The 288,358-nt window shown below is 44.5% G+C and overlaps 1 protein-coding gene across 1 annotated transcript; it reads right to left on the bottom strand.

Moving 5' to 3' along the window:
• Positions 1 to 50,678: 50,678 nt before the first annotated feature.
• LOC142452954 (kinesin-like protein KIF6) lies at positions 50,679 to 283,869 on the bottom strand. The gene is made up of 12 exons (XM_075554110.1): positions 283,736 to 283,869; positions 279,607 to 279,716; positions 273,554 to 273,628; positions 181,167 to 181,314; positions 176,021 to 176,130; positions 142,106 to 142,235; positions 114,787 to 114,993; positions 109,613 to 109,756; positions 107,747 to 107,833; positions 99,114 to 99,217; positions 51,723 to 51,828; positions 50,679 to 50,875 (listed from the first exon to the last, which is right to left on the bottom strand). The coding sequence occupies exons 1-12, from the start codon at positions 283,799 to 283,801 to the stop codon at positions 50,687 to 50,689; spliced, it is 1,476 nt and encodes a 491-aa protein (XP_075410225.1). The 5' UTR covers positions 283,802 to 283,869; the 3' UTR covers positions 50,679 to 50,686.
• Positions 283,870 to 288,358: the final 4,489 nt, after the last annotated feature.

The following is a 288,358-nucleotide window of genomic DNA, read 5'->3' as shown; positions in this document are numbered from 1 at the left end:
GGCCAGGAGGTCCCCTGCTCCTTAAGTCAGCCTCCTGCCCAAAGGCATTCATCTTTACTCATTCCACGGGCCAGGAAGCCTACTGCTCTGTCTTGTGACTTGTGGTTCTGCGCCGACCACGCTTCTGCTGTCAGCTTTCCTCTGCCACTCCTCAAGCGCCCCAGTTCTGTCACCTGGATCAAGGAAGTTCCGTGCACAGGGATCTTGGGTCCGAAGGGCACACGCCATTCCTGGCTTTTCGTTCATGGTGGTAGTGAGACACCCTCATTCCTGTTCTTATAATGACGCATTTTAAGCCCAGTGCGATGGCAAGACTGACCAATCCTCATGTTACGAGGATTGTACACACGGAAGAAGCACACCAGCCTGTGTTATAATGAGGTGTCAATGGAATCAGTTATCAGGTATTAAAGGATCCAAAACAAACAATTATATTGATGTGAATGAGGGGGTTTGGAGTGGAAACCCAAAGCCCATCTGTAGACAATTGGCTATCCCCCCACAGAAAGGTTATAAGAAAGGGATGATTCAGCCAGGGTGCAGTAGAGCACTGATGAAACACACATCATTCCTCTAGTTCCTGAAGGCTTCATCCCTGCTACTACCATGATTTAGTTCTACCTTACAAATCTGGCTAGACCAGAAAACACACATTGGTACAGATAAGGGATCTTATCACATGGAATTCAGGAAGTATAAACCCTTCAGAAACAGTGGTGGGAGTCAAAATATCATGAGGGTAAGGAGGGGGAAGGGTAAGAAAGGGGGAACCCATCACAAGATTGGATATATATAGTCCCCCCGAGGGGAAAGAATAACAGAAATGTGGGTGAAGGGAGACCATGGACAGTGTAAGATATGAAATAATAATAACAATATACAATTGTTCAAGGATTCACGAGGGTGTGAGGGTAGGAGAGGGAGGGGGGCAAAAAGAGGAGCTGATACCAAGGGCTCAAGTAGAAAATGTTTTGGAAATGATGGCAGCATATGTACAAATGTGTTTGATACAATGGATGTATGGAATGTTGTAAGAGCCCCCAATAAAATGATATTTTTAAAGCTTTATACATTCTATTTAAAAAAATAATTTTATTGGGGGCTCATACAACTCTTATCACAATCCATATATACATCAATTGTGTAAAGCACATTTGCACATTCATTGCCCTCATCGTTCTCAAAACATTTGCTCTCCACTTCAGCCCCTGGCATCAGCTCCTTATTCTCGCCCCCTCACCCCCATGGTCTACCTAATCACTTACTTGGTGAGCACCACAGAGGCAATGGTTAGAAATACCACAGCGTAGGGCTCATTTTTTAATAATAAAGCTCTAGAATTCATTTTTCATAAAAGTTCATGCCTTGAAGTATTTAGTAATGTAAGCAGTTAGTTCCATAAAGATATATTATGAGCCTATATTTAGCTTAACACTAGGCCATTACAGCCAAGAAAACCCTATGGAGAAGTTCTACAGTGTAACTCATGGCGTGCCTTGAGTTGGAGGCTGACTCCCAAGCAGCTCGCAACAACAACAACAACAACATTCACCCTTCAGGCCTCAGCCAAGGCTGGATCAGGTTTCCTTTTCTGTGTGTTCAAAGCTACATGTATTATGTGGGCCTATTTAACAGACTCTGGACTCTGATGGCTTAGGAGCTGTTACCGTCTTTTCTTTGACTCCCTAGAACTTGTGATGGGTTGGCACTGAATAGGTACTTGATGAATATCTGCTGGGTAGTAAATGATGGTCCAATCACATGCATACTCCTGCTGGGGAAACACTGTCCTGGCCAGACCTTGCCTAACCAAGGATTAGCTTTCTGGTGTGCTTGGTGATCATAAACAATATTGCAAAATCCTGTTAATTGACATTTTGTGATTTACAGCTGTCTCTTATGAGCTTGGTTTGCACGAACCAGTCTCCATTAATTTCATTAACTCTGCATGGAACTAACTACAAAATTAAGGTCCGAGAATGGCAGGGCTGAACGTCAGCTCTTGGTGACATCCCTGAATGATATCGCCTCCTACACTCCTGACGGTGACCACCAGCTTCCAGCTAATCTCTCATCCTTGCCTCCAAAATCACACTTAAACATAGGTCCAAGTGGGAAAGCTACGGCTCTTTTGAATAGAACCACTCTAAATCTTCATTTGAATCAAAATAATAGCTTAAGAAGTAAGTTAAAGAGATTTTTCACTTTTTCTTGATTTGGTATAAAGTTTTGGTTTTCTAAAGTGCCTTCGGTTATCTGCATTTATTTTGTGGGGTTTTCTTCCCTCTCTTTTGAGCCTCTGGATCTTTTGAGGAAAGCCCCCCCCTTTTTTTTTTTCAGAATTGCTTTGTCTCGAATCACATAAATTGGTACTTAACTGATACACCTGTTAGCCTAACAATCGGGGATCACAATGGCAGTGGTCTTAAGAGCGGTTTAATCAGTGTTATCATTGAAAATAACCTTGTCTTATTTATTTCCTGCCTGCTGTTAGGGAAGGGGTGGTGTTGGGATTTACTTGACCAGACTCTTCTCCCCAGCTTCTTTGTAACTCCCACCAAAGTGGGAGTCCCGTGGGTGGGGCCATGCAGATTGGAAGCATTTCCTCATTTCCTGATGAATCTAGTTAAGATAAGGTGGAGAGGTCACTATGCATCAGCATCGACTTGATGGCAGTGAGTTCTTTTTCAAACGTTTGTAATAAATGCCATCCTGGTGAGGGTGGCCTGCGGGTTCTGTGTGCCATTGCCCAACTCAGCAGAGAAGTAGAGGGTGCTGTGGGAGGGTCAGTTGGCGTCAGAATTGGTCAAGTAGGTTTGGGAGTGGAGGTGAGTGTGACCTTTGCCTCGTAGGCCTCAGCCTGGGGCTGAGTTCCATTCTTCTTCACTCTGGTGAACTCACAAATCAGACAGAAGCCCAGCCACCCCCTACACTCCTCCCCCACCCCTCACCCCCTGCACCATTGTTACAGAAGGTCAAGAGCCAAAGGGTCAACCAGGATAGAACCCCACCCAATGAGATCTCAAGTAGAAGGGCAGGAACTTGAAGGAAGACTAGGCAATAAGACCTTGGACAGGAGCAGTGATACTTCAGGGCCTCCAGGTGGCAACCGTCTGGAGGCTGGAGTGTTTTCTCTGCTGGTGCGGGTAACAGAACCAAGGAGATGGCTGCTCGGGGAAGCGCGTGACCAGGGGATGAGCCGTCTTACAAATGAGCAAAGCCAACCCCACAAAACGACACGGAATACAAGCCTAGAGGAGCGATGGCTTGGTATAGTTATCACCCATTTCAGAAAGAAAAATTAAGGTCTTAAAGAGCAGGGGCCAGACGAGGGAGAGACGAAAAAGCAGACGGTGATGAGGGTGGGGGAATGCATTCAGACGTGAACTACTGGTTGTGTGTCTGACACATGACATTTTTGTTCTGCTTAGCCTCCGGCCAAATTTCACTCTTGGATATATGTAAAAGTTCTTACTAAATTAAATAGAAGTTAAATGTGCATGCTTAAAGGGCAGATTTGGCCTGCAGTATCTAACCAAGGATATTAATAGAGCCAAAGCGGTGAAAGTGATGGCATGATGGCGGCCCGCAGAGTTCTGGTTTCAGATGAGAAATACTGGGACAGAGAGGACGCATCCCATCACTTTCTCATTTGGAGAGGCTCCGTCTTTGTGCCCCCTCACGTCAGCATATCCTCAGGGATGCTTCCACGTGGACACGGAAGCATGCTGCATTCCAAGTAAACCTTTGGATCCATTTTAGCCAGAAGCTTCTACGTCAGTGGTTCTCAACCTTCCTCATGCTGCGACCCTTTCACACAGTTCCTCATGTGGTGGTGACCCCCCCAACCACAAAATTATTGTCGTTGCTACTTCATCACTGTCATTTTGCTACTGTTACGAATTGGACGACCCCATGACAGGTTCATTCGACTCGCAAAGGGGTCCCGACCCACTGGTTGAGAACCGCTGTCCTACATAATCCAGACGCAAAATCGATAGTGAAGATAATCAAATAAAGAGATGCACATGCGTGTATTCCAAAGGGGGAGGAGGTGAGTGATCACTCTTTATTGATGACGGAAGTGGCGATGCAACAGGGAGACAAGGTCTGGGTTAGAGTCCTAGCAACTGGTTTGGGAGTGTTAGGTTTCTCACCAGCACGTAGGATGATTCTGTACATGTAATTAGTGATTTTCTCTGTGCTAAGCCACAGGCGTCATGGTGACGAGTTGGGCAGCCATCTGCAGGGTCAACAGTTCAAAACCAGCAGCTGCTCCGCAGAAGGATGGGGCTTTCTACGCCTGTGAAAAGTTAGTCTCCAAAATTCACAGGGGAGTTCTACCTGTCCTGTAGGGTTGCCATCAGTCAGCATCCACTTGATGGCAATGAACTGAGTCTGTGCTAAGCCATATGTGAAATGAAATGGCTGGCTGGCAACGTCTCTAAGGTGTCTTCTAGATTGAGTATCCCTTGATTTTATGAGATATAAAATATCTATGAATGTGCTCTACCAGCAATGAAAGACAACGACAAACAACAATGAGAGGAAGAAAGAAGGATCCTGGCAGATCTCAGAGAAAAACACCCAGGCATGTCTCCCCCAACCCACTCCACTGAATAGAAGTAATAATAAGGACCTTAATACTAATCACAATGTATTTAGCAGTCACTATGGCAATGTCTGGGAGCCCAGGTGGCGCAGTGGTTACGAGGTGGCCTGCTAATGGCCAGGTCAGCAGTTCTAGTCCCAGAGACTCAGACGGCTAGTTCTAGCCGGTTTTATGGAGTCACTAGGAGTCAGCACAGGGACTTTGGACAGGGACTTTGGTTTGGCTTGTACACATGTCTGGCTGCATGGTAGGCCCTTGGCATTTATCACCCCTGACCCTCATCCCAATCTGTGCATTCAGTGAGGGAGACAGCATTTTCCAAAGACAGGTTCAACAATAGCTGTCATTCATATGCTTTTCTGGAACTTTCTGCTTTCACCCTCCACAAAACCCATACACCAAATTCATCACCTCGGAGTCTATTTTAAGCTAGGTTGATCCTGTAGGATGAAGTAGAATGGCCCTGTAGGCATTCCAAGATTGGTAACCTTGATAGAAGCTGGCTGCTATGTTTTTCTCCCACAGAGCCAGCCCTGTGGGTTCAACCCCCCGACCTTTGGGTTTGCAGCTGAGTGCTCTTAACCACTGAGCTACGAGGGCTTCTTTCATCATCAACAGGTGGAGTCTAATTCCCTTCTTCACTCTGGGTGCAAAGAGAATATGGCAGAAGTAATTCTGCCTGGCTTCTCAGGCTAGGCTGCAACAGCCAATGCATCTTCTGCCTTTTGAGCTGTGGGATTCTCTTTTGTAGGCTTGTGCTGCTAATGAAGCCATCCGGATGCTTATATGCTAGGGACCGATGGCCGTGTTATGAGGAAGCCCACGCAGAGAGCCCAGGGAGAGGTCCCGAGATGGTCTTAAAGAGATGCCCAGCACCTCCTCTCTCTACTGGTCCAGCTCCAGCCACCTTCTGACCGTAACCATATCAGCGACCCTAAGTCAGAGCGACCTGCCGAAGCCTCCGCAAACTCCCGATCCAGGGAAACTGCGAAAGATAATGAAACGGTTGTTGGTGTTTTAGCCAGTAAGTTTGGAGTGATTTGTCACTTAGAGACAGCCAGCCAGTGCAGATCTGGGTACCTGGAGTAAAGACCTGTAACACGTGGCACTGTCTCTGGGACTGGGCAGCGAGAGGGAGCTGGGTCTTAAGAAGACTGTTCGTGAGCACTGGCAGGGCCATGAGGATGCTTTCAGTGGCGGTTTCAAGGAAGCAGAGGTCAATGTGATTGCGCTGGAGGGAAGGGGACCCTTGTCATGTAGTATAAAGTTAACTGTCACCAGGTCTAATGCGGGACACATGCTGTGGGGCTCACCGACATAGCTCAAGAGTTCCAGAAAGAACATTGAGGGGGCTTGCTGACTTTTAGCTGCTGATATTAAAATGAAAGAACTGCCAAGTTGTTGCTTGTTTGTTTGTTTGTTTCTTTCAGTAGCATCAGGAAGAACTTTAAAGGGCCTAGAGTACAGATCTCAGGTGCTACACCTCCTAGTTCTTCTCAGACTGACAAACATTCTACTAAAGGGTTTGAAGGCACACCACAGAGACTGCCCTAGCTGAACAATAGGACTTCTAAGGATCTTCTGGACCTTGGCTCTCAGCGGACTTACAAGAAGACCAAGGCAGAGAAGGGCTGACCTTGAAGAGATTCATAGATGTGTCTTTCATCTAATGGAGTATGTAACACCACCCCCACCCCCTCCAAAATACCAGTGTTTCCCAAAGTGGGCCATACTGCCCCTGGGGGTTTCTGGAGAGATGGAAGTGGGGCTGCAAGAGCAGATACCTACACTTTATCCTAGATTATGGGATATAGTACACAAGCTTTTAATTGCCAGTGGGTTACTGAGTACTTTACTTTTCCCTAAGAAGGGGTGGTTGTCCAGGTAAGTTTGGGAATCGATGTTATGAACTGATAAACAGGCATCTCCTGAACCATTCATTCAAGGAAGTGATATAACCTTGGCCAGGTGGGATGGGGGTGGGGACAGAGAAAGAGTAAAATGTGAAGAAGTCCTTTTACAGATAGGGAGCAGGCTGAGAAGGTTGCTCCATTGCAAACAGTGGACAGAACGCCTCAGAGCCGGGGCCAAGGGCCCCGAAGGCAGATGCAAGAGACAAGGAGAACAACTCCCAGGAAGTGGGACTGCGAGCTAATCACGAACCTGCAACCACGGCCTAAGCAGATTTTATTTAAAAAAAATTACTTTTAAAATTTCAAGACCCTTTTCCTAGGTTGGTTTCTTTTTCTTTTAAAAAAATCATTTTCTTGGGGGCTCGTACAACTCTTATCATAACCCATCCATAATGGATCCACTGTGTCAAGCACATTTGTACACTCGTTGCCATCATCACTCTCAAAACATAAGGAGGACCTATGGTAAATAGATTTTATAAGCAGTTGTGGACCCGTGCCTGGTGTGGGCCTTCTGCTGGCTCATTCCGAATGGGAGTGCTTATTACCATACTGCTATGCCACTGAGCCTGGAGCATCACCGTAAGAAAGCAGCTCCAGGAGATGCCCACTCACAGTGACCCCGTAGGACAGGGTAGAACAGCCTCTGTCTGTGGGCGTCCACGACTTTAACTCTATGCGAGTAGGAAGACCTGTCTTTCTCTGACTAAGTGGCTAGTGTTTCAATCTGCTGACCTGTGGATCGAAGCCCAGCGCCTACCTACTACGCCCCCAGGGCCTCCTACCCAAGGAGAAGACTAAAAGAAACCACACTTGGACCTGCTGCAAGCATAAAAGCTCTGGACTTGTTCTTTTTCATTGTTTAACCAAGCATCGACCATTCCCACATGCTTCACATGAATAGTTCCGTGCCCAGAACTTAAGCCCCTCGTGTTGTTCAACCATCACCCTTCTCGACACTCCAAAATTGCCATCAAAACTCTTTATTTTTGTAGGCAAAATTATAACCTGAAGCTCAGAGCCTGTTACAGTTATGTCTTGGTTTCTTTTTGTCCCTGACACCGCAGCCATTTCCGAACGTCCAGATTCATGCTTCCTGCATGAGGCTGGTCGCTTCACGGCTGAACACTAGCTCCTCGGGGGAGGGATGAAGCTTGTGTTGGCCCAGCACCTCGCTCAAGGTCTCGCACATGTGAAGCACACGGTGGCTGTCTGATGATGGAAACAGGGAGGAGCGTCTTGTGCTCATCCTTCTCCTTAAACCAAACGCAGGGAACCTGTTCCTCTTGGCCACGCAAGTCTTAATGACAACAGTGTTGATTCCGATTGACTCAAAAACAACTCGTCTTTATGCTGGGCAAATCATGTAACTGCTACGATTTAACTGAGCGGTCCAGTAGTTCAACCCCTTCATTTCACTGATGATGACATTGAGGTTTTACTGGCCAGCGGCATGATTTACCACCAAGTGGTTAAGTGACCTGCCCAAGGTCATGAAATTCATGACAGAGCCAAGACTAGAAATTCCTCCTGTCCTTCCAGCCCATCATTTCAAACCCTTTCCTGGAGAGCCGACTACTTGTAAGGCATGTGTCAGATTATTTCCTTGGGATCCTCACTAACTGGCTATTCGGAGCCCTGGGGGCACAGTGGTTGTGTATTTGGCTGCTAACCCCAAGGTCAGCAGTTCAAAACCACCAGCTGCTCCTTGGGAGACAGATGAGGCTTCCTACTCCTATAAACAGTTACCCACAGGGACAGTCCTATAAGGCCACTATGAATTGAAATTGACTCGATGGCAGTGAGAACAGACTGCTCACTAGGATCAGGAAGTTGAAGGGCATTTGGAATCAGGAAAAGAAAAATTTGGTTAGGCTGGATTGTTGAAACTATTGCTGTTTAGTTTGCCTGGTAGTTTGGGTTATTTATGCTAGCCTGGTAGTGTAATGGGTTACACTCTGAGCTACTCATCACCAGGTTAGTGGTTCAAAAGCACCAGCTGCTCCATGGAAGAAAGATACGACTCTGTACTCCAGTACAGACTTACAGTCTCAGAAACCCACAGGGACAGTTCTACTCTGTCCCATAGGGTTGCTATACGTCAGAATTGACTCTGTGGAAGTAAGTTTGGTTTGGTTTTGAGCAGAGTGCTACAACCACAGGTTCAAAAATTGGCTGAGTTGGCTATTTTCCAAGTAGAATATCTTTCTTGTTCACAGGGCTACCTCCCAATTGTTCAAACTTCATTTAATTAAAACAGCCCGCCCCCCCCCCACTCAACTATAGCAATTCTTACTAACTTCGTTGGCCTGTTTCCTGCCCTTTGCCCACACGTCCATCAGTCTCAGCAAGATGGAACTCAATTTGTAGCTCCTCCTGGTCTGCAGAGCCTTCTCCTGGTCTCCCTCTCCACACAGCTTGGTGAGGCCTTGGAATCCTTCATCCAAACTTCCCCACGCCTGGCACTGGGCCTGCTGTTGTGAAATTCCCTACGTGAGGAGTCGTCTCCATTTCCAAGAACATTAAGAACTTTCTGGATAGTCTTGGACAGTTTTCACAAAGGAACCCACTTCCTCTTTAATCCCCCAGGGACTCCAAGATGTGGAAATACGGATTCTCCCATCTTTAGCACTTTCTTTCCTGTCCAGATGGTGAATCATGGCCGGACCTACAGCTCAGCAGGCAAGTGTTTACTGGGCATGTGGCTCCAGTGGTGGGCTACCATGCACTCAAGGTCATGTGCTAACTTTTGAGTATATGCCGCTGAGCAGTACTCTGGGAATCGTGTTCAATTTTAATTACTTGAGTGTTTATACTTCCTTAAGAAGTATCTAAACTGGGAAAAGAAAGGCGTTTGAATCACAGGAGCGACAAAGTAACATGCATTCAGACTCAATCATAAATAGGTGAATAGTTACAGGTGTTTTTGGAGTGCTGGAGAGAGAAGCCGTGTCTTGTCTGCTAGCTACAAGCTCAGCGGTTGGATCCATGGGAGAGCAGCCTGGAGATCAGCTCTGTAAAGACTGCATCTCAGAAAACCCTATGAGGCTTGGGCTCAACGCTGCCATGGAGGGCCATGTGGGTCGCAGTGGACTTGACGGCACCCCACAGCCACAGAGAAGGGACAGGCATGTGTAGAACGATACCAATGGAACCAGAGCTCACGCTACCATGCTGCACTTGATAGCACGCAAATAAATGCCTCTAGAATGCAGAATTTTCCAAAGAAAAAATGGTGCTGTTGTCAAGTGCTGACGAGTCCTGAGTCCTTTCTGCCCTACCAGTGACTTAGGGTCCCCAAAAGGGGACCCTGCGTGGTCCTGCCCCATCTTCACAACCGCAGTAGACACATTTTAAAGAATGTGGTATTTTATTCTTGGAGGTGAAACACAGGTGGATACGTTCTCATTTTCTATCTTTGCTCCTGATCTTGTAGGGGGAAAAAAATCTAGGAGAATGAGTGGTGAGATAAACACAACAGCAAATTGTTAGACATCCATAAGGCATACCTGTCGGGACACCACAGACACAATCGCACGCATTCATTGAGTATGAGACCACGTCGAGGCCACGGGAAGGCACAGAAATCCTCTAAGGGGGCGGGTATTCTCAGGACTGTATTGTCTTGGACCACTTTCCAAACACACACTTTTCTTCAGGGGATGTTCTGGGGGATAGGAGAGGTAGGGACATCAAAGACCTTCAGAGCTGCCAAATTTATTTGAAGGAAGGAAATAAAGGTGGAAAAAAATCTGCACCCGCAGTCCCCCACACCCCATGTTGGTGGACACCCCAGAACAAACCAGTCACCAGTAGCATTCTCGGCAGATGAGATAACGGCATTCCCAAACAACCGCAAAACAGACAAATGACTGCAATTAGAATGCTGTTTCCACAGAGTCCCGGTTCTTTCAAAGCTCCTATTCATCGTTATAAGTGGAGGGCAGCTGCCCTGGCTCGGGCTGGGCTTCTGCTCTTAGGGCTGGATTCAGACCATTAACAGTCCTCGAGAATGGGGCGCCCAGAATCCGCCAGAGATGTAGCAACCGGAGCCGCCAGAGAGCAGCAGCCTGAGTGCCGAGCAGAGGAGGGAGCCTCTGGGACAAGCAGGGGGGGCAGAGTGGACTCTCTGGGCACCAAGCACTTGTTCAGCAGAACTCTCCCAGCCCTAGCCCCACCCTAGTACGAAGCTGCCTGCAGGCAAAGCGACCTGCATCTTTACACTTGGCCGTCCATCCTTCAGTGGCTGCCAAATGTCTTATCCCAACATTCCTTGTATGTTCCACACCAGGGGTCGCAAACTGCGGCTCTCAGCCATATGCGGCTCTTTCTGTACATACATGTAGCTCTGAAATACACTGGACAAAAATGTCTGAAGGCTATTATTCCGAGTGTGGTGGTTTCACTTGTCTGCAAACATATATTTATGGCTCTTGGGTAATTTTTAAATGATTGTGAGGGGCAGGATGGGCCCTTCCACCTCCAGTGTTGGCCGAGCCCTGCTCCATACTAAAGCTTTTTCTGGAATATGTTCAAGGTGCTGTGCAAACTAGCAGATGGTAGGGCGCTGAGATCAAACAGGCCAGCAGATGATGGGCGACACAGAACAAATCATTCGTGTTGGGGGTACTCCTCTATCGTTAGGAGCTAAATGCCCAGGCTGAGTCTCTGGAGTCCTGGCTGGTTCCGAGCTCAGTTGCTAACAGTAAGGTTGAGAGTCGAGTCCTCCCAGAGGCTTCTTGAAAGAAAGGGCTAGCGGTCTCCTTGGAAAACAGCAGCCATTGAAAGCCCGAGGGGCACGGGTCCACGGCGACGCATACTGGGAGACACTGAGTCAGAAAGGGCCCGAAGGCAGCTGGCCGATCTGAATCTTCAAGGAAGGGCGCACACTCTATTGTGTCTAATCAGGTAGCCTCTCCGTCATTGAGCTTCTTCGGGACGAGTGTCCCAGGGAACGGACTTCTGGAAATTCTTGCTATCACAGGCGGTAGATGCTCTACACCTTTGAAGCGGCACTGCTAGGGAAAAAAGAAGAAAGTCTTACCTGCTTCCACTTGTTAGCCTTTGCGTAGCTTACCTCCAAGTCCTTGAAGAGCTTGTGCGTTGGGGCTGCTGACCTGTCCGCTAGCGGGCCGACTCTCCCCTGCAGCTCCACCAGGGTCCTCGTGCAGAGGGAGCACCTTACTCCTTGGATTTTATTTTCCTTGCTACATGGGCTTCCTCTGTGGACTTTCTTCCCCTGTAACTGTTACTGAACTTGATCGCATTTGCTTTTGAAGCCTGCCTGTCGTCCACACTCTCTGAGCTGGGAAGGCAAGCCCATTCCCTAGTTATCCCCGGAGGCTGGAAGGGTCTCATTGGGAGTGGACCGTGGTGACTGTGTGGTACAGAACAACGGTCTTCCACAGGATGAGCTTTGGAGTCCCTTTAACCGCCGCGCACTGCTCCCTCTGCCGGGCTTGGCTCGGTTCACCGACTGCCCCCTCCAGATTGGGGTGCCTAGGATAAAGCTGTCATCTCAGAGGAGGTCCACCTGAGGAAGAATGGAGGGCACCCCTCTTTCCATCGGCCAGGATCACGTCGGCTTTTAGTGGCTGCCATCATCTGACCCTGCTGCTGGCAGGCCGAGTGAGGTCTTTGGACTCAGGGCATGGTTCCTCCTGGTTGTCATTGTTTCTTTAAAAAACGTAACAGCTTCACCGAGATGCAATTGACAGAGCACACAATGCATCCATCGAAAGTGTGCAACGCAGTGGCTGTTGGCACACTCACACAGTTGGTTTGTCATAGCACGATCCAAACCCACACCCCCTAGCTACTGTCTGACGATCACACTGTTTCCATAGATGACCACGAATCTGTCTCTGTAGATGCTCTTATTCTGGACGAAAGTCCTCAGCGGTCTTTTCCTTCGTGTGATGTTTTCAAGGGTCACGCGTGCGGTAGCATGTATCAGCACTTCCTTTCTTCTTATGGCTGAATAATAGTTCGCTGTCCGGCGGGATCACATGTTGTTCCCTTGTGCGCCGGTTGATGGGTGTTTGGGCTATTTCCACCTTCTGGTTCTTCTGAGTCATGCTGCGATGAACATCCATGTGCATGTCTTTGGTTATATACTTAGGAGTGAGTCACATGGAAATGTAATGTTTAGCTTTTTGAGAAACGGCCAGACTGCTTTCCAAACTGTCTGTGCCAGTTAGAGTTCCACCGACAGAGAACGAGGTTCTGGCTTCTCCGCATCCTCTGCACTACCTGCCTTTTCGGTGATCACCATGCGAGTGGGTTTGAAGCGGTCTCTCCTTTGCTTCTCATTTTTCTGATGACTAAGGATGGCGAGTGTGTGCTTTTTTTCCCCTTTACCATTTCCATATCTTCTTGGGCGAAATGTCTGTGCAAATCCTATTTTCAAACATCGAATTACTTGTGTTTTCATTACGGGGGTAGGAGAGTTCTTCCTATGCCATAGATGCTGTAGTCAAGTGCTGTCGAGTGAGGTCCGACGCCGGGAGACCCTCTGTACAGCAGAATGAAACACCGCTTGGGAGTCTGCCATCCCACAATGTCCTTACGTCTGAGCCCATCAGAGCAGCCCCTTTGTCAATCCATCTTGTTGCAGGTCTTCCTCTCGTTCACTGCCCCTTCTACCTTACCCAACATGATGCGAATCCCTGAAGAGACGGCTTCCAAATATTTTCTTCCATTCTTCAGGTTGTCATTTTACTCACCCGAGCATCTTTGGAAGCACAGAGAGTTTTCATTTTAAAGAAGTCTGATCTATCTAGTGTTCCTTTCGTTGCTGTGTATTTGGAGTCCCAGCTTGAAACTGCCATCAAACGCCAGATCAGAGATAATATTCCCATTTTCTTTTTAGAGCTGTATGATCAGCTCTTAGGTAGTTTTTCGGTCTTGGATCCGCATGGAGTTAATTCTCACAGGTGATGTGAGGTAGACGCTCAGCTTCATTCTTTCGCATGCGGATGTCTGGTTGTCCTGGCACCACTTCTTGGAATACTCTTTCCACCTTGACTTGTCAGAGGATCCTTGTGGAAAATCAATTCACTGTAGACGGGAGCTTATTTCTAGACTCTTCAGTCTAGTTCATTGATCTACGTGTCTATCACTACGCCAGTGTCACTGTCTTGGTCACTTTCAAATGCACTGTAGTGCGTTTTCAAATTGCTGTTATTTTCCATGATTTTTGGCTACCTGTGCCCCTCGCATTTCCATGTGAATTTTAGGACCAGCTTGTCAATTCATCCAAAGAAGCCAGCTGACGTGGTGATAGACATAGCACTGAATCTGTAGACCAATTAGGGAAACGTTTCTATCTTAGTCAGACTTAATAATATTCAGCCTTCAGATCCCTGAGCAAAGGAAGTACTTCCATTAATATAAATCTGCTTGAATATTTGCCCCCTTCGAGGTTCCAGGGGGGTGCAAACTCAGCTACTAAAAAAACAAAAAAAAAAACAACCCAAAAACAAACCTTGGTGGCTTGAACCCACGCAGTGGTGCTGTGGAAGCAAGGTCTGGGGATCTACTTCCACATGGATCGTAGCCATGGCAACAACCCTGGAAACCTCTGTGCTCTCTGCAGCACACGGGGTTACCAACAGTCAAAATGGACTCCTTGACAGTAGGTTTGTTTGATCTTTTCCAACAATGTTTTGTAGTTTTCAGGACACAAGTCTTAACTTTTTTTGGTTAATTTATTCCTAAGTATTTTATTCTTTCTGATGCTCTGTAAATAGGGTTGCTTTATTGTTTTCTTTCTTTTTAGTTTCTTTTGGTTATTCGTTGCAAGCACATAGGAATACAATTGATTTTTGTGTGTGCATGGATCCTGTACCCTGCGGCCTTGTTGAACTTATTTATTAGTTTTAACAGCTGATGGAGTGGATTCCTTAAATTTTTCTATCGATCAGCTCCATCACATTATCTGGGGATAGACATGGTTTCACTTCTTCTTTTCCAACCCGGATGCTTTTTGTGCTACCTGCATTTTAACACGAAGAGCCAAACGTTACCTTTCTGCCTCCCCCATTTAGTTTTGCTACTTTTATCTCCTAGTGCCGCTTCTCTTGGTTTGGACAGGGCCTCCCGATTTACTTTGCTTGGCGTGCATCTGTGTATCCCAGCAGTTAGTGCAGGAGCCGGTGCTATGCAGTCAGTACATGTTTGCAAGATGGAAATTTGGGACTGAGTTTGCAATTTTGGTAAGAAAATGGTCTTCTTTTGTGCCTTTCATTAATTTAAATATTAAGCACTATGGGTCCAAGCGATAGTTCTATGGCCCTAAGATATCAACAGTGGAGAACGTGGCCCCCAGACCCATCCTTACACAGCACCAAGATAACACACTGCACAGCAGAGGGAAGCTTACACAGAGCTCCTGGGAGGCTCTCTAACTGCGAGTGAGGCCCGCGACAGAGGCCGAGCGGAGGGAAGGAGAATACAGGAAGAGGTGCTCTGTGATTGTCCACAAGCAAACCCCGAAGCTTTCTTGGCAATTTATATTCCCTACTTATCACTAGGTTTTAAGGAAGGAAAGAAAAAGCCAACTCAGTGACTCAAAGAATTCAGTTCCACTTAAGAAGATCTTTGAAATAATCATTCAGTCTGTTGGCAGCAGGCAAGAAGGTGTGAGTAATTTGTGTGTATGTGATTCAGAAAATTTCATCAAACGGATTGATTCTGTATGCAAAATTAGGGAGATATGCCCAGCGACCCAGAGCATTGGGCAGATCAAAGTCAAAAGCAGTGATGGCTTCGTGGGAGAATCCTCACCTTCTACCCAGAGACTTAGGGCTTCTTCCTGGCCAATCCACCACATATACAATCACCGCTCAGTGGAGGTTTGCATGTTGCTATGACGCTTAACAAGTTTCAGGGGGAACTTCCATACTTAGATGAACTAGGAATAAAAACAGCTTGGTGATCTACTTATGAAATCAGCCAACAAAAACGCTCTGGCTCCCCATGGTCTGCTCTGTGGCTCGTCATGGGCACGGCCAATCCCTGGTAGCTCACTGCAATAGCAGAGACACACAAGACAGGTCTTGGTCTGCACATTTCCCTTTTTCTAATTTGAATGCATTAACAACCAACTGCCAAAGTGCCTAGGACCTACTACCATGCCAGATATTTGTTGAGGGTAGAAATCAGCTGCAAGCAAGCCCCTCTTAGAATGCAAACTCAATAATGATGGGTTTATAGAAATTTCACTCTGGAAATTAAGAGAAAAAGCAAAAAAAACAAAAAACAGACAGAGATATGATTGAAAATGTAACCATGTCAGCACACACTCAAGCTAATAGCAGCAAAAGCAAGTGTATATTTTCCCTTTTGGGGGGGTGGGGGTGGTGAAGTGCCACCCTGGAGGCAGGAGATGGCACAGACTGGTGGGCACTAGCACTCGCTCTAGGGGGCACCACGCCAGAGGAACAAGGTGAGCGAGGCATCTCCAACAGGTTTGGGCAACAGAACGCACAGAAGCAGCCCAGAGGAGGAGAGGCGGCAGGCAGCTGTTATGACAAGAAGCAATGTGAGATACATGGTCAAGTGCAAACACGGAATGCTGTCTGTGGAGAGTGAGGAGAAACTTTTAGGGGGCTGGGTGACCCCAGGAGGAGAGCTGAGAGCCAAATATAATAGTCACTTCACCCCAGGCTGCTGGGCAAACATGAGCTAGGCTGGTACGAGTTGCCCCCCACCCCGCCCCCAAACCAGTGTCCTTCGATTAAACCTTCCCCTCAAGACGCCACCTTGTTTTCCATTTCTCCACTCTGGCTAAGTCCCCAACCTGCCTGCGCTACTTCTTCAAAGCCCACACAATCCCCAGTGCATTACAGTTTGGCTTTAGTCTCCACCGTCGGCTGAAGGGGCTCGACCTGGGGCCCCTCAGATTCCACTACCGTATCACACTTCATTTGTCCGACGACCGCAGGACGGGGCAGGTCGATGTGGGAGGCAGAGCCTTCCATGGCTTAAGACCACATGTTTCAAACAGCTTCATTGGCTCCCGGAACCTTCGCGGTCGCATTGCTAACACTTGGGCAGCGCGAACTCTGCTTAGGCGCTGTTGGAAACTTGATAGGGACACTGTGGGATCGTCGGTGACTCCCGTCTCCTTGTGAGTGACACCGTCCAGGCACACAGCTAGCCCCGGTGCTGTTCTTCTCCCGGGTCCCCCTCACTCAACATACAAAGTTAGATAAAGGGGAGCCCCTTTTGCCAGCGGGTGGCCCTGTTTTTGCTGTCTGTTGTCAAGTCGATGCTGACTCAGTGATGTTCTGCGGCTCAGTGCGACTGCCTGGTAGGGTTCCGAAAGCTGGAGTCTTGCCAGGTCGTTTCTCCCGGGGGGCTTCTGGTAGGCTCCAACCTACCTTGTGGTGAGCAGCCGAGTGCTTAAGTACTGAGCTAACATGACTCCTGGAGGTGGGGGTCAGAGGGTAAGTCGATCTATTTTTATGAGGAAACCTGGCTTACAGGACTTGGCCCGTTATGCTCCATGTCCAAGGCCCACTCATGCCACTTCGCCATGGTGACGGACCCACGGTATCACACGGAACCCCGAAATGGTGAGGATCCATTTAGTTAATTTATTTTGTGCCTGAAATGAGCACAAGCCTGGGTCAATACAGGTTTTCTGAGCCCTTCAGAAGAGGCACACCCTGAGGGCTTCGAGCCCCACTCTCCCTCCACCTCTCCTTTAATTATATTCCTTAAGAAGCCCAACATACATACATATACACATATACACATACATACATATATACATATATATACATATATATACATATACATACATATATGTATGTATGTGTATATATATATATAAATATATATATATATATATATATATATATATATATATATATATATATATATATATATTCCAAAACCACCACCATGCTAAAATTACATCCAGAGTCACAAAAGAAAGCTCCAGACCAGGGTTTGCAGCTCCGTCTTGAAGTGTCTGGCCTGCAGGAAGGCAGGCCCGGGCAAGGAAGGAGGCCGGGCAGCCAAGTCCCACTCCTCCGCGGGGCAGTAGCTGGGTTACACGAAGCATGTAACGCCGCTCCTTCGACACCAGCCCCTTTCTGCAAGGTCGGGGAGCTCCTCAGTGACAGGAGCCAGGCTGCCAAGATGACAGGAGCAGGCCGCGGTCCAACATCAACCCCCTGCGCTGTGTGGCTGGCGCGCCGAATTAGTGTCAGCCCGCTCCCCGCCAGTCCTGCGCTATTGCGACGCTGCAGCTCCAAGATAAACAGATCTGTCAGCATGAAAATTGGTGTATTTGTCAAAGGGAGAAGTCGATGCTGTGTAAGTCCGCTGTCACGAGCCACGACGGAGGAACACCTTGAAGGATTGCAGGCTTCTGGCAGAGCCCTTGCCTGGATCTGAGGTTTGATCTCCTGTGGGCCAGACAGATGGTCTGGGTGCCGGGGAAGGGATTATCAGCTGCGTTTCCCAATCAATCAGTCATAGCAGTGGTTCGGGGCTCCTGACTGCTAGTCTCACTCGGGCTCAGAACCCCAACGTGTCCCACCAAGTGAGACGTTTCATCCATAGCCACAGCTTCCCTGTGGCCCCACGAGGCAGGGGACGCACTTTTGACAATCCCATCTCTTCCCTGCCGCCTCCCTCGGCCTGGCCCCCAAGAACACATGCTTTTTAATTTCTTACAGCTTTGCCCTCCCTGAGCTTCTGACTGGGAGCCTTGGTTGCACAGTGGATTAAGCAATCGGATGCTAACAGAGGGGCCAATGGTTTGCACTGAGCAGTCACTCTGAGGGGAAAGACAAGGCAAGCTGCTTCTACAAAGACTTACAGACTCGGAAACTCTATGGAGCAGGTGTATTGCTTCCTGCGGGGCCACTGTGAGCTGAAATTGGCTCAAGGGCAGTGGGTTTGGTCTAGCTTGGTAACATATCCCTTTACCATGTACTCGATCCCCTCATTCCATGGCTCTTCACACAACTCTATGAGGGATGGCTAAGAAAGGTATAGGCGTTTCCTACAGGGCACCTGGAATGAGCTCAAACCAGAACACCACACGCACTGCTGTCGAGCGGATGCTGGCTCACAGTGACCCTATAGGACATGGGAGAGCTGCCCATGTGTCTCTGAGACTGTAAGGCTTTATGGGAGTAGAAAGCCCCTTCTTTCTCCCACAGAGCTGGCTGGTGACTTCAAACTGCTGATCTTGAGCAGTGTAGTGGGGTAACCACTATGCCACCAGATGGGCTTCAAAAGCAGGTCCCTACCCTTTATCCTGGATTATGAGCTACAGTACAAATGTTTTTAATTTCCAGGGAGCTACTGAGTAACTTTTTGGGGTTTTTTTTCCCCAAAAGAGGGTGGTAGGCCAAAAAGTTTGGGAATCTATGAAATAGATTAGAAACTATTGGGGACTAGAGAGTCAACTTAGTGATGAAATTTTCAACATTTGAGTTTTAATTTTATTGTGGTAGAATACAATTAAAGTAGTTTATGATTTAATCTAACAACTAGATATGTAACTGTTCAGTAGAGGAACAAGCCATGCAGTGTGGGTCCATGGGCAGGGTGATGTGGTGTGTGTGTTTGGCATACCGTGTGGTGTTGGGACAGGGGGTAGGCTGCACTGTAGGAATGGCAGAGGGGCTGTGCACGGAAGACAAGCCTGGAGAAGGAGCTAGGGGTGGTGCTGGGCCCAGGCAGTGAACTTGACAATGGAGAGAATGGGAAGACATTGGAGGTAGCTGAATGAGCAATGACAATCCAGGCACTCCTTTGGAATAACCTGGTGGAATCAAGAGAAATGATGGAAGTGTTTCTAGATGGAGATGAAGATGTTGGTTGCAATGATACAGGGAGAGGGGATTCGATGAAGAAGAATAGGAATTGTCTTATGCTGTGAGGTAAGTTACTTACCTGTTCCCCTTGTGAATTTGCTCATCTCTAAAATGGACCTGATAACGCTCCTGGCCCCATAAGTTTCTATGCGGATGAAATATGTCCAGTAGGGTTAGCACAGAGCCGGCACACACAAATGCTCTAGAAGCACTGTCTTGCTGATGTCTGACGTTTGAGAGGGAGAGGCAGGGATGGAGAATGGGAAGTTCTTCCTGTAGCGCAGCAAGCTGAGCTCTGAGGAGGAGGAAGTCTTATCAGAAGAGGGCATCGAAGGAGATGACAAAAGGGCAGACTCAAGGGTTGGTTGTAGGCAGATCCAGAGGGTCTGGACCACCTCAGTAGGCCCCAGGAGGGCTTCCCTCTCAACTGTCCGTGCACGAGCAACCAGGGAGCTGTCGACTTTTGCCACAAGGCCGCATTCCACTCCCGATTCTTTCATTCATTCAGAAAACTCTTGCTTTCTCTTTGGCAGGCAGGGCTCCAGCTCAGGCAGGGCTGGAGAAAGGGCTTTTGTTGTGGTACAATGAGGCACTAGGAAAAATCCTTAATTTTTTTGGCAAAATCATTTCAGTCACTTTCTACAGCCATGATACCTCTTTTGTTTAATTACTTAGTCCCTAAGACCCTGGTTTTCTACTCCCATAAAGGGTCTCAGAAATCCCACAGGGACAGTTCTACGCTGAGTTGAGATCGCTTCAATGTCAGTGATGTTTTGTTTTTTTTTGCTTTTGTGTTTTGAGTAGCCTGGACTTGGACATGATCGGAAGGGAAAGCCTGGAGCAGGGGAGCAGATTGAGGTGAGAACCGAGACTCTCAAAATGTGGGCTACCTGCTACCAGCACACGTTCTCAGACCCTGCCTGTCCAGATTTCTGGGTCAGCATTTTTAACAAGCGCTTCCTGTGAGTCTCAAAAGTTTGATCACCAATGGATTGGACCGCTTGGTTCTGAGGGTCCCTATTACGAACAAACAATCAGCAATGAAGAAAAGAAAATTTAGTCCCTGGGGAGACTAAAGGGAGGTGGGGGTTAGAAATGATGTTAGATTTTCTAACTACACATGTTGCTTTGTCCTGGGACTATTTCCCTTGTTGTGCGTATGCTTTTAATACCACCTTTGTACATCAGCCTGCAATGCTGGTGATCTTTGTAGAAGGGAGGAGCTCCCAGCAGTTCTGGAAGTCATCGGTTCTTCTCTTGTGTAGCCCTGTCAGATTTGGGGTCCCCCCCTGCAGCCTACACCTGTCTTGATCAGCACCTGTCTTGGCTGCTGAGGGCTAGGGAAGCCTGCCCCTCGCGAGCCAGTGTTCGAACGTTCTTGGTGGTGAGCCTAGATGCCCGCAAGTCTAGCTCTCTGCCTGTCTCTTCCTGCCTCTGTGCCCACAGAGGTTTTGGGTAATGGTGTTGGCCCTGGCATCTCTGCCTACCACTATTTTTGGCTACTTCTTTGGTAGGTTCCTCCCCTGAAATGCCGGCCCACTTTGAACTTTAGCCACCTTGACTGGGGCCTGCTATCCATCCCAGTCTGGCAGATCCTTTTTAGCAATTTACCATGAGGCTCTGCCTTGTACCCCCAACCACAGGCTCGGGTCCTGTCACCAATGGGCTGGTTACGAAGGTCCATAGGCGTGTTGTGTTCCTGACTTTAGGCCCTGCCTGTCTCTCAGAAGTCCACTAAAATTCGGTACTATGAACCAGGCACATCTACATGGCTTTATTTTTAAGTTAACCCTGAACAGCTGAGTAACGTAGGTGTCATCCTCAGTTTTAAGGATGAGAAATTGGGGGTTGGCAAGGTATGTGAGTCTGGGTAGACTAGAGATACAAGTTCATAGGCACTCATGTGTGTGTACACAAGAGCAATTGAATATTGAGAAAACATCCCAGCCCAGTCCAGATCAAGTCCATAGGTCCGATATTAGCCCACATGTCTGATACCAATCCATAAATTCCTCTTCAGACTCATGCAACACATGCAATGGCGCTGAATGCAGGAGGATCACAGGCCAGTGGGTGGGAAGTCTTGTGGATCCAGTGGCATTGTAAGCATCTCAGCACTGGCGTGGGTCTCCACGTGGCTCCTCCAGCTCTGGACACTAGCGCAGCTCCGGGTGTCTTGTCAGCTGGAATGTCTCGCAGAGAGTTGGCATGTATCCCACCTCCAATAAGCTATTCATCTCCTTACGCCTCCAAATGAGGCCATCAAGCTGCGACCTGATTGACAAGCTAAATGCTACCCCATCATTCTCAAGTCTCAAACTGGCAATGGATTATGTGTGTACCATGCAAGGTCAAGTCGTTTGCCTGAAGGAGCACAGCTATGGAAGAATAGAGGTGGGAAGCCAAATCCAGATCTTCATGCCTCCCAAACTCAAGGTTCTTTCCATTGCTCTACAGCGGCTGGCTTCTTGTTGGTGTCCTCATCTGCGTTTATGTTGACATTCTACAGCAAGCGGTCCAGCTGCCTCTCCCGGACCAGACTGCAGCTAGATATGTTTCCCCGAGAGCCTGTGGCAGCTGCATCAGGCTTCCTCCTCCTTATAAGACCTCAGTGTGCCTGAGCCCGCCCAAGTCATGTTCCAGTAGCAGGTGCTGGCAGGTGGATGGCTTCTATGGCGTCAGTCCCCACTCTTCAGCAGCTACGTATGACGAAGCAATGTTACCGTACAGCTGAGGGGTCACCACAAGGGTCAGAGGCCTTCCGTGGCATGGGCCTCCCAGGAGGGGCTTAGTAAGAAGGACACGGGGGTCACGAAATATCGTAAAATTTGCAAACATCTGATATTTCAGGGACAATCAATCAAGATGCCTGGATCTTCCCGCTCAAGTCCCCTCCCACCCCCAACACGTCCCCAAGTCAGGCGGTACTGCAGTGACCAGGGGCATTTTTAGGCTCTGACTAAGGGGAGTGTGTAGTCTGGGTTTAGAAGCTATATTTATGTGGTTCTTAGTTGTTTCTGTTTCTGTTTAAGTTATTGCTGGTGACCCTGGTGTAGGAATTGTCCCCAGCAGTACACTTCCTGCTCATTGTGTCACCTCACCTGGCTTTGCGACCTAACTGTGTCATCAGCAGGTCCCGTGGCACACAGCACTGGGGGATTTTAGGATTGGGCAGAAGCATGGTTTGCCTATATGGACACAGACGTGGGTCTGTGGAGATTGAAAATCCCCCAAATCTTAAAGCTCATGTACAAAAGAAACATGGTGGCGCCCCCCCATGTTTGACAATAACCCCAATAATCCACCTAGCATTGGCAATGACACTTACAAAGCCTAGCGGACCTTTCCACAACGATCAATAATGAGGACACAAGTCAGCCACTGATGCCGGGGGAAGATGGAACCATCTTTGTAGTCTCTCTCTGGGAAAGAATAAGAGGCTTATAATATAAAGTAGCGATTAAAGATGATGCAACCAACCAAACACGGAGGGCAGGGTATTATAGGGTTGTCAAATTTCAAACGTTAGTTGGTTTTTCTGGATATTGTCGTTGGTGTCTTTAAGAATTTGTAATGGATTGAGATTGACTTATTTTCTCATTATTTACATACATATTCGATTTCACATTTACTTTGGGTCTCCTATACGTGTATACTTTTTCTTCAAGCCAACCAAACCAAACCAAACCAGACCAGACCAGACCAGACCAGACCAGACCAGACCAGACCAGACCAAACCAAACCAAGCCAGACCAGACCAGACCAGACCAGACCAGACCAAACCAAACCAAACCAAACCAAACCAAGCCAGACCAGACCAGACCAGACCAGACCAGACCAAACCAAGCCAGACCAGACCAGACCAGACCAAACCAAACCAAACCAAGCCAGACCAGACCAGACCAGACCAGACCAAACCAAACCAAACCAAACCAAACCAAACTCACTGCCATCAAGTAGATCCTGGCTCACCGTGACCCTACAGGGCGGAGTAGACCGCCCTGTGTGTTTCCGAGGGTGGAACTCTACGAGGGTAGAAAGTCTGGCTGGTGGCTGTGAACTACTAACCTTGCGTAAGCAGCCTCGTGCATAACTCTATGCCGCTGGAAGCTCCAGATCACATAAAATGAGGACTCTCCTCACAAGTCACACCTCTACTATCTAGATCTGTGGAAACATGACACTTATTTTTTTCCCTTTTCTATTAAAGTTATAGCTTGTTTCCTTTGGGAAGTTAAGTGGCTCAAACGAAAAGTAAACCCCTGTCCTTTGCCTCCCTGGCTCCAACTGCAAACCAGGATCCCCACCTCGGTGTCCATTAGGGTGTAAGCAGAACAGGTAACCTGAGGGATTGAGAGAGACTGTCAGGAAGCCTTTCTCTTGTAGGTCCCCTGACTGGAACAGAATGCAGATATTGTCTCTACATGTCTGCCAATCATACCATAAAATGCGTAGGATTGAACTTTTTTCACTCCTTAGAATAGCCTTGGAATAAAAAAAAAATTAATAACTCCACCAATATTTTCCTTGCTGAAAACACACCCCAAAAACAATGTATGTAATATGTACACCAGGAAGAAACCGAGCTTCAAGGAAACACATTTGATTACTTTACTTAAGATGCTATTGGGATGAAGTTTCCAAAAAAGAGTCATCCAAACTCAAGGCTTGTTTCTGGAGCTGATTTCCCTTCCTATGTAGTTTAATCATTTTCAGCTTAAATGAACGAATGGAGGGAGAGGCGGAAAATAGCATAGTATTAATTTGAGCATCAAAATCTGATTAATGGTGGAAGAAGCGGCATTGTTTTAGCTGATGATTAAAGTGAGCAAGCCCAGGGAGAGTTAAAAGAATGTTTTTTACATTACATTGTGATGAAGCCGGCCTACAATAAAACAAATACTCAGAAACCTCAAATGGAAAGAGAAAACTACGAAACCCACCAATTTAAAAACTATATGAAACGCGTTTACATACAATGCACATCCAGGCGGACTGGGATGAGGTAAGGAAAGTATGTGAATTATGAGGACCGGATTTCATTCTAGACCCAGGCGTTTCTCATAAGTCTCGTTTTGTTTGTTCAGACAGAGGGCTTTAACACGTCTTTATCAAGCCCGGATGTCTAGAAACAGGAATGCAGGCGTTTACAGCTGAGGAGGGTGCAAAAAGAGAACTAGGTAATGTCGTGCATAGGAGCAATGTGGAAAGCTGAAAAGAACAGCAGACATCAAACTAGTGCTTTCCTCCCTGGTGTTTGTTCTGGCTCTAGATCCAGCCGGGTCTCTCCTCTCCTCTCCTCTCCTCTCCTCTCCTCTCCTCTCCTCTCCTCTCCTCTCCTCTCCTCTCCTCTCCTCTCCTCTCCCCTCCCCTCCCCTCCTCTCCCCTCCCCTCCCCTCCCCTCCGCTCATAATCACATGCAACATGGTCCAGGCAGATTCCTTCCAGCGCTCTCCGACTTGCCATCCCATAAGTTGCTTGCTCACAACTTCCTTTCATTTCTATTCGCCTATGGCCACCATGATTTCGATCCTTATCATTAAACCGTTGGCACATCATCCTATATACTCGGGCGGCATAGTGGTTATGCATTGGGGTGCCAACTGCAAGGTTAGTAGGGCAAAACCATCAGCCACTGAGAAGGAGAAAGACAAGACTTTCTACAGCCGGTCGGAGTTACTGTCTCAGAAACCCGTACAGGCAGCTCTACCTTGTCTTTTAGGATGCTTGAGAAGGAAGCGACTCAATGGCAGTGAGTTTGGTTGGAACCAACCTTCTAGAGTCATCTTACATTCTGGTCTGACAGCCTACACTGCAATGGGCAAAACTGCTGCTTTGGGATGTTGGAGATTCAGTTACCTCATCTTTCTCACCACCGACAGGGGGCTTCTCTATTGCTAGTCAACAGTAACGCAGTAGCCCGCAGACCGGATTGTGAGTGCTGAAATTAAAGCTTGATGACAACGCCGTCAACATGAGACTGTCTAAGTCAATGGCAAGCAAACGCTACGTGTGCATCATTTAAAACGACTGAGTTGAATTTGTACACTTGAACATGGATATCCCTACAAGATACATAATTGGGTGGAAAAAGAACCATCCATGAAGTCAAAAATATTTGCTTTATTTGGGGTACAACTGAATAGCCAAATAACAGCTGAATAAATAAAAGGACCAAGCTGAGAAGATACGGAGACAACTGGTAATGAGGTGGATGTAAAAGGAGATTTATTTAATGTTCTTTGTAAGGTTTCTAATGTTTTTAAACAGGCAACTGTGTCCAAGTATTCCATGGGAAATTACAAATGAAAGGTTTTGTGGCATTCTTTTCTTTACAAAGTGATAGGGATAGATGGTCACATGCAACTTAAAATATAGCTTCCAAAAGCTTTCTACTGGCGGCACGCATCAGATCTTGGGTCTGTCTGCAATATAGTTCCCAGATTTCTAAGTCAACTAGCCGGAAGTCAATGGGCTGTGGTTGGTTCTCCAGTCCCTTTCCTGCTCCTCCGGGATCTCCATCACCCCAGGAATGAGTTCTCACCGAGAGGACCGCTGTCCCTGACTTGCACTGACCCAGGGAGGAGAGGGCAGGGAGAACAGCAGCCTTTCAAAGAAGCCCCATGCATTCTCTGCCCTCTTGCCCTTTGCCAGTGGCCTCCCATTGGTTGAGGCTCCCCTTCCAAGGCTTCCTGCTGAACCCCACCCAAGTGCATCCTTTCTTCGACTTGATCTCTATTTAAAGAAGAGTTGCTCCATATGCAATAAGAGAGAAGGATGGATGTTTCTAGTGTAAACCTTTTTAGGTTGCGATCCACATTTATCCACATGACACTGTCCCGGAAGCCACTCCAAGTGTTGGGCAGTGGGAGGCTATTTTGGGCAGAGCATCCTCAGAATAGAGTGTTCCTGTTAGGGACTAGGAGCAGATGGCAAGGAAGGAGGGTTATATTGAGAAACCCAGGGCAGGATGCAGCAGGGCTCAGAGGACTCTCTTGCATTTTAACCCTCAGGGACTTTGGTATGTGACACCCAATAACATGGCTTAAGGAGCTTCCTCTCCTTGGGCTTGTTGGACGCTCTTGATGGCACAGCGAGCTGCTGGTACCAGAGGAGAAGTGGGGCTTAAAGTCTTCCAGTCAGACTTCTGTAAAGCAAAGCCAGTTAATTGAACACCACGGCAATGTGTCTGGGTGAATGAGCTCGCGTGGGTTCAAAGTGCTAATGGCAAGAATGGATTATTTCATAGTGCCTGCGTTATTGAAATGGAGAGCGGTAATGGGTGATGAAGTTAGGCAATGGGCACGATAATCAATGAGATTGTTCTGTCTGTTTTTTAAAAGAGAAAAAAAGTAACTTGGCTGCTGTATACCCAAGTGGACGCCATCAGTTTAACAAACCTTGATGACTTCAGAGGGAGCAATAAGCTCCACATGCCTGCCCATCTCCATGTGGGACATGATCCAATACTCTCTTGGGCCTTGGAGAGAACAGTCACAGAAACCACATTAGGCAGAGTGTCCTTTTCCATGATCTCATGCATACCAAGGGCTGTTCTGGTCTTGCTTATGTTTACAGAATAAAGTGGGTCAAAGGAATTCATTGAGATCATGAAGGGCAAGGGAAAGGCTTGAGCAGTGCAGTCCAGTAGCTCTTACACTTAATGGAATGGAAAAAAGAAAGAAAAGGGGAAATTTAACCTCTGAGTCAGTAAATCAACCTTTTAGATGGTTCGGGACATAAGCTTTGCAGGATATTAATTTAATTTAGTACAAGCTAGTAAGACTAGAAAGGGACAGGATGCCCTAGAAAAGCACAAGAAGGCCCCAAAGGTGGTGCACACATTTGTGTGCTGTGTGTGCGTGTTGTACTACCGTGTGTGCTCAGAAACATAACTGAATATCTGTGATCAACTGAAATGGGTTAGTGTCCTTCCTGAGTTAAGTGATGAGCATCGTGGGCTAACAGTTGGAAAGGCCCACGTCACTCTTCATCATGCCGTATCTGTAAACTGTGAAAATACTGACGTGACCTATTTCACCAGGCCTTTGAGTGCCATATGGGATGACATGTTCAGAACACAGGACTTTGGCATATGAACTCTTGTGTGAAGTATTATAATGCGAACTAGATAGAAATGGCTTTATGTGTCCTACACATGAACTAATGTGCTAAAACACATTCATCTTTAGTACCTTGGACATGTTCTCAGGAAGGACCAGTTCCCGAAGAAGAACATCCTGCTTGGAAACATCAAAGGTCACCAAAAAGTAGAAGAGGCTCCATGGGATGGACTGACACCATGGCTGCAACCATGGACTCAACTATAGCAGCCATTGAGAAGATGGTGAAAGACTGGGCAGTACTTGGCTCTGCTGTGCACAGCATCACTATGAGTCAGAACTGATTCGATGGTACCTAACAACAACAACAACATACTATCATCTTGTAAATAGAATAGTCTAAGCATCAGCTCCGGATCAGTCACATCAATATCTTCAGAAAAGAAAAGATACCGTGGATACCTGCAGCCAGTATTTGCCCATCAACTACATCCCTGATTGATAATGAGATCAGAAAGGCAAGCCCATTGCTACATGGCCATTCTTGGACTGATCACGGTCACTTATTAAGTGCTTGAGGTCCTCAATATGCTGTGAAATGTCACTCAAATGGTCCAGATGCAATTTTTTGAGTTTCTACAGAAGGACCACTCCAAGAAGAGCCATGTAAATGTATCTCAGCAGCACCCCAGGAAAAGGAAACCCCGTCACTTGAAACCACAGGGGAGTCTTTGGTGGAGTCCCCGCCCTGGTAAGTATTGATGCCTCTTGGCTATATTTGTTAACTTCCCAAAGGCACTTGGTGTCATGCACAGAAGCTCTGGAAGGTACTAAGTCTGCTGCCTTAAGTAATCCGTGAATACCCCTAGGCTATTTTGATGGCATGGTTGTTAAAATTACAGTGGAGGATAAAATAATATCTATCTGAATTCAACTGTCTATCTGTCTAGCATGTGACTACTTTGGTTGTTTGTTAGCTTGGGGAAGCCAGCTGTCTGGAAAGCTTCTTATAGGACAGGCCACACGATCAGCGGACGCCTTGGTTCTAAAACTTCGTCCCCAAAGTAACCACATGCAAATGCCTGAGTTCTGAGAGGACGCTCACGATAAAGCACTGGTTTTCCATGGTGGCGCTTTGAACTAGCACGAGACATTGACAAGAAGTCCGAAAAACATACAACTAAATCCCATAGTACCAGGGGAACTCCACACGCAGGACAAAATGTTCACGGGTAATCCTGCATGCAGGTTTCCCCAATGTCTCCAGAACACAAGTAGCCTGGGAGCTAACAAGTATCCTGGGGCAAGAAGAATTCCAGGCTCAGCAGTCTGAGAGATACATCCCCCTTTCCTCCGAGGTTCAGACCTCTGGGATGATCAGCCTATGAAGTAGTTATGGGCCCAAATGTAAAGTGCTGGTATCACATGAACTCCTAATCCCCTTACTGGAACTCTCTCTTAAATGCTACCCACAAATCTCTACAGTGAAGCAGCAGCACCCACACAGAAAAAGACATGGGGCATGATTGTCAGATAAACTACAGGATTCCAAGTTCAATTTAATTGGGGTTTCAGACAACCCCTCCATATTTGGGAGGTGGGACCAAACATGTCTCACATATTACATGGAACCCTTTTACACTAAAAGAACTTATTTAAAATTCAAGTTTAATTGTCATCTATTTTCATTTGCTAAATCTGACCTGCCTGGTCAGAGGACCCATCTTGCCTGTCAATTTCAGAACACAGCACAATTCCACGAGGCTCCAGACATTTGGAAAACGGATGGCCCCAGATCTCTGTCAGAATAAGTGATAATAGTCAACGGCAAGGGGCTTTACAGATTCAATGAAGTACAAGTTCAATCAATGTCACGTAACCAGAAATGGAAGTACAGAGGCCGAAGATGCAATTTCAGCCTGAAAGACAACTATGTGGTGGGCATGGGGGTGGGTATGAAGCATTCTGAGAACATAAGATGCAGCCAAGCAGGTGATGCTGGGCATTTCCAGCTGAGGTTCTAAGCAGAGGACATCCAGTGTACAGTGCACAGTGGAGGAAAGGCTGGTTATTTCCTAGATGGCCTTAACAGTGACACCCCTCCTCCCTACGTATATTCTGATTGTTATAAATAGGAATAGCATACTAGTAAACAGGATAACGAATGACACCTACTTGCAATAGAAGCAGAATGCTTTTTTTTTTGGTCAGAGCAGTTGATAGATGTTTTATAAAGATCATGGTTTGGGCTATAAATAAATCAGGGTTTATCTGTTAGGTTTCCCTAACACAGTCCCTACTGAATACACTGACAGAATCCACTTTGATCGTTGTTGGTATGAATTTCAGAAAATCATATTTGAAAAGGGAAGTGCTGATGGAATTCCTGGACTCCAGGGTGCAGGCAGTTGCTGTAGCGCCGTGTAATTATTGTCTCTTATCACAGGATGAACTCTGGTTTCATTATGGTTACAGGGAAGTAGCAGGGTAAGCATCGTCAGCCAGGAGGCTGACGGATTTTCAGCTCTATGCTCCACTCACATCTAACAGACCCTGAGGGGGGAGGGTGGGGTAGGAGTCTCTGTGATTCAAAGCTACTGCTCTTGCTTCAATGTCTACACACGTACATGTAGACCAGGCTCTGAGGAGGCCCTGGAGGAGCGAAGAGAGATTTTTAGGAGCTTACAATTTAGGGGATAGATAACATCCGATTTGTAGATGTATCACTTAAGAATGACCCGCATCTATGACAGCCCACTGTTACACGCCCGGAAGCAAGAACGGCTCCACCAGTGAGTTCCTCAACACTAGGGGGAGCTGCTGCTTCTGCTCCATCAAGAGGGAGCCTGGGAGGCCACCCCAACTCCACCAAAGAGAGCATTCCCAACACCTTCCCCAGTCTTTCTGTGGGATACCATCATCCTAAGCTGCACACAGTCCTGTGATTCCACTCAGGGTGGGGCACTCCAGAAGCCAGTTCATCTTCTTCCCAGCTCTCATTCCACCACATCATCTAGAGAGAGTTCACTTCAAAGGAAATTCCCAGAAGCTTATCATTTAAAAACCACCAAGAGACTGCATCTCCACTTACTAGGCCTGTAGTCTCAAGGACAATCAATCTGACCATGACTTTCATCCCTGTCATCTTCGGCCACCCACAAAATGCAAACCATTCCAGACGCCCTTCCTCCCACTTACTAGTCTCCACTTCCTTGACCTACCTCTAGCTCAGCCCACCCATTCCTCCTCCCATGACTGACCTCCCTGAAAACCGGTTTCACTGCTCTAGCGACCCCTCATTCCATGGAAACTAGCCTCTCACACATGTCCAGCATCTTCCTGGAACACTCCCTGCAGATCATTCCCTTCATGGAAAGTTGACGTTCCCTTAGAGAATACTGCCTTATTGGGAGCCCTCTCCAAGGGAGGATGTTAATTTCCCTATAATGCAAATCCCAGAGAGGCTGGAGACAGCATTCTTCTCGATGCCCAATGTCATCTCAAAATCTTTGTGTCTTACACCAATGCAAGAATTCTTCTCCCCTAAGATCCCTGCCACTTGGTCCTACCCTGCTCTCTCAGTTGCTCAGGTTACAGTGTAATCTACGGTGACTCAGAAATAGTGGTCAAATGAATGGAAACAAACAAACAAACCTACCTTCCCTTAATAAATGTGGGCACCTAGCTCACAGTGTTCCTTTCTACCCTGCTCTCTGCCCATATCCTGGATGACTTCCAAGACCATGAAGAAAATCCTTCTACCAACCTTCGCGTCAAAATTCCTGAACCTCCAATGATCTACGTGGCCATTTCTGTTTCTGCATTCTTGCCTCCCACGCTTCAATCTGATCTGGTGCAATGAGCTTTTTGCCCCCGAATTCCTTGAAACTGTTTTGGCAAAGATGGCCGGTGACTTCCCATCCAAATTCAATAAAGTATTTTTAGCTCTCATCTTACAAATCACTCTTCAACACGGTGGGCCATATCCATCTCCTCGAAACGACTAGCCTGTTTTCAGGGACCTCTGCTTCCTGCTCCTCACTTGTCCTGCAGGCTTCTCCTCTGTTGTTTCACTAGATCAGCCTCCTCCACGAAGATCGAGCCTCCCGCATGCGCTGCGTCCGGTCAGCTCTTCTCTTGTGGTCCGCTTCTCTCCTGATGACTGTAGTCAGTGATGCTCATCCGTCTCTCTCATTAACCCCTGGCTTTCAGTTCTAAAATGACGCAGTCATCTGTTTAGACATTACCATTTTTTACTAATATTCAACACATCCTTAATTGAATTCATCATCTCTCTCCATATCCTTCACCAGCACCCTAATCCAAATGCATCCGTCCCGCTTCTTCAGTCTCCCTTATTCAGTGTCCAACCTTCACATGCATGTGAGGCGACTGAAGACACCATGTCTTGCTTGGGTAGGACGCACCTTAGTCCTCCAAGGGACGTCTTGGCTCTCCCACTACAGTGGGCTCAGAGACAGCCCCAGCTGTGAGGACGGTGCAGAGCTGGGCAGTGTCGCGGTCTGTTGTACAAAGGGTCCCTAAGCGCTTGAATAGTAACATTGCCTCGATAGCTGAGAGTAACCTATGGTTTTTTTTTTTGTTTTGTTTTTTGCTTTTCAGACCCTCTGTACTAAAGACCTTCTATTTTTTGAGTCCTTTAGAGTTAGCACAGTACTTCACATGTTCCGTAGAATGAAAGAGCAATCTTTTCATTTCCAAAGTCCGCGCAAGACTCTGTGTGTGTGTGTGTGTGTGTGTGTGTGTGTGAGAGAGAGAGAGAGAGAGAGAGAGAGAGAGAGAGAGAGCAAAAGAGAGAGAATGCACATGTGCATGCATGTATTTTGGGACCCCAAGTAAGAATGCAGAATGTATTTTTATTATGGAAGCAATGTTGAAAATGGTGATTACATTCCATGAATCCTATATCAGTTGATGGGTAATATTACTGTAGAATTACATTGTGGGCCATAAAGTTATACGATTCAGCGAAATTAAGGACTGTGTTGGTATTTTAAAAATCCTGGAAAACATACTCCTGGAGGTGGATTCTGCAATGTGCCACCTCGATAGCCTGTCAAGAATGAAAGACGAATTCCCCCAGCTGCTGGGAGCATGCCGGCAGAAAATCCTCAGCTGTCATCCCTATTTGGGGACTTTCTCAGTCGAAGAAAACCCTCTTTACTTGAAGCCGTGCTTCATCTCGTGGGCAGGTCCTATCCCTTTGTCTAAAATTGGGACAACTACAAAGACCTTCTCAGAAATAGAATCTCTTGTGGGGTCAGCTTAGGTCGTTATTAGAACCAGTCACAATTCTGCTTCACCCTCTGCCCAATCCCACTTCCTTTCTTCCACCTCCACAGGTGTTGCTGGCACTCCCAAGATCACTCCCTATTAAATCTCCACCCCTGAATTGGTCCCCGGGAACCTATGGTGCCTTTAAATGGGATCGTGCAACTTGAACTTAAAACAATTAGCTGAAAAGTTAATTTGTAAATGCAATGTTGGACCACATGAAGATGCCCTGCGTTTTGACCGTCATCATCAATCTTAGGACACTTCACTCTAGAGCCCAAAGGCAGAGAGTTCCCATGCCCAGCCCCCAGCCTGGCCTTCCTATTGTACACACCTTTTAGGTAATTGGTCTTCCACGGTTGGTTTGGGTCCTCTACCCACTCTACCCAACATACACTCTCAGTTAGCCATTTTTGAAAGGCAATTTCAGGAGAGCCCTTCTATTTGAAAATAAAATTAATTTGTTTATCAGGAAATGAACAACCACCCCAAACTTTAGATCAAAGTCAGGAAAAATGGTTTGGCCCCAGGATCGGATTTCTCCCTTATTTTAGACCAATGTTCGTTCATGTTGGTGCAATAAACAAGCAAGCAGACAACTCGACCAGGAAAGCTTGTTTTCTGTAAGGTTCATTCCGTCTGGTTATCCTCTCCTTCTCATTACCATCAGCAGGCCTCCCCTCTTGACATTGACCCACAGTCACGGATCACCTGGGTGCCATTGCTGATGATCTCCCTCTGCATGCTGGACCCAGCCATCACCTTGGACAATTTTCATGTCCACAGACAACAGTTATCCATTTTGACCATCCACCCCCTTTGGCTCTTTGATTCCTCTCATCTTTTGAATGTTCTACATGTTTGCAATCTGAGTTCTCCTTTCTGACCACACTCTCATCCCCAAAGAGCCTGGAATCAGTGACCGTGGAGCATCGTCAGCTGGTGCTTTGCAGAACCCCTCAACTACTTACATCTGATTCCTTGCTCATTTACTCCACTGAAACAGCCCTCTATTTACCTGGGAATCTCCCTTGTGGTTGGTAGGGGCCACCAAGTCAGCTCCAACCCACAGCGACCCCTCTGCAAAACAGAGAGCAACACTGCATAGCCCTGCACCATCCTCACAATTGTTCCTATGCCAGAGTCCATTGAGGCAACCACCATGTCAATCCATCTCTTATTTGCCACCCTCCACGGAACCAAACATGGTGTCCTTCTTCTAGGGACTGGTCTCTCCTGATAACACGTCCAAAGTATGTGAGACGAAGGCCTGCCTTCTTCCAATACAGATCTATTTTGGGATTTTTTTTTTTTTAGGAGTTTGTGGTACTTTGAATATTCTTCTCCAGCACCACAATTCAAATGCATCTATTTTTCTTTGGTCTTCCTTATTCGACATCCAGCTTTCCCGTGCACATGATGCAAAGCAGAATACCATGGCTTGGGTCAGGCACACCCGAGTCCTCAGAGAGACATCCTTGCTCTTCAATACTCTAAAGAAGTCTCTTGGGCAGCAGATTTATCTAATGCAACACGTCTTTTGATCTCTTGACGGTTGCTTCCATGAGCATTGGTTGTGGATTTCAGCAGTACAAAATCCTGGACAACTTCCAATTTATCTCCATTTCTCATGATGCTGCTTATTGTGAGGATTTTGATCTTCCTCACATTGAGTTATAATCTGTCCTGAAGGCTCTAACCCGTGATCTTCATCAGCAAGTGCTTCAATTCCTCCTCACTTTCAGTCAGCGAGGTTGTGCCATCTGCATATTGTTATAAGCCGTCCTCCAATCCTGATGTCACCCTCTTCTTCGTATAATCCAGCGCGTCTGATGATATGCTCAGGATACAGACTGAACAAGTCTGGTGAGAGGATACCACCCTGGCGCACAGCTCTTCTAATGTGAAACCACGCAGTATTCCTTGGTTCTGTTTGCACAACTGCCTCTTGATACTTGCCCAGTTAGTGAAGGAGCACACGAAGTGCTCTTGGACTCCCGTGCTTCTCAAGGTGTGGATTATGGGCCACACAATCGAATGCCGTTGCACAGTCATTGAAACACAAGTAAACATCTGATAGCAGCAGTGGTAACCCTTGTTCCACCTCCTCTTCTGAATCCAGCCTGCACCCCTGGCAGCTCCCTGTCAAAGTACTGCTGCAACTGTTGTTGGATGATCTTCAGCAAAATTTTATTTGAGTGTAATAGCAATGATATCGTGGATCACTTCCAGTCAGTTGACCAAATAGCTAACTTCCAAATTTCTTGGAATAGACAAGTGAGTGCTTCCAGTGCGTCTTCAGCTTTCTGAAACATTTCGATGGCTAGTCCATCAATCCCTGAAGCGTTATTTTTTTGCTAATGCACTCGGTGTAGCTTGAACTTCTTCATTCAGCACCATGGGTTTTTCTCATGCCACCTCCTGAAATGATGGACTCTTGATTAGTTCCTTCTGGTACAGTGGCTCTGTGTATTTTTTCCATCTTCTCTGGATGCTTCCTGCATCATTCAATATTTTCCCTATGGAATCTTTCAAGATTGCAATTTGAGGACTGAACTTTTTCTTGAGTTGTTTTTTTCCAGCTTCAGATGTGCTGAGCGTGTTCTTCCCTTTTGGTGTTCTAATTCTAGGTCCTTGCACATTTAATTCAAATACTTGACTTTGGTTTCTCGAGCTGCTTTTGGAAATTTCCTATATTCAGCCCCTTGACATCTTCCTTTCTTCCATTTGCTTGAGCGACTCTATGATTAATAGAATGTTTCAGAGTCTCTTCTGACATCCACTTTGATCTTTTCTTTCTTTCCGGTCTTTTAAATGACCCTTTGCTTTTTCCATGAATGATGGTCTTGCTGTCCTCCCACAGCTCATCAGGTCTCCTGTCCTTAGTGTTCAATGCACCAAATCTCGAGATGTTCTCAAAAACCAGGTGGGGTAGATCCATGTTGTATTTTGGCTGCTGTGGGTTTGTTTTGATTTTCCCTAGCTTTGTCCTGAACTTACAGGTGAGCAACTGATGGTCTGTTCCACAGTCGATCCTTGGTCTGGTTTTAATCTTTCACCAGATTAAAAATGTTCAAGGTACTAATAGATTGATATGGCCTAAATAATTAAATAAGCAACAGATAAGCAGGTAGATAGATGAATAGAAAAAAGGTAGATAAATAAAGCACACGTTTCCTCCTAAGTATCAGATAAACCCAGTCTCAGGTCAGAGGTTGAGTTCCATTTATGGTTGAATTGCTTTCCTTTAGAAACATATTAACTAACGTACCCCCATGGCTGAACTTTCAGCCAAACAACAGATGGGTCTATAAGATGAACAACAAGATCAAGGAGGTATGCACTCCTTAGAATAATCAACCCAAAGAGATATTTTAAAAAGGTAGCATTTGCAAATGGATATGAGACAAAATGTGTATGAATTATTGAAGGTAAACCAATTTGTTCAGTAAACTTTCACCCAAATCGCAATAAAGTTAAAAATTCAAAAAGAAACCACACTGACTTGTATTGGTTCACTTTTACTGGACTCGCTCTGACTACTAAATAAAATAAAGACATACCAGTGTTGGTATACCAATAGACATACAGACCAATGGAATAGAATTGAGAAATCAGAAGGAAAGCCACATATGTATGGTCAACTGAGGAGGCTCATCAGTAAAACTAGGTACTTAACCCATTTTGACTTGTGTACATGTATGTGCATGGTGTCTGGTATGGACCCTATTTCATTTTTATGCGGTGAATTTCCAGAAAAGTGAAACAGAACATATACATCATACCACACACATACACAAATCAAAATGGATCAAACTAAAACCATAAAATTCTTAGGGGAAAACATTTTTTTAAAGGCAGGGCAATGCTGTCAGGTCTAGTTTTTAACAATGGATTATCAAATGTAATAACAAAAGCACAATTAGCAAAAAACAAAATAAATATATGAGACCCATTAAATGATTTTTTAAAAGCTTGTTCTCTAAAAGATACATTTTTATTAAAAAAAGTGAAAAAGATAAGGTACCAACAGAGAGAATATCTTACAAAACCATGTATCTAGTAAGACTCCAATAACATATATATGTATATATTTATAACATTAGCAATGTAACAACAAAAAGACTACTAGCCTAATTTTAAAATGGGCAAAGACTTGGATAGATATTTCACCAAAGAGGACATTCAGGTGGCCACCAAACACATGCAAAGATGCTCAATGTCATTAGCCATCAGAGAGATGCAAATCTAAACCACAATGGGATACCAGTTCACTCCCACTGGCAAGGTTTAGATGGAAAACAAAAGTGAACCAGAAAATAACCAATGTTGGCAAAGATGTGGGGAAATAGGAACCCTTCCTCATCAACGGCTGGAAATGCAAAATTGGACAGCCATCTCCTGCAGAAATTTCTGTCAGAGTCTCTGAATTCAAGTCTTTGGGCTATATACCTAGGAATGGAATTGCTGAGCTAGAAGGTAGTCCTAGTGGCGCTGTGGGTTAAGCAATAACCCGCTAACAGCAAAGTCAGTGGTTCCAATTCACTAGCCATTCTTCAGGAGAAAGACGAGGCTCTCTGCTCTCATCAACATGTCTAGACTCAGAAGTCTGTATCAGGGCACTATGAGGCTGAATCAATGCCATGACAGTGAACTTAGTTTGGGTTTTGTGTGGCAGTTCTATTTTTGTTTCTTTGAGAAACTACACAACTGTTTTCCACACTAGCTGTACCATAGTCCACCTGGGCCTCTCTTTTTTCATGGACTCCAGACTTGTTGTAGCCATGGAGTTTAGAGAAATCCCTGGGACTGCTGTCCTGAGACAATCTTTCCACCTTAAACCAAAAATATCCCCTGAATCTTCTTAAAATCGAGTCATTGTTTAGCTAACCAACATGTGTCCTTGACCATTATGCTCTTTTTAAGATCTATACGGGAACAAATTGGTAACAGCAACCCAAGAGAGAAGAATCTTGGAAGGCAGTGAATTTATGTTAATGAGGTAGGAATAACTTAGAAATCGGGAGTAAGAATGGTTATACATCCTAAGTAATGTAACCAATGTCTTCAAATGTCGAAATTGTTGGTTCAAACCCATGCACCTCTTCACAGGAGAAGGATGAGATTTTCTATGTAGGCCTCTAAAGATTTGCAGACTTGGACTTCCACGGGGGGAGTTCTACTCTGTCGTTTAGTTTTTATTTTTGGACTGTCAACAACAAAATAAAGCTATATTTGTTAAAAAATCAAAAAGAAATCTATTGGATCTGTTCTCTCTTCTGCTGTCATTTATTAATTTCATAGGAGAGATTCATAGAAGCATTCCTCAGAGGTGGCTTGGAGTAAACCCCAACTGGCCGTCAGCTCAGTGCTGTTCTCTGCAGAAGTCCCATGGCCACAGAGCTATAGAAACAGCAAAGGGCCCTTGGCTGGCCTGCTCTTCTGGAGACCTACAAAGACAAATGTGGGCCAGTTCCAAAGTGGAGGGTGAGAGATGGACAATCCTTGAGGTGGGCATTAGGACTTCATGGGCATCGTTTGGTTTCTGGGGTGCTTTTGCACCCTTCCTGCTCTCAGCACTGAGAGAATTCACGGGGCAGAAGCACTTTTGCAAATCCAAGTAACTTTTAAGAGGGTAAGGGAAGTTTCGGGTATGACAGTCTCAAAAGGTACACGCTATCTCTGGAACATGTGCAAGGCCGTGTGGCGGGGGCTGTGGAAACGTTGGCAACTGAAAATGGCCACTCCAGTCACCTTAGGGGAATGCAGAAGAACACGTGGAAGGAGGTCCGGAACTGGGATGCGAATCCAGAGTGCTGAGCCAAGGAGAGAGGGGGTGGCCTGAGAGCATGGCGAGGGTGGCCCCGAGAGGGTGCAGGTGTGTGCGTGCCCCGCCCTCCTTTCTGCAAGAGAGCACCCAAAACAAGAGACAGTGGCTTGCCCTCAGTCTGGCCTTTATCCCCTCCTATCGCCACTGGCTGGGGAGGCGTGGTTGAGGGTATTGGCCAGTCATATTGGCTGAGTAAATATAGCACACCTGTGTGATGTAACATCACTGGTGCTTGTGGTGGGTGTGACCAGGTTGGCTTCCACCTGAGCCTAGGTGGTCTGGGTTTGCGCATGCTCAGTTTTGGATTTTCCATAGGTGTCTAATCAGTGTGCCTGATTTCTTTCCAACCCCTTTATTGTGGCAGTGCCAGCTGATTTTCGTTTATGGTAGGCATTTGTCCGTAATCTCCTGAGCTGTCAGAATCGATATCTATGTCACGTGGTTATTTTATGGGTGAGTTGTGCCTCCACCGATTTTTCCTTGTGCTTTTCTTTTCACCTTAGTGGAGAGGTACGGAGGTTAAACCTCTAAACACCGTAACTTTTGGTCTATTGTTCAGCGTTGGAGGCAGAGTAAATGCAAAGAACAAACCCTACGTTTGGAGTCACAGCCCACGGATAAACCATCTCCCCTGTTCCGGTGCCCGTTCCCGTCGCTGCAGCCTAATTGCCAGGACGCCGAACAAGGCTGGACGAGGGAGAAGAAATCGCGCTGTCCTTTGTGCCATGAAAGCCTGCGGGATTTCGGCACCATAATGTCTCTGCTACTCCGTTTCCATGACTGCTAACCCTGGTCTCATCCGGTATTTCCTAAGCCACTGACTAGGTTTCCAGGCCCGCCTCTCCCATATCCCCTAGAGTTCTTCTGGGAACAATCCACTCAGAGAACGGCTGTCGCCATGCCCCCTCTCCCTGGGCCATTCCTTGTTACAGCCAAAGGAAGACTATTTCTTGCCTTGGCATTCACGGGTTTCCATAAGGCAGCCCCGCCCACTTGATACAGAAATAAAAGAAATTAGGAGAATACAAAAGCATAAAGTGAAGAGGGGGAGCTGTCGTTTAGTGCTCGACTCGCCCTCCCTCACTAGTCTAACAATTTCCCACTCGATTTTTCTAGCCATTGAACTCCCCTGTGGTGAATGGGTTCCGGTGGCATCTCAGGCCATGGAAGGGATGAGTCATCAGCGCCCTTTGGATTCCTGACTGGTTCCAGGTGAAAATTTGGGACAGGCAGTCAGAGAATTAACACAGAAAACAACAATAGCAGCAGTAGCAGCAAAAAACAAACAAACCAACCCAAACAACACACTCCAAAACTTGAAGACTATTGGCATTTTAAAGAGAACAACAGGGATCTTTTCAGACGGCAGAACTGAGTCATCTCTCTTGCTATTTCAACGAACCCCCAAACCGGACATTTAACCTTCAAAACCACAACGCCAGAAAGCCCCCAAGGCTTCTCCAGCGTGGCAGCCCGCCTTTGCAACCATGGCACACGGCTCTCTGGTGACCCATGAATTCGGTTTCATGTTCTCTGAACGCCGGAAACTTGGAAGGCTTCGTGTCAGCACCCCGTGCGGAGGTGTGGTTGAAGGGGGAGAGCCCCTAGGGGGAGAGTTTTGCAACCGGCTCAGAGCTGAAGACGCTCAAATTCGTTTGCTTTTCACATTAACGAGTCCCTGGGATGCTTAATAGAAACGGCCTAAACCCACATCGGGCAGGAGTACCAGCAAATCAGCATGCTCATTAATGTTTTTGCATTTGGTTTGGTTCATCACACAAGCTTCTGATATGGAAAGTGTCATAAATATAAAAGCCCTATTGTCTTTGAGAATCTTAAAATATTGTAATGAACACCCCATGGCAACCTCCATGTATCCACAACGGTAGTCACAGTATTTGTAGTTTTGCCTCGACCCCCACCTCTCTACAAAGAATCAATCTGTTACAGTCCTTCCCCCAAATGGCCCAATCATGATCAGTCTCCATTTATGAATTTACCCTTATTTAAATTTATTACCAGGACAATAGTCAATGACAGTTCAAACAATTCAAACTCCCTCTTTAAATACTCTGCCCCCAAACTCATCTACCCCTTTTGTACTTGGACTTTACAGTTTCCATGGTTTTATTCCTGATTTTCTGTCTAAGTACACTTCATTCATTCTCCAAACAAAACGTGACTATGTCTTGCTAGGATTACCAAGGGCAGGAAAACGTGATGGAAACAGTTGACTGTCATGATGAGGTAAGAGAGAGACTATGAGCCTGCGGGGAAGAAGAATTCTGAGCCAGATGATGGTGTGGATAAGAAGAAACAGCCTAAGAACGGTAGTCAGGTCCCCCGCCCTTTCTACTAAGGAACCAAGAGGTTCTGACAGGGGTACTGACTGTAACCTTATATTTCAGCAGCGATGCTCATGCCCTACTCTCTGTGTTAGGTGGGGTTCTCTAAAGAAACAAAATGCTTATGATTATATGAGAGGATATGTTTATACAGTGAGAAGGAATATAGCCACTAATTAGTCCACACAGCAGCACCTAGAGCTCAGTTCAACTCACTTTTGTGGGACAGTTAATGTTCTGAAGTCCTTCGACTCAAGTGGACTGCCAGGTCCAAGGAAGCAGGCATAGGAGTCTTCAGGCAAGGCGGGGTCTGCCCGCAGACAGCAGGGTGGGTCAGCCACAGTCAGGAGCTCGGGAGTTTATTGTGGCAGGCCCTGATTGGATCTAGAGCTCAAGCACGCAGACAGGATCCACCAGCCTCAAGCTCAAGCGATGTACTTATGCACCAGCAGCGCAGTGAAGCAGGTCTCGAAGGAGCCGCAAGATCTAGGAACACGATCCATGTGTTGGCTTGGCCCACAGGTGGAGTAGCACACAGGTTGAGGCAGAGAACTAGCTAAAGCGGCAGCATGCTGGTCTGATGACCAGGGAGCAAGAGAGACAGCTGAGGGCCTTGCAGAACCATTTATCTCGCTGCCCTTCAAGTATGCTTCAACCTGATTAAACTCTGCCCACATGTTCCTGTTGGCTTGGTTGGCATGATAAACCTAATTACCACAGTCTCCATCACCAACAGTGAGTGCCAACTGTTGTAGGTTGGCAGGCACTGTTCCTTATTTCTGTGAAAACTCTGACGCAGCCAGAGGCCTGGGACCCAATCCTTATCCTTATCCCAATATCCACGTAATCATCTCCTCTCCCTGTACCTCCTAAATGTTTCTAATTCTATCTACTTCAAGCTCCTTGACCCCATCCTTTGGGATGGGCCACTGGCCTGCTTACTGCTCATGCAGTCTGAGTTTGTCAGTCTGTTTCGTTCACGTCAGCCAGTCTCTTTCCCCAGGGCCCCATCAGTCCCTAGAGCCCCACCATACTTAGCTTGTTGATTACCTGGAATGCTCTTTTTGACCCCATGGCCTTGAGAGCTAGGCCTGTTATTCCCTCTGCTTGCAACATTCCTTCCAGCTCCCCTTTCTGTTCCTAATTTGGGGTAGGGTACACAGATGTGGACTCCCACAGCAATAAGCAGGTGTATTTTTGTACTATTTGTCAGTCGGGTAATGCTCTGGGATCAGAGATGGTGTTTGTCCATGTACAAAGGGACTTCAAAACACTTGTGTAAAAATAGAATTAAATGATAATGGGATTTCCCATGAACTTTTAGAAGTTCCATCATTTAATGTCTGTACTCTTGCCCTGGACCTAACTATCATCTGTAATGCAGGGATAAAACAAGAGCCTATCTCATGGATGGCAATAATCAGTCCAGGTAGTGCACTTACAACAGTGCCTGGAATATATAAGGTCTATATAAGCTTTGGCAATAATAATCATAATAGTAACAATAATAAGCAACACAGTGTCTAGAAAAGAATGTGCTCACAAATATACATCAAATGAGTTAAGGAGTGAATAAATGAATGGATGAACTAATGAATTCATCAGTCTAGAGGGCCTATATTTTCTCAGTCAGTTGTTATCCTTAATAGAGTATAATAGTCACTCCTTCTTTCACTCACTCACTCACTCCCTCATTCACTCACTCACTCATTCACTCACTCCCTCATTCACTCACTCCATCATTCACTCACTCCCTCACTCACTCACTCACTCTCTCATTCACTCACTCACTCACTCTCATTCACTCACTTACTCCCTCACTCACTCACTCACTCCCTCATTCACTCACTCACTCCCTCATTCACTCACTCACTCCCTCATTCACTCACTCCCTCCCTCCCTCACTCACTCACTCACTCACTCACTCACACTCACTCTCTCACTACTCACTCACTCACTCACTCACTCATTCACTCACTCCCTCCCTCCCTCACTCACTCACACTCACTCTCTCACTACTCACTCACTCACTCACTCCCTCACTCACTCACTCATTCACTCACTCATTGCTATGGAATTGATTCTGACTCACTGTGACCCTCTAGGACAGGGTGGAACTGTTCTCCAGGGTTTCTCAGATGTGAAATCTTTAAGATTAGACAGCCTCCTCTTTCTCACACAGAGTAGCTGGTGAGTCAGACCTGCTGACTCAGGGCACAGCCCACGACACTGTGCAGAGCGCAATAGAGCTGTACGGTTATACAGAGGAATGACTATAAAGAGGAATTGCTTTTCATTGTCTACTGTCACCAGGATGAAAGATAAAACAACATTATTCATTTACTGCTATGCTGACTTCTTTCTACTGTGTTGCTGAAGAAATATTCAAACAACGGGATTAAGAGATAAAGGAATATCATAAAACATATTTCCATCCTTCCCAATCTTGTCTATGTTAAGTTTCTTTAAAAGCCTTTCTTAATGAACACCACATTCCGTAATTATTCCCAAACAAAATCCTTTAAGCACCCAGCATGTCAGCAGTCTCAATAAACACGTAAAAGGGGGAATTTCAACATATATTACCATAAAAGGGAAGTTCTTCACCCCTTTGCTTTAGTACCTTCTGTCCTTCAGATCTGCAAGAGCCTTCAAGAGGAAGGAATCTGCTGCCTGGCTATACTCGGATCTACGCGGGTCTAGCAGAAAGAAATACACACACACGTACCTGGGCTTCTGGTGACTTCGGCACTTATCTAACACTGGAAAAGGGTAAGGTGCTTTCGCATCAGTTCAACCCAGTCCCATTCTACTACTTGACAACATTTTGCTAATTTATTGTCCTGCAGGATAGACTATGAAAATAATTTTTCATGGCTTCGCTGCAGATAGCTCCTTTGGATTTATAAATAATCATTGTATCATCACACCAAAAAGCCCACAGCTGTGCTTCTTCTTTCCCTTCCCTAGCAGTGGTTTCTCTAGATTGAATTTTGTACTCATGCCCTGAACCTACCCATCTCGGCCTCGGAGCGTTGTAAACATTCATAAAGGTTGTCAGCTTCGTAGATGGACCTTCCGTCAATTTGGGGGAGACTGGTGCTTAATGTAATGCGGCCTGTGAGGCACTGGTTAAGTGTCTGGCTGTATAAACAAAAGATTGATGATTCGAATCCACCAGCCATTCCACGGATGAAAGATGTGGCAGTCTGCTTCCATTAGGATTGCAACCTTAGACACACCATAGGCTACTTTTAGTCTCTCCTTGAAGTCTCTGAGTTTGAATTCATTCCATGACAAAGCTTTTTTCTTTGTTTTCACTTGTTTATTTGTTTCTCAGGCACTTAGTTTAAAATATGTGATCTCATTCACTCATTGCCATCAAGTCGATTCCAACACAAGTAAAACTTGTTATTTAGCAGTGGTAAACACTAATCAGGGGGAGACTTCTGCTTCCTGATGCCATATATATATAATGGTGGACAATTTAGGAGACTACTGGCCTTGTCATGAAAATTATGCCAGGCTAGAACAGCCCCTGCGGGTTCCCCAGACGGTAACTCAGGGGTGCTCAGTACACTAATCGTAATCTATTAGTCGATCGCAAATACAGTGTAGGTAGATCGCATGGCATAAAAAAAATAGACGTAAGCCTATCATCAATCCGCCTATCATCAATCCCATCACTTAACTGATATACAGCACAGCCAATCAGATGCAATCTTAGGTGTCAAACGCATGCGCAAACAACTGTGCTAAGTGCAGCAAAACTGACAAGCTATCGCCAATTTTTAGACCTTAGTGTTTTTCCCCTTAAATGTAAGAAAGGGCATTAAAAATGAGTGGGGGAGCTGGACCAAGTAAGAAGACAAAAACGTATCACTTTCATACGGAATGGGAGATCTTGACACTAAAAGCCGACATTCAGCTGAAGTCCAGAGCATGTCTCATGAGCAGTTCTGGAACTTACTCGCAGAGGGAAAGCACCCAAACATGAGAACATGTGCTACCTTCTTGACTGCATGATTCGGCTCTACTTATTTATGTGAGTCAGCCTTTCCCCACATAAAGATCATTAAGTCCAAGTACCGCTCCACCGGGACTGATGATCATTTGGAAGTGTGCTTGAGGCTGGCTGTCACCAGCTGCTGTCTGGACTAGCATCCCTGGCTCATTCCATTCAGTGGAAGTCATCAGAGTCAACTCAGGTCATGACAAAAAATGTACATCATTCATCGTGTTGTGTTGTGCAATATGGACTCTTGCGGTTATGCAAGGTACATAAACCTACATTGTACATAGAAAGAATTCTCAATGCATTTATGAATAAATGCAATAAATATATGTTTGCATTGTTGTAGTGGGTAGATCATTTTGACTTGATCATTTTACAAGTCGCTCGCATGCTGGAAAAGTGTGAGCACCCTGCTGTAACTGTTCACGAGACTTGATGGCCCAGTCTTTCTCCCGCAGAGGGGCTGGTGGTGTCGAACTGCTGATCTGTAGGTTCAGCCAGCCCAATGTGCAACCACTATGCCACTAGGGCTCCTGAAAGAGGTGATAGTTGGGAAAAAGAGTTCCAACAATTACTGTGCTCGAGCTTAGAACTCAAAGATGCCAAGTGGAGTCCATTGCTGACAAAGGGGAATATGGAAATTTAGCCAACTGACCTGCTTTTTTGTGGAGCAGACTGGATCTGTGCTGCCAGGTGCCGATGTCTTGGGCCTGTCTGGGCGCTGAGGGTAGCAATGTCCTTGGACTGCCTTCAGGGTTCCCGGGCGGGAGGGGAGAGCCCTGTGAGGGTCTCAGCTCACTTCTATCTGTGCTAGACAAGTGAAGAGCATCTTGCGATTTCTTCTTTTCCTTTTTTAGCATATTGACCAAAATATCTGAAGCTGGAATTAAGGATTTAAGCACTCCCATCAAATGACAAAGATCAAAACACTGCAGATCCCAGGGAGATTAATATTCTGCGGTAGTTATATAATCTGGTGTCAACTTGAGACTACTAAGAGTGAAGGGGTGGAGTCTAGCTTGTCAATCAGGTTGAAGCTTGATGACCTCATTTGGAGGCTCGGCAGAGATAAATAGCTCACTGGAGGCCAGACACACATTCTCTCTGTGAGACATTCCTGTTGACAAGCCACATGGAGCTACACCAATGGCGCCAGAGCCCTGGAGCTGGAGGAGCCACGTGGAGACCCTGCCAGCACTGAGATGCTCCCACCACCACTGCATCCACAAGACTTTCCACCCACTGGTCTGTGATATTCCTGCATTCGGCATCATTGCATGTGTTGTGTGAGTCTGAAGAGGGATTTATAAATTGATATCGGACATATGGGCTAATATCGGACTTGTGGACTTGATCTGGACTGGGGCTGGGATGTTTTCTCAATATACAATTGCTCTTTTATATAATACTCTTTCTTATATGAGTGCCTGTGAATTTGTTTCTCTAGTCAACCCAAACTAACACATATTCTAAGTAGGAGCTGTTAATTTGTATGTTGTCGACTGATTAGAACAAACTTTTCACAGGGGTCGCCCAATTCACAACAGTAGCAAAATGACAGTGATGAAGTAGCAACAAAAATAATTTTATGGTTGTGGGGTCACCACAACACGAGGAACTGTATGAAAGGGTCGTGGCATTAGGAAGCTTGAGAACCACTGGATGAGAGGAAGACTTCTACTTCCTGATGCCATATATAGAGTTACATGGAGTTGCGGACAACGTAGGAGGCTGCTAGGCTTATGTAATGTAGCGCCTTTATACGACACATTAGCTGACCTTTGAATGGTGCTGAGCTTAAGCCAGTTAGTTAGGTCCTAAGAATTGTGTGAGACGTTGATTGAAAAGAAAAAGGGACCACTGAGCAGTTCATACAGGGCGTACACACGAGGCATCTACCTGCGGGGAAGGAGTCTTGCCATGTGGGAGATCATGCCCTTGGCGAGTATGTCATTGTTGAGGAGGCGGTAGAGGGCTGGAGAAGGAGCAAAATGCACCCAGCCGGCAGATCAGCCTTCTCATCCCGGGTGGTGGCAGATGTACACACAGCCCCGCCCGCCCCCATGCCTCACACCACTGCTTACGGAGGGTGTGCTCGAACATGGCTTGAGGGGCTTTTCCTCTGTCTCTCTCTTGCTTCAAAATGGAACTGAAAAGAACGTGTGTGTACATGTGTATACACACATGTATATACATAGATATGAATATAACCCAAAAACCAAGCTCACTGCCATCAGGTCAAAGGTGGAACTGCTTCTATGAGTTTCGGACTATGACTTTTTATGCGAGTAGAAAACCCCATCTTGTTCCCCTATATGCATATATGCACACACCTCAAGGGGCCTTCACAAAAGTCCATAGGGAAATCCCATCATCTTTTAGTGCATTTTCCACCTGGGAAGAAAGGCCTGGAAATATGCTCCTGAAGGTCACGGCCTCGAGAGCCCCGTGGAGCACCTCCGCCTTGCACAGGCAGGGTCCTGGTGAGCGGGTTTAGACTTGGCAGCAACTCAGAGCGACACTTTTCTAGGCACAGGGACTGGAGCAGAGAAAAGGCAGGTGACTAGTTTCCTCAAGAATTTGAAGTCCCATCAGGGGAAAGGCAGGACACACACACACACACACACACACACACACACACACACACGTTAGGAACCCGTCAGAGGCTGAGCCTCAGAGACGAGGACATGGTTAATGTCAACGTTTGGAGGAGAAACGCGTCAGGGAAGATCTGGCGAACGTCTGGTGCGGTTCTCGCCAGTGCAGGGAGCTTGTGCTCCTGCAATCTGGTGGGTGCAGGCCGGGGTCCCTGTTAAACAGCCCAGCCCGCACAGCGCAGCCCCTCGCACCAAAGACCCCCGAATCGACTTTGGTGAAATGGAAGGCAACCAAAGAGAATGTTCCAACCTGCCATGTGATCAGTGCTGAAGAAATCATGCGCCATGAAGGTGCAGTTCCCTGTGACTGGAGCTTCTCCCACCAGAGGAAAAGCAGAAGCCAGTCAGTCAGAGAGGAATGCTGAAGAAAGCCCATGCAGGGCCTGGTGAGCCAGAGCAGGAACTTCGGATCCGCACCCCCAGGTACGAATCAGAGAAACAACGTGACCTGATCATCAGTTCATGACCACCACAAGACAGACACGTCTTCCGGCCTGCTTTCATCCTTCCAGCCTCTCCTCTGACTTCCCCCTTCCCTGTTGGGTGGAAACAGTATCCTGCTGCATCTGGGCCATGGGGGTGCCTCCACTTCATTCCAGGAGACCTGGTTGCACAGCGGGTTCAGCGTCCGGCTGCTACCTGGAAGGCTGGTGCGTCAAACCCTCCAACCTTTCTCCAGGAGAAAATTGAAGTTGTCTGCTCCCGTGAAGATTTCTAGCCTTGGGAACCCCTCGGAACCATTCTACTCCACCCTCCAGGGTCACGATGCATTGGAATGAACTCAATGGAAGAAGGGGAGGGGGGCAGGTGAAGCTTAATTGGAACTCATGATGGCAGTGACAGAATTTTCCTTCCCTTTCCAAGAAGAGCCTTTCCTGCCATTCACTGTCATTGGGGTGCACCTGTCTTGTGCTGAGCTGCTTCCTAGGAGCTGTATCTTCCCATCCCTCCCGCCACATTCTGAGCTCTGCACAGGATGGCATGGAAATACCCCCCCGTCAGGGCTCCCTGTGAGGGACAATGGCAGGTCAGGAGTGTGTCTTTTTCAGGAGCTCTGAGAAAGTGCTAAGCTTGGGGAAAAGCTAAATCTTAGCCACCACTGTTCCTTCACTCTGTTTGCCCAAGGCCTCTGGGCCCCGGTCTTCCATAGCAGAGCATCCTGCAGTGTGCAAACACTCCAATAGATTGTCTCCTTGCCACTGCTCAGCACCGTGAGGCTGCCAGGGCAAGCACCGTGCTCCTGAAGAGAAGGAAGCAGTTACACTGAGGGTACCAGGATATCACACCAGCTAACAATCAGTTCCGTCCTCTTTTCCACCGTGCCTCCCTGTGTTCCATCATTGGGATTTGAATCAGAGTGTCAGATGGGGGCAGGAACGATGTTCCAATCATTTAAGCCAGCAAGGAGTGCACAGTGGAACTGACTGGCCTTAGTCAAGAAAGGAAGACAATGTATGCCTCTCTCTCCTTTAAAACTAAACCTGTATGGACATGAGGGGACTTCCCCCCTTTGTTAGATATCACGGCTCAGTCATAAGCCCAGAAGAGGGTTAAGAGCTGGTAGGAGTAATTTAGGGGCAGAGATCCCAGACTAGGGTCAAGGCCAGGAAAAGAAGCAGAGAGCTCAGATTGGGCTGGGGCCAGGCCTGAGGTCCAGGCTGGGTCCATCCCTGGAGATGGATCGGGTAAGAGAGAAGAAGGGAATTCCTGGGTGACACTGCTTGTCGGCGGCACTCGTGGACAAGGGCTGTGCAGGAGTGTCACTCGGGAGCTGAACCCACTATTCCTGGCCATGGACAATGAAACGACTGCAGCTCACTGACGCAGACATGCGGGGTCTGCGGAAGCTCAACCACCGTTGGAGACTGAGGTTCATCAGGCAGCCTGCCCATCTTGCCGTTGCTTTGCTTTATCTCCTTATTATTCTCATTACTGGACTCCCGTCACGTGGTTTATTTCGTGCGTTTTCTAGAATAGCTAAAGCTAAAATGTCTTTTAGTCGTCTTAAATGAGCAAAAGAAAAAAAAAGAAATGACCGAAATAATTTCGTGTTAAGAATCTTCAAGATGTAACAATAACAAATGTCAACTCTTTGGCAAGAAGCGGAAAAGATAAAGTGAGACACAGTATTGAAGTGTTATCAGGGAGTCCTAGGTCTAACTCACCCACGGGGTCCTTCTGAAAGGAACCCCCTCCTCTCACACAGCCGGAAGGACTTGTCATTCCAACTTCCGGCCTTGAAATATACTGTCTCCTTGAGTGAGAGGAAGGAGCCCTGTACCATAGTGCTTACACATTGGGCTGTTATTCAAATGCTTGGCAGTTCAAAACCACCAGCAGCTCCTTGGGAGAAAGACTGGGTTTTCTACTCCTGTAAACAGTACCGTCTCAGAAACCCACAGGGGGGCTAGGAGTCAGCCTTGAGTCGATGCCCTTGAGTTTGCTTTTGGTTAGAGCAAAAGGAGTCTATCTTGAGGATTCACATCCACTCATTTTCAAATTTGGAAGTATTTGTTAGTGGACACCAGAGGCATAGGTCTGGCGTTTAAATAAGCAATAGTAAAAATAGAAAGAATCGCATTTAAACAAATCCCTGCTCTTCATAAGCTAAATTCCATTTGTCATTTTTCAGCCACCATTTGAGCTTCACCCACACATCAGCCACAAACTCTGGGCCATGGTGAGGCTGTGGTCAGCCCAGTGTCCGGTCAGCCAGCTAAAGATAACCACCTTTCATCACGGTAGAGTGCTAACTTACCTCCCAAAGGCTAAAGCAAAACCACACCATGCAAGACCCCCCCACCCCGCTAACCACCCTCCCCAGTACGGTTAAGATCCAATCCTATGTTAAGAGATAGTGCAAAAACTCCATATGTTCAACACACTGAAGTAGTTCCTGGGAATACTCAATTGTGTCTGGCTAAAAACAAAGGAAGGCTCTTCTTGTTTTTGTTCTTTTAAAGTCACCGATTTTCACTGGCGACTACGTGTTTGTTTGCTGGTGGGATAATCAACTCCTCGCTTAGTGGGAAGAAGCCATGGGACTCGGAGCAGGGGGGTTGCTGGGTGATGTTGCTGGACGAAGACCTCTAAGCCCACCCACTGGACTCCAAATCAGGCCGAGCCAGGAGGGTTTCCGTGCATTTCAGAAAGGATACTGATTTCATTGTCTCTCTGCTTTAGAATATCTTGTAGCTTTTTATACTCTTCCCCTTTCAACGGGTCTTGGGTGACTTGGTTTTGGTCTGTGACTTCAGCCGACACGGGACTCTGTTTCCCCAGGTTCTTATCATTCCACAGCTTCTATAAGGGGAAAGAGACCTTAGCTCAGTGTCCATCACTCTCTACCAGCCGCCCTGCTCTCCAGACTCCTTTATCCTTTTACCAGCTTGCCCACCCTTTCCTGCTCCTGGCCTTTGCAATGCAGATGTTTTTGCCTGATGCATTACCCCACCCCCACCCCCACCCCTACCCCCTTCTGTGTGCCCTTTTAGGCTTTACCCTCTTCACTGTCTCATTTTCTCAACCCTCAGTGGGAAATGCCTGCTCAAATACTAACTTCTTCGCCATTTCCCTCACTCTTGTCTCTATCTTGTCTCTACCACTTAATCCCCATTGTCACTGCAGTGTGCACCACGCACGGCCATGACCTTTTATAGCACTGCCTTCCTCCCGACTTACTCATGCAACTGCTCCTTCTTGATGCCTGGGCCGGAGTATAGTCAGAACAAATGTGTACTCGACACAACCCAGTGTGGTAGAAATCAAGCTTCATTGCAGGGTGGATGCCTCCTCACAGGAGTTAAAGCCGAAGGCAGAAAGAACATTCAGTGAGTTTATGTGTCATCCACCGTGTCAGGAAAATGTGTGATGCAGGGTATTTGTGATGTACGATGTAGGTTGAAAACAAATGGTTTTGAACTTGAAACCTTCCTGCATAGCCAGCAGAGATCCCTAGGGAAAAAACGAGACGTCTACGGTCTCGGCTTATTTATCAGCAAATAAGAAAGTACGATGTCTGAGGAAGCTGAGACCCTGCTCCGGCATGGTGTGATTTCAAAGAAAGTTTTAATTGCCAACCCCCTCCCCTCCCCCTGCCCAAATCAGTGTTTTGAACGTAGCTTCCACGGAAGGAAACATCCCAATTTACCTTTAAATGATGAAAACAGTGATGAACTTTACGCATATCAGCGCCGACCTCTAGTCTGCTCTCGGGGTCTTGGTCTTCCAAAAAGGATGTTACTAGTTTTTCTAGCCTGAAAATACATAATGTATGAGAAGCAACTGTGAGCTGGGAAGCTGGGAATTTCTCATGGCATTACTTAATTTGTTAACATTTAAAGTGTAGCATACCTCCCTCCCCTTCTAAATGAAAATTGACTGTAAAGCTTCAGAAGAAACCGGTGCACATGGGAAATCTAAGGAGAATGACACCATTTGACTGACTCATTTCACATGGATTCACATGCATTTTTCTATATAAGAATGAGTTGATGGCCACAATTCACGCATCCTGGCCACACTGGATTTTTACGCTTCTCTGCCTGGCTGCCACAGTGCTGGGGAGAAGAATGGAAATCTCGTTTCTTAGTTCCATGACAAACTCCCGCTCCTCAGCCTCAGCTGGCACCTCAATGAAGTGCCATGGCACTTTCTGATCACGTTTGCTTTCACTCGTTTCTCTACGGGGACAATTCCAGCTCTTTCCGCAAACTCCAAGTCTACCACTGACCAACCCAGTCGCTCTCTCTAGAGAACCTCAATACTCCTTCTTCTCCCCAGCGTCTTTCAGCTTCGCCACTCAGGCCTCCTTCTCAAGGCCAGCCTCGCCTCCTGCACCTTTCTTGCTTCTTCCAGGGGGGTTTTCCCTGATTAATGATCCCTTTCTCTTTCTTCTGCACACCCCTCTTCCCTCTCTGCACAGAGTGATTCTCTACTTCTTCTATTCTGAAGCACAATGAAATCGAGAACAACAAAGACAAAACTCAATAAACCACAACATCCCCTTGGAGGAATTAGCCAGCCGCTCTCCTCCGAAGCCATAGTGTGGTTGGAAGCTCCACTCATGCTTACTATAGGTTATGCTGCAGTCTAGAACTTAGGTGTCAACTTTAAGGCCCTCCCCCCCATTCATTCACAAGGATCATGAGACTAAGCTTTGCTATAATTCATTATGTTTTTTCAGTTTCTCCACTCATACCTAGGGCGATGGTCATATTTCGTTTTCGATAGGAAGACGATCATACATTGGTTGATTCATTTTCATGAAAATTGAAGTGGAAAAATAAAATAGGCGTAAGAATGGCCATCAGCATCAGATGTTAGGTAATGTAATATAGCAGCAGCGTGTGTTTTTAGCATGATAACGGGACTATCTCCATATTTCCAGTTTCTTTTAATACTTTTGGAACACAGTTTTCCTTCTGTTGTTATCAGCCTATTCAAACAAGAAATAGTGATTTTCATGATGTATCAGCCTTGTCTTTTCTTTTTATCTCCTCTTACGTGCTTTGATGCATGACAGCTAATGTTTACAAGTTAAGGCAACTTATAATTTTTAGACAGTTTGTTTAGGCGGAAGGACATCTGTCATGTGCACCACTAGAATAGAGCTTCACATCATGAAATACACAGAAAGATGAATTTCAGAGGCAAACATCTTAAATATGTCTTTTGCATATAATATAAAAATATATGCTTCTTTAAACAAAACAACACAGATGTCAACAGATTAAACAAGACAAAACAAAACAAAAAAAACCCCACCTCCCCAACTTCCCGTACAAATACTCTGCTTTTCTCAATTTCCTCTTGACCTCTCAGGCAATCTAATGTTTACATCTAAAATGTATTCTTCTACCTCTTAACCAAGCAGATACCTGTATGCATACATTTGCATACTGATGGCTGCTTTTATAAAAGTTGTATACATATATTTATATATTATATTATATATAAATTTTGTATATATATATATATTAGAGCTAGTTAAGCTATTTGGTAGCTCAGTGGGGAAGCATTGGGTTGCTGGCTGTTCAAGTTCATTCAGGGGTCTGCTGCTGTAGATACTGCAGCCTTGGGAGCTCAGTTGGGAGCTCAATTGTCTTATGAGGCCGCTATAAGTCGAGGGCCCCTAACAACACTAACAACATTATGTCTCATCTTTTAATGGTGATATCGTATTTGATACCATGGCTGTATCATTCCTCTGATGATGGACATTAAGATGGCATTCTTAACTGTTGACTTTCCTCTATAGCCAATGAGGAGGCTTGGATCTACCATCTCCATTTAATAATGGTTTCTTGTTGTTTGTGTGGTAGCTACATAATTTCATGTCACCTTGATACATAGGTGATAGGGGTGGAGTTTAGCCTGTCAACCAGGTTACAGCCTGATTGATGCCTCCTGGTGGGTGTGGCCTTCTCATGAGGATTCTGGGAGTTTTCCTCTCTCCTCCCTGGAGGTGGGACACACTCTCAGTTTCACTTCCCTGTTGAAGAGCCACATGGAGCCATGCTGATGACAGCAGAGCCCTGGAGATGTGTCCACTGCCATTGGATTTACAGGACCCTTCACCCACTGGCCTGTGATCTTCCTGCATTCGGCATCATTGCATGTGCTGCGTGAGTCTGCATTGGAATTCATGGGCTAATATTGAACTTACGGACTTGATCTGGACTCGGCAGGATGTTTTATTGATACATAATTACTTCTTGATATAAAGCTCTCTCTTACACATATATATGAGTGTCTCTGGATTTGTTTCTCTAGGCAACCTGGATTAACACAGTTTGTTTGTTTTTTAAATAGTAATATTTCTTTATATTTATTTTCCCTGAATAATTATTTGAAATTCTGTACAATTGAAAAACATCGAGTTCTAAAATATGCCAATTTTCTGGAGAACAAGTACTATTTCTTCCTTCTCTAGAAAATAATTTCTGCTGTACTGGTTGCTAGATAGAGAGAAAGCCTCATGTGGATTCTGACTTATGATCATAGTACCTGAAGCAGAACAAATGCTGCCCAGTGCTGCATCATTGCGACCATTTCTGGCAGGTTCAAGTTCATTGTTGAATGAGCTAATTGTGCCAGTCCATCTCACCAGGGATCTCCCTTGCCCTTGCTGTCCCTTTATTTCACCAGACAGAATGTCCTCCTCTCTGGATAGATTCTTCTTGACGAGTCCAAAGAAGAATTGTGTTTGACCTTGTGTTTGACCTTGACTGATAAAGCGTTCTGGGGCTAACTTTTAGAAGTAGATTACCCGGGCTTGCTTCCTGTTTTTAGAGGAGAAACTTTACTGATATCTTTCCAGGACGTGCGAGCCTGCTGGTATTGGAAATACAAGTGTAATAGCTCTTAGCATCAAAGCCACATGGAGCAAGGCACTGCTGCGGAGCAGATGGACGTCCCGCTGGTGGTTCCATAGAGCTGCATCAGAATGTGCGTGTTCCAGATAATATTCCTGAAGTGGAGTCCTCGTGCTGGAGAGCGACTTGGGTTATGACCATGGCAGCAAGATGTCTGCCGTGAACAATAGCAAAGGGCTCTTTTACTAGCTGAAGCAGAACGTGGTAGCAGGCTTGGAGGGAGACTACTTGGCAACCTGGGGAAAGCACCGGACACAGATCTCGCTTGCTGAACGTAAAGAAAGAGTTGCAGCAGCCCTTGCTGTTGAAGATCAAACACCACGACGTTTGGTGTGGTGTACGCATCAAGATAACGCAAACAAAAACTCCTCATAACTGGACCGACATACAACAACCGTCATTTCAGCACCACCTCTCGTACACTGTCTGGATCCTGCTCTCCAGAAAAGGCTAGAAAAGGGGCCAGGAGTATGCTCTGAAAAACGGTTAAAAACATCTGCCCAAGCGAAGTATAGGACGGTTTTACTCTTCGTGGGACTGGATTATTCTAGTACATGATAAAGAATAAGAGGCGTGGCCTTTGGACATAAAATTCTGTTTTCACCTCTGGCGTCCATGGAACCTCTTAGACAACAACAAAAATGTCTGTTCTTTCCTTCATACATTTAATTTGTTACTGGATTTATTTTTCTTTCCAAGCAAAGGAATTAAAATACATAAAATGCCTAATTCAGATGTTTCCATGTACTCCTCTAGGAGTTGAGAATGGATCATTGACCCGAAATTCCCTGCATATTCCTGTCTCCCCAAATAGTCCTCAAGTTCATACCTAGTCACTGCTCCCACTGAGGGGCATTCTCGCTGCCAGAACCCTGCTGGACAGTGAAGAACTGTTTACTGGAAAAGGCTCTCTAAGAGGTCAAACGAAACCCCCTCCCCTAAAAAAAAAAAAAAAAGTCTGTTCTTTAGGAAAAGCTCAAGTACACAGGGAAATTTCCCCTTTCCTTTCCTTTCCCTGGAGAAAGGAAGGAGGAAATGAATCCTCAGAGGGGGAGAGATAAGTGTATACTATTTAGTTCCAGCACATCCGGACAGAAAACATCATAGCCAATCCAAGTGCATCTAAAAACGTTAACGAGCTGATGGTAGGTGACCGTTAAGATACATGGTGGCTGTAACTATCTCCACCAGATGGGCTGCTAAGCGGTTATCTCTCCCAGCCTGTTGCCTAGCTCCACAAGTCTATCATCTTATGAATGGTGACAGTTTTAGCTGGCCATGTAATAGAATCAACCCTATTTCTGAATACGTGCTTTACTGCATTGAGGATGTTATACCCCCCTCCCTCTCTTTCTGCTCCCTATATTACTTGCCAAAAAAATGAAGTTATGTCTGCAGCCATATTTTCATGTAAATTTTTCTGAATAAAAAGATAAAACAGGTTTTTGATCTATCATTAGCAGTAGCTAATGTTAATTGAGCATGCACTAGATGCTACGCCTGTATGCTCTTTGTACATTGTTGCAGTGGTTAAAACACCCATAAGAGGTACTATTAATACCCCTAAAAGGAGAAACTGAATATAGACAAGATAAATATTTATCTAAGGAAACCCAGCCAGCAAACTACAGAGCTGGGATTCAAACTCAGGTAGGCTGATCAAAATCCAAGCTTCTAAGCACTATATTTAATATACAATAGTGAATTCCCACCACTTGCCTGTCAGTTTGTTGTACTGTGATGGTCTGTGTGTTTTCAGCAGAGCTTCTGGACTAAGACAGATCAAGAAGGAGGGAGGGCTTATCCATTTATGAAAAAAAAATGGCCACTGAAAATCTTATGATTACCATGGGAACATTGTCTGATGTAGTGAGTAAAATAAGCCCTCATGTTGGAAAGCACTTGTGGTAGTTACATCATCTGGTGTCACCTTAAGGGTATTAAGAGTGAAGGGACGGAGTCTAGCCTGTCAAGCAGGTCACAGCCTGATGATGCCTCCCTGAGGGCCTGGCTTTCTCCTGAGGATTCTGGGAATTTCCTCTCTCCCTGCCATCATCTTCTTGTTGACAATCCACTCAGAGACTCTCTGAGACCTGTGAAGATCCCCTTTCTCTCCTTCACCTTCCTGTTGAAAAGGCACATTCAGAGAGCTGGAGGAGCCACATGGAGACCCGTGTCAGCACTGAGATAATTCCACCACTACTGGATCCACAAGACTTTGCACTCACCAGCCTGTGATTTTCCTGCATTTTGCATCATTGCATGTGACTGCGTGAGTCTGAAAAAGGATTTATGCACTTGTGTTGGACATATGGGCTAATATCAGACTTAGGGACTTGATCTGGACGAGACTGGGACATTTTCTCAATATACAATTGCTCTGTGATATAAAGCTCTCTCTTACACCCATATGAGTGTCTCTGGATTTGTTTCTCTAGCCAACCCAGTCTAACACAGCACTCAAATTATGTCTGGGAAGATCTACATTCTCAAAGCAGAGTCAACCTTAATGACAGGGATGAGAACTGGCTGATGAGGCATGGCTCAAATGGAGACGAAACTGTAGCAAATAGCCATTAATAATTGGAATGTACAAAGTGTGAATCTAGGAAAATTGGAAGTTGTGAAAAATGAAATGTAACACACGAAGCCCAATATTCTAGGCGCCGGTGAGCTGACATGGACTGGGATTGGCCATTTTGAATTACATGTTCAAAGCCGAACATGCAGAAATGGAAGGTTTCTACCAAATTCTGCATTCTAAAATCAACCAATCATGCAATCAACATGCACTGTTAATTACTGGTTATTGGAATGCAAAAGCTGAAAACACAGAAGGATCAGCAAATGGAAATATGGGAATTCCAAACCACTTAAATGTGCTTATGTTGTTGTTTTTGTTGTTGTTAGTTGCTGTAAAGTCGGCTCTGACGGAGAGCGACCAAATGCACAACAGAATGAAACACTTCACGGTCCTGTGCCTTCTTCACAATCATTCCTGCACCTGAGCCCATTGATGCTTCCACTGTGTGCACCCATCTCACGGAGGGCCTTCTCTGTCACTGCCCCTCCGCTTTCCCAAACACGATGTCCTTCTCCAGGAACTGGTCTCTCCTCAACATATGTCTGAAGTATGCAAGATGAAGTCTTGCCATCCTTGCCTCTAAGGAGCACTTGGCCTTCTTCCAACAGATAAATCTGTCCTTTCAGAAGTCCATGGCACTCATGCAGAACATATGAGGGAGACCAGTTCGCTTCTAAAAAATAAGAAAATGAGGGAGAAATGACGACAGGGAGGCCCAAACACCTTAGATTAATCAACCATTTGAGACCTAAGGGAAGCATTGACCCAAGGGCACAGTTCAGAAGCGCTGGGAAAGAACTAGGAATGGAAATGGCCAACAAGGAGGAAGTGGGAGAGATGGCATTACATTGTGAGGATTTCAATCAATCACAAGAAACAAAATATGTACGCATTGTTGAATGTAATACTGATCTGCTCCAAATTCAGAATAAAAAAAAATTAAAAACAAAACAATGACCAGAACAACACAAACGGCTTAATGCAGGCAAATTACAAGGGGAGTTTTCCAAAACAAGGAAATTAAACACTAGTTAGTCTCGAAAAAAACAAAACACAACTCACTGCCATTGAGCCCCTTCTGATCCATACCTACCCTGTAGGGCAGAGAGGACTGCTCCATGTGGATTTCAGCAGGTGCAGATCTTGCAAAGAAACAAACCTCATCTTTCTCATAAGCAGTTGCTGGGATTGAACCGCTGAACTTCTGGTTAGCAGCCCTTGCCATCAGGGTTCAAGCGCCACAGTCCAGGGTTGTGAACAGCTTTGCTATCATACAGAGAACATTGTCGAGTCGATGATGGCAGATGTGGTTCAAAGGTTAACTTGTTAGTTCTCCATCATTTGATCTCCCTTTGACCCATTTTAAAGTTGTTTCAGTTTTTAATAGTTTCTGCTTTTCTTTGATTAGGGCTTTTCTATGTTATGTCTAGTTGTTGTTGTTGAGTTCTTGTTTGCTTGCTTTCTCTGATTTTGTATGGTTGTGTTTGATTTGTATGCTTTTCTGTCTATGAAATCCAGCACTGGACAGGGGCATGGCATGGGGTGGACGGGGACATGGAGAGCTAATGACAAGGACTATGAGAAGAAAATGTTCTGAAATGGATGGTGGGGATGACCGAACAGATCTTACTATTGTGAGCAATGAGGGTGTGTGATATGTGAAGTATATCCCAATACAACTATTTCTTTAAAAAATCAGCCTTGCTTTTTGCTGTCAGGCTACTAGACGGATTCTAGGCACGCGGACCCCGCTCACCTGAAATTGCCTGAAGTCAAACTGTTTGCACGAGATAAACTTCCAAGGACGTCATGGTGACGGCAGTGGTTCTGTCCCTGAGGAAGTTTGCAACGTTATGATCACCTGCCTGGACACCATTTCTTTTTATTTGTCCTAGTTCACAGTTGTCAATGTCCTCAGACACTTAGAAGGATCTGTCGGTTTGGGCATCAGTTTCTCTTTTAGCAAATGTTGGAGCAAAGACAGAAGGGAGGTGAAAATGAGATGGTAAGGAAGAGAGGAAGAGGCGGGGGGGGGGGGGGCGGGGAGGGCATGTTGGGAGGAATCAACAGTTCTTGCTAGAGAAACCTATGGGGAAAACTCTTACTGGAAATTTGAAGGAATATGGTGGGGCCACTTGAAAATGGGCTGTATCTTTCCACACTAATGAATGTCTCCTAGCTAGAGTCCTATCTGACGGTTCACTAGTTGGAGGGCCGGCGGGGTGGGTGAGGGCAGGGGAGAGTGAAAGGTCTACCCCTGCTCCAACTCTGAACTCTCTTTCCTCTTCCTTGCAGTTAAACCTTGTAGGAAATTTGTGTGACAAGATTTCCGATCACACACTTCTCAGCTTGTTCCCTTGGCAATCATTCTAAAAATAGCCTCGGTGAAAGAGAAACACACAGAACATACATATGATGGGTCTTTGATAAATTCACGGGAAAATAGAATGAAAAGGTCATGAAAATTTTCCATGAAATTTCTGAAATAGACATAAATAGACATATATACGCATATATATATAATTACAAAACTTGTAAAAGTTTCTAAAGAGACCTTGTGGTGTGGTGGTTATGCGTTGGGCTGCAATTCTTATGGCTGGCAGTTCAAAACCAGCAACAGCTCTGTGGGAGACAGACTGGACTTTCTACTCCCATAAACAGTTAGTCTCTGAAACCCAGAGAAGGCTGCTGTGAGTCAGCACTGGTTTTGTTTTGTTTTGTTAAATAAAAAGGTAAGTAAATCCTTGTGGGTATTTTCTGTTTACCAACAAATTAATTTTATTCTGTCACACAGAAAACAGTCAGTAGGCAATTAGAGCTATTGGGAAATGTGTTCATGTTATATTGGCTTTAAATTTATGAAAACTGAACCATACATGACAATTGCTACCTATAGTGAATTGAAAGTAGGTTTATAAGATGAAGATGGAGATATTAAGGTACAATAAAACCATAATGAAGAATACTGAAACCTTAATAAAATAAATGTTTAAAAGACAATGACCATTATATCGTTAAAATAACAACACCGGATTTATATGAAGAAAAGTACATATTTACAGAGTTGAATAAAGAGACAAAAGAACACTTGGAGTCTTATCATAATCAGGAATGGGAAGACTACTATAATCCTTGTCTAATTTATCAATAAAATATAAAGAAAATCTAATAAAAATCCCAATGCAACTATTTTTACAGAGAAAATACACACACAGAATCCATAAAATGTTGTATATAATCTTTGGAGGAAGGAGCCCTTAAATTCTTCAAAGCTTAACATGGACCTAATAGAATCCCTGGGGGAAGAAGTTGTTTTTCCTTCTGTTCCATGGCGTGCCTACCTCCACAGTATTATTGTTTCTCGATAGGCCTTTCTATTGTTTGGCTGAAAACTGAGCCATGGGGGTGAGTTCAATTCCAGACCAAGTGACTAAGACTCGTCTCAACAGTTCTACCAGTCTCGAAGCCAAGCCTTCTAATGCGATCGCTTTAGAACCATTGGCAGTGGCAGCCAGGCCCCATTCTGGCCTTCTGGCCTTAGGGTTACGGAGACTGCTGCTCATGTGGTCCCCTGGACTGATTGTTTCTATGTCTCTTAGAATGTCTTCATCTGTCTGCACAGGGGTTAGGTAACCTAATCAATCTGAACAGGGAAAGACCAGTGGTTACACCTTGGCGGGTGGCTCATGAGATTTCAAGGTTCCAGTTGCTGATCATCAGAGTTGGATGGTAGAACATTGTCTTTGGGGACTGTGCTATGCCAAGCGATCTTGGTGTCCCTCAAGACCATGGCTCTGGGTCTGCAGGCCCCATGACTCATTCTCTCAAGGTATTTGTATGTATGAGAGGTTTGCATGACTCTGCCCCCTCTATGCGCCACTCACTCATGGACATATTTGCACCAAAGGTAAATCCACATGTATACATATCCTCTCTCAAATCTCTACATATTCATTGGTATTCTCCTTCCCACACCTGTTCAGACTGTGTGTGCCTCTGGTACCTTGAAGTCTTGCACTCCTTCTAGCAAAGTACATATGGATTTTTCTATAGAGAAGTCAAAATTAAATGAGAAAAGCAGGCTGAAAAAAAACCCCAGTAAATATCATGAGCTCATTTTACTAGAGTATGTATTTAAATACATTGAAAAGTTAGACGGAGGACAACCAAGTATGAGTTGTTCTCTTTGAGAGGTGACCTCCGAAGTGACTTCTATCTTTTCTTCTTTATCGATCAGCTACTAGTTGCCTACAACAAACATGATCTTATAATGCCCACCCCCCCAAAAAAACCCAGATAAAACTCTAAATCTTAATCTATAATAAAATAATTTATATATAAAACAATACTTGCAATATCTTATACATATTACATATGTATTATGAAAAACACAATGTCTAGCGATTCAAGTGTCTTTGAAGATAGGGCTATGGTAACAACACATACTTTGCTTGCTGTTAGGCCCTTCAGATGAAGCCCACAGTTAAAAATCCCGCCCCCCCCCTCAGGGAGGTGTTTCCAATCAACACATGATGGGGAGAATTGCTGCCTAGTCGTTCGTGTCCTGGCTTTGCCTTTCTGAAACGGTCCTTCCTGAAAGTTCAAATACATTCACGTTTTATTAAAACCATGAAGCTTTAAGTCTGAACTTTTGGTCAGCTTGGTGTTTTGGTCATCAGCCTGCCAGCTGCTGGGAGCTGTCCACTGGCCTCCAGCGAGCCGGCCCTTCGGTGTTTGAACTCTCTTACCCACGGGCTGGCTGCTTTCTCTTCTCTCATGCCCATGCGCGCACCCCTACCCCTTAATGAGTCAGAAACCTTGACTAGAATTCGTGCTTTCCGGGAGTACATGAAAACAGATAAGTGGCACTTCAGTGGGGCATCTTGGTTTTTGTTCTTGTTTAAGACATTTCCTTCTGTCCACTGATAATCCCACGCAAACATTTTGATTTATAACGTGGCATAGACCAGTGTGCGCGTGTGCGTGTTTTGATTTTGTTTTGTATTCTGTGTGTCTCTTTCTCTTGAGCTTCCCTCGAGGGGATAAATGATGGCGAGAACTATTCACCAGGGTCTTGGTTTCTCTCATGGCCTGCCTGCCTCCATGTGCTCGGGTGCACCTCACTCAGTACGCATCAGCTTGCTAGGTGGTGTCTGTCCTTCTGGTGTCTGCAGTGAGGTGACACCTTAGCCTCTTGTTTGCAAGCTCTGCCCCCATCTACCTAGGCAGGCGCCCTCTGGCCGTGAGTAGGCGTTTGCTTCTTAGCTGCAGCAGTGAACATGAGTCATTTACCTGATGGACAGCAAGGCTCTACCACGTGCAGAACTTTCAGCTGGCACAGGCTGTCTGCTAACTAGGAATGGGGCTTTTTAGAGAAAGATACCCAAGGTTGAAAGTTGGTGTTTTTGTTTTGTTTTTAACCCTTTGCCACAGAGAATGAGAAGGTAGGGCTTATCCCCTTGTCTACTCGTTCCAAATAGTTGTGTCCAAAAGAGCGGCACTTTCCCATTCCACTGCTCTGTCCTCCTGTTATAGCGGAAACCAGGATGGATTGATGTCCAGCTCCGGAACACATGTAAAATTTGTACAAAAGATCTTCTATGAAAAGGATTTGTAATCTGTAGCCTTAATACCTGGGGGATAATCTTGAGATGTAAAATCACCTTCCTTTGGGTGGTGGGGTTTTTGTTTTCTCCGAATAAATCTGATCTTGAAAGTAGAAAAAAAAAAATCCCAAGCTGTTCCCCCTGTTGTGACCAGACGGGTTTGATTTTTTTATATGCTCTAATTACCCCATGTCACGGTCCCTACTGCAGTGTTTGGTGGTTATTCCTGCATTTGTTTATTCATCCTTGTGTGGGCTATCAGGAACCAGGTGTGAGGCTTTGCTGTAATTGATTATTTCCACAAGTGCACAGTTTCACACCGCGGGTTTTCTTTAAGTAGCATAAGCCATATAAAACTGCAATTAGGACAAACATTTGTTTCAGGAAGTCTTAAAAAAAAGATCTAGCTCCATGTAGATGCAAACTTTTCCTGTGAAAAGTTTATAGGGGGAAAGTAAGAGAGAAACACAAATACTCCTGGTTGTCATGTTGAGTCTCATTGCTGCTTTGACCGAGTTCCTGGGGGATCTCCCAGAACTCAATGAGCAGAGAACACTAGCATCGAGTGGACGTTAACTAGCTGGGTGCCCGTGGCTCCACACCCCAGGCTTTCTTGTTTAGAACCAGCTCTCTGGACTGCCAGGGAAAGAGTTGACTGGACCCAGAGAGGCCAATGTGCCAACACTGCTCCAAGAAACAGAATTACCTTTCACTCTTCATCCTTAAAAAAAATTTTTTTTTTTACTATCTGCTTGTAATATTCATTCATCTGTCCTATTAGAACCCCCAAACACTTTAACTCTGGGAGAATAAAATAATCATTAAAATGGAGAAACGACTGTGAAATGGAGACAGGCCTTTTAAATCGTATTAGATAACGATGTCGTAAGAACTCAAATGCTTCCATAAACTACCCAAGGATCAGTGACACAAGCTGGAGACCACGCTTTCAGTCTTTGGGCTTAATATCTTCAAACTGTAGCGACAGGACCCAAACCACTTTGTGCCGAAGTGGATGGACCTCATCTGGAGTGAGTTATATCTCATGAATGATTTCAGAGATCTAATTTCTTATTAAGTGAGAGAGAGGCACATTAGCCACTAATGCCCTCTGCGTGACTTTGGGTTATTGCTTTACAGTCAGCTGCTATAAGAGGCTGGAAGCAGCATGCCTCGGACTCGAGAGCTGTAAACTCAGACGATGTGAGCAGATAATTGGCCCTAAATGGTTGCTTCTTATAGAATAAATAGCTGAGTCTCGCCGATGTAGGGGATGTGGGAAACTGTGGTAAATGCTGACGATGGTGCGAGACGAAGCGTTGTGTCTGAACACGAGAATATTTTAGAAAAGAACTAAACCCACCAATCAATTACAGGAGATTCTGCGACGACAAGGAAGTAAAAATCAAGAATATGCTCTCTCATTCATTAATTCTTCCACTTATTTAGAGAATATTGACCAAGTGCCTACTCTGAACCAAGTACTAGAGATACCAAGGGGCTTCAAAAAGTTCGTGAGAAAAATTCTATTTTTTTCCCCCACAAACTTTTTGGGCCTCCCTCCCCCTTCTCACACACACACACACACACACACACACACACACACACACACAGATAGCTAAGTCACAGCCAAGTCTCACCTCCATAATTTCCCTTGGATTTGGGGCTTCCAAGACCTTTTAGACAGCATTCAATGGTACTTTTGAAAAAACCTATTACCATAAACACCATTAAATTGTTTTTTAGAGCAAAACTATTCCTAGAAGTTATAAAAATAACAACTCAGCTTCTATAAGATGAGGCTGAAATACATTTGCCAAATATTAGCCTGGAACACAATTACAGTAAAAAATAATTAGTTGCTTGTCTAAAATTCAAGTAACTGGGTAGATTTGTATTTTTATTTTCTGAATCTGGGTACCCTGATTAGAAAGGCCCCACAACCTGCAGGCGGCCCAGCCTGGAGCTGCCCTGGGGGTGCACACTGTTGGGTGCATGGACCTAGGCACACAAGAGAGCTCAGCTGCTGTTGGTTAGGAACTCACTCACTAGTATGAAAGTTAGGGCCAAGGCCACTGTCTTTTTCTGAGAAAATAAAAATTACTGCTAGTTTTGCCCCAGCATTAAAAAGTTTCCCTGTTAATAATAATAACAATAAACCACATTCTCTAATTGATGTTAAAGTCAATAATTAAGATGGCTATATAACTGTTGAGAGCCATTAGGAAGTCAACATTTGTGAAGTCTGATTTTCTCAGGTGTAGCAGAAGCCTAGCTTTGTAAGGCACATCACTGTTTATGTGTCTGTAAAACTAAGAAGCCAGACTTATGCCTGTGTCCATTGGACCCCTTCATCACACGGTTCAGCCTGAACTATTTTGCTTCTCTAAGTCTTCTTGTGGCTCATGGGTTTGCTAGAAGTCATCCCTGGTATTCACAATCTAAAGATATTTCTATCCCTACCAATTACTCAGTACTATTCTTGGGACCAGTATGACCTTTTACCTTCTCTTCTAGGTATGCAGCAGCTGTCCTGATCCATTCACCCACTGCCCACTGCCCTGGAGACGAGTCTGACCCATAACAACCTCAGAGGGAGAAGAGCACTTCAGGTTTCCCTCCTGGAGAAGAAAGCCTCATATTTCTCTCTTGGAGCAGATGGTGTATTTGAACCATGAACTTTATGGTTAGCAGCCTGATGCTTAACTCACAGTGCAACCAGGGCCATCCTGTCCAAGACGTAAGTTCTCTCTGATGGATTGCATTGTGTCTTTCCAAAACACGTGTTTTAATCCCTAAGTCCTGGTGGTATAAAGAGTTAAGCATTGGACTACTACCCATAAGGCCAGGCTGTAAACTACCAGATGTTCTTAAAGATTTAGTGTCTCAGAAAAGCTATGGAACAGTTGCACACTGTCCCATAGGGTTGCTTTGAGTCGGAATAAATCAATGGTAGCGGGTATGGTTTTAGATCTGTGGTTATAGCCCCGTTTGGGAATAGGTTTTCTTGGTAAGGCAGTATTAAGATACAGTGTGCATAGTCTGTGATATAAAAGCACAGATTAAGCAAGCAAGTTAGCAAGCACAGATGGAGAGGAAAGACACAGACCACAAGGCAATCAAGGAATCTAAGAAATGAAGCTGAAGAGACAAGTACCATCTTCCAGAGCAGACAGAGAGAGAGCCCTTCCCTAGCGCTTGGACCCTGATTTTACACTTCTCCTAATCTGTGAGAAAATCATTTCTGCTACTTAAAGCCTCCCACTGGGGTATTTCTGTTAGAGAAAACTAAGATACTCTCTGAAGCCAGAACCTGTCACTAATTCATCTTTGTCCCCTCTACCCTGACATCACTTTGTCCCCTCTACCCTGACATCTTAGCATCAAGTGCCTCCTTTTGAAGACCATCCTGTGGGCGAAGGAAGCAGCTTCTGTAGGTATTTCTAAGAAAGCAGTCTGTTAGGGGCATTCTGCAGATCTCATTAGCTGAGTATTTTCTGATTCAAGTCAGGTCCTCTACAATCCCTTGCCTTGCACACAGCTGAGCAGTAGCAGAGAGAAACAGAAATACCAAAAGCAAAAACCAGTAAACAAACATTTGGCTTGTGTGATGGAGGTGGAAACGCTCGCTCTGCATGTTAAAAGGCTGGTTGAGGGAGCGTTTGGGCTGAGAAGACAAGGTGCTTCTACAATAAACAGGGTCAGCATTCAAAACAGAAAGCAGCGGGGTGCACAGGGGACGCTCACTCTGAGCAGTAAGGTGTGTGTCAACTTGGCTGGGCATGATTCTCAACGTTCTCTTAGTGATGACGCAGTCATCCCTTAGGATGAGATTTGATATAATGTAATTAAAGGGGCTCCTTGGAGTGTGGCCTGCATCTGGCTCAACATCTGATCGACAGGTCTTTGGATTTGAGCCAGCAGCCTGTCATGTTGTCTGCTGATCCCGGAAATCCTTAACCTCTGCATACTGAATCAGCAACCTGTGATCTTCCCTACCTATCTTGGGTCAGCCCTGCAGCTATGTGAATCAGGAAGAGCATCCAACCTGACATCTGACCCATAGACTTGGAACTTGTCAGCCTCCCCAACTGTATGAGTCATTTCCTTGAAATGAATCTCTTTATATATACACATATATAAGCTTCACCGGTTTTGCTTCTCTTGTTGTTGTTGTAAGTTGTTCAGCCTGTTCTGATGCAGTGTGATCTTATGTACAACAGTCTGAAACACTAGCTTATTCTACAAACTTCTCACAATTATTGATATGTTTGAGTCTATTGTTGCAGCTACTGTGTTAAACCATCTCATCAAGGGTCTTCTCTCTCTCTCCTACCCCCCCTTTTTTTTGCTGCTCCTCTGCTTTACCAAGCCTAATGTCCTGATGTCATGTTCCTCCTCACATACCCAGGTTGTTTTGTCTTAGATTATTTGTTCAGCATCCAGATTGAAGAAGTATATTAAGAGCATACAGCCCAGATGGATACCTTGTACATAAAATGTTCTGGAACGCTCATTCTTCTCAACAAGATCCATCGTTTGTCAAGATCCACACAGTTGAATGCCTTTGCATGGTCAATAAAACACAGGCACACACCTTTCTGGCATTCTCTGCTAGCCACCAAGAGCCATCGAATGCCAGGAATGTTGTCCTTGGATCTGTGTCCTCCTTGGAATCAGGCTTGAACCCCTGGCAGCTCCCTGCCAAGGTACTGCTGGAACAAGTGCTACATGATCCTCAGCAACATTTTATTGGCACGTGATAGTCATGATATTGTTTGATAATTTCCACATTCTTTTTGGTCACTTTTCTTTGGAATGGGCACAAGATGTGGATGTCTTGAAGTCAGTTGGTCTTCCACACTTTTTTGTACAGGTCAGTGGGTGCTGTGAGTGGTCTATCAGCTTGTGGAAATATTTCAATCAGTAGTCTATCAGTTCCTGGAGGTTCCCCCACCCAGTGCCTTCAGTACGGCTTGGGCTTTTCCCTCAGTTCTTGACCATATGCTACCTCTGGAAATGGCTGGATGTGACTAGCCTTTGGGGTACAGTAACTCTGTGTACTCTTTCTATCTTATTTTGATGCTCTCTGCAGAGTTGCATACTTTGCCCACGACATCATTCAATATTACAACTTCAGGCTTGAATCCTCCCCCCCACCCCCACCCCCAGTTCTTTCACCTTCTCTAGAGAACTCAAATTAGTCACCCAAGGCAGGAGACAAGGCACAATCTGAAACACAAAAGAAACAGTAACAGAACCAGACTCAGATGTTTTGGGGGTGATGCAATCGGTTGATAGCCTCAGCTGGAAACGGAAATGTTGGAGGTTCAAGTCCACCCAGAAATTACCGTGGAAGCCAGGAAAATCAGCCTGAAAGGGGCAACATGCAACAGAGTCGATGTTACGGCAACTGGTACTGATATTAAAAAAAACCAATAGCAAAAACTAAAACGACACACAAGACGATGACCAGCCCGTGCTTTACTTACAGGGACTATTCAAAAGTAGGCTTGAGTCATACTATGTTTTCCAAGAAGATTTTACTGAAAACACTAAAATATGAACATCAAAACTAAAATCTCTTAGAAACGAATTTTGTGCAACCTCTGCTTTCCCAATTCCATGTGGAAGCATGGTGCTTCAGAAATTCTAAGCCCAGCTCAGCAAACAAGTTCTTCCTGTTTGGCATCTGGAAGTCATAGGCAAGTCAAGGTCATTTAGGGAGACCCTAAATGAAGTAAGGCATGGGGCAATGCCCAGGTTCCTCACCAACCACTTGAGCTTCCAACTGTGCAACGATCTGGACAGGTTGCTACAGAAAGCCTACTTAAACCCCAAGCATTTCCCACAATCCTCTTTGGACCATGTGAGCATTAGTCTCCACAACCCTGAGACCAGAAGAATCAGATGGCACCAGCCCAGCTCTCCCAACTTGTCTGAGAGGGATCACGTGGAAGAACTTAGATAGAGGGGGAGAGAAAGGTGGAACAGAACTCAAATTCATAGAGGAGGCCAGGCTTCCTGAGCAGACAGAGACTGATGGGACTCCCAAGACGGTGCCCCCTTTACATCATCGTGTTAGAATCATCAACCATTTGAGATCCAAAGGGCAGCAGAGGGTTAGGAAGGAATGGAAATAGGAGACACCGAGATAGAGTGGAATAAGCAATCATACACTGAAGAAATTGCAGTGGATGACTTGAGTCAGCATGTGCATGAATTGTTGAATGTACAACAAGCCTTCACCTAATTCACCATAAAAGGGATGATATAAAATACCTGAGACACTAAATGAAGGACATTTGGGTAAGTCAGTCATTTGACCCAAGGATTGGCTCATTCGTGTACTTGGGATGTGCTCTCTATCCCGCGGTAACTCCTCCTCAGTTAGTAGGCCCCGGATGACTTGGGCCCTAAGGAATTTCAGTACTAGCTCACATGCTTGAGTTTTATCAGCTGTGGTTACTTCTGCAGAAACCGTCAGACATGAAAGCAAGTGCTGGTAAGTACTTCTAACACATCAAAAATGAGCAGAGGCAGCGGGTAGATATTGTCTGTATGGCCCTGGTGTCTGTCTGAGTTCAGGCGCTAATTCCTTAGAATGAAAAGGAGGATCCATGCGCCTACCAAATCCTTTCCCTGTGGCCTATCAGACATCCCTGATACAGCCAGTTTGCACGTCCTTCACGTCGCTGGCCCCTTCTAGCTGACACAGTTAGAAGGAGTGACCACCACTCTGGAAGAAAATCCTGAATCTAGAGACGTCTTAGTTCCTGATAACATACACAAAACAAGCAAGCAGAAAATATCCGCCCCATTTCGACATTACTATTTGTATTTTGCCATGGAAACTCCTTAAAGGCAGGTTTAAGTCATCACTGTGTACCTCACATCTGTGCCTTGAAGACAAAATGGGATTCAAAATCTGCCTCTGTCTCAGGAAACGATTGTAAAAGTCTGACTGGATGCTAGATATGAGGTGTCTAACGTAATGCTTGTTGGTAGTTGCTGTTGAGTCAGAGCTGAACTTATGAGAAACAGAATGAAACATCGCCAGGTCCTGTGCTACCTTCTCCATCTTCAAACTACGTAGGAGAGGACCGTGGCAGCTATTGTGTCAATCCATCTCACTGGGGGCCCCACTCCCCGTTTTGCTGGGTCCTTTACCTTGTAGGAAGGCCTTTACTGTAGCTGCCCTTTCCTAGTGAAGTGCCGGTGATAGTTACATAATCCATTGTCAATTTGAGAGGGTTAAGAGTGAAGGGGTGGAGTGGAGCCTTTCAGTCAGGTGGCAGCTTGATGACCTCATTTGGAGGGGCTAAGCCAATAAATAGCCCGCTTGAGGTGGGACACACGCTCACTCCCTGGGAGACATTGCAGCTGACAAGACACATGGAACTACACTAGTGCTCTGAGCTGGAGAAGCCACGTGGAGAGCCCTGCCGGGACTGAGATGCGTCCACTGCCACTGGACCCACAAGACTTCCCACCCACTGGGCTGTGATCTTCTTGCATGTGCTGCATGAATCTGAAGCGAACTTTATAGATTTGTAGCTGACATATGGGATAATATTGGACTTATGGACTTGATCTGGACTGGGCTGGGATGTTTTCTTAATGTACAATCACTCTTTATATAAAGTTCTTTCTTATACACATATGGGCGTCATGAATTTGTTTCTCTAGTCAACACAGAGTAACACATGCCAAAAGTAAATGAATTGAGGTCTTGCCATCCTTGTTCTAAGGAATATTTCCTTTCAGACGGTTTTGACCACTTTTCAGACTGATTTGGCCCCAAACCCCAAATCACTGCCATCCAGTTGATTCTAACTCAAAGCAAATCTACAGGACAGGCCGGAACTGCTCCTGTGGGTTTCCGAGACTGTACGTTTTCTGTTCATAACCATTTTATTGGGAGTTCATACAGATATCATATAATTCCATAGTTCAATCACATCCAGTAGTATTGCCCAATTGCTACCACCATCACTTTCAAAATATTATTTTCCTTCTTGAACTCTGTGATATTAGTTCCCTTTACCATGCCCCCCCACCCACTGTACCCCCTAGAAATTTTTATTCTACTTGCTGTCCATATAGGTTCATTAATACTGGGTTTCGCATACTGACGAACAGAAAAACATGTAATGAAAATTCAAGAGGGTGGCCCCCAATGACATAACACACCTGAGATAAACAAACCCCAATATGAACAAACAAACAATTATAGAGAATGTTGAAGACCAGATCAGGCCTAACTTGCAGCAGAGTGGGGTGTGGGGATCAACTGATAGTTTTACCACTCAAGTCAGGTTTATCAATTCAATGTTCTATAGCCATCTCTTCAAGGCACTGTGGCAACCAGTGTCTTCCCATCCCTCTGTGATGGAGAGATGGGAATCACCAGAGGCTTATTTCCCATGTAGATCCCGCAAGTGTATCTTGGACTGTCACTGTCATCCACACCCTTTTGCAAACCAGATTCTCAGAGTTTAGTTTGGAAACAAGCCTTCAAGACAAACCCCCCCCCCACGGCCGCTATTTTATCTGGTAGCCGGGCACCATCTAATTTCTTCACCCCACTTTGCTACAGCACCCATGTCTTCTGTGTTCCTTTCCTGAGGGCAAGTATTGAGCAGGGCCCTGTTGTAAGAACTAGTTGTTCTTAAATTGGAGCTAGGATTTAGTGCAAGCCCCAAACCCTTTCCTGGATCAATGCTTTTTAGAAAATTAATTTATTTATTTTCACCAGATAGGTTACTGGAGGAAGAATTTCATTATGTCCACACGTGGCTCAGTGGATTGCTATCCAGTGACTGAGCTTATTTTAAAAAAATTTGATCTGCCTTTGGGTCTCTTTCAAAACCTCCTTGTTAATTTATGGTAGCGAGTCTTATCAATCTTTCCCCTGGGGCATAAGGATCTTCTGTTAATATTGTCGTTGATTAGCCCCTGGTACTAATTTTTTAAAGCACTGTTGAGAGAGGGCTATTCGGCCAACGTAGACTAACTCCATACCATAGTCCTTGAAGCATTCACTTGAACGGAATCAATCCTTTCGTGGCTGGATGCTATTTACACCAACAATGGGAGCTGATTTTCAGGGAAGATTTACAGCATTCACTGAGAATGTCAGTCACAGGTTTGCCTGATCCATATGTATCTTAATACAGCATATATGGCATTGATATATCAAGTCCATGTCTGTTCTCCTAGTAACAGTTCCACAGTCTTGGTGCAGCTGCCTCTGCTTCCTCAGACACCATGAAGCTTCCGTCTTAAGTGCTCAGGTGAACACAAGTGTGTCTGAGGTAGAGCCCAGTTCACCCAATGGATTTTCTGCATTGGATCTCACTGATGCAGGGTCAGGAGCATGCCATGTGCCCTGAAGATCCAAGATTCGATGCCCCAAGAATTCCACAGCTCCTGGCCTGGGTCCCCAGGATGTGCCCAGAAGCCTGGGTCTGAGACTTTAATTACCCTGGTAATTCTTTACCGGGGTAGAAAGTCTCGTCTTTCTCTCTGGCAGAGAATCTGGTAGTTTTGAACTGCTGACCTTGCAGTTAGCAACCCTATGGGTAACCAGTATGCCACCAGGGCTCCTTGTCTTCTTTGGGCAGCCCACGGTATACTAAATATGTTCACTACCATGGACAGTTCAATACATTAATCTTTCTGGCTTCCTTCTTCATTATCTAACTTAGGCATGCACTGGAAGCAATTGAAAACACAGTGGCTTATGACAGGCACACTTGTGTCATCAAGTTTTTATAGAAGATCTGCCCAATGTGGTGCATCTTTTGACTTCTCACCTGCCACGCTCATGAACATTGTGAATCCAGCGCTTTACATCTCACTTTGGTGAGAAGCGGCTGGGATTGTAAAAGCCTGTGAGTGGCCACCACAGATACAACTGCTGGTCTCTCTCCATCCAGAGCGAAGAAAATTAAAGCCACACGGAAATATTTAGTGAATGGGCGAATGGACCAGACAAACCTCAGCTTCCACGGCAGAGAGCACAAGAGCTAGATGGTGCTCGGCTACCAGTACCAGCTGCTCTGAAAGGGATCACATTTCAAAGGGTCCTGGGTAGAATAGGAGAAAACAGTGCAACCAAACTTAAAATCATAAAATAAAAAACCCAACATGCTTACTGGATGGATAGATTGGTGAAATGTATGAGACCATGGTCATTGGTCATCTTTCTGGTCTAGAACTGAATTTATCCCAAAGGCTCAATTTTAAGCCAAACAATATACAAATTGGCCAAACAGTAACACTGAGGCACACTCTCTATAGAGTTATCAACGTTTTGAAATTGAAAGGGCAGCATGGGTCCAATGAGAAGCTCGGAAGGAGAAAGTGGGATAAATGATGTTCCACTGGGGGGCTTGCGATCAATGATCAATGACACGAAACAGAATGTGGGTAGACTGTGGCATGAGAAACTCATCTGCACCCGGTTCACAATAAAAAGTTTCAAAAGCATGCTGTAGGTGTCAGGGAAAACATGAGATGCAGAAAGAAGAGGGGATGTGTGGCTGTGAATTTCAATTTGGGATTTCAGATTTAAGAGCATAGCAAGTCAACAGTCCTTTACTCTGCGCAGCATACACTCCTAACTGATCTCTGATGCTGATTCATCCGAGGAAAGCAGATGAAAGCACTCTCTAGTACGTAGGTGGGTTCATGAATCAGAAGGGGAAATCTGATTTCTCCGGCAAATTGTGGAAAGGAGACAGCAGGCAGGAGTGATCTCGACATTCATGAAGACAAATGTTTGAGGCTGTGTGAACTGAAAGTGCTCAGCTAATGAGCGGGGCACAAGGAACCGTTAGGGAAATCAGCCTGGGAGGATGGAATGAGGACAAGGACTAACGTGAAGTGTCGATTAGAAGAATATGCAGTTTCAAGTCATTGCGAGGCCCCCCTACGTACTGGAACGAAGACGGATTTTGCTCGCGGGCCAATCAGGGCGGAATGACAGCCTGTGGCTGTGTTGTCTTTTGGGACTTTTGTCTTTTGCTGAGAAGGATGCGAGGCAAGTATAAAAGAGGGCTTCTGCGGACAGCCTGTGAACCCTGGATGGGAAAGGCTGTGGAGGCGCTGATCAGGGCCAGCTGGAAAATGAATCAGGAGATACGTTCATGAGGCAGCTTACATCTTATTTTAGTCTGCCTTTCTTGGAGGCTGAATGTCCACCGCGAACTCGCATTTGCACGATACTTGGAGATAATGCTGACTGCGCCTAATTAGAAAGTGCTGTCATTTTTCACATGCTGTAACACTCAAATGAAGCGGAACTTAGCCCAATGATTAGCTGAGTGCAGAGACAATGACATTCCAGTGTACGACACAAATCCGTCACGTTCCGGTTTTGTGCGTTTGTAACTCGGTCAACATGAGGATGTTCTGCATCTGGAATTTTTAAATTAAAAATAAATAATAAAACGTTTGGATGTTTTCTTGCAAGTCAGAGGGTGGCATATAAATTGTACAGAGAAGTCACCCGATCGAATGAAGGCCGGGTGCCTAATTCAATAGCGTGTGCGACTTGGTAGCGGTTCTGGGAGTCCGTGGGTTTGTTCTGAGACTGGGGATGACCAGTTCTTGAGGCCGGTCACTTATTTCTACATCAAAGCTCTATCTAAATATGTAGTGATCTGAGTAATTAATCGTCGTTTCCCTTTACATTCTCCATCTTTATTACCCATTTTAGTATCTTATTGTTTACTGCCTTCATCTTCCCCCCACCCCCCTAAATGTAGATGTTCTCACGTGACTCTTTCTGGAAAGGCACCAAGCTTTTGAGCGCCTCCGAGTCTCCGACAGCTCCTAGCACGGCACTAGAAGGTGCTCCACACAACTCAGGGGCGGGGAAGGAAGACCATGGGATATATCTGAATCTGGTTTTGAACAACACTGAATCCAAGGAATGAAGCAGAAGGCACAGCCCAGTATCCATTCTTCCAAACTTCAGAGGATGAAGCTAAGACACACTGTTCTCTCTGAACTCTCTTTAGCCCACAGATTTGTAAGCAAATGAGATAATTTAGTGTGTTCAAAGTCTCGGCTCCTGATGCCATACCAAAAGGTTAGCAACATGTCCCTACCCCCACACCCCGCACATGAAGCACACAAACAAAAAATTCCTCAGCTGCAACAACAAAAACAAACTCAATTTCTCTTGCCCATTTATAAAACGCAGGGTTGGGCACTCACCATTTTATAACCTGTTTGAGTATTTTTAGCGTAGCTATGATACAGATGTTAGAATGTTAAATTCAGAAAATGGAAAACAGAAGGTTTTGTTGACAAGTCCAGCACTTGAAAGAAAGAACAGAGCGTTCAAAGTAGAAACCGGGATGGAGCTGAAAGCAGCGCTAGGTATTAAAATAAATTATTCACCTCCGACTTCCACGGAGAGATGGCGAGAATTCCAATTGGCAGGAATTCCGAAGAACAGGGTGGGATGGGGAACAGAGGGCTTGGATTCAACATCTTGACGCTGGATATAATATCTAGTCCCTTGCAAAGTCATTTGCGGGAAACGTCTTCACCAGCCTCACTCAGGCCAGAAGCGCTCCCCTTTCACTTCCAGCGGGGTGGGGGTGGGGACGTGCTGCTAATGTTTTCTTTTGGTAAGCCCATGGACACTTGAGCAGATTGTCTCTTTTCTATGCCACTCCCCCCCTCCCCCGCCCCCTCTCTCTCTCTCTTTAGCTCTGACTTTTTGCTTTTATTTTTAACAATTTCAACACCAGATTCATGGTCTATACCCACCATCTAAACACACGCTCACAGTTAGAGAGATTTGGCTTAAACTTATCATTTTGTTTTAAGTGAAGCTGTAAAGCGTGTGCATTCTAAGCTGTTACTTAATCTCAGAGTTGTAAAGCCTTCCAGGTTCCTTGCAGCAGGGTTTTCTTCCTTAGGGAGCATGTGGAACTCTGTGGCCATCCGGGAAGTGGACTGACCGTGAGACACAAAACAAACAGCTACCATTTGGAAGCATTTCGTGAACATTCCACTCCGGCAATTTACAGTTTTTTCCCCCCCTGTTCTGTTTAACTAATTAGGTGCAAAGTCCTATCTCAATGATGTAAGCAAGGTACCACTCTGAAATGACCGCATAATAATATTCAATATTACAGTTCCAATCTACAAAAAGAATATCAATTCATGCTGAAAATAACTTCAAGTTAAGATTCCGGAAGCAGATGTGATGCAGATCTCGGACCAAGGACGTGTGCTGGGCCATCATTTGCTCTATGCCAAGAGCGGGCAGTTCTATGCAGTTCAGCTGTGAAGCTCAGTGTAAAACAGCCTCCCCGAGAAAAGGTTTTTTCCTTTCTGCTGTTGATTAATTGAGTGAATCAGTTCTATTTGGCCACTTGGAAGTGTAAAGGCAACATGTGATAATAATCTTTTTCAAATATAACCGTTGGTTTCCTGTAGAATTTTTAGGAAATACATTCAGGTATAAAGAGGCTTAAAAATCACTCGATTTCCATATTTTTGTGCTTTCACCTTTTTCCCCCCGATATGAATATATATCCTCAAAAGAAACATTATGGAAACAAAGTTTACTTCTTTGACTCTGGTTGAGAAACCTGACACAACATTTGTGTGAAGTTAATTAGCAAGCATCAAAATTATAGTAAGTAGTCATCATCATAATAAAAGTTAAGCTTCTGAAGAGCCCGTGGTTAGGCAGAAGGCGTTCTGGGGTGCAGTAGGAGCTGAATGCTCCACAGCTCCCCAAAGGCTGGTAGTTTGAATCTACTGGCTGCTTCATGGGAGAAACACATGGTATTCTACTTCTATAAAGATTAAAGCTTTAGAAACACTATGGGACGCTTCCACTCTGTCGTACAGGGCCCCTGTGAAGAAGAACAGGTTGGAGGAAGGCTCTTTAATGACTTGCACTATGTACATGTCACAATCATGCTTGTTGAAAGTGAAAAAGACCTGAAGCACTTATGGATGAAGATCAAAGACTACAGCCTTCGGTCTGGATTGTAGCTCAACACAAAGAAAGCAAAAATCCTCATCGCTGGACCAATAAGGAACATCCCAATAAATGTGGACAGAGATTGAAGTTAGCACGGATTTCATTGTATCTGGATACACAATTGATTCTTATGAAAGCAGAAGTCAAGAAATAAAACCTTGCAATATATAATTCTTTCAAGGGTTAAAGAGCACACGTGTCCCTTTGATATGTTCAACCACCTCACAGATGCATGTGAAAGCAAGACAATGCAGAAGGAAGACCAGGGAAGAACTGATACTTTGCGTTGTGTTGTTGCCGAATACTATTGAATATACCATCGCCTGCTAGAAGAACCAACAGATTTGTCTTGGAAGATGTACGGGCAGAATGCTCCTTAGAAGCAAGGTGTGAGATGCTGCCTCACGTATATGAGACTTGAGTCAAGAGGGATTTGGAGATGGACATCATGCTTGGTAAAACTGAGGGTCAGCGAAATGAGCAAGACCTTTAACAAGATGGCTCGACATCATGTCTACAACAATGAACCCAAACATAAGAACTGTGAGGCCGATGCAGGAATCAGCACTATTTTGGTCTGCTGTGCATAGGGTTGCTATGAGTTAGTCTGCAGCTAACAGCCGCTTTATGGCTGTGAAATATGAACCGACAAGAAACCCTCCCTAAAATAGAGGAAAGGAGGCATTTACAGAAGTCTAGATAAGGGCATGTACATATGCAAATATATCTATATATGAGGATGGGGAAATAGATCTATATGCCTATATTTATAGGTTTAGTATTAAGGTAGCAGAAGGAGATTGGGCCTCCACTCAAGTACTCCCTCAATGAAAGAATACTTTCTTCTATTAAATGGGCATTCTATGAGGCTCACCTTCCTAACACAACCGCTGAAGACAAAGCGGGTGAATAAGCAAATGTGGTGAAGAAAGCAGATGGTGCCTGGCTATCAAAAGATATAGCGTCTGGGGTCTTAAAAGCTTGAGGGTAAACAAGCGGCCATCTAGCTCAGAAGCAACAAAGCCCACATGGAAGAACACACCAGCCTGTGTGATCACGAGGAGCAGAAGGGATCAGTTATCAGGCATCAAAGAACAAAAAATCATACCATTGGGCACACACCTCCATGATACGATCACTGAGGACAAATGGGTCCATAAGCAAATGTGGCAAAGAAAGCTGATGGTGCCCGGTTATCAAAAGGTATAGCATCTGGGGTCTTACAGGCTTGAAGGTAAACAAGTGGCCATCTAGCTCAGAAGCAACAAAGCCCACATGGGAGAAGCCCATCAGCCTGTGTGATCATGAGGTGTCGAAGGGATCAGGTATAAGGCATCATCAGAACAAAAAAAAAAAGCTTACCATAGTGAATGAGGGGGGGAGTGTAGAGTGGAGACCCAAAGCTCATTTGTCGGCCACTGGAGATCCCCTTGCAGAGGGGTCTAGGGGAGGAGATGAGCCAGTCAGGGTGTGATGTAGCACCAATGGAAGATACAACTTTCCTCTAGTTCCTAAATGCTTCCCCCGCCACCCACTATCATGATCCCAATTCTACCTTGCAAGTCTGGCCAGACCAGAGGATGCACGTTGGTACAGATAGGAACTGGAAACACAGGGAATCCAGGGCAGATGATACCTTCAGGATCAGTGGTGTGAGTGGCGATACTGGGAGGGTAGAGGGAGTGTGAGTTGGAAAGAGGGAACCGATTACAAGGATCTACATGTGACCTTCTCCCTGGGGGACAGACAACAGAAAAGAGGGTGAAGGGAGACGTCAAACAGGGCAAGATATGACAAAATAATAATGTATAAATTCTCAAGGGCTTCATGAGGGAGGAAGGAGCGGGAGGGAGGGCTAAAATGAGGAGCTGATGCTAAGTGCTTAAGTGGAGAGCAAATGTTTTGAGAATGATGAGGGCAATGAAGGTACAGATGTGCTTTACACAATTGATGTATGTATGGGTTGTGATAAGAGTTGTATGAGCCCCTAATAAAATGATTAAAAGGAAACTCTCCCTAAAGGCTGGCTTGGTATGTGATTCTCAGTAGGACTCTTCTGTGATGACCCATTTCAGATTACACAGCCCAACAAAAACATTTTTCTTCCAGTGTCTTGGTTTTTAGGCCTGTTGCTGGGGTTATTTGCTGTGCTGATTTGGAAAAATTGCACTGACTAGACCACATCTTCTCTAGTTCCTTAGATACAGTAGTCTGCTATATTTTCAGCTATTAAGTTATATTACATAATTTATCATCCTACTTTTAAGTCTGCGAAGAATTCAGATCCACAAATTACGGGATAAGGCAAAAAAGGTAAAAAAAAAAAACATTTGGGGATAAAATTAAGTCTTCAGGGACTTCCAAGGGAAGCTGTGTATGGATCCATGGTGGCTAGTTGGTTATAGAGTGAGGGGCCAATTGAAGGCACGTGCTTGAATCCACCAATCTCTCTGCAGCTTGTAAAAGCTTTAAATGTTTGAAAATCCAAAGGGGCAGTTCTTCTCTGCCCTCTATTGATTCGATGGCAGCAGGGTCTTCTTTCTGGAACGGGAGGCTGTGCAATAGATGCAGAGACTACAAGTTGAATACTGCGAAGCCAGAACACAGCTTGAGAAGAGTGAGGAATACAATAAAATAAATCTGAAATGGCACATTTATGGAAGGTGTGAGGGCATCTTAGGGTATGAAAAAGGTAAGACTTCACAGCAATTTTCATAAATATTTTGAAGATCTAAATTTTTCTTCTCCAAACAATGGAGTGAACATTTCGACACACATTTTAATCTATTGAAGCCAACAGATAATTCATTGTTAAATGTTTCAGAGGTGAGGTGAACTCCAAGCTTCTTTATCAAACAAATTTTTGCTTTTCTTTTGAGTTTCTGTGCATAGGTGGTGATGTTGGGCCATCTTATAACACGACTGGGACATTTCAATTTTCGTAAAGGAGTTTGAACTCTAAAAGGCCCATTCTGGGCTTGAGAACACTTGAATCACTATTTATTGTACCACACTCACTACCAGTCAGTTGAAAAAGACTCATAGTGACCCTACAGGATGGAATGGAATTTCTCCTGTGGGTTTCTGAGGCTGTGAATCTTTATAGGAGTGGAAAGCCTCAGCATTCTTGTGTAGAGCAGCTGGTGGGCTGGAAGAGCTGACCTTGTGGTTAGCAGTCAAACACATAACCCACTACACCATCAGGTCTCCTTATTTCTCGTACACTAACTCTTGTTTCCGGCCCTCTTTCAAGATAACACATTGGAACTGCCTGCTATTCAGTTCCTAATAAAGGTGAAGTGATACTTGTGGGGGAATTCCAAGTTCACGTAAGTTGTATTGTTCTAATATATCTTTTGGACACCATAACTCACCTAAATATCTAGTACAACACAATTACTTTAAATACAACCAGCGTGCACTTCCTCTATCTCACGACATGGAAGATGCTGATATTTTATGGTGAGCAGAGTGAACAGTGGTATAAGACATATGTCTCGTATTTCAAATACAAGAGCTGACAGGGGGAAAATGGTGCCATTTTTGGAATCTGTCGATAACTTTTGGAAGACATGATCAAATTTCAGGTTCAAGAAAGCCATGGCACCGTAATTGAAATTTGTTTTATTCCAGGTATTCTAATCCAGTTTCAACATGTTGAGAAGCTCAGTCCAATGACTTTTTTTTTAATTAGACTAGTCTAAAAAAAGGCAAGAAAAATTGTAATGGTAAGTTCAATATGGAGGAAATGACTTCTCCTAAAGTCACCTTTAAATGCTCACTTTAAAAGAATGAAAGCATGATATTTTATGTATGTCACTTGCTCTATAAAGTCTTTCCACCCTGGTCTCCTGTCCTTTGAAAGACACTCCGCCTACCCCATACTGGACTGGAGTCTCTCTCACAGCATCTCGGGACCACAGTTAATGCACTTGTGTCTGGTCATCTGCCCCCTCCCCACTCAGCCTCCTGAGGGATCTTCTGATTGTCTCTGAGCATCCACTTTCCTAACCCAGCGGGTACTCGCTTGGTGTTTACTCACTGGGATGAAAGGGTTAAGGTCATCTAGTTGTCCTTCCCATTGTGACTTTTTTGATGGGAAATTGAGGATTTGCAACTCATCCTTGGGGTGTCTTCTCTTGCATGGAATAAGCAAAGGTATTAGTGAAGCTTTTGTTAGAACAAATCTCCCTTTTAGAAACAAATTCTGCCCTTGTGGGTTTGAAAGGATTTCGCTTAGTTTTAGAACATATTTAGCCTTAGATTATTTAATTTTATAAGGGAAAGCTTTAAAAAAATACCATCAGATATCAACTTTTAAATATATCCAGACAGGTGTAAAGCTTTAAGGATGGAGAGTGGAACCCCATCACTCCCCCTCACCCCCCACTGAATTTGGTAAACGGGCTAACGGGTCCACTCCAACCAGACCCAGCTTGACTCTGCTTCTTTAACAGATGCAGTGAGAATAGCAAGAGAGCCTGGGAATTCCAAAGAGCAGAAATGGAGGCTGCCCCTGGCCAGTGTCCCCGCCGCTGCAGGAACCAGTTTCCATTTGGAATAAGTTGGGCAGGGACGCTAGTACTAGCTGAAAGTTGGGTGGTTTGAACCCATCCAGAGATACCTCAGAAGACAGGCCTGGCAATCGATTCCTGGAAGGTCACAGCCTTGGAGACCCCAGGGAATTGATTTACTCAGTGCCTATGGAGTCTTCCTGGGTCCGAAGCTAACAGTAACAACAACATGGACAATAACCGAGGGTCTCGGTTCGGAACACTCAACCGCATCTTCAACTCTGCTCTGCATCCTACCCTCTGTAATCAGGTACCCAAGAGCAAATCAACTACCCCACCCCCGAGTTTCTTCCACTGGTACATGCGCTTTGCTGTATCGATATCCACTGACTCCTTTGAATGTGTGCCCTGAATGACACGTGTGAAGATGCTGCAAATACTCATCGAAAATAGACCCAGGCCCTTTTCTTCAAAGGCCTTTCAGTACGGTGGAGGAGGCAGATAATAACCAAGAAATCGCACAGGTCCGTGATTATAGGCAGAAACATGTTTACAGAAAGCATAGTGTAATCACAAACCAGTAGAAGCTGCACGCCAGAGGAGGCTTCTTGAGGAAAAAGGAGTTGACTGACTAAGACTTGAAGGAAGAGTGGAACAAACACGGCAGTGTGTGTGTGTGTGTGTGCATGTGTGTGTGCGTGCGTGCGTGTGTGTGCATGTGTGTGTGCGTGCGTGCATGGGTGCGCGCGTGTGTGTGCATGTGTGTGCGTGTGTGTGCACGTGTGTGCGTGCGTGCATGTGTGTGTGCGCGTGTGTGCATGTGTGTGTGCGTGTGTGTGTGCGTGCGTGTGTGTGCATGTGTGTGCATGTGTGTGTGTGCGCGCGTGTGTGTGCGTGTGTGTGCATGTGTGTGTGTCTGTGTATGTAAGCCTAATATCCCCCCTTATGTGTCATCCTACAGAAGGCCCAGAATCAAAAAGAACAAGGAACAGTTATGAACGACACGCCAGTGTTGTTGAACTAAAGGGGCAGAGGAGAGAGGGGTGTAAAAAGTGCCTGGAAAGATCATGAAGGGTCCGATCAGGGTGAGGCCCACAGACCTTCGAAGGCGTCTGATCTGCCCAAAGTAACAGGAAAATAAAATCAGAAGTCACCGAAGACTTTTAAGAACAAGAATGAAATAATGAGACATGTATTTGAAAACAACACAAAGTTTTCTGGCTTCTCAGAAACTTACTTAGAGGGGAGCACGCCTGGGTTCTGGGAAATCCATCTGAAGCCATCTGATGAGTGGGAAAGAGATGATGGAGGCTTGGCGCCGGACAACAAGTCGAGGCTGGTGCAAAGTGATCTGATTCAGGACATCTATTTTAAGAGTGAGCCAACCCAAAGCAAAGCTGGCACCATTCAGTGCATCCCCTCTCAGGGCAACGCAATCAGGGAGGGTATACCAGACCTGCAGAGTCTCTAAGGCGGAAATCTCTGTAACAGCAGATGGCAATAGTGCTCTCCCATGGAGCAACTGGTGAAATGGAGCAAATGGCTCTTCTCTTAGCCGTTGGGTTGCTCATCACTGAGCCACCAGGGCTTCTGGGTAGAGTCAACAAGACTTCCCAGTGGATTGTATTTGGGGAGTGATTAAAAAAAAAAAGTAGACTGACAGGTGACTACTAATTGCAGGCATAGGCAACCTAAGGCTGACAGAGGCATTGACCAGTGAGAAGTGCAGTATCCAGGACCAGATCTGGAAGAATATGAAGAATTCCATTTGGGGCATGTGGAATTCAGGGTCAGGTGCCAGGTAGCCAATTGGATCAATGAGTGCAGACGTCACGGAAGCACTGGGCGAATGAAATAAAAGTCAAAGCCATCGCCCATCGCCATTTGGGTGGCGGCCACTGAAATGTGAGTGAGTGCAGATGAGATCATTAAGGGAAACATGGTATAATGTGCAAAGAGCAGAACTCCTGAGACCCTGCCGTCAGAGATGTCAACATGAAAGCGGGCTATCTGACCCCGGAGTGGCCTGGGGAGGGGAAGGAAACCGGAGAAGAAACACTGCAGTGGGAAGGTGGGGAATGATTTTGAACGCTGCCGAGGGCTCAAGAAAGATGAGGCTGAAATGCGATCATCAAATCGATCTACAGCGAGGTCAGTGGCCTGGGCGGCAACGACTCCAACGTGTTGGAGCAGAACCCAGATTGCAATACGCCAAGGAATGAGTGGGTGGGAAGGAAGTGCATACAGCGAGTGAGATCTACTTCTTGGAAGAGTTTAATTTAAAGGAGGGGGAAGGGAGGAGGTGGAGATAAAAGGAGAGTATCTTTAATTTATCTTTTTAAGTATGAGAAAGAGCTGAGCCTACTTAAATATTTATACATAGAATCCAATAAAGAAGGAGCAGTTAAAAGATAAAAGGAAAATGTAAGGACACGTGAGGTTCCTGAAATGGCAGAAGACACTGGGATTGAGCGTACAGCGGGCGAGGTTAAAGCTAGCCAGCTACGAGGGGTAGGTTCTGTTTTAACAATGGAGAAGGGAGAGAATGGTGCAGCTACAGGATCACTGGGAGGTCTGGCAGCAGAGCAGGAAGCTGAGGAAATTCTTTTCAGTCTTCCTAGACAGTAATTCATTGCAGAAAGATAAGTATGGGCCCACAGAGGGACATTGGGTCACCATGATTATTATGCAAATCAGAGCAAAATTTTACCTAAAGGAAAAGTCTTCTTTCTGTACTTTTTTCTTATGTGACGAATGGCCTTTATATCTTTTTTTAATTTTGCTTTATTTTTTTGCCACAGGGTTTCCCCTAAACCAAGAAAAAACAAAAACAAAACAAAGCAAATTCATTGCCATTAGGTGGCTGCCGACTCCTAAGGGCTCTGGAGGACAGGGTAGAACTGCGTCTCTGCTATGGTACCAGGGCGTTGACAATCAGCACACCGCACTGAGGCTAGTGAGGGAGCTAGGTTCACCCTTTCCAGATGCCTGCTGCTGTGGCTTTCACAAGTGCACACAGCTGTGTAACCAACATCGACATCGGGATGCAGAGGATTGTAAGCCTCCTCAATGATTTCCTGCTACCTCTCTGCAATCGCTCCCTTCTCTACCAGCAAATTTGGTTATTGCGTGCATCAACAGCCTCCTTCACTTTGTTGTGGAAAAGAACCCCATTGTGCGACTGTGCCACAATCTGTTTCACCGCTCATCAGATGGAGGGTCACCTGGGTTGCCTCTAGTCCTGGACAGTTATGAATAAAGCTGTGATAAATATTGATGTGGAGCCCCTTATGTAGACAGATGCTTTCCTTTCTCGTGGATAAATATCAAGGGTGGGATTGTTGGATATAAGGTAGGTGTCGTGTTTAACTTTGTAAGAAACTGTCCCAGGGCTTTTTCAAAGTGGCTATACAATGTAGCATGCCCCGTTTTAGCTGTTCTGTGTCTTTCAGCGCTTGTTATTGTCAGATTTTTAGAAATACGTTCCAGTAATTGTACAGTAGTATTCCATTATGGTTTTACTTGTACTTCCCCAAATTACTGCAGATGTCGAGTTTTCATGTCTTTGTTTGAGATCAGATACAGTGACCTCTGATGTTGTCTGTGTAGAACTCTTGCTCATAGTTTATTGTGTTCTTATTATTGAGTTATGAGAGTTTTTAATATATTCTGCAGACAAGCCCTTTGTCAGATACGTGTTTTAAAAACAGATACTCCTAATCGCTGGCTTATTATAAAAATGTTCTTTACGTGTCTTTCAAAGAGCGGAAGTTTTAAATTTTTAAGGACTGGGTTGGGATGCTGTCTTCATGTACACTGACCCTCTATATAAAACTCCCTCGTATACATCTGAGTTTCTGTGGATTTGTTTCCCTAGTTTTCCCAGACTAGCACATAGTCTTTTCTTACTTTTCTGGGCATTTGCATCATGTATATATGTTGAATTTTGTCAAGTATTTTTTTTGCCTATTTTAAGATGATTAGGTTTTTTTTATTCCTTTCTTCAGTTGATGCGGTAGATTACATTTATTCACTTTTGAATGTTTAAACAATCTTGTATGGCTGGGCTAACTGCCACCTGGCCATTCTGTATTATCCATTTTATATTTTACTGGGCTTGATTTGCTAATGTTTTGGAACCTATTCGTCTGCTTTTGATATCAGGATGTGCTGGCCTCATAAAATGAGTTGAAAATTGTCCCTTCCACCTCTGTTTTCTGGAAACGTATGCAGGGAATTAGTGTCTTTTCTTCGTTAAATGTTGGGTAGAATTCATAATGATACCGTTGGGTCTACAATGTTCTTGGAAGGTTTTGAACTGTGAATTCCCTCGAGGGAATTTTGGAACCTTTGTGTTTTTAAAAAGGTCAACGATTGTATCTGAGTTAGCAATTTATTGCTATACAGTTGCTCACTTTACAGCCACTTGTCTGTCAGTTTGTTTTACGGTGGCGTTCTGCGTGTTGCTCTGGTGCTGGAAGCTATGTCGGTAGAAATGCAAACGCCAGCAGGGTTACCGTTTCAGTGGAGTCTCCAAACTGAGAACAGACTACGAAGAAGGGATTGACCATCCACGTCAGAGGAATTAGCTTTATGTCATCGAAACATTGCCGGACATAGGGCCTAAAGAATACAAGCATCACTTTGTCAGAGAGAGTGCCAAGGTCAGAAGATACTTACAATGTGACTGAGGAAGAGATGCCGTTTCAAAGTACAGTCAATCACGATGATGTGAATGGAGTAAAGCCTTTGGGACCCTCCTTTGCTCATGGGGCATGACTCAAAATGAAAGAGACAGTTGCAGACATCTATTAATAATCGGGACTTATGGCAACAAATGTACATATGTTCTTGACACAATGGATGCATGGATGGATTGTGGTAAGAATTGTACGAGCCCCCAATAAAATGATTAAAAAAAAGAATCGGGACTTGTACAAAGGGTGAATCTAGGAAAACTGGAAGCCGTCAAAAATGAAAGTGAGTTTTCTAGGTGTTAGCGAGCTGAAACGGACTGGCATTGGCCACATTGAAACAGACAATCCTGTGGTTGACGCTGCTGGGAATGGCCCAGTCAAGAGCAATAGCGTTGCATTCATGGCCTAAAAGGACATCTCAAGATCGATCTTGAAGTACAACTCTGTCTGTGATAGGATTATATTTATCTGCCTTCAAGGAAATCCAATCAGTACAACTATTATTCCAATGTATGCACCAACCACTAAGGCCAGTGATGAAGAAACGGAAGAATTCTACCCAACGTTTTCAGTCTGAAATTGATTATAAACATTCGATCAATATGGGTTGATAATTTTGGTGATTGGAATGCAAGAGTTGGAACAAAGAGGAAGGAACATTCGTTGGATAATATGGTCTTGGCGATAAAAATGAAGTTGGAGAACACATGATAGAATGTTGAAAGACCATGGACCTGTTTATAGCAAATATCTTTTCTCAAAACACAATCAGCGACTCTACACATGGATGTCTCCAGATTGAATGCACAGAAATGTACTTGACTACATCTTTGGGAAGAGACAATGAAGAAGCTCAATATGAGCTGCTAAAATTAGGCCACGGGCTGACGACAGAACAGGCCACCAATTGCTCATATATGAGTTCAGATTGAAGCTGAAGAAAATTAAACCAAGTGCACGAGAGCCAAACTATGACCTTGAGTCTCCCCCACCTGCGTCTCGAGACCATCTCAAGAACAGATTTGGAGCATAGAATACTAATGACAGAAAACTGGATGAGCTGTGGGGGACAACACGAACTTGTTCATGAAGAAAGCAAAGGGTCATTAAAAAGACAGGAAAGAAAGAAAAAAATCAAAGTGAATGTCAGAAGAGACTCTGAAACTTGCTCTTCATGTTAGAATCATTACCTCCATGGATAAAATCTGCAGAAATTGCCCCCATTTCTGAATTTCTTCAAGTAACATTAGCTCTTTGCTATAATACATATTGAGTACGTAAATAATGAGCTAACCCACAGATAATAAACTCAAAATTAAAGCCTGAAGCTGCAAGTGCACCTACACGTCATCTAGTCCAACGTTCCCACTTTCCACACAGGAAGTCTCAGTCTGGAGGTATTAGGCAAGCATTATGGGTACAAACGGGGCTACCATTAAGGTTTACAAGTTCTGTGTCCATTTCTTGATCTCTGTTTATATACATATGCATATATGTTTATGTGTGTGTGATTCCTTGGAAACATTCTGTGTCCCATGTGCCTGAATCCTCAAAAGCATCTATAAAGAGACGATATTGAATATGAGCCAATGATCATGAAGATGATGCAGAATCAAGCCTGCTGCCACGAACCAGAGATGATGTGATGGCAACCAATATATGTCTATTCTAAAGGGTGCACAATATAATCATGTTAAAAAATGTTAACTAATTTAAGATTTTTTTTCCTGTTAGAAAATGATCCAGACTTTTGAAAGTATCCAGTTACTTTGGGAAAAGGGGGCCCATTGGTTCTAGTTCAGTTCCGTCTCAGAAGTAAAATACTTTTATGCAAAAAATACTCCACTCACTTAGATTTGGGTCAGGGTATCATGCTTCCATCCCAGACAGATACCCATGGGTTTATTGTTTCACAAGAGGAACAAAGGGGTGTGTGTTTAGAGAATCAATCAGAATAAAATCTTCACCCAAAAGTTCTGTGTAAACATTAGCTTGGCTATATAGTCTTTATCCAGCTGTGTCCTTTCAAACTTACCCAGGCCAAAAAAAAAAAAAAGTAAACTTGAAAAAAAAAATCACAATAGCCAGAGGCTGACATCTGAAATCCACCAATTAAAGCATCCAAATCAATGCAACAAATATTTACATTAAAACTGAAATTTTAGAAAATGTGATGAGTTGGATATTATTAAATACCCCAAACTGCCAATGCAAACTACACAGTGTATGGCATCTATTTGACATCTGCCTTCTGCCATCCTTCAGAGAGTCCCCATCAGGAATGTGCTTAGGCCTTGCTAGACTGCCTCAGTAGGAATCAAAAAGACAAGAGCTAGAACACCTCGGCCGCTCTGTCCTGCCAAGCAATGAGGCTCTTGCTTTCTTTAACACTCTTACATACCCTCCTGCCCCACTCCCCGAGGGGGTAGAGTGCAATGGGAGAACTAAGGCTGATCTACGTTTCAGAGAAAATGTCCGCAGAAAAGGGACACAGAAGTCCACTGGTGATTAACACCGGTGACATCAAAATCAACCAAACCCACTGCCCGAGAGTTGACTCTGACACACGGCCATGACAAGACAGAGTAGAATGGATTCCTTGGGTGTCTGAAGATTCGTGAGAGCAGAAAGCTTCTCCTTTCTCCCCTGGAATGACGGGTACAATCGAACGGTGGACTTTGTGCTAAGCAGTCCCGCAAATAACCTACTTCACCCGCAGGGTCCCTATCAATGACAAGTCAGGGAAAAATTCTAACTCATCTCTTTCACATCAAGATGTCAAGAAACTTAATTACAGCTACTGAATTTTAGATTATGCAAATCTTCAACTAGCTAATTACGGTTAAAAAAATATCTGCTGTAACAATATAACAGAAACACATCACCTGAACAAGCACTACATTGACCAGAGTATTGTGAAGGTGGATGGTGGTTTGCAACATTTGTTCTCCCTCCCTTCTGATCAGGAACAAATCTAGGACGATGCGACACGCCGCATAGGGCAATTACTCTGACAGCTGAGACTTCATTCCTAAATAAACATTGCTGATGTTTATTTAGCATGACTAAACAAACACGGTCGATGTTTATTTAGTTGCACATGAACTAGGTTGACATGATTCCTGGGCTAAGAATTAATCATCACTATCTCTGCAATTTCATCGTGCTTTGTTTACAGGTTTTCATAAAACTTATTATGCACTCAATCATCGTCATTAGTGCTTGTGTATGTCGCCACCTCTAAATTATGAGCTACGGGGAGCTTGTCTAGGTTGTGTTGAGCTTTGTGTCCTTCTCAGGAAACAAGAGAGAGCTTTGTGATTACTCGGTGGCTAACAGCCCTGATGGCACAGTGGTTATGCATTGGGCTGCTAACCATGAGGTCAACAGTTCTAAATCACCAGCCACCCCATGGGAGAAAGATAGGGCTTTGTATTCCCATAGAGCAGTCGTTCTCAACCTGTGGGTCACGACCCCTTTGGGGGTCGAACCACCCTTTCACAGGGGTTGCCTAAGACCAGCAGAAAACACCTATTTCTGATGGTTTGAGGAACTGCAACATTGCTCCTCTGTCCACCTCCAGGTAGGTCCGCCCACGTGTTGATACATCCACACGAGAACCCCGCGTGCAGACGGAAACACCATGCTTCAAGATAAAACTTCATTTACTTGTAATTATAAATAAATATTTCTTTTTTTAATAGTTTAAAAAATTATCTTTTTATTAACAACATGATTTTTTCCATTAAATAGATTAGAACATGGTATAGAAAGTGATCCTGATACTAGTATACCATTGCCTCATAGATAACCACATTTCCATTGGAGAGTACATACTTAAGGTATCCGTAATTTTCTGTACTTTCATGTATATGCAGGGTTGTTTTGTTATTTTGTTCGGAAACATTTTATAGCTTGAGGTGGAAGTTTGCATAGCATATTAGTTTTCCATTCACTAGCTCCTACACAGATTTGTGATCAATCACTATGCTTTAATTGTGTTCAATTTGTAACAATGAAAATATATCTTGCATATCAGATATTTGCATGATGATTCATAACAGTATCAAAATGACAGTTATGAAGTAAAAATGAAAATAATTTTTTGGTTGGGGTCACCACAAGATGCGGAACTGTATTAAAGGGTCACGGCATTAGGAAGGTTGAGGACCACTGCCATAAAGAGCTATGACCTCAGAAACTCACAGGGGCAGTTCTACCCTGTCCTGTGAGTCAGTATTGATTTGATGACGGTTAGTTAGTTAGTTTGTTTGTTTTGGATGAATAATAACTGTTGAATGAATGAAGAGCAAAGTAACTAATTGTACCAAACCAAACCAAACCAAACAAAAACCCAACTTAACAGCAACTCTGTATTGGCCACGCAAAACCTCTCTAGGTTGGAATCGTCAGTTTCTCTCTCTGGGTCAACAAAAATCAATCCAAGATCTGAGCATCCTTCAGTATTGTAACTCTGTTGTCACAATTTTACTTTTCCCACTCGAATTCTTGTAGATGAGAAATTCTATTATTTTTAATAAGTAAAAAAGTCATTTTTCTAATAAATGGAAAGTCATTTTAGCAGAAGACTAGGCAAATATTATACAGGGACAAGCATTGTATATCTATACCAAAATGAGCTCATTATTTTGTCTTTATTGCCTTTTTCTTTTCACTGGAATATAGTCTCTGGTAGTTTTTTCAAAGATCCCTGGGTGATACAAACCTGCTACATAAAGGGCTAGGGGTGTGAAGGCGTTCACAGGTCCCATAGAATTTAGGCCTAGTCGTCATTTACTTTTCTAGGGCAGCCTTAATAATATACCACAAATGGGTTGGTTTTTTTTAAGAACAGAAGCTTAGTTTCTTGCAGCTGCCATGACACTAGAAGTCTGCAGTCAGGGTGTCAAGAGGTCAGAAGATTGCAACCTTGAAAACCCGATGGAAGAGTTCCATTCGGATACACCAAGGGTCATCCTGAGTTGGAATTGATATGACGGCAACTAACATGCTTTTTCATGTCTGAAAAATGCCTTTCTATTGCCTTCACATTTGTAGAACAATTGAGCTAGACACAGAAATCCAATCAAAGGTCCTGTTTTGTGTGTTGATCTTTTTTCAGTGCTCAGAGTTCTTGTTTTCACATCTGTTGCTGAGAAGTCTGCTGGAAATCTGACTCTTGATTTTTAACTCTCCCCGTCGTAATTCTTAGGATTCTCCCCGCTCCTGTATTTTCACTTCTACATATTTTGTAAAATACGGCTACCATACTTAGCACATGGTGATATTTTTATTCTGAAGCCTTATTTTTTTAATTCCGGACAATTATTAGATATTTACTAAATTGTTGACTCTCTGCATTGTCTGTATTTTTTTCTCCACAAGCTCCTATTAGATACTCATTCTCGGTTGTCATCCAGTTGACTCTGATGCGCAATGACCCGTAGGAAGGGCACTGTAGCACTATGCCATAGGGGTTCGAGGACTGTGATCTTTTCTCTTTCTTTTCTATTAATCATTTTATTGAGGGGCTCTTACAGATCTTATAACAATCCATAATTCAATTGTATTAAGCATTGTATTTATATATATGCTGCCATCACCATTTCCAAAATATTTTCTTTCTACTTGAGCCCTTGGTATCAGCTTCTCTTTTTTCCCTCTCCTTCCTTAAACAATTATATGTTATTATTGCTATTTTGTATAGTACACTGTCTGTTGTCTTCATTAACCCACATTTCTATTATTGGTCCCCCTGGGGGGGGGGCGGAATGTTATATCTACCTAACCATGTGATCAGTTCCCTCTTTCTCTCCCTTCCCCCAATTCCCCCCTTATGCTCATGCTATTGCTACCTCCACTACTGTTCCTGAGAGGTTTGCCTGTCCTGGATTCCATGTGTCGACAACTCTTAGCTGTACCAATATACATACTCCGGTCTGGCCAGATTTGTACGGTAGAACTGGGTTATGATAGTGGGGGGCGAGGAGGCATTCAGGAACTAGAGGAATGAGGTGTGTTTCATTGGTGCTCTACTGCACCCTGGCTGGCATGTCCCTTCCTTGTGACCCTTCTGTACAGGGAGGTCTAATAGTCTACAGATGGGCTTTGAGTCTCCATCAGACCCTCCCTTGTTTGTTTGGGATCTTTTGATGGCCGATACCTGATCCAGTCGACACCTCGTGATCACACAGGCTTGTGTGCTTCTTCCATGTGGGCTTTGTGGCTTACCAACTAGATGGCCGCTTGTTTATCTTTAAGCCTTTAAGACCCCAGACACTATTTCTTTTAATAGCCAGGCATCATCAGCTTTCTTCACCATATTTGCTTATGCACCCATTTTGTTTTCAGTCATTGTGTCGGTAAGGTGAGCATCACAGAATGCCAAATTATTAGAACAGTGTTCTTGCGTTGAGGGAGGCCCAATGTCTGTCTGCTACCTTAATACTTAACATATAAATGTATGTACATAGATCTATGTCCCTATCATTATATATATTTACATATATACATGCCTATATCTATACTTCTATAAATATTTTTTGCTTCCTTGTTCTTTTCTCTATTTCCTTTCACCTTCTCCTGTCCCACAATCATGCTCACCCTCCATTTGACTCTCAGTAATTCTTCTTGGATACATTGACCTTGATCAAAACCTACCAGGCATTCTACACCCTTCTCACCATAAATCTTAGATCTCTTGTTTCTTGGTCCCTGAGTTTGTTGGTTCCCCATTCCCCCTGTCTGTCCCCTCCTTTCCCATGCTCCCCCAGGACCACTGGTCCCACTGTTTTCTCCTCTGTATTGTTTATCCTGCCTATCTTATATAGCTAGACATAGAATGAAAGAAAAAATGAAGTCAAATGAAATAAAACAAACAAACAAACAAAGCCTATAAACAATTCCAGGTTCGTCTGATCAGGTTTTCTGTTCAGGTTTGATGAGGCGCCAATCCCTGTCTCCCAAGTCAGAAGCCTATTTTCAGGACCGCTTGGGGACTTACTCTGCAACTCTCGCTGCCCTGTTGTACTCCCTTCATGCTTCACCCCACTGTGTGTGTGGTGGACTGGGCACCCTTTCCGCACAGTGTCTCCAGTGCTGCCCCCATAGAGAGTCAGTGAGGGGATGTCGTGTTGCATGGTGGGTTCAGTCGTATGGTCCTCTCTGCATTGGCTGCTCAAAGCAGGGGTGCCATCCTCGGGGATTGGTAGGCCAGGATTAGGCAGGTTCTCTCTCTTTCTCTCTTGGCTTTTGCTTATGTGGTCTGGACAGACCCGTCACTCTCCCTGGGGTATAACTTCATTCCTGTCCTCTGTATTACATCCTTCTGGGGAGGACTGTAATCTTCTGAGGAAGCCAAGGGCCACTTCTTTTTTTCTGTGGAGCAGTTGGTGGGTCTGAACTGCCTACTTTGGGGTTAGCAGCTGAACGTGCATCCACTGCAGCATTAACGCTCCTGTCATGGATTGAATTGTCCCCTTGTCCCCTCATACGTGTGTCAACTTGGCGAAGTCATGCATCTCAGTAATTTGGAAGCTATAGCATGATATAATCATCCCCAGATGCAATGTGATGTAATCAGCCAATCTGTTGTCAAGATCAGAGGGGGATGAAACACTCTTACTCGGGGTACAGCCCTGATTCAATGAAAAGAGACTTTCCCTGAGGCGTGGTTGCAAGTGTCGGATCGCTAACCACAAGGCTGGCAGATGAAACCAATCAGCCTTTCTGTTGAAGAAAGATGAGACAATCTGCTCCCATAAAAATTTACACCCCTAAAAACAAATAAATAAACAAAACACATGGGGTTGCAATGAATCAGAATCAATTTGATGCTGATGGTGGGTAGTCTGCCTCCTCTTTCCACTTATAGGAAACAGGAGAAAGAAATAGAGGAGTGGGGAGCTGATGATCTCCCAGAAAGAAGAGCTGGGTGTAGAAAGACACTGTGGGTGCTAGTCCTGAGGACCTCCTAGATCCAAGGAAGGCCCTCAAGAGAGATGGAAAGGAGACAAGAGCCTTCTCCCAGAATGGAAGGAGAGAAGCCTTCCCCACAACTGGTGTCCTGGCTCAGAGTTTTAGCCTCTAAACTGAGAAAGAATTTCTACTAAAGCCACCTACGCATGGCATTTCTGTGACAGGAGCACTACACAACGAAGAGAGCAGCTTTCTGATCAGATGGTGTCTTCCTTGTCTAGGGCTGCCATAGCACATTACCAAAACGCGGGTGCTTCTGAAGAGCAGAAATTTATAGTCTCACAGCTGCTTTGAAGTTAGAAATTTGGGTTCAGATGTCAGTAGAGCACAGTCTCTCTCTCTCTCTCTCTCTCTCTCTCTCTCGCCTCTAAGGGACAATCATTTCTTTTTCTTTATACTCTCTGGAAGCCAAGGGTTTCTTGCCATTGCTTGACTTGTGGGTAGATTCTCATGTAGTGTCTTCCCCTGGAGTGTGAATGTTTCCACATCCTTTCTCCCCTTTTAGAGGTCACCGCAACCAATGTCATGGAAGCAGCAACCGAGAGACTAAAGGGCACATTGCAGTAGGTAAGTCTGCTGCACAAGACATCTGTAAAGTGATACAAAGCAAGGGTGTTACTCTGAGGACGAAGGTATGTGGACCCAAACCATGGGTCAATAGACTCATATGCATGTGAAAGTTGGACATTGACTAGGAAAACCAAAGGAAGATCGATACATTTGAACGGTGGTGCTGGGGAAGAATGTTCAAAGGATGATGGCCTGCCAAATGAACAAGCACATCTGACTTGGAAAAAGTACAGCCCGAATGCTCCTTAGAGGCAAGGATGGCAAGACTTCCTCACACACACTTTGGACGTGTTATCAGGAAAGACCTGTCCCTGGAGAAAGACCTCATGTTTGGTAAAGTAGATGGGAGAGCAAACAGGAAAAGCCCTTGCTGAGATGGATAGACGCGGGCTGCCACCATAGGCTCAGACAGAAGGACGAGTGTCAGGATGGCGCAGGACTTCCTGTTGCACAAAAGGCCACTGTCAGTTGGAACTGACTACAGCACCTAACAACAACAACAACATAGGACACCAGTCATGTAAGACTAGGACACACTGTACTCCAGTAGGACCTTCTTAACTTGAACGAAAGCCCTCAAACAATGTCACATTCACAAGCACAATGGTTAAGACGTCAACATAACTTTTTTTGAGGACACAATTCCATGGACAACAGGTAGCTATTGGCTAATCTAGACCTTTTTCTTTTAAACTTTTCATCTTTTATTCGTTCTCTTCTTGATAATCTGGAAGAAGCCTTAGTGTATATCTTCCTAGATCACTATTCCACCTCTCTCTCTCTTCAATTCTGCTACTGAACAATCTATTAAGTTCTTAAGGGAAAAAAGTATATATATATATATATATACTTCATTTCCAAGATCTTCTTTTGGCTGTGTCCCCTAAGAATCAAGATTCTATTCTTGTTTCATGAATGCTATGTATGCGTTTCTTTCTATCTCTGAGGACACAGACCAGTTTTGCTGTAAAGCTCAGTTCTGAAGTCCTCTATTCGCTATCATCTTCTCTTCCCTGTCAGTGTTGATATTCGGCCATTTTCCTAGTCAATCTTGATTGTGAACATAGCCAAGATATCTGAGCTCAGATAGCCAGCCTGGTACAAGCGGCTGAACTGGGATAGGGCAGAGCACTGTGTTTGGCTGTATCCCGTAGGCACTGATCTTCACAGATTATCTGGTTCCTCTTTGTTTCTGCATCCTAAGCTTCTGAGCTCGCAATGGGAAGGAGGAGTGCCCAGAGTTTAGAGGACAACTACCCGGTACAATAGCTCCAGTCAAACACGCCTTGGCTGTTTCTAGGCCCCTTCTGCTTCAGGGTTCCAGTACTTTCAGACAGAGCACCTTCATGGTGATGCACCCACTGTATTCTAGCTTATCCTTTTCTCTTGCCTGTCTCACCTCTACTTTTCAATCTCTTAGGTGCTTCCTGAAGTGTCTAGTCGCTTAAAAAACAAAAATGAGACCAAGAAAGAAAAACACTTCTTATTTTGGGTGGTGACTGGAGAGTCCACTGGCTCTGGGTACATCAGAGAAACAAATTCACAGAAACTCATATGTATAAGAGAAAGTTTTACATAAAGGGTAAATGCACATCAAGAAAATATCCCAACCCAGTGCTGCCCAAGCCCACAAGTCAAACATTAGCCCATATGTCTGACACCAATCCACAAAGTCCTCCTCCATCTCACAAAACACACGCAATGATGCCGACTGCAGGAGGAAAGCCGAGTCAGTGAATGTGTTAGCATCTCAGTGCTGGCAGGGGTCTCCACACAGGTGCTCCAGCACCCAGGGCTGCATCGGGGTAGGTCAATGAGGCTTCTCCTCAGGGATGTCTTGCAGGAAGTGAGCCTTGCCAGCTGAGGCAGGAAACTGGCTAACACAGCTGCACCCGGGTTTGACCATCAGAGAGCAAGAGACCCGAGAACCAGAAAGGCGAGGCTCACTGAGCCATTTATCTCTCCGCCCTCAATTAACCTCACATGTGGTTATCAGCCAGATTGGCACAATACACATTAACTATCTCAGGTATGCTAAAACCATCACAGTCAGACTCGGTTACCCTTAAACGAAGCCTCGTAAGCAATCTACAGACTTTATGAACAGCGTTAGTGACCACACTGAGTATTGTCAAAACCAACAGGCCAGTTCTACCCTGTCCTATTGGGTTACTGTGAGTTGGCATCAACTAGATGGTAGTAAGTTTGGTTTTTGGTATTTGAGATGCTGGTCATTTCCTTTTCTCTAAGATCCAATTTCTACCCTTTCCCTCTTTGACTCTGTGTCATAAGAAACTATAGTCCAGGACTCCTTCACCTACTAGATTCTGGGTAAGTTCGGCCACTGGGGCACACTGGTGGAAGACTGCAGGTGGGAGATGGGAGAGATAGGGCTCCCTCATCTTGAATGATGTCACAGGTAGCAACAGAGGTCTACACTGGCCTCTGCTCCCATCACCCACCGAGCACGCATTATGGTGCAGTTCCTGCGGATGAGCTCTAGCTCTCCGGCTTTGGCAATACCACCTCCTCCCTTTGTCCTTCTAGTTCTTGCCGTGTAGGAGGTTCCTGCTGTTACTGATTTCGGGGTGGGGGGGTGTGCGGGGCTGATCATTCTATTTAGGTTCTCAGCGATACCATCTCCTGTGTAATGAATCCCCTATACTAAATTCCTGTTGTTGAAAGGTCTAGTGGGTTTGCTTACCTTGCTGGAGCCTAGCTTGAGATCAAAACTCTAAAGTGAGATCTTCAAAGACAATTATTGGTAAATTCGTTTTTTGGTCGGGCAGGAAGCAACATTGTGAACTAATTCTCACTTTTAATTTTCACTAAGTTATTTCAAGAAAAAAAACCCATGAAATTCTCAGAAAATAGGATTTTGGCATTACTTGCAAAAATGACTCAAAGCAATTGTTTTTTGAAGGAAAGCCTCAGGGGACTACACTTTTACTAAATACAGTTCTAAAATCAAAAGATCCCTGGTGGCACAGCAGGTAAGAACTTGGTTTGAAACGGAGAGGTTGCAAGTTTGAAACCACCAGCCAGTCAGTTGGGTCAAGAGGTGGCTGTCTGCTTCTATAAGATTTGCAGCCTTGGGAAGCCCGTGGGGAAATTCTGCTCTGTCCTATAGTATCTCTGTGAGTTGGAATCAACTTGACAAATTTTTTTTATGGGATATCCTAGACCCAGAGCAATGAAAGTTTCGTACATAACAGAAGCCTGGCTGAAGACATCGCAAGCTCTGGACCAGTGTTTCCCAAAGTGGACTGTGAAAGCAAACACCGGCACTTTATCCTGGATTATGGGCTAGCCTGTAACGTTTTTAATTGTCAAGGGGTGTTGAGTAACTTTTTTTCTGAAAGGGGGGTTAGGTAGGCCCAGTCAGTTTGGAAATCAATGCTAGAGTTATGTGTGGGATGACCATAAAATAGTTGAAAGAAAGCTAGTGTTATTGTTTCCATCCCTTTAGAAACATCTTGTGGGGCTGTTTCTTATTTGAAAATAGAATAGGCTACTGCCTTTTAAACCTAGTCCATTATTACCACTCCACAAACACTTCCAAAGCATCACTGAAACAGCCAGAAGGCCCACCACCGTGGCTCACGATCAGAGGGAGAATGAAAGGTACATTGTGCCACCGGTCCGCCATATGGCTGCAAACCTAAAGGCTCTGAGAGATGCCACGTTTGTCTAAATCCCTGAATCCCTGCTTTCATTCCCATCACAGGCGTTTGAACTGTAATACAGGGGCCATCTATTTATGAAAGGGGAGAGCTTACTTTGGCATGGGATAAATTGGTGCTTGCAGCAAGATGCTGTTGAACACAAAGGATGTTTCTTGAATTCCTTTTAAATCTGAGATCCACAGCTTAAGAGCGCTCGGTGTGCGTGTGTGTGTTTTAAAATTGCATGACTATTATGCAGTCTCTTCTCGTAGCTGGCAATGAGAAGGCTGCTCCCATCCTCTCTTTACTCTGTTCTTTACTTCCTCGGAGCTGAGGCGGCAAAAAACACTGCCAGCCTTCTCCAGTTTTTCATGGAAAGCCGCCAGTCTTCACTGGCGCCTAACTGCAATTTCAGACTGTCCCGGGAGACGCTCATGCTCTGAGGTGAGTTTCTAATATGAGGGCCAACAAAGAAGGTAACACAAACTCGCTGTGCGGAAGAGGGGGGAAACAGCAAAGACTGCAGGCTTACTGGAGGAGCTCGGCTTCTGTGAGCGCCTCCGTCCTCGGCTCCCCTGTGACCATGGCCAGTTCATCCTTGAGCTCCTGGAGTTCCTTCCGGAGACGTAGAATCACCTGCACGGGGCAAGCGGGGAGAGCAGTGTCAGCTCCTCACCGGGGTCAACTCGGAGACAGGGCCACGCATCTTTAAAAACTCTCACGGAGCTGAAGGAGTCAAAAAGGTTCGGCAAGCGGCATAGAAAACACCCCCATCCCTACCACCCCGCTTTGTTAAATCGTACCAGTTTTGCTAAAATCGGGGATCCTTCTTATTAATTATCCAATCCCATTTGCCTTCCATTCTTTCCTGGCGTGATCACTATACTAATTCTGGTGTGCATCCTTTCCCTACACGTCTTCATAGGTTTGTTCCTTATGCATAGGCGGATCCAGAAATAATGTAGCATACCACGGTGCGTGCCTTAGATTTTAGGTAAAAATTACCACACTGGATGTAATTGCAACTTGTTTCCCCTGCACATGATGCTTTTGAGAGGCTACATATCGCGTCGTGTGGTCTAGTTCATTCATTTTCACGGGTATATACTATTTCTGTAAAAGAATGTTATCCAACAGATGTTTTCTTATAGTAAAATGCCTCTGTTTGGTACCTTGTGAAGGATTTTGTCCATTATAGCCCCATGGTGGGATTCCTCATGAGAAAAGCTAGAAACACTACAGAGGTACGGAAAGGTTCTGTTTGGTTTGTGTCGATTTGATGATTCGATGAAGGCATTTTTATTCTAGCTCTACCTCTATATTTCTTTGCATCGCAGTCTCTTATTCTTTGTTCCAGCTTAGCTGTACAGAGACAAAGGAAGAAAAATCAGCAGCAGGGTCTTAGAATGTAGATTCAGTAGAATTTACCAATTAATTTATAGACTCACAAGTTAGCAGCTCAAATTGCCTTCCTTTCTCATACCTTCAGAGCACACCCCCAATATCATCTGTCAGCTCTGACAACGGGCAGGCCCCATACAATCTAAATAAAGTATCTGATAAAACTAAAAAAGAAAAAAGAATGTTATCACCACCATAGAGTTGTTGTCTGTATCTCCTGGTGATGGGCATTTAGAAAAGTGATTCTCAACCTGTGAGTCGCGACCCCTTTGGGTCGATAACCCTTCCATGGGGGTCACCTAACACCATATTTCTGATGGTCTTAGGAACTGAGACACCGCTCCTCTATCGGTCTCCAGATGGGTCCACCTACATGTGGGGTCACCACAACATGAGGAGCTGTAGGAAAGGGTCGGAGCATTAGGAAGGCTGAGAACCACTGATTTAGAGCTTCCGCTTTTGCTGTTGCAAACAATGTTGCTGTGCACCGTGTTAGGCGGTTTTGTGCGTACACACCTGTGGACACACCTGGGTGTGTGTCTACAGGACATCCCTCCCACGAGGATCACATGCTTGCAGAGTGTATCTTCTCCTTACTGTGCGTTTTTAATTTCTCTTCAAAGTAATTTACTAATTTGCATCCCCACTAGCCTATTTGTGTTTTTTGGGTGTGTTCCCCACATCCTTGCTGTGTGGTATTACGATACAGGTTAAGGTGGCCAACCGATACCTGTAAAATGGTATCTCATTTTAGTTTTCAATCTGCATTTTCTTGATGATCAGGGAGAATTGATCATCTTTGTGTATGTTTATTGGCTGTCTGGGCTTCCTCTGTTGTAAGTTATTTATTCTTATTCTTGTTCATGTTTCAATTAAATTGTTTAAGCTGATGTTCTTTCCTGTACTGATTTATCAAGGTTCTTTATATATTATGCATCTGAACACTTTGCTACTTTTACACAATGCATACATTCTTTCCCAGTCTTTCACTTTGTAGTCTTCTTTTGTAAAACAATGTTTTAAATCTCATTGTAATCTAGTATGTTGCCTTCTTGCTTTATGAGTGTACCCTTATGCCTTCTTAAGGGAAACCTGTCTTTTAAAAAAAAAACAATTTATTAGGGGCTCATACAACTCTTATCACAGTCCATACATATACATACATCAATTGTATAAAGCACATCTGTACATTCTTTGCCCTAATCATTTTCTTTTTCTCCTCTTTTCTTTTTTTACATTTTATTAGGGACTCATACAACTCTTATCACAATCCATACATATACATACATCAGTTGTATAAATCACATCCATACATTCCCTGCCCCAATCATTCTCAAAGCATTTGCTCTCCCCTTAAGCCCTTTGCATCAGGTCCTCTTTTTTTTTCCCCTCCCTCCCCGCTCCCCCCTCCCTCATGTGCCCTTGGTAATTTATACATCGTTATTTTGTCATATCTTGCCCTATCCGGAGTCTCCTTTCCCACCCCTTCTCTGCTGTCCCTCTCCCAGGGAGGAGGTCACATGTGGATCCTTGTAATCAGTTCCCCCTTTCCAACCCACTCACCCTCCACTCTCCCAGCATCGCCCCTCACACCCTTGGTCCTGAAGGTATCATCCACCCTGGATAGGGAAACCTGTCTTAAGGATACCGAAAACATAGAAATGTTTTCCTATATATGTTTTTCTAAAGGTTTTAAAGCTTTGCCTTTTTAATTTAAGTAGATTTTATTGTGTACTCAGGTTTGAGACAGCAATCTAACTGAATTTTATTTTTCTTCTACGGCTAGCCATGTGAAGATGTGCAATTCTATCCAGTTATAGAACACATTTCCACATATGGTGTATCTGTTTCTGAGATATTGGTTGAAAATATATCTAATCTGACTATATGTATGCCAATACCACACTTTTAAATACTATTGCATAACAACTTTGGCATCTAAATAAGATAAACTCTTTCCATCTTCTTCTTTCTCAAAACAGATGGCCATTCTTGGTCATGTGCTCTACCATATAAATTTTAGACACAGTTTGCAAAAATCTACCAAAGTTCTACTCAAATTTTAACTGGCATTGAATTGAATTATAATATCAATTTGGTAAGGTTTATCAAATTAATTCTATGGAACCTGTCCATCTGTGAATTTGGTATAGAGTCATCCTCTGATTCCTTTGGAGACAGATTTATAGTTCTCTACAAAAATCTTATGTGTTTTTAATTAGATTTTTGTACTGGGCATTTTAAAGTTTTTGTTGCTATTGCAAATGGAATATTTGTAAAATCACATTTCATGGTTGTTGGTTTATGTTGTATTAGAAGGTAATTAGCTTTAGGAACTAAAGACCGGGCTATGCATCTAATAGGTTTCTGAACTTTTGGTGGTTCTGTTTATCATGAAATGAAATCCGATATGACAGCAACATATGTACAAATGTGCTTGACACAATGGAGGGACGTATGGATTATGATAAGAGTTGTACCAGCCCTCAACAAAATGATTTTTTTAAAGAAATGAAATCAAGTAGATGGCAGATTGCACCTCCCCTTTCTAATATTCATCTGTAGTATTTACTTCTTTTTTTTTTAGTATTTCTTTTTCATGCCTCATTTTCCCCGCTAGGATTTCCAAGCACCATGCTTAAAAGATAACCCTGCCTACTTCCTTCTGACTGTTCACTCTTAAGCATGATAGTTGCTACAGGTTTCTCGTTATCCTTTTAATCAGTTTATTCTAGTCATCGTTTGACAAGTTTTTTTTAAATGAACGGATGTATGCTTAACATTATTACATGCTTCTAATGCAGCTAGTGATAGGATCGTGTAACTTTTCTTGTGCAATCTTTGGATGTGGGGCACCATCGCGATTCACGAAATCCTTTTGAAATTTGAACTGTTCCAGAGATACAAATGGATAGAAAGAGGAACCCAGCGACACTCCTGTATCACGCTACGTAACTTCAGTAAGAAGACTTGGCCGAACCTTTTGAAGCTCCTACACGTAGATACCCTTTGCTAATTCCCCATCACCTTTATCCTGAATTAGATGTTTCTTTTTTCCATGCTTTATTTTGGTGGTTGTTGCTAAGTGTCATTGAGTGGTTTCCGACCCACAGCGATCCTATGCTCGACGGAATGAAACAGTGCCTGTCCCGCATCATCCTGTGCTTGAGCCCAGGTGGCGGCCATGAAGTCAACCTATTTCATTGAAGGTCTTCCTCTTTTTCTCTCTACTTTACCAAACGTGATGTCCCCGTTGCCAGGCACTGGTCTCTGCTGACACCATGTCCAAAGTATGTAAGACACAGTCTCGCCATCCTTGCCTCGAAGGAGCACTCTGGTCATACTTCCAAGACAGATTGGTTTGTTTCCTTGGCACTCCATGGCACTTTCAATATTCTTCTCCTGCACCACAATGCAGATGCACTTCTTCTTCAGTCTTCCTTCAGCCCAACTTTCATATGCATATGAGGAAATTGAAAATATTATGACTTGGGTCAGACACACCTTAGTCCTCAAAGTTAAGTAACTTCCCTGCTTTTTAACTCTCTAAAGAAGTCTTGTGCAGATGTATTAACCAAATGCAAAGCATCCTTTGATCTCTTGACTGTGGCTTCCATGAGCATTGACAATGGAACCAAGCAAGACAAAATCCTGGACAATGTCAATCCTTTCCCCATTTACCATGATGCTACTTAGTTGTCTAGTGATAAAGATTTTGTTCTTCTTTATATTGAGTTGTAATCCACACTGAAGGCTGCAAGCCTCCATCTTCATCAGCTAGTGCTTCAAGTCCTTCTCATTTTCAACAAGCAAGGTTGTACCATCTGCATATCGCAAGGTTTTAATAAGCCTTCCTCTAATTTGGATGCTGCATTTTTCTTCATCTGGTCCAGCTTTCTGGTGGTATGCTCAGCACACAGATTGGATAAGTATGGTGAGAGGATGCAACCCTTTACTCTATTGTTTATTCTTCTGGTGATAAATTATCCTCAAGTTACTGGATTAAACCTCACTGCGCCATCAGGTGGGGTTATACAATCATCAATGCTCTCAACTCCCCTTTCTCCCCCATCTTCTCCCCACCTTCCTGCACCCTCAGGGAATCTGTACCCCTGGCACTCTCTCTGAGGGGTCCTTTGTCTTGACTATCATGTACAGAGCGATCTTAAATGAACAAATCAACATACGCAAGTCTAACATAACCAATGAGGGTTAGCACATATGGACCACGATAATAAGGGGAGGAAATATTAAAGAACTAGAGGATAGTTATATGGTTTATCAGTACCACACTATACCCTGGAGTTATTCTTCAATCTGTGGGGGCGCTTTTAAGAGGGACTGTCCAAGTGTCTTGCTCATGGACTTAGGGTCTCCACTGCATCAGCTCCCTTTCTTTTTGATTTGGATATGTGTCTTCTGAACTTCTGGTACCTCTTCCTGTTGACACCTCATGATCATACAGGCTGGTGTGCTTCTTCCATATAGGCTTTTTTACTTCCCTGCTAGATGACCGCTTGTTTAACTCCAATCCTTTAAGACTCAAGATGCTATCTCTTTTGATAGCCAGGCACCTTCAGCTTTCTTCACCACATTTGCTTATGCACCCATTCTGTCTTCAGTGATCATGTCAGGGATGTGGGTCTCATACAATACCACAATATTAGAAGGCACCATTCTTGTACTGAGGTAAGAATTAAGTAGAGGCCCAAAGTCCATCTACTTCCTCGTTTCATATACATATATGTACATATATAAACTAATATACAAATTCTCATATATATTTATGTCTATCTCTCTATATATTAAGTTTAAAACAAAAATAATTTGTTCTTTTTTATTTCTGTCTTTTTCTTGTTTGGGATTTACTTTATCATTCATTTTTTACCTTCTTGAATTGAGGCATACCAGACTCCGAGGGTTATATAACGTTGAACTTCAAACCAGAGCCTAGGATTTAAAATTTTCTAAGAAACGCCCTTCTCTGTTCTAACAGGAGTCCCTGCTCAGAGATGAGCTTCCTTAAGGTCTCCCTGCTTTATTGAGTAGATTTAGCTCCAGGTGAGTTCTCAGTGCTTCATGAGGATGGTGAGGAGTAGAGGGGGTCCACACCAACATTATAAGGTTTTAGGACTTTGACTTTCTGCTGTTGTTGTTGTTGTTACAACCTCCACTCCAGAACAACTGTAGCATCAAGTTAGCTTCTGACCCGTGGAGAATCACTTCACTTCTTTTTTTTAAAAAAAAATCTTTTTACTAGGGACTCATACAACTCTCATCACAATCCGTAGAATCACTTTACTTCTCTCAACCTCAGCTGTATATGTTAAAAGACGTATGTTACACACACAGGTGGGTTTCAGCTTATCTGAATTGCATCAACAGCACCCGAAGTTCCAGAAAACACGGTGTGGAATATCTTAAACATGGCAGTACTTCTAGAATTTAAATGCAAAGGATGGAGTGGGTTTTGTGTCTTTGCTTCGTTTCAAAGAACAGTCTTGGAATCATCAAGCTACGCAGCAGGAAAAGTCTTTGACAAGGAATTAGGTTCATTCATTTAAGCCTCCCCCCCCTCTATTCAGTTCATAATAATGCCACAGGTTTTCACTTTTAGTGAGACTTTCATGGTTCAATCTAACGACTAAATTATTTTTCTGTCTTATCTAATTGAAATCTCAAAGCTAGGCTCATTTTCATGGTTTTCAGACTATTACAACCACACCTCCCATCAAATTACTGTAGGCACTTCTGGAATTGGAGTCCTCCTGAGATGATCTGGGCCCATTCCCAGTCGCCACAGACTCTGACTGTCCACCGTTCTTGATTACCTCATTCCTTTGAGGTACCCATACTAGTAAAGAAAGCAAGGCAAGTCCTTGGTGATTCAGATCAACACAAGCCTGGCTCCACATTTGCCATTAAACTTGGAGAGTAAAATAAAATCGATCCCACCCAAGTTGTGTCTTATATTGTGAGTGGTTTGGGGGACTAATTTTCAACTACATCTCTCTTGCTTTAGACATAAAGTAATGGGCGGTAATGTCAGTGTTTGGAAGCAATTATAAGAGAGACCAGGAAACAACTCTTGTCAATTATCAGATGATTTTGCACCAGAAGACCTCAACATTTGTTCAATTAACAGCTATTAGCTTTTTACTCCCAATTTTGCTTTAAATCTCTCTCAGACCCACATCAAACATATAATAATATCCACCCGTCTTCAAATGCCTTAGGTTCTCTCAAAGAAAAGTCTCCTGAACCAAATTTAAAGAAAAAAATAAATCCTCTCATGTGCGATATAGTTATTTCTTTGAATTACAAACAAATGTTTTTGTTTCCAGGCCAATGACTCTGCTTGTCCTCATTCGGTACCTCACGCTATAAGGCTGCTGGAAGAAGAGTTCAAGTCCACTTGACTCAGGACTTTTAACTCTATTCTCCCCTTTCCAGCTGCTGAATGTGCTGTGCTGCCAACTCAATCTAGGCGGTTCAGACTCACTAGCCACTCCATGGGGAACGACGAGGCTGTCTGCTCCCACGACAAGTTACAGATTTGGAAAACCGATATGAGGTTGCTACGAGTTGAAATTGACTTCATGGGAGTGGGTTATTTGGGTTTCTCCGTACCCGCCCCCCTCCCCTAATTGGGGCACCATGCGATGCTGGTATCTGAAGCAGGCTTGTACGAGAGATGAATCTTACTTCACCCGCTGGTTTCTCCAGTAGAGAATTCCATCAGGGAGCTTCTTGGTACTCCCGGGGGTGAGCACAATCAGATGTCACCATAATTCTTTGTTTTCTCTTTCCCAATACTCTTCAATGGGGCGATTTCAGGGGAGGAAGGTTAAACCATCAGGAGGAAGTAATTGATATGATAGCAAATTTGAAGTATTTGTAAAGAAAGCACTATTGGTGAGATTTCACTTGAAAAATACATACAAGGCATGTGACATAGCTGACCCCAGCTCATTTTCTAGAAAATATATTTTGAAAAGTAATATAACCCAAGTAACAGAATTTTACAAAATCCAAATACTTTATTTCCATACTGACATGGGTTGATAGGGCTGCATTTCACTTTTTGAAAGCTGAACAAAATGGAGACAGGAACAAATATTGAGTTTATAATGAATAGTTAAGAGATGCGACTTGTAAATATTTTTGCTTTAACTATCTTGCACTTTAATAAGACACGATTCGTTGTTAGAAACTAGAAACTTGGCCACTGATACATTAACCAAGCTGATTTTTAAAAAATCTCTAGTGTATGTAGTGGTACAGTTATGCAAATATGGTTCTACTTAATAACCATCAGGACTTCTGGTCCTCTAGAAGTATTCCTAAAATAGGGTCTAGTTATAATAGTTCCTGGATTCAGCCGATGTTTTCTGGTTGGCTTGGGGCTGTGTCAGATGTAAGTATCTGTTATAACACTGGATGAGCTCCCCAGAATCCTAACAGTGAAGGGAAGGGGAACTGGAGTTATGAGCAGAGTCTTGAGGCCGATGGTCTGGGTTTGAGCCCTGGCTCCACACCTGGTTAGCACTGAGTCGCTGAGCAGGTAATCTAACCCCTCGGTGCCTTGGTTTCATTACCTGTAACATGGAGACCGAGACCATGGACTTGGAAGGTTGCTGGGAGAATGCAATGAATACACTCCCAGGACTTAGAACAGTGCCTGGTCCAGAGTAGGTGCCCCGCACCTTTATTTCAGTGACTCTGTGATTCTCTGAATGGTAAAACCAAGTCAAGGTTGCTTACCAGCTTGGGATCAATCTCTTCATTGAGAACAGCTTCGTTCTTGATAAGTGCCACTCGCTGTGCAAATCTGCAGACAGATATAGATTCCTAAGAAAGGAAAAGGTCGTTAAGGAAGGTTCTGACAGAGAGAGGCATTTCTCTGCACATACAACTCGACTTTTGGTCGCGGAAAGAAAGCACGGTGATGTGCGCTCGGAGAGTGATGTGGTTAAGACACAACGGAGAAAAGGAAATCTCCAAGTTGACGAACTTGGCTCCCGATGGGTGTATTTATTTATTTATTTTCTTAAACAAATTTGTGCTTTGGCTTAATAAACGATGAATGACAATGCTGTCAAGGGTCACAAGACCTTAAAAGCAACAGGTATGTGTTTTCAACAATGTGTCTGTTAAACCGGTCCATGCAAAATCATAATCCACAAGCATGAGAGGCAACGAAATAAAAAGTTCTACCAAAAGGAAATGTTTTTCAAAGCACTTTACAATGCACTTGGGACTTGGCCTTATTTTGAGAAGCGCCCCCCCTGGTGCTTCCTGTCTTTCCCTTTTGGAGGGTTTCTGGGCCCCAAGCTTTACACTGGAGCCCAGAAAATGCCATCTGGTTCCACCCAGGAACGCCATCCTACTGCCAGGCAATGCATCCTGGGTGCTATGGCAAGACAATGCCTGGAGACAGAGCTCAAGAATGTCTTCAGAACAGTGGGAGGTTTGCAGGAGGCAAAGACGGTTGCGTGCTCTCCTGCAGGGGTGGGGGTGACATGCAGGCTGAATAGATGAGGGGGAGGGGAAGGGGAAGGACAGCTCCCGAATGGGTGTACATTTGACATAGGACGTTGGCATGTGTCTATTTTCTTTTGGTGTAAACTATATCCATTGAATGTGACAGAACCTACAGGAACCAGAGTTTGAGAACTTCTTAGACATAACCAAACACCCTGAGGCCTGGAGACCAGGACCACAGTCTTAGTGGGTAACTGGCATATCATAGTTCATAAAGATAATGCTCGACATCCTAATTCAATGAATAGCAACTAAGGTCTCAAAAGCTCACGAGCAGCTAACTGAGGTGCACCTACTGGTCTGGCTCTGACCCGTGGGAGAAGAGTCATGAAAAGCATGACACATGGAGGAAATGAGCCTCGCGGACCAATGGACCACACACGTCAGCCTCCACAGTCCTGAGAGCACAGTGAGCCGGTCCCTGGCTATCACGACCAACGGTGCTGAGAAGCATCACATCAGGAGTCCGTGGGGAAAATGTGGAACAGAACTCAAAGCCATAAAGAGACCAGGCTTACTGGTCAGGTAGAGACTGGTAGGAACCCGACTATGGCCCTTAGTTACCCTTCAGGCTGGAAATGAACTCACTGTGTTCGAATAATCGATCACTTAAGATCAGAAGGGCAGTCTTTGCCGACGGTCAACATTCAGAAGGGTTTGGAAAGCAGGCAGAGTGGAAGAGGAAACGAGTGAGTGATGGTTGAATCGCAATGTGTATGCAGTGTCGAATGCAAAAGTATGATCCGCCCAGTAAGCCTTCGCCTAATCCACGAGAACATGTTTAAGAAAAGCATTCTTCCAACTATGAAAATATTGGGAGCCACGAGTGAAACCGAACAGGAGCTGAAGGAGCTCTGAAGGAGCTGAGCAGCAGGCATTCCAAAGTGTGCAGCGTGTTCAGCTTCTGCTTCCAATCATGCTGTGCCCATCGAGTCCGTTCTCAGATGAGGTTATTATAATGTGCAATGGCAAGTAACCCAGAGTGGTGACCCCCGCAAGGTGGAAACCCAGCCCGCACCCTCAATGCCATCTCATACTTTCGCGGTGAAAAGCCCAGACTGGGGCTTCCGGCAAGAAGCAACGTACATCGACATTCCTCTTCTCCAGCGAGAGTGTTGCGATCATGGTTGTCATGCAGTTCCCTCCCAGACTGTCCCTCAGGACACTGGTCATCATGGAGTTCCTGTAGGGGATGTGCGAGCGGTGCTTTTCTGAGAGGGCAATGATCACCTGTGGAGAATTGGAAACGTACTGGCATCCCTTGGCAGAACATGCACGTATGACAAACAGCGGAGCAGCACAGGCAGAAAGGACGCAGAGAAAACACACTTCGGGCTGCTGCTGTAGCATTCCACCCTCGACCCCACCTCGGAGCTTCTGAACCTGCGGTGCTTTCTACCTGGAATACCCCTGCTCCTGATTTCCTATGGCTGCTTGCTTCGCATCATTCGGATCTGGGCTCACATTTCATCTCCTCCCAAAGGCTCTTCTTAAATAAAACCGCCAAACCCACTGCCATTGAGTCTAATCCAATGCACAGTGACCAGAAGGGACAGGGCTTCCAAGACTGTAAATCTTTAGGGAAGCAGAGCATCGTTATCTTGCTCCTGTGAAAGAGCTGGTGGGGTTTGAACCGCTGACCTTGGGGTTTAACCCACTGTGCCACCAGGGACCCTTCCCCACCGAATAACAAAACACACACACACACACACACACACACACACGATCCAATGATTCCCCAGGCGGCTACTCTACTATTTTTTTTCTTAAAGTATTTGTCACTATTTGAAATATTTATTTATATGAAGTTCACATGACTGCCTATCTCACAGAAATGCTTTCAAGATCTAGAGAGACCATTTCTGAGATTTCTTTTATAAAGTTAAAAAAAAAAACAACTTAGGCGCTGAGCAGGGCTGCTCAGGCAATTTCATTCAGGATCCTTCTGGAGACCTGCTTCAGGCATAGAGCCCAGTCCCAGATCATTTTGTTCAAAGAGGTCTCAGAACTGGCGTCCTCTCAGCAGCTCTGGAGGATGGTGCAGGGAGCTTCGGGAATACCATGGCAAGCCCAGCCCACGTGGGGCCAAGGACGAACTCCCAGGGTGCTCTAGGAATGGCAGGTGTTTGGGACAATGACCAAGGGGGCTGTGTGCGGTGGAGCCCTCTGCACTCTCGGAACTGAGCAGGAATCCAATGACCTGAGTAGTGCAGGGAATGGAGGTGGCCAGCAACTTTTCTTTGCCGGGTTTTATGTTTTTCCTGTTGACTTGCACTTGGGATTTCATGTTTGTACACAATGAGGGGTGTCCCTGGAGCCGCTCCTTCTGCAACGGAGGGGAACCTCACATTGCGTCGAATCATGTCTCTAAGTAGCTAGAGGTTGTGCCTGGAACCAACAATTTGGTTGACTATTGAGTGAGTTCAAGAGACTTTCTTTGAAGGAGCTGAAAAGGACATGGAAAATTATTCTCAGAAAGTGGGCAAAAATTCAGAGCGGTTACAACCGGCGCCCCTCGCTTTGCTTCCACACACAGCCAGTCAGTGGGAGCTGCGCAGAAACCTCAGCTCTGCAAACACCCCACTCAGGGGCAGCACGCAGGCTGGAAGCGGCGTCTCTGATTTCTGAAGAGGCGGGCGCCAACACTCGCCCTTCCCCGTGGTTTCTCACTTGCGGGTCACACCACGGGCACCCCGTCCGTGAGGCTGGCAGTGAGGAGAAACACGCCTGCTCCCTCCCTTCTGTTCCCAGGGGCTCCGCTTCTAAGGCCAAGATGCACCCTGCTGTTGTGGTGTAAAATGTTTTGGAGGAAAAATTGGGGGGAAAGTACTGCCTCCCAAACCAACAGTACTCGGACAGACAGAAAGCTAGTTACTTGTGAGCACAACAAGGTACATTCCACTCAGAGAGGGGACGCCCCAACTAGCAGGTGTGAGGCTTCACCATGGTGGCCAGAGAACCATCGCAGCTCTGCGGGGGAATTTCTCCAACGGACTCTGTGCTCACTAATGTAAGGCAACCAGGGTGCCAGTTGACTTCCAGCTGCATCCTCTCAATCTGTCTTTAAATGAGGACAAGGAGGCGCTCGTTAATTGCTGCCCCGTGTAGCTGGGTTTCGATGGCAGCGGCTCCCTTACTGTGTTGTAAGTATGTACCTGCTCAGAGGCGTCACCCTTGCCCCGCGTGGTGTGACGGCGCAGGCGCTTTCTCCATCACCGATGCATTCCCTTCACGTAGTATAGCGCCCAGCACCCAGGGGGCACTCCATCGCAATTTGTTGAGTGAATACCGAAGGAAAGAAGCTAATCAAGTTAAATTGTGATAGGCTCCCAGTCTCGTTGGCCACATAATGAAGTATGATCGAAAGGGGAATTGAATTAGATAGGCCCCCTGAATCCAGTTGTTTCAGTAAGTATCTATCTGCCCACTCTCTTTACTATAATTGTTGGCACTTTCTCACTTATCCAGTTCTATCTCTCTCAATTCCAGATTTTTCCTCCTCTGCTCGCTGCCTGTTCTCTGGAAGCTACCCCCAGGCTTTCTCCCACAAATCCATGGCCACGTCCTTCTTCCCCTCTAACCTCTCCATTTTGTCTGGGTTCCCCTCTCGATCTCGCCTGTGAAAACATTTTTCGACTGCGTTTTTCTATGTTTTATTTTGTCATCGTTTTGTTGTTATTTGCTTCTTGTTTTATATGATTTTTTTTGGTATAGGAAATCCAAGTAAATACATCTATAGCGGCTGGATTAATAACTACCGAGGGTCCTGGCAGGGAGGTTGGGGGGAAATGGAGAACTAACAACAATGAGTAGGAGGAAGAAGATGTTCTAAAATTGATGGTTTAAGGATTGCACAATGCTTCTTAATACGATTGAACTGCATGGTATGTGAATTATAAGCCAATCAAATGATTTAAGATTTAACAACTGCAGGGGTGCTGTGTGTGCAGATGAAACAGGTGCACTGCATTGAAAGAGCTCCGATCAATGGCCGGAGAATGTCTTTGAGGCCCCGAGCCCCTCAATCCCTGGACTGGCACCGCGGGCTGCTGTGCTCCCTTGGGCTGGCTGGTTCTTGCTACCTGACACTCTCCCTGGCATCCTGGCTTGGTACTTTTCCCACTCATTCTTCCGGCTTCTGGTTAATGTCATGCTTTCAGTTCCATCCGGGTAGGTCGGATAGCCCCTTATAAGCGCTTCCCATTCTGTACTTGGCCTTCTCCGGCATTCCAGCTACATACTTACGATGACTCATGCATAGATTTCTACAGTGGATTGTGACGGTTTCTACAGACCCACTGCTAGGTTCTAAGGCCTGGAGGGTCCTGGTGGCACAGTAGTGAAAGTGCTGAGCTGCTAACTGCAAAGCTAGCCACTCCATGGAACAAAGATATGACTTTCTACCCCTGTAAAATATCACCGTCTCAGAAACCCATAGGCGGCACGTCTACCTGTCCTACAGGGTCACTGTGAGTTGGAATTGACTCAATGGCAGTGGGGGTATCTAGGGCTTGGCCTCGTTCTTGGCACATTATAGGGTCTTGAAAATAGTTGTTTAAAAATAATTACACAGAATGAAATATAGATTTATATAGAATATACACATATATTCTACATAAACACATAGAATCAAATAAGTATGTTTTATGTAAGAATATTTATTTGTTTACATATTTATTTTATTTAGAAAACTACCAGTAGTTTTGGTGGCTATGGTGTTTTTCTATATAAGCATTTATATATATACTTTCTATAGAAACACATAGAAATGTATTCTGATGTGTGTGTGTGTGTATAAATTTTGTCACCAAGATGACTGACTCTTAAGAACTCTGCTGATAAGAAATGAGAAGAGAGATCATTTTAATGACAAGCAGCAGTTTGAAAAGGTTGGACAGCAAGGAGGGAATACAATGACCTCAGGCAGAACATTTCCCTCGGGTGATTGTAATTGGTTCCAAGACATCAGTGCATATGGACAGATGGATGTAATGGGAATTCCAGCGGTCAGTGCTGCCAGCTGAAACAAGCATGTGGATTTCTCTGCAACAGAGCCCTTTGACGATGTGCCATTAGGCTCTCGTATCCATGCTCTGCGAGGTTCCCATTCAGGACAAAGCTGCGCTTCGTTCAAGACGAGGGTACCATCTGAGCACAGCAACGCTGACTCGTCAGAACCATCACCCTCCTCTGAATGTCACGCAGGCTTTAACCCTTCGAGGCTATCTACTGGGGCACCTGGGTCAAACTGAAACCCTGTAGACTTCCCTCAATCTGTGTTCAGCTAATTTTCCATTTAAAATGCTTTCGGCATAAAGGCTACATCAATCTCACAGGGGTTTAGTTAGGCAGCTGAAAATAAGGGTTTGGGTTTGTGTGTGTTCTCACATCTTTTAACCTCGAACATTCATTAACAAGCCCTTCCACCTCATCGGTGTACCCTGTACTTCCCCACTCCAGTTTTTATGTATGCATATCTCTATCTCTCTCTCTCTCTCTCTCTCTCTCTCTCTCTCGCTCTCTCTCGCTCTCTCTCTCTCTTTAGAATTGGACATTGTATCCACCTTAAAATCCAGCTTATAAAATTTATAATCACATTGCTGAAAAGAACTGGAGAAATCATCTAACTTAATCCACTCATTTAAAAGATAGACATTTCAAAAAAAAAAAAAAGATAGACATTTCTTTTTTTCCTGGAAGATTTCTTTGGCTAAACTCTGATGAGCTTTATCTGCCCTTGGAGTTAATTTCAGGAAATAAAAATAGAGTACTGACTGGGGGTAGAGTGGAGTCAACTTGGAGTGGGAAGGGTAAGCTATCATAGGCAAAGAGGGCCATTGTGGGCCCAAAGTTACTAACTCAATGAAGTCCCCAGAAGCTAAGTATTGGTCATCTCTAGGTTATGTTCACAAAACCAATTTACTTGTCTCAAAAAAATAGCCATAGTAGGCCATTTATAATCTGCATTCATACACCTTACTAATTTTATAATAAAGATAGAAAGTATAACAACCATTGCTAAAGAACAGCTTTGGTATCAATCAAATCTAGGCTCAAATCCTCACCCACCCCTATTTGGGCACCCTTGAGAAATTACTGAGCCTGCGTTTCAAAATCTGTGAAATGGGACTAATAACTCAGAGAGTACAGGGCTCTTGAGATGTTTACATGAAACAACACCTAGAAAATGCTGTCGTAGGCGTGACACATAGTACGTGCTCAGCAAGTGGTTACTATGGTTACATCGCACTCTGTTTTACCTGTTCTAAGTAATGCAGGGACAGGTTGATATACTTGGCCTCTGTTAGAAGCTGGCCCCCGACTCCAGTCTTTGCAACTCGTTCTGAACCAGCCAGGTCAACCAAGTGGAGTTTGGCGTGACGGACCGTTGCAGATCCCGGTTCCTTGCTTGTTAGGTGAATCGTGAAAATGCAGTGGGAACGAGTCGAAGCTTGGTTCATGGGCGTCTAGAAAAAGAAATGGCAAAACAACAACAATTTGAAGAGTGGAAATGTTGAATAATACCAAGAGAGTTAGAACACTGCCCAGGAAGCTAACACCATCGCACACAGCAAAACCACTGCAGACCCTGAAACACTGAGAACCCTAAGTCAAGTTCTTTCCAACACTCACCCTGACTGGCTGATAAGAGAAGTGGGCGGGTTAATTCAGAAAGTCAGGAAGGAGTCATTTCAGTTCCTTTACCAATATAACTTTATCTCAAAATATGACCATAATCCAGACCTGAACTTGGCTAGCTATATTACAAATTCCTAATGTCAACATTACAGAAAGGGGGTTAGAATTAGGATAATTCATGACTACAATTGTAATGACAACTTAAAGACAAGGATGCTCACTGACACTGCTGCTATTCAACCAGAGGTCCTGAGAGAGAGAGAAAGAGAGGGAGAGAGAGAGAGAGAGAGAGAGAGAGAGAGAGAGAGAGAGAGAGAGAGAGAGAGATGCAAGGCAAACAAAAACAAAAGAAGATTTAAGATGCATTGTGTACAGAAAAGATGGTGGTTTACATAAGAATATAAGAGCATCTCTAAGTTATTAAGGACTAAAAATTGAGCAAGTTTGCAAATATAAGATCAATATGCAAAATTAATGAAATTTTATCAGTCCAGCAATAATTAACCAGAACATATTCAATGCACTATGAAATAGCTAAGTATTCATCTTAAACAGTATGACATTTATAGGGCAAATAATAAATACTGAAAACATAAAAAGAAAACCTGAATAGATGGTGTGAGATCTCTCTCTTTGTTTATATAGATACCAAGAGAGGAAAGAGAGACAAAAGCTCAAAATTAATTTATATATTACTCTATTAATATCTCTAATCCAATCACAATTTAAAAAGCTACAGATGTTACTTGTGGATCAAGACTAATAAACTGATTTTAAAATCATATGTAAGAGCAAATATTCCCAAACTTGCAATAATTAATTATGGGAAAGAACTATCAGTGGGGACACGATCTGCCATAAGCTGTGGTATTTCATAAGCCACAGTAGATAAAACAGTGTACTATTGGTCCATGAAAGGACCAATAGACTAGTGCAGTGGGATGAGCTTATTTAAGAATGCTGTGTAGGTTAGATGTGACAGTACATCACAGTGGGGAAAATAAAGAAACCCAAACTCACTGGCAGAGAATCGATGCTGACTCATTGTGAAACTACAGAACAGGGTAAAACTGCCCTTTCTGAGACTGTAACAGTTTATAGGAGTAGAAAGCCGGTCTTTCTCCAGCAGAGGATATGGTGGTTTCGAACTGTGGACCTTGTGGCCCAGTGCATAACCACTATGTCACCAGAGTTCCTAGAGTGGGAAATGATAGGCTAATTAATACGTGGTGCTAGACTATCCAGATAGCCCCATGATTGAGCATGCTTTTTCACATGACACACACAAATAAAACACTACAGTGGATTACAGCTATTTGTAAAGTAAAATAATATAACTTTCACATGAACACAAAAAAATATGGACGCACATCTTAAATCACCGAAGGTAGTGTTTTCTCTCTTTTAAAAATACGATATAAAGCACAGGAAAAAAGTATTGCTATAAAATATTTGGCCAGATACTTCAAAATTTTAAAAACCAGTCCTTCTGCTTGATAAAGTTTACCATGAAGTTAAAAGAGTAGGAAAAAGGTATTTATGATGCATATAGCCGACAGAAGACTAATGCTATTTGAATTTTGAAAATGATTCCTACAAATGAATAAAAAAGCATAACCTCAGAAAAATAAGCAAAAGATACCAGCAATCCATAAAGAAAAAAAAACTCAGGAAAATGGTTAATCAATATTTGAAGCAATGCTCATGCTCACAAATAACCAGGGGCTCCATCAATTCAAAAGACATCATGCTTGGTAAAGTGGAGGGGCGGCGAAAGGACGCAGGCCCTTAGCAAGATGGATGGACGCGCAGTTGCAACAATGAGCTCAGCCATGAGAACAATTGTGAGGATGGCCCCGTCCCGGGTGGTGTTTCATGTCTGTGGCTGATATGACTCAGAGCCAACTCGATGCTACCCAACGACAGCAACGCAACTCAGAACACTCATGATTAACTGTTTCACACCCACCAGGCTAGAGCAGAATGAAAAACTAGCGTCTAGCTAAATAAGTGTCGGTGAGGACACAGAAAAATGGGAACTTTTATATACTGCTCATGGGAATAGACATTGTAAATTTTTTGGGGGGGGGTAAATTTTACCAATATTTGGTAAAATTGAAAATGCATTTAAACTATAACCCATCAGTAGACTACTAGCACATTTCCTAGAGATAAATCTTCTACCAGGAGATGATATCTATCTATCTATCTATCTATCTATCTATCTATCTATCTATCTATCTATCTATCATTTATCTATCTCCTGGTAGGTAGATTAATCTCTAGGAAATAGACTTAATATCGGATAAATCTATCTATCTATAGCTATAGATCTTTACTATGTTAATATAGATGCCTGGTAGTACCTGGAGGCACAGCTGGGTAAGTGTTGAACTGCTAAACCTCAAGGTTAGCAGTTCAAATTCACCAATCTGTCCAGAGGAGAACAATGATACTCCCTGCTCCCATAAAGATCGACAGCCTAGGAAACCCCATGTACGGCTGCTACCCATCTTCCGTGACTCGATGGCAGTGCATTTCTGGTCCATGTAGATGTTGAAGCTGCTGGCTGCTTCTGAGTCAGCTCTGACTCCTGCCAACGTTACATATGGCTGAACACAGCACTGCCTGGCCTTGTGCCACCGCACTACTGCTGGTATCTCTGAGTCCATTGTCTTGAGCAATTCACGTCATTGGCAGTTTCCTTAGACTTTGCTGACCCTTGACTTTCCCAAACGTGAAGTCCTCGGCTAACGACTGGTCTTTCAGGATGACGTGTCCAAAGTGAGCGCGCCTGTGGCTCAGCAGCCTGTTGTTTTGAAGGGGCATTCTGATCGTATTTCCTCTCAGCCGGATTGACGTAGTCTCTGAAATGAATTTAGCCGTCGGTGTGAAAGACGGGGACATTCACTGCAACAGTGTTTGCGACAGCAAGCAGGTGACGACAGCTATGCAGCCTCGATGGACGTCTGTGTCGGAAAAGAGGAATGAATCGGGGTAGTTTAATCAATGGAGTACTAGGCAAGTTCAAATGCGGCGGCTTTTGGATAGATCGACATAGATGAATAAAATGGAATGCCAAGGGAAACAGCCAGTCACAGAGTGATACGAACACGATGACAGAATTTATACCATTAAAGAAACCCACGGCGGTCTAACTCACGCTATTAAAGCCGATACCGATGGAAGGGATGCAGCAAATTAATGAAGGGGCTTACCTTTCCGAGGAAGGGGTGAGAGGTAAACAACGGGACTTCCGTATTCCCTGCAATCTTCTCGGCCTTATGTCTTTTATTTACAAAGCATCAGACGCAAATCCAGGGTTGTAGAAACATGGGTGCTGGCCACGCTGTTCCCTGTACTTTATGCATTTAGATTGTGTAAAAGAAAGATGGACGTGGTCTTCACGATACATTGTCTACAGGGCTCCATCCGCAGCCGCCTCCTTCCAAACGCATTCCAGATGCATGCTCAGAGCACTGTGTGTTTGTGACCGCACTTTTGAAAACTGAGGTTTATCACAGAACGGCCAGAGAGATCCCTGAGCGTGTAGACAGACCAACGTAGCGGGACGCCACTTCAACCAGAAATTCTTCCTGTGAATCTAAACACTCGACATACACCATAGTTGACTTACACCCACTGGCAAACTACACCGATGTCAAAATATTGGCTTTGTTTTGGTGATGCTGATCGAGCTAAGTGAGCTAAATGGGCTGACAATCTGGCCCATTCCTTGTTGCCACAGAAACCCTACCCGCCGCACCGCGCCGGCGTGTGAGTTTGCCATGCCAAAGCGGACCAGCGAAATGCCGCACATGTAAAGCCGCAAACTCAAATTAGAAGCGAAGTCGAGGTGTTCTGGAAGGGCCTGCAAGTTATTTGCAGAACTTAACTATGGGTTTCACTTTCCTGGTACACTCACACAACAAGAAGTCCCCGCAGTGCTGTAACGGAAGTCACACGGACAATCGGTATAAAGGACCACATGGAGCCCACCCTTAACAGGCTTAACGGCTAGGTCTTGAGCAACTAATCTCCTCCCTGTAAGATGCAGTCCACAACGGCAATGGGGGCCATTAGCCAACGCTGGCTGAGTGGATCCATTTCAAAGGAATGTGATACGCAGATCAAATTAAATTCTACTTCTGGAATCTGTAATTAAAATCCTGCCGTGTGCTGTTAAGTCCACGCCTACGATTTTCTAACGTCCCATAAATATTTTCTGCATGAAGTAGCCGTGGGTGTCCTCGAAGTTGAATTATTTTCAAACCTCAGGAAATCCTCCTACAGGTCACTTTTTAAGTGTGATTGGATTGCTGATGTGTTCTTGGTGTTTATTTAAGGACGCCTTGATGTCTCACAGTCGTGGCCTTTTGTTTGTCCCTTTAAAGGTAAAACTGTGTTGAAACGGTTCTGAAACTGTCTGCGAACAGATGGCCCCAGTTAGGCAGATTCATTCAAATGTAAGTGCACATTTTAAACAAATGTGCTTTTGGCACTAAGGACGGTAATGCCTCTGGAAGAACCCGAGTGATGATTAATCACCCACATGCAGAGAGCACTCACATTTCCTATCAGCCCGTGTGTGTAGCTCTGTGTTAGGCAACATGGAGATTTGAGAAAATACGGCACGGACTGGCCATCAGGGAATTTATCATCTAGTTCAGGAACTAAAACCGAAACACGTGAAGTTCACGCGATCAGTCAGAATGAGGCAAATATGTACTAAACCAAACACACACATGCACACACAATGCAATTTGTTTCCAGCGCTGGGAGTCCTGATCTTCCATAGGTTCTGAAGCTTATTTGGCTTACTTCCCATTTTCAGGGAGGGGGGGAGCGGGGATCAGCACCCTCCTGGCAATTAAAGGCTTTGTACAATTTTTAGACAGTCATTGTCTAAAAATCCAGGATAAACTGTAGGTTTCTGCTTTTGCAACCCTGCTGGGTCACCCCAACGTCCCCTACATCATCCATATGTCTCGCCTTGAGAAGCACTGTTCCGGGCAGGGTCTGAGAATACGAACCACGGTCACATGGAGAAAGCTCTCCTTCTCCTCCTGCCCCCCTCCCGGGATTGGAGGGGCCCCTGCTGTCGTTTTCTCTCACCGCTCTATCTCCTACTGCTTTATTGGACTTAAGTCTCTCCAGCCCCTAAAAATAGGTGGGCTCTAACCCATGATCGTCATATTTCCTCCCCTTGGGGCACTCTTCTGTGACGCTGATCATCACCGGATGGCGCTGCGGCGCACCTACATACACTCGCCATGTACCATATGGTGCCACACGTTTTCATTCCCTATTTCTGTCATTTCCTAGGCTTGAATCCTTCGGTAGGTTTACAGAAAAGAGATTCTGGCTTTCAGGTCTCCAGAATTCCCACAGTTAGACCTGCTTGGCTGCAAGGAGTCAGACTGAAATCCCAATGGAGAGCTGGGTCTTGAAGTGGTCTGTGAACTGGGAAAGCCACCAATGCCCATCGCTGTTGGTCTTGACTCTGTTCAGCTGTTTCCCACAACCCACTTCTTACTTCAGCTCCTCTGTACACAAGGTTAGAGTTTCCATCACCTTGACTAAGAATGGTCACAAACATGCCCTGCCAGCGTCTTGGACATAATGTTCTTCCCACAAGCCTTTGTCACTATCTCTCACTCTGTCCCACGGATGAATATACGGTCCACCCTACTTGTGTTTATTTTACCTCCAAATTATCCATCTCCATTATTAAGGAAATATCCTTTCCTTTCTTCCTTGTCTCTCCATATTTACGTTTGACCCCTTCGATTGGTCTGTGCTCCAAGAGGAACACGTTTCAGGCTTCTGAAAAGGCAAGAACCTTACTTCTTTAAAGGGATCCTTATGCAAATGGTTGTCCAAAATCCTTAAAAAACATGGTATTCTCCCCCAAAACTCCACGCTCACTGCCATCGATTGAGATGCTGCGGACTCGCAGACCCTACAGCACAGAGCAGATCTGCCCCTGTTGAGTTTCCAAGATTGTAACTCTTGATGCGGAATAGAAAGCTCCTTCCGTGTCCAGCAGAGCCACAGATGGTTTCGGACTGCTAACCTTAACCTTAGCAGCCCAACACATAACCACAACACCACCAGGGCTAGTACTGAGAACTGAACATACATAGACTTTTTTGAAATATAGTCTAACCACAGCAGCGACTACTTGAATGTGCTAGTTCTTGAAATCTGGGCTATCTAGATCCAGCATTGCTAATAAACAGCACCCGAAATCTTACAATGTCAGAACGGCTTTAGCTTTTGACTCATGCTATGGATTTTCTTTACGGACCCCTGGTGATGTAGTGGTTATGCGTTGGGCTGCGATTCCACATGGTCAGCAGTTCAAAATCACCAGCAACTCCACTGGGGAAAGACTGGGCCGTCAACTCCCACAAACAGCGTCGGAAACCCACAGTGGGTAGCAATGAGTCCGCATTGCAGCTTGAATTTCTGTGTCTGATTCCGGAGCTCCGTCTATAGCTTCAACTGCCATCTCTCTTGCTCAACATGTCCACTTCCTGAAGTGGGTCATTTCCCTCGTCCCCAGATAGGTCTCCTCAGAATTCATATAACTTCACGAACGTCCGTGGACTACGCCCAATTGCCATTAGCCATTGCGTGCAGATGGAGATTTAGTGTTGTGCACACAAAAGGAGATCATTAATAGAGGAATTCAAACATTGGAAGCATCCCCAAAATGTCTTGTTTCAAGAGGATTCTAAGATATTCTTCTGTTTAAAAACTGAGGCCACTATTGTGCACCCATTGCTAGAGTGGGGAGAGATGGGCGATTGCACGCCCCCCCCCCCCAGACATGCACAGTGACGTGTGGAGGTGCACAGGTGCGAAAGGAGGCTCACAGGACTGTCAGGCAGCAGTGGCATCACCCTGTCTGTGTAGAAGGGGATTGGGAGCAGCACTGGCTGTGCAGGGATGGTGCTCGGAAGCCCTTTTGTAGAGTGTTTACGTATCCTAGGGTTTCCAGAAGAAAGTGTCAGCTGCTTGTACTGGAGAAAGGAGCCCGGCACTACAGCTCCTTCTACAGAAGCGCTTCCCCACCTCCCTCAGGCCAAGACCCTTGACACAGGTCCTCATGTGGTGCTGAGCCCAACCACAACACCGTTTTCTTTGCTACCTCGTCACTGTCATTTTTGCTACTGTGATGAATCGGGAGACTCCTGTGAGAGGGTCGTTGGACCCCAAAGGGGTCGCGACCCACAGATTGAGAACCGCCCTTCTAGCGCCTTCCAAGCCACTAACTGGTGCTGACAAGACTCCTACGCTCAGAAGCGATTTCCTCTGGTAAAACAGATCTCAGCTTTCACGGAGCAAGAGCCACTTTCTGTAGAGCGGAAACACACCTACACTCCAAGTGAAATTGGAAAAGAAACGGCATAGTAAAACGAATCGGGGCACATGGATATATATTTTTTGGAAAAGTGTTTTTTTATCTTCCCTTTCCAGTTCTGCAGATGTGCAGTCACCGATGCTGACAGAACGCCAATTCTGCCTGCTTTGACACATCTTCTAAATGGACGATGAATGAGGAGTCCCTGTTAGTTACAATTTCCCCTTACTTCTCAATATGTCAAGATGAGAAGCATGTGGCCATTTTTTTAAGAAGGAAAACTAACTTTTGATGGCTCAGCAAAATACGGTTTTGTGTTTATGTGGTACACTAGTACTTTTTTGGGGTAATATTTGGGTGTTTTTTTCCTACTTGTAGTTAAACTCATGTTTTCAGTGACTTCAAACTTATGACTATATGGCCTTCAATGATTGACACGGCCTTTGCATATTGCATTAGGGTTTCTGGCATACTCTGAAAGCTTGTTTACTACTTACCCTATCTTATAACATATTACAATCCATTAGAACTTAGCAACATGCCTTTATTTTCTTCCTTCCTTTCTTCAATCACTGTGTTATTATGCGGTGAAATAGCTCAACAAGAAATGCCACTAATCAAAAATGCGGAGCTGATACCAAGGGCTCAAGTAGAGAGCAAATGTTTTGAGAATGATGATGGCAACCAATTTACAAATGTGCTTGACACAATGGGTGGATGGATGGATTGTGGTAAGAGAAGCCCCCAATAAAATGATTTAAAAAAAAGAAATACCACTAATCTGGAATAGGACCCTGATAGCACAATAGTTAGAATGCTTGGCTGCCAACAAAAAGCTTGGAAGTTCAAGCCCTCAGCTACTCCATAGGAAGCTGTGGTAGCCTGCTTCCCTCAACGTGCACAGGGTCGGAAACCCTCTGGGACAGTCCTATACTGGCCCATGGAAGAGGGTGAGTGAAGCAAACCCGAGACTGAAGAGGAATATGAATTCAAACAGATAAGAGCAACAGCAACCACATAACCCTGCTAACCACTTCCATTTTCCTGTTTAGATAGCACCTTCCACCCAGCTCGTGTGATCGGTCGGGTCCTCTGCTCAGAGGTCCTTTCTGAACTGGAGACTTTAATCCTAATCTCCATTTGGTTCTGTCCAAATGCTTTCTGGGTTGGTATCCCAGGCCTTCAGGTTAAAACATCACCTAAGGAGTCCTGGGAGGTGCAGATGCTTAAGCAATCTGTTACTATCAAAAGGTTGGAGGTTTGACTCCGCGCAGAGGTGTCTGGGTAGAAGGGCCTGGGGAGCTACTTTCAAAAGACCACAGCCGTTGAACACCTTGTGGAGCACAGCCCTAAGCTGAAACACGGGGCGGGGTCCTCAGAATCAACTGGATGGCAACTGGTACAGGGTCTCTGTGAGTTGGAAGTAACTCAATAGCAGCATGTTGGGTTTGGGGTTAGAACTTCTTCAGCTCCATCAGTTAAGTAGTTCTCTATCTGTTCTCTTTCCCATATTACGTTTATTGGATTCGGAGGTCCCCAAGGCCTGTGCTGTACCGTATGTACTCGAGTATAAGCCGACCCAAATATCTGCCGAGGCATTTAATTTTACCACTATAAAACTACTGAAAAACTCGGCGTACACTCGAGTATATACAGTATACTAACTACTCTAGTGAGGCATGACCAACGCTGGTAGTTTAGCACCTGGCCTGTCTGCACTTGAATTATTCCAATGCACTGCCGAGTTGCAAAGCCCCTCCATTGGCTATCGCTCTCTTGGGATTAATGGCCCTCAAGGTGCCCTTGTCCTGACTTTGCTATCTATCAAGTACCTGGGTTTGGGTTTCTACAGGTACTCAAAATCATTTCCCCCAGTTGCAAGATCCAACTCTCTCTCTCTCGCTCTCCCTTTCTCTCTCTCTCTCTCTCTCTCTCTCTCTCTCTCTCTCTCTCTCTCCATTTCTTTTCTCCAACATTGTCAAAGTAGTTTTGTAAAAGAGGAAAACAGACGAGGCACAAATTTGTCTTAAAACCAGCATTTGATCACGGAGCAACATGAGGAGGGTGTTCCTTGTCCACCTTTCTGCGAAGAATAGCAGAGCGCATCTGATGACATAGCCCTTGTAACCAGCCAGAGAATCGAATCCATCTGACAGGTTTTACAAAATGTTCTTGTCCTCAAAGATCAATTAGGTGACTTAACAAATTTAGAAAAACTGAATGTCACAATTAGCCGTGGTTCAGCTGAGGCCTCCTCTGTTGGACGTCAGGACTGAGAAGATTGCTTCCACGGGGATCATTTCCCCAGGATTTGGCAAATCAATGTCAAACACATTTATATCAAAATCGAAGTGTGCTAAGTGGCAGTATCTATGACAAATCTAGAAAGAATCCTACTTAATCTTTGACTGGGAGCTACATTCAGTCTCATTCCTGCGTAACATCCTTGATCTGCGTATCATCATTTCATATATTATGGTCAAAGTTGTTTTTTTCCCTGAACAACGAAAATGATATAACCAACAATGCCAATAAACTTTACTGCAAGAAGCCTCATACCTACATTTAGCCCTCAATGACGATATGTAACGCATTCCATCTGCCTTTCTTGTTCTCAATTGAGCTTCAATGATCATTTTTCTTTCTCCTTCCTTGGAAAATTAAAATTGGTTTGAAAGTTGTAAGCCTGTCTATACACCTAACTGGGGAATTAATATTCTAGGGAGAACAGGTGTGATGCTTAAGCATTTACATATGACAAACCTCAAGATTCAAGGCAAGCTGAAGATGTCTTTTATTCTGTGTATAGACCAGTAGGATGCCGGCCACAACACATCAAAAAGAGCTCAGAGAGGCATGTGTACAATATTTTACTTACGAAAGCAATGTACCCGTCACAATCGACTGTGATAGCTGTCGAATGCCATCTCTGACATTTAGATGTCGAGATCAATAACAGGGAGCAATGGTGAAAGAAGAAGTCTGGAAGCACAGCAGTCTCTAATTAGGTATATCGCTTCACACCACTCTTAAATCCAATAGTTTTTCCACAATTTGAAGATGTGTCCTGTGCACAGGGACCCTGGCGGTGTCCTCAGGCGAGGTTGCTGGGACAACCCCCTCAGCTGCCCCTCGTGGGCAAGTAAGTCAAGGCGTTCTGCTCTTGTCAAGACTTACCGCTTACGAGCCCTAGAGAGGCTCCATCATGAGTTGAAATCGACTCACTGGCGGTGGGTTTTTAATTTTACTTCAACCAGTATTTTAGACCAAGAGACAGCCTATTCCAACAGAACGGGAGGACCGAGGGGTTTAAAATCGGGAAAAGGCTGTATCCTTTCACCACACTCATTCCTTTGGTATGGTGAGCAAGTAATCCAAAAATCTATACTATTTGAGGAGGAATTCGGCATCAGGATGGGAGGAAGACTCGTGAACAACTTTCGATATTCAGACGACCCAACCGTGTTTACTGATGGCACGGACTTACTGATGAAGACCAAAGACCACACGACGTAGACAGACCTCAAAAGAAAGAACACAAAAGCTCTCAACACTGATCAACAAGTAACGTCATGATCAGCAGCGAAAATAATCAATGTTGTCGAGGATTTCATTCCATTTAAATCCATAATCAATACCCAGGAAAACAGCAATCAGGAAATCAAAGGATGTATTGCACACATCAGTTGCACAAGACCTGTTCTAAAGTGTTCGGGAACAAAGATGCCACTTGGAAGACCACAGTGCGCCTGACTCGCTTCATGGCGTTTTAATTCATTCTCTCTCTCTCTCTCTCACACACACACACACACACACACACACACACACACACACACACACACACACGAGAGTGGGACCATGAGTAAGGAAGAGCAGGGATGGATTGATGCATTTGAATTATGGTGTTGGCAAAGGCTATTGATTGGCCATAACTATGACACTATATACCATAAATGCCAGGAGACAGAGGTGCACAACTGGAAGAAAGACAGCTGGAATGCTCCTTAGTAACAAGGATGGTGAGACGTCTTTTCTCCTGCTTTGGCCATCTTCTCAGGAGGGACCAGCCCCTGGAGATGGCCATGCTTGGTAAAGCAGAGGATCGTCGAGAAACAGGAAGCCCGCAATGAGCTGGAATGACACGGAGGCTGCAATGATGAGCTCAAACGTAGCAAAGAGGGCCCGGGACTGGGAAGCGTTTGGTTCTTTTGCACGATGCCCATGAAGACATCTTGCTGTCAGAACTGGTAAAAAGACTTCAGATGACGAATCCTAAACAACAATCAAACTTTTTGCTGAAATGGTTTGGTGGTGAATTAAGAAGACAGTTGCTCTCCTCTCCTCTCCGCCTTGAAACCAAACTAATGAACACACACCCAAGTCTGCCTGGTGAAATTCTCGATCTGTTTTATTCCTAGATGCACGGCTCCCACGCTTAAACGTAGCAGTGAAAATCGGCTTCCTCCAAGTAGCCAAAATCACATCTCTGACCAGCTCGATAAATGACAAACAATGTCTCTGTAATCATCTCAGCAGCTTGCTTCTGTGCTTTGTCTCCCCACTGGCCAATCCGGGCTTTCATGCCCTCTAAGCAACTCCTTCCATCTTCCCTACTTTGCAAGACATCCGAGGAAGCCTGGGTCCTAAAAGCGGCATTTTCCCAAGACCCCATTTTGGGTCCATCCACCAGGGAAGACAGGTGGGAGGAGGAATACCCTGGATTCTCTCTTCCTCTTGTTCTTCAATCGCTTGCCAGTGGTCCTCGCCTAGGAGTGTCGTGCTTCCATGCTGTTCGGTAATCCTGGTTGGCTTGCAGATTCTTCCATCATCACTTGTGTGATGGAATTTCCTCTGCATTACAGTCCTTCTGTTTTAAATATGCAGGGTAGGTTGTTTTCCTGATTGGGCCCAGTTTGATATACCCAGGCACACTTTCGTGTAATGCTCTCAGATATTTATATAAAACTGATAGAAGCATAGCATTTGTGTGCTTTTTACCCCCCCCCCAATTATATGCCAGATGTTTTTCATTTTGACACACAAGGCCCATTACATAAGTAAACCTGTTTTGCGAGGTTTTTTTGAAACCTATAATGCCTTATGTGTGCCTTTTGAACCATGAAAGCTATGTAATTCCAAATGGAAAACTGCTCCGGCCCTCATTGTTTTTAACTTGGCTGTCAGAAGAATCACAGCTAAATTGGACCTCAATTGTGATAATTCACTTGTTGCGGATGCCTATCATCTTCCTTTTTCTTATTTTAAATTGAGTTTAAAATTGAAAACAAAATCTATTATCTTTTAATTCCATGTTTCCATGAATATTTTGAGGTCTCCTTGTATGTTTTCATATTTGTTTCTCAACACCCTTTTGGAAGACAGATGATATGTGCAGCACTAATATACAGGTTTTCTGGCTGAACCCCCCCCCCACCCTTATACCACATTTGAATTTTCTTCTGCAGCGATAATGCGTTTATCATTTGTCAACAGTGGGGGAGACACATGATATTTACCACAATGGATCAGGTTATGCTGCGGTAACAAACCACCCTGTAATCCCAGGGCGGTTAAGATGTCCACAGCTTTTGTGGTGGTCACAAAAAGCCGGGCCCCGTGGGTTTGTCATTCAGACCCCGAGGCCAGAGAAGGCACCCTCACCATTTTACGACGCCACCATGGCTACGTGATACCCCAGGGCGCGTCAGCACCGGGAGAAGAGAGGATAATTAAGAGCGCTGCAGACTAAGTCTTCGATGCTTCAACCGGAAAGTGGCATGTCAGTTTCACTTACATTCCACTGGGCAGAGCCAGTCACATGTTTGCTAAGAGCCGTCTCAGGGCAGGGGTGCAGGGTGGGGGGGGGGGTGTGGTGGTGGCGAGGACATTCTGCAATTGAGTTGTGTTATGAGTATACTGCTAAATCTGTCATACCCTCAGCCTTACGAATATAAATCCCCTTCAATTTTCTGCAGATGGGGGCGGTGCTGGAATGGCTTGCCCTCTAATCAATTCCTTAAGGCACAAAGTCGCTGTGTTTGACTTGATGAAAATGGCCTGTCTTTACGGTCTTTTTGGATCTACCATCTATAAAGATCTCTGCAGGACGACCAGGTTCTCCCCACACGCTGGCCTGCGATCTTGGGTCTCGTCATGCTAACCAAATGTTGGCTGGATTTGCATTTAAAAATCGTGACACTTTCTTTAAGGGGAAACTGTATCCAGCCTGCGATCGGAGGACATGTGTGTTGGCTCTCGGCACCCTCCTTAGCCATCATTCAAATTTCACAGTATTTGGAAGACTTTCTCATTCTTTGAGGTTATGGCGATTTCCTCTTTGCTCGGAGGATGGAAGGTTTTTTTCCCCTAGCTACTTTTTATTCGTCGTTGCTGTAGTTGAAGTTCACTAACAGGGACTAGAATTTTTAAAAAATCTTTCTTCTGCTATCTTGAATAAGTGACGAGAATGTTAAAGGTCAGGAGAAACTCTGGAGCTAAGCTTTCAGTCAGAAAAGAACGTGCTCTGTAAATCATGTGTACAGCATATGTATTGTATGTTGAAATATACATATGCTACACCACTTCATCTGTTTCAATCAGTGCTGTGGATTTCAAAACTCAGGGTTCCTAACACTCAGGCAGGTTAGATGAGAACAGAAGGCATATTGTTACAGCATCGTTGGCTGCTCGCTAGCTTCGCTTGTCTAGAGAAACAAAACCAGCAACACTCATCTATGTAGAAGAAAAACAACTTTAAATCAAGAAGGTGCCCCCGGCCAATCCAACTCCAAGTCCAGCTCTAGTCTCACGTAGCTGCTAGCTGAGGAAGCAGAAGCTGGAAGAACTTAGGCTGGTGGGTGCAGGGTCCGATGGATCTGAGGCCGTGGGAACATGGCAGGGGGTGAGGTGACCGCTCCCAGGGTTGCGTGCTCCCATGCAGTCTCTCAAGGCCGAGGCAGATCAGACGGTCACATAGGCTATGATCTAAAGTAGGAGTGAGAAGCAGCGAAGGCCGGCAGAGAGGAGGTTCTCGAAGCTTACGCTGCCTTCCTTCTCCAGTGGGTCTACTGCAGATGTGATGAGCGAAGGGCTTAGGACTATCAGCACATTTCTCCAGGAGCCTTCCAACAGCTACTAGGATCTAATCAGCGAGGGATGACATTTTAATTGCGCTCAGATCACGGCCAAAATGCATTCTGCCTGCTGTGCATTTTGTCCCTGGTGGGCCCACAGGCCTCGGTGAGAGTGGCTAAAGGCATACAAGTAATATGCCTTTTAAACCACAACAAGGAGGCCGTATGAGACAGGGTCCCTCTCATGGTCCAGTGGTATAGGATTTGGGAAAACCCCCCGCAGCCATAAGCTCTCTGTCTGCCACACACAACGGACCAGATGGGGGCCAACAAACACACTCCCCCGGAGAAGCCACTCTGTGTTATTCTAAGAATGAAGTCTAAAAAGCTCTAAAGATTTCTAGGAAAATAATGTACAAGTTTCATGATCTTTGTTGGTAGGTTGTGTATGTGAAAATTAACCTCCTCCTCCAAAGCCTTAAGCATCCATATATTAGTATTGTTATTTTAAAAGCGCAGGTCATTTATGATGTGCTTGATCTCACCAACAACTGCAATGTCCTGTGGATTCACTTTGATTCCTGGGCCTGACCCCACACGCCTCAGCACCTGAACTAACCGGTCTTCCTACGCTGACCCCTTCAACAGCGCAACCACTGACAAACCACCAACGCGTTACCCATTGTTGAGAATGAAGGGGAACAAGACCCAGGTCTTGTCATGAAATAGTTGCCAATGAGAATTCTAGGTTCTTCCGAAGTGTCAGGGGCCTCTGGTGGTGCAGAGTTTACAAGTTGAGCTGCTAAACTCAAGGGCAGCTGTGTGAAACCACTGGCCGGCCGCACCTCAGGAGAACCGTGGGGGCTTTTTACTCCCAGAAAGAGTTAGTCTCGGAAACTCACAGGGCCAGTTCCACCCTGTCACTATGAGTCTGAATCACCTCTATGGCCATGAGTTTGGTTTTTCGCAATTTTGTTTGTTTTTGTTCTTTTGTTTCCTAAGTGTCATTTTATTTCATTCTCAGTATAATTTTAGAAGAGGGGTCCAAACAGCGCCATAGACAGGGGAACAACTAGGGAATAAAATTCACTAACGAGGTGGATACAGAAATCCTGGGAGCACGGGTGCCACAATATGATGGAACACACAATATTCCTCTGGTTCCTTGAGGCTTCCTCACTCCCACCACCATGATCCCAGGGATGCCTCTCACTTCGGACGAGGCCGGAGCATGTCCACAGGTGTAGATGAGAGATAAGAGCTCTCGACACACAACCCAGGAGCAGGAACGGGAAGAGAGATGCCAGAGGGGAAGGGTGAAAGGGGGGAGAAGGGGAAGAAGGGGGAACCGATCACAATGATCAACACACAACCACACACCCCGTCCAGGGGAAAGAACAACGGAAACCATGGGGGAAGGGAGGCAGTGGTCAGTGTGAGTTATGAAAATAATAATGATTTATAATCTAGCAAGGGGTCACGAGGGTGGGGGAGAGGGAGGGGGGCAAAAAGAGGAGTTGATACCAAGGACTCAATAGAAAGTAAATGTCTAGAAAGAATGATGGCAACATGTGTACAAATATGCTTGATACAATTGATGTAGGGATGGTAATAAGCATTGTAAGGGCCCCCAATAAAATGATTTTAAAAAGAGGGGTCCTGGTGGCTCCGTGGTTACGTGCTGGACTGCAAACTGAAATCCAGTGGATCAAAGCCCCCAGCCTGCTTCCAGGGAAAAAGGCGTGTTAGCCTGCTCCCATAAGGATGCACCCCGTGGAAATTCTGAGGGAAGCTCGGCCCTGTCCTGCACAGCTGCTGAGAGTCAGAATCGACTGCACGACAACGGGTTTGGTGGACATCCCCAGAGGAGACCCTGTGGGCTGCAAACGGTCCACGTGCTTGAGCCGTAACTCCGAGGTGCACCTGAGTGCACTTAGCGATGCGCTGGGGAAACGGCCCGGTGCTCTCCGTGCAGTCACTCACTGGTCACTCGAAGCGCACTTTTACTCCGAGACACATGAGCTCAGCAGGTGTTGGTGTTGGCTTCACGGCCACTGGCACTGGTACAAGCCTAGATGTTGTCTTTGTGTGGTGTCCAGTTGTGTTAGTCTGGGTAGACTAGAGAAACAAATCCATGGACACACGTGTGTATAAGAAAGAGGTTTCTATACAAGAGCAATTGAACATTGAGAAAACATCCCAGCTCGGTCCAGATCAAGTCCATAAGTCCGATATTAGCACATATGTCTGATATCAATCTATAAAGTTCTCTTCAGACTCACGAAACACATGCAATGACGCCGAATGCAGAAGATCACAGGCCAGTGGGTAGAAAATCTTTGGATCCAGTATCATTGGAAACATCTCAGCACTGGCAGGGGTCTCTCTGTGGCTTCTCTGGCTTCAGAGGTCTGGTTGCATCCATGTGGCTAGTCTTCTGCAGTGTCTCCCAGGGAGTAGCAGAGAGAGAGAGGTGTCTTCCACCTCCAAGGAGGCAGTACCAGATTTCCCAGAATTCTCAGGAGAAGACCAAGCCCACAAAAGTCTCATTGCCTCTCTCCAGATTGACAGCCTAGACGCCACCCCTACACTCTCAATCCTTAAACTGACACCAGCTTCGGTGACTGCCACACGGGTAAATGTCAACTCACAGCCAGGTCGATTTGCTAGGCTTTCATCTACACAAGGGCAGGGCTGCCAAATCGTTTCTTCCATCGAGGGGCAGGTGGGTTCGAACCACCAAGTTTTCAATTAAGCAGCCAACTGGCAAGCACTGTACTACTAGTCTCCTTATAACTCCTTTAGAAGGTAGGTTTTGATACATCCATTTAACACAATCGACAATGAGGTTCAGAAAGGGTAAGCGATGAACCCAAGGACAGGCCTCTGGCAGGAGGCGCTGCCGAGAGTAGAAGAGAGAGCTATCTCTAAGGTTTTCACCCTCCTCTGCGAGCCTGGGGAATAAATACGAGTAAGTCACAGAGGGGGCCAGGCCATTGACTAGAGAAACGCATTTAGAAAAGCAAAGCCTCATGGGGGTGGGGGTCAACCAGCTGATGAAACCCCCAAACCTTCCCCAATCCAGCCAGAATGTTCTTTTCTCATGAAGAGATCCATTTCTAGTGATTTCATAACCAGTTTATGTACTAGATTGACCCTGTTACTGGCCCCAAGCCCACCCTTAAGGTCAAGTGCTATACCAAGACCAAGGAGTATGAAGAATTAGAAACGAGGATATTTGGACACTACTGTTTTGGTGGAAGAAACCACAGGTTTCTTCTCCAAACTGACTTGAGGACGAGGCCCATATCAATCTACTGATGCACTCTGAACAGCGCTGTGGGGCGTCGCTGAGTTGGCTCCCCCCAAAGGACCCTGTGTCCGACGGAAGGAAACACTGCCTGGCCCTACGCCACCCTCACAACGACTCTGGTGCTTGAGTCCAGGGATACAGCCGCGGTGTCCAATTCCCTCTTTTCAGACAGCAGCCTTAAGGAAGTCTGGTGTCTTTTTTCAGGGACTGGTCTCTCCAAAATATGTGAAGTCCCAGAGTAGCATTATGACAACTAAGAACTTAAGTATAAATGCCATTTTTATCACTACTGCTAGAAGGAAGATTCCTAATGAACCTTCGCGTGTGAATTTTGATTTGTTCATTCAGTAGAGCTTTCCTTAAAATCCAGGTAAAATCTTATGCTCTAGAAATTTCTCATTAAAAAAATCATTTTATTGGGGGCTCTTACAGCTCTTATAACAATCCATATACCCATGGTGTCCAGCACACTTGTGCAGATGCTCCCCCTTTCTTCCCCCACCTTCCTCCTACCTGCATGGTATCGCGACTCCCATCATTGCTCCTGAGGTGTGTTATTTGTATCCATGTACATGCTCCGGTCTAGCCAGATGTGTAAGGTAGAACTGGGGTCATGATAGTGGCGGGGAGGAAGCATTAAAGAACTAGAGGAAAGTAGTGTGATTCTTGAAACCTCTTTCCATGTCTCAGGCCCAAATGGAAACAATAGGCTGGGTACAGCTTGGAAATCAGACTTAAATTCAAAATGACAAAACCCTTCCCAATCATTAGAATTACCCCTATGAGCTCTTGCTTCTCTAACCAAGCCATCAAAAACCACTATCGTGAGAGAAGAAGGATGGTTTTAATATATTAAACACCTCCCCAAAGAAACAAAACAAAAATCAAAATAAAACTCACAACATGGAGAACATATTTGTCGGCTACATGACAAAGACAAAAATTATTATCTTGAATGCTCAACATTTAGCAGTTATTGACTGAGCCCTAGTAGCAGCCTGGGTTACCTGTTGGGCTGCTAACTGCTAAGTCAGCAGTTTGAAACCGCCAGCTACTTCAAGGGGGAAAGAAGAGGTTTTCTGCTCCCATGAAGGGTTCCCATCTTGGAATCCCACAGGGGAGGCTCTAGACTGACTTGTAGGGTCGCTATGAGTCAGAACTGACCCTATGGCAGTGAGGTGGGGTTTTATCAGACTCTGTGTCTGGGTGCTGCAGACATGGGGGTGAACAAGTCTCACATCTCATGAAGTAAAAAAATCAACTAGATCTCCTTCTCCCAGAGAAAAGCAGATAGATGACAACAGCATAGCAGAAATGCAGATGATCGGTCAAGGCATTTAAACACTTGGTTATCCAAAATGTAAGTTAAAACATGATTATTATTTTGGCCTATCAAATGGGCAGACTTTTAAAATTGTGTTGTGTTGGCTGCTCATGTATTTCTTTGAGAATCCTCATGCATTTCAATCATTTTTCTTCGTCACGAAACCCAAATTGCCTTCAACTTTAGTTTGGACACATTTAAAGGCTACGGTGCACATTCCTGGGCCCACTGCAGAAACTCTCCATCTGAAACGGGATCCAGGAAGTCTGCATTTTTGGACCACCACCAAACCAGGAAAACCCAACTCGCTGCCACTGACTTGGTTCGGACTCCCCATGACCCCATAGGACAGAGTACCCTAAAACAGCTCACTCTCAGCTGTGACCCCATAGGACAGGGTACCCTAACGGCTCACTCTCAGTTGTGACCCCATAGGGCAGGGTATCCTAACCCAGCTCACTCAGTCTACACTTAGGGAGAGAGTACTCTCAAACCACAGTCAGGACGGAGACTTCAGGCCGTGTAGGGCCTGCCAAACAAATTCAGACAAAACCTTGTTCTATCAAATCGACTCGACTCCTGATGGTGCCGCGCGTATCGGAGTGGGACTTTCGTGCTCCGGAGGGTTTTCAATACAGGATTCTTTTTGTGACGAGAACGCCAGGCTTTTCTTCCGGGGTGTCCTTGGGTAGACTCAAATCACCAACCTGTGTCGGTAGCCAAGCTCATAAACTGTTTGCACTACCCAGGGACTCCTCTTCTTCTATAAGATTTGATTAATTGATGGGAGTAATTTCAACTGTAAGAAAATAAAGCATCAAGTCACACTTGCTACTGGTGGGTTTTGATGCTGGGTCATACGCAGTTCAACCTTTATAGCAGTATTTCTTCTCTTTGGCTCAATAATTCCACTTCAAAAAAAAAACTGCCCTAAGGGCACAATCAGGTTTTATTCGAAACATTGGTGGGATTACAGAAATTATTTAAGAGTCTTGAATAAATACGAAGAGGATGAAGCTACTCTTAATAACTTTTCCTTACAACGCAGACTGTGAGTTAAAGGGCACGCAGGGGGAGAGCTCTATTCGGTGCCCCACATACTCAGACTTTGTTTTCCAAATGTTTTCTGGTTTCCAAGGAAACTTCTGAATTTCTCTTTGTGCAAATGGGAAATTGGGAACCTCATAAAAAAAAAAGTAAAAAGGAAGGCTGATTAGTGTGTTCTTTTCATCCTGGTAAGCTTGCTCTGTGCTGACAAATTACATTTTGACAGTTAGGTTGTAAGCCAAAACAGGATTTTTTTAAAGCCTCTGAATAATAAAGTCTTTCCAGGGATTGACAGTTATTCTTCATGTATAATTTCATGTATTTGCTTCTATTGAATTCAAGAGATAAACTCAAGTGGGAAATGATGGCTATACCTTTTAAAGGACTCAGATATGTATCCTCGCTTGAAGAATGTCAAAGAAGTCAATTTGATGAGCGTACTTGTGCAATGTGGCCCATGGAAGAGACAGAAGCTTCTGAATCAGGCAGGCTTGCTCTGCCGCGGACTCCTGCTGTGACCTTGAGCAGGCCATCTGACTCTATGAGCCTCCACCCTTAACCTCTGAATTAGGGATTCTGTGTATAGCATACATGTGGCATATGAATGTACACTATATTAATGATAATATAAAAGGAAATATTATAAATGGGAAATAATTATTCATTATAACTGACATTAATCAAAAATTTTTGCCACATGCTACATTAATATACAAAATAAATGGTATGTATAGCATCTGTAGGAGTCATACAGGTGCACATAATATTTATTTACACATATAATATCATATATAAATATTGTCTACGAACATGCCAAGGACATTGAACAGGTTCTTAGTAGAACCTGGTAGCTATTATTACCAAAGGAAAACTGAACGCAGCAGGAACAGAAATTAATAGGCTTGGTTGAGAAGAAACCAGGCTTCCCTCAGGGGGAGTAAAAATAAGAGATAATACGTTGGTTCTGAATTCTTCAGTTTCAGCGATATATGGTGTTATTATTATTAGACACTTACAGGAAGACAGATGGAACGTGTATGGTGGTAACAACATGACTTAGATGCATGGGTGTATAGTGGTATAAAATAGAGGTCCCAGAAACTACACAAATGACAGTTGGCAATGTGCGGTCCGCTAAAGTGAAGGTATACCTGGCCAAGAGCAAATGGCCCACCTTTCGAGTAAAGGAGGCTGAGGAGCCCTCCACAGCCCACAAAGATGCAGGCATGTAATTCATGAAGAGGAGGCTTATACGTCTCTAGACATGGTCCATCTGTGGAGGAAGGCGCGCCCTGATGAACAAGAGGGTCACCTGCTTAGCTTCCAGTGACATTTATGAATGTACCCCCCCCCACACTTTTCACATCCCATTGGTAGGCATGACGCATCTATGATGCTTTTATGCAATAAGAACATACATTGTTGTCAGCCGTATCCTTCACATCAAGGTGTTTTCCTAAGCATGCTAGGATTAGTCTACAGCAGTGAAAAAAAAATCAGCATGAGTTGCTTACAGAATTACCGTGGGGAGAGAGTGCAGTTGGCCACAATGTGTCACACTAGCTGGCTTGCCTAATAGGTGCTATATTCTGTGTAGAAGTCCTGGTGCGGCAGTGGCGGTGATGGGATTCAGCTGATTCCCACCAGTGCAGCAGAACCGGCACCACGCCTTCGATTGAGAGTGGCAAACTGGATTTTAGAGTGCCACATGTACCCACGGTCCTCTCCAGGATGGGCAGCTGGGAACCACACATTTAGACTCTTCACTTTTAAATATATATTTATATATTTATATATATTAGCTTTCTTTTTATTTTATTTTCAATCATTTTATTGGAGGCTCGTACAACTCATCACAACCCATACATACATGCATCGTGTCAAGCACATTTGTACATTTGTTGCCATCATCATTCTCAAAGCATTTGCTTTCTACTTGAGTCCTTGGTATCAGTTCTTCATTTTGCCCCCTACCTCCCTGTCCACCCCCTCACGAGCCCTTGATAATTTATAAATTATTATTTTGTCATATCTTACACTGTCTGATATCTCCCTTCACCCACTTTTCTGTTGTGTATCCCCTAGGGAGAGGGATATATGTAGATCCTTGTGATCTGTTCCCCCCTTTTCACTTTTTTTATTAAATACTTTTATTGGGGGCTCTTAAATCTCTTATCACAATCCATCCATCCATCCATCCATCCATCCATCCATCCATCCATCCATCCATCCATCCATTGTGTCAAGTACACTTGTACATTTGTTGCCATCATCATTTTCAAAGCATTTTCTTTCTACTTGAGCCCGTGAAATCAGCTCCTCAATTTCTCCCCTCCTTCCCTTGCTCTTCCTCCCTCATGAACCCAGGATAATTTATAGATTATTATTTTCATATCTTATATCATCCTTTGTCACCATTACCCACTTTTCTGCTGTTCATGCACCTGGGAAGGGGTTATATGTCGATCCTTGCCATTGATTTCTCCCTTTCCCCCGACCGTCCCCTTATCTTCCTGGTATCCTTGACAAAGAAAAGTGGCATAAACAATAAAACAAAAACTACCTCACTGCCATTGAGTTCATTCTGACTCATAAAAACCCCACAGGACTGGGTAGAATTCCATCTGTGGGTTTCCGAGACTGTAACTCTTTACAAAAGTAGAAAACCTAGCCTCTCTTCCACAGAGTGGTTGGCAGTTTCAAACTGCTGGCCTTAAGGAAAGCAGCCCAATTCATAGCCATTACACCAACAGGGTTCCTAAGTGACATAAGAAAATGTGAAAATCATCACACAATGCCATTAATATCACATGCATGTAGAATTTGGTTGAATAACTTTAATAAGATTTCAGCAGTACATAGGCAGGACGCTGACTAAATTCGTGGTGGATTCAGAAGAAGGCAGGGTATAGTCACTGTTATCAAATGAATCTTGGTTGAAAACAGAATACAAGAAGGATGTTGGCTTATGTTCCAATGACTATGTAAAAACGTTTCATTCATTGTGTGTATCAAAACAAACTACGGATAACAGTGAAAAAATCAGGATTCCAGAACACTTCATTGTTCTCAGGAGGAGCCTGTACACTGACCAAGAGGCAGTCATTTGAAGAGAAAGAGGAATACTGAATGGTTTAAAATCAGGAAAGATGTGCATCAGGGTGGTATCATTTTACCATATTTATTCAATCTGTATGCAGAACAAATAAATTCAGAGGTTGGATTATATAAAGGCAGTGGAATCAGGATCGGAAGGAAGGCTAATTAGCAACCTGCAATAGGTAGGTGACACAACCTTGGTTGCTGAAAGTGAACAGGCCTTAAAACACTTACTACTGAAGATCAAAGACTATAACTATGTTAGTCTGGGTAAACTAGAGAAACAAATCCATATATATATATGAGTTTTATAAAAAGGGTAAGTGTACATTAAGAAAGCATCCCAACCCAGTGCTGCCCAAGCCCACAAGTCCAACATTAACCTATATGTCTGACGCCAATCCACAAAGTCCTCCTCAAACTCACAAAACACATGCAATGATGCAACTGCAGGAGGAAAGCCGAATCAGTGAGCATGTAAGCATATCAGCTCTGGCAGGGGTCTCTACACGGCTGCTCCTGCACCCAGGACTGCATCAGGGGAGGTCCATGTGGCTTCTCCTCAGGGATGTCTTGCAGAAAGTGAGCCTTGCCAGCTGAAGCAGGGAACTGGCTAAGGCAGCTGCACCCTGGTCTGACCATCAGAGAACAAGAGACCTAAGAACTAGAAAGGTAAGGCTTGCTGAGCCATTTATCCCTCTGACCTTCAGTTAATCCCACATGTGTTTATCAGCCAGGTTGGCACAATAAACCTTAACTATATCAACAACTATCAGTATAGTTTGCAATTCAAAGTAAAGAAAAAAAGTCTTCAGGATTGGGTCAATGGACAACTTGATAATAAATGGGTAAAAGTTTGAGGCTGTCGAGTATTTCATTTTACTTGGATCCACAATCAAAGCCCATGGAAGCAGCATGCAGAAATCGAATGAGTATTGCATTGGGCATATCTGCTGCACCAGACCTCTTAGACGTGTTAAAGAACAAAGACGTCTCTTTGACAACTATTGGCTCCTGACCCAAGCCATGGTATTGTCAGTCTTCTTAAAGTCATGGGCAAGCTTGAATTATGGTGTTGATGAAGAATCCTGAAAGGACCCTGGACTGCCATGGAGTCCCCTGGTAGCACAGTGGATTACACATTGGACTACTCACCACAAGTCAGCAGTTCCAAACCACCGGTCCCACCACTGGAGAGAGATGAGGCTGTGACTTCCTGCGAACAGTGACAATCTCAGAAGCCCACAGGGACGCTCTCCTCTGTCGTCCAGGGCCACCATAGATCAGAAGCCACTCAGTGGCAGCCAGTTTGGTTTGGGGTTATGGACTGCCAGAAGCACAAGTGAATTAACTGGTCTTGGAGTAAGTATTGTCAGCATGCTCCTGAGAAGTAAGGGTGATGAGACTTCGTTTCATGTACTTTGCCATTTGGGTCTCCACTCCACCCCTTGCTCTCATCGATATGATTCTTTGTTCTGGGTCTTCTGATGCCTGATCCCATAGACACCTCATGATCACACAGGCTGGTGTGCTTCTTCCAGAGTGCAGTATAGCACCAACGAAACACACAACATTCCTCTAGTTCTTTAATGCTCCCCCCCTCAAACTCTTATGACCCTTACAAATCCAGCTAGACCAGAGCATATACTAGTACATGTAAGAGTTCTCGACACAGGGAATCCAGGACAGATGAACCCCTCAGGAACAATAATGGGGGTAGTGATACCATTAGGGTCGAGGGAAGGTCGAGGGAGGGTGGGGTGGAAGGGGAAACCAATCACAACGATCAACCTATAACCACCCCCCACCCCCCAAGGGGGACGAACAACAGAAACTCAGGTGAAGGGACAGAGCAGTCATGTCAGATAATGAAAATAATAATTTATAAATTATCAAGGATTCATGAGGGAGGGAGGGAGGGAGGGAGGGAGGAAAGAAATGAGGAGCTGATACCAAGGGCTCAAGTGGAAAGAAAATGTTTTGAAAATGATTATGGCAATGTATGTTCAAGGATGCTTGACACAATGGAAGTACTGACTGTTAAAAGAGCTGTAAGAGCCCCCAATAAAATTACTAAAAAAAACCCCAACAACCAAACAAACCAAAAACCTTTCTGTAGGACAATTCTTCGCTCATACACATGGTGTCACCATGAGCCAGAATGGACTTGATAATAGCAACTTTGTGAAAGTAGTTATTATATGTAATACATGAGCTGAATGCGCTTGAGTCGGTCAGCCTATAAAAATACTCTGAGTCAGACTGACTTAGAAAAAGCAAAGAAGTTGAGGTTCCAACACCTGGCTTTCACTACCTGACTGTGGCTTCTGTTCATCGACCTTGACTCTAGGATGGTGCATTCCGGAGGGTTGAAATGAGGCAGGAGGAAGATCACTTAGTGGAGAGTTTGCTGATGAATGACTCTCCTGGCTTCCCAACCTACGGCTTGCTATCAGAGACAAGGTGAAAACACGCAGCCATGGGAGAGTATTTCTAAAGGAAAACGCCGCTTATAAAGCACCGCTACCATGAAAGCACCTCACGTGACCGGAGCATGTGTGAGAAGTTCCTGCCTCTCCCTCTCCAATCGATAACTGAACTAGTTAGCCAAAGCTTCTGCCTCAGGTTACCAGGTAAGATACATGCTCCATGCTTCCTGAGAGTTGAGTTTAAGATGAACAATGAACACTCTTTAGTCTAAGTATGCCTCAAAAATTGTACGGGGACATACGTGTACTACACACCAACACAGTTTCCCTAAATCTGCCAATAAGACCTTCATATGCATAGAGCACATCCATCTGAACACTTCAAAAATGCTAACTGATTGAACAGATGAAAATACATGAGCGGGTGTGCTTCCAGAAGTTCATGGGAAAAATTCCATTATCGTTTAATTCTATTTTCCCACCAACATTTTGGAGCTCTGTTTGGGGAGGCCTGGGGGGTGTCATGGGTGATATGTTGCATTGCAAACCACACGTCCGCAGTTTGAAACCACCCGCCGCCCCACAGTTTCAGTCTGACCTACCAGGTTGCTGTGAAGTCAGAATCCACTTGCTGGCAGTGAATTTGGAGTTTTTCCAGTATATGGATAAGGAAACATAAGCCACATGCAGGATGTGAGTTTTAGGGCAGTATATATTTTTTTACATTTAAAATATTATGTGAACTTTCTCCAACTATACCAATGGTGCAAACTTACACCATTGACCGCTAATCTAAAGGTTGGAAGTTCCAGTTCACCCAGAGGTGCTTTGAAAGAAAGACCAGGTAATCGAATTCTGACCTTAGCTAATAAAAGCCCGATGGAGCACAGTATTCTACCCTGTCACATACGTTGGAGTTGACTGAGTGACGGCCACAAGAACTGTGACATCTACACTGAAGACACCTAATGAGTCATCATTGTTTGTATGCAAACATTTCTATAAAACACACACAGTACAAGGCAGGCAATGTAGTAAAATGCAACATTGGGTAGAAAGTCTAGAGGTCCAGCTTCCTGTTCCTGCTCATTGACTATCTAGTGCTGGTGGGGGGCTGGGGAATGGGGGCTGGGAGGTGCAAGAGGGCGAGTTGCCTCAACGCTTTGAGTCTAGGTTTCTGATCTGTCAAATGAGGTTTGGGCGAGGTTATGCTTTGAGGCTGCCCCTAAAATTCACTTTGTTTCTTCTCAGGAGGGAAAGGCACCTTGCAGCGAGAAGTTGATTACCTCGGCAATCATTCGGTTGGTGTCTCCTAAGAAAAGCAGGTTCAGGGCCTCTTCCTCTGTGGTTGCCTGATGAAGAGACAGGTTTTTCAGGTGAATGTTCTGATCGGGGTCCTCCAGAATGGTCACTTTCCTAGGGGAACGGGAAGCAAGAAAAGACGAGGCACTGTTGAGAATGAAAAGCACTTGGCTGCTTCTTACACGTTGGTTTTCCAAAAGCGTGGAAGGGAGTCTGCTGTCTGGAACTTAGAAAATCGAATGATACACAAGATTCCAGCCAGCGCTGGATCGGATCCCAACACACAGAGATCCCTTGGCAGCCCAGCAAATAGCACTGGGGTTGAAGGTTGTATGATGAGCTACTGATTTAACAGCACCTGTCTCTGAAATCACCAGATCACTAAATCGTCCTAAAATACATATTCCGCCTGCATTACAAATGCAAAGAGATAATAATCTCTCGCCTACAAATCAGCCAAAGGGGTCATATCATTTCTCCCATGTCATAACTCGGGTTCTTATGCAGGTGACATACTAATTGTTCTTCGAACTTTCCCCTTTTATTCAATTTCATATCACTGTCAATTTGCGTGACATTTCAAACTGGTTAGCTTATCAATAACTTATACTCCATGAAAGCAGCGGTATCTGTCATCCCTCTACGAGTTATTCCCCCGTCTTGTTCCCTAGTTTTCAGAACGAATGAAAAACCAAACCAAACTCTCAAGAAGCCTTAGAGGAAGGGTTTCATTTGTTATTATTATTTGTATGCTCCTCAAGAATGTGATCTTGACCTTTTTCTCTTTCCAACATAACTTTTTTCTTCTACGTTGCCCTGAGTAGCCGGAGTCTTAGCTCTGGAAATACATTCATCTATACAAGCTGGCTTAACGGGCAGGTTGGGGCCAATACCATTTCCTCCCAGGTGAATCATAACCCTCTTTCCAGCGCTGGCTTGTCGATCCGCTCGTGTAACGTCCTTTTAGGACTTTCCGCAACGGAACGAAATCTGGCCAACTTCCTCATGTCTGCTTCTTAGGGCTACAGATCTGAGCCATAAGGTTTCTAGAGAGAGTTTCCTTCTTCAACGAAACCAAACCCACGGTCACCGAGTCGACTCCAGCTCACAGCAGTCCTAGGTAGGGTTTTTGCGCTTTTAAAAACCTTTACGGAAGCAAACCGTCTCGTCTGTCTCCCGAGGAGCGGCTTGTAGGCTTGAACCCCCGACTTGATGCTTAGCAGTCTAATTGCTAACTGGGTAACCATTTTTGCTACTAGGGCTCGTGCTGCCATTAGGGAAGTAAAAAAAATGTTTCTAAGCTATCGGGAAACTGGGATCTTATAATTCACAAGGATATCCAGGCGTCTTCACTTGCTGACAATATTTGGAGCTGATGGAGATAAAGCTATGTTGGTGTCCTCTAGTATGACGCCTGCTCTTAAAACAGAATAGCCAATGCACATGCATCACTGGCTGACCTACCAGAACTTAGCTGGAAGACCTTAAAAAAATGATGATTTGGATGCACCGTAATTTTGTCCATCCCTTCCTTCTGTGTAAGGAGGTTTACCTGCACTTTCAAGTGTAATTTCCGGGCACTTAAAATGTTAGTTGCAGGAAGAAAATGAAGCTCTAGCAGCACATCTGTGACCAGCATGCCACTCATTAATCATGTATCCTTTGCCAGGCTCTGGACTTCTTTTTGTCTCCTTCAACAAAACCAGCGAAGATGGAAAAAAACGTTTCTTTACTTAATGAAAACAAGTAACTTACTTATTTTTCAACAAGACTCATAATTGAGCTTACTAAAAATGCTTAATGGCTCAAAAATGTTTGGAAAACAGCAAAGCATTTTTTAACTGAAGTGGATGAGTGGTGTTCTATATTTAGGCACCCCTTTCATCCCTGAAACTTTATTTCCACCCGGGTCCTTCCTGAGAAGGACAAGGTCCATGAAAATCAGACCCCGGGCATGGAGGAAGTTAGAATTCACCCGAGAGCCACACGTTCTGGGACTGCAAGGTGAACGAATGGAAGTACTGTCGAAGGGACATAAAGGCAGTCAAGAAGTGATGAGCCCAGAGAAGAGAATTTCCCGTCTCTTTCAACACAGAGCCAAAGTGGATTCTCCAACTCCCTGCCGAAGTTGACTAAGGAAGATCCAGTCCTGGTCCTGGGCAAGTGGAGGAAAGAGCGGAGCAGAGTAGCAAGGAAGGGGCCAAAGAAGGGCTCACACAGGTTAGGCCAAATGTATGCCAGGACCCCCCCATCCTTTCCAGTCTCGCAGGTACCACCTGACCACTCAGAGGAACTACCTAGGTATTGGAGGGTGCCAACTCCACCCTATTAGAGACTGATTGGACTGGTCTGCTAAGAGCTCTAAGTACCTCTTCTACAGCAATCAAGGTTAGGAAGCATGGTACTTATCTTTAATAACCCAATGAAGCAGAATTATGGGGAGAGGATTTCGATTTTTAACAATCTTTTGCTGTAGATCAGGTAGGGGTTACATTTTAGGTCATCGATTTTGTAGTTAACAGTTTAAACTACTCATCAAACCCACCAATAGTTGACCCTTAGTTTCTCTTCTCTTATGGACTACTGTTTTCCATTTCACCCAAGTTAATATCATCCATTGCTTTAACTTAACCTCCCTTGTCCTTCCTCCTCGGTCATTTCCAAACTCTGGTCCCACTGGTATAAAAATCCTCTTGTGACCCCATCCCCACCCCCGGCGGAAGTCTTAAACATTATTTCTCTGTTTGTGATTGGCTAATTTCACTTAGCACACTGTTCTCCAGTTTTACCCATGTCATGAGGTGTTTGGTGGTTTCATCATTTTTTTTTTTAAGCGATGCAAAGTATTCTACTGTGTGTAGGCACCACATAGCATACATTTCATTAGTTCAAGCACAATCATAAGGGCTGTACTACCATCATCACTACCAATTCCAGGACATTTCTTCTTCCTTGTACCATAATACTCAAGTATAGGCCGACCCGAATATCAGTCGAGGCACCTAATTTTACCACAAAAACTGCATAAAAAATGTGCCGAAAAACTCAGCTTATACATGAGTATACATGGTACTCATTGCTAGCTCTCCATTCCCCTCTCACTTTCCCTGCCACGTTCCTTTGAAATTATTAATCCATTTGTTGTTTCTAAATGTTTACCTATCCCTGATTTCATATGAAGAAAAACATACAAAATCAAAACAAAACACAAAACAATGACAGAATGAAGGAGTGAAAAACCTCAATCGAAAACAAAGTAGCAAATATTAAGAAGTGGAGATGTTTCAGTCGTCTATTTTTGTCATCGGCTGTGTATTTCTTTCATTACATTTGGTAGGGTGTCTACGCTTTGCGTTTGTCCCTGTTTTCTCATTGATGATGTTTACAGTTCTGGGACACACAAGGACGGTTCATTAGAAAACCATGTGATGCAATGCACGACATACACAAAACAGATGATAATCTCCATGTGATGTTATCAATTAACCCGGAAAGGGCATTTGACGGTGTCCAACACCCATTCCTGATAATAACACGCAAAAAAATAGAAATGGACGGGAAATTTCTCAGTACAATGAAGGCCAGATGTGCAAAACCAACAGCCAACAACATCTCGCACAACGGAGAGAAACTGCAAGCATTCTCCTGGCCGGACAGGAACCAGACACGGACGCATCTAATCAGCACTCTTATTCGATGGGTTGCAAAGTCTTAGCCAGAAGCGTTACATAACAAAAAGAAACAAAAAGATTACAGATTGGTAAAGAAGAAGTGAAACTCACCATTTGCAGATGATAGGATTTTATATGTAGAAAATTGCAGGGACTAGTCAAAAAATATCAATGCTACCCAAAGCCATCTATAAACAAACACAATTCTAACCCTGATCCTAACTTTGCTCTATAAAGAGGTGGATAAAATATGTGCTGATTTCATACGGAGCAGGCTAAATGGAAGAAGCAAAAATGTAGAAGGCCTTGCACTTCCCGATCTCAAAACCTATTACACAACCACATAATGAAAACAGCCTCTGACATAGACCAATGGAACAAACGAGAGGACGCAAAATAACTTCTTTTGCCTTCAGACAACTGATCTTTGACAGCCAAAAAGCACGAAATGTAAAAGAGATAAGTCTCTTCAACAAATGGTCTGGGCAAAATTGGATCTCCATCTGCAGAAAAAGGAAACAGAACCCACACCTCAATCCATGGACCCAAAGAAACTCAAGGTGGACCAAAGGCCCCAAAGGTGCTTGTCTTCTTACCTTCTACCCAGTTCCATCCTGCCCACCAAGCGGCAGGTTACTCATCCTCAGGGCTTGTGTTAGTCTGGGCACTTTAGAGCAACTCATGCACAGAAAATCATGCATAACAGAGTTTTATATAAAGGTTAAGTGCAGATCAAGAAAACATCCCAACCCAGTGCTGCCCAAGCCCACAAGTCCAACATTAACATTAACCCATATATCTGACAGTAATCCACAAAGTCCTCCTCCATCTCACAAAGCACACACTATGATGCCGACTGCAGGAGGAAAGCCGAGTCAGTGAACATGTAAGCATCTCAGCACTGGCAGGGGTCTCCACATGGCTGCTCCAGCACCCAGGGCTGCATTGGGGTAAGTCCATGTGGCTTCTCTTCAGGGATGTCTTGCAGGAAGTGAGCCTTGCCAGCTGAAGCAGGGAACTGGCTAAGGCAAACTGCACCCTGGTGCAAAGCAAGAGACCCAAGAACTCGGAAGGCGAGGCTCACAGAGCCATTTATCTCTCCACCCTTCAATTAACCCCACATGTGCTTATCAGCCTGGTTGGCATAATAAACTTTAACTAACTCAGGGCTGCAATCTAAAACAGTGAGGGGGCACATACTGATAGGCAAGGTCACTGTGAATTTTTAAAAAAAGTCATCGCATGGAAGGTTTGTGAATAGTTTTCTGAACATGCTGCTGGCAGGTAAACGAAGTCACACCGCATTCACTACAACCATAATGAATGCTCTTCTGGGGATTATGGAACTACCCATAGATACCCATCCCTCCTCTATCGGGAAAGGCAACAGATGGTGAGGGCACACCATGCGCACGGCTCTCACTGCTCCTGCCCTGCAACAGAAAACCTGGAAAAGATGAGACAACCTACAGGAGTGGTTGACTTTCAGATTATATTTACACCGAATAATTAGAATCTCATGAAAGAATGTTTGTTCAGTGGCATCAATAGCATTTGGCTAAGCCACTTTTTTCTTTTAAAGCCTTCAGAGTTTGGATGTCCAATGTGGTCACTTCAGAACTACGACTTGACTAGGTTCCCTCCAGGGGGCTTGCCTCATTTCGTCACTCTGACCAGAAGCAGCTTGCACATGCCTCTTGGGTTCCTGCAGAGAATTTTTGTAACCCATGGCGGATATTTTTCCCCCCAACTCTTTTCTAGGATCACTTATCTCTCAGTACTTTCTGATCCCTTGCCCGTGGTTTTGAAAAGGAAATGAAAAGGCGGGTTGGTTTCCAAACTTGTTCAACGGCTCCCATTGCTCACACCACACTTTGGGTGCATCTGTAGGCAGCCTATTAAAAAACGGCTCTGCTGTGGACATCCTTATGAAAATATTGCGAGGACCGATCCTTCTTCTCCAACCAGGGTCCCTTTTGCTCTTTCTTCTCAGAGAAATTCTCTCTCTTTTCCCCCCAGTTCCTTCCCAACCCCTTGGTTATGAGGCTTTGAACTTTTCCTTATGGCCCTGCCTGTCTTCACTGGACAGCCCCCTTTGCACTGAGCCAGGAGACTTGCCGACTCCCTTGCTTATTATGTACGCAGAAGACTAACCAAAGGAAGGTCCTGGGGCACTCCCACTGACCTAGGAGAACTGGTTAGGGACTGAACATATTTGACATTCTGATGTTGGCTTTTTAAAGTTGAAGGGTACAAGGATCCTAAGCAAATGTTTCTGTATTACGTTGCTTCCTTCCCTAGCCATGCCTGTTCTCCTCCTCCTCCTCCACCTCCTCCTCCCCCCTTCTTCATTCTTCCCTGTCTCTGCAAATCAATAGCCATTTCCTGAGTCCTTCATCCTCCACTTGGTTCTGACTATAATTTTCATGAGTTTGAAAGAGGGTTTTATTAGAGTTTCTTAAATAAACATCCTAATTCCAAGATGGAAACCCCCCAAACTATTTATGATTCTTTTTGAAGGGGCCTGTGGATAGCTTTCCCTGCAAAATGTTTTTTAAGATGTTTAGATTTCAAGCAAGAAGTCACCGATAGCCTTCACTTGGACACCTAAGTGGAAAAGTTCTGCTCAGTATACTCGGCCTGCTTAATGATGGGGAAGAGGCAAGGTTTGTGTTTTCTCTGTAAACAGAGAATCTTTTCCATTTGGCTAAGTGGTTGGAATTTGTAGGCTTTTTCTGAGTGACTGGAATACATAGATGGAGCCACAGCCAAGTTTTTGTCCTCGACAATGGAAGCGTTTTTCCTTCTATCATGACAGACAGCAGGGAAAGAACCCTCCCTGCTCAGCACCCTGCCTTCGCCACAGCCCGTCACCACCAGCTTGCTGGGCAGCAGCATTCGGGGGCTACTACCAGGAATAGGATGCCTCACGGCCATGATATAGCCAGGTGCTGCTGCCACGGTGATTTCTATTTCTGACCCTTTGCACATGTCCCATGTCACTGTGCAGGCTCCGCCTTTAACATGGCACCATACCCAACAGGCGGCCATTCTCACCGTCGGGCGTGTATGTTTATTCTGGGAAATGTGTGCTTGTGTCAGCTGCCAGTAAAGTGTCTTTTAACAAAGTCATTATATTAGAACAATCTTCCAAAGTGCTGGCAGGGATGCTTTAGTGACTAGAAGCAGCCTTGTCTGATTACCTTGATGAAGGGCACTGTCCAGCGTGGACAGGTCCTCGGAAAGTGGAGGGGCTCCACCAGGCTCTTCTAAAGTTTTAGGAATGGTTCACAGGTAACTGTGTGCCCATCATCCGTTTCAATAAAAAGAATAAGTCTCTAGCTCTATGGTTCTCAACTGTTTCCCACCACCCCTCCCCTCTGCCCCAATCCCCAAAGTGCATTCTTAAGACAGTGACAAAAGCTCTTTGTGGTACATGATTTTTTTTTAAAAAAAGCTCTTTATGGTGAAGATTTGGGGGAGAATAGGAGGTGTAAATTTTTAGAAGGAGTAGCATGGGGACTTGTTTTGAAACAATCAGAAGGGCAGATGTGAATATACACATTTCACTTTCTTTGTGACTTGGTGACGGTTTATAGAGTAGACCATGCATATGACATTCCACAGTTTGCATACAGTGTGTGCATCTCACTGATTGCTAGTCCTCAGTTTCGGTCCTTTACCCCAATTCCTCTCTGTGTGCTCCCCCTCTTCCCTCGCCCTTCTGAACTCTATCCTTGGGTGAAGGCTGCCACTTTGATCTCAAAGAGTTGATTAATCTAATGTGGAGTTGAGTTCAGTTCTACATCTGAAGCGTAAGGGCCACAGTGTTGGGGGGCTTTATCCAACCAGTAAGCCTGGTCTGCGTTATGATAGTGAACTCTGTTCCCCATTTTTCTCCCACTCTATCCAGGACCTTCGGATATGATCCTTTTCAGAGTAATTGGTAGGGGTAGCTAAGCACTATCTACTTCTGGTTTAGGGTTTGCTCGGTCCATTGGTCCAGCAGACTAATAATGTCCATGTGTTTTTCAGTTTTCATCACTCCCCTTTCTTTTGGAATGGAGAGGCCAATGTCTGTACTCCGTGTGTACTTTTAAAAGAAAATGCATGGTTCCATCGCTGCAGCTACACAAGAGGACTCAAAACTTTGCTCTTTTGGCGAAATACCTTTAGATCTTGTTTGGAAAATGCAACCTTTTGTGGGTGCAGTGTATAATACAGATCTCATGTAAGATTTCCAGTCAACCAATCCAAAGCAAACTCACTGTCATGCAGTCAATGCTGCCTCATAGCAACTCTATGGGACGGGGTAAAACTGCCCCTGTGAGTTTCTGAGACTGCCACTGTTTCTGAGCGTAGAAAGCCCCATCTCTACCCAATCAACAGTAGGCTCTTAATACTCAAGTTCTGGGGTCGTTTAAAAGTTTTACATGAATTTTCAACTATGTGGGTTGCTGGTGCTCCTAACACCCACATTTTCCAAGGTTCAACTTGGGACTTGCAACTTGGTAATGCGTGTTTCTGGTGGAGACATTAGAAAATTGTTCAAAGTAAAATAAACAAAAACATGTCCCATCACAAGGACCATGGTAATGTGTTGAAGTGCTTTCTTAAAGTACTTAAAAAAAATTTTAAGTACTTTTAAAAACGCACATATTATATAGATTTGTGGCAAAATCATCCATGTCTACATGTTATTATAGTCTTAAGTTTCCCTTAACTTTAAAGAAGGAACATTTCTCAATGTTATTGCATATTATTTACAAACACATTCTTAGTTGCTGTCTGTCTAATTATTTATATTCCAGCCTTGAGTTGTAGTCACTGAATCCTCTGGCCAGTCCCCTGTGATTGGGCAGTCACGTTATTTCTCATGCAGGTTAGTTTCAAGTAAAACTCCAAACTCCCGATCTGCTCCTAGCACATTTGAAGTAGGTTGTACTCCTCAGAGGTTTGATTACCTAGCTCAGGGAGGACTAGGGCTGGCTTCAGGCCTGGACAGACCTGGGCTGAGACCCAGGCTACAGCCCACCAGCTCACCATGCCCCCCAGGTTAGGCTTGAATCCTCTAGCCCCTTCAGTCTCTTCTTTCAGAAAAGCAGAAACCTATTACCACTGTCTACAGTACATCATTGAGAAGAGGTGCTGTGTATAAACCTCGTGTTCGTCACTGTGTCTGGGCCCTGGAGGCTGCCTGGACTATATGAAATGCTTGCTAAACATGCGGATGACTGCGTGAATGTGTTTAGGAATCAAAAGCCCACAGCCATAGAGCTGATTCTGATCAATAGTGATCCCATAGGACAAAGTAGAATTATCCCTTAGAGTTTCTAAGTGACCCTTATAGGACAGAGTAGAACTGTCTAGGACTTCTTTACAGATGCAGACAGCCATATTTTCCTGCCACGAAGGGCTGCTGGCTTCAAACCTCCATCCTTTCGGCCAGCAGCGGAGTGTTTTCAGCCTGGAACCACCAGAGGCTCTTATTAGAATACAGAAACCAAACCAAAGCAAACCCACTGCCAATGAGTCGATTCTAACTGATAGCAACACCAAGACTGTCAATCAGGGGAGCAAACGGTCTCATCTTCTGCCCTGGAGTCGCTGGTGGGTTTGAAGCACTGGCCTTGGGGTGATCGCTCCGATGCCTAAGCCACTGCGCCACCACGGCTCCCTTAGTACTGGGTATAGCACATTATAATTCAGTGCAATGGAACCGTCCTTGGTGAGCAAAATGGTTTCTGAAAAAGCTTTTCGCAGTAGCATGTTCTTCTCAGGGACTCATGAATCACTTTCAAGGAATATGCTCCATGGATGACTGAGAGGCTAGAGGTTCAAGGCCACCGAACTTGACTCAGAAGAAATGTGTGGCGGTCTACTTCTGAAAAACCCAGCCGTTGCAAACCCCATGGAGGAGTTCTGCTCTGTCACGTAGGCAGCTGAGCCCCAGGAGTCAGAGTGGACTTGATGGCACCAGGTTGGCTTTATTTGTGTCACCTCACACTATTCGGCAATGGTTTTTCCGAATTGTTCATTTGTCACCCTAACATGTTCTGTTCAGACATGACACTCCCTGGATGGCTGACGAGGTTGAACCGTGTCCATTGGTTGGCTGTTGTGTTGTTTGATGCTCTGCCCACCTCTGGGAGTTCTTACATGGTTTCACCCTTTACACAGTATTATTCTGTTGCTTATATTTATTGTACACGTTTCATATTGGTTGTTTTCTTTTTAATTTGGCTATATTGAGAATTGTTTTGTTTTAATAAGTGAAGGTTTAATTGGTTATAATATATCAAAGTTCCTTTTATTTTATTTTTCAGGGTTTTTTTTTTTAAGTTTAAAGTTCTTTCCCATCAAGGAACTTGATTTTAAACAGACTGCACTGGTCTTTACTATTTCAGGATATGGGTGCATGGAATGGCAAGAAGACGCTAAGTGGATTTTTCTTTCAGTAGCTCATGGTAGCAGAGGGTGTGAGTGTCTGTAGGGGATGTGGTTTCCTTTCTCCCCATGAGGCACTGAGTCCAGTTAGGAAATCATTGAAAAGTACTAGAGTTTCCCAGCACTTCTCCCCAAGGAGTCCTGGCGAGGCAGTGGGTTCAGTTGGGCTTCCAACCTAAAGGTTAGTGGTTCAAACTCATCAATTGCTCCCTAGGGGAGAGACATGGCAGTCTCACTGGCAGCCGATGGAGCACTTCCACTCGAGAGGCAGAATCTACTCAACAGCAATAGGTCTGGTGGGACACCCCTCATCCCGACCCCGGGTGATACACTTCTCATCAACAACAAGGTTGTGGAAGTGATTAAGCAGGACGGCCAACTGGGAAAGATAGTTCCTGAGGTAGCTTCAGGCAGCTTTCCTCTCCCCTTCTTTGCTTCGGGGAGTGTGGACGTGATACTGGGACCAAGCAGCCATGGTGCACGAGGATTAGAGGTACTTGGTAAGCGTGGCTGTGCAAACAGGGGCACAGCAGCTCTGACGGCGGCCAGGCGCATCCGTAGCCGGCTGGCTGGCTGCCTCGCTCTAGGGTCCAGGGAAGGGTTGGGAGGTTGCAGCGGGCTACTGCTTCTCTCAGTGCATGGGGCTTGCTGTCACATGCAGGTGACCCTATTCCTAATTGATTCACTCACAGAATGCCTAATGCCATTGCCTCTACCTACGTTACCTAATTACATAGCCTGGCATCGGATTCCGGTTTACCTCTTCGTTTTCTTGATCGATGTCTCAAGCAGTATGACCCGACTTCGTTTTCAGAGGGTTTGCTCTTTGAAAAACGCCTTTGCTCGTCTTGATGTTTATTCTTTCAGAGAAACTCTGGAATCACGTCTTCGTTTTCTGAAGTCCTTAAGCTTTTGCTTGGAATGCCATTAAACTTACACATTAATACAGAAAAACACCCTGCTTTCTTTATCTTAATCACATTTCTTTCACTCAAAACCGTCTCTCTAGCTATTCATTTATCTGTCTTATTTTATTTCTCACAGGGAAAAAACACACACATGATCATGCTCCCTAGAGGTCTGTGCATCTCCTGAGGCCTTACCTTCCTTTTCTTACTGTGAAGGGGCCACTGATAACACAGTGGCACGTCCATGAGCATCATAAAGCTGGGAAACCCCATGGGGCAGCTCTGCTCAGTCTCAAAGAAGTCACTGTGAGTAGGGAGTCGATTCAACAGCAACGAACTTGACTTTGGTTTTGGTGGGAAATGAATCTATTTTGTCATCTTCTTTCTAGCAGAGTTGTTGCTAAGGCTTGTTTCTTAGATTGAGCTCAAAATGTGCTGCCAGATAATGGGATGGGGAGCAGCCTGCCTGAACATTCAATCACACCTCTGATTCCTAGTAGCTGGCTTTCATTTTAGAAGATATTGAAGGTAGCAAACTACCCAGGACTTACACCTGAAAACACTAGGTCAGTTACTACTGGCTGCTAAACCACACATAGGCTAACTGCTATCAAAGTTTACAGTAGGGATATGAAGACGTGCTAGCTGTGAATCTCATCACCTGCTCCAGATGACCCCACCTATCAGACGCAGGCACTTCGCTGACCCAGATTTCATTTTATTGGCACTTCTCCATATGTCGTCTGTGATTGGTTCTCAGTGCGTCCACTGTCAGCTCTTGGCTGAGTCTGAACTTGGCCTTGATGTTTGCCAGTAAAATCTGAAAATAGTTGGGGATCTTCGGGGTAGAGACACTGGTGTGAAAGGGGACTGAGATGGAATCTGACAGGAGATGACTACTCCCATAAGCCTCTGGTGGTTCTCTGCCATGTAGATGTCTCTAGGACTGGTGTGCACACTAGCCAGACAGTTATCGAGCACAGTTATGTCCTGTAGAATCTCTCCAGATGTCTCGGATTCATGCTCTATTTCTCAACAAAGTGGTAGTTAGCTGGGAATAAGAAGCCAATTTAAATTCTTTATAATGCCCTCAAATGAGCATCTTGATTATGGGGATATGATGTTTGGTGTCTATGTTGCTCACATACTCAAAAGGTTGGAGTCATTATTATATACATTTTTTTATTGGTTGAGATATAATGGTAAAAAGTGTTTCCAAACCATTGGGTTTTCTCTTAAAGGAGAAAATAGAATCCCCAAGAAGCCCGAAATCACCGCACACTGTGTTAGATTGCGCTGTGGCTCTTGCTGGATGCACTCTGAAGGAACGGAGGCCCACGAAGCACAATGTGATGTCAAAATAACACCCCAAATTCCTGAAGCAAAGAGGAAGACCGGCTGGACAAAAAAAGTCACAGAAATACAAATATGCAATAATGCATGATTTTAAAAATGAATTTTATGTCTTATTCATAGGAGAACGACATATATATATATATACTTATATGTATATAGCAACTCTTAGGGCAAGGTCAAACTGCCCCTGTGGGTTTTCAAGACTGCAGCTCTTCATGGGTGTAGGAAGCACTCTTTTTACAGGGTCACTCATAGAAAGCCTCATCTCATAAGGGCCCTATGAGTCAGACCTGACTAGATGGCAATGGATTTGTGGGTTGTTGTCTTCTTGGTTCATATACCAAACAGGAAGAAAATGGGCGAGACTAAGACGGCAATGTTTCCCACCATCATCAGTTGCTCTCCTCTGACTAAAGCTCTGAACCATCACAGATCGGTTTCTACATTCTAGACACAGGCATGCACACGCAATCGCTGTTCCTTCCCATCCTTTACCCGTCGTTACTGGGCCGCATCCGTGGCTAGTGCTGGTGAAAGCCGGCACCTCCTAAGGCATTTCTGCCACGGAGCATGATGTCTGTCAGATGTCCAATCAGAGTGGAGGAAGGCTGCTTCTCCCTTGATGCTAGTCCAGTTGGGCAGATTTGGGTAGAAGCATTCATTTCCAGGACAACAGGCCCTGACTGACTCAGGATGACGATTGTGGACAAAGCTGGATCACTTATTCAGGTCGTCGCCCCTCTTCTCAAGAGGCTGACCCTCAGGGCCCTCCGTAGTTGGCTTAGTTTAAGGAAAGGTTGGAGTTTTCACAGGTTTGGGAGCGATGCTTCTATGCGCCAGAGTGTCCTCCAATGACGAGTATAATAGGAACAGAAGCTGAAAAAATTAGTGCCCTAACTGAAGGCTCTAAAACTGAAAATTATAATAAAACCATAAATGTATATGCCAAACAAAGCATGCCCGGAATGATGCCAATCCTAGGTGGCCGGTTTTCAAAATCTTTGTGTGAACTTTTCTACTCAAAGGCTGAGAAGCCCTGGAACACCTGTGTCTGTAGGTATTTGGGCGCTGGTTAGAGTTGCCCCTTCTCGGGGCCCGACCTTGACCTACTAACTCAGCATCTTTACATTATTGAGATTGAGATGCTCAAGGGGTTTTCTCATCCACTGAAGTTTGAGAACTGGTCCAGAGCACTGTTCTGAAGGACACCCCTCTTCTTGCGGCTAAAGGAAAACAGGTGAGCGAGAGCAGGACTGGGGGTGAGGGGTAGGAAGCTGGGAAAATTCATGTGTAACCATGTCCATATTCTCTCCCCGGTTTGGACATAACACAGTTTCTTAGAGAATTGCACCAGGAAATATTTGAGTAAAGGGAAACATTTGGTGTAAAGAAAAAGCACATGGACACATGAAGATGGTGCCTGGTCAGCTGAAAGCCCAGGTGAGGCTGGAGACCAGAATGCTCTCAACTTCCTCCACACCTTGAGCGGCTTCCTTTTGTGCCCCTAGAGAGCCCAGCATAGTTTATCAAACATTGTGGAAGACTGAAATAATCTCAGATAATGAATCTGTTCTTTTCCCAGATTGGGAAGCCTTTGAGGTCAGATGGGGAAGTCTTGGAGCCTTGTAGAACATCTGAATCCCAATCAGCACTCCAGGTTACTGTACTGAACTTTCTCCCCCAAATCCTCGCTGCCATCAAGTTGATCACGAGTCACGGGTCTCTTCTAGGATAGGAAACAGCTTCCCTAGAGGCTTGCTAAGGCTGTACATCTTTCCAGAAGCAGGATGTCTCAACCTTCTCCCAGAGTGGTGGGCGAATTCCAACAACCGATCTTGAGGACCATAGCCCAATGACTAACCAGCTGTCTTACCAGGGTTCTTCTCGGATGGCCCAACGACTGGTCTGCTAGGAAATCAGATAGCTGACAGGCTGGGCTACAACGGGGATCTCTAGGAACAGGGCAAAAACACTCCAGCTCGGGTGCTGAGTGGACCGAGGTTATTATTTGGTCCTGTCTCTTACCAGGCATATAGTCTTGGGGAAAGATCAAACAACCCTTGTGAATTTTAGTTTCCTCACTCATAAAACGGGTATAGAGTAGCCACTTCTATAGCTGAGATAATGTATGTCAAGTCAGAGTAAGGACTGGCACACAACAGGTGTACAGTTAAGACCGGTTGACAGGCCTCTCTCGAGAGATGTTCCCAGTCCTTGTGACAAGATTTTTGCCTAGGGAGGCGGAGAAGCTCAAGACCCTGTAGACTCTGCTTCAGAATCAACTGGGATGCTTACAAACATATCTGCGTATTCTACGGATGGAGGCTAGGAACTTGGAGGTTCAACAAGCATCCTAAGTAATACTTATGCATAGCTAAGTTTAACGCTGCTGGATTAAATCTTCCAAAATGTCCCCTTCATTTTAATCTCACTGCCACCTAAATGGCCTTGTAACCTCCCGTGATGCCATGCGTCTCTCTGACTTGTCTCCTCTTTCTCCCAGTCTAGTCACTGTTGACAGATTTTCCTTCCTGCAAGGCAGGTCCAGTCAAGCTATGACCTTGAACTGGCTGCCAGGTCTGTGCACTCACGTATTTGCAGTTGCGATGCTCTCCACTGGGCTCGTACTGGGTTCTCTTCACGCAGGCTTAGTTCACGCTGTGCCTTCCACCTGCCCTGCCTTTGGTTCCTTGTGAAAGCCAAAACCCATCGTCCCAAGCCCTACCCCTTCTATGTCATATGTCACCTTCTCTGTCTTTTCCGGATCCCGCACCCTAGGGGATTCCTCTCCTTTGGGATCCTTGCCATTCTTGGTGCCTCTTTTAAGGTGTTTTCTTTTTGGTTTCGATGCTATCTGTGTAATGGTTCCACCCTCCGATAGGAGTGCCATCAACTCAGTACCATGTCAGTTAACATGATGTCCAGTACAGCGATGGAGCAGAGTTGAGTCTCAGCAATGCTTGCTGAATAGATGCTGGAGGCCATGAGGACAGGGTCTACACATAAATCATTTTAGTAACTCTTACATCACTTAGTAGTGCTCCATATAGCTGTGTTTTTTTATGTTGGTACCATCAAGTCACTTAGAACCCATAGCCACCTTATGTATAATAGAACACAACACTGCCCGGTCCGGTGCCATCTTCACAATCATGCCATGTTTGGAGCCCATTTTGCAGCCACTGTGTCAATCCACTCATTGAGGGTCTGCTTTATTTTATTTCCCTTCGAGCCCTCTACATTGCTAAGCATCTGTCCTTCTCCTGGGACTAGTCCCTCCTGATGACATGCCCAACGCACCTGAGACAAAGTCTCGCCAGCCTCCCTTCTAAGAAACGCCTGGCTGTACTTCTTCCAAGATGGATTTGTTCATTCTCTGGCAGTCCATGGCATACTCCATATTCTTCTCCAACATTTTGGTTCAAAGGCTCAGTTATTCTTTAAGTCTTCTTCATTTATGATACACTGTGGGATTATAGAGACTTTCCCCAGCCTTGTCTCCCCCAAAGACATGCCAAACATTGGAGGCTTTTTGCCAGCATATGGGGGGAGGTCAGATGCTTAGAGACATCCTCCCTGAAGGCAGTCGGTTGCCAGGCTACTGTCTGGTCCCAACCCAAGAGGGGGCCACACCCTGCTGTTAAAGACAATGGGTTATTTCTCCCTAAAGGCTTGCAGCCATCAGTCTGGTCCCTGTAGGTGGGGTTTACACCCTACTGACAATGGCTTCTATGGAGATCCAGAGAACAGGTCAAACCAGCTCAGTGACATCCAAAGTTAGGTTGCCATCTTGAATCTAGAATCCACCCATCTTGTCACATGTGTACCCCCAAGACCTCCCCTTCCTATTGCTTGGATACCCCTAGACCGCCCCCCTCTCATTACTATATAGCCTATAGTACAACCCCTTCCTGTGATGTATATATTTACCTGTACTTAGGGCGCTTGCAGGACCCCAAAGATATATAAGCCTTGGTAAGCAATAAAGTCTCTCCTCTCCACACCCCCTTCCTTTCCCCAGGTCCTTGTTCCCTTTCTCTTTGTCCTTCCCCCGCCCTCTCTCCTGCCCTCTGTCTCCCATCTCCACGTGGCCAGGGCTGAGGTGACCATGCCACCATGAAATGTGTCTGGCTCCATTATTTCAATCTCTCTTCTATCTCTCATGCTCTCTATGACTTTATTATAATCTATATAAATATAACTGTACAATTGTGTCTATCGAACCCGTGACTAGTTGTGGGGGGCCTGGCCCATTCCCCACAATACACCTTCCTTATTTATTGTCCAGTAGGCATTTAAAATGTGTGAGTTAAATTTAAATGTGTTTCTCTCTCTCTCTCTCTCTCTCTCTCTCTCTCTCTCTCTCTCTCTCTCTCTCTCTCTCTCTCTCCCCTCTTTGGTAACAAATTATTTTAAAAGCTCCACACGGTCAAGATTTTACTACTGCATATTGAAGTGTACCACAATAACCATGGTAATGTTTGGGATTTTAAATGCAAGATGCTTCCCTGTGTAGGAATACTAAAATTACCGGCAAGTAAGGTGGCCATTTTCCTGGGGCTGAGACCAACAGTTAGAGTCTTTTCCTTGTGGAGACATACTTAGATTCTAACTACATTCCCTTTATAGCAAGTGGCATAAGGAGGATCTGAAAATAAAGGTTCTATTTTTGTTTTAAATTAAATAAACACATAATAGATTTAAATATACATGTGTGTATGTGCATCTGTATGCGTACATAAGATTATATAGCCAATTGCTTTTTAAATGAAACTTCATTTTGAGATAATTGCAGATTCACATGCAATTGTTAAGAAATAGAGATTCCCACATACCCAATGGTAACATCTTCAAAAGCTAGTTTAAAATATCACACCAGGGCCTTGGCATTGATAGAGACCATCACTTTTACTGATACGTCCCTAGAGGTGCTTGTATTCTTGTGTGTGTGTGTGTGTGTGTGTGTGTGGTGTGTGTGTGCGCGCGCGCCCTCAGTGCTAGAAGTTGTATCACAGGGGCATCCAGAGCCACGGTTAAGGTACGGAGCAGTACATGTCCACAAGGATTCCTTGTGTTGCCCTTGAACAGCACTGCCACGACATCCCTTCTCCCCCTGCCGGCTCCTGTCACTCTGGTCTGCGTAATCTTGTCGTGTCAAGTTTATGGAGCAAGTCAGCGAGGACTGCTACGAAGGAGTGCTAAACCTTTATCAAACAAACATATCAAAATGTGAAGTCATTCTTTATCAACGTACCCTCCACTGAGGTCTATGCTTCTGAAGGCGGTGCTTCCATTTCTCCCACCCGTTCTCCGAAGCATTCCGCTCACGCTGTAATTGACCTCACACTAAAACGCCGGGGCTGGCATTTCTGGGGGACACAAGTTTTGTTCCTCTGCCCTTGAGGAGAAAAGAGACATCCGAAGGTGCCAGAGCAGGACTGTGGATGGTATCAAGTCCCAGTGAAATTCCCGTGGGACAGCCCTGCAGCCCCTCAAAGAAAGAGTAGGTGCAATATCATGCTGGGGGGGGGGGGAATGAAATCCTTAGAGTAGCTTTCCTAACCTTGTCCTCAACCAATTTGTTTTTCAGTTTCCTTAAAACCTTCCTCATCATAACCCCCACGATAGTCCTGTGTCCCTCGGGATTACTCCTCTGGGATCACCAGGAAACAGTCACCGTCGCCTTATGCCTTGAGCTGAACTGGCCCCGCGGATCCCCAGGGCAGCCTCTGTTTCATTCGACTTTGCGCTCTGGATCACACTGGGAAATTGAAACTTGGCCCTGGCGCTGATTCACCCATAAGACCATCTTGATTGGCGCCAGTCTGGTTTAAAGGGCTGATGACAAGGTCAGCTCTTTCAGAGAGTTGATCTCTGAGCAACACTGCTCACACTCATGGAAGCGAAAGAGTGCAGACGGTCACTGGAAACTGAACATGAGGAGCTACGTGAGATCCCAACGTCAGCAGGTATCACATCCCTGGTAATCCTACGGCTTCTTCCACTTGCGCCAGAACTTCAGCCTCATTCTGCCCGCTTTTGGTTCATGTTTAAGGTCTTCCTGACCTTCCTTAAAATGCTTGATCCATCTAAAAACTCTTATTTCATGTCGACAGCATTCCCATAAACTTGTGGCAAAGTGTCCACGGTTTTGGAAGATACTCACTTGAGCTTAACGATTTTATATGAGTCCTTTCCTTAAAATAATCCCCCCACCCCACCCCGCCCCGACCACATGGAACGAAAGGTCTCCTTTACTTGGAAGGCTTCCTGGGAGACTAACACAAGTGTATTCCTGGGAGAATTTGTCTGCAACCATCTGCTGATTGCAGAGACATGCTTACACACATTTGGCTTGGAATAAACCCACAAGTGTATGAACTGAAATCACAGGAGCAATACTTTTTTGGACACATCTTTGTGTATATATTTATATATACTTAGGGAGTGGCCCAGTGTAGCTCCCTGAATATTAATTCCTCTGCTCTGCATGTGCATTTTGTTCCAAGGGTTTTGTCGGGTGCATAGCATCTTGTATTAATCATTACAGTGCCACGTAGGATGATTTTACAGCCCCCAAATCCCAAACACCATGCACGCATCCTCCACCCTCGTCCTGTGAACCCCTAGAAACACTGGTAATTTTACTGTCTCCACAGGTTCGTGTTTTCTGGAAGGTCATATAACATGTAGCCCTCTCACTTAGAATTGTACACTTCAGTTTCATCCACGTCTTTTCACGGCTCTGTAGTTCATTTCTTTCTATGGTGGAGTCATATTCCATTGCATGGGTGTACCACAGGAGCCCTGGTGGCGCTATGGGTAAGCGTTGAACTGCTAACTGCAAGGTCGGTGGTTCAAACCCACCAACTGCTGTGCAGGAGAAAGATGCAGCTGACTGTTCTCATGAAGACCTATAGCATCAGAAATGCTACATAGTGTCACCCAGAACCTACTCAGCAGCAGAGGCCGTGAGTAAGAGCTACCTGTTTGTCTATCCATTCAGATGTTAAAGCACAGGCTCCTAAACTTATTGGGCCCACTGTCTGCTTTTCAGGAAAAAATATTCCTCAGGACACCCTGGCAATGGAACACTTTAGTTCGATCGCCCCTAATCCAGGGACAAGTGGAGGTACCTGCTTTTGCAGCAGCCCCCCTGCATTGTTCCAGCACCCACAGGGGGTGGTAGTGCGAATGTGGGGAAATATTGTGTTCAAAGATCTCAAAGCTATCCTGTTGCTGCCAATTATGAAGAAAATAAGTGTAAATATTCATGGCCAGGTTTTTAAAAAATATATCATTTTATTGGGGGCTCATACAACTCTTATCACAATCCATACATCCATCCCTCGTGTCAAGCACATTTGTACATTTGTTGCCATCGTCATTCTCAAAACATTTTCTTTTTACTTCAGCTTTTGGTATCAGCACCTCATGCTCCCCCTCCCTCCCTTCCTCTCCCTCCCTCACAAACCCTTCATAATTTATAAATTATTATTTTGTCATGTCTGACACTGTCCAATGTCTCCCTTCACCCACTTTTCTGTTGTCCGTCCCCTAAGTTATATATAGATCATTGGGATCGGTTCCCCCCTTTCTCTCTCACCTTCCCCTCCTGGTATCTCTACTCTCATTATTGGTCCTGAGGGGTTTATCTGTCCTGGATTCCCTGTGTTTCTGATCTGTACCAGTGTACATCCTGTGCTCTAGCTGAATTTGTAATGTATAATTGGGATCATGAGAGTGGAGAGGAGGAAGCATTAAAGAACTAGAGAAAAGTTGTATGTCTCATCGCTGCTATGTTGCACCCTGACTGGCTTGTCTCCTCCTTATGGGCAGATTTTGCATGCATATGAACTTTCACCTTCTTTGAGTAAATACCTAGAAGTGCATTTGCTGCTTCAAATCAAGCAAACGAACCCACTACCATTAACTTAATTCCAATTCATAGCAACCATACATAGGGTTTGTAGGACTGCTCATCTTTACAGGACCAGACAGCTTCATCGTTCGTCTGTGGAGCAGGTGATGGATTTGAACTGCTGACCTTGTGGTTGACGTCCCAGTAGGTAACCCGTTGTGCCAGCCACCAGGACTCCTTAAGCCTATGCTTAGCTTTGCTGAAAACAAAAACAAAATGAAACAAAAAGTCTGTCAAACTGTCCTCCAAAGTTTCTTTTGTTTTTGGTATCGGATAACATGGAGTCAATTCCTACTCACAGAGACTCCGGATCACAGGGTGTTCTTGACTGTAACTTTCATGAAGTAGGTCACCAGGTCTTTTGCCCACACAGTTGTGGGGTGAGGAAAAGCTCCGGTTAGCAGCCCAGTGCTGAACATGGCCGTACTAGCATCCCTTCGTCAAGTAGCTGGACCACTTTGTATTCCCATCGGCTGTCCATGAGAGTTCCTGTCACTCCAAATCCTTGCCATAATTGATTTTTTGGGATTAATTCATGGTATCTCATTGTTCTAATAGGCATTAAATTTAATTCCCTAATGGCATATGGTGCTGAGCATCTTTTAAAATGCTTATTATTGGCACACATTTCTTGGTGAAGTGGAAATTCAGATATCCTGTTGGTTCCAATTATGAAGAAAATAAGTATAAATATTCATGGGCAGGTTTTAAAAAAATCATTTGATTGGGGGCTCGTACAACTCTTAAATTCAGATCCCTTTTCCACTTTAAAATTTGAGTTTTCTTACTGCTGACTTTGAAGAGCTCATATGTATATTTTGGATAAAATTTCTTGATCAGATATGTGTTTTGCAAATAGTTTCTCCCGTTCTGTGGCTTGTCTTTAGTTCTCTCTAAGCATTTGTTTCACAGAGCAGAAGTGATTACTTCTCATGATGTCCGATTCATCTTCTGGGTCATGCTTTCTGCTGGTAATTACGAATCCTTGGCTAAGCCCTTCATCTCAAAGCCTTTCTTATTCCCCGCCCACACATTTTCTCATTTATACTTTACATGGAGGGAGTCCTCGTTAGGCACTTGTTTGCTAATCAGAAAGGATCTGTGGTTTGAATTCGCCGACTGCTCCGTGGGAGTCCTGGCAGTCTGTTTCCATAAAGATTTGCAGTCTCAGAAACCTACGGCCAGTTCTACTTTTTCCTATAAGGTTACTATGTGTCAGAATCAACACAATGGCAAAAGGCTATGGGTTTTACATGTATGTAAACCCATAATCCTAATGTGAGGTTAAGGTCAAGATTCTTCTTATTATTATTATTTAGCCTATGAATGTCCAATTTTTACCACACCATTTGCTTACCTCCACTGAATTCCTTTTGCATCGATGTGAAAAATTGGTTGGGCATATTTGTGTTGGTCAATTTCTGTTCCCTATTCTGTGCCATTGATCTACAGGTCTACCTCTCTACTGATAGCATGCCGCCTTAAGGACTCAGGCTATCTACTGTTAAGTGCTGTCAAGCTGGTCCTGACTCACATGACCCTGTCTGTAACAGGAGGAGACACCGCCTGGTCCTGCATCATCCTCACAATTGTTCTCCTGTCTGAGCCCACTGTCGCAGCCACTGTCCTGGAGGGTCTTCTGCTCCTCCATTTTACCAGCCCTCTAGTGCACCAACCATGATGTCCTTTACCGGGGATTGGTCTCTCCTGATAACAGGCCCAAAGTACGTGAGACGAAGGCTCACCATTCTGCGTCTAAAGAGCATCCTGGCTGTACTTCTTTCCAAGAGAGATTCATGGATTCTTCTGGTATTTTATAGTACTTTCAATATTCCTCATAATTCAAACGCATCGATTCATCTTATAACTTCTTTATTCAATGTCCAACTTTCACACACACACATGTGAGGCAATTGAAAAGACCATGGCTTGGGTCAGGTAAACCTTAGTCTTCAAAGTAACAGCCTTGCTTTTCAACCCTTTAAAGAGGTAGAATGAGGCAAATGTACCCAAAGCAACGTGTCATTCGATCTCTTGATGGCTGCTTTTCACGAGCATTGCTTGTGGATCCAAGCCAGATAGAATCTCCGACCACTTCACGATGTCACCTACTGGTCCAGTTGTGGGGGCTTTGGTGTTCATTACCTCGAGTTGTCACCTGTACTGACGCTGCATTTCGTCATCTTCATCGGTCAGTGCTTCAACTCCTCCTCACTTGGAGCAAGGTCGTTACCATCTGTATAATAAAGCCTCCTTCAGTCCGGGCGCCACGTTCCTCACATAACCCAGCCTTTCGTCCTTCACGTTACATAAGTCTTAATGCCAGGTAGACATTCTTCACAGTGCATTCTTCTTTCTCAAGGTTGTTTTGGCCAAGCTAGATTCTGTCCTTTTCCAGGTGAATTTTCAAGTAAGTCTGTCTGTGTTTACAAAAAGGAACCTTGCTGGGAATTTGATAGAAAGTGTATTACACCTATAGAACAATATGGGGAGAGCTGACAACTTTACCATGTGGAGTCTTCCAATACTTGAAGATAGTATTTAAATCTATCTTCTGTTTATTTAAATCCTTGACAAAATTTCATAAGCATATTCTAATTTTCAGAATACAGATCCTCTGTAAGTTTTAATAAGTTCTATCTAAGGAGTTCCTTTTCATTAGAGCAATTACAATTTATGTTTTTTATGTTGGATTTTGCACATTGGCTGCTAGGACACAGATGTGTGACTGATTTCGTGTGTGCTGCTATTGTATTGCTGTCCGCACTAGTTCAGTGAATGGTGTTTTGATTCCTTGGGAGAGTCCATTATTATACCAAACTCCGAGCACTACTGTCCTCAAAGAACAGCAAGAGAAGTATTACCTCATCTTCAATTTTCTGGAAGGGATTATGCAGAGTTCTTCAGAAGATGTTTGGTATAATTATCCAGGAGAAGCATCTGGGTCTGGAGCTTTCTTTGTGTTAGCTTTTAAATTATGAATCCAATTTCTTTAATAGCTATGCTGTGTGTGCCACTGAATTGACTCCAATTGAAAGTGACGCTGCAGGACAGAGTAGAACCGCTCCGTGGGATGTCTTAGGCTGGAAACCTTCACACACACAGGTAACCAAGCCTTTTCTCCTGCAGAGTTGCTGCTCGGTTTGAATCGTTGACTTATGGTGAACTCCAGGTTGTAGTTGTTGTGAGAGGATGGTCGCTTCCAACCCAGCGTTCCCGTTAAAAGAGATAGGTCTATTCCATGATCTATTTGATCTTGGTGGACTTTTTGGAACAACCACATTTGATTGGTAGCTTAGATCCCAGTGTTTCTAATCTTTCTAAGCCAATGCCTTTGCGAATGAAACAACATTTGCAAAACAACAGCAACTGATTTTCGCGTCCAGCTAAGACGTCATAGCAGTTTGTAGGCAAATTCGTCTGCAACTGCGGAGGAAGAACATGTTGTTATTGTTGCTCGGCACTGGTGAGTGGGCTCTGACTCGTAGAGCCACCCATGTGCAGCAAAAGCAAACACTGGCTGGACCTGCTCCAGTCTCACAACTGCGGCTATGTTTGAGCCGATTGCTGCCGTCAACTGTGCCAACCCCATTCCCACACTGTCTTCCTCACTCCTGCTGCCCCTGTACTAAGTGTGATGTCCTTCTTCAGGACTGGGTCTTCCTGAAAACACGTCCAACTACATGAGACAGCCGCCTGGCATCCTACTTTCTGAGGCTTCTCTGTCTTTTAAGACAGGCATGGTCACTCTCCGGGCAGTCCACATGTAATCGACATTCCTCATAACGCCATACTTGAAATTCATCAGGTCTTGATTCAATCTCCTTATTTGTTCTGTCAATTTTTGTGTGCACAGAAAGCACCGGAAAACACCACTGCTTGAGTCAGGCATCCCGAAGTCCTCGAGGTGACAGTTCTACCCTTTGCGCATCTTAAAGAGATCATTCGCAGCAAGTGTGCGCAGTGCAGTGGGTCATTGGATTTCCTGAGTGCGGATTCCCTGGGCATTGGGTGAGGATCCATGGAAGATGAAATCTCCCCATTTATCAGAAACTTACTAGTGACCCTCGTTGGGAGTGGTCCTGTATGTTGAAGTGTCACTCATACGGAAGGCTGCATGCTTGGATCTTCATCAGTAAACGTTTCAAGTCTTTTCAGCAAATCATGTTCTGTCGTATGCACGTTGCCGGTTGCTACGGCGTCTTCATTCAATTTTGATGCCGCGTTCCCCATGGAGTCCAGCTCCTCAGATTTTTGGCTCAGCATACACATCGACTAAGTATAGTCAAAGAAAACACCCAGACACACACTTTTCCTGATTTTATATCGCGCAGTGTCCCCTGGTTCTGGGCAATGGCTGCTGCTTGTCCCATATACAGATTCCATACGGGCACAACTAAGTGTACTGCAACTCATATTCCTCATAATTTGTCATGATCCACAGTTGAAAGGCCCTGCCTAATCAATGCAACATAGGTAAATCTCTTTGTATGCTTTGTATTCAGCTAAGACCCACCTGAGGGCAGCAATGGTGTCCTCATTTCCCATCCTCTTCTGAAGCTGACTTGAATTTCGGGAAGTTCCCTGTCAGTCTGCAATTGCAACTCATTAAGAAAGACCTGTAGCCCAAGTCTGCTTGTGTACGATCCCAATGACACTGTTCAACATTTCCCACGGCCTCCTGGATCACCTCCCTTTGGGATTGGCACAAATATGATCAGGTAGCCAGCTTCCAAATTTCTTGGCAAGATGTGCGAGCACTTCTAGCATTGCATTCATTTGTTGGAAGAAAACAAACAAGCAACACTCAGTTGGCATTCATGAAATCCCAGAGCCTGTCTGTTTGGGGGGCGGAAGGGGAGCGATGCCTTTAGTGCAGTTTGGCTCTTTTCCCTTTAATACCATGCGTTCTGAAATGATTGATGCTGACTGAGAACGCACAGTGAGTACACGCTTCCCTTTGGGTTGTTTAACGGTAGCGCTTGCACATTTCACATAACACTTTACCTGGGCTTCTCCAGCGGCCAGAACAGGTGTCAGAGTTCTTTCAGGTGCTCGTCCTGTTTGTTTGTTCCTTCTTTTCAGTCTTTTCAATGACTTTTGTTTTCTTCATGTACCATGCACTGGATATCATTCCACAACTCACCTGGTTTTGAGTTATTAGAACATCTTGAGAGGGTCTTTGAGACGGTCTCTAAATTAGGGGGGGATATACTCAAGGTTGTAGTTTGGTTCTCATGGATTTGTTTTCATTTTCCTCATCTTCAACATGAACTTGCACATGAGCAATTGATGGTCCGTTCTGCAGTCAGCCCTGGACCTTGTTCTGACTTATGATGTTGATCGTCTCCATGAGCTCTTTCCCACAGATATACCCCGTCTCCATCCTGTGGAATCCACCTGGCTGCTTATGTTGTTGAGGGAAAAACGATGTTTCTAATGAATAGGTCATAAGTCTTGCAAAATTCTGTTACATGATATCCAACATTTTTTCTCTTACTAAAGCCATATTTCTAATAACTGATCCTTCTTGGTTTCTAACTTTTGCCTTCCAATCACCAATGCATCTTAATTTCACATGTGATCAATTTGAGGTTGCAGAAGTTGATTAGAATGGTCCATTTAATAATTTTTGCACTAGTGTTTGGTGCATAAGTCGGAATCATAGCTGCACTTTGGTGCTTCAAAAATGTTGGGAGAGATAAATTTTTCATGAATTTTTAGAAGCCCCCTTGTACTGAATGATCTTCAGTGGAAGCATATGAATATGATTCCATCACTGACAGCATTTTATATCAGGATATCTCTTGAGATATTCTTTTTGACAATGAATGCGATGTTATAGTAGACCATATCATTGTTTGACTCGAAATGGTCACTACAAGTCCATTTCCACTCAGCAATTCCTAGGATATTTATCTTCACATGTTCTACTTTATTATCGACAACTTCCAATTTCCCTCCTGCTGTATTCGGTGCATTCCATGCTAGTGGATGTTTGCAGCTGCTTCTTTTATCTTGGGCCTGGTCAAACCAGCAAATGAAGGCCCAGCAAGCTTGACTCCTGCCCCCTCTCCGAAGCCAACTGTGCTTTGAGGAGGTAGAGCTTCCCTCGTTGTGTGTGCAGTGTCTTCCAACCCGAGGGGCTCATCTTCGGCCACTAGATTGGACAGTGTTCTGCTGTTGCTCATAGGATTTGAACTGGCTGATTGTCTTTAAGATGCAGATTGCCTGGCTCTTCTTCCTAGTCTGTCCTAATCTATACACTCCTCTGAAACCTGTCCACCACGCATGGTCTTTCTGGTATGTGAAATATCAGTGGCATGACTTCCAGCCCCACAGAAACATGCAATCAGGCTACCACTACAGAACAAATTTACCCATGAATGACGGAGAGGTCGTCAGAAGGCCAAAGAGAAAGAAGAAAATAAAAGAAGACAGATTCTTGGCATAGTAAATGTGAGAAGAGAATCCACCAGGTAATAAATGAGGAGCCACGTTGCTCCAGAGTAAACTGTTACCAATGACTATTACTCAATGAGCTTGACTTTGATATTGCATGGGTAAGCCAATTACAAGCACATGAAAGGATCCAGTGACTATCTTACAATCCCCCTCACACAATGCTTGCAAGGGTGAACCAGGGTCAATGGACATTTTGCTTAATATTTTTAGAAGATATGCAGAGTGTTTGGGACATTCTAGTTTACGGCAATGAAATTGGTCAACCAGATAAATAGGATTTTACAGCTAGAGCTTGTCCCAGTCCAAAAGTATGCTAATATGTTTTTTATATGTGTTCCTCCCCGCCACTTTTAATTGTGAATTACGTGAAGGTTTACGGAGCAGATTCCTTTTAAAACTGTTTTTATTGACATATAATGCACATATCGTAGAATTCTGTGGGTTAAATACATTAAACAGAATAATGGAACAATCTTCACCACAGCCAACTTTAGAGCATGTTCTTCCTTCTTATATTCATTATTACTGTCGGTATTGTTGGTGGTAGGTGCCATCGGCTCAGTTCTGACAAGTTGTGACCATGACCCTGTGTACGAAAGAACGAAAGCATTGCCTGGGCCTCTGCCAGCCTCGCAATTGTCCTATGTTTGAGCCACCAATGCAGCCCCTGCATCGCTCCGTCTTGTCTGCGAGCTTCTTCCTCGTCTGTCTTCCTTTTCCAGTGTGCAGTACAATTAGCTCCCTTTATCCCACAACGTCTCCTGCCATAACGCTAAGGAACTCTTAGTCTGGTTACTGTCTCTGTAAATTTACCCATTCTGAATTTCATATAAAGGACATGCTTTCCAAAAGCCCAGAAATTCACAAGAAAATAAAACACAGGAAAACTTCAATCCAAAGAAACCGGAAGATAATAAAAACCAGAACAAATTTTAAAATGGATCAAAAGGGAAAACTAAGGGTAGTTTTTTTTTCCAAATTTAACTTATTTATATCTGCAGCATTACATTTTCCAATGCAAGAAAATCCACACGTCTGATCAAGGGTCTTAGGGAATTCCATGGAGGCTTAATCCGAGTGGGGACTCTACAGATGGATTTGGGGTTTTCACTGTCATCCACAGCCTTCTGCCAACTGGGTGCTTAGACTTCACGCTCTAATTACATCCCCTCTTCTGATCCTGGATTTTATTATTTATAATCCTCGGATCATATGGGCCTGTATGCGCCTTCTATGTGGACTAAGCTGAGACCTCACTTATATGGCTGCTTGTTTTAAGACAAGCCTTTAAGGATCCAGATACTATTCCTTCTGAATGTTGGCACCATTGGATTTCTTCACCATATTTTGCTAGAGCACCCACATCGACAGTGAGCACTGGCATAGAAGTCCAAATACTATTGAGAAAAGGAAAACGCACATATATAGGAAATCTTTTATACTAAAATACTTGAGAGGTTCACTTATACGGGTTAAAAACTCAAATAACTGAATCCTGCTTAAGAATGCTATGACGGTTAGACACAGGCAAACTTTTTAATAAAACTTATTCACTAAGGCAAAGCTACTTCTTTACGACTCTGGCGTGTCACAAAAAGCCATGGAAGTGAAAATAGCAAGTATATGGTTGTCTTCAGTTAACTATTAATTATTGGGAAGCTTCCAAAGCAGGAGATTTGAACCAAAGTGCTCTGACTTGTACATCCACTACCTTGAGATAGCGTCTTCTGTATCTTCTCTCACGAGGGTGCTTCCACGGTAAGTTGTAAGGCTGCATCTTTACCGAGATTCACTGCAGAGGACCTTCAAATGGCTTTGGAGATGGCTTCCAATTGCCAAACTGTTGTTTGCTAGTCAACTGCTTTCAACCTGTGCTTCCAGGGCTGCGTGCTTGCACTTTCATGTTAGGTAAGTCTGCCCTCACTCTGACACGAGGGCCCCAGGCCCGCCTTGGAGCAAATTCTTCACCTCAAACAACTTCACTTGCTGCACAGGCAGCTTTGACATCACGGACAAGGCTTTGAGCCTTTCTTACACTAAAACCCAAACCACACCTACTGTCCTGGAGTCCATGCTAATTTAGGGATCATAGGTAGGGCTTTGAGCAGACAGCCTCATCTTTCTGCCACGGGAAAGCTAGTGGATTTGAGCTGTCAACCTTGCACTCAGCAGAGTAACACCTAAGTCGCAAGGCTATCAGGGCTCCTTTTTGTCCTAGCCCCCAAAACTGCCATCAAGTGTGTTTAATCCATAGACCATATTTAAACTTTCTGAAATTTGTTCATGATGTGAACAAATTCCCTGGTATTTGTCAGGGAGATCGACTAAGTGGGTACAAACCGGTGGGTTTAAGCAGTTTAATGTGTAACCAACTATGCCTCCAAGATCTCTTTTTGTTCCCCTACATTAAAGTTAAAAGAAACTAAATGCACCTGTTCTCAATGATCTAGAAATCTGCCTTAGGGACACACTTAGGAACAGATTGACCCATGGACTCCCTGTACAAGGGACTCCCAGAAGCGCATGAGCAAATTCCCTCATCTTTTCATTCCATGTTCCCATGAAACTGCCTCCCTGAGAATTCCGTGTTTTCCTGCCTCCTTCTTGCTTAGGTCTTAACACAGTATGTCCCCAAACCACACGCACAGTCATCAAGTTGATTCTGACTCGTGGCTAATCTGCACACAGCAGAACGGGCCCCAGGGCTTCCAAGGACGTACATCCTCATGGAAGCAAACTGCCACCACCTTTCTCACGGAGTGGACTGGAGCGTTTCAACGACCACCTTTCTGGTTAGCAGCCAAACCCGCTGACGTCTGCACCCCCAGGGCTCCTGGGCATAGTAACGGTGTGCCTAAGTGCATCCCTCACACTTACGTTCATAGAACCAGTGTCCTCTGTTATTCTCCTTCTAAACTTTGTTTTGCAAAGAGTCTACTTGCTAGTGTCACTTCAACAGGTAATTTGCGAATATATAGAGTACCAGTAGAAAGACTAGCAAACCCCGTCCAGCGCACCTCCTAGCTCTGAGGGAGGCAGAGTAGAGCATTCTCAGATGCTAATGCAATACTTGTGGAGCTCACCATCACCAGCCAACAAGTTTTCCAATAGAAATTTCCTCTGCGGGTCCCCTAATGGCCGAGGCCCCAGTGCAATATTCTCGAAAGAGTTCCTACTTCTCTGGCTTGAAATTGAGAGTGTCTGGTGTTGAATCCTCGAGCTACCATTAACCAATTATTTTTTGAAACCCGGGGTGAGGCCGAACTCGAGGCTCAATCAGTAGAAGTAAGAGAGGGCCACTTTTCTGCGATACGCCTTCCTTTACAAATATAATCCAGTGCTAAACATAACCAGTTGATTTGATTACATGTTTTGCATGTCTCTTGGCTTCCTTTCTCCTCCGCCATGTTTATCATATATAGTATTATTGAATACCTGGATAGCCTTCAGGGCCTAAATGAAAATGTGATTCGCTGAATGTCATTTTAAGCATGATCTAGCCTAGCAGTATGGCGGTTAGGCTGGAATCTAGAAAATAAACCAAGAAGTCTTTCAGAATACAGGAGCCCTGGGGATGTAGTGGGTTACCCTGCACACCGCCCTTCAACACTTTGAAGCCAGGAGCCCCTCCACAGGAGAGAGCCCAGACTCTCTACTCCCTGAGAGTCATGGCCTTGGAAGTCCACAGGGACAGTGTTAGTCTGTCCTATAAGGTCACTGTGGGTCAGAAATGACTTGATGGCAGTGAGTTTGGTTAGCTTGGGGGGGTGGGGGGTGCAGTTAGTTAAGTGCTCCACTGTTAGCTGCATATAGAAAGACATTTCTGACCATCCCCTTCTGTAAACCACTGACAGCAGAGCACAAGTCTCCTCGGATACACGTCGAGTTGCCATGAGTCAGAATCAATTCCAAGGCACCAGGTTTGCTGTTACACTAAAGAATAATCTCAAACTCAAGTCCTCTGATTCGAGTCTTCCAAGCACTGGTTTTACGAAGCCTTACTGCTGTTTATTTCCAAAGCCTCCTTAAAACAGAGCTTTTCCTCCCCCTGTATACGCCTTTGACATTACTGTTTCTATTCCCCTAGCTGAAAAATCTAGTTTTTGGTAGACTCGCTTCTAACAGTTTCATTAAGAACAATTTCTACCATGGAGTTAGTCATCTTTCTCTTAATCTCAGTACAAACAACTAGAGCAATCCTGTTGGTTTGTTTTTTTTAAAGCAGTGACGCTGTTTTCAAATTCCAGATCATCAATATTGTAAGCATAAAAAATATTCAAAAACTCTTGATGAATTAAAACATATAAAGCTACTGTCTTGATTATTTTATTTATATATTTATGAATAATGTTTGTTTTGGTTTTATTTTCTCTTTATTCCTTGTCCTCCTCATAGAGAGACAGCAACTATGTTAACAGGATCCAGCCTCCTACAGCTCTACCCACTGGGCCAGGGACGTGACCCACTCCCATACCACCTGACGAGTGGTAGAGACCAGCCAATGTCAACCCAAGCTGCCCTCAAGAGCCAACAGAGAACTGCTCACACACGCGCATTCTCTGTTACACCCACCAGAAAACATGCGGTGAGTGCCGAAGAACATATGTCAACAAGAAGTCATCCATATGAATGCAGCAATACCACGATGCCTTGGAGACAAGAGATCATTTCAGTTCATGTGAAGAAACATGACAGCAAGGGCCCAACTACAGAGCTCACAACCCTGTCTAGGGAGAAATGACACTGGACCTCACTTGTTAAGGGATTCAAAGAATGATAGTTGAGTACTCTCAATGGCTTGAGGTCAAGATCAAGAAAACCGTGGAAGAAATTAAAAAATAAACACACAGCAAAAAAAAAATACAAACTCAAGAAACCCCTACAGGAACAAACCAACAAAATAAAATTTAAATTAAACAAATTGGAAATTGTATAAAAACAACAAAGAGAAATCCAGCTTAAAACTAAGATTTCCAAAGCAGATAATACATAAGAAGGGTAAAGGAGCAGAACTAAATCGATGGCAGGCCTTATTAACGAGCTTGAAGACAAATTTCTCAAGTCTAATTTGCTAGAGGAACGACTAGAAAAGAAAGAACAAACAAAAAAAAAAAGGTGGAAGTAGAAAACGTAGGTGGAACCCCATCATGACGAGCAACTTACATGCGAGTGGAATTCCAGAACAGAAAGAGATGTTTTTAAAAGCACAGGGAGAGTTATCAAAGAGTGACTGGAAGAAAACGTTCCAAACATCATGAGAGATGAGAAGATATGCATTCCAGGACTGAGCCTGGGAAGGCCACCTGGAGGAGTGCTGGAGTTAAAGATGACAGAGGTCAATACTGTTAAAGACAAAACCCTGCAACAATGATGGTCTACAAGGAGATGTGTGAACAGCCACGGATGCTGAGTGGGTGTAGGAGGGAGAGTGGGTGTACATACACAAATAGACAGAAGTTTGATAGAAGATATCTGTACGTGGGTATATACCTTTGCTGGCTTTCTACCCCAGTAAAGTTTACAGTCTCAGAAACCCACAAGGACAGTTCTACTCTGGGCTTATAGGGTCATATATTCAGTATTGACTCGAAAGCGGTGAGCTTGGAGTTTGGAAAATACATCCAAAAATGTGATGAAGGATACAAGAGACAAAGTGATGGAAACTCCTCGGACATAGCCAACCATGTTGACGGTATGAGTTGCTGGGCCTGGGGGCTTAGGACCATGTTCTTGGGTGACACCAAAGTCAACTGGCATACCATAACATACCACAACATACCATAAGATAACATAACATAACCCACAAAGGCAATGTACTATGGCCTACTTTGGAGAGCAGTGACTAGGGTCTTAAAAGCCCTTGGGGAGCCAACTAAGGTACACCTACTATTGGTTCCTCCGTGTCCAGAGGAAAGAAGAGTGATGTAAATCGGAGACGCATGGAAAGAACTAGTTCAGCGGACTAATGGACCATGTGTCACCAGTCTCTACAAGCCTAAGATTAGGAGAATTGGATGGTGCCTGGCTACAACTACCAACTGCTCTGAAAGGGACCACATGAGCAGGTCTTGGGTAGAGCGGGAGAAAACTGGGACACAGACCTTAAAGTTATAAAAGAGACCAGGCCTACTGGTCAGCTTGAGACTGGGACCTCCACGTCTATGAACTTCCCTCGATGGCTCGATTTTCAGCCACACAATAGAGAGGGCTATTAGGGGGAAAGTAATGCTGGTGGGCGCATAGACCTTAGAATAATCAGCCCAAAGGGAAGCATTAACCTAAGAACAAAGTTCACAGAATTAGAAAAGAAACAGTGGAAACAAGAAACACAGGCACGGAGTGGCTTAAAGGATGCTACTTTGAGGGGGCTGCAGTGAATGCGATTAAGCAAGATGTGTATGGATTATTGAATGTACAACTCACGATCTGCTCAGGAAACCTTCATCCGATTCACAGAGAAGAGTTGGAAGGACAGAGAGCGAGTGAGTGAGCGAGTGAAGGAGCGAGGGAGCGAGGGAGGCTACGGGATATTTCCACAAACTTTGTGAAGCCCTTTGCATGCGTCTAATGTAGGTAGCTATGCAAACAGGGAGTACGGTTATGTAAATGTCATTGGGCTAGCTTGGTCCGTTGAAAGATAAGCACAGCAAGCTTGACTTTCTTGGTCATGAAACAGTGCCAAGGTGACCAAATGGCTGTCCATGTTGGCGTTAATAATAGTAGAGAAGCATTTGAGGGGAACCTTAAGGTTTTACTTTCTCTCTTTCGGACTCACTAATTGCTGTTTGAACTTCAAGTTGAATACCTTCTCCAGAGAAAGGCCACAATTAGAGGCAGAGAGGGCTTCATGTGGCCAGAGTAAAGAAGCACTGCCATCACCCCTCAGCCCCTCAGCGCCCACTCTCCGATACCAATTCCAGAAGAGCATTTCCCCAGGAATGAGCTTCAGCCAACCACTACCGTCCATTTGTCGTAACTGGAAAAAAAAATCTATTATATTACAAAAAAAGATGCTGCTATCCAGCGTTTGCTAATTACGATGGAGACCAGAAACATCCAGAGTTTCAAAGAAAACAACCGAAGGAACATCTGAAAGCAATTTCCCCCATCCTTTGTTGTTCTGAGACTCACGGCAAGTCTTCCAGACCGGAGGCTTCGTGTCTTGGGTCCAGCAGATCATAACCACATTCATTGTAGATCTCCAAGTAGGAAATGTGAGTTGTGTACATTTTGCTGCCGTCCTGGTCGGAAAAGGGAAAGGCATTATTTCACGGCTGTAAATGAGAGTTCAGCGTTGAAGGAGGCAGGTGAATACGTGCCACTGTACTTTCCTCACTGCTTCCGACCTCCACCCTGTGGCTCTCTGGTTTACATGTTCAGCTTGTGACACTTTCACGTTGAAACTTACCATATTCATATGCATAATAACCAGCACTCACGATTCTAAGACATTGCAGTCTGTTGTTTTTTATTAGTTCCACATTATACATAAAAATGCCAATATACACTTAAGGTGAGCCCATTTAATTACAGAACTTCATTTTTACTTTCTGGATTAAGAAAGGGTGGGTGTGCGGGGGGAGTAGGGGGTGGGTTCCCGAAAAGAAATAAACCTACATTCTGTAAATAGTCTATTCATAAAAGAACACAGATCATTACTCTACTCTGAAAATGCCAGTAGCAAAATAGTTTCCGTGTTTAATCATAATTTTTTTAAAAACTTTCCTAAAGAGTCAGACGTTTCGGTGACGTCAACAGATAGCTGTGAAAGTGAGTTCCAGGCTACAGCACAGAGTTCAGATCATGAGCGCACAGGGACAGTTTGTTGCCTGTGGGGTCAAGTTCTCTGGCCCACGTCGGTAGATCAGGGCTATCTGGCTATTGGTTGGAGAGCAGTGTTTTCTATGGGTCACTTCTGTCATGCCATAGCATAGGTATCAATGTGATGAATCTAAGTCAAGGTGACAGGGCTGGTCTCTGTTCTACCGTCCAAAAAACGGGACTCACCCCTTCTCAGAGGGAGTAAATCAGAGACACAGTTTCCAGCTATTGAGAAATTTCCAAGCTCAGTTTTTTGTGAAACATATTCCAAAAACAGCACCTTCCTATTCCTCCCAAAGGAAATCCCAATGTTCCTATCTTTGCAAATGCCATCCTGCTCCTTACGAGGGCAATATGTTTATGTTGCGGGCTGTGAGTAGTGGTCACAACACAGAGGTCATTTAGGATGACCTTCCTTCCTGATTGAGTCCCGCTCTGACCCTGTGCAAACAATGAATTCAACAATTACTATTCAAAGGGAGAGAGGACCCAGTCCATAGGGAGCCCAAGATCTGCCATCCATCCAATCTATTCTGACTCATTACAATGCTGGAGGGCAGAGTAGAATTACTCCTTCCAGATCCAAGACTTTACATCTCTGCAGGAGCATGCAACCTCGTCTTCCTCCCATACAGTGGCCAGAGGGTTTGAACTGCTGATCTCTCCGTTAGTAGCTCACTGTTTAACCCACTACACTGCCAGGGTTTCTTGTCAGAGAGAACAGTGCCCTGCCAATCAACAGTTAGATCTCTACCTCCAGTGAGTAGCAGGAAGCTCTTATCAGGCCACACCTGTTTCCACACCCAGAAATTAAGAAAGCTGGGCAATGAGTGCTTGAGTGTTCTTTAATTTTAAAAACCTGTAACCAATGTTATCTAACCAATATTATATACTACCAATAGTGTTAGTATGCATAATAATTTCATATGACTTTCTGGCCTTAACAAACAACCCAAATATGCTACCACAACATACAGCGAAATAATACCTGAACAACTAAGGAAGCCTCCGCCAGCAGCTGACTATAATAAAACACTCAAACTACAGTTGGAATTCCAGTGTTCGAGTGTCCTGTGAAGGGACAAGATGAACTGAACACATTGCTATGCATCAAGTGCCGGTCATCCTGCTGATGTCCGTGGACACTGACTGCTGATGCTGACAGATGACTGATGGTGGTACCGTAGTTGAGGGAGAGCACCCCAGCACGTTGGGCTATAGCTTGGCTTAGCGCGGCCATCAGACACTCCACACTGGAGACTCGGTGGCCATTCATCTACTCGAGGTTTTCCAAACACAAAGAGAGTCCACGGAAGACTCCCGGACAAAAGGATGCTGAGGTCAACTGATTTACTCTATACCAGCTCAGAGCATTCTCAGAGGACGTCAAAGGTCCAAAGACAACTTTTAGCAAGATCACTATGTCCTCCTTAATGGAAGCGCTTTCTCACGTTTAGCTAGAGCCAGGGAAGTAGCCCATGGGTTATGCGCTGAGATTTAGCAGGCAGTTCTGGGCCGATCCTACCATCAGACCGAAAAGGCGGTTGGAACTCTAGGTTTGCCATTTATCACCCAGTGTGCTTGCCCCCTGCCCCTCACTGGCTTCACCGTGGATGTGGAGAGGGCCATGATCCTTATGTAAGGATTCTCACATGGTGGTAATGGGCCGGATGTAGAATCCGTAGCTTACAGAACCGACAGAGAAACACGTGGGCACACAGTCCCACTTTGGCACACATGGGGCTCATGGTGAGTCCCATCGGACCGATGGCAACCGCTTTACATAACACGCTAAAGAAACAAAACAAACAGAAAAATGTGTGGCTCATGAGAGGCAGCCACAGACATGGTGGCTGTCAGGTGGGTGCTGTTATTACAGCATTTATTTAATATTCCTTCTAGAAGCCCACAGATGGAGCAGTAGGTTTGTGACTATCGGCCGTAAAACAAAGGCAGAAAGAAGAGCCAACTTGTGTGTTCGTGTGCTGTGGAGAAACTCGCTTCTTCCAGAAATTAGAAGAAATCATAAAAGCTCAGGAAATGGCAGGCGCACTGCTCAGAAACGATGGGAGCAATACCTTTGGCTCCCACCCCCTCCAAACCTCCCATCCTTATATTTTCTGGACTTAAAAATATATATTTTATTGGAAGACACACTTAAAATTCACTGAGCTCTGTGGCAAAACTACCTTTCCTTCTTATGACTTTTCAGTGTTTAGGACTGCCAGACTGTAATGTAACACACATGTCTCCTGCAGACAGCCCTTTCTCCTGCCCCCAAACAAGTTTGAACCTCACAGTACTCCAAAGTAATGAACAGTGATTTCTAAAATAAATGGCATCAGTTTCCTTCTCTTAGAATGGTTGAAAATGAGCCCCTCTCAGACGCGCTTGCATGCATTTCAGGACCAGAGTGCACTGGGCTCCGAGTTTATCTTCAAGTAAACACTTGCATGCGTCACGTGTGCCCTTGGAGCACTCCATGTGGCCCTCTAAGGTCATGGGCTGAGAGCCTCTGAGTTGTGGTCTGCGTTCTGCAGGCATCCTCCACTCGGGCAGACTCTGTGATGCACCTGAAGGCGCTTCCCACTTGCCTCACAGCTCAGCCTGACGATGCTGGGTGTGTGGTGTCCCAGCATGGAGACCTGTCCATTTATGAAGGGCTGCCCAGGCTCCCGGTTGGTCTGATGGGCTCCCTCCAAGACCAGGAAGTTATTTAGCATCATCCAGAATGAAATGGGATTGAGAGGCATACCCTTGACACACAGATCCGAAACAATGACCCTACCACATGGTGGCTACCAGGGAGACATTCTGAGCTTCAGAACTGAGTGTCACGACCCAGAGATGAATTTTTAAAAGAGAAGAGTGAAATCCTTTCCCACTGAGAAAGGACTGGCTCATACAGTTAAACCTCACTGAGGAAGCTGCCTTCGTTTGTGGTGGGGCACGGAGGATTTTCTGAAATTGGTTAGTGGGCATTTGGCCGTGTGCAGCAGGTCTGTGGATGGTGGTGACTGTGGACTGAGCATCTGCTGTGTTACCAGGAGAATGGACAACGTCTTCAAAAGTAGCGTGCTCAGTCCTCAGAGCAGTCCCGCAAGAATGACGCATGAAGTAGCCGCCCGAGTGCCACATGCTGTCAGGAGCACACCTTCTCAGACCCAGGCTGGCCTGCACCAACTTCACCCAGCATGCCACGCTCGCCCCCACAGCCCAAAATAAATAAATAAATAAAAACTCAATTGAAAACCATATTCCCTGTTTGTGGGATCTGGGAACGAAACAAAACAGATACTTCTAAAGTAACTGAGTAAATGAAAGAAGGGTGTAGGAGCCAATGCACACACACACACTACATTCAATTCTCTCTTTGACGGGTTTGCTGGCAGGCAGGTCTGGCGGGTTTGAGCCAGGGAGAGATGAGCTGAACTAATGGCTAATTACTACTTTATGGATGGGAATTAGAAGTCTGCAGATCTCAGCGATTTCCTCTCCTCTCTTTTCCAACTCAAAATGCAAACAGCACACAGTCAAGCAAGTTGGGCGTGGCTGTTACACTGACCTAGTTTGCACATGTGTTACATGGGGTTAACCCAAGCAAGGGATTGTGGGAATTGGTAGGGACTCTGGAGAGGCCCACGTCCAATTCTATCCAAGATCGCTCAGAGGGGCAAATGAAAGCCCAGGGGAGATCAGTGATTTCTTGCAGAGAACTAGTCTAAATGCAACCAAGACAAAGGAGCCGGTCTGAGACACAGAGCCTGTGTGCGCAGTGGCAGCACGGGCTTGTCCCCAGATGGACTGGGGATGGTACTCCACAGCTGGTGATTGGGCCCGGAGGAAGATACTTAACTTGACACCTACTTTTTCCCACCTATGAAATGGAGACGAGTGTCCCCACCATGTGAGTTGCACTAAGTGCTGTATTAAGTGGTGACCAAGCAGCAGGTGCTTGGAGGCACTCAATCAGTGACGCATGCAAACTAGCTATGGGGTTCCACTCTCTAGGAATACTAATTTCAGGAGGACTTTTACTCTGGTAATTAATTCCTCTGGACTCCTAGTGAAAGTATGTAAAGAGAACCATCACATCACCCTGCTCAGTGCTTTCCTAGCTAAAAGGAAGATGTGCTTGGAAAATTCCTCCGTTTCTTGATGAAGAAGCTCAGATACAAGTTGATAAAAGATGTGATTTGCTCTTTTACCCTCCGTGGGTGTACCGCAAGGAACTCCCCTTGACCTTTGCTGGAACAGCAGTTCTTAATGAGAAGCGCCTTCTTAATTTCTACTGCTTCAGCAAAATCTCAAACTTCCTTGAAGCCTACAGGCCAGAGTTATCACCCAATGATACACTTTTATTATAGGTATACTATAATAAAATAGCATGATAAATTTTTCTCTCTCTAGTACATTTCTGCTGGATAGACTAAACGTACAAATTAAAGTTTCATACCTTGTGTAACTGCTCAAAAATGTATGAGAGTGTCCTTGGGATGATGCCTCTGTCGCTGTAACGCTCTGCCCCGCCGGTGATGGTGAATGTCTTACCACTGCCTGTTTGCCCATATGCAAAGATGGTACCGTTGTAACCCGCCAGGACACTGCAATACAGAAATGACATATTTCCAAAATGCATTTGTATCCAATGATGTGTATGCTAATCTTCTTCAACACTAAGAAAAAGACCTGTGTACAAATCTGTAGCATGCACACTGGTACAGATCAGAGTTCACGACACATGGGATCCAGGTCAGAGAAGCCCCTCAGTGCCAGCAACGGGAGTAACTATACCAGGAGGGGAGGGAGAAGGTGGAGGAGGAGGAAAGGAAGGCAAACTGACAGCAATGAAGACTGCCTAGCTCCTCCCCCACCCTCACTGCGGGGTGGGCAACGGAAACGTGGGCAAAGGGAGCTAGTGGTTGGTGTAAGATATGAAAACAATAATACTTTATAATTAATCAAGGGGTCAAGAGAGGAGGAGGAGGGGACAAAGAGGAGCTGATACCAAGGGCTCAGATAGAAAGTGAATGCTTAGAAAACGATGATGGCAACCTATGTACAAATATGCTTGATACACTTGATGTATGGAATCCTATTAGAGCTGTGAGAGCCCCCAGTAAAGTGATTTTTTTAAATTTGTAGAAGCATTACTGTGCATGGGTGTGTAGCTATGATTCACTTTCGGAAGGAAGGGTACCAGCATATCTATCCCGTTCTACAAGAAAGGGCTTACAACTTAAGCAGGGGTGAGTCATCTGACGTATTTCTTCACCTTTTGTCTCTCCTGCCCTTGGATTAAAGCACAGTCGGGGAGAGTCCTGGGGAAGCATCACCACCTGTAATTTAGCAAACTGCCAATAGGACACCGAGCCCCTCCTTATAAGATCAACACATGCAGCAGTGGCTACCTTCAAGAACACCGGCTACCCTCTTGGCTTCTCAGTATGTTTATTTTGGCCCAAGCCTGCAGAGCAGCCTGGTGGCATTGTGGGTTCCATGTTGGGCTGCTAACCTCAAGGCGGGTAGTTCAAATCCACCAGCTGTTCTAAGGGAGAGAAATGAGACTCTCTCCTCGCGTCAAGAGTTATAATCACCGAACTCCACAGGGGCAGTTCTACTCAGTCCGATCGGACTGCTGGGTGTCAGAATTGATTAGATGGCAATGTGTGTGCGTGTGTGTGTTTGTATGGACCAGTAATATAACACTCCACTTAATAAAGGTCATCATCTGAAGACTCTTGCCTTTCTTGGAATGACTTTTTGGTAGAGATGATGCCAGTCCCCTTGCTACAGACCCAGGGTCCTCGCAGGCTCTGTGGACAACACCTTCTAGAAAGGCTTTGAACAGGTGCATGGCATGACAGACACTTGCAAAAGCCAGTCTCTTTCCTAGGCTGCACAGACAGCAAACCAGGGCGTCCTCACCTTTCCCCTCCTTTCTCGTTGCAAGTGCTCCTTGATCGCAAATGTTTCCAGCAGACCAGCTATGGCGATGTCAGGGCAAAGTACCCACAGTGTGAAGGCCTTTTCTTAAAAAATCATTTTATTTGGGGCTCTTACAGCTCTTATAGCATCCATACATCAATGTATCATGCGTATTTGTACATAGGTCGCCATCATTTTGTCAGCATTCACTTTCTATTTGAGCCCTTGGTATCAGTTCCTCCATTTTCCCCCCTCCCTACACCTGTTCCCCACTCCTCGTCTCATGACCCCTTGATAAATGATAATTATTGTTTTCATATCTTACACCAACTGCTGCCTCCCTTCACCCACATTTCTGGAGTTCATCCCCGTGTGTGTGTGTGTGTGTGTGTGTGTGTGTGTGTGTGTGTGTGTGTGGTTTGATAGGTGGTACCTCTCACTGTTCACTGTGAAGTTCCTGCTCTAATACTTTGTCTGAAATACAGATGCATGGTTACAGGTACCTGCATGAAGTATAGGTACCTGCCACTAAGCCTCAGTGTCTGCATGTTGAACGCGCGGCACGATCTTGGCATGGCGCCACTGGAAAACATGCAAGGTCAGGTGGTGCTTTGCTTGCAGCGGTCAGTTACACCCTCAGCAACTTACATAAATATAAAAGTCACAGTAATAATCTCAGCAGCCAATTAAGAGATCTTTTGCTATGTAGGCAGAAGGTGTTGATTACACACTCGTCAGACTTTAAAGAAAGATTTAAAGTATTATTACTGTGTGGTTGAATATTCCTCTTCTGGAGACAGTGACATGGGTTCAACTTGTAATGTGGTCAATTAGCAAGATGTTGTCACCAGTGAGATAGCATCATGCATTGATATATGTTCCTTGGCCATAAATGTCCTAAGGGAATAAACTTTAAGCATCAAATTGGAATCATTTCACTGATTTTGATGGACGAGGCTCTAAACTACACCAGCCACTCCCTGACTTGAAAAGGAAAACCCATGGAGCACAAAGGAACATCTTCATTATGACTCAGCTACAGCGCAGGAAAAGAGAGCACCGAATGAAGCATGCTGCTGGGGGTGGGGGGTGGGGAGGGAGGTTGGGAGGAGTCATCTGTTTGTTTGTTTGTTTGTTTGTTTGAATTAACATCCTCACTCTTAGTTGTCCTAGTACACATGCCTCTAATGTGCACTTCCCTCTGCCGTCTGCTGTGAGATGGAAACCCAAATGACAAAGCTTCTCAGTGCACAGTCTAACAAGATACAGGGTCCACCTGCACATGTGGCCATGGCTCTGCAGTTCTTAAAACTAGATTAAGGACTGTGCATGGGCCAAACGTTCCCCAGTTCTTTCTATGGAAGCCTACAATCACCACTCAAGTGCAGTGCCGAGTCTCCACTGGCCACTGGGCATTGTCGTGTGCATGTAGTCTTTTAGGTCCTAAGAGAAAATACCACGATTTAGAACAAGGGCAAAGGGATGGTGGAATATGAAACTCGGAAAATCCACCGTTCCACCGAAACAATGAGAACCCTGGCAAAAATTGTCCAAATCAACTCTTTCAAACACGATCCTGGAAATTACTCAAAGGCTCAGACAACTCAAGGAGTGCTTGCCCAAGAGAAGCGACTGGGTCTCAGTGAAAGTGAGCTTCGTGGCATTGCTATGCTGCTGCTCACTCCCAGAAGTCTGGCCCCGGTAGCCGCTTGAGAGGAGAGGATCGGAGCACTTCCAATGCCTCCTCCTCGTGAGATTTTCAACTTCTTTGGCAGCTCCTTGGTAAAGGCCCCAGTCACTGTGTTTGCCTTTCACGTGTCTCTCTGATTCACAGCTCACTCAGTGAGATCAGCCACAACTGTGTAGCCTCACAACTGCCTGGGGCTGCAGTGCCAAGGAGACAAAGGAGACACAGAAGAACCTGATCAGAAATGGGAAAGAAAAATGTTCAGAATGAAGTGCTTATCAGGTGCTTTACAAATCTCTAACATATTTCTGAGACTCTAAAAGACCACACCCATCTTCATGCTCCAGCGACACCTAAGAAGGTCCTTATGCTTCCCTCCTGGCTGACCTTGAGTCTCTGCAGAAGGCTAAGGCAGAGTTGTAAACTGCCAGAGGCGAAGGTGTGGCCTAAAACGTACAAGGGCACCGGTCATCAATGCCTGGAAGACTCATTCATTCAAGGTGTTTACTAAATATTTGGCCAACCAATCACTCGCTGACCACTAACATAAGCAGGCAATGATTCCAAAGGCAGTGGCCAGCAAAGGATACAGATTGTACACAATGAGCATGCCCACTGTCCAACAACAGCAACAAAACAGGGCACACAAAGAAACAAGAAAGTATAGGCCGTACACGGGAAATCAATAAGTCAACAGAAACACTCCGTGAGGAAGCAACAGAGAACAGGCTGTGGACAAAATCTAACACACTTTCACGATAAATACACCCATCAAGAAAGGAACAGAAGGGAAATACCTCAACTTTGTATTATTTTTATTTATTCATTTAAAATGATTTTATTGGGGACTCTTACAGCTTTTATAACAATCCATACATTGATTGTATCCAGCACATTTGTCGCCATCATTATTTTCTAAACATTTACTTTCTATTGAGCTCTTGGTATCAGCTCATCTTTTTACCCTCCCTCCCCTCCCCTCCCCTCATGACCCCTTGATAAATTATAAATTATTATTTTAATATCTTATACCGACCGCTGTCTCCCTTCCCCGGTGGTTTCCGTTGCTTTTCCTCAGGCCCCCACCAGGAGGAAATAATTATGGCAACATATGTACATATATGCTTATACAATTGATGTATAGATTACAGACAATGGGACATCCCTTCACAGAAGGGTCCCAAGGAAGGGATGAGTCAACCAGGGCAATGTATAGCACCGATGAAACACAATATTCCTCTGATTCCTTGAGGCTTCCTCACCCCCCACTATCATGACCCCAGCCCTGCCTTTCACTGCAGATTAGACTGGAGCATATGCACAGGGACAGATAATAGATAAGAGCTCTCAACACACAGCATCCAGAAACAAGCATGGGAGCAGCAATACCAGGAGGGTAAGGAGAAAATGGGGAGAAAGAGTGAATAGATTGCAATGATGGACATATATCCACCACCATCCCCTTGTGACCCTTCTGTGCAGGGATGCCCCATTGTCTACATGGGTTTGGGGTCTCTGATCCGACTCCTCTTGTTCTCAACAATGTTTTTGTTTTATTGTTTTGGGTCTTCTGATGCCTGTGACCTGATCCTGTCGACACCTCATGAGCACACAGGCCGGTGTGCTTGTTCCATGTGGGCTTTGTTGTTTCTATGTTAGATGGCCGCTTGTTTACCTTCAAGCCTCAAAGACTCCAGATGCTATATCTTTTGATAGCTGGGCATCATCAGCTTTCTTCACTGCATTTACTTGTATACCCATTTTGTCTTCAGTGGTTGTGCCGGAAAGGTGTAGTTCAACTTTTTAAAAGGGAATTTATAAAAATCCATCACTAATATCGCACTCAGTGGAGAAAGATTGAGATTATTCCCCTTAAGATCAAGAACAAGACAAGGATGCTTGCTTTAATGTGTTGAGATTGAACACACTGATTCAAGACTTGTACTCACAGTCTTGACACAGAAGTTAGGTGAAAAAAATATTTAAAAATTCAAAGACATTCTAGTTGGGAAGGAAAAAGTAAAATGATCTCTTTTCATAGACAGCATGATCCTATATATAGAAGACCTCAAAAAATCCATAAGAAATCTGTCAGCGCTAATAAATGAACTCAGAAAAGAAGCAGGACACAAGGTCAATACACACAAGCCACTAGGGTTTTAATAATCAGCAATGATCGATCTGAAAAGAAATTAAGGGAACAATTCAATTTAAAATAGCATCTAACATATTAATAATAAAATACTTAAGGATAAATTATTCCAGACAGGTAAAAGATTTGTACACTACCATGTACAAAATGTTACTGAAAAAAGTTCAAGATGAATAAATAAAGGGAAGACCATTCCAAGCTCATGGCTCAGAAGTCTTAATATTGCCAAGATACCTACATAAATCTATAGATTATATCCAATCTCCATAAAAATGCCAGCAATCCTATTTGCAGAATTTTAAAAGTCAATCTTCAAAATTATGTGAAACTTCAAAAGGTCCCAAATGGCCATAGCAATTTTGAAAAAGAACAAAATTGGAGGATTCACACTTCCCAATCTCAAAACACAAAATTACAGTAAGTACAATAGCTTGGGACTGGTATGATGATAGACATATAAACCCACAGAATAGACTTAACAGTTTAAAGATAAGCAGAAACATCCATGGTCAATTAATATTTTATAATAATGCTAAATCCATCAAATATCGAAACAATACTATATTTTTAATGCACATACACATGTGTTCTATGTTGATTTGTTCTTGTTGTTGACTGTTGGTTTTTACAAACCATACCCTCCCCGGGTGAGGTATTTTTCTAAGCATTCTAAGAATGAGCACAGAGTGCTTTCTAAAATACCTCATGGAGGGCAGGGCATAGTTAGTGCACACACACACACACTCACATACACACACACTCACACACACACACACAAATCATGTAGCACATACATGCTAAATAGGGTGGTCTCTTTAATGAACGGTGCTGGTACAGTTGAATTTCCACACACAAAAGAATAAGATTAGACTAATACCACATACCATATACAGAAACTTACTCAAAATGGGTCCAAAAGACCTAAAGCCATCAATCTCTTACAGGAAAATAGGGGTAATGCTCAGGAGTTTATCTTCAACAGTAGATTTTTAGATATGACACTGAAAGCATAAGCAAGGAGAGATCAATGAAACCGCATTAAGATGTAAAATGTCTGTGCTTCAGAAGACTATAAAATCTGGGAGCTCTGACAGCACAGTGGTTCCACATTGGGCTGCAGACCCCAAGGCCAGCAGTTCAAACCCCCTGGTTGCTGCAGGGAGAAACGGGAGACTCTCTAGTCCCATAAAGATTCGACAGTCTCAGAAACCCCTAAGGGGCAGCTCTACTCATTTTTACTGAGTCACGATGAGTCCAAATCGACTCAATAGCAGAGAGGCTTAAAAAGTGAAGAAACAATCTACAGACTGGGAGAAAAGTTGGATAAGGCTTAATTTCCAGAATACATCCATGACTCGTACAACTTCAAGGAAAACCGAAGCAATCAAATAACATTGGGTAAGCGGACAGAGGGTACTGTAAAGTTGATGATGGCAGGTGCAGTTAGGATGAAATGTAACACTTTATCATTGGATCTCCTTTTGACCCAGGCTAAAGTCGCTTCAGTTTTTATGATTTTCTGCTTTCTTTTCTATTGAGGTTTTTCTCTCTTGTTTTGTCATTGTTGTTGATTTAGTGTGTTTGTGGCTTGTTTTTGTTTTGTATGATTTCCTGAGTATGAAATCCAAGGTAGGTAAACGTGTAGCGACAGTACCTGGATGAATAATTACCTGGGGGCATGGCAGGGGAGGTTGGGGTCAGATGGGGAACTAGCAACAATAAAAAATAGAAGAAGAGAATGTTCACATGTTGACTGTGCTGATGATTGTACAACTCTTCTTAATATGACTGAATTATAAAGTTGCATGATATGACATGTAGGGTATGTGAATTATATGCCAATAAACTATTAACATATTCAAGTTATCAGATAATCAGCGTAGAGGAAAGACATCACTAAATGCCTGGCACCTCTGGTGGTAAGATTGTTTTTCCCCCTCCAAAATAAAAATATTATTTTGCCTGACTTCCTTAATATTGTAGTACTATTTGAAAATGTGCTGGTAAAGAAAATTAAATTTTCTGATAGCTAATTAATGAACATTTAGACAAAAAAAAGGCCAACTGGTTGGAATCATTTATTATTAAGGGAAAAATGACTACAGGTTTATTTTAAAGGCAACATATCTGGTTTTCAGACACTCCCATATCTTGGACTAGAAGGTAGTATATTACATAGAGAGCGTTCACTTTTCAGAACATTTTAAAGATACCCTTGGTAGTTATTTGTTTGACCCAGCCAAGATTATTGCTGCACTATTAGATGTTATTAAACACGTTGAAAGAAAGTTCAAAAGGCAAATGACACTTGGCTGTTCTCCATTTTATTGTTTGAATTTTTACATCCTTGGTCACATTTATAATAAATTATGTTTCCTCTAAAAAACAAAAACACTGGCCAAAGGATTTGAATAGACAATTCCCCAAGAAGAAAATAAAAACTACTCACAAGCACATGAAAAAGTGCTCATCTTCATTCACCACTGTCCGAAAACCCGAACCAAGCCCACTGCCATCAAGTCTGCTGCCACGCACCGTACCCCCACATAGGGCACCCTACATGTACATACCGCCACTCTTTAGGAGAGCAGACAGCCTTCGCCTTCTCCATCGAGAGGCTGGTATACTTGAACCATGGACCCTGTGGCCAGCAGTCTCAACAGCACCACCAGGAAATGCAAAGGAGTTACCACTTAACTCCCCCGAGGATGGCGGAGATTGGGGAAAGAAGGCAACAGAACACACTGGCTAGGATGTGGAGCAACTGGAACCCATGACCAGGGCCAATGAGAACGGGAAACGTAACAGCTGCTAAAGAAAAGCAATGAGCAGTTTATGGAAAAGTTCAACATAGATAACAATAGCTGGAAAGCACATGAAAACAGTGGTCAACCTCATTAGCCATTGGCACAACCACTGCCATTGAGTCCATTTCAAGTCATAGGGACCCTAGTAAGGTTTCTGACAGTGTACATCTCACGTAATCAGATAGCCTCATTGTTTTCCCAAGAATGGTGAGTTTGAACTACCGGGTATAGCAATTAACAATTCAGAGATTAAACCATAGCACCTAGAATTTCCCTCTTAGGTAAATACCCAAGAAACCTAAAAGCAGAACATGACCAAAAACCAACTATTCATGATCGCGTATGTGCTCGGCTGCTCAAACCACCAGCTGCTCCCCAGGAGAAAGATGAGGCTTTCCACTCTCATACAGATTTAGAGCCTCAGAAACCTGCGGGGTAACTCTGTTCTGTCCTATAGGGTCACAAGGAGTCAGAATTGACTTCACGGCAGTGAGCGAGTGGTTCACAATAACCCAAGTGTGCAAATAAGCTGACTGTTCATCAAGAGATGAGTGGATAACAAATTGAGGTGTAAACATCCAAGTGCCAATGAAATATCACCCAGAAAGAGAAGCGGAGTCCTGATAATGCTACAACATGGGTGCGTCTTTAAAGCACTGTGCTGAGCTAAAGACAGCACAGCACACCTGGACAGACAGATATGGTGTGATCTCGTTTTTGTGAAATGTCTAGAGTAGGCAGAATAGAGATATCAAAATTTAATGGTGGTTACTGGTGGCTGTTAACACAGGCCGGAAGGAAGGAGGAGGGAGGGGGGACACTGTTTATAAAGCACTAAATTTCAATTTGCTATTATGGAAAATCTGGTATTGAATAACAGTGATGGATGTACCTCACTGTGCTCTACGGCTAACGGAAAGTCAGCAGTTCAAACCCACCTGTGCTTGGCTGCAGAAAGATGCGGCAGTCAGCTCCCGTGAAGACTGACAGCTCAGAACGTCTATGGGACAGTTCTTCTAGAAGTTGGATTCAATTCAACACTGAGTTTTAGTTTTGTGTGAATATATATATATATATATATATATATATATATATATATATATATATAATGTTTAAATATAAATAAAATCAATGAAAACCAAACTCACTGTCATGGAATCGATGCTAACTTATAGCGACCGCCCCTGTGGGTTTCCGAGACTGTAACTTTTTTTAGGGCTAGGAAGTCCAGTCTTTCTCTCGAGGGGCTGCCGGTGGGTTTGAACTGATTACCATGTGGATCACAGCCCAACGCGTAACCACGACACCATACATATACGTATATATTTATAGCAATCAAAAGGAAAAAATTAGGTATGCTTTTGATTTGAGACCAGGATAAAGTCAGAGAATCAAAATATTTAACAAAATGAGGCAGACAAGTGATACTTGAAAATCTCCTGTAGTTTAGCCTGAGGAAAACTAAGTAGGCCAGGGGAATACCATATTTATTTATTTTTAAAACTGTTTGTTAAAATAAAACAAGTTAACCCACTCCGAAGATCAAAAATCGGATAAATAAAACTGAACAAAAAGTTTGAGAGCAACAAGGGTGATACTGTGTTTACCATCTTCACATAAACTCAACAAGGCTCATCTGGGACAGATAGGTCAATATTGAGTCCCGCTAGTGAGGGTGCTCACCACTGTCATACGGGGATGGCTTGAACGTTGCGGTGATGCCAAAAAGTATGTCACTGGGATTTCAGATGGCACCAGGGTCACTTCCGGCAGGACAGGTTTCGGCGGAGGCTCCAGAAGGAGACCAAATAGAAAGTTAGCTTGCACTACTTCTGAAAACCAGCCAATGAAAACCCTTATAGGTCACAACAAAATATTGTCCTCGTCACTTGCACGGGGCCTATCAACAGGAGAAATCATGCTGAAGGAGCTCATGTTTGGTGAAGCCGAGGGCGAATGATGTCGAGGGAGCTTAGCTGAAATGCTGGCCAAGATTAAGAGGACACACGCCAGGCAATACCAGAAGGGCTCCACAGGGAAGCCAGACCAAATGACCTGGGCCCCACCTCAAAACTACCTGTAACCCTTGCACTTAGGACTGAAGTTCCCTGATGGGAAAGGAACAACGATGGCGGTCCAAGACCGTGGAAATGGCTGTAGCTGGACCTTGGGTGGGACCCCTGGCTTAGTGAGTGTCCAGTGAAAGGGGGCCCACAACTACCATATATTTGGTGTCTAAATGCTACCCTTGCATTAATGTTTGTTTGTTTTATGCTGTTGTTGGGTTTCATTTTGTTTTTTGACATAATATGACTACCTTAGTAAACCGGAGTCATTCATAGCCCAAGGACAAGCAGGTGGATTCTGGGCTCCCCCTTAATCCTAGGCTGGGGATGCTGTGTTCCCTAAGGTCTTCACAGTGCTTAGTCTACGGCATGATTCACTGATGAAACATATTCAAAGTATCTACCCAGGAACATAGAACCAGGTTCATTCTCACCTTAGGTTCCTGTAATTATTGTTTACCATCCCTTCCAGATGTGAGGTGGCTCCTCCCCATTTACCCACCGTACCCACCAACAGAAATATCAGTGTGCCCTCTGAAATGTAACCATTCCCGTCCCCTGGTCTGAACTTGATTTTCCAGTAGGGTTCAGGACCTGTGGGTTTGTCGCAGCCTTGTCTCCATGTTGCAGAGCACCAAGTGGATGGTCTTCTCCCTTGTCCCCCTTCTTGATGGAGAGACCCCAGCCCATGGGTGGTCTCCTCTTTTGATGTGCTTCTGATGAAGTGCCCATAAGGGAGTGATGTAAGATTCCTGGCTGGCAGGCAGACTTTCTACCCCTTTGTCAAACCAGGTTTTGATTGTGTGGCATCCCCCGGATGGTAAAGGAGAAAGGCAGAGGAAACACATGAGGAGGCCTAAACTTCTGAATGATCTGGCAGGGTCCTAAGATTTTTTTTTTCCCCAGGTAGCTTCCGTCATCCTTCTTGAGATAATAGACACTCGGACTCCTGCAAGCTCAGGCAGAGCAGGTGGACGCATGTAGCAAAGGGCCCAGTCAGGACAATCATGCCAGCCCATTCTCTCCCCTTTGCTCCTTGCGCGGTCTGAACTAGCTACGGAGGATGAGGGCATGTGGGGCAATAAGAGGTCCCCATCTGGATTTTGAGAGGAGAAAAAGCTTGTTTTTCTGCCAGGGCCCCTGAACCATAGTTGCTGTAGGTCGGATCCCTTGTCCATGCGCACAGGAAAGCAGGGATGAGCGAATAGCAGGCGATGGAGAAGGAAGCCTGCCTATGTCAGGGACCCAGTTCAACTCACACAGGCCTGGCTTTGACTAGCACCCTCTTCAATTCTTGGAGCTAATACATTTGCATGAGTCAAATTATCTTTTCTTTGAGTCAGGATACCCTGCTAGGAAACCCAAAGAGCCCCAGGAAATACGGAGTTTCTCCTGGGATCTCAGACATCACGAGTCCCTTTCACACTTCCTCCACTAATTGCCTCTTCACAAATGCCCTTCTAGTCCCAACTCCTGCAGTCCCTTTACAATGCTTCCCCCCTGTTCTTTTGTCCCCATAGGAAGGTCACAAGCCCCGTGTCCAGGGATTAGGGTTAAATAATTGGCTTGGTTCCAATTAAAGAAAGCGAAGTGGAAAGAGAATTAACCTTGGAGCTTGGCAAGACTAAGCTCAAAATCTGGCACCAGTACACATTAACCCTTCCACGTTGGACAAGTCACATGATTTATCAGAGCTTGGGGTCGGTCTGCCATCTGGAAAAGAGGGATGGCAATACTCACCTCCCAGCTTTTTAAAAAAATTGGGTGTTTGTGATATGTACATGCAAAACGCCTAGCAGAATGTCTGGCACAAAGCTGGGATCTACCAAATGCTAACAGGGCTCTGTAAGAATGGCAGCCTAGCATCTAGGGTCTTAAAGACTTGAAGGTAAACAAGCGGCCAGCTAGCTGAGAAGCAACAAAGCCCACGTTTAAGGAGCAAACCAGGCTGTGTGATCATGAGGTGTCAATGGGATCAGGTATCAGGCATCAAAGATCCAAAAATCATATCATTGTGAATGAGGGGGAGTGCGGAGTGGAGACCCAAAGCCCATCTGTAGGCAACTGGACATCCCTTTACAGAAGGGTCACGGGGAGGAGACGAGCCAGTCAGGGTGTAGGGTAGCTACGATGAAACATACAACTCTCCTACAGTTTTTTAATGCTTCCTCCCCTCCCACACTTTCTGCAAGAAGCTTTCCATCAACTACACTTGTTTCCATCCATAGAATCTTCTAACCAGAGAGCCTCAAGCTGGTAGTGAATCTCGCCTACAGGGATAACTATTCTTGTCTAAATGTGAATGCTTTGGTATGGGACATGTGTTTTCCAGTTTACCACAGTCACCAGCATTCCCTATTGTCTTGGACTCTGCTGCTTCTCAAATGGCCACTGGACACTGTCGGAAATCTGAAGGAGGGGCTGTGTCACTGCTCAGGCACAAAGAACGCCAATCACAATGCAATCCCTATGAAGGTCACCACGCCTCCAATGCTGCACAGTGCCCAGTCACCCATTTAGACTACTATGAATTAGGGGTGTGCACATAACCATTTACTTCGAGTTTCGTTTCTCTGCCTTGTATCTCACCCTTCCTGAAAGTGTGCTCAGGTAAGATCATCCTAAGTTTTTTGGGGTTTTTTTTCAGATTCTTAAGATATATTGAGAGTATATATCTCCTATATAAATCCCAATAAAAAGTTGAGGCAACTTAACAGGACTAACTTCAGTCAAGCTAAATCAAATAACTTGCTCTTTTGTTTAGCAAAGAATGACAAGGATAGCCAGATTAGAAACGTGTGTTTGTCGGAACTGCAAAACTGAAAGCATGGATAAGGAGGTAAGTCATACACCTGGGATCACCAGTTAGAGCCTTGTGGAGGGCTGTTGGCTATTAGATTAAGGTCATTAACCAGGGACCCACAGGCCAAATATTGCTAGAATAACACTTGTTTGGCCAGCATTCTCTCTCTTTCCCTCTCTTCTTTTTCAATAAATGAATAAATCTGAATTCTTTTATCTACTCACCAAAAACCTGTGACCCTCAATTTAGCCACAGACTCCACCACTCTCTATTGCCTGAATCAATGTACTTCGGATCGGCTGCCTGACTTCTGTGGACTTTTGAGTTATGCATCCCCTACTATAAAGTGGAAGGAGTCCTGGTGACACAGTGGTTTCCAGATAGTCTTTAATCCCGAGGGCTAGCATTTCAAAACCACCAGCTGCTCTGCAGGAAAGAAGATGGGGCTTTCTAAGGCCTGACAGTTACACCCCGGGGGGCGGGGGGGGGAGTCGCTATAAGTCAGCATGGACTTAGTGGAAGTACTTATGTGAACTATAAAGGGACTCAGACAAATGCTAAGAGAATAACATTCTGATTACAGAAATAACCAATACAAACATCTTGATAAGCATGATGTGAACAGAGAAGAATCTTCTAGCTCCGGAACTGTCACAGGCAACCCCTTCACCCTGCCAACCACTCCAGAGACAGAAGGGACATTTCTCCTCTGTTTGTTCGCATTTAAAAGACAAAAGGAAAGCCAAAAACTCTGCATGGGCAGGAAAACCCCAGTGTGGGGGGCTTTCTTCTCAGTCACTGGCACAAGCAGGGCTCCCACGTTTTGGGGTCTCACAGAAACGGGACCGGCCGCCTCCTCTGGAGTGGGGTGCCATGTCTCCCCCTTGGATACAGGGGCTAGGAAAGAGGACCTCTGTCGGTTCTTTCTGGAGCTGTGATTCTCAGGGCTCGGTTCACAGTGTTGCCCAAACGTCACAGTTGTGAGACTCTGAACAGTCTCTCCTGCGAGGGTCCTTGAGATCTTGGGCACACGGAGTGGCTTCATACCCATCCCTTCAAGGACCAAATCCAGGCCAATGTGCTCTCTAAATGAGGCTGTTGTTTATTTCCCAAGTTCCTAAGGAAACCATTTGTCCTCGTGTGATAATAAGCAGCTTCTATCTGGAAACATAACACAAGTGCATGAAACTTCAATAGAGGACAATGACTCTTTTCTGAACACACTCCAGTTCTGAAATATGTTTCAGTTTGAAGTCCGGCACACAGAATTAAGAAGCGGGGGCTACATTTTTATCTTATGTACGTTACAGAAAATATATCTACTGTAGCATTTCTGACAGATATTTTTCCATAGCCCTTAAGAATAAACACTTACATTCATTAAATGCATAACCAATTTCAGATGACCATCAAGGGAGACAAATGAAATGAAACAACAAAATTTTACACAACAATGTGGGAACATCCACTGTCTAGGACATGTATTTTGGCAGAGCATTGCCTCAAGTCCCAACTGGTTGCATTGGGTTTCTTTTGTAGGTTTCCAAAAGGAAATGGAAAATGCATCGCCCTAAAGTTGTAACAGTGTTTTCCTTCCAGGAACCAGTCAGTTGCATTTCTTAAGCCTCCATTATATTTGAAGTTATTGTGTATTTGGGGGTACAGGGATGTTTGCTCTTAAGAAACTAACAATGCAAAGTCCAGCAGAATATTTAGCAAGATAAACATCATTTCATATGGGCTATCTTCAGAGAAAGATGAAGCTTTCTGTTTGTGTCAAGAGCAACAGTCTTGTGAACCCACGAAGGCAGTCTGACTCTGCCCTATAGGGCTTCACGTGGGGATGAACTCAATGGGAGTGAATTTGGAGGTACATGTATCATAACTAGTCTGTGCGTGCTGCCGAGTAAAAAAAATAACAAGTGATGTGTGTGTTAAGTGTTCCAGCAACAAGAATTCATAAGCAGTCCTTTCTTTTATATCACAGCCTGACTGGCTCATCTCCTGCCCGAGACCCTTCTGTAAGGGGATGTCCAGTGGCCTACAAATGGGCTTTGTGTCTCTACTCCGAACTCCCCTCCTCATTCACTATGATAAGATTTTTTGTTCTGATGATGCCTGATCCCTGATCCCTTCGACACCTCATGATCGCACAGGCTGTGTGCTTCTTCCATGTGGGCTTTGTTGCTTCTGAGCTAGATGGCTGCTTGTTTGCCTTCAAGTCTTTAAGACCCCAGATGTTATATCTTTTGATAGCCAGGTCCCATCAGCTTTCTTTGCCACATTTGCTTATGCACCCATTTGTCCTCAGTGATCGTATCATGGAGGTGGGCACACAATGATATGATTTTTTTGTTCTTTGATGCCCGATAACTGATCCCTTTGACACCTTGTGATCACTCAGGCTGGTGTGCCTCTTCCATGTGAGTTTTGTTGCTTCTGAGCTAGATGGCCGCTTGGTTCCCTTCAAGCCTTTAAGATCCCAGATGCTGTATCTTTTGACTGCCTTTCCCCAGCATCTCCATCTTTTTCCTTGCAAAAATGCATAGAGCATCTGAGTCCCCCAGCTCTTCTATGGAGCTCGAAGGAGAAACCTGAAAGCCCAGGCTAAGACATGGGGAAGCAGGACCAAAGGGGCTATTCCTGGGGGGAGGAGGTGGCTACAGCACTTGGCAGGAGAGGGAGGAAGGTGAAGTAGAGAATGAGTGTGGAGGTCAGCAGTGTGGAGGAGGCGGAAAAAAGAAATAGAGAAAGGCTCTCTCTCAGGTGCTCACAGCGGAGGAAGCAGGCAGCCTTCTGCTCCTTGTATCTCTTTGTAAATCTGGATGAGAGCTGACCTTGGTGTATCTTCCAAGAGGGCACTGTTAATAGATTGGACCACTGGCGATTACACCTGAAATGTGAGTTACCTGTCTTTTTCTCTATATGCCCAGTCTCAAGATTGTTAGCGTAATCAGACCTCCGAAGTTGATCTCAATTTGTGTGACATCTTTCATTTTCTTAGAAAACTATATTTCTGTGGACACCAATCACCAGCAGGGGCTGAGGGTGGTGGAAGTAGGGGGCAAGAGGGGGACTTCCCTGTGGAAGAAAAGGGTCAATAAAAATACATCTCATAGTTTGTGACATTGGTTATACCATGGGTACGCAGTGTTCTGATGAGATTTATGAGCTGAGAGTCTGAGGCAGAAAGATACAACCTAATTGGGACCAGGCATGAAGGAATGATGAAAAAAAGTGAGCAAAAAATGAAGCAAGTAAGGGACATAGGGGTCAGGTGATTGCTTAACTGACTGTGCAGCCAAGGGATTCTGAGCTCCGAGCACAGGCTCTAGGGAGTCACCGGTGGGCAGGGGCTGGGTGGTGATGGGGTCTCAGAGCGTACAAGGTCAGAAGCCCGTTTGGGTTGGGCACCCATCCCATGAGAACACAGTGAGGGGAGACATGGGGGAGAGCAGGAGGGAACCGTATCCACAAGTCCTGTGGTACAGTGGTTAAGCATTGGGTTGTCTGCAGGAAATCCAGCAGGTCAAACCCTCCAGCCACTTCGAGGGAGAAAGAAGAGGCTGCCTGCTCCTGAAGAGTTGCAGCCTTGGGAGCCCTTCCGAGCAGCTCCGTGCTGTTCTATAAGGTCACAAAGAGTCCGAATCAATTCTTTGGCAGAGAGTTGGGGATACCTGAAATACCATCTTTAAAAAAAAATCAATTTATTGGGGGCTCTTGCAACTCTTATCACAATCCATACATATATCCGCTGTGTTAACGCATTGGTGTATTTGTTGCCATATCAATTTCAAAATATTTTCTTTCTACTTGAGCCCTTGGTATAAGCTCCTCTTTTTTTTTAAAAAAAATCATTTTATTGGGGGCTCGTACAACTCTCATCACAATCCATCTATCCATTATGTCAAGCACATTTATACATTTGTTGCCACCATCATTCTCAAAACATCTGCTTCCTATTTGAGCCCTTGGCATCAGTTCCTCTTTTTTGTTTTAAATCATTTTTATTGACCCTTTTCTTCCACAGGGAAGTCCCCCTCTTCCCCCCTACTTCCACCACCCCCAAGCCCTGCTGGTGATTGGTGTCCACAGAAATATAGTTTTCTAAGAAAATGAAAGACGTCACACAAATTGAGATCAACTTCGGACGTCTGATTTAGCTCACAATCTTGAGACTGGGCGTATAGAGAAAAAGGCAGGTAACTCAAATTTCAGCTATAACTCAAATTTCACTGTGTTCTCCCGGGATGCGCGCCCAACCCAAACGGGCTTCTGACCTTGTGCGCTCTGAGACCCCATCACCACTAAGCCCCTGCCCACCTGTGACTCTAGAGCCTGTGCTCGGAGCTCAGAATCCCTTGGCTGCACAGCCAGTTAAGCAATCATCTGACCCCTATGTCCCTTACTTGCTTCATTTTCTGCTCATTTTTTCATCATTCCTTCATGCCTGGTCCCAATTAGGTTGTATCTTTCTGCCTCAGACTCTCAGCTCATAAATCTCATCAGCTCGTACAACTCTTATCACAATCCACCTATCCATTATGTCAAGCACATTTGTCCATTTGTTGCCATCATCATTCTCAAAACATTTGCTTTCTACTTGAGCCCTTAGTATCAGCTCATTTTCCCCTCTCTCCACACTCTCCCTCCCTCATGAACCCTTGATAACTAATTAATTATTATTACTATTATTTTGTCCTCCCCAGGGAGGAGGTTATATGTAGATCCTTGTAATTCATTCCCCCTTTCCACTCCACCCTCCCGGTATTGCCACTCTCAGCACTGGTCCTGAAGGGATCATCTGCCCTGGATTCCCTGTGTTTCCAGTTCCTAGCTGTACCAGTGTACATCCTCTGATCTAGCCAGATTTGTAAGGTGGAATTAGGATCATGATAGTGGGGGGGAAGGGGAGGAGCATTAAAGAACTAGAGGAAATTTGTATGTTTCAAATGCTAATGACAACTCTTGTTAAACCCAAAGAACTCTTGTTTAAAAGTGGTCCATCAACTAGCTAACTTCTGCAGGCCCACAGACTCGGTTTTCTCAAAACTGAGGCCACGATGTTCCTCTCAGGTATGTTCCTTCTAGGGACCCTCTTCTGAGGTTCTCCAGTCTCCCCAGGTGAGTAAATGGCGCTTAGAGAAATAACTGGCTCAAGGTCATATATAGTAAGTGACAAGTCTGAAAGCAAGACCTTTTACATAATTTTCCAAATATAATATTCTGTCTTCCAGCAGATGGTGTAAAATATGAAATAAAAAGAATATATAAATTATCAAGGGTTCAGGAGGGTGGGGGAGGGAGGGGGAAAAAAGAAGAGCTGATACCAAGGGCTCAGGTAGGAAGAAAATGTTTTGAGAATGATGATGGCAGCCAATGTGCAAATGTGATTGACACCATTGATGGATGGATTGTTAAAAGAGCTATGAAAGCTATAGCTATAAAAGCAATAAAATGATCTTTAAAAAGAGATATATATCTATGTATATATACAAATATACTCAGTCTTCTATATAATTGCGTTGTGAAATAAACCCGACAAGACTTTTTCTAAAGCAGGATGATCCGGTCTATTTCTACCCAGTTACATAACAGTGTTCAACCAATAAAATAATGATTTAAAATAAAAAATAAATGTACATCTCCAAAATAATAGCAATAATAATAACAACAACAGTGATCAAACCGCTTTCACCAGAAACTGACAAGAAAAAAATAACAAAAAGTCTCGAAGATTAACGGTTACTTGCCCTCTTCTTTCCCGTTAACATGACGGTTATTAAGAATAAAAAGCAGTGTCGGATGCTTATATACCATGAAATGACCCCATTTTTATACTTGCCATTTAGTCTTTCCAAGCCACTGCGCCCTTGTTGCTGGCGCTCTGCACCGGCAGACATCCAAACTACAGCACCAGTTTGCAATACGTTTATCTGGAACCTTGCTGTTTTGTTAACCACGAAGCGGCTTCAACAAGTTCGTGGAAAGGGGGAATTAAAAGATAATGAAAAATTTCAAGGAACTTTTTGAATCCCCCTTATATGGAATAACATCCTGACAACTACTGTCTTATGACAGGGTGAACTGTTTGTTATATAACAGGCAGGTTCAAGGTAGAAAAGAAAATGAACAACAAACATCTGTCACCTGTTGAGAATGAAGCAAAGAGGGTGACTGCATCATCAATGTTAATAATAGGATTTGGGGAGAGAGGGGGTACCGATTGCAATGATCTACATGTAACCCCTCCCAGGGGGACGGGCAACAGAAAAGTAGGTGAAGGGAGACATCGGTCAGTGTAAGACATGGAAAAATAATAATAATCTATAAATTATCAAGGGTTCATGAGGGAGGGAAAGTGGGGAAGGGAGGGGAAAATGAGAAGCTGATACCAAGGGTTCAAGTAAAAAGCAGATGTTTTGAGAATGATGAGGCAACAAATGTACAAATGTGCTTGACACAATGGACGGTGGATGGATTGTGATAAGAGTTGTACGAGCCCCTAATAAAATGATTTTTTAAAAGAAAATAAATAATAGGATTCATAGCACACAAACACAAAACCAAAATAACAGAACCAGGGAAAGAAATTTTGATGTCTTGAAAGTTTTCCTCCCAAAGACAGATATCAAAAGGAGAAAGGGACTTGGGGACAGACTCTGGGAAAGTCACAAGGCATAGAGCAGAGGTAGAAAGGATTCAGGCCTTTTCTTCCATTTCATTTGATGCCCGACAGCTAACAACTCTCCAATTCTCCAGATGGAACTACTGAAGGATCACAAAGGACTGCATCCTTTACACAAAAAGGTGTGGTCAGGCTGCTTAAACTCCAAAGAAGAGGGAAGAGTCACAGCTGTTGGTTCTTCACTTCCCATTTCAGGGGCAGCTGACAGGTAAGAAAGGACCAGGATGGGCTTTGTGAGCCTTCCACAAAAGAAACCGCATAGAACTGAGAGAGGCGGGCTGTTCTCACACACTTCTCTGGGCAGAAAGCAGGAACAAGGTTTTCCAAAGGCACTCTCCCCTGCTGTCAAGTAGATTCTAACTCATAGCGACCTTGTAGGGCAGGGAAGAACTGCCCCATCATGCTCCCAACCACGTCCACCATTGCAGAAGCAGCCTGCCACATTTTTGTCCCGCAGGATGGCTGGTGTGTTCAAAGCAATGGTCTTCTCAGTTCATCACCGGCCTCCTCTCAATGCACAAGAGACAGGACAGTTCTGCCGTGTACAGAACGGAAAATACCAGAATTAAGGCAAGTCACTTGAAAACATCTCCCAAGGGCCTTTCCCACAACAGGTATCAGTTCATTGGGCTGGACCATGACCACCACCTAGCTGTCTTCCTGGCAGCCTGGCAGGGCTGTGGAAGGATCTTCAATGGTCATAGTATCACGTTGTTCTTTATAAATAAGACAAGAGGAACAAACCTGACATCAATGAGATATTAGCGCCATTCAATTGCTGGAAGTGAACAGATGTCAATCACATTTATTGACATCCACTGGGAAATGAACAGATCACTTGAGTGGTGATGACCCACTCCCTTTCCCTGGAGCAATGACTTTGAAGAGGAAATAGAGGCCAGACAGGTAATTCCTCGGCTTCTCTCTCCACTTTCAGACACTGGCCCCCAAAAGAAATTTATCTCCATTATCCTCATCTCTTCCTTCACCCCTCTGGTCCTTAAGAATTTGATTATCCTCTTTTCAACATTAATGTCTTCCAGCTGAGTTCTAGGCTGCATTCTCCCTGACCTCCCCAGTGTCTTCTCCACCAAGGAATCCCTCTCCAGTATTTAAAACTCTCCCTGTTCTATTGACAGCTTCCCCTTTAAAGCAGAAACAGGTTCACCTGACCTCATTTTCGAAAGCACTTTTATTTGGTTTTGATTACACAAGTAATTCCTAAAGGCATGAATACACGTACCTTTAAAAAAAAACATAGATTGTGGCATGTCTTTTTTCCAGTTTAAATAACAACAGCACCAGCAAACACCCATTGCAGCTGAGTTGAGTCCAATCCTGGTGACGCCGTGACCATGACTGGAAGTGCCCATCAGCAAGCGGGTAAATCTTTACACAGACAGCCTGTCACGGCTTTCCCCGATGTGCCCCCTGCGCCTTGGTATACTACATAGGCCCGCTCTTTTGTGTTATCACAAAGGTGACCAATTCATTCTTTCATACACTCTTACAAGCCTGTAAAATATCTCAGAGTCTAAACGTACAGTTTATTTTCTGCATTTCCTGCCTGTGAACGAATGGATTCTTTCTCCTTCCCTGCCATCGCAAACAACCCAGAAGGACATGTCACAAACTGCAATTGGTGAATCAAGGAAAAGGAATATTGTTTGGATAGACAGTGACAATAATGTCCTTTAAGGTGGCTGTGCCTTTGTATATTTTGACCTTCAGGGTAATAGCTCCTATTTCACTCTCACTTTTGATGCTATCAATTTATTTGCATACTCGACACAACAGCTGGAGCCAAAGTGTGTGAACAAGTAAATGTGGTGAAGAAAGCTGATGGTGCCCGGCTATCAAAAGAGATAGTGACTGGGGTCTTAAAGGCTTGAAGATAAACAAGCGGCCATCTAGCTCAGAAGCAACAAAGTCCACATGGAAGAACACACCAGCCTGAGTGAGCGAGTGGTCCCAAAGGGATCAGTTACCAGGCATCAAAGAACAAAAAATCATATCATTGACTGCACACTTCCATGATAGGATCGCTGAAGACAAATGGGTGCATAAGCAAATGTGGTGAAGAAAGCTGATGGTGCCCGGCTATCAAAAGAGATAGTGTCTGGGGTCTTAAAGGCTTGAAGGTGAACAAGCGGCCATCTAGCTCAGAAGCAAATAAGCCCACATGGAAGAAGCACACCGGCCAGTGCGATCACGAGGTGCCCAAGGGACCAGGTATAAGGCATCATGCAAAAAAAAAAAAAGATATAAGTGTGTGTATGTATGTGTATATATGTGTATATGTATATATGTATGTATATATATGTATATATATCATATTAAATGAAGGGGGAAGTGCAGAGTGGAGACCCAAGGCCCAAGTGTCGACCAATGGAGATCCCCTCATAGAGGGGTTTAGGAGAGGAGATGGGTTAATTAGGGTGTGAGGTAGTATCGATGAAGAACACAGCTTTCCCCCGGATCCTGGATGCTTCCTCCCCCCAACTACCATGATCCGAATTCTACCTTGCAGGGCTGGATAGGACAGAGGCTGTACACTGGTGCATATGAGGGTTGGCGGTACAGGGAATCCAGGGTGGATGATACCTTCAGGACCAAGGGTGTGAGGGACGATGCTGGGAGAGTGGAGGGTGAGTGGGTTGGAAAGGGGGAACTGATTACAAGGATCCACATGTGACCTCTTCCCTGGGAGAGGGACAGCAGAGAAGGGGGGAAGGGAGACTCCGGATAGGGCAAGATATGACAAAACAACGATGTATAAATTACCAAGGGCATATGAGGGAGGGGGGAATGGGGAGGGAGGAGGGGAAAAAAAAGAGGACCTGATGCAAGGGGCTTAAGTGGAGAGCAAATGCCTTGAGAATGATTGGGGCAGGGAATGTATGGATGTGCTTTATACAATTTATGTATGTATATGTATGGATTGTGGTAAGAGTTGTATGAGTCCCTAATAAAATGTAAAAGAAGAAAAGAGAAAAAAATGATTAGGGCAAAGACTGTACAGATGTGCTTTATACAATTGATGTATGTATATATATGAACTGTGAAAATAATTGTATGAGCCCCAATAAATTGTTAAAATTAAAAAAAAAATCGAAAAAAAAAAGAAAAAAAAAACAATTTATTTGCATAAATGGTATCTTGTGCTTTTAATTTTCATTCAGTTGCTTGGTAATGTCAATAAGTATTGTACCTTCCTATGCTTACGGAGAAGCTGCATTTCCTCTTCGGAATATTGACTGATGACATCCTTGGTCTCCGTCTTATTGAATGGATGGGCTTATTTACATAGTACAGATATTAAACCTTGAGCCGGATACCACAGTGGGTTACTCTTTGGGCTGCTAACTGCCAGGTCAGTAGTTCAAATTCACCAGTCACTTCATGGGAAAAAATGATGAGGCTTTTCTGCTCCTACCAAAGATTTACAGCCACAGAAACCCACCTAGGAAATTCTACCCTAACCTAAAGAGGTTGCTATGAGCTGGAATCTACTCAACAAGTGAGTTTTTATGATGTATTTGTGTATTCTCACTCACATGCTAGTTCATCCTGAAGTTTGGACAATGATGGCCTTTGTTCTCCAAAGCTTCTAAATTTTGATCAAATCAATTGTGTTGGCTTCTTCATATATTTTTTCATTTCATCACTTGTTTAAGAGGATAATTTCTCTTCCAATATCATTCATGTTTTTTCCACCTGTCTAATTTGTAGCTTTATAGTTCACAATTAGCTATTTAAATTCATTCAATATTTACTTTTAGGTAATGGGCAGGTAAAATCTAACTTTATTTTTTTTCCAGATAGCTAATGTCCCTAATAAAAGGTATCAGAGTCATCCTGCAACTCAAACATCAACTTTATCATATATTAAATTTTCATATACACAGGAGTCTGGTTTTGCACTACCCATTTTGCAAAATGGATCATTAATTTACGCATCCATTCCTGCTCCAATACTACCCCACTGTCATGATTGCAGAGTTAGGGCATAGTTGGGTATCGGGGAAGCCATGTCTCCCAGTCTTTGTTCTTTTTGAAAAATGGTCTTGGCTCTCCTTGACCACTTTATTTTCCTTATGAATTTTAAAGTCAGTTTTGTCAAGTTCCAATTGGTGCTAGTTTCTTCGACCACAGAAGTTATTTTTCAAAGACCAGTGTTCAAAAGAGCACACTACAGTGATACATTGGATTAGGTTGTATCTGGCCCAAAGATTTCATCTGCTTGGTCAGCATCCTGTTGACCCATTCGTGTTTTAAAGAATAAGGACATGTACCTGAGAGCCAAGCGTAAATGATGGATGTGAGAGAGAGTGTGTGTGTGTGTGTGTGTGTGTGTGTGTGTGTGTGTGTGTGTGTGTGCGTGTGTGTGTTGGGGAGGCTTTGCTTCCCCAGGTGCAGCAGCTTGCTGAAGCAGAGGGTGACTGCTCCTTTGATTTATATAGTCGCTACATCCAACATCTCTAGTTTCTGAACTTGGCCCATCTCGTGTTTTTGTGCTACCTGCCTGGACCTTACTAAGCATTTACCCCTGAGAACACTCATGGATAAAATGCCATCCTACAGAGTCTTATAAACATCCGATCCATCCTCTGTTTATATTGTGACCACACTGATTTTTTGTTTCAAATGGGCCACCTGATTTAAACTACTCCGCATCGTTGTTGTAATTAGATCTAACTTCTTTAGGTTATATGGGCCCTTTCATAATCTGGAGTACTTTTAGTGTGCCATTTCTAAAATCTCCACGTTTTTTTCTTTCTGTAACCAATTTGACCCATCTCTGGCCGCCAGTAGTTTGCTCACATATTCAATATTCAAGTAGTTACCTCTCTCTGTGGAATGTCAAGTCACCCCACCACCACAAATCTCATTCCCAACCTTTGGACCCAAATGAATGTCTTGTTTCATTACATTCATTTGCTTATATAACACCTATATGCCACCAAGTCTCCAACTGGATTTGTTCTCCATATACTCTCTAAAGCTCTTTCTGACCACTTCTCAGTCATGACTCCCCTTCCCAACACCCTGCCAAGGGAGGAGAGAGTTCTGTGCTGCTCTTTTATACATCACGTCTTCAACGGAATCAATGAGCGCAGCCACAAAAGACAATTATTGGCCACTCCCCATCCAGAGCAAAGATGAGTTAAGGAAATCAAGGGTGTATGGAAATAATTAGTCTAAAGGACTAACGGACCACATGAACTCCTGCCTGCATGATCCCAAGACCAGAACCAGATGGCGCCCTGCTATCACTGCTGACCTCTTGGAAAAGGAGGTCTTTGATGAGTCAGGGGGAAATGTGGAGCCTAAGTCAAAACCATAAAAGTGACTCGGCTTATTGATCTGATAGAGGCTGGTGGAACTCTGAAGCTATGATCCTTTGACACTTTTCAGGTCTGGAACTGAACTCACCCCACTGACTCCAAACAATGTACAAAAAACCAAAATGTGTATCAATTGTTGAATGGAAAACCACTGCCATGTAAACTTTCAACACACACACACATATACTTTTAAGTAAAAACAATCTCCTTGAAGATAGATATTCCATCTTAACTCAACAGCTCCTCTAGGACTAGAACCGAGTAACTAGAAGTGTGCTGTTGTTGACGGGGGTCCCGGAGTCGGACCCTCTACACAGCAAGACCACACAGTGCCCGGCAGCACCGTCCTCACAGTGGTTCCTGTGCCTGAGCCCAGTGCTGCAGCCACGGTGTCCGTCCATCTCCCTGAGGGCTTTCCTCTCTTCACTGTCTCCCTCTCTCATCAAACGCGGTGTCCTTCTCCACAGCCTGCTCCCTCCCGACAACACAGCCAACGTACAGGAGCCAAAGGCTTGCTATCTTTGCCTTTTTGTTTGTGCTTTTGGAAGTCTGTGGTACTTTCAATCTTCTTCCCCAGCACCACAATTCAAAACACATTGATTCTTTTCTGGTCTCCCTTATTTAATGTCCAACTTTCACATGCATGTGAGGTGTTTTGAAAACACCCTGGTGTAGGTCAGGCGCACCATAGTGGTCAGAGTAACCTTGTGTTTCGACACTCGAAAGAAGTCGTGCGCAGCAGATTTACCCAAGGCAATGCTTCCTTTGATCTTTTTTTTAAGTTTGACAATTTATTGGTATTTCAGTCATTTATTTCTCTCTCCCATCTTGACCTTAGGTAAATATTTCATTTGGGTGAAGAAAAGAATATGTTGGAGAAGGATAATTATTATTCTGCCATAAACATAAAATGAATGAAAGTGGAAAGTTGGCCTACATCAAAGTAGGTTAAATTCATGTATCTTAATAGAATTAAATCATGTCAGTATAAACTGATAATAGCATATACATTGTTTTACTTGGAACTCACTCTAAATTTAAATGCAAACGAATTAAGTATTAGGAATATACAACAGTCTGGCTGCTTCAATGGAGTTGTTACCTGTTCAAAGTGCTTGGAGAGCAGTTGCCACCGATAACCCCTGAAGCGACCTCCAAATTTAATACCTGGAGAACTTTCGGATAAATCACTGTATTTTGAGTTTCTTTTGTTTGGAATTATGCATTTTAGAAATGTATTGAATTGTCACATTAAGAAAAATGCCATGCACAATAGAGAGAGCAATGCCACCTTAAGCCCAACATACAGAACAAGCATATGCTCAGAAATTCCATAAAATGTTTGAAGATATATTTTCTTTCCTTTTACCTTCAGAATCTAAGTGTGCTTTTAAGAAGGGCATTACGCATACATTTGGAATGAACCATAGTATTCCCTTAGCAAGCGCTCCTGTCGTCAGGTCAAATCAAATCATATTTCACAAGGGAGTAACCTACATGCTAGGACAACACACAGAAAGTGCATCTCTCCATTCCCATCTCCACACAATATGACTTCTTAAAAAAATAAAAACAGCCCAGAGGTCAAGCAATATGTACATTTAAATGTTTTGGTGGTGGTTTCTGTTTGAAAAGAAACAGCTTCTTCAAGATCAGCTGGAAATGCCTTGAGAACTAGCTAATCACAAAAACCCAGAGACCCACATTCAAAACACTGATTTACTTTGGTAGCAAATGGTTGCTGTTCTTTACGACTACTGGAGGTAAGACAAGACCCATTAAGGTAAACGGAGCCATTTCAAATATTCAACAGTACATAAAATACTTTTTTTAAAAAGAGGCTACTTTTGAAGAGTTAAGCATGCATATGTACTGAGAGCAATGCAAAAACGACTTTATGACTTGAAACAATTGCCCAGAAGGTGGGGCTGGGGGGTTGTGTACAACTCTGTATTTAATTTTACCTAAATTACTCTCAATAGTCCACCGACATTTTTCTTCCCATTAAAATACTCCCTTTCTAAAAGGCTGTTCCTGGGATCCAGACCGTTTATCTAAGGAGGGAGTTAAGTTAGAGAGTAGTTGTCTGTATTTTGAACCAGTTTAGAGACAAAACCTTTTTGCTTCCCTCTTACTATGCTAACAGCAGTCTTAAAAATATATGCAATTCTTTTTAAAAAATAATTTTATTGGGGGCTTGTACAACTCATCACAATCCATCCATCCATCCATTGTGTCAAGCACATTTATAAATTTGTTGCCATCATCATTCTCAAAACATTTGCTTTCTACTTGAGCCCTTGGTATCAGCTTCTGTTTTCCCCCTCCCTCCCTCACCCTCCCTCCTTCATGAACTCTTGATATTTTATAAATTACTATTTTTTCATATTTTACACTGTCCGACATCTCCCTTCATCCACTTTTCTGTTGTCCATCCCCCTGGGAGGAGGCACATGCAGTTCTTAAAAAGGTACCATTTCTGATTTATTATCTGTAACCTAAGTAAACTAATCACATGAAACTAGAAAATTAGCAAATGTCTTGACATCTGTATATAAAACATAAATTACCTCTTATTTCAAACTCTCATTTATTAGTGTACAACTCAATCTTTAATTAAAAAAAAACTCCAAAGATAGATTTATGTCATTCTTTTAAAAAGGAGACGGTTCCTTTGACCTTTCCACACACCCCAATCATAAGACACATCGTTTAAATGTGTTGCTCATGGACATTGTCAAGGTAAGATTTTATATTTCGCTCCCCTAGCTTCTGGTTATCAGAAAACCCACGCTCTCCCTTGTGGTAGGGGTTTGCTCCTGCCGATGTTGGCATACCCCTTCTCTAGCTTTGAATGGGTGCGAAGTCTGGACGCAATGCTGTGGGCATTCCATAAAATCTATGAAACATTTAGAGCGGGTGGGAGGTACTTGTGGGAGGATTTAATAAGTCAATTGCTTGCGCAATCTTGGGGAGTTCAAACCCATATAGGATTTCGCTCATTAACTAAAATAACAACATAGCCAACATGGCCAAACTAAATTACCAAGATGAGAATAGAATCCACTTTTGTAATGTATGTTAACACATTCAGTGAGATCTGGTGGCCTAGAGTGTTACAAATAGGGCTGCTGATTTCAAGGTCTGAGGTTCAAACCCACCAACCATAAGAAAGAAAAAGAGGAGGCTGTTCTCTCCGTTAGAGATTTGTTAAACTATGAGTCAGAATCAATTCAGTGACAGGGAGCGAGCGAGTGGCTATGAATTTTCAAACAAACTTGTAGAGTTGCCCATGAGAAGCACAGGCCATAGACACATTCCCTCTAAATGTAACACGAGCTTTTAAAAGTTATTTAAATAGTTTCCATTTTCTTAAATATGCTTTGTAATTACAGAAAAAAAGGTGATTTTCTTCATTTCCAAAATAATAAATACGTTTGAGGTAAGTGATTAAATATACAAATATTGCTTCGCAGCCAGTAATTTTGCAGACTATAAACTTACTTCTACAGGACTGTTGGCTGCTCTTTGGTGGATAAAACATTCTTCTCACTATCGAAGGAGAGTCAGCCGGGTCAGCTTTCTCAAGCAACAACAGAGTGGCCACAGAAAAATGCCTACCCCTATCATCATCTTTATAGTACATGCTTAGGTTCTGATGCCTCCAATTCAGTATATTGAGCATCTGTCTAGCAGATCTTTATATATATACATATATATTGCAAAATTCCATTGATATAACATCAGAGTTGCAAATTTAAACACATCGGAAACGGAGAAGTCACGGCCTTCATAACAACTTTCACTGACTCACTTTGCATATGCTATGAGAGGGCTTCAAACAGTTCGTGGGGAAATTCCATTATATTTTAAGTCCACATTTTTGAGACTTTGGAAGCCTCCTGTGCATGTACTTGAATTAATATTGAAAACAAAAAAAGTAAGCATTGAGCTAGAGCACAAACAAGGACATATCAACAGTCCAAATTTTTATCTTCCCAAGGATGACCACTTTCATTTAAAATAGGACTACACATGAGTATCATTTTCCATACATGTAACAGAGACAGGGAAAACAAGGATTCTGTGTATTTCAGTTAATTGCTCAGAACACTTAAAGTTGAATATTCACTCTGCATTAAAAAAATCTGCACAACATTAAAAATGGTACACATATTTAGGACATTTTTAGTTAATAAAATTTAAAGGAAAATAAACCAAGCACCTATTTCCCAAATAATAAAAAGGTGTGATACTATTAGGCATCTTGAATACTCTGTAATAGCTTAAGTTGGGGGGGGGGCGGTAATTGATACCTATCAGGCTTACACATCATTTCAATTCTACTTATTATCAGTGTTTTCCCTAAATTCTTTTACTGCAGCTATTTTAGATAAAATTAGGCCATAGACACAGAAAATTCCACACTTAGAAATAGCCACCCACCTCCCTTGAAGAGCACAATTTGCTTCATAAATAAGAATGACAACAAAAAGAGTTGTAAGTTAAATAACTTTCCTGTGAACTAAGGCCCAGCTCACATATTTTCATGCAAGGAAGTACACTCAGAGTGAATGAAAAACAAAATTCAATGATGAAGGTCTTCACATGAAGGGCAACCAGCCAAGTTACAGATTGAAAGTCCAGCATGGTGTGTGGCTTCTAGAGACTGAAAAAACACTACTGAATTGCTTAAGTCCTAAGGCTTTCTCTTGGGTTCTCATGAACCACACAAACTTGGGGCTAGAAAGACCAGTCTGGTTTGCCCTGCTTTCAGGTACGGCCCACCCAAACCATCCAGGACAGAGAAGAAACTGAACTGTAGCTAGAGGCTTCCAAAAGAATCCACACGCGCTCCCAATAATTTATCCCAGCGTTAAACAACTCTGTCCAGAAATCTTCCCAACATCTCTAGGAAATCCTTTGTGCTGGAACTTAAACCGGACAATGGCCCCAAAGTGACTTGAACATGTGGCCCTCTAACCTGAAGGCTGTAATTGTGGCATGAAATCTAAGACAATAGGACCAATTCTCTGTGTGTTTTACAGCAGTTTCCTAACAGTTACTCAAGAGGACCTGCGCCAAGAAAGTGCTACTTATAGAAAGATATGTCCTATTTTGTTACTGTATTTAGAATCTCATCCCATTAATCTGCTTTTCTTTCTTAGATGTGACCACAATTCTGAGGCCAGCCAAGTAGCAGCTTAGGGTGCACGACTGGGTCCTTACATTGCCTCTGCTCTGGCCAGCTGGCAGGCATGCTGGCTTTTTCTGTAGCGAGCGTGTCACGTTTGATCAATTCAACTACACAGCAAGCTGAGTCCAAGCCGCGGTGTCTTGTATGATACACTTCATCGCAAAGAAATATCTGAAATTTTGACAAGGCTAGACATTGGTCAACCTAAAGCGAAACCAAACTCACTGTGTGGAATCGATTCTAATGCAAAGCAGCCCTGTAAGACAGAACAGAACTGGCCCACGGGGCTTCCTGCGCTGTGAAACTTCACGATGGCAGACTGCCGCCTCCTCCTGTGAAGCGGCTGGTGGCTCAAACTTGATCCTTTGGTTAGCAGCAGTACACTTCACCATTGCACTGCCAGGGTTCCTGTCACATCGCATGTTCCACAGAGCTGCAAAGCGCTTCATCAACACATCCAATCAAGCATTACTGATCCAGGTACAATGGAGTCCCAATAAGTAAGCCGTCTGCCCTGTGGCAGCCTAGTCTATACTTGGATGGCAAGGTCTAGACACTGGGTCCACGATTCTAAGCACTTGGAGTTTCAGTAACTCAGGTCAGGAAATTGGGTAAGCTGCTTGAGAGCATAAGCCATCTCGTTGTGTGGTCTTTGGGGATGCTTTCAAAGGGCACTGGCTAAGTTCAGGTTCACATCGGTCACCAATTTTGCAGAAGAAGCTTTGCTTTAACCACATGAACTTGGGCATTTTTTTCCTTGGGGCAGTTAAATATAGACTTTAAAGAGCTGATGTTCTTAAATGATAGAGACTCAATATTCAGTGATTGAATGACACCAATCAGCACTGTGTCCCATGTAATTAAAAAAATTACCACCTCAAAATACTAACAGCATGATTTAATAACACTGCCTGAGAAGCTTAATGGAACGACATGTGATCTTGAAGTGGCCATGTTCTTTTCAAATACGTACACAGTTAAAATTGTTGGATAAAATTGCTCTAGTCACCAGAGGCACGATCAGTGATCTTGTAGTCACATGAACTTTTCTAAGGCAAATGAAAGTTGGCTTCTCACTTCCTGTACGTTCCTGTGATAGTACAGTTTGACAGGTATGTCTCTTTTGCTGCAAACATACCCATGGGTGTGGCAGAGCACACAGGGGACAAAGCCATGCAACCCACAATCCTGATGGAGGGAGTTGCTGATCCTGGAGGGAGTTGCTGATCCTGGAGGCAGCAGACCAGGACCAGACTTCCAGATGAGACCACGGTGACTGGCATAACGCAGTCCATAAAGACAATGTCCTACATCTACTTTGGCGCCTAGAGACTGGGCTCTCACATAGTTGTCACCTGGGATATAAATAATAGTCTCTCTCTGTCCAGAGCAGAGTGAGGAAAAGGAAGACACATGGAAATAATCAGTTCAATGGAGTCAGGGACCAGGATGATAACATGGTCCCTGGTTATCACGACTGTGGTAGTTATAATCTGATGTCAACTTGAAGATATATAAAAATGGATGGGGTGCCTCCTTTGGGTGTGGCCTTCTCATAAGGAGGACCCAGCGAATGTCCTCCCCCTCTGTCTGACTTCACTTTCCTGCTGCCTGACCCTGGTTGCTGCCAGAGCCCTTTAATGCACATGACTCTACACCCACCAACCTGTGATCTTCCTGCACTCTGCATCATTGCTTGTGACACCGTGAGCCGGAAGAGGGTCTTGAGTTGGACTGGGCTAGGCTGTTCTCTGGACATATAATTGCTTCTTGATTCATAGCTCTTTCTTACACATAGATGAGTCTCACTGGATTTGTGTCTACAGTCAACCTGGCCTAGCACAACTACCAACAGCTCTGAAAGGAATCACATTAGAAGGTCCTGGATAGAGTAGAAGAAAAAGGCGGAACAGAACTCAAAGTCATAAAGAAGATGGGGTTACTGGTTGGATAGAGACTGGTGGGATCCCCAAGATAACTCGCCCCCATAGCTCAATGTTCAGACAAACAAGGGACGGAGGAACAATGACACTGGGAAGGCATGCACTCCTTTGAACCATCAACCAGTTGAGGTCAAAATGCTCACATTTTTCAAGGACAAATTCCGGAAGGGTTCAAAAAGAAGAAGCAGAGAACATGGGAAACACAGGGTAGGACACGCGGTGTTACGTTACTGGGATGGCAATCGATGGCACGAGGCGATGTGGATGAAGGGTTGAATGTAAAACTGTAAGCCTTCCCTCAATTTCCAATAAAAATATTTAAAGTGTTTTGTTTTTTCACCCATGATAGCATCTTGCACTGCTTCATACAAAAAGCCGGTGCTTATCTATTTGTTTAATGTACTGCTGCTCTCCTAGTGGGAACTGAAAAATCCAAACTGGTCTTCCTTCCACTGCAATTACCACACCACGGACTCTATCCACCCAGAAAGGCTGGCACACACGGGAACCCACAGTCAGTGACAATAACAGACAAGAGGAAAAAGAGACATCAAATTCTATTTCAAAAACTATACTCACCCTCCAGTTGGGTACTGATCCAAGGTTTAATAATAATGACAACAACAACTTAAATGGCTAAGCACAATTCTTTATCCATATTCCCATGGACCTAAAAATCTGTTCTGATTCCATTGATACACTAATCTCCTTCATCCACATTTGTTTTCATTTATGCTTTGTGTTTTTCTCACTACGGAAATAAGGTATGCTCCTTGTTAAAACCACAAAGTATGGTCCAGGGTAGAAAGTCAGCGTTCCCCTTAATCTTGCCCCCTAAAATAACCCGGGTTAACCCATGGTGTAGGTACCTCCAGGTTTCCGTTTATGGATATGCGGCAAATACATTCTCTCTTTTTCCCTCCCCTAGCCCAATCCCATGGCATTGCCTTCCTGGGGCTGAATTCTTCTCGACCCCCAGGATCTGAAGCTCCCCAGCTCGCCTCCGGTATAGAATTAGGAGAAAAGGCGAAAGCAGCAGGCAAGGAGTAAAAAGGGCCTTCAGTCCGGGGCTGGGATGGGGGCACGGACAGACGAGAGATGCATTAAGGACTGATGTCTCTTGGTAACTCTGGTGGCACCACAAGGGCAGCAGTTCCCAACCACTAGCTTCTCCAAGGGAGGGCCATGGGGCTGTCCAGTCCAGTAAAGAGTCTTGGCATTTCACAGGGGCTGTTCTATCCTGCCCCGTGAGTCTGCACGAACTTGATGGCGGTGAAGAAGGGTGCCAAATACAACCAGGAAGCCCCTGACAGCTGGCTATCTTCTGACCTCCCTCGATCCACCTCCACCTAGCAAGCACGGACCCCCTTTGAAAAAACCAAATCAGACTGATCTCTGACCAATAAGTCCCCCCAGTGGTATTTTGCTTCTTTAACCTCCAGCCACTCTTAGGTGGTTAAGCAATTTACCTGAACTGTTGGGGACTTAAACTTTCAAGGGAAGTTTAAGTACTGAAGTCCTTCAAAGGTGCATTCTTAACATCTTTGTAGAATATGTGCAAGAAAACGGATATGATGCGTATGTTCATTTAAAGAGTTTGTAACACTGGATTTCAATTTGAAATATGTAATTGATTCCACACCTGTGATATTAAATTGAAAGATGTAAAAACATTAGACTTCATGTTGGAAACAGTATCGGAATGCTTAAGAGAAGTTGATTTACTCCATTTAGGTGTTTGATTATTATTTTTTTAATTTGTTTATAGGTTTGGATTTGCTTATTAGGTTTCTTAGTCGGACCCAGGAGGCACTGGAGATGTTAGAGAAATTTAGATATATGAAAGGTGTAAATGAGGTTTAAAGTGTTGAAGGAATTGAACTACCCAGGGATCAGAAGTAACTGCTTAGGGAAATTTAATGTTAAATTTGAACTAGCCAAATGTTAATAAAAGAATAAATGAAAGAGACTGTTCTTATTTTTTATCTAATAAAGACTAGATCTAAAAATAGGATTATGAAATTCGGAGGTTGAAGTACATTTTTAATGTGCAGCTTTAATAGTTTCAATATTAATTTAAAACCCAATTAAACATAGAAGGCCTTTTTAAAATTCCCTTTGGACAATAAAACTCAAACTGAAAGCTCCAGGAACTCAGGGTCTTCCTCTGCCTTGCTTACCCTGCCTGCTGCCCGGAGGGCCTCAGAGGGTGTCTGCACCCAGCAGGCACTCAGCAATGCTTGGCAGATGAAGGCATGCACATGGGGGCTTTGAGCTGGACATCCTCTGGAAGCAGGTGCCTTCACCATGGTGAGGACAACCAAGGGCACACGGGCATTCCTGGAAAAAATGGTGCTCCAGAGTATTTTCGGCTATCAAGAGCTTGAAATCAGGGGCAGGATTTCCAAAGGACACTGTGAATGATAAGCTCCCCAAGTATGGGACTGGATGGCTGGAGGCTGCAGGGACGTCGCCGGAAGAAATGCATTTGGAGCCTGGCTGGAAGTGGTCAGTTCACAAGAAACCTAACCAGCCCCAGGTTCCTTCCGGGAGGACATCCCACGGACAGCTGGAGTCAATGCCAAAAGCTTGGCTTCTTGCATCCTGTTGGAAGCTTTGAAAAAACCTGACTGAGAATGAAGTCCTTATCCCTGACATGTCTGAGCTGTGGCTTCTCCAGAAGAAAGCAGACTGCTGGGAAGATCTGATAAGAACAGCAAAAGAGATTGTGAGAGGATGGGTGAGATCACAGAGACCAAGAAGAAGGCTTTAAGAGAGAAATCTAAATCAATCTGGCGAATACTTCCAAATACTCAGATAAAGAAGTCAATACATGCGCTGAAAGATTTATCCCTAATCTGTACCCAGTAGGAGCCCTGGAAGTGTCGCGTGGTTGCTGCTAAATGTCAAGGTCAGCAGTTCAAACCCACCAGCCACACCAAGGGATAAGGATGAGGTTGTCGCCTCAGAAACCCCAGGGAGTGGTTCTACTGTGTCCTATCAGGATGCTGTAAATCAGAACGGACATGATGGCAGTGTGTGTTGTGGTGTTGTGGGGTTCTTTTCGGTTTTACGTGCCTTGCATACACCAAGCAGTGCTTCAGGAGCTGAAAACAGTAGCAGGGAATAAGACAAATATGTTACCTGCCCACACGGGGCTCATATTTTAGTGTGAGTCCTTGGGATCAGAACACATCTCAATAAACAATGTAAAGGAAATCCTGCCTAGATTATCACTTCACATGGTGCTAACTACCATAAAGGGTAAAATAAAAGCAAAGGAAGGCAGCAGAGAATGAAACAATTTTATTAGCTTGTCCAAGACATTGGATGGCACCCTAGTGATGCAACAGGTAAGTGCCCACCTGTTAGCAGACAGGTCAGTGGTTCGAAACCACCAGCTGCTCTGCAAGAGGAAGATACAGCAGTCTGCTTCCATTGAGTTCGTGGCTTTAGAAGTCCCACGGGGCAGTTCTTCTCCATATTACAGGCTCACTAATAGTTTGAATGGCTTACAGCGGGTTTGGATATTTTGATCAGGACACTGAGGGGTGGATCAGAGTTCATCTGGAGTCTTGAGGTGAGAAGATAGAAAACAGAGGAGAGACTGCAAATAGGGCCTCCAGAGAATCAGTATCTCTGGAAATACCAATCAGCTTTAGGCATCAGCGGGACAATTCCCTCTAATTCCCCCCACATGATGGCAGCGTTGGTATCTGAGAACGTGTGCTTCTTCTTCTTCACCCCTGAAAATCGCACTGACAGATGACTGTGTGTGGATGGAGCTGTCATGTCATGATGGGGTCTCTCATGCTACTGCTAAGGAAGCCCGAGACTTCTGGATCTAAAATACACGGTAATTTTCCTGGCAGTTGACTTTACATAAAAATATATGAAACCGTTTGGCTGTGAATCAGATAAGTGAAGGAGGAATGTGAGCTGGCTATGTTCAAGTTCGCCACTTGAAGTCGAGATCTGGAGGAACAAGACTATTCAAGACATGTTTCTTTTTCTCTTCGCCAGTCTAAGTAGGAGGCTTGCAGAACTTTATTTTTTAATGCCTTTTAAAAATGAATAAATCGGGGAACTGATTACAAGGATCCACATGTGACCTCTTCCCTGGGAGAGGGACAGCAGAGAAGGGGGGAAGGGAGACTCCGGATAGGGCAAGATATGACAAAATAACGATGTATAAATTACCAAGGACACATGAGGGAGGGGAAAAAAAAAAAGAGGACCTGATGCAAGGGGCTTAAGTGGAGAGCAAATGCCTTGAGAACGATTGGGGCAGGGAATGTATGGATGTGCTTTATACAATTGATGTAGGTATATGTATGGATTGTGGTAAGAGTTGTATGAGTCCCTAATAAAATGTAAAAGAAGAAAAGAGAAAAAAATGATTAGGGCAAAGACTGTACAGATGTGCTTTATACAATTGATGTATGTATATGTATGAACTGTGATAAGAATTGTATCAGCCCCAATAAATTGTTAAAATAAAAAAAAATATGAAAAAAAGAGTTGTATGAGCCCCTAATAAAATGTAAAAATAAATAAATAAAGAGATAAATAAATAAATAAAATCGTTAGGGCAAAGAATGTACGCATGTGCTTTATACAATTGAAGTATGTATATGTATGGATTGGGATGAGTTGTACGAGCCCCTAATAAAATGTAAAAAAAAAAAAGAATAAATCTTTTGCTCATTATATGTGGAATATGTCCCCACTAATACAGATACCAAGGAACCCTGGTACCATAGCGGTTACACTCTGGGCCACTAACTGCAAGGTCAGCAGTTCAAAATCACCAGTCATTTCATGGGCGAAAGATGGGACTTTCTAATCCCACAAAGAGTTACGGTCCCAGAAACCCACAGGAGGCAGTTCTACCCTGTCTTATAGGGGAGCTGTGAATCAGAACCAATGTTGTGGCAGCGAGTTTGGAGTTGTTGGAAAACAGAATCCCACCCAATATCCCTGATGTGAGACCATCCACTTTGTACTTGATTACTTCCAGCGATGAGAAGCTCATTCTCTCATAAAACCACCATTTCTCTTTTCATTAGGCTTAACGGCCATACCTAGAACCCCACTGGTAACGCATGATCATTCGCCCTGGCTGCTTTTGCTCTGGCTGGCTAGATCCTTCCAATTAATTTTCTGAATCCATCAAGTAAGGAAGACACACATTCAAGTTCAAACCCTCTTCTTTTCTCTTAAGTGACATGTTTTCAGGAGCCCTGGTGTCTCACTCAGCTGTTAACCAAAATGTTAGTGATTCAAATCTACCAGCTGCTCCAGAGGAGAAAGAGGTGGCAGCCCGCTTCTGTACAGGCCGCAGCCTTAGAGACACAGTGGGCAGTTCCACTCTATCCTGCAAGGCCTCTACGAATCAGAATCCACCAGGCAGGCGGCAGTGTGCCAATATAACATAATACTATAGCTGCTCATGCAGCCCTGTGGATAATATTGTTTAAGCTTCTTTCCAGTAATAGACTCTACTACAAATGAAACATTAGCTAGAAAAACAGTGTATCGTTCTGGAAGTTATTAACATCTTTATTCCTATTATCAAAGTTTGACTATGCCACAAAATTCTTATTTTGGTTAATGGCTAGAAAATAATAGGAATAAAAGTCCTTCTCAAAAGTATTCATTCATTCATTCATTCATTTATATCTACACCAGTATGGCCCCCGTGAAGTAAATGAGAAAATATATTCTTTTGAAACTTTGACATAAATGTTATAAGAAACAGACAGGGTGTTGGGGGGCACAGATTACTGAGAAAACCTAAGCCAACACAGGGAGTTAATTGTTTTAAAAGTCACTTTAATTACTTTCCCAAATGTGCCAATGTAAACAAAGGCACACGACCAGCCGTGCTAGCCCCTTAGCTCTGATTCTTAGAGGAAAGGTTCCCGTCTCTCTGCGGGAACACTAATCTTCAGTCATGTTCCCTCAGTGTTGTGCAGAGAACACACTGAGACATTTGTGTAAGACAGACAGGCTCTCCCCAGAAGTTACCAACTGACCAGCCTCATTCATCTGAGTTGCCCGTCTTTGAGATGGTGAATCATTTCCTTGACTTTCAAGTAGTTTCCACATCTCACGCAGGCCTGCTCTCCGCTTATTTTCTTTTGAAAATGTTACTGCTCCGTCGTAGCCAGCTACTTTGAAAACTGTCATAATAAACTCTCTGGCTCATTCTGCTGGGCTTCAGATCTCCGTCACACGGGGTACTTAGGATGCAGACCACAAGCAAGAAGTTACGAGGTGCAGCTCCAGGGAGCAGGTGGGGGTAGAGCCTTCTGCAGGGCACCGCGAAGGAGGGCATTATCCTTTCTGGCAAACGTGGGGCCTGCCGTCGCTGCCCTCCAGCGACACACAAGCAGGTGGTGTCGCTGACCTGCTCCGGTACACCTGGAACTGGTTTCAAGCACGCAGACTTGGGACAAAGGCACTGAACATGGAAAACTACACGTTGCCGCACCTCTTTGCCTTTACCTGAGTAGTTCCAACCAGAGTGAGGGCGGAGCAGATGGACCGCTCACTCCCAGGAGCCACGGCGGGAGGGTACATCGATGGGAAAAGCGACCGCCGCCTTCAGATAGGCCAGAACGCCCCTGTGCTACCCTGATGCTTTCGGGATTGTGTGGGGCTCTGCCTCCTTGTCTCCGTGGGTGTGCGTGGCTTCTCTGGAGCAGGGAGCAGGAACAGAAACCCCAGAGCCATAAAAGGCTCGGAGAAGATCCACACCCAGCAGCCTGCTCAGTACACCTAATGTCACAAGGCTGCTGCTTCGCCTTGCAACTCTTAGGGCAGTTTGCTCCCACAAAACCCTTATGCACCTCGGGATGCCGCGCACTGAGAGTAAGTTGGCGCTACCTTGAAGGTCCTCTTCCTCTGGCGCATGGGCTCCCGGATTTACTTGGTCTGCAGCTTTTGGGGTGAAGGGAGACGTTGGACAGTGTAAGATATGAAAAAGTAATAATGATTTATATATAAATTATCAAGGGATCTTGAAGGAAGGGAAGCGGGGAGGGGGAAAACGAGGAGCTGATACCAAGGGCTCAAGTAGAAAGCAAATGTTTTGAGAATGATGAGGGCAGCAAATGTGCAAATGTGCTTGACACAATGGATGTATGTATGGATTGTGTTAAGAGTTGTACGGGCCCCCAATAAAATGATTAAAAAAAAGAATTTTTACTCCGTGCTGTCCTGGCAATTAAAGAATGTTGAAATACAGTCCATAATCCAGGATAAAGTGTAGGTATCTGACATTGCGGTGATGACTTGATGGTGGTGAGTTTGGTTTTTAGTTTAGTCCCAAATTGGTCTAGGGGAGGTCTCCCTCACTCTGGGAACGCCTGCTCTAGATACATCAGTATGAGGTCAGCCTCCTATACTGACTCCTGGGTATAACCCTTGAGACAAGGGCTAGGCCTAGGAAGATTCCCAAACCAACCACGTGACTGTGCAGTGGGGAGCAGTGCCTTTCCCTTTCAGGAAAGAGGTGGCTACCGTTGGCTGACAGTCACCCTAAATCGTGCAATCATTTACGTACCACAATGATACGCTACCCCGTCCTACTCTGTCCTCCCAATCAGTCGCAGATAGGATCACCGTGATCCATAAGACTGGCTAATTTTGGGAAGCAAATCATTAGACCTTTCTTAAAACGCCTTAGGTTGGAAGCTCTGGTGAACCACGTTCAGCCTGTGAGCCTCCTCTGGCTGACAGGTGGTGGCTGTGAATGAGGCCCCCTGGCTGGAGAGTGACTCCAGGTCTCTCCTGTGGACCGGACAGCCCTACCACGGAGCAGCACCCACAGTGACAAAATCATCCAGCTATGAAATCTGACCGGATTCTTCAACCCATGTGCATTATGCACCTGCCCCACACAAAACACTTTGCTATTGACTGTGGGGTTTTCTCAATTAATATGGCAGGATTCCTGCTGTCCAGGAGCCGAGGACCTAGTTCAGGTTCTTTTAAAAAAGGGAAACGTTACAATAGAGGTCCCAAATAATGTACTGAGAGCTCATGAAGGGTTGAGTGATTGAGCGCAGGGAGGGCGATAAGTAAGATTTCCTTCAGGAAATGAGCCTTCAGCAGGATGTACAAGGATTTTTAAAATTTATATAGTCACTATTTGTAACAATACCCAATTGCCAGCTGCCTCACCTCTCCCTGAAGGCAGACCTTCCTGAGTCTTTAAACTGACACTATCTATAGCCAGAGCTTCCCAAAGGGCATTCCAGATTAAAGAAACATGACAATAATATTAAAATTATAACCAATATATGCTTCTAAATTTAAAAATTGCTACTGAATCATAGAAACCTTTATTAAACAAGAGAATATAAAAATGTGAACCGATTGCTTCTCCCCATTTCCTCCATCTAGGTTTATACATTTCTGAAGCACAATTTCCATCTCTCTCTTCCTTCACTTGCAAGTAAAATTCTGTCGATGATAATTCAACATTGGTTGTAGCAGTACATTGACAGGGAGCCCCCAGAAGTTCATGCCTGGTTCAGAAGAAGACATGGAATGAAAGACAACCTTGCTTATGGCAGATGGATCTTGGATGAAAGCAGAGGATATCAGAAAGCTGTTTACTTGTGTCTTACTGACTATACCAAAAAAAGCATTCTCCTGTGTGGATTCTAATAAATTATGGCTTACATTGAGAAGGATGGGAACTTTGCTGTACTCACGTGGAACCTGTATGTGCACTGAAAAGGCAGTTGTTTAAGCAGAACAAGGGAAAACCACATCAACATCCTTTACAATCAGGAAAGGTGTGTGCCAGGTTGTAGCCTCTCACCATACTTATTCAATCTCTATGCTGAGCAAATCATCTGAGAAGTTGGGATACACGAAGAAGAATGCGGCATCAGGATTGGAGGAGGACTTATGAACAACCTGGATGACACAACCTGGCTCACTGAGGAGGACTTGAAGCCCTTGCCAATGAAGATCAAGGACTGCAGCATTCAGTGGGATTACAACGCAATGTAAAGCCGACCAGGATCCTCACAACCGGACCAGAAGACAAAATTGGAGAAAAGACTGCAGTTGTCAAGAATTTCCTCTTGCTTCAATCCACAGCCAATGTTCACAGAAGCAGGGGTTAAGAAATTCCATAACATACATATTGCCTTGGGCAAATCTGCGGCACGAGACCTCTTTAAAGTGCTGAGGAGCAAGGATGTCGTTTTGAGGACTACGCTGCATCTGAATCAGGTCAAAGTGTTTTCAGGTGCCTCACACTGATGGGAAAGTTGCACACCATGAGGATGATTGGTGCTGAAGAAGAATATTGAAAATACTGTGGACTTCCAGAAGAACAAACAAATCTGACTCGAAAGAAGTGTAGCCAGAATGCTCCATGGAAGCATGACTCTTGTACTTTGAAGATGTTATCAGAAGAGCTCAGTCCCTGGAACAGGGCATCATATTCGCTAAAAGAGAACTCAACTCTCTGTGGGTTTCTGAGACTGCAACTATTTACGGGAATAGAGCGCTCCTGTGGAGCTGCTGGTGGATTTCAACTGCCAACCATGCAGACTGCGTCCCAACTCGCAACCACTACACCACGTGGGCTCCCTAAAGCAGGAGGCCATCGAGAAAGAGGAAGACCGTCAAGGAGATGGACTCACACGGTGGCGGCAACCATGGGCTCAAACCGACCGGTTGTAAGGCAGACGGGGGCACGGGCAGCGTTTCCATCCGTGGTGTGCAGCAGCTTTGGAACCCTCGAAGGACACACACTGTGTGCCCTTGAGATGGGCTCTGAGCAACTCGGAACGGTCAGGGTCAAGTGTGTAGGGTGAAGAGCGTGAGCTCCGAGGACAGCGCTTGCTATTCTCGGAGGAGGAGCGAGCGTGCGTGCGTGCGCATGGTTGTGAGGGGGAAATTAAAAAACCAGAAAACAAAACTTCTGGCTAATTTTTGAGTCTTTTACTCAGGGGTGCAACTTTTAATTTTCTTAAAACTTCTTCACAGTAGGCCTCCATAGTTGTTCTGAGAACAATCTGTCCAGATTCCCCTTCTGGAAGGTGTGAAGCCAGTTACCATCCCCTTCACGGGTGACTTCTCTGCCTTGAATTCATCTGGCCCAGTTGATCTCCTTAGAAGCACTGTCTTGATTGGACCCTTTTTGCGAAAGCCCTTCAAGGAGACAAGTAAATTACTGAGAGACGCTGTCGGCAATCATCCATATTTGGTTCATAATAAGCCCATGCATGCATTAACTGCTGCCCTAGTCCCTTACTTGTGGGCTTGTCCTCAGATGTAAGCGGGGATTTCAAACATTCATAGACACAATCCATTACCTTATCATGTCATTTTCCCTCCCACCAATCTTTGGAATCCCTCTCATATAAAGAGACAAGGATAGAGGCAGAAAGTAGCCAAAAATGGAGGCTGCAAATGAAGTTGGAAATACAGCACAGGATCCCTTCCACGCCAGAAAAATGACGATGTGCTTTCGGAGATTACACTGGAAAGACAATGGTTAGATAAGAATATTGCTCTTCACACATTTTTACCACCAACTGCAGCAAGAAATGTATTTAACATATATATTAAGAATGAAAACAAGAGTTTTATGAAATTTTATTATGCACCATGGACTCCAATAAAGTACATTGATTTCATAACCAGCTAGATCATGAATAACAAAATTTGAAAAGCATAGGACTGAGACTAAAGTAAGGAGAATGGGAAATATCTATGGAGTTAGTCTACTTTCAGGGCATAAGGGCACAGACTAGAGGCATGATTGTGGGACTCGAGTGTAAAATGCTTCACACAGGAAGTATTAATGAACGAATGTTGAAATTAAGAAGAGAACCTTTAGCAGATACAAAAACCTTTTGCTTAAAGAAAGTAAGCCTTTGACTGAAAATGTGGTCATACCATCATTTCGTCTCACACATTTTCAAAGATCAACAATAAAAATAGCTTCAAGTCTTGGATTCAGTAGCAAACCCTCGGGAGAAAGTCAACACAAGATACCCTGCAGAGTCAAAGGAGAGCAAACGGCTGTCAGGCATGTCCACTGTAGCCTTGGTGGAAAACAGGAATTTCAGAAGAGATTTTTAAGGTTGGGGAGTGGGGGGGACCCAGAGGGGAAAACACTGAAACAAGAACTTCTAAAAATAAAGAAGAACATGCAAAGAAAATTTAGCACATGGCTCGTACTTGCCTGATGTAATGATAGTCTCTCACAATTGGGAATATGTAAGCCTACATGAATCTATTCGCCATAAGGAACATGGGCAGAGAGAGTCTTGTGGAACCTTTCCCACAAATGACTGGTGTCAATGTAACTGATACGGTTATGACATGGCAAGAAAGGACAGAGGGTGCCTTGCATTACAAATGGCTGGGAGCCCTGCTGGTGCAGCGGTGAAAAGCTTAGCAGTTAACTGACACGTTGGTGGTTCGAAACTCACCAGCTGAGAAAGACGTGGCAATCTGCTTCCATAAAGGGTGGCAGTCTTGGAAACTTTGTGGGGCTGTTCTGCTCCATCCTATATGGAGGCTACGGTTGGAGTCAACTGTACGGCAGCAGGTTTGGGATTTCTGGAAGGTAAGTGAGTTCTAACTACCTTAACTCACTCAGCCTCCAGGTCTCCCCTAACAAAAATACTCAAACAATTCACTGCCATCAAGTCAATGTGGACACAGTGACCCTCTAGGGCAGGGTAGAACTGCCCCTGTGGGTTTTGGTGACTGTAAGTGTTAATGGGAGTAGAAAGTTCTGGGGTTTTTTTCCCTCGGAGTGGCTGATGTTTTCAAACCACTGACCTTGTGGATCACAGACGGATGCATAACCACTATGCTACCGGGCTCCACTAAACAGAATAGGGAAGATGAAACAATCAAAGAAACAATAGCTGGGAATTTTCCAGAAGTAATAATTATAGGCATTTATCTCCAGATTTAGCAAGCACAATAGGGATAAGTATAAAGACATTCACATAATACATATACACAAATAAAACTCTTACAAAGGATGCTAGGAAAGAAATTGCCTTGAAAAGGCCAATTAGACTAATAGTGGACTTTTCAAAAGGAAATTAAAAGGAGCTGCAATAGTATCTTCAAAAAGACAAAATAATTCTCATTCAAGAGTTCCATAGGCAGACAACCTAATTTAATCAAATTAAATAAATACTGGCAGAGTTAATTATTAGCAGACCCTTTCGGAAGGAACTACCAAAGAAGAACTTTGGGAGGAAAGAAATAGAAAGCATTAAGATGTGGACAAAACAATACCGAAGGTGTGTGTGTGGGGGGGAGTGGGAACCCTAGGGAAAACATGTGAAAAAATACAAACACTGACTTTACAAAATATCAAGGTTTGAGTTTCCTTAAAAATAAGGTGGAATTAAAATATCTAACAATGGGAAGCACTTGAGTAAAGTTAATTATAGTGATGACCAAATTCAAGATATTAATTTTTGACTTCAAGAAGTCAACGATGCTCATAACATTCTAAGGATGATCACTTTTAATAAAAAGGGTGTGTTATACAGGGTCCTCTAGAGAAACACAATCAGGACATTTATGGCAGAAAATGTTAGTTATTATGCAAATATAGAGCCACTGGTAATCTTAGGAAGAGGAATTAATCCATTTGATCCAGCCAAGACATTGGTCAGTGATTATGCAATGTTGTTGTTCGGTGCCATTGAGCCTGTTCCGACTCAACAACCCTATCTATGTACAACAGAATGAAACACTGCCCGGTCCTGTGCCAGCCTCATAATTGTTCTGACGTTTGAGCCCATTGTTGCAGCCGCCATGTCAATTCATTCATCAAGAGCCTTCCTCTTTGCCGTTGCCCTTCCACTTCACCAAGCATAATGTCCTTCTCCAGGGACTGGTCTCTCTGGACAACATATCCAAAGTACACGAGACAAAGTTTCGTCATCTTTGCCTCTAAGGAGCATTCTGGCTGTACTTCTTCCAAGAAAAATCTGTTTGTTCCTTTGGCAACCCACGGTGTTTTCAATGTTCTTTGACGACACCATAATTTAAATGCATCAATTATACAACTGTGACTGAAAATCCATCCACAGGGATTAAGCCACTTGCCTATTGCAAGGAGGAAACCTAACAAGAGTTAACCAGAGACAAAATGACAGGCAAAGAGAAGAGGAGGGAATAGAGAACAGAGGGATCAGTGCCGTTAGCAGATGGTTTTCCAATGGAGCTAAAAATGCTGTAATATGGACAAAGGGTATCTCTAATGCTGAAGACAGCTAGAGACCAGAGCAAGAGAGAGCTCGCTCACCAGCATGGATGGCTAACAGGAGGCCTGTCCTTAAGGGCCTGTCTGCAGAAGGCCTACATGGCCAAGGGAAAGACATGTGCTCTTTTAGATCTTGGGGGCAGTCTTTTAGATCTTGCCTGTGTACCTCTTGACAATGATCCTGAGGGATCCCCTGTAACTTCTAAGCTAATTTTGCTCCTCTGACTTCCACATTGATCCGGATCTCAAGTTGAAGTTCACTACTTCCCTAATAAACCTTAAAAATATGTGTAGTTCGTGGATTTTGAGCCTGAGATTATTGAATTCAACAGAGAGAGGGAGACAGAGAAAGAGCAAAGAGAAAGAGGGGACTAGTTGATGTTAGAAATGAGAATGTTCTGGGCCTCTACTCAAGCACTCCTTCAATGCACGGACACTTTGTTCTATTGACTTAGCATTCCATGATGCTCACCTTCCCAACACGATCATTGAAGACAAAGTGGGTACAGAAGCAAATGTGGTGAAAAAAACTGATGTTGCCCGCCTATCAAAAGATATAGCACCTGGGTCTTAAAGGCTTGAAGATAAACACCAGCCTGTATGATCACGAGGTGTCGATAGGATCAGGTATCAGGCACCAAAGACCCAGAACAAAATATCTGATTATTGTGAATGAGGGGGAGTACAGAGTGGAGACCCAAAGCCCATCTGTAGGCAATTGGACATCCCCTTACAGAAGGGTCATGGGGAGGAGACAAGCCAGTCAGGGTGCAGTATAGCAACGATGAAACATACAACTTTCATCTAGTTCTTTAATGTTTCCTCCCCCCACTCTCATGACCCCAATTCTACCTTACAAATATGGCTAGACCAGATAAGACCTGGAAACACAAGGAATCCAGGACAAATAAACCCCTCAGGGCCAATATTGAGAGTAGCCATACCAGGAGGATAAGGGGAAAGTGGGGGTGGGGAATAAGGTGAACCAATCACAATGATCCACATATAACCCCCTCCCAGGTGGATGGACAACAGAAAAGTAGGCAAGACATGAAAAAAATAATAATTTATAAATTTTCAAGGGTTCATGAGGGAGGGGAAAAATCAGAAGCTGATTTCAAGGACTCAAGTAGAAAGAAAATGTTTCGAGAATGTTTGTACATTGGATGGCAACAAATGTACAAATGTGCTTGACACAATGGATGGATGCATGGATGGATGGATGCATGTATGGATGGATGGATGGATGGATGGATGGACTGTGATAAGAGTTGTATGAGCCCCCAAGAAATGATTTTAAAAAAGGAAGAAATGAGTATGTTCTAGTAACTTGGCGAGTCATGATGCTACCCCTTGGTCCAGTTGTGGCGATTCAGGTCATCTTTACTTTGGGTTGCGATCCATAATGAAGGCTGCAATCCTTAATCTTCATCAGCAAGAGCATCAAGTCCTCAGTTGCAGTAACCAAGATCGGGTCATCCGCATATCACAGGTTGGTAAGAAGCCGCCTTCTTTCCATCCTGATGCCCATGTTGCTTCATTTAATCCAGCTTCTCTGATGATTCTCTTAGTGTGCTGATAGGATAGGTATGGTGATAGGACACAGCGCTGACACACATCTCCTGACATTTCCTGATTTTAAACCATGCAGTCTTGCCTTGTTCTGTTCACACAGCAGCCACTTGATCAGGCAGAAGTTCCTCAGGAGGACAATGACCATGAACGGTTCTGGATTCCCATTCTTCTCAAAACTGTCCATAGTTTATTGTGATCCACCTTGTCAAATGTCTTTGCATAATCAATTTTTTAAAGGTATGTTCCTTTTGGTATCCTCTGCTTTGAGCCAAGATCCATCTGATATCAGCAATGATATCCCTTGTTCCACGTCCTCTTCTGAATCCGGTCCGAGTCTTGAGCAGCTCCCTGACCATGTACTGCTGCAGCTGTTGTTGGGTGGGCTCCAGCAAGACTCCACTTGTGTGAAATCAATGGCATTGTTCTAGAATTTGAGCATTCTGCTGTGTCACCTTCCCTTGAAATGGGTGCAGAAATGGATCTCTTCCAGTGAGTTGTCCAAATGACTGTCTTCCAAATTTCCTGCCATGGATGAGTAAGTGCTTCCAGCACTTGATCAGCCTGTTGAAACATTTCAATTAGTGTTAACTCAATTCCGGGAATATTCTTTTTGGCTAATGCTTTCTGTGTAGCTTCAATGTCTTCTCCGTCAGCACTATTTATTGGTTCTTACTCATTTCCTACCTCCTGAAATGGTCAACTGCCAACTAGTTCTTTTTGATACAGTAACTGTGTACTATTTCCATCTTACTTTAATACTTCCTGCATCATTCAATGCTTTGCCCATAGAATATTTCAATATTATAACTCAAGGATTGAATTTTCTTTATTCTTATGATTTCAATCATGCTGAGTGTGTTCTTCCTTTGGGTTTCTGACTCTAGGTCTTGGCACATTTCATTACGATATGTTACTTTGTCTTCTCTAACTGCCCTTTGGAATTTTCTATTCCGCTCTTTGATGTCATCATCTCTTCCATTTACTTTAGCTATTATTAAGAGCAAGTTGTATAGTCTCTTCCAACATTCTTGTTGATCATCACCCACCCCCGACCCCCCATCTCCTCTTAACAACCTTTTGCTTTCTTCTTGAACGATGTTCCTGATGTCTTCATCAAGTCTTCAGTCCTTGTGTCCAATGCGTCAAATCTGTTCTTAAGATGGGCTCAAAATTCAGGTTGGATAGATTCAAGATCTTATTTGGACTCTTGTGGATGTGTTTTTAATTTTCTTCAACTTCAACCTGGATTTACATAAGAGCAATTAATGATCTGTTCCACAGTCAGCCCCTCGCCAGGCTTTAGCTCCTGTTACTGAGCTTCTTAATCGTCTCTTCCCACAGATGGAGTCAATTTGATTTTTTTTTTAATTAAAAAAAAATTTTTTTATCTGTTGCTTTTTTAAAATTTAATAAATCTTTTTATTGGGGCTCATACAACTCTTATCACAGTCCATACATACATCAATTGGGCAAAGCACCCTTATACATTCGTTGCAATCGTCATTCTCAAAATTCACCTTCCACTTGGGTTCCTGGAATCAGCTCGGTTTCCTCATCTCCCCACTACTCCTCCGCAAGAGATGTCCAGCTGTCTACAGATGGGCATTGGGTCCCCATCACTCACTCCCCCTCATTCACAGTGATGTGATTTCCCCACCCCCCACCCTGCCTTTGTTGTTTGAGACCTGGTCTCCTCTGCCCTTCACGATCACCCATGTTGGTGTGCTGCTTCGTGTGGGCTTTGTTGCTTCTGGGCTAGATGGCCGCTTGTTTGCCTTCAAGCCTTTAAGACCCCAGACACTATATCTTTTTGATAGCCAGGCACCATCAGCTTTCTTCACCACATTTGCTTACGCACACATCTGTCTTCAGTGATCATGTCGGGAAGGTGGGTATCATGCAATGACCGTTTAGCTGGGCAAGGTGCTATCGTATTGGGGGAGTATGCGTGAGGAGGCCCAGTGTCCATCTGCTACCCTACTACTGAACCTATAAATATATGCACATAGGTCTATTGCCCTCATAATCATAAATATATTTACATATGTACATGTCTGTATTTAGGCTTCTCTGTATGCACTTTGCCTCCTACTCCTTTCCTCTATTTCCTTTCGCTTTCCTCCCGTCCCACTACCATGTTCAGCCTTCATTCTGGTTTCAGTAGTTCCTCTCAGTTACCTTACCCTTGGTCACTCCCTACCAGTCCTCCCCTCCCCTCCCTCCTCTGGTTTTGAACTACTCGCTGTTCCCTTGTCCCTGTGTTGACCAACACCTCCTCCCTTCCCCTACCTCCCACGCTCCCATGTCCCTCCAGGACCATTGGTCCCGTTATTTTCTTCTCTCATTATTTGTCCAGCCTATCTTATGTAGGTGGACCTGCTGATATAGTAATGTGTGCATACAAATGCAGATGACTTTGACAGTGCCCAAGTGGCACATAGGAACATGGCTTCAACAGCAGCAACACTGACAATGCTGATAGGCAGAAGAGCCACTAACATACAAAATTTACAAGGTTAAAAAAAAAGACAAAATAAAAAGATAGCAAAATAAGGGAAAAAATTGCTAGTAGCTAAAGGTCTGTTTGTTGGCCTTTAGGAGTGTTTTCCAGATGAAACTTGTGTGGTCCCATGTCCTGGCCCCATCCTTTATACTCCCTCGGGATCCCTTTGCTCTGCTTCCCCCGCTGCTCCATTGCATGCCCCCAGTGTTTGCCTCAGTTTGGTGGGGTCAGCTCAGTTGCACATCCCCAACTGTGTCTCAAGTGCTGTCCCATGTAGGGCCAGGGGTTGGTGCAGGATGTCGCATCTCGCAGTGTGGCCAGCTGTATGGTCCTCTCTGTACGATGGGTCCTTCGAGCTAGGCTATCATTCTGTGGGCTTGGTGGGCCCAGGTGTACTCCACTACGTCCTTTCTCCTTCCTTTGTTTCAGCTTCCTTCCGGATGTGGTGTGGTGGGTCAGTTCCTTTCCCACACCAGACGATCTATTTTCATTTTCTGTGGTATTCCCTTTGAATATGGGGGTTGGGCTAATTCTGGATTGGGCCAGCGTATGGTCCAGCCTCTTTGTGTAGTCCTCCGTACTTTACATTGCCCTCCTTGTTTGGTGTGTCATGGTGGGATCCGTATGCATGTTCCAGTTCTGTGGGGACACAACCAATACTCTCCCCCAGGTGGGTTAGTACCCTGTTTCCCCCCATACCATCCACTCGGATTCTCCTCATCCCAGTTCTCCCTCTCCCTGCCCCACTTCCCCTTCTCTATGCTGGGCTCCCATGTACCTCCCTAAGTGTGGCCTGCCCTCCCTCCAACTATGTAATCTACCTGAAGAAGTCCGTGTGCGTGTCTCCTTCTGAGTTGTTGAAAAAAGGTTATTTTCTATGAACAAGTAGTCTGTCTTGCAAATTTCTGTCATGTGACCTTCAGCTTCATTTCTATCACCAAAACCACATTTTCCAAGTACTGTTACTTCCTTCCCCCCCACCAAATTTTTCATTCCAATCACCAATAAGTATCAACACATATTGATTTCATGTTTGATCAAATTCCAACTGGAAATGTTGATAGATTTCTTCAACACTACTTTTATGGCGAGTGCATAAATTTGAATAAAGTTGTATTGACAGAAGGCCCTTATAGGTGGATAGATATAACCCTATCACTGACAGCATTGTACTGCAAGATCGATCTTGAAATAAATGCAACACCATTCCTCTTGATAGTGTAATCTGTGGCACTGTGCACCATAATATGTTCTGACTCAAAATGTCCAATACTGGTCCATTGCAGCGCACTACCACCTAGGCTAGCTGTCGATGCATTCCACTTCATTTTTGATGACTTCCAACTTCATGCATTCCAAGTGCTGGTTATTAGAGAGCTTTGCAGCTGTTTCTTTTTATGGTGAGTTGTACCCATCAGCAAATAAAGTTCCCAAAGGCTCTATGCCAATAAACGTCACTCCATTCATGTCACCATGGGTGGCTCTACTTTGAGAAAACATCATATTTCCAGTGCCTTCTGACCCAAGGGGCTGGTTCCGCAGCACTATCTCTGACAAGTTTCTGCTTCCAATCGTTAGGTGTTCAGTATCTGATGACGTTTTGATTGTGTGTTCTTAGTGTGGACGCCCCAGTGGAACCTGTTCACGTTGGGTGACCGTGCCAGCATTTGAAATGCCGGTGACATCGCTTTCAGCACCACAGCAACACGCAGGTCGTCTCGGAACAACAAGCTGGCAGACAAGTGCTGGACATACATTTTTAAAAGTAAACTTTAAGATAAGAGTAAAAAAATGTACTGCAAAATCAATCATTACATTGATATAATGAGAATAAGTCACGGGAAGATGAAGCAATTCAAAACTAGTAGGATAACATCAAAAATGTAAACCATTAACTGACAGAACTATAACTCTAGATGTACATATTTACCAGGAGGCTTCAAAAAGTGTTTGGGGAAAATGAAATCAAAAGATCAAGTTACTTTTCCACAAATGTTCTGAAGCCGTTCCAATGTATCTATGTTTATGTGTGTGTCCGCTGAACAGAGTTGGAGGGTGAGTTACAGTTTGAGAAGAAGTCCCGGCGTTCTCACTGAGTTCCTCTTTGAGTATGGTGTGGGATGGGGGTCACCAAGCAAAACCCAAAGCAAATTCCATGGGTGTGGCCCGAAGGGTACCAAATCAAACAAACCAGCCATTTCCCACAAGTCCCCATGAGCCAAAACCACTGGATTTCTCTCGGCAACAAAGACCTATGTTGGACCCCTTCATCAACTTGAGCCAATTTTTCCTAAACCTCAGACATGTCAGGGCACTGCTAAGCTTGAGGGATGAGCACAAGCCTAGACTTTAAAAGAATAAATTTGAATAGCCAAGCTCTAGAACATTGTAGAGTCTGTATAATGGAATAAAATTAGTATAAATAATTCATACAAGGCCCCAGCACCCCTTGCCAGATAACAATATTTTCTCCCCACACACTTACTAGAGTGTTTTTTCAAAGGAAAGAGAGAGACAAATTTGTGCACTGATGGTTTAACAAACAAATGACAGCAGCATTATTCTCAAAGGAGAAAGGACAAGCAAGGCACATGCTGAAATAATATAATAGCTAAATTTACTACTAATGTCTTCATAAAGACAGACTTGGTCCAAACATCAGTTTGTGTGCACTGCTAAGAGTTCTATTGTCTATAAAGATAGTGACAAAAAGGAGCCATAGTTCAGTTGGTTTACACAGTCCCGACTTGTGTGGAAAGCAGCACTCTTGTGCTCTTGCATGACTTTACATTGGCCAGGTTATGATTTCTCAGTGTCTCTTTTTAGAGTTCAATTAATTGGCTTACCTTATATGCTTTTTCAAAATAAATCATTTTAGTGGGGGCTCTTACAGCTCTTATAACAATCCATACACCCATTGTGCCAAGCACATTTGTCCATAAGTGCCATCATCCTTTTCAAAACATTTTCTTTCTACTTCAGCCCTTGGTATCAGCTCCTCATTTTTCCCTCGCTCCCCTACCTTCCCAAACCCTTGATAAATTATAAATTATTATTATTTTCATATCTTATACCCTCTGCTGTCTCCCTTCACCCATATTCCTATTGTTTGTCACCCTGGGTGGGGGGGATATGTCAATTATTACGATTGGTTCTCCCCTTCTCCCCCTATCTTCCCCCTACCCTCATGGGATCGCTATTCCCATCATTGCTCCTGAGGGGCTTATCTGTCCTGTATTCTATGTGTCAAGAGTTCTTATCTGTACCAGTGTACATGCTCTGGTCTAACTGAGTTTGTAAGGTAGAATTGGGGTCGTGATAGTGGGGGAAGGGGCACATTAAAGAACTAGCAGGGGTCCTCAAACTACGGCCTGCAGAGGATATTTATCTAGCCTGCCAGGTGTTTTGCCGCCGCTGCTTATCCTGCTTAGCAGCTAACTTGTCCAGTGTGCATAGGAATTTGTTCATAGTTTTTTTTTAAACTATAGTCGGGCCCTCCAACAGTATGAGGGACAGTGAACTGGCCCCGTTTAAAAAGTTTGAGGACCCCTGAACTAGCGGAACGTTGTGTGTTTCCTCAATGCTATACTGTACCCTGAGTCATCCTGTCCTTGTGACCCTTCTGAGAGGGGACATCCAATTGTCTACAGATAGGCTTTGGGTCTCCACCCCACCCCCATTTGCATCAATATGATTGTTTTAGGTCTTCCGATGCTTGATACCTGATCCTGTTGATACCTCAGGATCAGACCAGCTAGTGAGCTTATTCCATGTGGGCTTTGTTGCTTCCAAGCTAGATGGCCACTTGTTTATCTTCAAGTCTTTAAGACCTCAGATGCTATATCTTTTAATAGCCAGGCACCATCTGCTCCCTTCACCACATTTGCTTATGCACCCATTTTGTCTTCAGCGATCATGACAGGAAGGTGAGCATCATGGAATAGCAGGTTATTAGAACAAAGTGTTCTTACCTTGAGGGAGGACTTGAGTAGAGGCCCAATGTCCATCTGCTACTTTAATACTTAACATATAAATATATGTACATAGATCTATGTATATGTGTACATGTCTGTATTTATACCTCTGTAAATGTCTTTTGCCTCCTTCTTATTTCTTCTATTTCCTTGTACTTTCCTCTTGTCCTACAATCATGTTCAGCCTTCATTGGGCTCTCATTAATTCCTCTCGGATACATTGCACTTGATCAAACCCCACTAGGCATTTTATGCCCTCCTCGCCATCAATTTTAGATCACTTGATCCCTTGACCCTGGGTTTGTAGGTTCCCCCCCTTCCTTTTCCCCACCTCCCCCTCTCCCATGCCTCCACAGACCCAATGTTTTCCCCTTGGGCTTGTTTGCCCTGCCTATCTTATATAGATAGACATGGAGGGGACAGCCTATTAGTAGGTCCAGGTCTGTCTGTCAAGCCAGGCCCCCGAAGTCTATTTTTGGGATTCCTCGGGGCTTCATTGCTTTGCTCCCCTTGCTGTTCTGTTGCACACCCTTAGTGTTTTGCGCAGGTACTGGGTGGGAGGTCAGACCGGGCACAATTCCTGCTCTGCATCTTCAGTGTTGTCCTCCTAGCACTCGGAGTCAGTGAGGGGACGCTGCGTCTAGTGGTGGGGTCAGCCCTATGGCCCTCTCTGTGCATCGGCTGCTCTGAGCAGGAATATCATCCTTGGGGCTTGGTGGTCCAGATGCGGTTGGTTTTCTCTCTCTCTCTCTCACATACAAACACACACACACACACACACACACACACACACAACACTCCTTCCCATTTAGTTTGCTCCCTTGTGTTCTGAGCAGACTCACCCCTCTCCCCAGCTGTATCTTCAGTGTTAAGGTAAGTCTTAAAGAGGTATTAGCTTTACTGATGCTTACCTTTTCACAACAGAGGTGGGTGATGGAGTGGAGGCAATGGGAGGGACAGGGCAAGGAAGGGAAAGACAAGCTAACAGAAGGGTCACCTGTCTTTTGAGTTTCTAAATCTCCCCTTCTCTCCCACCCACCCCGCTTTCTTTCTCAAATTCTCTTAGGCATTTGTACAATCTTATGCCATCTCCCTTGAACACCATCCAGAATGCCCGTGCTTCTGAATTGACAATTAGTTTTACAATCAATGCAACATGTCCTGTGACGGGGCTTTTATTTCTTCCCTGAAAGCTATTGATGATGTGTCTTACAAGTTCTGGCATCTCAAATAAAGCAAATCCAGTTAGCTTCCTCTCCTCAAGGAAAGCCTCAGGACTTTGACAGCAGACGTGATAGGGAATCCTAATCCAAACAAACAGAACAACACACCCATCGCCAATGATTCCATCCTGGATCACAGTATCCCTAAATCCAGAGGAGAATGTCCGTTGGGGTTTCCAAGACTTTAAATCTTTCTCCCATGGAGTGGCTGGTGGTTTTAAACTACTGACCTGGTGATCAGATCTGTCAGTAGCCCCCCATATCACCAGGGAATCCTAACAGTGGGCAGTATTTCCCACAGTTTCTCACTCAGTGCTGGCTTCCAATGGTTTAGACCAGTGGTTCTCAACCTTCCTAATCCCGCTACCCTTTAATACAGTTCCTCATGTTGTGGTGATCCCTCCCCCAATCATAAAGTTATTTTTGTTGCTACTTAACTGCAATTTTGCTGCTGTTATGAATTGGGTGACCCCTCTGAAAGGGTTGTTGGACCCCAAAGGGGTTGCGACTCACAGGCTGAGAACCGCTGGTCTAGGATGACTCTCAACTAAGCGAGATGAGTAAGATAGAACAAAACCAACACAACATGGCGGGTGCATACATGAGTGCACAGGTGCAGCAGGGAAAGTGGATCAGACACTGTTAGTGGGCAGACTGTGCTGACTGGCCGATGGACTTATCCATGGAAATCTTACACAAGATGCTGCAGGTGGAAGAAGAATGCAGCAAACGGGCAAAACCAGCACATAAACACTCATTACCAATGGGTCCCTCCTAGTGGTAATAGGACAGAGAACAGCCCTGTGTAGTCCGTGTGGCTGTACATTTCAACAGAGGCAGGCGGTGTCATCTTTTCCCCTCAAAACAATTGGTGAGGTCAAGTCCCAACATTTCAGTTAGCAGTCAAGTACCCACACCTGGAGTACCCAAGGCTCCTCATAACATGCTGCAAGCAAGCAAACACCCGGCCCTCCCTGGCAAAGCTTAACACAAGCAAGCAACGGGAGGCCATAAATCAAGCAGCTCTGCTACCAGGGCAGGATGAGTTATACAGCGGCTGATACAAGGAAGAGATTACAGTAATGGAGTAGCAGACGTACTATCATTCCAAAGACGTGTACTTAAAAACATGTCTGTCATAAGCACCCATTGGACTAGGTTAGAAATTCACTGCCATCAGCCAATGCTGACCATAACTATTTACAGGAGTATGAAGGCCCCATCTTGGCCCCTGGGACAAAGAGATATAGATATATAGATATATATTTGCCGACCTTGAGGCTCGCAGCCCAGTGCATAAACACTCTGGCGTTGGGGCTCCTACTTGGGTAAGGAAGGAGTCACGGTGAAAGAAGGGCACAGGTAGGGAGTGTAAAAATGGATAAGACACAGCCCCTGACCTTAGAATGTGCCCCGTAAAGGACGCAGACCAATAAAGACAACTGCAATACAATCAGAACCATGGACCAGGTATTCTGAGCACAGGGACTAGGCTGCAAATCAGTCTGTCTGGGAGTGTCAGGGAACGTTCTTACAGAATGACATAAAGCAACACCAGGCATTTTTACACCACAACACGGAGACTGTAAACACCAATCCGATGTATGATTCACCGACACAATTACCACTGCAACAAAAGGAGGATCTTCATTATATAACAAAGCTGTGTGTTTCCACATTTCAGAAAAATATCCAATTAGAGAAAAAACAAAGCAAAAATCTCCACTGCTCTGTTTACAACCAACTGTCAGCACCAAATAGTTCATACCAGTAAATGTGCTCTGTTGTGTTTTGTCCCATTTTCTGGCCCTTGTTCATGTTAGGCTCCTCCATCAAGACCGTATGTGATAGGGTGCCTTTATATTTTACAGAACATGCAAGCGATCAAGGGTTGCTTAACCCCTTTAAAAATAAATCTAGAATTGTTTCTGGTCACCAAACGGTGTTTTTTTCTTTCTAGACGAGTTCTTTGTGTTCAACAATTCAAGTAATTCATCAAGGGACACACAGATAAAAATCGCAAACCAAGCTTCCACGTAAACAATTAGAAGATGTGGAGAAGGGTGGGTGGTGGTGGGTGGTGGTGGGTGGGTGGTGCTGGGTGGTGGTGGGTAGTGGTGGGTGGGTGGTGGTGGGTGGTGCTGGGTGGTGGTGGGTGGTGGTGGCTAGTGGTGGTACATGGTGGGTGGGCAGAAAGCTCACTAACTCTCACTTCTCATGTCAGAGTTAGACTTTTTCCAGAGAAATGGAGAATCGCTTGTTTCTTCTCTAGTTTCTGTGGACTGGAAATGTCATGTCTGGCCTTGTGACAAATTCTACCATAACGCCGTCAACTGCATGCCCAATGGGATTTACTACGATGGGATTTGAATGGTACTGGCATTACACATAAACTCAAGGAAAAATACATCTTTGGGAGGTATGAATCTAGGAAGAGGCACACCTTCAGAAAGAAGCGAGTTAACTTTTTTAATACTTTGTGTTTCTTTCAGAGGAAAATGAAGAACAGAATTTCCTTTGATTCTGTCATTCCACAAATATTTATGGATGCCTACAATAGACCAAGTACTGGTCTAGCTCCTGGGAACGCGGTACCTAACTTACAGTAAAAACCAGGGAGCGAGGGAGGAAATAACAAGGTCAGAAAGTACACGTGCTGTGCAGAGAAGGAAAACGGCCAGGAAGTGGTGAGATCTATTAGCCTGGGCGGTTAGAGAGAACATTCTCTAAGGGGATAACATTTAAGCTGAGGTGAGTGACAAAGGAGAAGTCTAGAATCTTTGAAGGCCTGGAGGCCAGACAATAGTTGGCCCTCAGGACTGTTCCTGGAATGGAAAGAAGGTTCCTAGACTTTCCAGTCTTCGACCTGGGCTAGAGTAAGAAGGCAGAGTGGTGGATCTGTGAGGCCAAGGCGGACTAGACCCCGTGGGGCTTTCTTAAGAGGGAAAGGACTCTGGTTTGATTTGACATTCAACGAGGAACTATTGCAATGCTTTCACTGGGGCAATGGTCTGCTTTATGTTCTCCAAAACACATTCTCAAGTTCATTTTGGTTGCTGAGATGGGAGCATGCAATGGGCCGAGGAGAGAGTAAGGGGCTGGAGGGCTGTTGCAACTTGGTTAGGGTGGCAGCAGTGAACACGGAGGCAAGCGGGTATTTGGGGAGATTCTTCATTGGTCAGTTGTTAGCACTTGCTGAAGGGAGGTGAGGAACAGGGAACCATCAAGAGTGATTGTAGCCAATTAGGAAGCTGAGGAGAAATTAAAGAGGGCAGATTTGGGGGGAAGAGGATCAAGATTCAAGATTCCCTTAGGCCATGTGACTTATTCAGGTAACCATTACACGTCTACCAGTTAAAATGGGATTAAAGATGTAAGTCTGAGTTCTGGGGAGGGGTCAGAGTGAGAGATGTAGATTTGGGAGTCAATGACACAAAGATTGCATTTAAAGACCTGGGGTTGGATGAGATCACAGTAGCATCAAGGAGGAAGGAGTGGGTCTAGGTTTTAAGGGTGCACAGAAGGAGCAAGGGCTGAAAGGATCAGCCAATCGGGTAAGAGAACAGAATGAGTGGATCAGAGTCCTCTGGGGTTCGATGTTAGGAAGAGATATTTTGGGGGCAATAGCTGTGACACAAGTGAAAGAGGAGAGGAACGGATGGGTTGGGAAGGGAAAGCCCCATACCACTGCTCAGTTCCATGAAATACTGGGCAAGGACCATGAAGAGTTCTGGATCCAACATTGCCCATCAGGGGAATCTCACACATGTAAAGGATGTCCACACATCATGCTTACATTTCCACCATGATGGAAACGATTGGCAACTGAAGTCTGTCAGTCAGACATCTCCCCACTGCAGGCATCGTTATAGCTAACTGTGTTAGGCCGGGTTGACTAGAGAAACAAATCCAGGGACACTCATATGTATGGGTAAGAGAGAGCTCTGTATTAAGAAGTAATTATCTATCAAGCAAACATCCCAGCCCAGTCCAGATTAAGTCCATAAATCCAATGTGATTCTGTAAGTCTAATACTAGTCCATAAATCCCTCTCCAGGCTCTTGCAGCCACATGCACGGATACAGAATGCAGGAACATCACCGGCTGGTGGGTGCAAAATTTTGTGGATCCAATGGCAGTGGCAGCATCACAGGGCTCTGGCAGCTCCCAGCATGGCTTTTCCACAGGCAGGGGAAGGCAGACAGAGAGTGTAGCCTGCCTCCAGGCAGAAAAAGGAGGAAGCCAACCTTGAAGAGCCATTTATTTTGGTCATACCTCTAAAAGAGGTCATCAAGCTGCGAACCAGCTGACAGACTAAACTCCACCCAGATCTTCTTATGGGTGCCATGATGGCACAAAAACCCTAACAATCATAGCCCACCCCTTCACTTTTACATCTTCAAGCGGACACAAACTTAGCTCACTACCACACTACCATAAGGTGATATTCATATAACCATGGAAGAAAGGTGCAGTTCAAAGAGGAGGACAAAGGTAGGTCTCTCAGATGCGACGAACAGATCAAAGATGACAAAAATGGGTGCTTGACCATTCTTTTTGGCAACATGGCAGCCATTAATGACCTTTATGAGAACAATCACAGAAGGTCAGAGAACACAGTGGGCTCACTGTAAAAACTGACTGGGAATTGAAGAAGTGGAGACAACACAATAAACAACTCTTTTCCAGTAGTCTGTTGAGAAAAGGGAGCATAGAAATGGGGGGAATATTGGGAAGAAATGTGTGCCAATGAAGGGCTTTGTCTGATACTAAGACAGCAGACACTGAAGGATCCCATGGATCTGGAAAAACCAATGATGCGTTAGAGCAGGGGTTCTCAACCTTCCTAATCCCGCGACCCTTTAATACAGCTCCTCATGTGGTGGTGACCCCCAACCATAATATTATTTTTGTTACTACTTCATCATTGTCATTTTGCCACTGTGATGAATCTTATTTATCTGACATGCAGGATGTATTTCACTGTTACAAATTGAACATTGAAGAATAGTGATTAATCACTATACAATATGTAAATATATACTGTGAAATATTTATTTCTAATTACAAATAAATGAAATTTTGTCTTGAAGTATGGTGTAGCATGGGTACCAGTCTTACTATAACAACAGTAAACTACATTGCTACATTTTGTGACAGTTTGCATAAAAAGCCAACGTCAGTGCAAAGGTTGAGAGAGCTTTTTTCTCACCAGATCAGAAATTCTCGGGGAAGTCTTGCAAAAGCACAACGAAGATCATATTCCACAAAGAGTCTACTTCTGTATTTAGACTTGATACCCAACAAGCTGGAAAACCCTGTTTCACAAAGATATGTTGATGGACATGGAGGAAGAAGGCACAACACAGTCTCAGACAGAACAGGATGTGACTGCAAACACTTGATCCAGAATTTTCTAACTGCCATTGTAGAGAAAACTGTTCTCGCTGCATCACTATTAGTAAGTTCAGTGAACTCCTCGTGTGCTGTCTCAGGAACATCCTCAACCTTGACTGTGCATGGGCTTCTGGCAAGTGCAAATGGGGTAACAGGTAGATATGGAAAGTACGATGAAATTTCATCTGCAAGCACGTGCAAGTGTTCTTTCACAGAAATTATCATCATTGAAATCCAGACAGACATCCTAGCAGAGCGGGAGCACCATCTGTGCAAACACCACAAACCTTTTCCCAAGAGATCTTATTCTCCTTCAGAAATGAACCAACTGTGTCGAATACATCACGTGCAGTTGTTGTCATTTCAAGAGGTTTGCAAAAAAGAAACTCATCTTTAAAATCATTATTAATATAGCTCATGTAAACCAGTCACTGTGAACAGTTTGCAACGTCTGTGGATTCATCAAACTGGATGCTAAGTATTGGAAGAGGAGCAGATTTAATTTCCTGGATTACCTGATCAAGAATATCAGCAGACATGTCATCTATGCTTCTGCAGACAGTATCATTAGATAAGGAAATTGCAGCCAATTTCGTTAACAAATCCATCTCCGATCATAACTTGAACAATGTCTTTGGCTGCTGGCAACAGTAAATCCTCAGCAATGGTGTGAAGTTTTATTGCTCTGGGGATTCTGAGTGCCACCAAATATGAAGCTTCAACGGGTGATACATTTTGTCTGTGGACTTTGCCACCAGTGTCAAGTCTGACTTTCTTGAGTCCATCAGCTTTGCTTCTAAAATAGTTGGCATCCTTGCTGGCAAAGCTCGGATGCTTGCTATATAAATGGTGTTTTAGTTTGTCTGGCTTCCTAGATTCAGCTGATAGAACTTCACAACAAATAACACATTGCAGTTTCTCAATTCCTTCTGAAATTATTGAGGTAAAACCATACTGTAAAATTTCCTTACTATTTTTTCTTTTCTTAATGTTCTTCTATGCATGATCCATTGCCCTGGGATGGTTTGCTCATGAAAATAATATATAACAATAGCTTTAATGATACAAAAGATGACACATGGCATTGTTCAGTCAATAAGTTCATTAAAGTTTCCTATGATTTATCATTCTGTGTTTTGTTTACATACAAGTTACTATCACAAGGGGGAAGTAGTCACATCAACCACAGCTGAATATAGAAAGACCAATCAGCACCCAGATAAAGTTCCATAGTACAGATTTTTAGCAGTAGTTGATTTTACAGTATATGATTTTAAAGTTTTACCTCCAATACTGCTGCCTCCAACACAGTAGCTGCTTTTAACATAGTAGCTGCTTACAACGCAGCAGCTGCTCTCTACACATGTGTGACTGGTCCACATAGGTACATTATGGCACCAACCCTATACCATATGCCTGTATTTGCATGGGGTGTATGTGATGGGGTTGGCACGATGATGCTATCATGCCGGGTACTAATATGTGGGCGTATCTGCATGTGGGCAGACCCACCTGGAAACAGATAGAAGAGTGATAGCTCAGTTACCTAAGACCATCGGAAATAATGTGTTTTCCAACGGTCTTAGGTAACCCCTGTGTAGGTGCAGAAAGCATCAAGCAGCAAATGGCTTTTGGCAGGAACTGGGAGCTCAGTCTATCCACAAGGAGAACAAAGCCACAGACATGCATACAGCCGAAGGCTGGTAAATTTGGTAGTGGGAGGATGAAGTAGCACTTGTCTAACTGTGTTTACTTACTCAGTGAAGTTTGAGCTGAGGGTATGAGCTGACAGTGAATGGAAGGGAATGAAATGTAGACAGAGAAGAATTAAGTTGGGAAATCGTCTCTAGTAAATGAGTATACCGGAGTAGCGTATTAGATTGGAAGTATATTTAAGACAATATTGAGTGCTCGTTTGAGATGTGTGGGCATGCATTTAAGTTTGAGACTCATCAGTACAGCTAATGTTTTCCCCAGCAACATTCAGTGGCTCGAGTGTGGACATGGAGTAGGTGGATAATTAAGTTTAACGAGAGAGGAGCTCTTACTGAGCAGAGGGCAAGGGCAGAAGACGGAGGATTAATGGTGTTTCTCACAGGGGACATGGCAGCTGCCATAGACAAGGCTAGTGGTAGTTGCAGTGGTTGAAAGGTCATAACCTCTGGACTTTCCAAACTCCTACAAAAACATACTGCTATTCTCACCTCTGACTGGGCAATCTCTATCCTTATTCTTCCTCCGTTGCAAATTAAATTCAGAGATGCTGGAGCTTTTAAGTAGAGCAGTGCAAACATACGCTGCATGCATTTCTTCTTGCTGTCACAGATTTTTAACAGGTTTGTCTTTTTTTTTCTTTTCCTAATTGCTCTACTATAATGAGGGTTGGAGTTTTTAAACTTCCTTATACTTAAATATTTCTTCTTATTTGGATGACATATAAAAGAGTTTATGGCTAAAATAAACAAAACAGCTCAATATGACATCTTCTTATTAAATCTTTGCCAGGAAAGAAGAACAAATTGCATTGTAATGTGGTTAGCTTTAAAATGCTGCCACGTCCACCTTCCTTTGGCAATTTCCCCTTAAAACTAGATACAGCTGAAAAATTCTTTTTATAGGAGCAGACTTTCAAAGGTGCATTTAAAATATGTTCTCTTTGCACAAAAAGGTCGATAGAAAAGAAGCTATTTATACCAAAAGATTAAAAAAATTGTTTTTAATCGGTCGCTTTTTCTTCCAGTGTTGCCATCACAGTTCATTTCGGAATAAAACTTAAATATAATACTCTGGGCTAGTGGTTGGAAAAAACATAAATGATTGTGCTCACGGTTTTGAATTTCTAGTCCAATGTCCTAGTTGATTGGTTCCGGGCCACGACTGTATTCAATGTAATTCCAGTCAACAAGAAGAGTAAACTGCAAGGGAACCAGGCCTTCTACCATGACCCAACAACATCCCACATTAGCAAAAAAAAACAATCATGAAGCAAACTTGTCAAGAATGGGACCTTGGCCATAGAACAACCACCCCAATCTGAACTATAAACAGCCATTCATTCAACTATCTTATTTTTGATGAGAACATCTGAATTCTAAATTTTGCTGTTGTTGGGTGTTATGTCCTTCTGCGTCTACAAACCTAGTACAGTTTCAAATTCTGTGTGTGCCTAAGTCCAAAATAAGTATAGACTATAGAATTCTATGAAGTCGTAATGACCCAGAGACCCCCGAGGGACTATAACGGGGCTGTGTCTTTACTTTCAGTGTTTCAGCATGAAGAAATGAAGTTTCACGTTAGGAAGCTGCTGTGTTGGAAAAAACATCAACTGCCAAATAAGTCATCCCGAAGCAGCAAACTGTAGCAACCCCGGGGTCCTAGAGTCCAGAATCAACGTACTGTAGCTGCATTCAAGGGCAGCGCCACTGAACAAAGCAGAGGATGGAAAATGTGAACGGGCTACACCGCAGATGAATTGTAAAGACAACGAACAATGCATGAGTGGTGAGTGTGGGGGGCAGGACAGAAGAAGACACCCACCCCTTCCCACTACAAGACAGACAACAAAATGATGACGATACCAGTTCTGGGAACAAAGTGACAAGCCCTTCATTATGTCCCAAACTGGTCACTGTGAGAAACGAATACGAACCTCTCGTGTTAGGTTCTTAAGAAAGAAGCTATATTTGAGCCTTTGATGACTTCATGCTTTTAAGAGAACAGTGAGCTGTTGGCAGACAGTTGTTTTCTAACAGTATTCAGGAGAAGTAAAACGTGAGCTTCTTACTCCTTAACATCAAGGAGTAGCACTTCTTGATTTCTTCCTGGTTAGCACAGGGGAAAATGGCCCTCTTGAAGTACTCAGCTGGAAGCGCTAGGTGAAGAGGGAGTGCTGAATGATAATTTGGTTAATCAACCTTTACTTTTCATCAGCATGATTAATTTGAATTTACTTTGTTATTCTGAATGTTTATAATGTAATGCAGGAATGACCATACTATTCATCACACTTAGGTGTAATATAGTGGTTAAGAATCTGTACCTGGAGCATTTATTAGGCAAATAGCCTCAGTAGGTCACTAGGTATTTATGTGTTTAGCTTTTCTTTTCTGTAAAATAAGGAGACTCTTTGTGCATATTTTTCAGTATAATTGAGGGGATTTAATGAGTCCATGTAAAATGTCTGCGGTCTTAAAGGCTTGAAGGTAAGCAAGCGGCCATCTAGCTCAGAAGCAACAAAGCCCACATGGAAGAAGCACACCAGCCTGTGTGATTACAAGGTGCTGAAGGGGTCAGGTATCAGGCATCAAAGAACAAAAAATCATATCATTGTGTGCTCACCTCCCCGATACAACTGCTGAAGACAAATGGATACATAAGCAAATGTGGTGAAGAAAGCTGATGGTGCTTGGCTATCAAAAGACATAACATCTGGGGTCTTAAAGACTTGAAGGTAAACAAGTGGCCATCTAGCTCGGAAGCAACAATGCTTCATGGAAGAAGTACACCAGCCTGTGTGATCACAAGGTGTTGAAGGGATGAGTTATCAAGCATCAAAAAACAAAAAATCGTGCAGAGTGGAGACCAAAGCTCATGTGTAGGCAACTTAGGGAAGGGTCACGTGGAGGAGATGGACCAGCCAGGGTGCAGTGTAGCAATGATGATATAACTTTCCTCTAGTTCCTAAATGTTTCCTCCACCTTACCCCTCACTATCATGATCCCAATTCTACCTCACAAATCTGGCTAGACCAGAGGATGTACACTGGTACAGATAGGAACTGGAAATACAGGGAATACAGGATGGATGATCCCTTCAGGACCAGTGGTGTGAGTGGCAATACTGGGAGGGTGGAAGGAAGTTGGGGTATAAAGGGGGAACCGATTTCAAGAATCTACATATAACCTCCTCCCTGGCAGATGGACAACAGAAAAGTGGGTGAAGGGAGATGTTGGGCAGTGTGTGATATGACAAAATAATAATTTATAAATTAGCAAGGGTTCATGAGGGCGGGGAGAAAGAAGGGAGGGGAAAAATGAGCTGATGCCAGCAGCTTATGTGGAGAGCAAATGTTTTGAGAATGATGAGGGTAACGAATGTACAAATGTGCTTTATACAACTGATGTATGTATTGGATTATGATAAGAGTTTTATGAGCCTCCAATAAAATTATTTTAATTAATTAATCAATTAATTTTAAAAGCATTCTGCCAATGAGGATGATGAGAGGAATAGCTGGTGCACTCCATTCAAAGAGGGCCGGTTTTCCACAACAAAGGAATGAGGACCGTGCAGGAGGAATAGTGTAAGACCCTCAGGCTATAGTGGATCTGATACCAGCCTTATGAAGAACAGTACAGGAAGGGAAGATTACTGGAACCCTGAGGCAGAAGAAAGAGTTGCAGAGAGGGGGCTACCTTGAGAAGGAAATAATCTTCAACAGGAAGGAAGCAGCCGGCTCAAGGTGGCCTGGCTGGGGAAAAGCCAGGAGAAAACCACTTCCATTCCCCTGTCCTCCTCTTCTCTGACCTGCTGGGTCTCGCCATTGAGTACATCCACAGGAAAACCAAAGGGCAGGGGACCAGTTGAAGAATTGAGCCTACCAGGACATACAGCAGGGTGGGGAAGGAGTCAGTGGATCTGTAGGGGCAACTGGAAGAGATCCAGCCTGAGTTGTTAATGGTCCTACAGTCATCTAGTGACTTCATACAGCTTACCGAGGACAGATGTACATCACTCTAATTAAAAGATACCATTTAACACCAATCATGAAGATCAGCTCGGCTATCCTGCAGCTCAAGATAAACAGAACTCTATTTCCATTTTGATAGCTAGAGACCAGTAATGAAGAACCCTTTATTGGCTCCAGGAGTTAGGACTCAAGGGGAAAGATCAGGGAAAAATGCATTACATGAGCCCGTGGTGGATCCCAAAGAAGCTGCTGCAGCATTCTGTAATGAATAATGATTAATGAGGGAAAAGTCAATAATGAGTTAGGAGGGGAGTGTTAATATAAGGGAAACCTCTGAGAAATATTCCCTAGAGCCTTGGGCTCGAGAAAGGGGGAGGCCTGAGGAGGAAGCGGAGGACTGTATAATTGGGCTTTTGACTTCCTGTGAAGACAGACAACCCAATCCTGAAATAAGTTCACAAGAAAATACATGGAAAGAGCAACCTGAAACCTATGTTCTTAAAAAGTCATAAGTTAAGAATATCATGGGGGGGTGTCTCAAATTGTATTAGCTTATTTTTAAAGCACAAAATGTAAACATGAACTATCATCAGGTCATTAAACAAAGTTGTTAAAGAGTTTAGTGCTAATGCACATCTCAATAAACATCTGGCCCCAAAGTTAAGAATAATGCAGTGTCATCTTAACTTTGTGATACATCATATTTTATTGCCTAGTAAAGGGAGAAGAGTCAAAACATGTATATGTATTTACATAGCTAGAATATTGGAATTTATTAGCATAAACCTTATAATACAACAATTCATAATAACAGTGGCATAAACTAAGACAATACTTCCTTTTAATCTGCTATGCCAAATGATTGCACAATCAAAACATGTCCAAAGGCACTTTTTCACATCGATGATGATAAAAAGAGTGTGTGGATCTGCAAGGTTGGTAAGCACTAATGTAAGTTAACCACAGAGGATGAGATAGGGGAAATAGGGTAGAGGCCAATTCCAAAAAGTTTACATGTGAGGTCTTTAATACGGAGCGCAAACGTTATTTTGCAGAACATAGTAAGTCACTATTGGTTTTCAGCAGGCAAGGGATGGAACATGGGTCACAAATTACAAAGATCCAGAAGGCAGCGCAAATGACCTAGGGGCAGGAAGGCTAAAGGTTGAGCTGGAGAGGCAGATGGGTGCGGATCACCTGAGGTCAAGGTCCTAAAGAGAGTACTGTCTCGGGAGTTAGCAGGAAGGGGAAGCAGGAGAGGGTGCACAGGAATCAAGGGAAGACGGGAGGCAGGGGAAAAAAACAAAAACTGTGAAGAAAGAATCAGCAAGACATCTCATGGACGGAGGACAAAGCTAAAGGAGGATGCAAAGCAGTCTCCAAGCTTCAAACAGAAGCGTCTCCTCGCCACTCCAGGCCAGGGGTCGGGAAGAATTGCAGAAGAAACTGCACTTGAACGGATGGACCAGGAATAGGAGAGGCAGGAGCCACCCGGATGGAGATGGCCACAGGCATATGAGAATGCAGCAGCGGAGGAGGGCGGTCTGCGTAGTTCTGTCCACTGATGGGGGCTGTTAACTGCCACATGGAAAATGCACAGGCAAGGTCCTAGGGGCAAGGTTAGAAGTAGGGATGCCAACAGAAGGGTCACAAGGAAGAGACCAGCCAGGCAGGGTGCAGTGCAGCACTGATGAAACAACTTTCCCCTAGTTCTTTAATGCTTCCTCCCTACAACCCCATTATCATGACCCCAATTCTACCTCACAAATTGGACTAGACCAGAGCATGTACACTGGAACACTAAGAGCTCAAAAAACACAGGGAATCCAAGACAGATAACCCCTCAGAACCAATCATTAGACTAGAGATACCGGAAGGGGAAGGTGGGGGAGAAAAGGGGAACCGATCAGAATGACCTACATATAAACCCTGAGTTAGTTAGTTTATTGTGCCAACCTGGCACAAAGGTGAGCCTCGCCTTTAGAGTTCTTAGGTCACTTGCTTTGTGATGGTTGGACCAGGGTGCAGTTGTCTTAGCAGTTCACTGCTTCAGCTGGCAAGACTGATTTCCTACAAGACATCCCCAAGGAGAAGCCATATGGAACTACCCTGTTGCAGCCCTGGGTGCTGGAGCAGCCATGTGGAGACCCCTGCCAGCGCTGAGATGTTTACTGGCTCGGCTTTCCTCCTGCAGTCGGTGTCATTGCATCTGCTTTGTGAGATGGAGGAGGACTTTTTGGATTGGTGTTGGACATATGGGTTAATAGGTTAATGTTGGACTTGTGGGCTTGGGCAGCACTGGTTTGGGATATTTTCTTGATACACAGTTAACCTTTATATAAAACTCTCTCTTATAAATGAGTTTCTGTGTATTTGTTTCTCTAAAGTACCCAGACTTACACAACCCCCTCCCAGGGGGACGGACAATAGAAAAGTGGGCGTAGGGAGACAGCAGACGGTGTAAGACAAGAAAAAAATATATAGATTATCAAAGGTTCATGAGGGAGGGTGGGAAGAATGAGCTGATATTAAGGGCTCAAGTAAAAAAATGTTTTGAGAATGATGATGGCAGCATATGTACAAATGTGCTTGACACAATGGATTTATAGATTGATTATAATAAGAGCTGTGCAAGCCCCCAATAAAATTATTTTTAAAGTAGGGGTGCCAGAGAAAATATAGGCTCCCTAGCTAATTTTGAATTTCAGATAAACAATGAATAATTCCTTAGTCTAAGTATGCCCCATGCAGTATCTGAGACATGGTTACACTTACAAAAAAAAAAAAAAAAGATGTTTAAAAGTATTGCTTGCTTATCTAAAATTTAAATTTAGCTGATCTTCCTGAATTTTCATTTGCCTAACTCTGGCAACCCTAGTTGGCAGTGCATTAGAAGATGAACTTCTGCAGGGGGAAGAGGGGGTGGGGGTGGAGACAAAGGCATCCAGGAGAAAGACTTCTGGGGGAAGGCTCATGTCTGACAACCTTTCTCAGTAAGCTCAGAGTCTGCACTGCTCAGTGTAGAATGAAGTTAAGCACCTAAGGACAGGAGAGCAAACCCCAGTCATCAGAGGAAGGCGTGGGCCCCTGGAATTCCTTTCCACCCTAGGCTCTTGTGATTCCAACTCTTAATGCATAAATGCTTCAGTATTGTTTTTGTTGTTGTTACCTAAAATTGAAAATGATCAAAATTCTTTTGTCTAGCAATGTATTCATATTCTAACATACCAAGAAAAAAGATAACCTTGTGAGGACTGCTTGGTGTTAAAGCCACTAATAAAAAAGAAAACGATAGGTTGGTTTCTTAAGAGAAAAAAACAGGAGGATTAGGGGTGGTGGGGGGGAGAGATGGAGAATCAATCATGGGGATCAACCTAGAACCCCCTCCCAGGGGGAGGAACAACAACTGAAAAGTGGGTCAGGAGCGACAGAGAACAATGCAACATATGAAAATAATAATCTATAGTTTTATCAAGGGTTCCTGAGGGAGGGCAGGTGCAGCAAAAAGGGGGAAGAAATGGAGAGCTGACCTCAGGGGCTCAAGTGGGAAGAGAATGCTTTGAAAATGCTGATGGCGGTATATGTACACATGTGCTGGACACACTGGATGAATGCATGGATTGTGATAAGAGATGTAAGAGCCCCCAATGAAAGTGTTTAATGAAAATAATAATCAAAAGAAGAAATTTTAAAATGATGACGTGGTATGTAAATCTCCCCCTAAGCTAAAATATAAAGTTAAAACATTTATATACAGAGAGAGATGTCTAAATGAGTAAACGTGACCCTAGCAAAGAACCCTGAAGATACCATGGACTGCCAAAAAGAGAAGCCCATCTGTCTTGGAAGAAGTACAGCCAGAAATGCTCCTTAGAGGCTCCCATCTCACATCCTTGGGACATGCTGGCAGGACAGACGGGTACCTGGAGAAGGATATCACCCTTGGTTTAGTGAGGGGCTGTGAAAAAGAGGACAGCAAGATGGACTGGCACATTGGCTGCCACCCTGGACTCTATCAGAAGAACCACTGTGAGACAGGCAGTGATTCAGCCTGTTATACACGGTCGCTGCGGGTCACCTAACCACCACAATAACAACGTAAGTGAAACATCATTGAGAGGAAAGCCGTGGTTTGAAGAAAATACTAACTACAAATACTCAAACTGTGTCACGGTTTTACACTACGCCACTTCTACGCACAACGGAACTAGACCCTGCCTGGTCCGGGGTCATGCCCACCCATTTGAAGAGGCCAGGGTTGCGACAACTGTGTCAGTCCTTCGGACCGAGGGTCTTCCTCTGTTTTGCTGCCCTCTGCTTTACCAGCATGATGTCCTTCTCCAGGGACTGGTCTCACCGATAATCTGTCCAAAGTACGTGAGATGAAGCATGGCCATCCTCAGTCCTAAGGGGCATTCTTGGCTGTATTTCTTCCAAGACAATGGTACTGTCATATTCTTCAACACCATAATACAAATGCATCAATTTCCCTGCATTCTTCTCTATTCATTTTCCACTGTCACTCTCTTAAGATGTGATTGTAAAAAAAGCATGGCGTGGGTCGGGCATACCATAGTACTCAAAGTAGCATCCTTATTTGGTCTTCGCCACCGTGAAGGGTCCTGGGCAGGAGGTTTCCCCGGTGCAAGATGTCACGTTGATTTCTTAACTGTTGCTTCCATGAGCACTGATTGTGGATCCAAGTAAACCAAAATTCTTGCAGCTTCAATCTTTTCTCCACTTATCGTGAGGGCCAAGTTATCCGATTGGTCAAGTTGCGGGAACTTCTGTTTCCTTTACGTTGAGTTGCAATCCATAGTTAAGGTTGCAGTCTTTGGTTTTCGTCAGCAAGTACTTCAAATCCTTGCGGTAAGGATGTGTCATCTGTACATCAAAGATTTTAACTAAATCTTCCTCCGATCCTGATGCCGAGCTATAGTCTAAAGCCCTGGACTATTTGTTTAGCACACAGATTGAGTAAATGTGGTTAAAGGATACAACTCTGCTGCACATCTTTCCTGCTTTTAAACCAAGAGATATTCCCTTGTTCTGGCCAAGGACTGCCTCTTGGTCTATGTACAGATTCCTCATGAGTACCATGAAGTGTTCTGGAGCTTCCATCCTTCTCAATATTACCCATCGTTTGTTATGATCTACACAGTCCTGTGCCTTTGCATAGATGGCAACACACAAGCAAACATCTTTCTGTATTCTCTGGTTTCAGCCAAGAGTCATTTGATTATCAGTCATGATATCCCTTCTGCCATGTCTTCTTCTGAATCCAGCTTGATTTCTGGTAGCTGCCTGTCAGTACACTGCTGCGATCATTTTTACTGATCTGCAGGAAAAATGTTACATGCATTTGAATTAATGATATTGTTCCATAACTTCTGCAATCTGCTGGGTTATCTTCCTTTGGAATGAGCACAAATATGGATTTCTTCCAGTCAGTTGGCCAGTTTGGGTTTGGAGGGTAGGGCAGGTACTCCCCCTGTATACACACATATATGTGTGTCTACACATGCATCGAAATGTGTGTACATATAGCTGTTGTTAGATGCCATTGAGTTGGTCCTAACGCATAATGACCCGACGTTCAATGGCAGAAACACTGAATGAAAGAGCACAACTGTTCCTGTGCCATCCTCACAACTGTTGTTAACTTTGAGTCTGCTGTTGCAGTCACTGTGCCCATCCATGTTCTTGAGAACCTTTCTCTTTTTCACTGACCCACTATTTTAGCCATATTGTTGGGGAAAGGCTAGCCCCCCACAACTAATTGCAGGTCCCATAGGCACAATTGCATGGTGATAATAAATAAAGATAATAGTAAAGTCATAGAGAGCATGAGAGATCGACGAGAGACTGAAATAATGGAGTCAGATACACTTCATGGTAGCATGCTCACCTCAGCCTCACTTGGTGGTCCACGTGGAGATGGGAGACTGGAGAGGGGGAAGGGGAGGACAAGGAGAAAGGGAACAGGGGAGCAAGGACAGGGGAGAGATGATGGGAAGAGCCAAGAGAGCTCTTTAATGCTACCCCAGGACTATATATCTTTGTGGGGTGTGCAAGCGCCCTAACTACAGGTAAAGACATATGTCACAGGAATGGGCTGCACTGTAGGTTATACAGCTATGTGAGGGGGACAATCTAGGGATATACACGCAATAGGAAGAGGAAGGATTGGGGCACACATGGGACAAGATGGGCGGATCCTACATTCAGGATGGCAGCCTAACTTTGGATGTCACTGAGCAGGTCTGACCTGTTCTCTGGCTCTCTATAGAAACCATTATCAGTAGGGTGTAACATCTACAAGGACCAGACTGATGGCTGCAAGCCTTTAGGGAGAAGTAGCCCATTGCCCCTAACAGCAGGGAGTGGGCCCTACCTATGGAGGGACCAGACAGTAGTCTGGCAACTGACTGCCTTCAGGGAGGATGTCTCTAAGCATCTGACCTCCCACCACCTGCTGGCAAATAGCCTCAAATGTTTGCCATATCTTTGGGGGAGACAAAGCTGGGGAAAGTCTCTTTATAATCCCACACCATATGATTTCTTCAAGAAAGCTCTCTCCAGATAGCATGTCCCAAGTATGTGAGACAAAGCTCCCCAATCCTCACTTCTAAGAGCTGTACTTCTGTACTCCCAAGACAGATTGTTCAAAACAAACTCACTGCCACTGAGTCCACGCTGAGTCATAACGAGCCTATAGAACAGGGTAGAACTGTCACTGAAAGTTTCTGAGACTGTAACACTTTACAGAAGCAGAAAGCCTCATCTTTCTCCCATGGAGCTGCTGGGGGTTTCAAACATCTGACCTTGAGGATAGCAGCCCAGTGAGTAACCACTGTGCCACCAGACCTCCTGCCTTCATGCATCTAGCCATCCATAAGATGTTCCCTGCTTTTCGACAGCTCTCTAACATAAACAGAATTCACTTTTGAAAGGAATACCAAGAAGTCAACGTGGAAATGGAATGGCCTCTCAGTATCAAATAGTTCAGTATTGTGAACAACTCTATCATTCACTTGAGGAAGAAAAGTCATCAGCACAGAAGGGCATGTGAGGAAGCAATCAATGGTCTAGACCGGAACACAGATGAAACCAAATTTACTGCCACTGAGTCAAATGCGACTCATGGCAACCCTATAGGATGGGGTAGAACTGTCCCTGTGGGTTTCTGAAACGAACTCTGTATGGAAGTAAGAAACCATATGTGTTAGACAGGGTTCTCTAGAGAAACAAAATGAGGACACTGATAATTTTATATATACTTACATAGATAGATAACATAAGAAATAAATAATTGGTTAATCTCCAAAGCAGTACAAATGCCTCAGCGCAACTCACTTCCATGAGACGGCTAGTACACTGGAAGTCCTTCAAGTCTCGAGGGCTGCTGGGTAGTCCTCCATGGAGCAATTCAGGCTATCTGGCCACAGGCAGCAAACAGCAAGCAGGTCACCAACAGTCAGGCAGATGACAGGGTCCGACAGTCCCCAGCTCAAGAGATGCACCTTCGAGTAGCGTGGCAAAGCAGGTCTTGAAGGAACCTCAAGTTACAGCGACACAGTCCCCGGGTTAGGCATCCCACAGGTAGTGCAACTTAAAATATAGAGGCACAGAACCAGCAAGGCAGCCGCACACTGGTCCGATGATCAAAGAGCAAGAGAGAAAGAGGCGAGGCTCGCCGAGCCATTTATCTCTCTGCCCTTCAACGAATATCACATGTGTTCATTGGCCATGTTGGCACAACAAACCGACCTATCACACCATATATACCAATAAATGCGGTGTATTTCTAGGGGTCACTTTTTATTGAATATGTAACTTTAGCAAGTGAAGGAAAGAGGTTGTTCGGGGCATAAGTACCAAGATATTAAAATTTTCATAACTTGAGTCACATGGCCTTCCAGCTCTGTGGCCATGTCTTAGGTGATAAACTAGGCGGCAGGACTGTACTTGTCTTCTAGAGCTGTCCTAGGCGCTGTCTTTCTTCATCACAGCATCTCAACTTTGTGTTGGACACATTACCACCCAACTGAAAGGATTATATGTCCTTGCTAGGTGTGGTCGTGTGACTAAGTTATAGTTAACAAGAGCTAATGGAAGCATTACATGTGGCTGTCAATAATTCTCTGTAAAAAGGGGGTCACTTTTGCTTGCTTCCTCCTCTTTGCAACCCAGCAGGTGCATGTGAAGGCGGGACGTCGGGTAGCCACTTTGTGCCACAACCTGATGTGATGTAGAAGAGCAAGAGAGGTGAGCCTGATGGTGACGGAGCTCTCAACACAGCCTTGGGCTACTTCCAGGTTACCTCCAATAACCACCATCTGCTCCCCCAAAAGGTTGTCAGTCTCGAAGGGCCACCGGGTCGGATCCCTAGGAGTCAGAAACAACTCAATGGCAGTGGGCTTGATTTTGGTTTGGTTTATTCTGGCAACACCAACTCCCTGTCCTTTGTAAAAACCTCTCTGATCTGCAAGTGATTCAGAGGGGGCTATCAGTCCAGGAGAGGATGCGTAGCCAGACCTCTCCTGACAATACCTGGTACATACAGGCGAAGAGCACGCAGCCCAAGAACACTCATTTGGGCGTTCTACTGAAGTCAGTAGGAAAGACATGTTTTGAGAGTCATAATTGGTTCTACAAAGTTAAACACTTGCAGTGGCTGGCTATGTGAAGGAAACTGAGACCGAATTTCAGCATAACTCTAGTCTTTCTGGTTATGAAACTATACATTTCTTTTTCTTTCCTTAAAGTTGCTTTGAGATGGCCATCTATCTTTGGTCATTGAGGAAGTCCTAAAACTAACATCTAGAAATGCCTGGTCATTTTTCCACGCATTCCAGCAGAGTCAGTGCCAAACTAAATTATAAACTAGATGGGGAAAACAACAAAACCAACCATCTCTTAAGATCTGTCCTGTTAGCACCTTAGTAGTCTAGGATTCTGATTCATGCCATTTATATAATATTAGTCATAAAACAGTGTAAAAATCACAAAGAAACTGGAAAATCGTTGGAGCCCAGCCTTCATCTACGAAAGACATGACATATTACTGTGAATTTCAGCCTTTGGCTCACTTAATTTTTTAAAAACCAAATCAAGTTTACACATCATCTCCTCATTTAAAACAAAGCTTTGAGGTGCTACTTAAGCGCTTCTTTATTCCAACATCTGAGGGCGGTAAGTGCTCCCTCTCCCAGAAGCAGGCAGACAGTCAAGCACCTTTTAGTCACCATTTGCCCCTCTAAGGGCACAATTCCTTTTTTTAATTTTTCCAACGTGACAAAAAGAACAAATGTGTTTGGTAAAATAACAATAATAGAGGATGCTTCCAAGTTGTAACAAAAAAAAAACCTTATTTTTTCACAGTGAGAAGTAAATTTCTTGTTCTCATGGTAAACAAAACCAAAGTTAAATCAAGAGAGAAACGAATACTGATTGTCAAAGATCCTACTGCTAAAGTGTGAACATAATTAAATAAACAAATACATTAGACTCTCTGCAGAGCTACAGATGCAGGAAGAATATCTTATCTATGAATAAAAATAGTTCCAAACACAATTGGCGATGCACCCAAACTCACAGTGAAACACAGATAGTCCTGAGTGAAAACACACTGTACTTCTATTATCACTTGGCTTGAGGCAAAATCGGGTCTCATGAGATAAATATTCTTAACAAGCCAATAAAGAATTCCGCCACTGCGGTTTTCTCTCTATTCCAACAGTTGTCGCTTTTATGGCAATGTTGCTAGCATTCTGAAAGCCTTTTACTGCTCCAAATATGGTCCAATGATCTGAACACCACTATCTAATTAGCACGCATTGAGTGCCTGGCTGTGTAATGAGAATTCTCATTGAGTAAAATAGATAGAAATGCAAAAGCCATTAGCTGAAAACCATTTGAAGAATCAATAACCTGATTTGCTGATTTCCTGCAAAGAGAAACACCTTGAACTTACTTGGATACTTTTGGCTAATACACCGGCTGCAGGCCTATGTGAAAGTTTCAGACGTCCTTCCTTCCACATACATTCAGGGGGTGTTCATCACATGGGCTGACACTATTGTAAGTCCTTGGGAACCATCCGTGAAGGAAACAGAAAGAAAAAACACACACACACACCTAGTTTTATAAAGCTACATTTCTACTGAAAGCAGAAAGACGACGGACAACAGCCCTTATTCGGAGTCTCCAGGTTGTTTTCAGCTCCTGGTGACCTCAAGTGACAGCAGTGTCCCGCAGGGCTTTCCATCAGGAAGCAGGTCCCAACGTCTCTCACCCACAGCAGCGGCTAGAGGAAGTGAGGAGCTGTTTGTGCCACCAGGACGCCTTACAAACAGCCACGGCGCATAAACAAGCCATATGAGGTAAGTCAGAAGAAACAGGTGCAGTCAGAGAAACCCTGATTAAACAAAAATATATAAAAATGCGAAGTTCTTGTTTCCTGGCATCTCCTCCATTTAAGGCTACACACTTCTGAAGAGGGTGTTTCCGTCTCCGAATCCCCTGGAGAATGTAGTGTCCTTCAGTTCAACGTTGTCCAAAAGGACAGGGTGGGGCAGCCTTGAGGGATTCGCACCAGACTGCTTTTCTTTTTATGTGTTTGTTAGAAACTAACATGTATGTCACCACAGAATGCAAGTCTGCCTCAGCTTTACTTCTTTCCTTGTATAGCCACTCAGACCAATGCTTAGGTCTGATGAGTAAGAAACCTGGAGTTCTTAAGGCTGTGACCCTTCTCCCTCTTTTAAACAAAAAATTAACTTTTTGTTTGTACGCAGATATAGATTCCCTTTTATTTGTGTATCACATCCCCCCAAAACCCATATTCTATGTAGCTGCAGACAGTTCCTCTCATAAAAGCAATGACAGTACCCCATTAACCCACGTCTGTGGTTCGTTTTCCCACCTACTTCCCTTCTTACTCCCCCTCTGCTCCAACCCTTGCCTGATGCAGCTCTAGTCTTCTCTTTATGTTTAAAAACGATTTTTCTCTTTTTTCCTTTATGATAATGATGTCATAAAGCATCTTCATGAGTTTGGCGAACTTTGCTGAGCCTCATGAGCTGTGATTGTATCCATGTCTCGAGCTGTATGGCAGATCCCCATTCTTTTTTAAGGATGTATAATATTCCACTGTGTGAAGGTACCAGAGTTTGTTTACTCATTGCTCTATAGTCCAAGTTTTGATTGCCCCCATTTTTTTGCTATTATAAAAACTACTACAGTAAACATAGGTATGCATATGTTGTTGGCACTTTGTTCTTTATTTCCTTAGGATATAAATAACAAGTCGAGACGTTACAGATCATAAGACATGTGTCTTTGTCTTTGTTTGAGGAAGCGCCATATTGGTCACCATGATGGTTCATCATTCTACAATCTCACCTGCAATGTGTGACCAGTCCGTTCCCGCTGCGTCCTCTCCAGCACTTACCATTGTGTTTTTGTTTTACTAATTTTGCAAGTGTGCAGTATCTCATTGCTGTTTTCATTTGTATTTCTTTTACTGCCACCAAGTGCATATATTCATATGATTGTTGGCTGCCTGGAAATCATCGGTAGAAAATTGCAGGTCTGGTGTCCATTGTTTTGATTGGGTTATTTGTTTTTTGTTTTTAAAGATGTGGTTTTCTATAGATTTTTGAATTAGCCTATTATCTTACGTATCGTGGTTGAATGTTTTTCTCAATCTGTGTATTCTCTTTTTACTATTTTTTATTATATTCTGTATTTATCCCTTATATTAGGGCTCTTAAGTTCATCCCTATTTCTTCACTGGTGGACTTTATGAGTGTAGGGTTTACAGTTAGGTCCTTAATCCACCTTGAATTCATTTGGTTTGAGGTATGGGTCCTGTTTTATTCTTTGCATGTAGACGCTTAATTTCTACAACAGCATTTATTGTGGTGATTCTCCCCCCCCCCCAACCCCTGCTTAATGTGTTTTAGTTCTTTATCAAAGACCGAGCTCTGTAGGTACTGGTTGAATTTCTGGGTTCTAAAATCTAATCCATTGCTCTTCATGTCTATTGTTGTGCTGATACCACACTGTTTTGATTACAATGTCTGTATAGGAGATTTAAAAATTTGTGACTATCAGGCCTCCTATTTTGTTTTTGTTTATAAATAGCGTTTCGTTTACCCTGTGTTTCTAATGTTGATGATTAGTTGTCCCATTAAAAAAAAAAAGAATTGTGCTTGTATTTCGATCAGAATCACATTGCATTTATAAGGTGCTTTTGGTAATACTGACATTTTCACTATATTTAATCCTCCTATCCAAGAGCATTATGAATTTTTTCCATTTGTGTAAATCTCTTTCTGTTTCCTGAAAATCATAGTCCTTCTCAATGTTCTTTGCGTTGGGGGAGTAAAAAGCAGCCCGAAGGGGAAAGATCGGGGTTGTAGCAGGATGGGTGGGACAAGGCTCCCAACAGACTTCTTGTAGGACAACATTTGCTATCATCACAGAAATAGCACTTGCATTGTTGAGTTGGGGAAAGTTCATCAGCACAACATCTCTGGCCCTTTTCTCACAATGTGGTTTTCAATTTTCTTAAAACTTTTTTTGTATTAAGTCCCCATATTCATCTTTTGTCCTTCAAGATATTCTGTCAAGATTATCCTTTTGCACAACAAAAACGCAGGGCAATCCTGTTCAAAAAGTACGAAATAGCACCGTTAAGGATACTAAAACATACAGTGTTTTTCTGTAGTATATTTTATTTCTTATGCTACTGGGAGATGTGAGTAATGACATAAACTTAAAAATTGCAAAAAAAATTAATATGTCAGTGACCTAATTTTATATAATTTGATGAATAGTAATACTTGGCTATGGTAGTTTTAACCACATGATTTTATGCAAATTAATTTGCCAGATCACCAAAACTTACATTGTTTTTAGCCACTTTGCTTTCAATCAACATATTTGAAAGCAAAATCAGATGTCCACAGTTAAGTTTATGATCACAAATATTTTCTGGTAATTTCCAATTATAAACTCTTTTCTGTTGATGCAACTGATGCTGGTGCTGAGCATTTCACAGGTTGTGGTGAGACTGAGATGGACTTCTGATGAGCTATTTCCAAAAGGAAATTTTAACAGGTGTCAACTGATGAGCCTTACAGTTTTTCTAAGAAAATCCAACTCTTTTATACAAGTCAATTTCATGTAAGTCTGAACTTAATTTTACATGTAAATATATACAGTGAATTGTAATGCTTCTGCTGACACTTCTGTAACTTGTGGATGTTGTACAAGAAGTGACAGTGGGAGGATGATTTATGCACAGTTTAAAATGTCTATCCATCCAATCACTGTATCTATGACTCAAGGACAATAATTATTTTTAATTGGTTTCCTAATCAATAGTCATTGGCGCATCTGAAGCTTAATATATAAATATCATTTTTCTCCCAATTGAATATAATGATTTTTTATATTTAATTTCTATTCCTAAGCTTACAGATAGTTTTGCAATGTGACAGCTGTTTTCAAAACTAGAAATTCAACGTTCTTTGAGAAATATTTTCATGGATTGAATTGGGTTCTCAAAAAAATCTACGTGGAAGTTCTAACTCTTGGTACCTGTGAATGTGACCTTGTTTGCTAATAGGACCTTAGAGATGTTACTAAGTAAGTTGACCTTTTGTTACAATGTAGTAATGGGCATCCTAGTCTAACATGAATGTACTCAAGTTTACTGCCATCCAGTAGATTCAACTCAGAGCGATCCTGTAAAAGAGGGTAGAACTTCCCTTGTGGATTTTTAAGTCATTTACCCACCTTTCCCTTTCCAAGCCTGGGGTATGTCTGTTCTTATAAGCGACCTTGTATATGACACAAGCCTAGAAAACTAATCCAAATAGTAGTCGTCCCAAATGTGTTTTACTGCAACACTCCTATGTATTACTTCCATCTGTAGTAGTTTACTAATAGAGCTTTCCCCTGAGTATTAGCAATTCTTGTCCAAGTGCCCACGACAGAGGTTTATTTCCAGGCAACACAGGGATCTGGAGCTGTCCCCAGGGGAACTCCTTTCCAAGCCTTTGCCCATGGTGCTGCAGTCGCAGGTGCCCGTTGGGGTCTAGATCTGCCTTGGTGCCTGGACTGTCCCACAGCATGTATATACTCAGGCCTGCCTGGATTGCCTGATTGAGTCAGTATGTGAGCAAACTACTGCAAGAACACACCCACATGTACACGTTCCACGGGTTCAGGCGTAAGTCTGCTGTGCCAGTGGTCTTGATTTATAAAACACAAGTTCAAAGTTAAAATCATCCAAGATTTCAACATGGCAACTGCAGAGTATTAAACGAAGTATGGGAGCCTTCTTATTGCAGAGCCTGTTCAGATTGCTTGCCCATAAAGCCATTCCTGCTTCCAGGGCATCAAAAAGGAGCTGAGTCTTTGCTCAAAATTAGACGGGGAGCCATTTGAAAGGTTTTGAAATGAAAAGTGATGTGGTATGCTTAATTTGAAGTCAGCATTAAAAATGATCAATTTTGCATTTCCCTTTAATTCAAGCATTAAATTCGAGGAACTCAACTGTCCCTTTTTGGACACATAACATTTCTATTGTTTTCTCTTTACTTGAGCAAGCATTCGGTGTAAGCAAAGTAGAGTACATATACGTACAGTCTGTAACATTGACTAATTTGATGCAGTGAACAAAACATGAGGGGATAGAAGACAATTGTAAGACCGTGGCAGCAGGTGGGTGCGGGGCCTCTAGGTTGCCTCCGATTCCTCTCCTGTTTTCTTTCCTCTGTCTGGGCCCCAGCCTTTGCAGACTCACCAAGGTCATCTCCTTGTAGTCCACTGTGTCCTGGCCTTCAATTCGCCTACCTGTCAGCTCCTACTCTTACTGCTGTAGGCCTGCTGGGCCCAGGTTACACTGTCAAGAGCAAGCCTCTGGTGGCCTCAGTTGACTTCTATTTGGGCAATGCTTTTAGCCCCAGATCCATCCCCAAGCCATGGGCAGCCTTCACATCGCTGTCCTTCGCTCAGATTCCTTCCTCTGACCCCATTATCAATGGCTGCAGGGACACTATCACAGGCCCACAGCACAGTTTCCTGCCTGCCCCCCCCCCCGCCCCTTGGAAACTAGGCTGGACAATTTTCTCTTTAAAGTGTGAGGAAAGCAGATAAGACAACAGCACAGTTGGGCCCTCACCCAGAATGTCTTCTCACACAGCTTAAAAGCATTCCTTCCCGTGCACCTTCGTGCCTGAATTTCCGTAAGTCTTGGTCTAATTTTGGTAAATAAGCATCGTTGTTTTTATAACACGAATTGCTCCAAGGTAAGGCTTACTTACATTGCTGAATACACAGGTAGCACTGAGGGATGAAGCTCAGTTGATCTCAGCTAATCCAATTAAATTACAGCTACTCTGAATGTGGATGTTTGATGGACACAGGAAGCCATGTCACTTGGAACACATGAAAAGCTGAGAAAGGGTGGGAGAAGGCGCAGATCTTAAGTGGCTAAAGGACCACACAGAGCACACGCGTGTCCGCAGCACAGGGGAAAGGTGTAAAGAAGCAAAAGGAAAAGTGACTCTCACCTCCCAGCTCTGCCTCCACTCATCAAGAAGTGACCGCGTTCCTATTTCTAATGGCCAGGAGGGATGCGTCAACCTGGGCAAACGGTGCTGAAATGGGACGAGGGCTGAAAAATGCCCGCTGATTTCATGGCATGAAAGTCACTGGTGAGATGATCAAGGATGACTTAGTGAAACTGAAATATCACCCAGCTATCACCTGTGATCGAGCCATCTAAAGAGCAAAGAACTGTGAAAGGGGAGATGTGGTTCTAAGCCCGGCTCCGCGGACTAATCGTCACTGTGTAGCCCTGAGGGATTCCATACGAAGTTCTCATGCAAGATGAGAAGAATATCCGCACGCCTACAAGCTCAGTGTGCAAGTACAGTTGAGATGGTAAATGAAATAATATCCTGTTATTGGACCCTACAAAGTGAAATATAGCCCTATTACTGTTGTCAAGGACTGATGAGTAAATCTGCCCACGTTATTCGAAGGCACACTAAAACTTCTGAACAAAAGCACGTGCCCAACATAAAGTAACTCCCTAGTTTGAAGAGGATGACTGACTGAAATTCTGCTAAAATGGATATGGACCAAGTAAAAAGTCTTTGGAGGGAGGGAGATGCTCAGGTCTGCAAGCGGTGATGCAGTAGATAATTTTACTGCTGCATGTTCCCTGCCTCCCCCCATCCCAACAATTTAGAAACAACAGATTGCATGCATGGCTGTGTGCCTTTTTTGCCCTAGTCAATTATAATGTTAAATAACTATATTTACTTTAATATAATCTTTTTTAAAATGTGTCCATTGTAAATCAAGCACTACACATTTGAGTCAGAAGGAATGCCCAAGCAGCTCTGCATTGTCTTTGCTTTTGCTGCCTATCATCCTTTGGGGCGTAGTACAGAGAATGCGACCAATGAAACTGTCTTGGCATCATCTGTGGCTGTGTCCTGAAATATGAACTTGTGATGGAATCGTTGATGTGTACCTCAGGAGGAAGTAAATATAAAAGGAGTTGGGGGTAGGGAGGGTGGAATCATAAGCAACAAAATTAGAACGAGGTAAAATCTCAAATTAGAATGAAAACTCCTAAGGGGGGGAAGAGGGACCAGATGGCAATGATGGCGGAATGACCCCCCTCGGGGGGATGGACATCAGGATAGTAGATGTAGGGATAGGAAGGGCAGTGTAAGATATGTGTAAATAATAACAATATAAACTATATTAAGGGTTCGAAGGGTGGCAGGGTGGGGGAAAGAAATAGAGAGGAGCTAATAGCAAAGGGTTCAGGAAGAAAAATAATGTTCTGAAACTGTTGACAGCAACATTTGTACATGTCCACTGGATATAACGGATGTATATATTATTGTAATATATATAAGACCCCCAATAAAATTAGTTATTAGAAAAATGAAAACGACTTTTCTATAAAAATGGTAGGAAGGCAAAAAGGGATGATGGCAGACATGTATGGAGCATGTACTATGAGCTCATGCGGCTCTTCGTGTTTTGCACGTGTGGTTCATTTGAAAACCATGGCAATACACTGGGGTAGGGTTACAGGATCACATTCTACACTGGCAGGTAAAGGAGGAAAACAACAACAGACGCAGAAAGACTAAGTAATTTGTGAGTGTTGCTAACACAAATCCCAACTTTAATCCCGATGGTCTGCCTAAAAGTGGGATGTGTGCTGCTGTATTGCACCAATGTGAACCCAAAGTGTGGCAACAAACCCAATCACTGTGGTGTACAGTCTTCCAGAATTGTTTCTTGAGAGCAAATGGTTTAATGCCTTGAAAACATAAACCCTATCTGTGTTTCTATCTGTGTGGTTTGGGCAGGAAGGACCACATCGTTCGCAGTGCCCGGTGCGAATGAAAAGGCAGAATCCTTTGTGCAGAACTGATTAAGAATTTCAAGGGGGCAACAACAAGGCATGATCTGAGCTCAGAACCCCTTCAATCCCAGGCCCTGGGCAGCTCTTTGTGATGCACGTCCACAAAACCATCCGCAGTTTTAGGATGGGGTGCCTTACCTGGATGCAGAAATCACTAACTCTCGGTGGCATAACGTGTCAAGCATTTGGCTGCCAGCCCAAGTGTCAGCAGCTGGAGACTCCCAGCCACTCTGTGGGAGAAAGAAGAGGCTTTCTACTCCCAGGATGAGTGACAGTCTCAGGAGCCCACAGAGCCCCCCAAGTCTGTCCCACAGAGCCCCCCAAGTCTGTCCCACAGAGCCCCTCTGAGTTGTATCTACTTGGCTGCCAATGAGAGGCTAGGGTGTTAATGAAAAACAAACACAAACCAATTTAGAATGTTGACAGCTCTTCAGAGTATCTCACATATCTCTGAACATGCATCTTTTCAAGACAAAGGCCAGGTGACACTCTGTCAGTGAATTCCAAATGAGAGCATACATCAGGTGTTGAAGCTACTGGCCCGGGGACACCCACTGTGACGGCCACTGGCTTCCTCTAAAGACAAGAATCCAAAAGTTTGTTTAGATTCATTAGAAAAGGCCTCTGTTCCCCCACCACCCCCCAAAAAAAAACATTCTTCAGAAGGGAACAAAAGTTCAAACTCCTTTCATAATAAAGTCCATAAATACCTTTAACCAGAAAGAACAATGACAGGCCCTAGGAGACAATCCCCACCTGCCCATTCTTTCACAGAACAAACAGCCATCAAGATTTGACTATGTGTATCCACCTGGCACTATTCTAAGGGTCGAGGAGACAGCTGTGAGCCAAGGTAAAGAGCCCTGGCCTTCCCAAAATGTACATCCTCGTGGGCAGAGGTAGAGAATAAACCACTTAGCAGGTAAACCCCAAGTAAAAGCATTCCTCGGAGACATTGCGGGTTCACTCCAGACTTCCATGATAAACTGATGATCGCAATAAAGCCAGTCGCGTGAATATTTTTGGGGGTGTGTGGGGTGTTTCCAACTGCCTATACAAGCTGTGTTCCCTCCGCACTGTAGTCTATGAACAAGAGGACGATGAGGCAGGCTGGTTCCGTGAAGACGGACAGTCTTGAAAACCAGAGCAGTTCTACTTTGCCCCAGAGGGCCGAGGTGAGTTGGCATCAACTTGCTGGCTGTGGGTTTGGGTTTGGGGTGGGTAGCCTAGTAAGTGTGTTATAGCCTTATGAGAAAAAAAATGATATATTGTGAGGATTAACAAAATGTGACAGAGACACAAAGGAAGAACCTGCTGTTGTGGAAAATGGGGCCAACAGATGTACTGGAGGCAGGGTGGCCATGGACCTCCCATGTGCAACCGATGCCGTGTCTGGGAAGTGTGGTTGAGTGGGGCGAGCCTGTACAGATCGTGTGCTAACTGATGGCGATGCCGTGAAGAACGTGAGAATATGGTGAGGGGTGAGGGTGGGGTGAGGGAAGGTTGCTTCTCGTAGGGGACCAAGAAAAGTCTCCCTGAGAAGATATTTGAGCAGGGACCGGAGGGGCCAGAGGGCTCCGGCAGAAACAGATTGGAGAGGAGAGCGTAGCAGGCAGAAGGAACAAGTCCAAAGGCCCTGGGCTGGGAACACGCATGGGATGGTTGGGAAATACCATAAAAACTTGTAAACACGTGTGAAGTTATTGACAAATGGGAGGAATGGCCTACTATCCTTTATGGGCAAAATGATACCACTGAGAAGGTGAATTTTAGAATGCTGGGAGGAAAATAATCCAAAAAGCAGAGGATTTCTCTTCTCGGTCCCAGAATCACTGTATTTTGTAACCCAGTCTCACACAGAGATGTCTACAAATAACACTGGGTATTGTGTCTCGCTGGGATTGTTTTTTCGTTTTTGTTTGTTTTTTTGAACTCTTTTGCTATTGAGATGCATGCTCAGGAGGAGAAGCCCAGACGTTTTCAGGCTGCAAATGGGGACATGTGGATATACTGGAGTCGAAGGATCCTGTGCCCTTGTCACTATCTGCTCTGGATTCCCTGTTCATGTTCATGATGATGGCTTCTAACTGAAAACATCTCAGGTGTTTTCCTTCCTGCGGGAGCTTATTTGATTTGTGCTCTGGTCAGGCTGGAAAAAGAGAGCATCTCTCACCCAGTGATGGACCAAACCCAAACCAAACCAGCGGATTCAGACTCATCCAGCCCCATGTGTGCAGAGTAGAACTGTCCCATGGGGTTTCAAGGTCATGGCCTTTGCGATCCAGAGTGCCAAGCCTCAGTCTGAAGCTCCTCTGGTTGGGTTCAAAGTGCCAGCCCTTACAGTTAGTAACATCCAGCACTTAACTCTCTCTGCCACTCAGGAATGTCTTCAACCATGGCCCTGGAAACAACAACCTGCATCTACGATCTCTGCTTGTTAACTAGACTGCTGGTGTTCTCTCCAAATAAATAAGTGGGGTAACTGTAATGACTGTACGAGTTCCTGGGAAAATGGAATTAAAGCTCATGGAGGTTTTCCACTAACTTTTTGAAGATCTTTCCTATAATTCCCTCTCTCTTGAGGATCTTGCTGGAACGCCTCAAGGCCATCCTGTAGGTTGTTAAGCAACATGGAGTTGGCTCTGACTCGAAGGGATCCAATCCCAAACACTGCCCAGTCCATGGCCATCCTTACAACTGGTATGCTTCAGTCACGGCGTCAATCCATCTCTTCCAGGAGCTTGCTCTTCCCTGCCCCTCCTTGACCAGGCTCTCCTAAGAATATAACCGAAGCAGACAAGACAGTCTTGCCATCCTTGCTTCTAAGGCGTATGTAGGCTGGCCATCCTTCTTCGCCCACAGTGTCTTCAATATTCTTTCGCCAACATTCATCCTTATCCATTGTTCAACGTTCACTTGCTAATGAGGCAATTAAAAATATCATGGCTTAGATTAGGCACACCTTATCCTCAAAATGACAACTTTGCTCTGCTACGTTAAACAGGTCATTCGCAATAGGCTTGCTTAAGGCATTACAATGTTTGATTGCTCGACTGGTGATTCCCTGAACATTGATTCTGGATCAAAGCAAGCTGGAATCCTCGACAACCTCATTTAGCATGATGGTGTTTATTAGCCCAGTTGTGAGGATTTGTTTTTTTCTTGACATTGAATTGTCCATAGTGAGGGCTGATGTCCTTGATCTTCATCAGCAAGTACTTCAAATCCTTGCTTTCGGCAGGCAAGGCTGCGTTACCTACACATCACAGGTTCTAAACAAGTCTTCCTCCAACCCGCATGCTGCATTCTGCTTCATACTTTCCAGCTTCCCACGTTATTTTCTTAGCACACAGATGTATGCTAGGAAGCATGGGAGAAGGATACAACTCTAACACACCTCTTGTCTGATTTTAAGCCGGGCAGTATTCCCTTGTTCCGTCTGTTCATGTACAGGTTCTGCAGCAGCACAATGAAGTATTCCGGAATTCCCATTCCCCTCAAGGTTATCCATACTTTCCTTTGACCCGCCCAGTCGAATGTCTTTACAGAGTCAATGAAACACAAGCGAACATCTTCCTGGTATTCTCAGCTCCCAACCAGGATCTAGCCGACATCAGCAATGATATCTCTAGTTCTATAGCTCCCTCTGAATCCAGCTCCAGGTCTCGTCTTGTGTCAACTTACTTGATTTTAGCTGTTATGTTAGGTCTCCTGTTTTTAACTACGAAGTTGTTAAGTAGTTTTTTAAGGTATTACACTCAAAAGTTAAATTAAGAATAATAGTCATATCACATAGCAGATACATGTAAAGCTATTAAGAACTTCAGTGTAGCAGGAAGTGGAGCTAAGCACAGACACATGTTTATAAACAATCTTCTGGTCAAGCTGTTTTGTGGCTAATATTTGAGCCCTTTTTTTTTGGTCTTTTGCGTTTGAAAAAGCTGTGTGTTGTGTGGTTTAAATTCATAAGCACTTGGTTCGTGGAAGGCTCCTAAGGCCATCGACTTTGTAGCTAGGAATCCCACACTTAAGCCCCAGCACTGATAGGACTGTATTGGAACAGCAAGTCTGCACTCACTGGAAGAGCAGCTCGTTAGAAGCAAGGGTGGCAAGATTTGGCCTCACATACTTTGAACTTGTTATCAGGAGAGACCGGTCCCTGGACAAAGCCATCACAGTTGGTAAAGTAAAGGTCAATGAAAATAAATGAAGACCCTTGGCAAGGTGGATTGGCATCATGGCTACAACCATGGGCACAAACATAACAATTGTGGGAATGGTGCCGGCCCAGGCCGTCTTTCTTTCTGTCATACATGGGTTCACTGTCCTTTGGAACTGACTCAGTAGCATCTAACAACAGTAACCTGGCCGTGAATCAGCAGAGTCCATTTCTGTCTCTGTATTACATACACAAGGTGCCCTGGTAGCATTGTGGTTTAGGTTTTGAGCTGCTACCCACAAGGTCAAAGGTTCAAACCTATCAGTCACTCCGTAAGAGAACGATGAGGCTGCCTACTCCCATAAAGAGTGACCGTCTCAGAAACACCATGTAAGATCTCCATGAGTCAGAATCAACTCAATGGCAGTGGGTGTGTTTTTGTTTTTATTTTTCTGTCCACATGCTGCGCTATCTTCCCCATGGTTAAGGTTGAGCCTCTGCTGTAGCTTGGGTGACTCTATCTCACTGAGGGTCTTCCATTCGCGCATTGACCCTCTACTTTATCAAGCGTGATATCCTCCTACGGGGACTGACCTTTGCTGACACTCTGACTAAAGTAAATGAGACCAGGGTTTCAGCCTCGGTGTGAAGACACATCTGGCAGTTCTTCTCTCTGGGACTCCATGTTCAGTATTCTTCAACAACACTCTACTGCAAGTGGATCCATTTTTCTGTTGTCTTCCTTATGCATTATCCAACTCTCACGGGCATATGGGCCAGTGAAAATCCTGTGGCTTCCATCAGCGGACATCTGTACAGAGGTGTTATGCACCGACTTGCCTGATGCAGTATGTCATTTGACGCCCTGACTGAGCACTGATCGTGGATCCAAGTAAGATTAAATCCTCGACAGCATCCATCATGTCCCCACTTCCCATGGTGTTGGCCATTGGTCCAGTCGTGGGGTGTTGTTCTGTTTTCTCTACCTTGAGTTGCAGTCCAGACTGAGGGCTGCAATCCTAGATTTTCCTCAGCAAGTGATGCAAATCCTTCTCCCTTTCGTCAAGTACGATGTAGCACCTGCCTGCTGACTGCTGTTACTAAGTCTTGAAAACACATAAATAAATATAGGTGTCGGAACGCAAGCTCAACGCAGAAGCGCTGGGAGGGCTGGAGTAGAACATACAACTTGTAAGGGGACACAGGATAGCCACACACACAGCAAAAGAAAAGAATAAAAACTGCCGAAATCAATCAAGAAAATATTACAGAAACTATGATACGTAGAATAAAGGAAATAAAATAGGCACAGTAGCTCCATGCTATTCAGGCAATCCTCTGAAATCCAAACCATTGAAAGTTAGCAGTTACAGATAACAGGATCGCTAGTTGACCAAAAAAGGCAAAACTCGGGCGTATTCTATTTCCTAGCACTCTTAAGATTGTAACAGGGCTATTTACTGGAAAGATGGGGGAAAGGTCTCAGAAAGGAAAACATTTTAAAAGACTGGGACGTATATGTCTTTTTTATAGGAGATATGTTCCCCTGTGCTCAACTTGGGCTGCTGGGATAAAAAAAAATGCTCGTCTTTAATTTCTGTAATCTTGTCCCCGAATTCACTGAAAAACAAAACAAACAAATGAAAATAAAACAAATTAAGTGCTATTGACTCGATTCCTTCTCAAAGTGACCCTATCGGCCAGAGTAGAACTGCTCTTGAGGACTTCCAAGACTGTAAATCTTTAAGGAGCAGAGAGCTTCACCTTGCTCCCATGGAGCAGCTGGTGGTTTCAAACTGAAGACCTTGTGGCTAGCAGCCTAACACACAGACCACTGTGCCACTGTTCATCCAACTGCCCCTTTGCCAGCTTCCTAGTAGCAAACGGATGTAAAGTATGTGCTTGAGGGGAAGATGGCTGTCCTCGGAAGAAACCAGAACTCTATCTCAGGAAAGATTGTCCACTGCTGCCAGAAAATCTAGGCAACTCTGAACAGAAGTAATAAATTATATCCAGTGCTTGAGAAAGCCTTCCACTTTTATTAAGGAGTCAATGGTTAAGCTCTTGCCCACTAAGTATCAGTAGTTCAACCCCTCCAGCTGCTCTGTGGAGGAAAGACAGAGCCGTTTCTTCTGAAAAAACGTACAGCCTTGGACACCCAATGGGGCAGTTCTCCTCTGTCCTACTGGGTCTCTATGAGTCAGAATCAGCTCCACCAGGCACGGTTTTTTTTGGGGGGGGGGCTTGGTTTTGTTCTTTACCTTCTTTTACTCTCTTTCACTGGTCACCTGCACCTATTCTCTCTACATGCTATTTGGCACGTAGACATGGGTATCTGATTAGTATTTAATCCCAAGAGAGAGGAATTTAGGTGTTCTCCTCCCAAGCCATACACTGGGATGGACTGAAGGTAAGCTAATCCTCTGGCTGGGAGCCTACAGACTCTGAGGCTCTGATGCGGATGTGTGCTCTTCTACTCCTCCCTGTCCCATTGAAGCAGCAAATGCCCCATCTGGTCTGGTCTGTGCTCTGCTCCCATGAGTCCTCACCTAAGTACTCTGGAATAAGAGGGACACTGCACTTGTCACCATGGAGTTGGGTGTCTTTGACTAAGAATCCCCTGACGTCCTGCAGCCTTTGCTGCAGCAGAAGGGGAAGACAGATCAAAGGAATTACTCTATAGTGTATGGCACTGAATCCTAAAGGAAAACAGGGAAGTCTGATGGCAATGAACTTTTCAACAGAGTAGTAAATCTAGGGAATCTTCTTGGGAAGGTGCCAAGTAAGCAAAAGGCTCAGGTTCCACGAGGAATTGATCTGGCAGATTTCGGAGGGAAGAGGATTCCAGGCAAAGGGACTAAAGAGTCAATGACTGATATATACAATTTAAGCCGAGTAAATTAACAGAGATGGAGTTTCTAGTGACATGGTGGGGACCAAGACAGGGTGGCATCTCAGAAGCCAAGTGAAGAAAGTATTTCAAGGAGGATGGAGTTGTCAGCTGTGCTAGATCAGCAGGCATATCAAAGAGCATAAGGACTGAGAAGTTACCAGTATTGGATTTGGCACATGGAAGCTACAGCAACCTCAGTGGGGTGTGCCTCAGGTGCGGAGCTCAAGAGAAAAACTGGGCCAGGAGTCACTGTCGTCACTGCTTCGGGAGTAGAAAGGCTCATTTTTCTCTCACAGAGCAGCTAGTGGTTTCAAACTCCTGACCTTGTGGTTGGTATCCCAGTGAATCACTAATGCCACATTATTTCCAGTGACACTTCCCATAAGGAAAAGCAGACAAAAGGCTATACAAAAACAAAAGGGCGGTGGCTGGAAGGGGAAGTGGAGGCAAGGTGGGAGGCGTGGGCAGGAACGGACGAAAAACCAGTTACACCAAGAACACAAAAGACGGTTCTGTACCTGAAGAACTTTAGAAAGTTTCAAAATAAAACAGATGCAACCAGCTATCTGAAAAAAGACAAAACTCAAATGATTATGAAAAGGAAGGGGATTTCACAAACGCCTGGCACCTAGTCAAAGAGACCCGGATTCTTTACGTTTGTGGGCATCTTGGTTTGTGAGCATCCCTGAAACAGCATAGGTGTGTGCGTCCTTGACTGTGTTTGAGCCCGTGGAAATATGGTTAAGCAAGAATGGCTTGTTTTGAGGTAGGTTTCATTAAACAGGAGGTCGGGGCATGTGTGCTTTCAGCCATGTCCACGGGAAGGACACACTGATGAACAGATCAAAAATTGGATACACGTGTACATCCATCTGGGTGTGCACTGCTGTACGCATGTACCAAATATACAATACATGGACATCCTTTCCTCATAAGGACGGGTATTCCTGAAGGTTTTTAAGGCACTAAAACCACCCCAATGGTTCTAGAACCATTTATTATTACTGGCCATTTCCCACTGATTCTTGACAAGAGAAGAGTGGATTACCAGATGGCATCACCGTCTGCTCCGGAGGGGAAGTTGCCGTGATATGTGAACCCACAGCCCAGGCAGCTTCTGAGGCTGGACATCTTTACAGAAGCAGAGGGCTCATCTTTCTCCCTCAGAGCGGGTCATGGGTTTGAATTCCAGACTTTACCCAACAGTGGCACCATGGCCCCTTATTATTTCCAAGGGGGATTCAAAAAGCCCATGGAAAAATGTCATGGTTGTGTTCTGTTTTTTTTTTTTTTTAATTCCCACTTTCCCACGGAGGTTTGGAAGCCTCCTCTGATTAGTAAATTGGCACTGGCTTATTCTTTATTCTCAGATGAGTATGGTTCTAATAGTCAGCAGCCTGGAGCTATCTGGCTATACAGAAACAAAAGGGACCTAGGGAGGTAAGGGCCAATTAGTTATTACACTGAGGTAGAGGCGCCCTGGGCCAACCAGTATTAAGCCCCCCTGGGGTTTACCTCCTCCTTTACCGTCCAGTCATGTTTGAAACCCTGTGCAGAGGACAGATCACTGGCCTTAACAGAAACCCATCTGAGACTCTGCCATCAATCGCCCTACCACCCTGAACAATGTCACATCATCTCTGAGGCCCTAGTCCCACAGCGTTTACAATGGGAACACTAATCGCTATTCTGTCAACTTTGCTAGTCTGTGTTGAGGCTCAGAATCTAAATCACACAAGCATGGAAAAAAATGTATAAAAAAATAAAAACACTACCATTGAGTCATCAGTCAGAGTCGCAGCTCTGTGGGAGAAGTATGAGGCTTTCTGCTCCAGGAGAGATTGCTAGTCTTGGAAACCCACACGAGCAGGGCTACCCTGTCCTACAGGGTCTCTACGAGATGAGCACAGGTCTGAGACAGGGCTCTCTGTACAGAAGGGGTCACCATTGCAGGCCTGTGAATAGGATGAAGACACTGATGCACGTCACCACAATTCTTTGAAGATTGACGAGAAGATGAAAAATCATGAGCCCACTGGAGGCAAATATGGGGAAATCCTACCTTTCAGCCACGGGTTTGGCGATGCTTTCGAAAATGGTGTCTTGCTTTGCATCCTGATCAAAAATCCTTTGAAATCTGCAAATGTTAAAATGATGGAGCTTTCAAAGCCAAGTCTTCAAAACACAACTGAATTCATCAATCTTGTTTATCTGCTTGGTAAAGTGCCTCGACTTTACATCACTGGGCTTACCTAACTGAACACAATGTTTCCCCTGTCGGCCCAATCACACTGTGCTGTTGTCCTCCTGGACACAAATGCTTGGAAAAACAGTAATGCTTTCACACCATCTGCACAATAAATGCCTCTGAAAAACTGCAGCCGCTTTGAACCAAATAACCGAGTGTGTGTGGTTGTGTTTTCCTTTTTAGCTCTCAGGAGGGACAGTGTGTACAATTGGCATTGGATTCAAATCTAGATAACTGCCTGGAATGGAAACCCAAGACCAGGATATAAGCTGCCAAAGGCCTGATGTCTGACCTGTACGAGCAGAGCAATGGAGAGAAGCAAGCTTATCGAACTTCATTTTAAAACGGAGAATGGAAACGTATTCTCCAATGATTAGACACTGAGTCCTGCTATCCATTGGCCACTTCTTCCTGAGGATAGTCTGTTTCGTTTTGTTAACAAAAGCCACCAGGTAAATGAAGAGAGAAGCGCTGCACAGACAAGTCTGGATCAGCTCGACGAGAGGCTTGGGCCATTCGCATCAGGCCATTCCCAAAGCTTACGTGATCACATGATCACAGCACAGGGGAAGACCTGTGGTGGAGACATCCAAGGGTGTGTACAAAAGCTCACGAAACAAGCGGACTAAAAAGAGGATGAAAAGGTCCCGTGGATGTTTAGAAGCATCCTCGGACACCCTATTTATTCTTCAGTGTGGTACTGCTACCAGGGAGGAGCCCTGGTGGAGAACACACTGGGGTACGCGTTGGGTTGCTAGCCTCGAGGTCAGCAGTTCAAACCCAACAGAGGCTTCGCAGGCGCAAGAGAAGGCTATTTGCTCCTGTGCAGAGTTGCGGCCTCGGAGGCCCACTCGGGCAGGTCTACGCTTTCCTAGAAGGTCTCCATGAGTTAGAATTGACTCAATGGCAATACGTGTGGGGTCTGGTTTTATGGTTTAAGTTGCTACTAGCTAGTCAGGCCTACGTGGAAACTTCATGATGGAAGGGAGAGGGGGAAGGAGGAGGAAGAACAGAGGAAAAGGGAGAGAGAGAGAAAAACAACAGACAGAACATCAAATGGGCAAAGTATTAACAATCGCCACATCTCTCACAAAGGGCTTGGGAGTGTTGATGGCCTGGGCTATTCTTCCACCTTTGCAGCAAATGTTAAAACTCTCCAAATGAGAGAAACTGGAGGAGGAAACTTTAAAGCAAAACCTTTCAAACAAACCCTTCCTTGCCCTGAGAGTAACTTTCGGACGAATTTAGGAACCTTTGAGGTATCGGTGACTGCCCATCTGAGCGCACGTGTTCAATTACAACAGTGAAAATCGTGACCTCTCGGACGGCCTTCACTATTGAGGCTTCCAGAAGGATGTCTTGGACTAAACTGGAAATTTTAAATGGAATGAAGCCGTCGTTAGCCAACATGAACTTCAAAAGATCCCGGGAGTCGATCCCTCCTCGCCTGCACCCCTTTCAGAAAAACAAACGCATGAAAGTCATAGAAAGAGAGATTCAAATGATTGGGGCAGGGAATGTATGGATGTGCTTTATACAATTGATGTATGTATATGTATGGATTGTGGTAAGAGTTGTTTGAGTCCCTAATAAAATGTAAAAGAAGAAAAGAGAAAAAAATGACAAAAAAAAAAAAAGAAAGAGAGATTCAAAGGTAGCCTGGATTCTATGGCAGTTAGCACGCAAGATAATATTTTAGACCACAAAGTTTACGGAGTGTACCTTGCACCCAGAACACTCCTCAGAACCCTGTGGGTGTATTACAGCCTGGGGCCTGAGATAGCAGGGCTTCTAGCTGCCCACTTGGTCCCCAGAGCCCCGACGACAACGTCCAAACACAACTGTTGGCAGTGCTTTGGGGGATAACTGAGTGCATCAGTCAGTGTTCTTCCTTATAATTACTCATTCTTTCAATGGGTTCTCTATACGACCATGTGCACCAAAGACGGAGGCATGGTTAGAAGGGGCAGTGCTAACGGAAAGGCCAATGGTTTTTGAGTTCAGCCTGGAGAGAAAGACGTGACAGTCTGCTTCCAGAAAGATTTGCAAAGACTTAGAAGGAGCTCTACTCTGTTCTAACCAGGCCAGCAGTGTGCTGGGTTGGGTATGAGCCAAAGAGATGATGGAGTTTTCAACAAGATCATTGCATCAGGCACAAAACCTGTGCCGAAAGGTACTTTCTCCAAAATTAATTGGAGCACTTTCAATTGCTAATAGATCTATTCATTCCACAAACTTGTATTGAGCCCCGACCAGGTAGCAGGCACTTCTAACAAGGTTTAAATTTGGGGAGAATGTAATTTTAATACAATACCAATAAAGCATATTGAATTCGTTGAGGAAAAATGACATCCTCCCCTATTTAGAATAACAGGCAATAGAACAAGGAGCCCCAGAGATGGGCTCCATTTATTGGCTTTTCCCCTTACACAGTTTAGAAATGGAGATTTTTTTCTTCGCACCAATGTTTACAATAAATCACACGATGCATATTAAACATCAAATATCATCATCAAAAAATATTTCATTTTCTGCAATGTAGTCACACAGTAATCTGAAAGGGCATTATGATCAGCAATCTTCCGAAAACCACTGAGGCGAAAAATAAAATGTTAGCGTTAGACAGGATTTTAATAAAATTCCGCCTAATCTTTTGCCGAGGAAGAAGTGGAGGCCGACACGGACAAAGTCGTTTCCTGATGTTGCTGAAGCTAATCAATAACATGTTTGGCGGCGTAACTTCGATTTCTTGATTCCCAGGAGGTCCTTGCGTGTATCAGTGAGTGGTTAGCTAGCATCTTTGTCTAAAATCCACTTCAGACGGAAGGTGCTCTGATCGCCTCCCTCACCAAACCTGTTCTCCCTGCAGTCTTCCTCATCCCAGACCCGAACTCGCTGCCATTGGGTTGGGTCTGATGCTTAAGGACAGATTCAGCTGAGGCTTACAGGTTCTGAGACTGCAAGTCTTCCAGGAAACAGACAGATTCCTTTTGCTCTCGTGGCATAGCTTGTGGGCTGGAACTACAGACCTTGAGATGCGTAGTCAGATGTTTAACTCACAGAGCCACTGGGCCCCCTTTTCCTCACCTCCCCGAAAAACCAAACTCACTGCCATTGAGTCAGTGCTGCCCCACAGCAACACCCTGTGGGTTCCCGTGCAGGAGTGGATGGTCCAGTCTTTCTCCCTCCGAGCTGTTAGTGACTTCCAATTGCTGACCATGCCACTCGCAGCCCGATGCCTAGCCACCACACTGCCAGGCCCCCTTCCTCACCCCAGCAACGGAAAATTCCACCCTTCCACGTGTTCCATTCTTGGGCCCTCTCCTTCTATTGCACTCGATACCGCTCATCAGTGCCCCCATCAACTCCGACCTTCACAGTCCGACCGTGTCTCAGGGTGCCCACTGCTAACACCCTACTGCAAGCTGCCATCCTTTCTGGCCGGGGTTACTGAAAGAAAGAGCCCAACTGCCCCACCCCACCCCTACCCCAGGCCTTATCTGTTGGTACTTATCTCCACACGGCAGCCTGCAGAAGCCCATGGCCTCCCTGCCACACGTGGGGAACAGCCTACAACCTTGCAATGATAGGTACAGGTCGATAGGAGCTGCCCTGTCCCCGACCCTGCTACCACTTTCACTCTCCTCTCCTCTCCCCCTTGCCAGCCCACAGATCCCGCTGCTCACACACTGTCCCCTCTGCCTGAAATCCTCATGCCGCTGAGAACCCAGTGGCTGCTTCTCCGCCTCCTCCGGTCTGGGCTTCCAAGGCACCTTTGTGGTCATGCCATCTCTCCCCTTTGGGGCCCCTGGTGAGCCTCCGGTCCCTGCCTTATTCTTCTCCCGGGCGTTTGTCATGCTGGGCTCTCTCGGCCCACCACAACGGTGAGCGCCATAACACAGCCCGCCGCTCCAAACATTTTCCATAGTTATTGATTAAACGATATGCTGCAGGGGAGAACATCCCTTGAGATGCTTAAATATTTATCTCCAAACTATACTATTACTCATTTCTTTATTTTAAATGGGAAAGCCAATATTTCTGACTCAGAATAATACGGAGACATGAAAGTAAGCAAATGGTGGTTTCTGTTTCCGTTTTGTCCCCCCCCCCCCACCAGGCATATGTTTAGATACATTCTGTTTGTGTCTACATAATTTAAACACTGCTTTGGCACGAAGCCAAAAGATAGCAATGGGGTCAGTTGTTCCTTAATCCAATGGAGCCTCATGTTGGATAAAATGTTTCAGCACAGAGTTGCTTTATAAAGTCTGGCCTAAGTCAGTTTCCCTGAAGTCACAGTAACTAAAGTACATACCATGCTTACATCCGTGGGCAAATGTCGCCTTCAAAAAAAAAGTGCACTATGTATTAATTTTGGGCTACTCCTTACAGGATATAGCAAAACATGTTGGGGTCACAGAGATCCGATGGGGACTCTCTTTATCATGCCTTCAAGTGCTAGCCACTCCTGTGTGCACCTATGATTAAAAGGGATGTGATATGAAAAAGGGAATGGAGGTGGGGGGGGGATGGAAAAGTTAAAAAGGAGAGCCGGCAAAATCAAGAAACCTTTATTAAATAAAAGTGACAAAGGGTGAAGCCACCAGTTATACTCCTAACACATGGTAATTCAAAGCAGCCACATTTCAAGTTTAGGATCTGCATGTATGTGTGTAGGGGCCACACAGGGGTGGGCTGCACAGATACAGCATGTATGTAAGTACGGAAGCATGTGCGTAAGCAAACATGCGCTCCCTGTCTCATTTGCACTATAGAGAAACTCCTTGGGTGAAATTCCTATCTTCATTAAGTTTAGCTGTGTGCTGAGCCCCCTAGGGTGCTAAACCACAGTTGGCCAGGTAGGAAAAGGATGACTGTGGTAGTTACATGATCTGGTATTAATTTGAGGATTGAGAGTGTAGGGGTGGGGTCGAGGCTGTCAATCAGGTCATAGTCAATGAGGCCTCTGTGTGGGCATGGCCTTCCCCTGGGAATTCTGGGAACTCCGGATATTTCCTCCTGTGAGGTGGAAGATATTTCTTCTCTCTCTGCTCACTCCCTTGGAGACTCTCTACTGACAAGAACGTGGCACTACACCTTGGGAGCTGGAGAAGCCACCTGGACCTACTCTGGTGCAACCAGACCTCTGGAGCCGGGAAAGCCACGTAGACTCCCCTGCCAGTGCTGAGATGCTTGCAACGCCACTGGATCCATGAGACTTCCAACTGACTGGCCTGTGATCTTCCTGCATTTGGCATCATTGCAAGTATTTCGTGAGTCCGAAGATTGATATAGGACATATGGGCTAAAATTGGATTTATGGACTTGATCTGGACTCGGCTGGGACACTTTCTCAATATTCAATTGCTCTCGTCTATCAACCTCTTTCTCATATACATATGAGTGGGTCTATGAATTTGTCTCTCTAGTCTACCCAGACTAACACAATGACCTAGAACTAGATCAACAGAGGTGACAAAGAAAAGCTGAGATCCTGAAATATGGTCTTGGATACACACATACACCATCTTTTCAACCTTCGGCCCAGCTGGGAAAAGGCCATTTGCGTTCTATCGACTAAGTGAGATTGACAGCCATACTTCATTCACCATATAGAAGGCAGTAAGAGCTCCACTCACCCATGGCCACTGAGCCATCCTTGCTCACAACAACCCCACAGGGTGGTGCAGACCTGCTCCCTAGCATGGCCTTCTCTTTCTCCCGTAGAGTGGCTGGTGGGTTGGAACTGCGACCCTAACACTTGACCTGGTCTCCCACCCAGACACCTTCCTGACTTCACAGTGGACCGTGTACCAGAGTTGGCTCAATAATAAAACACTAGCAAAGGCGAGATTTCCACTTACCTAAATCTGTAGCTTTCTCGTTTGTTATTCACAAACCCATCTGCCAAATCACGTGGTACGATAATTTCCAAGCTCGGTATTGATTTTTCATCTTCATCAATGGAATAGATCTATAAACAAAAGGCAAACGGTAAAAATATGACTTGACCTATGATATATATCAAGTCAAATGGCACTTTTAAAAAGTTATTCAAAAAAAAAGAAGTTATTCATTTAAAAGTCTTAAGTTGCCTTGCTTGGACAACATTCTCCTGGGATCTGTGAGTGGACTCAAGCAGCTATATGGAAATGAACAATAATTTTTAAAAAGCCTAGATAAACGGTCCATCAAAGCTCAGATCATTTTTAAACGATCTAATATTCCAATTGGAGCGTCTGAGGCTCTCTGCTGTTGCTGATACACGGACAACCCTCACGACAGTAACATGGGTCCTAAGTATTGCATGGGAGTATGTACCAGAAATTAGCATTTTTCTGCATCCAACAACGGTTTCAGAACGTTCCTGAAGTGTTAGCCACAGAGATAAAAAGGGCTGGATCTGAGCCTTCCCAGAGAGCTCACAAGAATGCTCTGATTCAAGTTATGTTCAAAGAACCCCCAGCTTCCAGAAGACATATTCAGAGAGTTGATAAAAGGCTTGTAGTTTCAAAAGGCGCACATGTCTTTGATGCCTTTTTTCTGGGTTCTGGTCCCAGCTCAGACACTAATTGGCAAGTGACCTGGGGTAAACCATTTCACCTCTCTCTATGCGGAGATCAGCTTAACCCGCATCCTAACAACTGTCATAGTCTCCCCGTCTCTTCTTGGCTTTCTTATTCCCTTAGTCATTGGCCAGAAAAAACAAGAGGCAACCCTGTGAAGAGGTCATGTGAAAAGATGAAGAGCTCAAGCCGCCAGCCGTGCCACCAGCCACTGCTTCCCGAAATCAAATTCCTAGCGCATGCGCACAATCCTCAGACTGCTGTAAGGATCGGATGATGTCATGGAAAGGGAAGTATTTTGTAATGCTCCATAAAAATGTTACTCCTTATATTTAGAGGTTTTTAAAAAAGACTTCTTGTCTTTCACCGGGAAATAAAATTCTTCCTAGCAGGCAATACTTCCTGTTGAAGACCCATTTCGATGCTTGATTTTTAAGGGTGTGTGTGTGTGTGTGTGTGTGTGTGTGTGTGTGTGTGTGTTGGAGGCAGGGAGTCATCATCCTAAGCAAGTGGAGGATGCTCCAGAAGGCTCAATCATTTTCCGAGGCAGATTTGTATGGAAACCTCTCATTTAAAAGTGTGAAGACTATGTAGAAACATGTCGTCCCATAAAATGAACGTGTGGGTAGTTAATGGCTTCGGGTTCAAGGTTTTGTGACTAGGTTTCCTCAAGGAGCATTTCAAACTTATATTCTAGAGGGAAGCAATTCAAACTCATATTCTAGAGGGAAGTGCATGAAAACAAAGCAAAATGAGCAAGATGCTTCCCTGCTCAACAGGCGAGTGGAAGGGATGTGTGAATCGTGAGGCACGCAGCAGGGAGAGGTACCATTCAGTAAAACACCCCGTACCACAGAAGACAGTGGCAGGCAAATCCACCCCAGCAGTAGGCACGATGCCCTCCATCACTCTACAGAGCCTATTCTTTGGAACATTAAGGAGCTCCCCCTTATTTCCTGAAAACTTGCTGAGTGCCACTTACTGGTTATCTACCTGTAGTCATAAAATATGCATTACTTGAGATAGGCTCATTCGTTCTTAGAAGACAATCAGAGCAAACAAAATCGCGATTGTGAACATGCTGTTAAATGTAAAAAGCGCTGTAAAAAAATGAAAAGAGAGGCATCATCATTGTTTAAATTGCCCAAAGGGCATCTTACAGCTCTTCCTGATTGACATCTAAATGGTTGCAGTTTCTTTTATAGTCCAGCTTCTCCGAGTATTTGCTCCTTTACAGGTTGAAGATGCACGGTGAGAAGATACAACCCTGCAGTATTGCTTTCCTGATTTGAAACCAGGCGATGTTCTCTTGTGCCACATGAATGATTCCCTCTCGGTCTGTTCACAGGTTGTGCACCAGCACAGTGAAATGTTCTGAAATTCCACTTCTTTGAAATGGAATAACAATCCACCCTCACCCCACCCCCATTTTATGACCTACACAGTCAAATGTCCTAGCATCATCCACAAAACACCAGCAAGCATCTCTCTGGTACTCTCTACACACACCCAAGTCAAGAGCTACCTGATACCATCCATGATACCCCTTTCTCCACAACGAGGTTATAGCACACACACCCCAAAATCACAGAAACCTTCATTATATTAAAAAACATCTAAGTGTGAAGCTATTGTTTCTCAGCATATCCTCCATTCAGGTTGATACACTTCTGTATACAGTCTCCATCTCTCTCAACCTTTCTGGAAAAATCCTGTACTCTGGTGTGAACACCACATCAGAATGGCCTTTTTGGCATCCGCAAGGGACTCTGAGGTTGGGGGACAAAGGGAGGTCTGGAGAGGCAGGGTCAGATCTGTCGGGTAGATAACGTAAGGTTTTCCAAGGGCATTCTAGGACATGCACTGTCATGATGGTAAAAAAGAATTCTTCATCAAAACTCCCCTGGCTTTATTCCCCCCGATGCAGTTCTCCACTCCCTTAAAACTGCTTCATGACTGTACTACATTCCTCCAGAAAATTGACCAAGATTAGCCACTTAGAGTCCCAAGACCATCACCAGACCCTTCCAACCTGACCTTTCTGTGAACTGGCCCCTCTGAGGCCACTCTCTGATGGGATTTTTAATAAGACTGCAAAAACAAAAGCGATGACTCACTGGCACCAAATCAAGTCTGACTCCCAGAGCCCCAGGTGGTGTGGTGAGCTGTGTGTTAGGCAGCGAATCCCAAGGTCGCAGTTTGAAGCTACCAGCTGCTTCTCGAGAGAGCTGAGGCTTGCTACTCATAAAGGATGACCATCTCAGAAACCCACAAGGGCAGTTCTAGGTTGTCTTATAGCATCGCTAGGAGTCTAATAAGCCTAAGCCAAGTGTTCTAGAGCACTCGGCTGAGGCAGGCGTATGCACGTCTTGTTGGGAATAAACCATGCTTACAGGAACTAGAACCCGAGCAGTACTGCCGTTTGATTGAACCTAAGCTGCCTTGCCTAAATCCTCACGTTGGAAGGGTTGGGAAGAACTGCAAACAGCTTTGCAATCCAAAACCCAAACCAGACCAAACTCCCTGCCATTGAGTCAATGAGGACTCCTAGCGACCACATGCCCTCTTTCCCCCTTGCCATCAAAAGACCTCATTCAAATGGCAGTTCCGCCACCCACCACGTGGGTGGCTTGGTCACGTTATTAGCCTCGTGGTGTACTGGTTATGCATTTGGCCTACTCGCTGTATGTATGGTCAACCATTAAAAACCCCCATCTGGTCAGTGGGAGAAAGAGGAGGCAGTCTCAGAAACGCAGGGACGGTTCTGCCCTGTGGTGTAGGATACGGTCACCGGGGGTGGCCATCGACTCCATGGCCATGAGTTCGGGGTTTTTTGGTTTGTTTGTTTTTTGTTTTTTTTTTGCGTTTTCGGTTTGTCGGTATCTATAAAATAAATGGCTCCAACCTTGCAGGGCTCTTGTAAGAATCAGAGATAATGAAGATCAAGGAGCTGCCACGAGACCATTTCTCAAGAAGCGTTAAGAATAACTCCGTTCCCTTCCAGACCCAGTAAGCCAAGTTCTGCCTCATCTAAGAAACAAGCAAAGTAGAGCAGGAGCCATGCGTTAGGCCCTGGAGCTCGGCGAAGGCTCGCCTACTATTTCTGCGATGTACTTCCATCAAGGTCCCGGCTTCAGCCGCAGCACGTCACTGTTGTTGCCGCACACATGACTCGGGGCCCTTTGTAGCGAACGAGCCACAGGTGTGCGCTTTGCGTGGCTCTACCTGCATCTGCTCAGACACGCGTGCACTTCCACCCAGTGCGGAGACAGGCATCTGCGTCCGTCCGTGCGCCGGGGCGGGATCCAGCGCAGAACCAGGTGCCTCTCACCTGACCCGGGCCCTCGCGGGCAGCCCCGCCCGCCCTTCCTCCCCCACCCCGGCCCGAGGCCCCGCCGCAGCGCGACCTCGGGGCTCCAGCCCGTACCCCTTGCTGGTACTTCCGGACGGTGGGCTTCACCCTGGCGAAAATCTGGATCGTCTGCTTCACCATCTCCTCCCCGGCTCTGCACTGACCCTTGACCTCGCTCCGGCCCCGGCGCCCCAAACTTTCCCGACTCGGCGCCCCGCAGCCTTAGCAACAGTAACTAGGGACACTACCCAAGTAGCACCGCGCCGACCAGGACCCCGCCCTCCCTCCCTAATTGGCTTCTGGGCCGGGGAGGCGGCCCGGAGGGGCGGGGGGGGCGGGGCTGGAGCGGGGCGGGGTGAGAGGAGCGCATGCGTCTGGCCAAGACTCCAGGCTCCCGGGGTTAAGGCTAGCAGGGGCCGGCGCAGTGGATGGATGGGGCCCGCATCACTGTCTTGCTTGGTCTCTTAATCCATCCTTTCTTTTTTTCTGTGCCTCCATGCCATTTTATCACTTAGGTCTTTCTACCTCTGATACAGGTCAGCTGGGGTACGGGGCGGAGCAAAGCTGCCCCACCTGCTTGGAGAAGACAGATTTTCAGCAGGCCATGACAAGGGAAGGTGGGGGAGGTGTTGGAGGTTCGCAGGTTCTGTGGGAGGTCACCTGATCCAACTTTGGAGAATGGTTGGGAAGACGACCAAACTGGAGCCAGGGGGGACTGTTTCCCGCCCAATGAGGATGTCAAGCAAGGCTGGGCTCCTCGGGAAGATAAAGGTTAGCCCATGGAAGATGCTCGTCATTGAAACCAAAGGAGCTATCAGGACGCACCTCTCCCTATCATTAAAAAAAAAAAGTAGCGTCAACACCAAATGCTGGCAGGGATGCCAGAGAAATGGACTCACTCCACTGTTGGTGGATATGTATACTCTATGAAGGAAGTTACAGCCTCTGGAAGCCTCTGGCAGTTTCTTACAACACTAAGCATGCAGTTATTATACATCCCAGCAATTGTATTTTCAGGTGTTTGTCCCAGGAAAATGAATACTTGTGTTCAGACAAAAACCTGCACACCATTCTTCGTAGCGGTTTTCTTCCTGAATGGCCCAAACTGGAAACAACATTCTTCAACGAATGGTTCAGAGATCCGTGGAGCAGTACAAATGAAGGAACTACTGATAAAGTATCCCCTTGGATGAATGTCCGGAATGGGTGAAAGAAGCCAGACTCAAATGAGGGTAGGATTTCAGTTTGTAACATTCTTGGAATGACCAAATTATAGACATGGAGCCCAGGTGAGTGGTTTCCAGGGGTTAGGCAGGTGGGGAGGAGGTTGAGGTGCCTTCTGATGAGCTGCTATGTATCTGGACGTCCATGGTTGCCAGTAGCATGAGTCTCCATGCGTGTTAGTGCGGGTAGACTAGAGAAACAAATCCATAGAAACTCGTGTGTATAAGAGAGAGTTTTATATAAAGGATAATTATACATTAAGAAAGCATCCCAGTCCAGTCCAAGCCCCTAAGTCTGATATTAGCCCCATTATGTCTGTTACCAATCTATAAAGTCCTCTTCGGATTCAAGAAATACATGCAATGACACTGAATGCAGGACGATCACAGGCCAGTGGGTGGAAACTCTTCAGATCTATTGACGTTGTGAGCATCTCAGCACTGGCAGGGGTCTCCACATGGCTTCTCCAGTTTCCAAGGTTGCATCAGGTAGGTCCATGTGGCTTCTCCTCAGGGATGTCTTACAGGGAGTCAGGAGAGAGAGTCTCTTCTGCCTCCAAGGAGGAAATACTGGAATTCCCAGAATCCTTCGGGGAAGGCCATGCCCACACAGAAGTCTCATTGGCTATGACCTGATTGACAGAGTAGACTCCACGTCTTCATTCTTAATCCTCTTAAATCCCAAATTAACACCTGATTATGCAACTCTCACACCATATGATGTAGAACTGCAGAGAACAAAATGCACACCCCGAGGAGTCCAGGTGAAGCTGGTGAGAACCAAATCAGATCGACGGATTGTACCAATGCCAATTTCCTGATTGTGATAATTCACTCTGGGGAGACAGGGGCATCCGGGATCTCTCGGTAGTATTTCTCACCACTGCCTGCAAATTACAATGATCGCAAAAGGAAGAGTCAAGACCAACAAAAATCAAGCATTGTTAAGAGAATGAAAAGAGAAAGCATCGCCTGAGGAAAAGTTTTCGCAAAACACAAATCTAATGAAGGATTGACGTTTGCAATATTAAAAAACTCCTTAAAACCCAACAACAGGAAAACAAACCCCAAAGAGTGATGGATGGGGGTGGGGCCTTTGGCAGTGAGCGCTGCTATAACAGAAGTACCACCATGAGGGGCTTTAAAGGATAGGACAGTATTTTCTCACAGTTTGGGATGTTGGAAGTTAGAAGGGAGGGTGGCATGCCGGCTGTAAGGGAACGTCCTTGCTTCTGGGTGACCTCGAGGTGGCGACACCCCACCCCCCCACCCCCCGCCATCTCTGCCTGCTTTTTTAATCGGCTCCATTTTACTTTAAGGGAAGGTATGGTTTCTGGACTATTCTACTAAGCTTGGTACTACTACCTGCTAGGCTGGAGCTCTTCTGCCACCTGAAGTTCAAACGCATCTGGCCCTCTTCAGGAGAACGATGCTGGAAAGGTTTATAGCCCCAGAACCCCTACTAAGAACGATGGGGATGGAGATCAGCAGGCACTCCACGGGAGAAAGACGCGATGCTCTTCCTCCATAAAGAGCTGCCTCCTGGGGGATCCTGTGATCAGTTCCGCATTGTCCCATTAGGTTGCTATGAGCTGGAATAGACTTGATGGTAGTAGGTTTGGGTTTGGGTCTGAGTGAAAGCCCCTCATCGTGACCCCATGTGCTCTTCTAGGCTGTAATCTTGACAGGATCAGATGGTCCAGTTCTTCTCCCAGGGAGCCTCTGGCATGGTTTGAACCACCAACCGTTGGGTCAGCAGCAAGCCCTTTACCACTGCACTGCCAGGTGCTTGATTCAAAGTCTTCAGACTGTATAATTCTACTTATATGACATTCTGTGAAAAGCAAAAGGGCCAACAACAGAAGCCAGCAACTAGGCTCAGAAGAAGGGCTGTTTTCAAGGGGGCACAAGAGAGTTTTCTGAGCTGATGGCACTATTTCATATCCTACTTGTGGTTATAGGGATGGCACGCAGTTGCCATCACTCAGGTCTCTGCTACTGTCAGTGGCCACCCACCCGCCGCTGTGTGTAACACAGGAAGCTGTGCATCAAGGACCGTTCTTGGCTGTGGCCTCAGTGGGAGCAGTTCAGCAGGCCTCTCTTCCAGGGAAGAAACCGTGGGCTCAAGCCATCAACCTTTAGCTTAGCAATGGATGGAAAATAGCTTGGAGCCATACCGTCCGGTGGATGCCAACTCATAGCCACATACAGGACAGAGCAGAACTGCCCCAGGGAGTTTCCAACGCTGCAACCTTTACAGAAGCTGACTGTTGTATCTTTTCCTACAGAGCAGCTGGTGGGTTCAAAGGACTGACTTTTCTGTTAGCCAAGGGCTGTCCACCACTGCATGGCCGGGCATCCATAATGCCGTGATAGCAAAGCAAGGCGAAGAAGAGACTGGCAGGTGAAGGGGCACGGCCGCAGTGATGATGGAGGAGAAGACAGAACCCGGTATTGATGGACTAGACCGTCACCTCCTTTGCACCCACCGGTCTGGGCTGTGGGCTGTGTGGCGCACAGTGTTCATGGAAACGGGTTAGGGTGGGGAGGCGGTTGAATGAGGAGCTGGGGCTATATTAAGTTTCAAATATCAGTGAGACCTTAGTTACATAACTACCTTTAAAACCTGGGGGAAAGTTTGGCTGAAAATACAGACTTGGGAGCCACGATGAATTGGTTTTGTTTGTTGTTTGTTTCCAGAAAATGAAGGAATCGTTAGAGAGATGCTAGCCCTCCTGGAAAGGGGACCGCCAAGAGGCTGAAGAGAACAACCAGAGAGACATGATGGAGGAAAGGGCGCGCCATGTCATCAGTCTAAGGGACAGGGATGTTCTGAGGAGAAGAAGTTCAACAGGGTCAAATATGCACTGAAAATTCCACCCGTCAACTTAGCTATTAAAGGTCATTGTTGGAGGCAATCAAATCAAGGTCAACTCACAGTTGCCCTTCAGGGCTTCTAAGGCTGGGACAATGGTTCTCAACCTTCCTCAGGCCGTGACCCTTTCATACAGTTTCTCTTGTGGTGGTGACCCCCAACATAACATTATTTTCGTTGCTACTTCATAACTATCATGTTGCAACTGTTATAAATTGGGCGATCCCTGGGAAAGGGTCCTTCAACCCCAAAAGGGGTCATGACCCACAGGTTGAGAACTGCTGGGCTGGGCTCTTTTCCAGAGCAGACCCCCAGCTCTTTTCTCCTGTTAAACAGCTGGTGGGTTCGAACACCCTGCCTTGAGTGAGCGGCAGTGTGCTTTAACCACTGTGCCACCAGTGCTCCTTAGAAAGTTGTAGTTGATGGTGTATGCCCTGGAGTCAATGTCAACTGAGCACTGCCCTGTCTGTATAGCAGAGAACTTCCCCACGGGGCTTCTGAGGCTGCAAACTCTCCGTACATGCAGGCTGCCCCATCTTTCTCTCATGGAGCAGTGGGTGAGTTTCACAACCCTGACTTTTTGGTTCACAGCTGAGTCCC

This window comes from Tenrec ecaudatus, chromosome 7 (genome assembly GCF_050624435.1).
Source record: "Tenrec ecaudatus isolate mTenEca1 chromosome 7, mTenEca1.hap1, whole genome shotgun sequence".
NCBI lineage: Eukaryota > Metazoa > Chordata > Mammalia > Afrosoricida > Tenrecidae > Tenrec > Tenrec ecaudatus.
Note: the sequence above shows the minus strand (reverse complement) of the source record. Positions and strands in the feature narration are given on the sequence as shown.

Coding starts and splice junctions, on each gene's coding strand:
- LOC142452954 (XM_075554110.1), bottom strand. CDS start 283,801: ATGGTGAAGCAGACGATCCAGATTTTCGCCAGGGTGAAGCCCACCGTC. Junction 107,834..109,612: donor TGGAGAAGAGGAATGTCGAT/GTACGTTGCTTC, acceptor TTCCTTTCTTAG/GAATCTATATCTGTCTGCAG. Junction 51,829..99,113: donor ACAGAAGCCGAGCTCCTCCA/GTAAGCCTGCAG, acceptor ATGTATTTTCAG/GCTAGAAAAACTAGTAACAT.